This window comes from Scyliorhinus torazame, chromosome 2, assembly GCF_047496885.1.
Source record: "Scyliorhinus torazame isolate Kashiwa2021f chromosome 2, sScyTor2.1, whole genome shotgun sequence".
NCBI lineage: Eukaryota > Metazoa > Chordata > Chondrichthyes > Carcharhiniformes > Scyliorhinidae > Scyliorhinus > Scyliorhinus torazame.
The window spans coordinates 339,234,689-339,523,046 of record NC_092708.1 but is presented as its reverse complement, the minus strand read 5'-3'; the positions used below and the strand labels follow the sequence as shown (position 1 = coordinate 339,523,046).

At 44.8% G+C, this 288,358-nt stretch overlaps 1 protein-coding gene and 1 pseudogene across 3 annotated transcripts; both read left to right on the top strand.

Annotated features, from left to right (window-relative positions):
- The first annotated feature begins 57,641 nt into the window (after positions 1-57,641).
- On the top strand, positions 57,642-239,349 carry rcor1 (REST corepressor 1). 3 transcript variants are annotated; one of them, XM_072490432.1, is made up of 12 exons: positions 57,643-58,119; positions 58,245-58,301; positions 124,790-124,870; positions 179,514-179,566; positions 189,989-190,150; positions 193,774-193,895; positions 207,320-207,404; positions 210,841-211,038; positions 216,165-216,242; positions 222,640-222,697; positions 222,811-223,040; positions 237,074-239,349. In XM_072490432.1, exons 1-12 carry the CDS (start codon positions 57,903-57,905, stop codon positions 237,113-237,115), a joined length of 1,383 nt encoding a protein of 460 aa, XP_072346533.1. In that variant the 5' UTR covers positions 57,643-57,902; the 3' UTR covers positions 237,116-239,349. The 3 variants fall into 3 exon arrangements, with proteins under 3 accessions (XP_072346534.1, XP_072346535.1, XP_072346533.1); XM_072490433.1 differs by lacking the exon at positions 216,165-216,242 and having other exon boundaries at positions 57,642-58,119; XM_072490434.1 differs by lacking the exons at positions 210,841-211,038; positions 216,165-216,242 and having other exon boundaries at positions 57,642-58,119.
- LOC140385617 (ribosome biogenesis protein NSA2 homolog pseudogene) lies at positions 102,005-102,702 on the top strand (annotated as a pseudogene).
- Positions 239,350-288,358: the final 49,009 nt, after the last annotated feature.

Genomic DNA, 288,358 nt, shown 5'->3' with positions numbered 1-288,358 from the left:
TAGTTTTGTAAAGCGGAGGTCGTGCCTCACTAACTTGATTGAGTTATTTGAGGAGGTGACAAAGATGATTGATGAGGGGAGGGTGGTGGATGTTGTTTACAAAGAACAACAAAGAAATGTACAGCACAGGAACAGGCCCTTCGGCCCTCCAAGCCCGTGCCGACCATGCTGCCCGACTAAACTACAATCTTCTACACTTCCTGGGTCCGTATCCTTCTATTCCCATCCTATTCATATATTTGTCAAGATGCCCCTTAAATGTCCCTATCGTCCCTGCTTCCACTACCTCCTCCGGTAGCGAGTTCCAGGCACCCACTACCCTCATGGACTTCGGTAAAGCCTTTGACAAGGTGCCTCATGGCAGACTGGTGAAGTCACACGGGTTCAAAGGTGAGGTGGCAAGATATATACAGAACGGGCTCGGTCATAGAAGACAACGAGTAGAAGGGTGTTTTTCTGAATGGAAGGTTGTGACTAGTGGTGTTGCACAGGGATCTGTTCTGGGGCTTCTGTTGTTTGTAGTGTACATAAACGATTTGGAGGAAAATGTAGCTGATCTGATTAGTGAGTTTGCGGATGACACCAAGGTTGGTGGAGTGACAGGTAATGTTGAGGATAGTCAGAGGATACAGCAAGACATAGATAGGTTGGAGACTTGGGCAGAGAAATGGCAAATGAAGTTCAATCCAGATAAATGTGAGGTAATGCATTTTGGTAGGTCTAACATAGAGGAGAAATATATAGTAAGTGGCAAACCTCTTAGGAATATAGAAACTCAGAGAGATCTGGGCATGCAGGTACACAGATCTTTGAAAGAGACAACACAAGTGGACAAGGTAGTCAAGAAAGCATACGGAACGCTTGCCTTCATTGGGCGGGGCACCAAGTATAAAAACTGGCAAGCCATGCTCCAGTTATATAGAACCTTAGTAAGGCCGCACTTGGAATATTGCGTACAATTCTGGTCGCCACACTACTAGAAGGATATGGAGGCTTTGGAGAGGGTGCAGAGGAAGTTTATCAGGATGTTGCCTGGTCTGGAAGGTGTTAGCTATGCGGAGAGGCTGAAAAGACTTGGACTGTTTTCATTAGAAACATGGAGGTTGAGGGGTGACCTGATAGAGGTTTACAAGATTATGAGGGGCATGGAAAGAGTGGGTGAGCAGGCACTCTTTCCCAGGGTGGCAGGGTGAGTCCACTAGGGGGCATAGGTTTAAGGCCCATGGGGCAAAGTTTAGAGGGGGTTTCTTCTCCGCACCGGCCATCGCAGAGCCTTACACAGGCCGGCGCGGAGGGAAAGAGTGCCCCCAGGGCACAGGCCCGCCCGCAGATCGGTGGGCCCCGATCGCGGGCCAGGCCACCGTGGGGGACCCCCCAGGGCCGGATCCCCCCGTGCCCCCCCCCTCCCCGAGGACTCCGCAGGCCGCCCTCAAATCCAGGTCCCGCAGGTATGGACCTTGTTTAATCCGCGCCGGCAGGACTGGCCAAAAACAGGTGGCCGCTCGGCACATTGGGGCTCGGAGAATCGCCGGGGGGGGGCCACTGCCAACGGCCCCCGACCGGCGCGATCCCCGTCCTCGCCCCAAAAAACGACGCCGAAGAATTTGGCAGCTGGTGTCGGAGCGGCGGGGCGGGATTCACGCCGTCCCCCGGTGATTCTCCGACCCGGCAGGGCGTCAGAGAATCTCGCCCATGATAGAAAAAGCAAAGCAAACCAGGGGATCAAGCCAAAGCTGTGCATTCCTGCCACACCCAGTCTTGAATCATTGTGGGCAATTAAACATGAATAGGAGGGGGAGAAGGCTCCATGAACATCCTCAATAATAGTTGAGAGTTTGAGTACAAAAAACAAAGCTGTAGTGCTCACAATCATCCTCAGCCAAAAGTGACAAATGGATGATCTTTCTCGGCCTCTTTCTGAGGTCTCCATTATTACAGATGCCAGTCTTCAGCTAATATGATTCACTGCAAGTAACGTCAAGGGGTGAATTTCATGCTTCTGGGCAAGGTGCAGGAGGCCGATCCAGAGCTATGTGGTCCAATTACTCCTGCTCTTGCCCTTTATACATGCCAAACAAAGCATGTTGCAGCCAATTAGTGGCCATCTGGTGGAAGCCAGACAATCAGATGAGGGAAGGGAGCAGCATCTGGCGGGAGAGCAGTCAGGCCGTGAACCGAAGTCAGCCATGGTCATCTATTTAAAGGCCCATTGGCACGGGTTAGTGGCAGCTGCAGGAGAAATCCTCTTGTAGAAGGACAGCAGGGACAGAAGATTATTCGAAAGCCTGAATACATTGAAGTATTGGAGCAGCAAGAGTTTGTATTTTGGTGATTATTGTGCCAATAGTCTTTAGGTGCCATGGACAGAAAGTGTGAGAAACAGAGAAGAAGTTGAGCTCCAGTCAAAAAAAGAGGGGGAGAGAAAAAGAAAAAGTCATAACTTCTACTTTGCAGAGTCTCCCTACAGAGTAGAGAAGCTACAAATCTCTTACAGGAAATCTCCCTGGATGCCTGTGCATCACTGATGATATTACGGTGAAGGGCTAAAGCAATGAAGAGCATGACCAAAATCTACACTCACTAATGGCAGTGGTTCGTCATGAAGGACTAGCCTTCAACAGCAGGAAATGTCAGGTGAATATGGGTCAGATTAACTTTTTTGGTTCTATCTATTCAAGTTTCAGGATCTGTCCTGACCCAGCCAAACTTGAAGATATACAAGACATGCCTACTCCAGGACAAAGAGGACTTGCAGAGATTCTTTGGATTATTCAACATCTTACACCATACAAGCCCAACTTTGCTGATCGTGAGCTGCTGAGGAATGCTGATCCATATGTGGAGAGGAGGACTCTCAACAAGGGTTCAAGTCATTTAAACAGGCATTGTCATTGTTCTACAATACTATGACCCAAGAAAGGAGCCGCTCTTCGAGTTCGACACATCTCAGAAAGGCTTAGGAGTACGCATTACGCAAGATGGCAAAGCAATTTTATTTGGTTCCAAAAATCTATCACAAGCACAATCCAATTGTAAAGCATGAGACACTGGCTCTAGTATTTGGTATCACAAGGTTTTACATGTACCTCGAAGGTAGACAATTCATTGTGGAAACTGACCACAAACCATTGGAAGTGATTTGCGCAAGTCATGGACAAGTGTGTCACCCAGACTACAATGACGTCCGATTAAAAATACAGGATTACAACATCACACCTGCTGGCAAAGTGGCTACTTCAGACACACAAAGCAGGTTACCCAATCTGAAAAAAACCCTCTGATGTCTCGCTAGACCCACAAGCACATGTCATAGACATTGACATGGAAGGTGTAGTCAACGTCAATCTGATGATCAAGTGCGACCGACTTCAGGAGAAAACAGCAAATGATCCAAGCATTATGGAGGATCATTGTAGAAGATTGACCTGATACAATATCAGTGTCAGATGTCTTTGGCCACATAGAGACGAACTAGGTATTTCAAGAGGCAGGATTTTCAAGGGAAAATAATTTTTGAGGTGCTTGTTTACCAGGACAGATTGTCACAGTTACACCAGGGGCATATGGGCATAGAGTGTACTGGCCAGGGATCAACAACAATATCGAGAAGACAGTGAGGATGTGTGAAACATGCCAGAAACACCAGCCACATCAATGGAAAGAACTTCAACACCCTCACAAAGTTCCATCGTCCCCTTGGTCTAAAATCGCAACAGATTTATTTGCGATCAATGGTGGCGACTTTCTCCTAGTCACTGACTACTTTTCCAAGTTTTCAGTCGTCAACCAATTGAAGGGTGACTCAAGTGTGTCTGTGGCAGACACAGTGAGTTCAATTTTCAGCTTGCTCGGTACGTCTGAAGACATCATTTCAGACAATGGACCACGGTACACTGGCAGACCTTTTAAGGACATGTGTGCTAAATGGGACATAAACCATGTGATAGCCCTGTCACATCTATCCAAGAACCAATGGTCTTGCCGAGCCAGTGGTTCACATTGTTAAGAGATTAATCATAAAATGCAGGAGAAAACAAGAAGTCAGTATGGCCATGTTACATTTAGGAGCAACACCTTTCGACATGGCTTACCGTCACCAGCAGAAATTCTGTTCAGAAGTCAAGTTGGGACAACCTTTCCAAGTCATCATCTATCCCATTTATCATTAGCACATGACAAACTTCTCAAAACACAGGGGAGAATGGAGACGGTGTACAATCAACATGCAGGTGTGGAACTGCCTGGTCTGCACGTAGGACAAATGGTTTGAACCATTCATCCTACCCAGGGAACTTGTCTACTCACAGAAGTCACAACACAAAATGGAGCGACTTTAAGAAGGAACCGAAGCCAGTTAAGGAAATTGTACAACTGTATAACACCTAGTAGCCCAATTGTATCTAGAACACATCTAAAGATGGACTTGGAGAGTGAAATTGCCGAAGACAACCATGAAAACAATCAACTTGCTGCCAATACACAAGTTACCAGCACACTTAAAAGTCAAGAACACGCAAGTTATCAATTTGCACCTCAGGAAAGTCATACCGTTATGAGATCTGGGAGGTTTGTCAAACCACTTAGATGTTATACAGACTCCTAGGGCGGCACCGTAGCACAGTGGTTAGCACAGTTGCTTCACAGCTCCAGTGTCTCAGGTTTGATTCCCGGCGTGGGTCACTGTCTGTGCGGAGTCTGCAAGTTCTCTGCGTGCCTGCGTGGGTTTCCTCCGGGTGCTCCGGTTTCATCCCACAACCCAAAGATGTGCAGTTTAGGTAGATTGGCCATGCTAAATTGCCCTTAGGTTAGCTGGGGTTGCTGGGTTACGGGGATAGGGTGGAGGTGTGGGCTTAAGTAGGGTGCTCTTTCCAAGAGCCGGTGCAGACCTGATGGGCCGAACGGACTCCTTCTGCACTATAAATTCTATGAATTCTATGATTACTAAAGTTTAAATTCTTAAATCTTTCTTGAACAGAGATTTATTTTTGTGTAAACATTTTTCACAACTACACTAGCTTATTTCTATTTTCGCTCTTAATGTATGTAATGTTATCTTGGGGGGAAAAGGAAGATGTTGTAATATCGCTTTAAGAGAAAATATGCTAATGAGTAAATGTGACCAACCAACATTGCTCAAAGTTGCTTTTAGTTTAGCTAGCAGCATGTGCTACGGAGGACTTGCTGTACTTTCCTGTTAACAGTTTCACTCTCCAAGTCCATCTTTGGATGTGTTGCAGACAAAGTTGGACTGCTAAGTATTATACAGTTATATAAATTCCTTAGCTGGCTTCTATTCCTTCTTAATGTTGCTCCATTCGGTGTTAAATGAACATGATAACAAGGAGCAGGAGTACGCCATTTAGCCCCTCAAGTCGTTTCTGCCATTTAATTAGATCATGGCTGATCAAATCTGCATCCCACCATTTCCCGATGTCCTATACGAATTTCATAGGATCTAGGTTCATTCCACGCTTTGGATGCTTCTGGTGACCAGGTTTCCTGGGTAGGATGTTAAACCTTTAGAATAAATCTGCCTGCTGAGCAATTCTGCACTACATCTTTAAATAACCAAATCCTGTGTGAGATTGGTAAGTTTATATTAAACAGACATAGCAATACAACAGAGTCCATCCAGGCTATGAGAGCTGTGTTTACCCGTTCTTTAGAACAAATGGCTTCTTCTATTGAGAGATTGGTGACTGACTTGAAGGGTCAAACCTAGCAACTCACTGATGGGTATGTATTCTGATCTGCATTCCATCGCCTTGCCTCTGAGCTCTGGGTGGGGGGGGGGGGGGGAGCAGAGTGAAGGAGATTAGGGGGTTGAGGCAAATGGATCCCTCCCAGGAAGGCAGGGAGGGCCAAAAGGACCTCAGGGCGGCTGATGAGCAGCTGATGTCACCATGCAGGGACACCTATCAGGGTGCTATTGATGAGGTCAGGCTTTCCTCCATCCCTTTGGTATGGAAAGAAATGTCTCAGAGTTCCACAGCAACAAATGACCCTCCTGCACGGGCAGGGCGGTGGTGCAGTAGTTAGCACTGCTGCCTCATGACGCTGAGGTCCCAGGTTCAATCACGGCTTCAGGTCTGTGTGGAGTTTGCACATTCTGCGTGGGTCTCACCCCCACAACCCAAAAAGATGTGCAGGGTAGGTGGATTGGCCACGCTAAATTGCCCCTTAATTGGAAAAAGGAATTGGGCACTCTAAATTTTTTTTTTTTAAATGAGCCTCCTGCCACTTTGCAGAAATCTCCCACCATTCCAGGACTCCCATGGCCTCAGGCGACCAAAGGACACCCACCAAAGCCATCTCAGGCAGGGGGGCATCAGGGTCAGCAGTTCATCTCCAGCACATGAAATGAAATGAAAATTGCTTATTGTCACAAGTAGGCTTCAATGAAGTTACTGTGAAAAGCCCCTAGTCGCCACATTCCGGCACCTGTTCAGGGAGGCTGGTACGGGAATCGAACCGTGTTGATGGCCTGCCTTGGTCTGCTTTAAAAGCCAGCCATTTAGCCCAGTGTGCTAAACATCGATGACAAGAAGGGCGCAGCATGCTCTACACCTTAAAAACAGATTTAAGAAAATAGCACATTATTCTCAAATGGGTTCAGAAGCGAGATGGTATAGTTGTTTTTATTATGAGAAGGTTATTTTAATTTTGTACTAAAGTACTGTTGTTTGCACTTGCTGTTCTGACTTCATTAGTATTTTATGTGTGTGAAGTTGTGGCTTGGATTGTGATGGGCTTAAATGCTCTCAATGGAGTTTAGGCTCAATGTAGACCACCCTGATCAACCTCATTTGGTCCCTCAACATTGGAAAAACCATGGGTGGCCCAGATGTTGATGCTTGGGGGAGATGAAGAAGAGTTGAGCATGGAAAGGATGGTTTCATAGTGAATTGCACATTACTCAGTAAATCTTCACATTATTAAAGATATGCGTGCCTCTTTGGGATCCAAAGCCTCCTGTGCACTGGTTGCAGTTGTTGGGTGGCATGACACACCCTCGTAATCAGACTTCTCCTCATCTGAGGATGCGGATTGCTTCATTTGATCTTCCTCTGCCAGGGTCTCCCTTCTCTGGTCCGCCAGGTTGTGTAACGTAGCAGATGGGTGACACACAAATAGGAGAATATTGCAGTGTGCCACCTGAATGGTCCAGACATTTAAGTCACATTTTGAACAGACCAATGGTTTACTCAGTGATGGTGCTGGTGGAAGCGTAGCTCTTGTTGTAGAGCATCTCAGACTCTGTATGTAGATGTCTGGTTTGGATCATGAGCCAGCTGTTGAGTGGGTATCCCATGTCTCCCAGAAGCCAGCTATCTATAGGTTCCAGTGGGCAGAATATCCTTCATATCTGGGAATGCCTATGTTTGTACGAAGCAGAACTACGCCTAGGATCCTTGCACACACCTGCATCAACCACTACCTATGGTCACAAATAAGCTGGACATTGATTGAATGGAACTTTCTTTCTGTTCACAGAAGCTGGTGCTTTAATGCTTTGGTGTCACATGGGGTCAATCTGTGACCCCTTCAATTTTGGGGGACCAGCAATGGTAGCAAGCCTTTGGTTCTCTTGGCTTGACCGACATTATCTGCGCTGAATGAGATTAATTCATGGGCATGCCTGAATATTGCGTCTGTGATAATCTTGATACAGTGATGGCTGCCAGTTGTGAAATCCCGCAAAGGTCTCTGGCTGAAACCTGGAAAAAGACAGATGCAAAGAAATTGAAGGTAACTCTAACCTTCAAAGCCACATGTGTGGGGTGGCCACCAACACAATTCTAAGCTATATATCCATCCACCATGTCACACAGTGATGTGACTGTCTCCTTGGAGTGTTGCAGTCTTCCAAGGCACTGGCATTCTGACATTTGCAGGTATGTCATCCTTACCCTGTAGATTCTATTGGCAGGATAGTGCCTTCACCTACCTCTGCCTGCTGCTATTGATGTTGCCTCTCCTGTGCAGATCCTTGTACAGCTGCAGGTTGCTCACTTTGCTGGACAACATGGCGTACTCGTACCTGGCCAGCTTCCCCCTCTGTCTCCTTCTCCTCCATAGTGGACTATGTCCATGGGGTTCAGTGATCTCTGGGTTCAATACTGGAGTCTACAAACTTCAATTTAGCCTTTTCTCTAGGCCCCTTATCCCATCAATGTCTCCAATGCAGCCTTAAAAAGATGAATAGATGCACTTAAAGCACTGGGAAACTGTCCTACCTTCAGCAGCAAACTCTTCTGCTGAATGCAGGCAAAATCTGCCCTTGTACTGCCTCCGTATTCCTGGTGTAACTAACCCTGAACATTTGTCATATGCACGCAGCAATAAATGGCACCGACAATGTAAAGCAGGAGTCTATTGATCTGTTAATAAGATGCATTGGCCTTTAATTCATGTTTTAGAAAATGTTGGGCTGCCCGACTTCTGTATTATTGGAGACTAGTGTAATGACGTTAGGCTGGTGGCCCAACATCATCACGCCAGATGTTATGTAAGCATGTGGGGGGGGGGGGGGGGGAGCAGTGCACCCAATTTCTGAATGTAAAATTCCCCTCCAAGAGACAACTACGTGCACAGGACACAGCACAGTCTACAGGCCCTGACGCTAATTCGGATGTAATACTGAAGATTTATGCTCTACAACTGAGTACTTCTCTGGCCACGCTGCTCCAATCTGACTACAACAATGGCATTTATCTGCCAGTGTGGAAAAATGCCCAGATCACAAAATGCAGGACAAATCCAATATGGTCAATTATCAACTCATCCATCTGCTTTCAATCTTCAACAAAGTGATGGAAGGCACCATCAACAGAGCTTTCGGGTCACTAGGCTCCAGGTTTCATTACCACCTTGGTCCAAATATGACACCAGAGCTGAATTCCCGAAATGAGCTGAGAATGACTTCCAATTACATTATGCAGCATAGGTGACTGTGGTGCCCAGGAGCTCTAGCTGAACTTAAAGGGGAAAGATCTCCCTGGCTCTATAGCTGGTCCAAAGGAAGATGTTTGTGGTTGTGGCAGTTTGTAGTCCCTTATTCCCAAGACATTGCTGCAGGACTTCGCCAAAGGAGCATTCTAGGCCCAGATACTTTATTAAAGAACTGATTTCTCAAGGTCAGAAGCCATACTGTTTGTTGTTGATTGCACAACAATCAGCTCAATCTGCAGTTTCCTGTTGAAACAGTCTGTGCCCACATGCAGTACACAAATTGACAATATTCTGGCTTGATCTAAAAAGTGTCAAGTAACATTCTTGCCACACAAATGTGGGCAATGATTATCTTTCACAAGTGTCATGCCAAGAAGACATGAAAGACATATATATATATATGTCATCTTGGCTACTTTATAAAATTGTATTTATAAAGATATATATATGGACAAAGACTTATACTGACTAAAGCTATGACTAGCTATGACTCACACAAAAAAGGCAGCATGGTAGCATAGTGATTAGCACAATTGCTTCACAGCTCCAGGGTCCCAGGTTCGATTCCCGGCTTGGGTCACTGTCTGTGCGGAGTTTGCACGTTCTCCCCGTGTGTGCGTGCGTTTCCTCCGGGTGCTCCGGTTTCCTCCCATAGTCCAAAGATGTGCAGGTTAGGTGGATTGGTCATGCTAAATTGCCCTTCGTGTCCAAAATTGGCCTTCGTGTTGGGTGGGGTTACTGGGTTATGGGGATAGGCTGGAGGTGTGCGGTTGGGTAGGGTGCTCTTTCCAAGAGCCGGTGCAGACTCGATGGGCCGAATGGCCTCCTTCTGCACTGTAAATTCTATGAAAAGGAATATTTTGCCTTCAGAAAACTACAGCAACCTTTTTTTCACTAAAGATGTGTTAATGCCCCCTGAGACTGCAGAAACCTAATTCCAAGGAAATGCACAAAGGCTCTTGTACATTTCTGAGGCAAAGCCCTGACCAATGGAGATGATCTGTCTGTGAGGACAAAGGACCCTGAAACCTTTGGTAACCTTATTAATGGAAGAAATATTAACCATCTCAAGAATCCAGACCAGGAATATACATCCTTTGTCCAAACCAAGTGGAAGAAGTAGGAGTTATGTCACATGACCAGCCAAGCTGCTAGAACTTGTAATATTGCCTTGTGAAGCTAATGGAGGCAGTCTGCAGTCTTTGCCCTGTACCTCTTTCTTTCTCTTATCCCTCTTTGGTTGTATGAATGCAAAACGGGAGGGGGAAATGTGAACCCTCTTCTCACACTTTGAGTGTGTATAAAATAAACTAGCCCTCTCATTTTACCCTATCTCAAGGTTGCTATGGGGTCATTAATAGAGGACTGGACCATGCCAAAACTGCAGGGTTGGGGAAAATGCATCACCACTTATAAAGGGGGGAAATCAAAAATCAAAAACACTTTCTGTTTACAGATGGGTAGCGAGAGGGGAAATCAGGGCTGTTTGAAATTATACCTCCGTTCTGTCCAAAATACAAGAAAGAGCCTAATCAACTCCGCATAATATTCAATCGCATTACCATTGTCAAATTCCCTACCATCAACTCTTGTGGAACACAACTGACCAGAAGTTCAATTAGACCAGCTTCACATGGTCTATGGATCAAGAATAGATCAGAGGCTGGGTACTGTGCAGCGAGTGGTACTCCTCCTTACTCCACAAATTCTCTCTACAAGGTTGAACTCAGCCTTGGGATGAAATACTCTCCAACTGCACCATCCAGGGCAAGGTAATTTAGTCCATTGCCCCCCATATAAAAAAACAACCATCCCACCGTTTTCCCCCCACAGCCCAAAAATGTGCAGGCTAGGTGGATTGGCCATGATAAATTGTTCCTTACTGTCTGAGGATGTGCAGGTTAGGTTATGGGGATAGGGTGGGGTGGACAGGGGAATGGGCATGGTTAGAGTGCCCATTCAAAGGTTCGGTGCAGACTTGATGGGCCAAATGGCCTCCTTCTGCACTGTAGGGATTCTATGATTCTATGATGACCACCAGTGGCAAACCAAAAGTGTGTGCGTCCAGTGTACAACAACTTTCTACGGCTTCTTCAACATTACCTTGCAAATCAAGGACCGTGACCGTATATAATGACAAGGACAGCAAACGCATGGGGTCACCAGCATCTACATGTTCCGTCCAAGTCAGAGGCAGATCTACAACTAAATACATGCTGCCTAGGCACAGGGCCTCGGCCAATGAGGGGCCCCACACTGGGCCATTGCACTGGGCATCCAAGCAGAGGTTGATTTCCCTGCACTTGCTGATAGGCTCAACAATGCAGAACCAAATCAGACTCTGATTGGTGAATCTGAAAGAGTGGGAAAACTGGTAATGAACGGTTAACTTGAGACGCGCGCACGAGACCACGACGCACGAGACCACGACGCACGAGACCACGACAAGAAGCGAGGGAGAGACTGCTGAGGTTTGCAAATCAAGCCATGAGGAGCCAAGCAGGTGAGTAGGTTGGTGCTGGGCGCCGGCACTAGTGGACCCACTCAAGCCACAAAGTCAGCTGCCTAGCAGGTGAGACAAGCAGGTCTGCGACAGACGCCGGCACGAGCAGACCCAGGCTACCCAGGTGTGGTGGGAGCAGTGTGAATGGGTTGGACTGCAGACTTGCAGGAAAGGAGAGTGTGTGAGGGCCGGGTTGCATTATGGGGGGGGGAGTTTGTGATGGGGTTGGGGGTCCACAGGGAGGGCGGGTTTGTGAGGGGAATGGGCAGGAGGAGAGCAGAGTGAGTGTTGTTTGAAATCCCTTATCAGAAACACAGCTTCAGAGTTAAAAGATTCATCCGATTTTTGCAGAGCTTGAACCTGATAAAAACATGGGATTGACTGGCAAAAAAGGTCTGCTCTTTCAGACACTTTATTACCTGCCTCTAATCAAGATCAATTTCTTCAGCGAGAACAAAAGAACAAAGAACAAAGAAAAGTACAGCACAGGAACAGGCCCTTCGGCCCTCCAAGCCCGTGAAGACCATGCTGCCCATCTAAACTAAAATCTTCTACACTTCCTGGGTCCGTATCCCTCTATTCCCATCCTATTCATGTATTTGTCAAGATGCCCCTTAAATGTCACTATCGTCCCTGCTTCCACCACCTCCACCGACTGCGTGTTCTAGGCACCCGCTACCCTCTGTGTAAAAAACTTGCCTCGTACATCTACTCTAAACCTTGCCCCTCGCACCTTAAATTGACTAGTAATTGACCCCTCTACCCTGGGGAAAAGCCTCTGACTATCCACTCAGTCTATGCCCCTCATAATTTTGTAGACCTCTATCAGGTCGCCCCTCAACCTCCGTCGTTCCAGTGAGAACAAACCGTGTTTATTCTACCTCTCCTCATAGCTAATGCCCTCCATGCCAGGCAACATCCTGATAAATCTCTTCTGCACCCTCTCTAAAGCCTCCACATTCTTTTGGTAGTGTGGCGACCAGAATTGAACACTATACTCCAAGTGTGGCCTAACTAAGGTTCTATACAGCTGCAACATGACTTGCCAATTCTTATACTCAATGCCCCGGCCAATGAAGGCAAGCATGCCGTATGCCTTCTTGACTACCTTCTCCACCTGTGTTGCCCCTTTCAGTGACCTGTGGACCTGTACACCTAGATCTCTCTGATTTTCAATACTCTTGAGGGTTCTACCATTCACTGTATATTCCCTACCTGCATTAGACCTTCCAAAATGCATTACCTCACATTTGTCCAGATTAAACTCCATCTGCCATCTCTCCGCCCAAGTCTCCAAACGATCTAAATCCTGCTGTATCCTCTGACAGTCCTCATCGCTATCTGCAATTCCACCAACCTTTGTGTCGTCTGCAAACTTACTAATCAGACCAGTTACATTTTCCTCCAAATCATTTATATATACCATGAACAGCAGAGGTCCCAGCACTGATCCCTGCAGAACACCACTAGTCACAGCCCTCCAATTAGAAAAGCACCCTTCCATTGCTACTCTCTGCCTTCTATGACCTAGCCAGTTCTGTATCCACCTTGCCAGCTCACCCCTGATCCGGTGTGACTTCACCTTTTGTACCAGTCTACCATGAGGGACCTTGTCAAAGGCCTTAATGAAGTCCATATAGACAACATCTACTGCCCTACCTGCATCAATCATCTTTGTGACCTCTTCGAAAAACTCTATCAAGTTAGTGAGACACGACCTCCCCTTCACAAAACCATGCTGCCTCTCACTAATACGTCCATTTGCTTCCAAATGGGAGTAGATCCTGTCTCGAAGAATTCTCTCCAGTAATTTCTCTACCATTGACGTAAGGTTCACCAGCCTGTAGTTCCCTGGATTATCCTTGCTACCCTTCTTAAACAAAGGAACAAGTGACACTGTCAATCTGGCAGTCAAAAACACAAAAAAGTGAAGGCAAAGCAAGAGGACAAAGCTAGGCAAAATGACTGGGCACAATTCTCCACCTTGCGCCAGCGATAGCAGAGATCCTATGAGGTGGAGAATCCAGTAGGGTGAGAAAACAGGATTGGCACCCCGGTTCCAACGCCCCAGACCCCCCGCTGGTGTCGGGATCGAGGTTCATGCCTGTGCACCAGCGGGAGGATGCAAATGGGTCATTAAAGGAGGGACTTTAAGGGGTTATCTTTATTTAGGGGTTCTGTGGGGGATCTCCTTATTTAGGGGTCTCAGGGGGGTCTCCTTATGTAGGGGGTGTCTGTGGGTGGTCTCCTTATCAAGGAGTCTCTGGGGGGTTTCCTTAATTAGGGTGCCTCTGTGGTGGAGGTTTCTTTATTTAGCGGGTCTGTGGGGGTCTTCTTATTTAGGGGGTTTCTGGGGGGAGGTCTTTATTTAAGGGGTCTCAGTGGGGGTCTCCTTAATTAATGTGTCTTTGTGGGGGGTCTCTTATTTAGACTAAAGAATCCCTCGCAATCCTCACAATGCATAGATTTCATGGCGGAGGATTGGGAAATGCTTCCTGATTTGCACCCATGCAATTCAGCTCCGCCGGGAAAACATGCAGTGGGATTCTCCCTTCTGGGGGACTAAGTCCCCAGGCCGGCGGGAGAACCAGCGCCAACCACTCCGGCCCAAAGGTGGACGCCGGAGGGGTTGGCGCCGCTCCAGCCGGCGCCGAAGGGACTGCGTGAGTTCGCGCATGCGACAAAGGATCAGCCTGATCTTGCATGAGCGGAACCGTGGCATGGTTCCGCGTATGCGTAGACTGGCCGGCGTATTTTGGCGCATGCGGGGGGGGGGGGGGTTCTCTTCTCCGCACCGGCCATGGCGGAGCTCTCCAGGAGCCGGCGCGGAAGGAAGAAGTGCCCCCACGGAACAGACCCGCCCGCAGATCGGTAGGCCCCGATTGCAGGCCAGGCCACCATGGGGGCCACCCTCAGGGGTCGGCTCCCCCCCCCGTCCCCCCGAGGACCGCTCCCGCTGACTTACCTGCCAGGTCCCGCTGCGTGGCACCATGCGTAACACACGCCGGCGGGACTGGCCAAAAACGGATGGCCGCTCGGCCCATCGGGGCCCGGAGAATTGCCGGGGGAGGCGCTGCCAACGGCCCCCGACCGGCATGGCGTGAATCCCGCCCCTGCCTGAAAAACAGCGCCAGAGATTACTGCAGCCGGCATCGGGGCGGCATTCGCACCGCCCCCGGGATTCTCCGACCCGGCGGGGGGTCGGAGAATTCCGACCATCGACTCCCAAACAAAGAATTTTGCCCAACGTTTGAAGTGTTGAACAGTGCACAAACTGAATATTCATCATCATCCAAAAATATGGGTGAATTACCTGCTGACTTACACTTGCCTATTTCCAGAGATACCACGTCGCCTGAGAAAGCTGAACAACAGGTGGACTCTGAAATGGCAATGAAACTACAAGATATTGCTGATTCTTTTGTTAAAGTGAGGGAAGAAACCTACCCTGAAGGCATTGCCTGATGGCTAAAGTCTGTTCCACTGGGTATGACTGGATATTTTGTCCCAAATAAACAGAGGTAATATGGAAAATTTGAGATGTGCGTTTGAGGTTGGAGGCCTAAAGCAGGTTAGAAGTCTTCATAAGTCCCATTTTCTGAGGGTGAAGAGAAATGGGATGACAGAAATTAGAAAGTCGTTGATTCTTTGGAAACTTCTAACGCAGTTTTAAGCAGGGACAATGAATGTTGTCCACACCAAAATCAAAACTTATTTAATTTAACACACTAACTATTATGTGCAGCTCCAGTAGTTCCCTACTTCGTCTTCTCTAGTCAGTGCCTGTCTGGCCGACTCTGTTTATACAAAGGCACCTGAACTGTTTTAAGGGTCCCCCTGCCCCTGCTTTGGGGAGCTCATATTCTGCAAGCTCCACGAGGAAGTGGATCATCCCAACCTCGTGTGACCCATGAAAATGAAATGAAAATGAAATGAAAATCGCTTATTGTCACAAGTAGGCTTCAAATGAAGTTACTGTGAAAAGCCCCTAGTCGCCACATTCCAGCACCTGTTCGGGGAGGCTGTTACGGGAATTGAACCGTGCTGCTGGCCTGCCTTGGTCTGCTTTCAAAGCCAGCGATTTAGCCCTGTGCTAAACATGTGCGGTACAACAGGAGTCTACTGATCTGTTTATAAATTATTCCCCGCCCTGAGTGAAGGAATACAAGCATTCATCGATGGGTACCCTAACTGGGGAAATGTTGGGAAGAGGTATTGGCTAATCGTGAAATTTCCAAAGCTCACATTAAGGCTATGTATGCATTCGTTCAAAGATGTAAATTGTCTGGAAGAATAGATTCCACGTTATCTGCTCAGTTTGAAAAGGAGTGTTCTTAAAGGAGGAAAGTGTTGAGACGTATTGTTGCCACAGTGAAATTGCTGTCTTCCTTGGGACTTCCTTTAAGAGGGCATGATGAGTCATCATTGACAAATCAAAGAGGTAGTTTTTTAGCCTGCCTTGAACATCTGAGTGAATTTGATGAGTTTCTCAAAGAGCACTTGAAAAGTTAACAATATTGTAGCTCATAAGACCAACTTTTTAACACACAGAACCAGCGGCGATTTCATCACAGAGCAGCTCAGAAACCAATTCACTAATGAAGTAAAAGATGCCAAATAGTTTTCCATAATAATAATAATAATCTTTATTAGTGCCACAAGTAGGCTTACATTAACACTGCAATGACGTTACTGTGAAAATCCCCTAATCGCCACGCTTTGGCGCCTGTTCGGTTACACTGAGGGAGAATTCAGAATATGGGTAGCACGGTGGCACAGTGGTAAGCACTGTTGCTTCACAGTGCCAGGGACCCGGGTTCAATTCCCGGCTTGGTTCACTGTCTGTGTGGAATCTGCACGTTCTCCCCGTGTCTGCGTGGGTTTCCTCCGGGTGCTCCGCTTTCCTCCCACAAGTACCAAAAGAGGTATTTGTTAGGTGAATTGGACATTTCAATACATGATTCAACACCAGGGGCGGGATTCTCCGACCCCCCGCTGGGTCGGAGAATCGCCGGGGGGGGGGCGGCATGAATCCCGCCCCCGCCGGCCGCCGAATTCTCCAGCACCGAAAATTTGGTGGGGTCAGGAATTGCGCCCCACCGGTCGGCGGGCCCTCCCCCCCGGCGATTCTCTGGCCCACGATGAGCCGAAGTCCCGCTGCTGTCATGCCAGTCCCGCCGACGTGAATCAAACCACCTACCTTACCGGTGGGACTGGCAGCGCGGGCGGGCTCCAGGGTCCTGGGAGGGGGCGGGGCGATCTGGCCCCGGGGCGTGCCCCCACTGTGGCCTGGCCCGCGATCGGGGCCCACCGATCTGCGGGCGGGTCTGTGCCGTGGGGGCACTCTTTTCCTTCCGCCTCGGCCACAGCCACCGCGATGGCCAATGCGGAAGTGACCCCCCCGCGCATGCGCGGGGATGACGTCAACAGCCGCTGACGCTCCCGCGCATGCGCGGACTTCCGCCGACCGGTGGAGTCCTTTCGGCCCCAACTGGCGTGGCGCCAAAGGCCTTTCCCGCTGTCCGGCGGCGCGCCAACTACTCCGCCGCAGACCTAGCCCCTCAAGGTGAGGGCTTGGCCCCTAAAGTGGCGGAGATATCCGCACCTTTGGGGCGGCCCGACACCGGAGTGGTTCACGCCACTGCATCCCGCCTGGACCCGCCGCCCCGCCGGGTATGGGAGAATCCCGGCCCAAATGTGAGTTATGTGGACAAATTAACATGAATTTTTAGATATGTGGCCACCTATGGTGAAGTTGTAGAGCGGTTTCTTTGTTTTGTCCAGCTACAATCCCATACCTCTGAGTGTCTGGAAGCAACATGTTTTGGAAATCATTGAAAATTTAGGTTTGGACATCACAAATTGTCATGGGCAGAGCTTTAATAATGCCACACATATGGCAGGAAAATATTCAGGTCTACAAGCAAGACTGAACATTGCAGCCCTGTCCATTATTCATCACATGTTCCAGTTACAAATGCTTCCGGTGAAAGTTATTTTTCTACATTGAAAAGAGTTAAAAATTATTCACGAAGTACGATAAGTGAGGAACATTTGGCAAGCTCAGCAGTATTGATGATTGAAAGAGCATTTTTACAAGATTTTATCTACAGTGCTGGAATTGATGATTTTGCAAAGGAAAAATGGAGACAAAAGCTATCTAAATTGCCATGCCAACAAGAGATCAAACGAGAAAATCTTAGAAACCAATCCTCTTCCATATTTTCTTGTCTAAATTCTCTTGTTTAAAAACTATGGCGACTTTCACTTTCACATCAACTTCTGAAACTAAAGCACAGGTAGGGAGCAACAGAGGGTCACTGATAATGGAATCATTCAAACATTTCATAATGATGGAAAATTTTGGAATGTCATACATCCAAGGTAAATAGCAGCAGATTTCAAGAGGGCATAAACAGACTAGTGAAACGAAGAAACATATGGCAGAGGAAATTCAATGCAGCGAATTGTGAAGTGACACATTTTAGAAGGAAAAATTAGATGAGGCAATATAAATTATATAGCAATGATATGGTACAATTTTGAATTTGTTGCACATACACAAATCTTTGGAGGTGACATGATACGTTGATAAAGTTGTTCTAAAAGCATACAAAATCCATAGCTGTATTAGTAGTGACATAGGGCAGAATTCTATCTACCAGCGACAGGAGAGTTCAGGTGTGGGTTGACAGTTAAAGTGGTGACGGGGATGGTATCTAATGTGATTTTGCCCACTTTCTGGTTCAACCCAGGTGGGTTTGTAAGCAGAAAACAGAATTAAGATAATAGGTAAGAAAGCTGGAGGTTGGGGGAGGGGATAGGATAAAAGCTAAAGTATTTTTTTCATACAGTGAGTCATTATGATCTAGAATGCATTGCCTGAAAGGGTGGTGGAAGTAAATTCAGCAGCAACTTTGAAAAGAGAATTGCATATGTGCTTGAAAAGGAGACATTTTCAGGACCATGGGGAAAGAGTAGGCAGGGGTTCTGTTGGCTAACTCTCCAAGTGATGTCGCAGGCATGTAATCTGAGTGGCCTTCTGTGCTGTTGGATTTTATGGATCTAAGAAATGTAGGTATACATATAAGAACATACGAACCTAAGAAATAGAAGCATCCATAACCCTCTTTGGGGGAGAATTAAATATTCCAGGATAAGTGGCCTTTAAGAGAGATAGGCAAGATGGAAAAGGACGGGGAGCAGTAGAACTGATAATAACAGATGGGAAAAACAAGCGAGAAAGGATCTTAGCTCAGAAAATCAAGAGGTAGTATCAATTTGTTAGAGCTAAGAATTGGCAAAGAGCAGGAAACATTCATGGGAGTTGTTTGTAGGCTCCCTGGCAGAAGTTGTACTGTTGGACAGGGTACACATCAGGCAATTAGAGGTGAATGTAACAAGAAAATAGAGTAATCATAGATGACGTTAGTCTTCATATCAACTACACTTGCAGTAGTAGTTTGGAGTATGTCTTTTTGGAATGCATTCATGATAGTTTTTTAGTTCAATATGTCAACGAACAAACTAGAGAATGGGCTATTTTTGATCTAATATTATACAAAGAGACGGGGCTAATTAACATCAAAGTAGCAATGGAGTCTCTGGGGAAGAGTGATCATAATTGGGTGGCAGGGTAGCACAGTGGTTAGCACAGTGGCTCCACAGCTCCAGGATCCCAGATTCGATTCCCGGCTTGGGTCACTGTCTGTGCGGAGTCTGCACGTTCTCCCCGTGTCTGCGTGGGTTTCCTCCAGGTGCTCAGGTTTCCTCCCACAGTCCAAAGATGTGCAGGTTAGGTTGATTGGCCATGGCCAAAAAGATGAGGCGGGGTTATGGGGATAGGGTGGAAGTGTGGGCTTAAGTGGGGTGGTCTTTCCAAGGCTCGGTGCAGACACGATGGGCCAAATGGCCTCCTTCTGCATTGTAAATTCTATGTTGTACCCAGGGTAATGAGCTGAGGACCTGGGTTCGAATCCCACCGCGACAGGTGGTAGAATTTAAACTCAACAAACTATCTGTAATTAAAAGTCTAATGATGACCATGAAACCATTGTTGTAAAAACCCATCTGGTTCACCAATGTTCTTTAGGGAAGGAAGTCCCGAAAGACGTGCTGTTAGGTAATTTAGACATTCTGAACTCTCCCTCCATGTACCCGAACAGGCCGCGGAATGTGGCGACTTGGGGCTTTTCACAGTAACTTCATTGCAGTGTTGTAAGCCTACTTGTGACAATAAATATTGTTATTGTTATGTTATAAATCTGCCATCCTTACCTGGTCTGGCCTACATGTGACTCCAGACCCACAACAATGTGGTTGACTGTTAAAAAGCCACTGAAGTGACCTAGCAAATCACTCAGTGAAACCGGACAGACCATCCGGCAAGACCTAGGCACCGGAAATGACAATGGCAAAATGGGAGAGCTATCTAACAGACTGGTCAAGCAACAGCCTGACATAATCATGCTCACAGAATTATACCTTACAATGTTCCAGGCACCACTATCATTATTCCTGGGTATACCCTGTCTCACCGACAAGACAGAATCAGCAGAGGTGGTGTCACAGTGGTTTACAGTCGGGAGGGAGTTGCCCTGGGAGTCCTCAACATTGCCTCTGGACCCCATGAAGTCTCATGGCTTCATATTTAACATGGGTAAGGAAAACCCCTGCTGATTACCACGTACCGTCCACCATCAGCTGATGAATCAGTACTCCTCCATGTTGAACACCACTTGGAGGAAGCACTGAGGGTGGCAAGGGCGCAGAATATACTCTGAGTGGGGTCTTGAATGTCCATCACCAAGAGTGGCACAGACTGAGCTGGCTGGGTCCTAAAGAACATAGCTGCTAGACTGAGGCTGCAGCAGGTGGTGAGGGAACCAACGCGAGGGAAAAACATACTTGACCTCACACTTGACCTGCTACAGATGCATCTGTCCATGACAGTATTGGTAGAAGTGACCACTGCACAGTCCTTGTGGAGACAAAGTCCCGTTTTAACTTTGAAGATAGCCTCAATTGTGTTGTGTGGGACTACCATCGTGCTAAATGGGATTGACTTCGAACAGATCTAGCAACTCAAGACTGGCCATCCATGAGGCGCTAAGGGCCATCAGCAGCAACAGAATTGTACTCAACCACAATCTGCAACCTCATAACCCTTCATATCCCCTCTCTATTATTACCACCAAGCTAGGGGATCAACCCTGGTTCAATGAAGAGTGCAGGAGAGCATGCCAGGAGCAACATCAGGCATACTTAAAGTGAGGTGTCGACCTGGTGAAGCTACAACACAGGACCACTTGTGTGCCAAGCAGCATAAGTAGCAAATAATAGACAGTGCTAAGCGATTCCACAACAGACACATCAGATCTAAACCCCACAATCCGGCCACATCCAGCCGTGAATGATGGTGGACAATTAAACAACTCACTGGAGGAGGAGACTCCATAAGTATCCCCATCCTCAATGATGGAGGGGCCCAGCACATCTGTGCAAAAAACAAGGCTGCAACATTGCAACTATCTTCAGCCAAGGGTGCTGAGTGGGTGAACCATCTCAGTCTCCTCTGGAGGTCCCCAGCATCACAGATGTCAGTCTTCAGCACTGTTGCTTCACAGCACCAGGGACCTAGGTTCGATTCCCGGCTTGGGTCACTGTCTGTGAGGAGTCCGCACGTTCTCTCCATGTCTGCGTGGGTTTCCTGCGGGTGCTCCGGTTTCCTCCCACAAGTCTCGAAAGACGTGCTTGTTAGGTGAATTGGACATTCTGAACTCTCCCTGTGTACCCGAACAAGCTCCATAGTGTGGCGACTAGGGGCTTTTCACACTAACTTCATTGCAGTGTTAATGTAAGCCTACTTGTGACACTAATAAAGATTATTATTATATCAAGAAGTGGCTGAAGGCACTGAATACAGCAAAGGCTATGGGTCCTGACAATATTCCGGTAATAGCACTGAAGACTTGTGCTCCAGAACTTGCCGTGTCCCTAGCCAAGCTGTTCCAGTACGACACTGGCATCTACCCGGCAAGGTGGAACATTACCCAGGTGTGTCCTGTACACAACAAACAGGATAAATCCAACCCAGCCAATTACCACCCAATCAGTCTACTCGCCATCATCAGCAAAGTGATGGAAGGAGTCATCAACAGTGCTATCAAGCAGCACTTACTCAGCAATAACCTGCTCATGGACGCTCAGTTTGGGTTCCATCAGGGTCACTCAGCTCCTGACTTCATTACAGCTTGGTTCAAATATGGACAAAAGCGCAGAACTCCAGCGATGAGGTGAGAGTGACTGCCCTTGACATCACTAAGGCCTTTTTTACGAGAGTAGGCAGGAGTATTATGGGGTTTGTGTGGGCGAATAAGACCCCGAGAGTAAGGAGAGGGTTCCTGGAACGCAGTAGGGACCGAGGAGGGTTGGCGCTGCCAAACCTGGGGAGCTACTACTGGGCAGCAAATGTGGCGATGATCCGCAAGTGGGTTATGGAGGGAGAGGGGGCAGCATGGAAGAGGATGGAGATGGCGTCCTGTAAAGGAACGAGCCTGGGGGTGTTGGTGACGGCACTGCTGCCGCTCTCGCCGACAAAGTATACCACGAGCCCGGTGGTGGCGGCAACGCTAAGGATCTGGGGCCAGTGGAGACGGCACCGGGGTGCAATGGGAGCATCGGTGTGGTCCCCGATCAGGGGTAACCACCGGTTTGTCCCGGGGAAGATGGACGGGGGGTTCCAGAGTTGGCATCGGGCGGGGATTGGAAGAATGGGGGACCTGTTCATCGACGGGACGTTTGCGAGCCTAGGGGCACTGGAGGAGAAGTTCGAGTTACCCCCGGGAAATGCCTTTAGATATATGCAGGTGAGGGCTTTTGTGAGGCGACAGGTGAGGGAATTCCCGTTGCTCCCGGCACAAGAAGTTCAAGATAGGGTGATCTCGGGTGTATGGGTCGGGGAGGGCAAGGTGTCGGAAATACACCAGGAGTTGAAAGAAGAGGGGGAAGCGCTGGTAGAAGAGTTGAAGGGTAAATGGGAGGAGAAGCTGGGGGAGGAGATTGAGGAAGGTCTGTGGGCTGATGCCCTAGGTAGTAAAGAAATTGAAGTGTATGGTGATGTATGTTAGGGGTCTGATTGAGAGTTAAATCATCCAGGAGTGCTCAGTAAAAGAATGGCATTTGGGGTTCTCGCACTTCAATTAACAACCTGTCCGAAAACAATTCAGCTGAGCAGGAATAAACAAGTCTTTGCTGAGGATTTTGAGAGCCAGGTAAAGCTATGGAGAACATTCTGAGAAAGTCTGGCAGCATCTGTGGAGAGTGAAACTGAGTTAACAGTTCAGGTTAGTTCTGATGAAAGTTTACTGACCTGAACTGTTCACCCAGCTTCTCACTCTCCACACATCTTGCTGTTTTGTTATGCTCTTGACGTAGCAGAAGCTGCTTCCTTGATGTGCACTCTGACAAAGGAAGGTTCAGACTTGGAGATAGCTTTAACACGTTTATTAAACTATTAATAATTCTCCTACTTCCACAGAGCGCACTTGACGGGGGCGAGGTTGAGTAGGTTCTTTGGGGTAGAGGACAGATGTGGAAGGTGCTCGGGGAGCCCGGCGAACCATGTCCATATGTTTTGGTCATGCCCGGCACTGGAGGGGTTCTGGAGAGGAGTGGCGGGAGTAATATCTCAGGTGGTGAAAGTCCGGGTCAAGCCAAGCTGGGGGCTAGCAATATTTGGAGTAGTGGACGAACCGGGAGTGCAGGAGGCGAAAGAGGCCGGCATTCTGGCCTTTGCGTCCCTAGTAGCCCGGCGAAGGATCTTGCTAATGTGGAAGGAGGCGAAGCCCCCCAGCCTGGAAGCCTGGATAAATGATATGGCTGGTTTCATAAAGTTGGAGAGGATTAAGTTCACCTTGAGAGGATCTGCGCAGGGGTTCTACAGGCGGTGGCAACCGTTCCTAGACTATCTCGCGGAGCGTTAGAGGAAGGTCGGTCAGCAGCAGCAGCAACCTTGGGGGGGGGGGGACTGCCTGGGAGGGTGGATGAGCAAGAGATAACATGAAGGGTTGGGGAAACTGGCACGTACGGGTGAGGGCCAGTGTACAAAGCTGTGTAAATATATCATTTTGCCATGTATATATCTTGCTCTGCGCGATTTCTCTTTTTTTTTGTTATGGGGGGGGGTTATTGTTTGTAAGGGAGAAAAATTGTGTTAAAAAACTTTAATAAATATATATTTTTTAAAAAGGCAGCATTTAACCAAGTATGGGGAATCAAGGAGCCCCAACAAAACTGGAGTCAATGGGAATCAGATTGAAAAATCTCTGCTGGTTGGAGTCATACCTGGTACAAAGGAAGATGATTGTGGTGTTTGGAGGTCAATCATCTCAGCTCCTGGACATCATTTCAGGAGTTCCTCAGGGTAGTATCCCAGGTCCAACCATCTTCAGCTGGTTCATCAATGACCTCCCTTCCATCATAAGCCAGATGTGGGGATGTTTGCAGATAACTGCACAATATTCATTACCATTTGCAATTCCTGAAATAATGCAACAAGACCTGGACAATATCAAGGCTTGGGCTAACAAGTGGCAACTTGCATTCATGCCACACAAGTGCCAGGCAATGACCATCTCCTACAAGAGAGGATCTAACCACCACCCCTTGACATTCAATGACGTTGCCATTCCCCACAATCAACATCCTGGGGTTTACCATTGATCAGAAGCTGAACTGGACTAGCCATATTAATACTGTGGCAACCAGGGCAGGACAAAGGCTAGAAATCCTATGGCGAGTACCTCACCTCCTAACCCTCCCAAAGCCTGTCCAGCATCTACAAGGCACAAGTCAGGAGTGTAATGGAATACTCTCCATGTGCCTGAATGAGTGTAGCTCCAACAACACTGAAGAAGCTCAACACCATCCAGAACAAAGCAGCTCATTTGATTGATACCCCTTCCACAAACATTCAATCCCTCCACCACCGATGAACAGTAGCAGCAGCTACAAGATGCACTGCAGTAATTCGCCAAGGTTCCTTAGGCAGCACCTTCCAAACCCATGACCACTACCATCTAGAAGGACAAGTGCAGCAGACACCTGGAAATCCCACCACCTAAAGGTTCCCTTCCAAGTCACTCACCACCCTGACTTGGAAATATATCGCTGTTCCTTCACTGCCTGTGGTAAACCACATTATTGTGTTTATTGTATTATATTCACTGTGCTGTGTTGTACATGCCAGGGCTTGTCCAGGCTGGCTCTGCCTGTGCTCCTCCCTTCAGGGCTTCTGTATAAAAGTGGCAAGTCTCCGCCTCCAGACCCAGTTCGGGTCCAGAGGCAGGAGGCTTGCTGTTTAGTGTATTAAAGCCTCAGTTACGTTTATCACTCGTCGTCTATTATTGATGGTGTATCACTGCCGCTGTGTCAAAATCCTGGAACTCCTTTCCTAACAGCACTGTGGGTGTACCTACACCTCAGGGGCTGCAGCGGTTCAAGAAGGCAACTCTCCACCACCTTCTGAAAGGCAACTAGGGATTGGCACTAAATGCTGGCCTAACCAGCGATGCCCACATCCCGTAAATTAATAAGAAATAAAATAAGGCACTTTGAATATGATTCGACAGAATCAACAAAGATTTATGAGAGGGAAGTTGTGTTTGACAAATCAAGTAGCGTTTTCTAGGTTGTAACTAGTAGGTTGCATAATCAGTAGATGTAGTGCATTTGTATTTACAAAATGGATTTGATAAGATACCTCAGAAGAGTTTTAGACATAAAATCATGACTGATGGGAATTTAGGTAATATCATAGAATTTACAGTGCAGAAGGAGGCCATTCGGCCCATCGAGCCTGCACCGGCTCTTGGACAGAGCACCCTACCCAAGGTCAACACCTACACCCTATCCCCATAACCCAGTAACCCCACCCAACACTAAGGGCAATTTTGGACACTAAGGACAATTTATCATGGCCGATCCACCTAACCTGCACATCTTTGGACCGCGGGAGGAAACCGGACCACCCGGAAGAAACCCACGCACACACAGGGAGGATGTGCAGACTCAGCACAGAGACCCAAGCCGGAATCGAACCTGGGACCCTGGAGCTGTGAAGCAATTGTGCTATCCACAATGCTACCGTGCTGCCCTAAATAAATTTAGAAAACCCAATTATTTATTTTTTTCCAAAAAAGGGGCAATTTAGTGTGGCCAATCCACCTAACCTGCACACCTTTGGGTTGTGGGGGTGAAACCTACGTAGGCATGGAGAGAATGTGCAAACTTCACTCGGACGTGACCCAGGGCCGGGATTCGAACCTGGGTCCTCAGCACTGTAGTCCCAATGCTAGCCACATGCCGCTCTGTTAGTATGGACTGAGAATCAGTAAACAGACAGAAAACAATGGGAATATACAGATCATTTTCAGGTTGGTAGAATCTAACTGGAGTTATCACACGGATGAGTGCTTGGATGTCAGCTATTTACAAAATATATCTATGACTTAGATTTTGAGTGTAATGTTTCGAGTTTGCTGATGATACAAAGTTAGCTGGGAACATTAACTGTGAGGAAGACACGAGGAGGTTGCAAAAGGATATGAATAGGTTAGGTGAGTAGGCAGATGGAATATAATGTAGGAAACTGTGAAGTTAATGTTCTTATGTTTTGTACGCACTCAAGTTCTTGTGAATCCGGCAACTGAGATTTACATTTTCAGTATTGAACTATGAACATCTCAATAATGTCATTGCTCAATTGCCAGCTTTCAAGACTGAATATCGGGGGGGCTGATTTTTTCCATTGAAGGTGGGAATCGGAAGTCAGGACTGATCCTGCATTGCGTTCCTGCCACCATCTTGATCCTGCCAGGAAGCGTAATTTCGCAGTGCCCAGATGCCTAATTGGCCTGGAGGTGGATCTGTCACCCTTTTCAGCAGACCTGACCTAAGAATGGAGGCAGAATGATTCCAGAGCAGGCCTGGTGAAAGGCTCACCTTGGCGGCCATCTTTCCTGAAATTCTTAGTCGCCTTGAATTGATGGTAAAAGAGAGTGAGGTTGCTGAAAGGTGGCTGCAGCTTGGCAAGTGAGTACTGACTTTCTTTGTCCTTGAATGTGGTCCAGAATAAACTCTTATGAAATGGTCAAACCATTACAAGCTCCTGGAAGCCTTTACGCGGCTGCCTCAGAATCCCCTCAGAATTGTGCTGGAGGCCCAACCTGTCTCTGTCCCTCCCTGAATGTGCCCACACTCTCTCGTATGGTGCAGCAGCTGACCCCAGCAGCATGCTGGAATTGAGCACAGCAACCCATTTCAAGGGCTGACCTTGACGCCATAAGGACACCAACAGTGCAATGCTTTGGGCAATTTCACAGCATCCCAATGGAATTGATACCTTAAGGAGATCTGCCTCCCAAGAATCTTGCCACACAGGAGGAATTCATTCCATGATGACCTGCAAACATGAGCAGTGAGGCAACCATCACTTGTAAAGAAAGGAGAACTCCGTAGCCCCTGACATTACCATAAACTTGCCAAACTGATGCTATACTCACCATGAAGCAAACACACATAGTGACATCTGTACTCCAATTCCAGAATGTCACAGTCAGAATGCAACCAGGCGAACTCGTGCACACCAGCTCCATGCTTCATGGATGTGGACCTTTGAGTTTTCATTGACAAGGTCAGGCACAAGAGGGCCATCATCTTCCCACAGGGCCGACGACCGCCACCAATGAACATGAAGAGGGCATGGATCAACATGGCTGACACAATCAGTGCCACAGGAACAGCACTGCACATGGCTCCCATAAATAGTTCAATAACCATTTACAGTGGCAAGGATGATTCCGACCACCAAGACATTGGCTAGCTCCTTTGCGACACAGGCTGCTAAACATGCCCTGTGGCTAAGGGAACACAGGATGCATGTTGTTTCTCTCCTTTGGAAGAGTTTGTGCCCAGAACACTTCTCTTTGCTGGTCGGCAGCGCCTTATCTTGCTCTCCTTCTTGCCCTTGCAGGAGAAACAAGGACACAATACCCAGGATTGAGTGTGGGACTCTAACAGTGAGAACCACAAGGGTAATCGAGGAAGGGGTTACAGAAATAGCTAGGAGCAAGTTGGTGATCGCAAGACCATCATCTCAAGGGCACATGGCCATTGAAGAAGAGATCCATGCACGCATGGTGAAGTGGGAGGGGTGTGGCACCATGCATGGATCCGAAGGCAGGCTGAACATTGAGTTGAGTGTAAGATCTTAGCATTGCAAAACTTTCAGGGTCTCCAAGATTAAAGTTTGTCACTTCCTCTTGTGTCTCCCACAGGTCCCGGCAGTCTCAGACAACCCTGCCCTCTGAAAGAAGATTTGGACAGCAGGAGAATATGATGTCTAAGTATACACCGTAACAGCAGGCTGGCGCATCTTCCACTAATGCAGATACTAGTGCTTCAGTGGATTGTTGCACACATATAGAAATAGTTGCTCTGGGTGAGGAGCGCAACATTTTGCACAGGAGAAGGTGTCTGAGGCACCTCCGTGGTCGATCCTCCTCACATGGAGATGATAGTCACAGTGATGTGCTGCTGGGCAGTGAGGAGGGGCCTCAAGAATCACAGTTTGGGGATCAGTACTTGGAGTGGCAGAGGACAATGTGTGGTCATCTGTTGGAGTTCACTAAGGCTGTGCAGACTCATGGACTACAATTAGAGGAGTCCATGGAGCAGATGAGCTTGACCATGTCATTGAGCTTTGAGCGCCTGAGCTATGCCATGAGAGAGTGGCTAACCTCATGGAGAGCCAATTGTGACAATGCTCGGAGTGTTAGCAAGAATAGTGTGATATCCTGCACAAGATGCAGGGTGCTTTATGTAGTCTGGACCAGTCAATACAAAACCTGAGCACAACCTGGAGAGGACGTTTGAATGGGTGGTCCAACAATGGCTGGAGGGGATGCCAGCTGTATCCCAACAACAGACTCCCTTAAGCCAATGGGAAAGCCTACCAAGGTTTGAGGGTGTTGGGAGGTTGCGCCCCCACTTCCTCAGCCCCCTGGCAGGGTGTGGACCAATGTGCCATTTCCTGGTGATGTGAGCTGGGAGGTGCAGGCATAACAGTCCAAGGAGAGGCCCTAACACATCCCTCCAAGTCAAGGATAGTCACCACAGACTTCCCAGCTGCGAACCCAGTGATGTGAACAGGCTGCGTCCACCTCCTCCAAGGCTACAAGTGGAGAACAACGTAGGAGAAACTAAATGCAGAAGGCACCATGTCAGGTTGATCACCAAGTGGGTTTCAGCTGTGTGCTGTAGATGTTGCATGAAAGTATTATGTTGGTGCCACTATCTAAATAAATTCACACTTTGTTACAACTTATTAACTTTGTGTTAAACTGTAGTAACAGTATGTAAACAACTTAATAGCTTCTCACTGGTGACAGTGGAGATTGCAGGACGTAGTCCATCTCTCAATGACAGTAAGATTGCATTGTTGGACACATGGTCGTCTTTCCTGTGCCAACACATGCATTCACAGTCATGTGGTTAGTCCCGCAAGTATTATAGCTCATCTGCGAAACCTTTGCTGGATGAGACTGTCCCACACATAATGGTTTCCGAGACCGACCTAGTTGTGACACCCCAGGTCCAATCACCTCCATGAAAACCTGGACAGCCTTTTGCAGAGATCCGTGATTCAGTCCTGAAATGATCCAGTGGCAAATTAAGGTCAAAGTTACCTTTATATCTACTGACAGGACCTGAGTGGAGCAAAGTGTGAGCTCCTCATTGACGAGGACACTAATGTCTACAAAGGGTTGCAGTCTCCTTTGACACTAGCTTTCTGACATGCCCAGGTAGCATCGCCTGTTCTAGTAGATCCTGCACTTTGCATAGTCTCTCCTTCTCCTCTGACTGTGTGGCAGTGCATTCCTGATCACTGGAGACATTTCCTTGCCGGGCATGCAGCCACTGCAATGCCTCAACGGCTTCCAGATGTGTTGGTGCAAATATCATTTCCAGGGGCACTTTGCCTGTTGATCATGTGCTGGCCAAGCAGACTCGTTCAATGCTCCAATGCCCAGGCAATGTGAGTTGTATTTCCAGCCTCTGAGGGGGCAAGGATGTCACCCCAGGATCTCCACCCTTCCTTGGTGAGCTCCTACAACTTTCCGTACAAACATATGAAGTAGGAGCAGGAGTAGATCACACGGCCTTTCCAGCCTCCTCCGCTGTTCACTCAGACCATGGTTGATCCAATTGTTACCTCAGCTTCACATTCCAACCTACTGCCAAGAGCCTTTCACCCCCTTACTTATCAAGAATCTATCTACCTCTGCTTTTTATAAATATTCAAAAATGCTGCTTCCACTGCCTTTTGAGGAAGAGAGTTCCAGAGACTCACATCCCTTCACATCCCAAAATAAGGGGTCACCCATTTATGACAGAAATGAGGAGAGATGTTTTCACTCAGTCATGAATGGGTGACCCCTTATTTTTAAACAGTGACCCCTAGTTCTAGACTCAAGAGGAAACATCCTCCCTGTAAATACCCCTCAGGATCTTACGTGTTTCAGTCAAGTCATCTTTTCTCTTCTCGATTCCAGTGGATAACCTCTCCTGAGGTATTAACATAGAACATAGAACAGTACAGCACAGAACAGGCCCTTCGGCCCTGGACGTTGTGCCGAGCATTGTCCGAAACCAAGATCAAGCTATCCCACTCCCTGTCATTCTGGTGTGCTCCATGTGCCTATCCAATAACCGCTTGAAAGTTCCTAAAGTGTCCGGCTCCACTATCACAGCAGGCAGTCCATTCCACACCCTAACCACTCTCTGAGTAAAGAACCTACCTCGGACATCCCTCCTATATCTCCCACCCTGAATCTTATAGTTATGCTCCCTTGTAACAGCTACATCCACCTGAGGAAATAGTCTCTGAATGTCCACTCTATCTATCCCCCTCATCATCTTATAAACTTCTAATAAGTCGCCTCTCATCCTCCTCCGCTCCAAAGAGAAAAGCCTTAGCTCCCTCAACCTTTCCTCATAAGACCTATCCTGCAAACCAGGCAGCATCCTGGTAAATCTCCTTTGCACCCTTTCCAATGCTTCCACATCCTTCCTATAATGAGGTGACCAGAACTGCACACAATACTCCAAATATGGTCTCACCAGGGTCATGTATAGTTGCAGCATAACCCCGCGGCTCTTAAACTCAAGCCCCCTGTTAATAAACGCTAACACACTATAAGCCTTCTTCACGGCTCTATCCACTTGAGTGGCAACCTTCAGAGATCTGTGGACATGAACCCCAAGATTTCTCTGTTCCTCCATATTCCTCAGAACCCTGCCGTTGACCCAGTAATCCGCATTCAAATTTTCCAACCAAAATGAATCACCTCGCACTTATCAGGGTTAAACTCCATCTGCCATTTTTCGGCACAGCTCTGCATCCTATCAATGTCTCTTTGCAGCCTACAACAGCCCTCCACCTCATACACTACTCCACCAATCTTGGTGTCATCAGCAAATTTACTGACCCACCCTTCTGCCCCCTCCTCCAAGTCATTGATAAATTAGTCTGGTAAACCTTCACTGAACTGCTTCAATGTATTTACATTTTTCCTTAATTAAGGCGATCACAGTACTCCAGATATGGTCTCACCAATGCCTTGTGTAACTGAAACATAATCTCCCTACTTTTGTATACAATCCCCTTGCAATAAACTATATCATTCTATTAGCTTTCCTAATTACTTGCTGTACCTGCATACTAGCTTTTTGTGATTCATGCACTAAGACACCCAGAGCCTTCTGCATCTCAGAGCACTCAGCACTCCTTTTTTATTCTTCCTGCCAAATTGGAGAATTTCACATTTTCCCACATTATGGCTGGGATTTTCCAGCCCTCCCCCACCCCCCGCAGATTTCCCCGCAGGTGGGGCCGGCAATCAATTGAAATCTCTGCTCACATTGGTGGGGTTGGAAGATTCCACCGACAGGAAGGGCTGGAAAACTATGGCCTATATTCCATTTGCCAGACCTTTGCCCACTCACTTAACATCTTGATTCCCCTGTGTTTGCTGACCTAGATTGGCTCCCTGGTCACTCAACATCTTGATTATAAAATATCATCCTGGTTTTTAAATCTCTCCATGGCCTTGCCTCTCCCGATATCTGTGATCTCTTCCAGAGCCACAACCCTCAGAGATATCTGCACTCCTCTAATTCTTGCCTCTTGTGCATCCCCAATTTTAATGACTCCACCATTGGTGACTGAACCATTTATTGCCAGGGTTCCGAGGTATCTGGAATACTCCTACCACAACTCTCCGTCTTGCTACTTTACTCTTTTCCTTTAAATTACTCGTTTGACCAACACAGTGCCCGAACCGGCCTAGGAACCGACGCCATCCCCCAACCGCACTTCGGAAAATCAGACCATAAAATGGTGCTCCTTCGCCCAGCATACAAGCAGAAACTTAAGCTGGAGAATCCAGTTAAGAAGGTCGTGCAGTGCTGGTCCAAGGCAACAGAAGAGCTACCATGTGACTGCTTGATGTCAGTTGACTGGTCCATATTTAAGAACTCAGAGACCATCCTAAACGAGTACGCCACCATCACAGACTTTATCAGCAAGTGTGTAGATGACTGCCTGCCAAAGAAAGTAGCACGTACGTTCCCCAACCGGAAACCATGGCTTAATCGGGAGATTGACTCCCTACTGAAGGCCAGGTCTGAGGCTTTCAAGTCAGGCGACCCTGACCTATACAAGAAATCCAGGTTAGACCTCCGCAAAGTCATCAGGGATGCCAAGAGACAATATCAGACCAAGCTAGATTCACAGATAGCGTTACAGACTCTCGTCGGGTGTGGCAAGGCTTAAACAACATAACAGGCTACAAAGCGAGACTGAGCAGAATCTTCGGCAGCAGCACACTCCTCCCCGATGAACTCAATGCATTCTATGCTCGGTTCGAGCAGGAAACCATCAAACAGCTGTCGACATCCCAGCAGCTTTGGACACTACCGTACCGCAGCTTCCGAAGTCAGATCGGCCTTCTTGACAGTGAATCCCTCAAAAGGCGATGGGTCTGGATGGTGATCCTGGTCGTGCACTCAGGTGCTGCGCGGACCAGCTGGCAGATGTGTTCGCAGACATCTTCAACCTCTGCCTATTCCGTTCGGAGGTCCCCACCTGGTTCAAGAAAACCACCATCATACTGGTGCCAAAGCAGAACCAGGCAACATGCCTCACCAAATATCGTCCGGTGGCCTTGGCATCGATCGAGAGGTTGGTCATGAGGCACATAAACTCCATACTCCCAGAATGCCTCGATCCATTGCAATTCGCAGACCGCCGCAACCGGTCCACAGCAGACACCATCTCCCTGGCCCTACATTCATCCCTGGAGCATCTCAACAAGGACTCTTACATCAGACTCCTATTTATTGACTACAGCTCTGCCTTTCACACCATAATCCCAGCCAAGCTCATATCAAAGCTCCAAAACTTAGGACTTGGCTCCTCATTCACCAACTGGATCCTTACCTTTCTGACCCTCAGACCACAATCAGTAAGAATAAACAACAACACCTCCTCCACAACAGTCCTCAATACCGGGGCCCCGCAAGGCTGCGTACTTAGCCCTATTCTACTCTCTGTACACAAACGACTGCGTGGCAAAATTTGGCTCCAACTCCATCTCCATGTTTGCTGACGGCCCGACCGTGGTGGGTCGGATCTTGAACAACGGTGAGTCAGAATACAGGAGGGAGATAGAGAACCTAGTGGAGTGGTGTAGCGACAACAATCTCTCCCTCAATGTCAGCAAAACTAAAGAGCTGGTCAGTGACTTCAGGAAGCAAAGTACTGTACAAACCCCTGTCAGCATCAATGGGGCCGAGGTGAAGATGGTTGACAGCTTCAAATTCCTAGGTGTGCATATCACCAAAAATCTGTCTTGGCCCACCTACATCGATGCTACGACCAACAAAGCACATCAGTGCCTATACTTCCTCAGGAAAATAAGGAAATTCGGCATGTCCACATTGAATCTTACCAACTTTTACAGGTGTACCGTAGAAAGCATCCTATCTGGCTGCATCACAGCCTGGTATGGCAACTGCTCGGCTCAAGACCATAAGAAACTACAGAGAGTCATGTCCACAAACCCCCCGCCTCCCATCCATTGACTCTATCTACACCTCCCGCTGCCTGGGGAAAGCGGGCAGCATAATCAACGACCCCTCCCATCTGGCTTACTCACTCTTTCAACTTCTTCCATCGAGCAGGAGATACGAAAGCCAGAGAACATACATGAACAGATTCAGAAACAGCTTCTTCCCCGCTGTTACCAGACTCCTAAATGACCCTCTTATGGACTGATCTGATCTCTTTACAAATCTTCGCAACCGAGTAGTACTCCACTCCTGTATGCTTTACCCGATGTCTGTGTCTATGTATTTACATTGTATATTTTACGGTTGTCCTATTATGTATTTTCTTTTCATGTACGGAATGATCTGTCTGAGCTGCATGCAGGACAATACTGTTCACTGTACCTCAGCATGCTTGACAATAAACAAATCCAATCCAATATTCCTATATTTACCCCAATGAGCAACTTCACATTTTACTCAGCACTTCCTAATATTTCACTTCTAATTAAATTGTTAATATCTTTAGGTTTAGACTTGTTTTGTCTGTTCCTTTCTAGGTCCATACTTAACATTGCTTTTGTGAGGGCCACGAAGAATCCAGCACAGGTTTGTAGAATAGAAAGAAAACTTTATTTACAATAACATATATATATATATATATATATTATATATACAACAGCAGCAGCAACTCCCTTGCTGCTCACTCCTCTCTAGCTGGTTCCATACTGGCCAGCTTTATTTATGCAGGGACTTGCTAAAGATTTCTCCGCCCACCTCACTGGGGAAGCTCATACTCCCTAAGGATTGTGGGATTGTCATTAGTCCCCAGCCAGTGGTAAGCAGGCAGGTTATAACAATTGCTTAGCAACGTGATGGTGATAAAAATTCATTAGCTGTGATCTTGGCACTTATGCATCATGCTCACACCCTCCAGTGCCCTCCAGCACTGACACAATTTGATTTTGAACATCAGCCTTGTGGTTAATAATAATAATCTTTATTGTCACAAGTAGGCTCATATTAACACTGCAATCAAGTTACTGTGAAAAGCTCCTAGTCGCCACATTCAGCCGCCTCTTTGGGTACACGGAGGGAGAATTCAGAATGTCCAAATTACCTAACAAGCACGTCTTTCAGGAGTTATGGGAGGAATCCGGAGCACCCGGAGGAAACCCACGCAGACACAGGGAAAACGTGCAGACTCCACACAGACAGTGACCCATACCGGGAATCGAACCTGGGACCCTGGAGCTGTGAAGCAACAGTGCTAACCACACTGCTGGCTTCCAAAAGTCCAGTTGTGCAACAGGCAGAATACACAGGAATTAATTCTTCAGGACCAGACCAACCATCAGATAACAAATGATTTAATTCACATATACTCACCTTTTCGTGATTTTTCCAAACTAATGCACCTCCTCACATCATCATCCGCACTTTAATGAAACACGGGTTGGATGGACCGAAGGAACAGTAATTGTGTTCTTTGTAGCCATATTAAAATTAATGGACAGGTGCTTTATTCTCAAAAGGAACTGGCTGGGGAGAATCAATATTTCTTGAAATCAAAAACACAAGTAACTCAATAAACATAGTTCCGAGAGTTGATGAAGGTACCAATTCCCTGTGAATATGAACATTTGTGTTTTGCAAAAATGTAATGATTTTATATTCTCATGTAGGTTTCAGCCTAGCTCTCTATATTTACCGATGATAGATGTCCTTCTCCTCCCCCCCCAAACAATGTAATCAGCCTCTCCCCCTCCCCGTGCTCCAGCCTCATTACCAGCAGCGGTTCCTCCTCTTTTTCATTTCCTGATTCTTCTCTCCTTGGTCTCTTGGAGGGCGTCCAATGATCTGTGACGACACAGCCAAAAGTCGTCATGGTGACACAGGGCCTGGTCAGAATATCTCCTCCAGCTCCTCCAGAAACTGATTCTCTCCCCCCCCCACGCCCCACCCTTGTTGCTCCTCCAATCATAGATTCTGCTTCTTGAGGAGCAGAAAGAGTGAAAGGGAGGGAATCTGTCAATGGAGGAGCTGGAGAAGTCAGGTTGGGATTTACAGAACCTGTGATTGTCTCTCCCATGTACAGAGGTAACATTTTGCTCACCGGTTGCTCCCATCATTGAATTTTTGCAGGCTTTTTGGGGGGAATCGAGGGCAAATTTGCCCACCACCCTGTGTATTTTGAATTTGTATTTTGAACCCTGCCTGGGACCGTGCCTCTACACTCTACCTGAGAATAATGTGTGATGTGACACTCCAGATGTCCTTGTCAACTCATAAGGTGATAAGATAACAGCAATCTGTGCTCCTATGGCAGCAGCTTGAGCTACCGTGAAGCTGTTAGAGTTGCAGAAGAGGCCGCATCGTGGTATCTGTCACTGCTGTATTCATGCTGCTGACCACAAGGTGAATGTTGAGCAGAATGCTGGGAGAATGTTTTCCTTTGTAGGGGATTGAGATAAGGATTTTTGTTTCTCTCAGAGGATTAGTTGTCTGTGGAATTCTCTTCCCCAGAGAGCAGTGGCGGCTGGGTCATTGACTTTATTCAAGGGCGAGTTAGATTTTTGATTGACAAGCGAGTCAAGAGTTATGGGGGGTGTGGGAAGAGGGGTGTGTGAAAACAGGAAAGTGGGGCTGAGGGCATGATCGGATTGGCCATGATCTTATCAATTGACGAAGCAGCCTCAAGAGGCCAAATGGCCAACTCCTGATCCTAAGTCTTGTGTCCTTGTTGCAATGATTTCCACGCTCTGCAAATAGCCCTGAACATGGTTGGAACTGGACTCTGCCATAGCCTAAGCATCAATCATTTCTTAATGTGTGCACAACTGCCCCCTTCAACATCTTGGTCAAGTCTGACTCATCTACAGCAGAACTGCTATGTGATCACATCCTCTAGCAAGGTAGCGTCTATGGTGTCCTATCACCTTGCCCAAATCCCTGCATAGGTGCCTAGTTATTCACTACCTGAAGATCACTCCTCTAGCCTAATCTGTTAAGTACACATGGTGCCAATCTCTAAGCTGCTGGGGTCAGACTGAGTGACAGTAAGCATCTTCAGGAAGTGACAGCAGTGACTCCACTTAACTCCTAACTCCCCTTGAATATAGTCAATGACCCACATTTTCAGCAACTGAAATAGAGAGGGACAAAGTTTAGATTTTAGTGTGAAGGGAATATGTGGCTAGTGAAAGCATCTGAAGTTTGTCAAGTCGGGTGAAATAGCAGTAAGAAGGGGGAAATATGTGCTGGTGACATCCTTGTACAATAGTTTGAGAATATGCCAGCCAAGCAAAAATAATTGTGATACAATGTCTCAGCTGTGAGGGTTGCCACAATGTGCGAATATGAAGAGAAGTGGTGGAGTGACCTATACTGCAGTGATTATAGAAGTAGTGTGGCTGGAGGTGTGAACTAGAAGCAGGATATTCATAGACTCCATCCCAAACAAGCATTGTATATTGCTGGCTGCTGTGTTCGAAATATTTTCATCAGTTCTCAGCAACAATTTCAGATCTCGGGAGCATTGGAATATCTGTCTTGAATCTGAAGCTAATTTACAGTTACTTGGGTTTTATTAACTGCTTCCTTTCAAATTTATATATGTCAGGTCAACTTTTACATTCATTATTCAGTTTATGTCCTTTGAAATTGATATTTGAATTAGATTTGCCACTCAATCAAATGAAATGGGTAGGACAATTCAATTATACAGCTCTAAGAAATGGTCAAATATATTTGAACAATCCCAAGTGTGCTAACAATTACACCAACAACCAATTTAAGATTATTAGTCTAGTTTGCAATGTGACTTACTTACACTTTTTAGATGTGACTTGTCCTCTTTGGGCAAAGGGAACATAGAATCATAGACTCAAATTATCTCTAAAGTGCAGAAGGAGGCCATTTGGTCTATTGAGTCTGCACCAACCCTCTGAAAGAGCACCCTCCCTAACTAGATACACTCCCCGTAACCCCACCTAACCTGCACATCCCTGGACACTAAGGGGCAATTTTATCGTGGTCAATCCATCCTTTGAAATTTGACACTCTCGAGTCTGTTCTGGTGTGTACAAAATGAAAAGCTTTGATAGCATGACTCATTTTCAGCAATACTGAAATAGATTTCTTGTTTCAAGTAACAAATGTTACAGAACACATTGGCCAAAAGTTTGTGTCCTCTTCTGGGAGCAGGCTGGCAGGCGGGGAGCATAAAAATTAGTTGACTGATGGGTTGCCATTCCCTTTGTCTACCCGCTTCTGCTGGTATTTCACCAGCGATGGTAAGGGCAGCCTTCCCACCTTTGTCTCAGTTGAGACCCAAAGTGGCCAATTTATGATAACTTAAGGGTGTATTAAAAAATGAATGGAGAGGAAATATAATGGTTTGCAGCAAGGTGAGCGAGAAATTAAGATAATTGTTGTCCATGTTTGTGGTCCTGAGAGTGCACTTCAAGCTCCAAACTGGTAAATGAGGCACACCAGGGAATTCTTGTGAGGAAAATCGCAGCAGATGCCAAATTGGTGAAGCAGTTAGTGTGTGCATGGTCTTTCTACCAGAATTATGCAATTAGTTGTTTAAAATTGCAAAACTCTACAGGGACGGGCGTGGCAAGTGCATTTTTTGCTGTTCATATGCTTCTGCATAAACTGGTTGCTCCCAAACATGGATATACAAGTAAGGCTTCCCCTTGAAATACAGCATACTTTGGAGAATGAACAGAAGACATACAGAGTAGGACAAGCTCCTGGAAGAGGGAGGAGAAGAGGGCAAAGGGCTTTCAGCATCAGGTCGTATTTTTCCAATTGTTCAGGGAACGTTCTCCAACCTGAAGCAATTCCGCAGCTGGGCCATGCACTCAGAACCACCGCAGACCTGCCCTGAGGATGAAGGGGAGAGCCGGCCACATTGCCAAATGTGTGGTTGGAGGACACGTGATGGCCAAAGCTGCCATGTTCAGTGCAGAGAACACCATCAAAGGCAGCCACCAAGATCACCATGAGTCAGGGTTTTGTGCATGCCCCCCGCCCCCCCTCACATCCCAGATGAGGAGGACTATGTGATTCAGTTGAACTGTGTCATGGCCCCAAAAGTAGCGCCAATCTGGGACGTCATAAGTAAATGGTCATCCTGTAGTGATGAAAATGGACACTGAGCTGCCGTCTCCATCGTGGACCATCAGGCGAAGGGATAATGCCACTGACGTTACTGTGTACAAATATACGTTTGAACACCCCCTTTTTAACTACCACACAGCGCTACATGTGACAACGGGAATCGCTCCTACAGGACTACTGATGGGCTGAAGGCTTAGAACCTGGTTGAGCCTCACCTTTCCGAACCTCGGCCAGATAGTGGAGGTGCAGCAGGAGGCACAAAAACCGCACAATGACCGTAGGACGTTAGGATGCATTTCATTCAGGGAGGCGGTCTACACCCACAACTTTGGAGATGGGGCACTTTGGCCCCCAGGTGTCGTGCTGGAGAGAACAGGACCAGTCTCCTACAAAGTTAACATTCAGGGGAGAGTTTAGTGGAAACACTTGGACACCTCAAGAAGCAGGAGCCCATGCTACACGATGCCCAACAGGCGGCATTAATGCCTCCGCCGTGCCGGGAACCGCCCCTCAGCCAGGGGCGCAGCCGTCTACATTCCAGCGCCCGGACCAGTAGGAGGAGGATGACTCCTGCTCAGAAATGGAAACGGAAGCATCCATGCAGCGGACGATGTCGTATCCGGGAGTTCAGAGGTCGGCCAGGAAGAGGCGGTCGGCGAACCAATATACACCGTCCAAACCAGAACCAGCACAAGCGAAGCGGCGCAGAAGGCCCCTGCTGTTGACGGCTGAAGGGGAGCTGTCAGACTTTAAGGGGGAGGGGTGTCATAACCCCCACGAGGGCAATATTGTCGATCTCCCCGTGGGACTCTCGGAGCACCAACTTCACAGGCAGGGGTTGGAGGCCACCCAGCTGGAGCTCGTTAGACTTACAAATAAAAACCGGCCCAAGCAGGGCCCAGAGCTGTTGGTTGTCCCAAGGGGGACTGGATTGTGGAGAGTTACTGCTGTGGGCAGAGTATCGTATATAGTTTAAGATAAATCCTTGTTCCTCTACTGCTGGCTTCCTCAGTAACTGAGGTCATCCACTGTTGTATGAGGGATGTCACACATAAGGCTCTCAATGAAAGTCAACTATATTTCGTTCTCTCTTGACAGAGAGGAAACAGAACAAGCAAGCACACAACTTGAGGATTGCAAGCTACTCCACAGTGCAGGGTGCCATTGAGTACATACACATAACTTTGCAGGAACCACAGGTCAACTCTGCCCTATACCAAATCCATATCCATTCCCTCAACATCCAACACGTGTGTAAGCATAGGCAGTAAATTATGAAGGTCAATATTCAGTATCCTGCCAGAATCAAGCTGCCATCGTTCTGTGGCAATCTGCTGTGCTAGCTATATTTGGGTAATCATGGCAAATTAAATAGTGGTTGCTGGGCAAGAATGGCTATCTACTGACGATATCACTGCTGACTCCGATGCACAACCCATATGTATGTGTTAACCATGTTATCACACAAAATGTGATGGAGCAGACCATCGGCATGCCACAACAATGCTTCTGCAGCCTCAGCTAAGCTGGAGGAGCACTGCAGTGCTTGGCTTGACGGGTGTCAAGATACATAGTGGTCTGCTGTGTGGCTCGCAACCTCACCTTCATCAGTGGACTTTGCCACTAGCTGGGAGGTCAGCTGCTGAGGAGTAGGAACAGGAGCAAGAGGAGGATGAGGTTGACAATCTCCTTCATTTTGCTGACATTGAGGGAGAGATTATTATCGTCGCACCAGTTCACCAGATTCTCTATCTCATTCCTATACTCTGTCTCGTCATTGTTCGAAATCCCACCCACCACGATGGCGTCATCAGCAAATTTGAAAATCGAGTTGGAGGGGAATTTGGCCACACAGTCATAGGTGTATAAGGAGGACAGTAGGGGCCTGAGGACACAGCCTTGTGGGGCACCGGTGTTGAGGATGATCGTGGAGGAGGTGTTGTTGTCTGTCTTTACTGATTGTGATCTGTGGGCTAGAAAGTTCAGGATCCAGTCGCAGAGGGAGGAGCCGAGGCCAAGGCCACGGAGTTTGGAGGTGAGTTTTGTAGGAATTATGGTGTTGAAGGCTGAGCTGTAGTCAATAAATAGGAGTCTGACATAGGTGTCTTTGTTATCTAGGTGTTCCAGGGTAGAGTGTAGGGCCATGAAGATGGCGTCTGCTGTGGACCTGTTGCAGCGGTAGGTGAACTGTAGTGGATCAAGGCAATCCGGGAGGTTGGAGTTGATTCTTGCCATGACTAACGTTTCGAAGCACTTCATGATGATGGATGTCAGTGCCACTGGACGATAGTCATTAAGGCACGCTGCTTGACTTTTTTTTGGTACAGGGATGATGGTCATCTTCTTGAAGCAGATGGGGACCTCAGATTGTTCTAAAGAGAGGTTGAATATGTCTATGAATACCCCCGCCAGCTGATCCGCGCAAGACCTGGGTGCTCGTCCGGGTACCCCATACGGGCCAGTGGCTTTCCGTGGGTTGACCTTCGAGACGGCTGCTCTGACATCTGCAGTGATGATCTCACATACAAGTTCATCCGCAGCTTCTGGGGTGGAGGGCTCGCTCTCACTGACCTCTTGCTCAAAGCGGGCATAGAATGCGTTGAGCTCATCAGGGAGGGGTGAGTTGTGTCGTGTTAGGTACACTGGTCTAGCACTGGCTGCGACTGGATGCAGCTTAGATCAGAAAGATACTCCAGACCTTGAAGTTAGTTCAATCAGGTTTATTGAACTAATAGCACAGTTAGCACAGTTCTCTGTGAGTTCAACTCTCTGCTAACTTAAGTGTGGTTACTCTGTCTGACTGATCCAGACTAGCTCTTAGCCACGTGGTGGAGGTGTGAGATTGTAACAACACCCTTGACTGACTCTCTAGATGTTCATCAGTGGAACGAGGCGGAGTGTGAGTGCCTCGTGTCTTTTATAGTCAGACCCCACCCCTGAGTGTCCTGCCTGCTTATTGGTCATGTCCTGTTGTCTGTGTCCATTAGCTGCTTGTCTGTATATCATAATGTGTGTGTTTGCATATCATGACATCTCCCCTTTTTTTTAAATGTTTGGATGACATATGTGAACGTATTTACAAGAATAGGCCAGTATTAACATATATACATGCAGTGGATGTGAACATATGTACATGTGAAAACAGCTGTCTAATGCGAGAACACAGAACACAGCAAACAGAACAAATGTTCATACATCCAGTCTCTGTGGCTTGCGTCTGATCCTGGTCGACCGCCGGAGAGGTGGTGGTGGGGACGACAGCGCCTGGATGGGCGGGATTGAAGCCTGACTGGTGGCCTCGTGAGTCGAGGTATCAGGAGGTGGCAAAACAACAGAAGGAAACGGAGAAGAATGTGGTTGCGGGCAGGGAACTTTGCTCAGTGCCCGTCTGTTTCGTTGCACAATGGAACCATCAGCCAGACGCACAACATACAAGCGGGGGGCAGCCTGTCGAACAACGACAGCTGGAGCTGACCAGTCTCCATCAGTGATCTTGATCTGAACAATGTCTGACGGGGATAACACAGGAAAATCGGTGGCATGAGCATCATAGTCCTGTTTTTGCCGGTCTCGGAGTTGCTGCACCTTTTGCAGCACCGGGAGGTGATCCAGGTTGGGCACGTGTATGGCTGGAAGTGTTGTTCGCAGGTCCCTGTTCATCCGAAGTTGCGCCGGCGATATGCCAGTGGACAGTGGGGTCGCCCTGTACGCAAGCAGCGCAAGGTGAATGTCAGACGCAGAATCTGCGGCCTTGCAGATGAGCTGCTTCACTATGTGCACCCCTTTCTCAACTTTTCCGTTTGACTGCGGATAGTGTGGGCTGGAAGTGACGTGTTTGAACTGATACGACTGGGCAAACAGAAACCATTCATGGCTGCTGAAGCACGGGCCATTGTCACTCATGACAATGAGTGAGATACCATGCCTGGAGAACGCCTCCTTACAGACCTTGATGACGGTCCGAGATGTGAGGTCTGAGAGCTTCACGACTTCAGGGTAATTGGAAAAGTAATCAATGATTAAAACGTAATCATGACCATTTGCATGAAAGAGGTCGATGCCAACCTTGGACCATGGAGAGGTTTCGATTTCATGCTGCTGAAGTGTCTCCTTACTCTGTACTGGCTGGAAGCATTGACAGGTGGCACAGTTAAGGACCATGTTCGCGATGTCCTGGCTGATCCCCGGCCAGTAGGCAGCCTGCCTGGCTCTGCGTCTGCACTTTTCCACACCCAGGTGGCCCTCATGGATTTGCTGGAGCACCAAGCTCTGGAGACTGTGTGGAATTACAATCCGGTCCAGTTTGAGGAGGATACCATCAACCACCGTCAGGTCGTCCTTTACATTGAAAAATTGAGGGCACTGCCCTTTTTGCCAGCCATTGGCTAGGTGTTGCATAACACACTGGAAGAGGGGGCCTTTGGCTGTCTCCTCACGGATATGAATCACCTTCTCATCAGATGCCGGGAGGGTGCTAGCACCTGTGATTCAACCTGTGACTCAATTTGCCGGATGACGTTCAGTGGTTCACTAGGCATGGTTATGGAGCGGGACAGTGTATCGGCAATGATGAGCACCTTGCCAGGCGTGTAGACCAGGTCAAAGTCATACCTTCTGAGTTTGAGGAGGATGCGCTGCAACCGAGGCGTCATGTCATTAAGGTCCTTGTGGATAATGTGGACCAGGGGCCTGTGATACGTCTCGACTGTGAATGTCGGCAGGCCGTAGACATAGTCGTGAAACTTGAGAATGCCAGTGAGAAGGCCCAGGCATTCCTTCTCGATTTGTGCATACATTTGTTCGGTGGGCGTCATTGCCCTTGATGCGTAGGCAACCGGTGCCCAGGATGAAGTGTCATCGTGTTGCAGCAGGACCGCACCGATGCCATCCTGGCTCGCATCTGTCGAGATTTTAGTTTTCCGTCTGGGTCACAAAATGCCAATATGGGTGCAGGGGTGAGCTTGGCTTTCAGCTCCAACCACTCTGCCTGATGGGCCGTCTGCCATTCGAAGGCAGTGGACTTCTTCACTAGGTTTTGTCGGGCCCTGGTGTGTGAGACCATGTTTGGGATGAACTTGCCCAGAAAATTGACCATGCCCAGGAAGCGCAACACCGCCTTCTTGTCTGCCGGGACCTTCATGGCTGCAATGGCCTTGATCTTGTCTGTGTCGGGACACACGCCCGGCTGAGAGATCTGGTCTCCTAGGAACTTGAGTGTCGTCATGTCAAAGCAACATTTGGCCCTGTTCAGCTTAAGGCCATTGGTGTGGACACGGCGGAATACCTGCTGGAGACGGGAAACATGCTCCTCAGGGGTCATGGACCATATGATGACGTCGTCCAGGTACACACGAACCCCTTCGGTGCCCTCCATCATCTGCTCCATGATGCGATTAAAGATCTCCAATGCCGAGACAATGCCGAACGGCATACGGTTATAGCAGTGCGTGCCAAACGGGGTGTTGAAGGTGCAGAGCCTTCTGCTGGACTTATCCAGCTGGATTTGCCAGAATCCAAGTGACGCATCTAACTTTGTGAAAAACCGTGCATGTGCCATCTCACTGGTGGGTTCCTCCCGCTTCGGGATGGGGTAGTGTTCACGCATTATATTCTGGTTGTGATCCTTGGGATCAATGCAGATGCGCAGGTCTCCAGAGGGTATTTTAACCACCACCATCGAGCTGACCCAGTCGGTTTGGTTACCCTGGAAATTATCCCCTGCTGCTGCAGCTCCTTGAGCTGTTCTTTCAGACGCTCCTTCAGCGGAGCCGGGACCCAGCGTGGTGCATGGACCACTGGCTTGGCATCAGGGCGCCGTAGGATCTTGTACCGCTATGGCAAAGTGCCCATCCCTTCAAACACATCTGGATACTGAGCGAAGATGTCGTCAATGCCAGCTTGAAGATCCACATTGGAGGATGTTGTTGAATAAACCCGCTGCACCAGGTTTAGCTTTTTGCAGGCATGCACGCCCAGTAGGGATGCCCTGTCCGGATGGACAATTCCAAACCTTAGCCGTGCATGGGTGCTCCGGTTGGAGACAAGTAGATGGCAGGACCCCAGTGATGGCGTTACTGTTATAGTCCAGGAGCTTGCAGGCTGCTGGAAGGACCTGGGGGGCTTCTTGATGCGTTCGAAGTCTGCCTGTGAGAGGAGGTTGGCAGAAGCACCTGTGTCCAGCTTGAACTGGATGGAGCAGTGGTTGACCTGCATCACCGCACACCATTCGTCCTCCGAATCCACAGAGAGGATGGACTGAATGCGAGATGAGTTAGGTGTGGCATGTTTACGTATGGTAATGATGCCCACTCGGTAGGCGGACTCCAGGCATTCGTCCTCTGGATCCGTTGTACTGCCAGGATCAGAATCCTGTAATCGTTGTTGCACATTCTGGACGCGCCGTCGTCGGAATTGGTAGCGCTGGCCTCTGACTGGTGGTGCAGACCTGCACAAGGCTGCATAGTGTCCAGGCTTCCCACAGTTTAAACATCGCCTGCCTCTTGCAGGGCAGTGTTTCTTTAAGTAGGCGTTGCCACAGTTTGGGCACGTCATGACGTCGGCATCGTGACGCGGTGTACGTCATCGCACATGCGCAGTGCGATCGTCAGACGTCTGCACCTACGCAGTGTGGGTGTCGTCCACTTCGTTATCCTGTTTGCATCGCGCATGCGTGGGGCTCCGGGAAAAGCGCGTGAGATGTCCGCTGTCTTCAATGCTGAGGTGCTGCATCCGGGAGATAGCCTGCATACTCACTGCCTCGTGGGAGGCAAGTTTCTCATTTTCAGCCGATTTGTGTTGGGAATACCGATTTTTGCGTGCTCATGCACTGTACATGTTTGAATCGCGACTGGCAGGGTCATATGCTTGATTTTTAAGAGCTGCTCTCTCAGAGGATCAGAGTGAACTCCAAACACGATTTGGTCTCTGGACATGGAGTCAGCAATATCACCAAAGTTGCAGGAAGTGGTAGCAGGCGGAGGCTAGTTAAGAAGGCATTGAAAGATTCATTTTTACCTTGAAGATGTTGTTTGAATATGTAGAGCTCGAAGATTTCATTGGTGTCCACTTCACAGTGACTATTGAACTTGTCCAGGATGGTCTGAAACTTTGTCTTGTCCTGGCCTTCGGTGAAGTTAAATGAGTTGAAGAGTTTGATGGCTTAATCACCCGCTATTGAGAGGAGAAGTGCGATCTTTCTTGCATCAGACGCACCTTCGAGGTCTGAGGCTGCGATGTACAGCAGAAACTTTTGCTTGAATATCCGCCAGTTGGCATTGAGATTGCCGGAGGTCCGGAGCTGGTGAGGAGCCTGAATCTCCTCCATGGTGCCGGGATACATTTGCTGGTCATCACGGAACGGACTGAGGTAAGCCACCTTAAATTAGTAGTCTCCTGGTATCATGTCTTGTTAGGTACACTGGTCTAACACTGGCTGCAACTGGATGCAGCTTAGATCAGAAAGATACTCCAGACCTTGAAGTTAGTTCAATCAGGTATATTGAACTAATAGCACAGTTAGCACAGTTCTCTGTGAGTTTGACTCTCTGCTAACTTAAGTGTGGTTACTCTGTCTGACTGAACCAGACTAGCTCTTAGCCACGTGGTGGAGGTGTGAGATTGTAACAACACTCTTGACTGACTCTCTAGATGTTCATCAGTGGAAAGAGATGGAATGTGAGTGCCCCGTGTCTTTTATAGTCAGATCCTACCTCTGAGTGTCCTGCCTGCTTATTGGTCATGTCCTGTTCTCTGTGTCCATTAGCTGCTTGTCTGTATATCATTATGCGTGTGTCTGCATATCATGACACGTTGGAGCCGACGATTTTTCATGCCTTCATCTTGTAGCCCGTTATGTCTTGCAGACCTTGCCATAGACGGCGGGGATCCGTGTGGCTAGCCTGGGACTCGGGCTTGGTCTGGTACTGTCTTTTGGCATCTTTGATGGATTTCTTTACATCATATCTGGCTTTCTGGTAGAGGTCAGGGCCGCCTGACTTGAACACCTCAGACCTAGACTTCAGCAAGCAGTGGATATCCCTGTTCATCCAGAGTTTCCGGTTGGGAAACACGCGGATTTGCTTCTTTGGCACACAGTCTTCTACACACTTACTAATGAAGTCAGTTACTGTAGTGGCGCACTGTCTGGTCAGGTTGCAATTCTTGGGTATCCAAAAGGAAACAGGCACAAAGGTTGTGGTATGGGAAGAGGGGAATGTAAGAAGCACATTTTGGTTCATTCTGAAGCGTACAAATCAAAAATAGGTGTGAAGTGTCGGGGAGCTGGGATGTGAGGTGTAAGATTCGGTGTGAGGATCGCATTGTGCTTGATGGTTTCAGCCCATCTGCTGGTCATGACCTGAGCAATAGGCAAGCAAATAATGGTATGGGGATAAGAACCTGCAGTCAGACATGTCCCTACTTAGATAGCTCCTGCTGCCTCCAGTTGTGCAACACATTTTCCTGAAAAAGTGAGAGAAGTGTGTCGGTGAGCATTGTGCAGTTTGCTTGGATGATGTGCCTTGAATAGTGTGCTCAAGCTATGAGATGTGGGCTTGAGGCTTTCAGCAATGCGAAGTACATAAGGGTCTGGGGGGAGAAAATGGTTGTAAGGTATATGTTTTCACTCATAGAGATTGTTGGTAGGTGAGTGGTGGGATTGTATGGAATTGAGCAATGGCTGAGACTAATGATGCAGTTGGTAGGATATAGAATATTTGAAGTGCCGTCACTGCCCTTAACCACTTGTGTGAGATCATTGAATTTTGTGCAACACTCTGTCCAGGTTCATGTAACTTGACTCCTGGCATTGACCACCACAGCTATCTGCTCCTACTCAGCATGCACCTAGAAGATCTGCTAAGGATACAGGGCATCTCTCTTCACTTTTACCTTCTCCAACAGGGCCTTCAATGCAGCAGGCAAACACCATGGAGCCTGTTCACTCCCAGGCTGTGCCATACGTCAATTTCCCAGGTCAAAGTCACTTAGTGCAGCACTGCCAGCCACAACCCAGCTCACATTTCAGTGGTGCAAGTTAGTTTTAAGTGGTGCAAGCCACTCATGATATTGGCCCCTGGCTGATGTGTCCCGCCGATCAACAGTATGGTTAGAGCAGGCAGCACAAGATTGGCATGGGTTAATCTCTCATCGTGATCCCTGCACCTGTTTTCAGGGACTATCAAAATTAACTCCCGATGACTGCGTAGAACATGATTTTAATCTGAAGATTAAGGTCAATGAATACAATATTGGAACCAGGATATGGGCTGCAAATTATACTCTTAAACCTTGAAGCTTGTAAAAAAAACAAAATAGGCTTTCAGGAACTGTAGAAGTGTGCCCTGTGCAATAAATTTAAATTATTTCAATGCTGAATCTTGCTGTTAAAGGTATACAGCTTTATAAAGTGACAAACTTTAATGTAATTCTGGTTCATATCCTCGTTCTACTATTGTAACTGTTGATCATACTCCTGGAATCAAAGCATTCTAAATGTTGATCATACCCCTGGAGTCTAAGCTTTTTAAAATCGTGCTCTATAATGTATTTTTATTGCCAATCATTATAAATGTTCCCCATTTGTTCGTACTGCAACACAGCTATAAAACCTGGCCAAGCCAAAGGTTTAAGTCCAATGACTTCCTGTCTAGTAAGGTCACACTTTAGAATATTTATCCAATTTCAGTCTTCACATCTTAAAATGAATATTGATTTCTTAAGAGTCGAGAAGGAAAACATTGACAAGAGGCAAATTTAGATCAATCGGTTATTGCAGCTGAGATTATTCTGTTTTGTAAAAAAATGTGTGAACATGGATAATAGGTAAATTAACTTTAGTGAATTCAATAGTGGAGGCAAACTATTTATTAGAATTATTGTAATTACTAAAATATAAACACACCAAGGAAAATAACTTTCAATCTTTTGAGAGGCTGGAGCAACTAGGGGACATAGTGTGACAATTAGGATTAAATAGGGAAATCAGACAAACTATTGCAGGGAAGAACTCACCAGAGGAGGCTACTGAAGCAGCTAGTATAAATAAGTAAAAAGATAACCTATTCTGGCGAATGAGTGGCTGAGGGATATGAATGAGAAGTCTGCTAGATTGGATTAAGACTAAATAAAAAGTTAGGCTGTTGATCCAAATGGTTCACTCATTCCACTGTTCTTTCCACTGATCTAATTGCAGCCACTGATTGCTTTTAATTTAATTTACAAGCTTTTACTTTATCTATTCTAATCAAATCAATATTCACTTATATCTTGCTAAATAGAGTAATCTTAGTTCTTGTAGTGTCTTCATAGTTGATTGATCTACTTCAATCTTATTCCACTTGTATCTCCAGTACCCTACCTAATGCATCAGCATTTGCTTGGAGGTATGATGATCTAAATTAGATACTAGAAAATAAATTTGGCCACATTGAATAATAAAAGAATTGATACAATATTATTGACCTTAGTTGTGACTTTTGTGCTCTTGCTCATGGTTGCTTAAAATAAATGATATATCTTTTAGTTGTGCTTGTGAAACCAGGCTGAGAATAAGTAAGAGTAACAGGTAAGATAGTATGTGTGACAGTGCCAAAATATTGCAAGTGTTATCTGTTAGATTATTTTAAAAACCTGCCATATATTATTGATTTAAGTGTTACCGTGTTATCAAAAAATAATTGAATTGGGACAAATGTGTAAAATTTCAGAAATGTTAATACATGTTTGCCAATGTACAGGCGAAATACAGTTTTTCAGGTGAAGTGGAGTTGAAGACTAAGAGATAACTGGTTCAGGGCACAAAGACATGATTCATAGGCAAGAGGCGGCATGGTGGCACAGTGGTTAGCACTGTTGTCTCACAGCACCAACGACCCGGGTTCGATTCCGACCTCGGATGAATCCGCACTGTTTGCGTGGAGTTTGCACTTTCTCCCAGTGTCTGTATGGATTTCCTCCGGGTGCTCCTATTTCCTTTCCCAGTCCAAAAGTGTGCAGGTTATGTGGATTGGCCATGCTAAATTGCCCCTTAGAATAGGGTTACAGGAATAAGGCAGAGGATTGGGTGAAGGTAGGATGGTCTTTCGAAGGTTCGGAGGAGACTCGATGGGCTGAATGGCCTCCTTCTGCACTGTAGCGATTCTATGATTCTATGACATTTTAACATATATTTTGCCCTTATTTTTGCCTAATACTTTGATTTTACATCTTGTTATTGATATTGTTGTTGTGACTAGTTAAATAGCAAAGCCTATCCCAATATGGAAAGCATGAGAGACAAGGTTGATTGAAGCACAAGAGTTTTTCTGTGGCACAGGCTGAACAGCTCGAAGGTGCAATACTAAGATGCTACAGTGCTATTCCTGGTGGGAAGACAAAATTACAACATGACAAGTTTACATAGCAAAAGAAGAACACTTGGACGCTGGTAAACTGCCGTTCAGAGTGGTAGGGGACAGTTTCAGGCACCTGGGTATCCAAGTGGCGAGGGAGTGTGACTGGCTACATAAATTGAACTTGGCCAGGTTGGTGGATCAGATGAAGGAGGATTTCCGGTGATGGGATGTGCTCCCGTTGTCTCTGGCGGGCAGAGTGCAGTCGATAAAAATGACGGTCCTCCCGAGATTCCTATTCGTCTTCCAATGCCTCCCCATCTTCATCCCGCGGTCCTTTTTTAAGCGGATTAATAAGATTATCGTGGGCTTTGTGTGGGGGGGCAAGTCCCCGCGTGTGAAGAGGGCAATGCTCGAGCGGAGTCGGGGAGATGGAGGGCTGGCGCTGCCAAATTTCAGCAATTACTACTGGGAGGCTAACAGCCATGGTGAGGAGGTGGCTGGTGGGGGGTAAGCCGGCGTGGGTGCGCATGGAGGCGGCTTCTTGTAAGGGCACAAGTCTGGGGGAATTGGCAACGGCGCCTCTGCCGTTCCCGACGGCGCAGTACTCCACCAGTCCAGTGGGGAACAGTGGATAAGACATGTGGGAGCAGAGGGGGCGTCAGCATGGTCTCCCATCTGCGATAACCACCGGTTTCCCCCGGGGAGGATGGTTGGGGGGTTTCGAACTTGGCGGAGAGCGGGGATTGAGAGGATGGGGGACTTGTTCATAGAAGGAAGCTTCCCAAGTATGAGGGCGCGGGAGGAGAAGTTGCATTGGTGGGGGGAAATTAATTCCGATATTTACAGGTACGGAACATTTTGCGGAAGCAGGTACCAATCTTCCCACTCCTGCCGCTGAGGGGGATTCTGGATAGGGTGGTTTCTAGAGGATGGATAGGGGAGGGGAGCGTCTCGGACACATATAAAGAGCTTATGGGTTCGGAGGAGACGCAGACCGAGGAGCTGAAGCGAAAGTGGGAGGAGGAGCTGGGGGGAGAGATAGAGGAGGGCCTTTGGGCAGACGCGTTGGGTAAGGTCACCGCGACCACAAAGGGTGCCAGGCTCAGCCTGATCCAATTTAAGGTTGTTCACCGGGGTCACATGACAGTGGCCCGGATGAGCAGATTCTTTGGCGTGGAGGACAGGTGTGCAAAGTGCATGGGGAGGGGGGGGGGGCAGCGAATCATGTCCACATGTTCTGAGCATGTCCAAAACTGAGGGGATTTTGGCAGGGGTTTGCTGGCGCCATGTCCACGTTATTAAATACGAGGGTGGCAATGAGTCCAGAGGTGGCGATTTTTGGGGTATCGCAGGATCCGGGAATCCAGGAGGGGAAAGAGGCGGACGTTCTGGCCTTGGCTTCCCTGGTAGCCCGGAGGCGCATATTACTAGCATGGAGGGACTCAAAGACCCCGAAATCGGAGACCTGGCTTTCGGACATGGCTGGCTTCCTCTGCCTGGAGAAAATCAATTTTGCCATGAGAAGGTCTCTGTTAGGGTTCGCCCGGAAAGTGTTCTAGTGAACCTTCACGATGCCACCTCCAATGTATATCCTTCCTTAGATTTGGAGACTAAATCCATGTACAGTATTCCAACTGCTGTGTCACGAAAGTCCTGTTAAATTGGAACAAGACCTCCATGTTCCTGTGCTCCAATCCCTCTGCAACAAAGGCAAAAGTAATTTGCCTTCCTTTTTTTAAAAAATAATATTTTATTGAAAATTTTTGGTCAACCAACACAGTACATTGTGCATCCTTTACACAACATTATAACAATACAGATAATAATGACCTTTTTTATTTAAACAAGAACAAAAGAAAACAACAACAAATAAATAAATATTAAATAACAAAAAATAAAAACTAGCCCTAATTGGCAACTGCCTTGTCTCAGGCCACCCCCCCCCCCACCCACCCCCCACCCCCCAAGTGTAATTTGCCTTCCTAATTGCTTTTTGTACCTGTGGGTTTCCTCCGGGTGCTCCGGTTTCCTCCCACAGTCCAAAGATGTGCAGGTTAGGTGGATTGGCCATGATAAATTGCCCTTAGTGTCCAAAATTGCCCTGTGTGTTGGGTGGGGTTACTGGGTTGTGGGGATACGGTGGCGGTGTTGACCTTGGGTAGGGTGCTCTTTCCAAGAGCCGGTGCAGACTCGATGGGCCGAATGGCCTCCTTCTGCACTGTAAATTCTATGATAATCTATGATGATAAAACAATAATTGTTGGAAATATTCAGCAGGTCAGACAGCATCTGTGCAGTGAAACAGAGTTAATGTTTCAATGACCTTTCGGAACTGAAGAAAGATAGAAATGTAAAAGTTTTTAATCCAACAGGAAGGGAGAGAGGGGAGGGAGAGGAAAAGGAAAAGTCCGAGATATGGTAGAGGGCAGGAAAGATTAACTAATGAAAGATTTCATGATGCAAAAGGCAAAGGGGGCAGAATTGGATATTGTAGAGAAAACAAGGTGGTGTCCAGGTGAGGCGAGAATGGCTGTACAGAAGCCATTTGAATGCAAATGAAGGAGATAAAGAAACAAGCCAGAAAAAAAGAACAGGCCAAAGAGAGAAAGGTCAGAGTGGGAGTAAGGTAAAGATTTCAAATAGGGCAGCACGGTGGTGCAGTGGTTAGCACCGCAGTCTCACAGCGCTGAGGTTCCAGGTTCGATCCCGGCTCTGGGTCACTGTACGTGTGGAGTTTGCACATTCTCCCCGTGTTTGTGTGGGTTCCACCCCCACAACCCAAAGATGTGCAGGGTAGTAGATTGAATACGCTAAATTGCCCCTTAATTGGAAAAAATGAATTGGGTACTCTAAATTTAAAAAAAAAGATTTCGAAAGAGAAGCAGCAGGAAGCTCAGGGTCAAGCTTGTGGACTGAATGGAGGTGTTCTGCAAAGCATTCACTCAACCTACGTTTGATCTCCCCACTATACAGGAGACCACATTGTGAAGTGAATATATTGTGCTAAATTGAAAGAAGTACAGTACAAGTAAATTGCTGTTTCACTTGGAAGGATGCTTGGATGGTGAGAGTGGAGGAGGTACAAGGATAGGTGATGCATCTCCTCTGCTTGCATGGAAATCTACCACGGGAAATATATTCCCTACAAACCCACGGACTCCGACAGCTACTTTGACTACACTTCTTCACACTTTGTTTTCTATAAGGACTTCATCCCATTCTCCCAGCTTCTTTGTTGCCATCAGATCTATTTTGATAACACAACCTTCCATACCATTGCTTCTGATACGTCCTCCTTTTTACTCAGTTGTGGACTCCCTCCCCGCCCTTCTCACTGTGGTTGACAGGGCCATTCTATTTCACGCTCTACTGCTCTCCCTGTCCTCCCAGTAACAATACAGGGCTCCCCTTGTCCTCAGTTTCCACCCCACCAGTCTCCATATTCATCTGATCATCCTCTGCCATTTCTACTACCTCTACCATCAAACACATCTTTCTCACCTACCCCTTTTCAACATTTCTCATTCCCTCTGTGACACCCAGGTACACTCCCCAAATGTTCCCTCCAACAACCCCTCTCCTTTCCATGGCACATTTCCATGCAAACACAGGAGATGCAATAGCTGCCCTTTTACCTCCTTTCTCCTCACAGGCCCCAAACAGTCCTTCCAAATGAAACAGCGATTTATGTGTTCTTCTTTCAATGTAGTCTACTGTATTCCCTGTTGACAATGCGGTTTGCTTGTCACTGACAAGACCAAAGGTAGGCTGGGCAACCACTTTGGGGAACACCTTCCTTTGGTTCGCAAGCATAACCTTGAGCTTTCCGTCGCTTGTCATTTTAATTCTCCACCTTGCTCCCATGCACTGACCTTTCTGTCCATGGCCTGTAACTATGTTCCACTGAAGCTCAACACAAGCCTGAGGAACAAAACTTCATCTTTCATCTCGAAGCTCTACAGCCTTTTGGACACAATACTAAATTCAACAACTTTAGATCCTAACCTCTGCCTCCATCTTGTTCTATGTACTTCTTTTGGTTTCTTTTGCTGGCTTGTTTGTTTATCCCTTCACACTGCATTCAGATGGCTGGTACGTAGCTATTCACGTCTCATCTGGATACAACTTTTGTTTCTTTAATATACCCACTGTCACTCTCTTTGGGTTTTGCATCATGAAATAATATTAATTAATATCTCTTTCCCTCCATTCTATCACTAACCTTTCCTTTATTTCTGCCTCTCCCCTGCCCCCTCCTACCATTTAAACAATCTTACATTTCTTTCTTCCGTTCTGATCAAAGGTCATCGACTTGAAATGTTAACTCATTTTTTTCTCCACAAATGCTGACAGATTTCCTGAGCATTCCCAGCATTTATAGTTTATATTTATGTTTACATTGCAGTTTCCATTACGTTGGGATATATGGGCGGCACGGTAGCACAGTGGTTAGCACTTTGCTTCACAGCACCAGGGCCCCGGGTTCGATTCCCGCTTGGGTCACTGTCTATGTGGAGTCTGCACGTCTCCCCGTATCTGTTTCCTTCGGGTGCTCCGGTTTCCTCCCACAAGTCCCGAAAGACGCGCTGTTAGGTGAATTGGACATTCTGAATTCACCCTCATTGTACCTGAACAGGCACTGGAGTGTGGAGACTAGGGGATTTTCACAGTAACTTCATTGCAGTGTTAATGTACGCCTACTTGTGACAATAATAAAGATTATTATTTTTAAGAAGCTACAATGGGAAAAGTTAACCCCAAGAGTATGACAAGGACACAAGACTTGATTCAAAATGTTACATTTTATTTTGAAATCTGGGTCCACATTTTTTGAGCCTGCATTTAAATTTTTAGTTAAGTGATAATATGCCCTTTTCAGTTCAATAATTATGCCTTTCCAGATTCCTTCCAATAATAAGACATTTGGTCTTCTCTGTACATATCGCATTCCTGCAAATTCATTTAATACCAGCATCTAGGTCATTGAAGCACAAATACAATTTTGAGAAGCAGTTCTTGGGAAACTTCAATCATGGCAATGATTATACTTTTATGCAAATTGAGCTTTTGTTAATGACAAAGGAAAGGAGATGCAGCTATTGTGTACTCTATAAGAAAAAGAAACGTTTAAAACAAACATAATTTCTATATTTCAAAGTGTGCAGCAAGCAGAATAATATCATGATCTGATTGCTAAAGAATTGCTAACAATATATTTAAATCAGTTAGTATCTCTGAAGTGGAAAATGGAAAGTCTAAAAAAATGCTTGTTCAATATATTACAATGATGTGGAGATGCCGGCGTTGGACTGGAGTGAGCACAGTAAGAAGTCTTACAACGCCAGGTTAAAGCTCAACAGGTTTGTTTCGAATCACTAGCTTTCGGAGCACAGCTCCTTCCTCAGGTGAATTCGGAGTCTGCACATCCTCCCCATGTGTGCGTGGGTTTCCTCCGGGTGCTCCGGTTTCCTCCCACAGTCCAAAGGTGTGCAGGTTAGGTGGATTGGCCATGATAAATTGCCCTTAGTGTCCAAAATTTCCCTTAGTGTTGGGTGGGGTTACTGGGTTATGGGGATAGATTATCATAGGTTGGAGGTGTTGACCTTGGGTAGGGTGCTCTTTCCAAGAGCCGGTGCAGACTCGACAGGCCGAATGGCCTCCTTCGGCATTGTAAATTGTATAATAATCTATGATTCTTACTGTAATATATTACAAAGTGAAGCCTTTTAAAGGACAATATTATCCATGTTGTTTGGATATCTGAAGTTTTCGTTTAGAAGACTGTACATGCATTCACACAAGTGGTGGTTCACCACAGAGGACAAAGTGGAATCGAGACCACCACCAGATCGGCCATGTTATTTTTGGGCTCAAGGGGCTGAATGGCTCCTATGTCAAAGAACAAAGGAAAGTACAGCACAGAAACAGGCCCTTCGGCCCTCCAAGCCCGTGCCGACCATGCTGCCCGTCTAAGCTAAAATCTGCTACACTTCCTGGGTCCGTATCCTTCTATTCCCATCCTATGCATCAGATTGCGGTTGTTCTTTCGTCCAAACTCAATCATAAGAAATTATTTGACATTTTGATTTTAAGTATTCACTTTAATGCTCGCAATGGTTAGATGTGTCCAATGCATTGTCAAAGGTATCGATAAAATTGCAATGGGTCAAGAGCAGCTGAAGTAAATTCAATGTTTCAAAAAAGGTTTGCTCGGGTAACTGATGTAGCGCAAGGCTTTTCAAGGAGACGGCCCTGGTGTCGTTTTTGTTTACCACACTCAACAGAGAAATGCTGCATCCCGGATACGTTACACGAAACACGATCTTTAATTGCTTCCTGCATGGCAGGCAACCGGGCGACGATGCTCGGGGGGGGGGGGGGGGGGGGGGCAGCCTAATGCTGAAATGAGACTTCTTAGGCTTGCCCAACAGAAAGTGCCAAATGCCATGCCACCACCCCTGTATGTCCCAACCGTCACAACTAATGTTGCAACATAAAAATCTCCACTGTGCTAAACTATTAGGAGTTTGCTAGTGGGTATGATGTAACCAAATATTTGCATTGCAATATTAAAACCATCATGCACTGCGTGTTTTAACAAAGGAGTTGGAGAGATGGACGTTTGACAATTATTTCATCCAGTGCATGATATAATTTTAAAACATTAAATGGACCACGCAGTTGGAACAAGGGCGCTTCGCCAGCTCGCCAGAGTCAGACCCTGAGCAGCAGGAGGGACCCCCTTTAAGTCGTGAGCGACCTTCCAGCATTTGTGGACCTCAGGACCCTTCTTCGCTCAGGGTTTTGACTTTCTAATATGTGGAGCAGTCAAACAGTAATTTATTATAGAACCAGCTCAAATAAGAGCAACGATCAAGCGCAGAACTTTAAGTCCAAAATGCACCCCCCCCCCCCCCTCCACCTCCAAAAACCCAACCACAGGCTTTTTAGAGGTGGCACATCTTTCAGCTCCGTCCTAGCTCCCAGTGCATGGAATTAATTTTACCCACGCCTCAGCTGTAATTGTGGAGGAGGAGGGAGGCGAATAAAACTTCACATTTTGAAAGAAATAAAAGACAATTCCTCTATTCCAGTCAGCCTCCGTGTGCCCTCCGCAAGAACAAATAGTTCTCAAAGTATGAGCCTTGGTCAGAGGCGTGTGCCGCGCATTACTAACAGCGTGCAGGCTGTTATGTTTTTTAAAAACAAATATCTTTCATTCCCTTCCGAGTTGGCGCATCGTGCAAAAGTGTAAGGGGGAAGGTGGAAGATGGAAGAGAGAAAGGATATACCAAAAAAGTAGATGTGCTGAGTGTGTGCTGGTGGCGGAGTGATCGGGGCCCCAAGTCCCGGCGCGGGGAGGGAGACAGCCCAGCCCGGCCAACGGCAAGTCCAAACGGTCCCCGGTTTGATGGACAGGCGGAGCGGCCAATAGCGCGAGGAGCGGCGCGCTGCGGGACCAATGGGGAGGAGTGGGCGATCCAGCCGGGATGCGCATGGTCAGTGCGCGCGCGGCCGGTGCTGTTGGTAGGTAAGCGCGCGCGTGCGCGCGCCGGCGGCCAGTGCTGTGGGAGGGAAGCGCAGAGCGCGCGCGAGACGCCGCCGCCGCCGCCACCACCAGCACCAGCACTCACACACACCAGAGGCGCTGACACTCACTCACTGACAGCCCCGGCGAAAGGAGGAAAGTTCAACAACAGAAGCAGCAGCAAAGTGCCTCACCGCAACAAAAAAAAAAGGAAGGAGGGAGGGAGTGGGGGGGGAAGAGGGCATCGCGGCGACCGGGCAGCTTTGGCCGCGCAGGAGGAGCGACAATGCCGACCATGATCGAGAAAGGGCCCGAGGTCTCGGGCAAGAGGAGAGGCAGGAACGGGGCGAAAAGTTTTCCGGCGGCGGCATCATCATCATCATCATCAACATCGGCGGCGGCAGCAGCAGCTGCGGCGCCCCCAACGCCCGCCGTGGCGGCGGCGGTGGCCAACGGCAACAACTCCTGGGAAGAAGCGAGCAGCGGCTCGGATGAGGAGCACGGTAACTGACAATAGCCTAGAACTGACTTTTATTTCAATCGCGGATTGTCACGAGTTGCTGAAATGAGCTGACATCGGGCTTCTTGACATGTTTTAATGGGAACGTGTGTTAACTACTTGTTACAGGTGGAGGAATGCGAGTGGGCTCCCAATATCAGGCGGTGGTCTCTGACTACGATGCTGGTGAGTTTTGAATTTGTGTGTGTGGGGAGAGATAGCCTAAAACTGTGAGCATGATCCTTCCCCCCCCCCTTCAATCCCAAACACTCCATTCAAGAGGGTTAAATCCACATAGGGGTCACTGAAGGAGAGTGGTGAGAGGAAGGCAAGTGCCTTCGTCCTGAGTCGGCGTGAGAAGAGTTAATAAAGCAGATACAAAAGTGCACGATATTCATTCTCAATAAAATTAGGGCAGACCAATATTCCCCCCCCCCCACTTCGCCCTGCTGTTCATCTTGAGAATAGCAGTAACAGCAGCGTGTGCAGCAGGCGTGCTTTGACTTAAATCATCATTTCCTACCCCACCCTAAATAAAATCGAAATATTGTACCGCTATTGTTCGTACGTTCAAAAGTTCTTGGTCTCAAAAGATCTCCACTCCCCGGGTTTAAATAATACTCGTTGTTTTATGCGATTTATCCAACTCCTCTTCCTCGTTTAACGGTTACTTTCACATTCGCTAAGAATTAGCACAATAAAATGCAACCGAACAAATACTGAGTTTTTGGAACCACTTCGACTCTCCTTTTTCGCATTCCTTGAGGTTTGCTGGCTTAAGTTCAGATCGGCAATGTGATTTTAAAAAACTAAAGTGTATTTTGAAGTCTGCGTTAGTTGCCTCCGGGCGCATGTGCGAGAAATAGGAAATCAAGGGGGCACCGAAAACCATGCGAAAGGTGTTCTGGATGCATGTGTTGGAATATAATTAAAAGTTGGACGGTTACATATTCTCTAGTGCTTATTGCGAGTAAGGGTTTGGCATTCAGACATTTGACATTCAGTGGACTAGGAAAGCCACTTGCTAAAAAATGTTGAAAACAAAATTTCAAGTCGACAAATCGTTTTGAATGTAATTATTGTAACCAATTTGTCTTCATTATTGAGTACTTAGCTCACATTCTACAAGATTGGGGTTTATTAAACCTCTAAGAAGTGTTCCAAAGGTCGTGCTTGGATTTTGTAGCTTGTTCAACAAATCTTTGGAATGAAAATGTTTCAAAACAAATTATTTAATTGTGTTTTTATGACTTTTTAATGACCCCTTGTTATTTTGCTTGTCAAAGTAGTGACAAGATTTAACTTTGTCAAAAAAATTGAAACATAATGCAGTTAGCTTTGTTTAAAATCAGAAATTGATCACTGGAGAATTTACCATTGAAGTTTCCATGTTTTTAATTTAAGTTTCAGGTTTTGTTATCTTGGACACCAGTAATATAGGAATGCCTTAGTAATAAAAGCCTACTTAGTCCTGTAAGGAAAGTATGTTAAAGGCTGCAATCTTCAGTAAATTGATATGAGCATAGTGTGGCTGATTATTAGGAACAGTGACCAAAAGATCTGTTTAAAAAGATGGGTTTTATTTTGGATTCTAAAGTCAAAGAGGAAACTTGGAGAGGGTGTATAACTGGTTGGAATCCAAGGAATAATGGGGTTGAAGGACTTTGTAAGAGTGGAATTTTTGTAAGATGGTGAAATGCAAATACATGAAAGGATTTGTTGAAAGATGGAAAAGTCATTTGAAGATTGTGTTGATGCAAGCTGATGAGGAAAAGGTGGTGTGGGATATGGGCTGTGGAGGTTTGAATGTGAGGAAGTGTTTGTTGGGATGCTGGTTAAGAGAATTGGAATAGTCTTCAGTCTGGAGGAGCGAAAGACATCAATGAGATTCCGTGGCAAATGGTATAACGTTTTGGAGATGCGTTGTGGAAGTCTTGCTATTGGATATGGGATGTGACTCAATAGATGGTGTGTTTATGAACAGCCTGAGGTCATGGCTGAACGAGAGAAATAGAATTGGTGGGGCGTGGGTGTAGTTTATGCCTGGATCCTTGGAGGAACACTCCAGCTGTAAGAGATGGTAAGAAAAACGACCTTGTTTTTTGCACTGAGCTGCAGTTCGTCATGAAGTTACTCATCAGGTGAACTGGACTTCTCTTCCTTCCAAACGCCAGCACACAATCCCTTGTAAATAATGATTCCTTGCTAAGATGTAGCTTCCACTGATACTGAATGGTTATTCACTTGCTCAAGTGGGACTTCTGAAGTGTCAAGATTAGTGTGTACTGGTGGGCTGTTCAATGGCAGGCATCATAGTTGGGGCCCAAGTTTGTTGTTGCACAATATCCACATGTGAATGTCCAGTCAGGCTAGTGCAATCGTCATCAGGAATATTGTCCTTATTGTTTGTCTTCTACTCAACAACAACAACTTGCATTTATGTAGTACTGTTAATATAGTAAAATGCCATCAGATGCATGTTAGGAATGTTACGCAGGAAGATAGTAGGGCAGGTGATCAAAAGCTTGGTCAAAGAGGTAGGTTTTGAGGAACATCGTAAAACAGGAGAAGATAGGCTTGGGGATTGCAATTCCAGAGCATGGGGCCCAGGCAACTGAAGGCACAGCCAGCAATGGGGGTGATTAATATCAGGCATGTGCTGTTGCATGGGAGAGACACCCCTATAGAGGAATTTGAAAACTAAGGAGATAAATATAACTCCGTAGCACTGAAATTGTGGATTGAACTTGAAACTGTTCCGGTCTGCATCACTTATTGTTTGCATACATTCTTTGCATACATACCGCAGCACGGTAGCATTTTGGATAGCACAATTGCTTCACAGCTCCAGGGTCCCAGGTTCGATTCCGGCTTGGGTCACTGTCTGTGCGGAGTCTGCACATCCTCCCCGTGTGTGCGTGGGTTTCCTCCGGGTGTTCCGGTTTCCTCCCACAGTCCAAAGATGTGCAGGTTAGGTGGCTTGGCCATGATAAATTGCCCTTAGTGTCCAAAATTGCCCTTCGTGTTGGGTGGGGTTACTGGGTTATGGGGATAGGGTGGAGGTATTGACCTTGGGTAGGGTGCTCTTTCCAAGAGCTGGTGCAGACTCGATGGGCCGAATGGCTTCCTTCTGCACTGTAAATTCTATGAACCATTTGGAGTGTAGGTTTTTGTTTCGATACATGTTAAATGTATGTTACAATTATTTTCTACGCTATGGAAGGCTAACTAGGAACTCTCCTAGATTGTTATGCTGATGACCTAGCCAAAGAATAGACTTTATTTTACATTGAAATGGCCTTGTATGGAAATGGTTATCCTGAGTTTAAATTTTTAGTCTTAATTGTTATCTGTAACATATAGTGTGGAATGCATTTGCATTTCAAGATTAAATTATGGTATCCACATTACTGTTTTCATCTTGCAACATTTTGGTTTCTGGGTCTGAAGTTTTTTTTTTAAAGTGCTATTTTGGCCTTCACTGTTCATTTTAAATAATTAACCGTAATGGTCAGTGGACTTGTACAGGGAAAGTTTGGAATACATTAAACCATTAAATACAGCATGTCTGAATATTGCTTCATAGATGATTTCAAATGCTTCAATGTTTGGTATGCAGAAACTTTAATTTGTATCACACACACTTACTTTTTTTGTGATATGGTGTTGGTTAAATGTCTGCCTAACTTTTGAAAAGAGCAATGAATTCTAGTTTCAAAATACTTTTTAGAAATGTTAAGTGAATCACTTGTGAAATGAGGAGTGCACCTAAGGTCCAAACTTCAAATATTTCGGGTGGGATGGGCGGCAAAGGGTTGGGAATCTGTTAATTAGCTGATTGCTGAAAGAAAGAGATTGACAGTTGAGTAGAAGAAGAATAAGCTGTGGCAGTGATTTTAAACTGCTGTTTTTGTTTTCATAGTACTAATAGTGTTCTAAAGATGACTATGTCTTGCTATGAAGAAAGCCGGTTGTATTCCAAATCTATTAACTTATTGCATTTAATCATATGTTTCCAAAGATTTGAAACTAATGGAAAGCAGAGGTGAAAAAAAGAAATTTAAGAAATTAGAGTGAACTACAGAAAGGATTTTTTAAATGTGGACATTGATATGTCAGCTGTTTTATTGTTAGAGAAAATGAAAAATAATATGTGTGTTAATAAAGGTGCTGTATAAATAATGCAGGAAAGAGAAATTGGGTGCAGCTCCTAGAATTATAAAGGTAAATGAGGGGGAAAATGTTCATTTTGCTTCAAAGGAGAAAATAAACATTGAGTGTGAATCAAAATGCAATTGGTGTGCTTATTTTTTAAAAATGTTTTCCAATAGAGTGATGGATAAAGTACAAAGTCAATTAAATATTTACAGCCAGTGCATAAACTGGGTCATGGAATACAATAGAAATGTGTGCATGTGTTTGGTTTACTCTGAATTGTTGAAGCATTACAGAAAGCAAAGGTAGCAATAGAAGGGTGTTTTTATGAATGGAAGATTGTGACTAGTGATGTTTCACAGGGATCGATGCTGGGGCCTCTGTTGCTTGTAGTATACATAAACGATTTGAAGGAAAATATAGCTGGTCTGATTAGTAAGTTCCCGGATGACACCAAGGTTGGTGGAGTGGCAGATAGTGTTGAGGATTGTCAGGATACAGCAGGACATAGATAGGTTGGAGACTTGGGCAGAAAAATGGCAAATGGAGTTTAATTTGGACAAATGTGAGGTAATGCATTTTGGTAGGACTAACAGAAGGGAAGTATACTGTAAATGGCAAAACTCTTAGCAATATAAAAAATCAGAGAGATCTGGGCGTGCAGGTTCACAGATCTTTGAAAGTGGCAACGCAAGTGGACATGGTAGTCAAGAAAGCATACGGAATATTTCCCTTCATTGGACGGGGCACCGACTATAAAAACTGCCAAGTCATGCTACAGTTGTATAGAACCTTGGTGATGCCGTATTTGGAATATTGCGCACAATTCTGGTCGGCACACTACCAGAGGATGTGGAGGCTTTGGAGAGGGTGTAGAGGAGGTTTACCAGGATGTTGCCTGGTCTGGAAGGTGTTAGCTATGCGGAAAGGCTGAATAGACGCAGACTCTTTTCATTAGAACGACGGAGGTTGAGGGGTTACCTGATAGAGATCTACAAGAGTAAGATGGGCAGGCACTCGTTCCCAGGGTGAAGGGGTCAGACACCAGGGGGGTATAGGTTTAAGGTCCGTTGGGCAAAGTTTCGAGGAGATGTGCGAGGCAGATTTTTTTTACAGTGTGGTGAGTGCCTGCAACGCGTTGCCAGGGGAGGTTGTGGAACAGTTACATTAAGGGTGTTCAAAAGGCATCTCGACAAATAAATTGATAGGATGGGTATAGAGGGATACAGCACTAGGAAGTGCTGAGGGTTTTGGCCAAGGGTGGTATCATGACTGGTACAGGCTTGGAGCGCCAAAGGGCCTGTTCCTGTGCTGTATTGTTCTTTGAAGTTGGTGAGCTGATTTTTAGTTGCAGGTTAGGACTGGGAGGGGGGAAATTGAGTTTGAATTGTATTACTTCTAATTGTCACTGCAATTTGTGGCAGAAGTGAAATTGCAGAGATGGATTTGGCTAGTCACAATCTTGATTGAAAGGAACATGAATAGTTCTGTTATGAGTTTAAACTAGTTGATGTCACCATCATTTGATGTGAAAAATTGTGCTGAATGTATATTTAAGAAATTGTGTATTTTGAAGTTACACCAAAAGCTAGAGGCATCTGCACAATTCAGGGTACATTGCAGTTTACCCAGTGGTAACCCTCATGTCTCTGAGTCATAATGCCATGAGTTCAAGCCCAGCTCCAGGAGTATGTGCTGTACTACAGGAGTTCTGCAGTCTTTCAGATGAGTCATTAAATTAAAGTGCCACTTGCTTATTATTTTGGACTTTTAAAAAAAAACCTGATAGAATTTTAAAATGTTCTTGTCTAGACCCACACTTAACCCACATATTATTAAAAAATAGTTTAATTTGTCATCAATCTCATTGCTGTTGTGAAACTTTAGCACAAATTGACTGCTCATTTTATCTATATAACAGTGTGTACACTTCAAAATTAATTGTTGGTTTAACCTGAGTGAAAGGCACTATATAAATACAATGGTGTTCTTGTTTCTGTGGCTTTGGTGCCTGGGTTGGCTACTTGGAGGTGCAGCTTCTTGAGAGGAAATGGCCTATTGCAATCAGTTATGGAACATAAAAGTTCAAATTCAGATTTTCAGAAGTTGGATAAGGCTTGAACATAAAATCTTAAAATATAGGATTAGTTAGGAAACTGACTTCAACAATAGTAACTTATTATATTGTGCCATTAATGTAATAAATTTGTCCCAAGGTGCTTGGAGTGTTGTAAGGCAGAATTAGACACCGATCTGCCGAGATGGTTTTTAAAAACTTGGTCAGCTAGGGGAGGGAGGGAGGGGGGGGGGGGGGGTGGGTGGGTAGAGAGAAGTTTGTAAGCCAGCAAGATTTTTACAATTGAAACATTTGACCCTTAATGTTTAGGCAGTGAGCACAAGGGTGGTGGTGAGTGAATGGGACTTGCTCCAAAACAGGGTGTGGGTTGCAAATGAGGGCATAGGCAACAAAGTTTTGGATTACTTCAAGTTTATGGAAGGTAGAATGTGAAAGGCTAGCCATGAATATATTGGTCTCATCAAGTCTAAAGGTAATAAAGGCATGGATAAAGATTTCAGCAGAAGAGCTATTGGCGAGTAGAAAGATGTGGAGGTGGAAATAGGCAGTCTCAGTGACTGCGCAAGTATGTTGTTGGAAGCTCATCTTGGGATCAAATGTGACCCCAAGGTGTAAATACTCTGGTTCAGCCTCAAAGTTACCAGAGAGAAGATTTAAGCCAATGGTGAGCGAATAAAGTTTGTGCCATAGGGACTGAAGATAATGACTTAAATAAGCCCACTGTTAAATTGGAGGAAACTTCTGCTTATCCAGTGCCGGCTGTTGGACAAGGAACTAGTAATCTAGTGACACTGGAGGAGTCAAGAGGTGATGGTGGGGTAGAGCTTGGTGTTGTAAATATGCACGTGAAATCTTGACATTGTTTTTTGATGATGTCATTGAGTGGCAACATGTAGATGAGAACTCGTAAGAAGTCCAAGGATAAAATTTTAGGGGACAAAAGAGGGAGCAGTGCAGGAGCAGGAATTGAAGCCACTTCAGGTGATATTCTTTTTTAAAAATAAATTTAGAGTACCCAATTCATTTTTTCCAATTAAGGGACAATTTAGCGTGGCCAATCCACCTACCCTGCACATCTTTGGGTTGTGGGGGTGAAACCCACGCAAACACGGGGAGAATATGCAAACTCCACACGGACAATGACCCAGAGCCGGGATCAAACCAGGGACCTCGGCGCCGTGAGACTGCAGTGCTAACCACTGCGCCACCGTGCTGCCCTTTCAGGTGATATTCTGACTATGATTTGGATCAATAACAATTAACTTGGTGAATGCATTCAAACGCAATTGGACAGTGGTAGTGAAGAGGAGGATATGAGGTCAATGACAATGAAGAAAGCTGGCAGGATAGTTTTGACATAGTCACATAGGGTTATTTTGAGAGCAATTTTGTGCCGAGGCAGGGTGGAAACTTCAATTTGAACAGTTGAAAAGTGAAGCTCCAGGAAAGATGGGCATGCAGTGGGGAGGTGCCAAACATATTCAAGGACTTTGAAAAAGGAACGGGAGGTTGGAAATGGGGTAGTAGTTTACAAGAGCGGTAGACACTATGGCTGTTTTCTTTTGAGAAGAGTGATGGCCACGATAGATTTAAAGGAGACCGAAACTGGCGAGAGAACAGTTAACAATATCAGCTAACGTGAAGTTGAGGAAGGGAATTTGTGGTCAGTATTTTATTGGGAATAGGGTTGAGGAAGAAGGTGGTGGATCTTCTGGAGAAAAGGTAGGAGAGAAGCTCAAGAACCACAATAGAAAAATAAATATTTTTATTTTTAAAAATAAATGTATATAGAGTATCCAATTCATTTTTTCCCCCCAATTAAGGGGCAATTTAGTGTGGACAATCTGCCTACCCTGCACATCTTTGAGTTGTGGGGGTGTCACCCACGCAGGCACAGGGAGAATGTGAAAACTCCACACAGACAGTGACCCGGGATCGTGATTGAACCCGGGTCCTCAGTACCGTGAGGCAGCAGTGCTAACCACTGTGCCACCGTGCCCCCTAGATAAAAATGGTCCGACTATTGTTAGCTGCTTAATTTACTTTATTCACTTGGTCACCCTGGAAAAATTTAGTAGGGCATTGAAGCAACTGTTCCATCTTATCTTTGTGTTCTATTTTCTCTGCAAGAAAATTACAACATAGGTTTCACTTTGGTTTGCTTAGGCACCAAATTGTCTTCTGTATACCACAGATGAAGAGCTAGCTAGGCAGTCGCAGAGCAAGACCTCAAACAGTAAAATGTAAAACTGTAATTTTCTTGTATTGCCTGGAAACAGTTTATCATTTAAATTTATAGTGATCGTGTGTAAATTCCCTTGGAAGTGATTTAACTGTCACTGCTTCAGTACTAGCAACAATCAACATTGCAGCATAACTCACATGTGTTCTGTGTGCTTGTGCTGCAACTTTCTTCCACTAAACCACGCTATAATGGTGCTGTTGACCTAATGTTCCACATTGCATATCAGAAAGCTTTTTTGATTGCCTCAAATTGTCACCAGCTGTGAGGCTAGCATTCAAATTGTTGCTACATTTTTTTCTTGAAACATTAATGGCCATGCTCGCTCTCCACTAAACAAATACTTGTGCTGTAAGGCTCTTCAGTCTTTAAACCCCTTGCAGACCGAGTGATCCTATCATTGTTTAATCTGACCCTTTCCTGAATGCTCCTGGACATCTGACCTAAACTGTCCTTAACTTCAGTCTTGCCTTCAGAACTCTTGCCTTGCTCCCAGCCTCAACATCAGGTTTGATCTGGTGACCCAACCACTTTATTCCTCCTCCCTAGCAGCCTATGTTTCTTGCTATCCTCAGCCAGAGAAGCCTATTTCAAGCTGAGACAGGAAGAATTCTGGAGAAATAGCAAAGATGTTAAACAAATATTTTGTCTGTCTGCACAGAAGAAGACCTAAAAAGACACCAGATACAGAGAGCAGCCACAGGTCTAATGAGTGAAACACTTGAGTAATATTATTAAAGAAATTGTTACAGAGAAATTAATGTCATTGAAATCCACCGGACCTCCATACTATATTCCAGGGCTCTAAAAGAGGGTGGCTCTAATGACAGTAGGTAGACAGTAGTGATCTTCCAAAATGCTCTAGATTCTAAAATAATCCCAGTGATTTAGAAGACAGCAAATGTAACATTGCTATTAAATGAAAGAGGGAGAGAGAAACTGGGGACTGCAGACCAGTGGGATTGATCCAGAAAATGTTAAAAGCGGTAACTGGATTTTTAGAAAATCACAATATGATTAGGCAGAGATAAACAGGAAATAGTAGCTGACAAATCTATTGGAGTATGTTTTGAGGAGGTATCCAGCAAGGTGGATAAAAGGGAACTTGTGTGTGTGTAGATTTTTGCACCTTCGAAAGGCATTCAGTTAGATGCCGTAAGAGAGGTTTTTGCACAAGATGAGGGCTCATGGAGTTGGGGGTAGCTCATCGATAGAAGATTAATTAAAAGGAACAGAAAGCAATAGGAATAAACTGGTCATTTTCAGGTTGATATGCTGTTAGTAATGGGTATATGCAAGGATCAGTGCTTGGAACATCGCCATTTAAAATGTATGTTAACTTAGACAAAGAGATCAAATGTAATGTATCCAGTTTACTGATACCGTTAGGTGGAAAAGCAAGTTAAGAGGACACAATCTGCAAATGGATGCAGATGGGTTAAGTGAGTGGCATGAAGGTGACAGATGGAGTAGAATATGTGGAAGAGAAAAATAGAATATCTTTGAGTGACGAGAAACTAAATATTGGAATTTGGAGGGATTCGGGTGTCCTTGTACACAAAGTTAATACAATAGCAAAATACTGCGGATGCTGGAAATGCTTCGATCTGGCAGCATTTGTGAAGAAGCAAAAGTTAATGTTTTGGGTCTGCGACCTTTCATGAGAATTGAATAAAGTTAATGTATAGGTACAACAAGCAATTGGGAAAGCAGATAGTTTGTTGACTTTTATTGTGACAAGTTGAAGTACAAGAAAAAAGAAGTTTTGCTGAAATTGTACAGGGGATTGGCAAGCTCTTCTCCTCCTCCCCCACCCCCCCGCCAAGTACCGTGTACAGTTTTGGTCCTTGAGGAAGCATTTACTAGCATTAGATGGGGTGCACTGAATATTCACTAGATCAATTCTGAGGTGAAAGGCTTGTCCTAAGAGTGGAGATTGAGTAGAATAGGTCTATATTCTCCCGGAGTTTAAAAGAATAACAGATAATCTAATTTAAAAGTATATGATTAAGAGGGCTTAACAGGGTAGATGCTGAGAGGCTAGCTTCCTGGCTGGAGAATCAAGAACTCGGGGGCAAAGTGCCATGATTAGGGATCAGCCATTTAGGAAAAAGATGAGAAGTGTCCTCACTTAAAATCTTTGGAATTGTTTTACCCCAGATATGTAGCGGTGCATATTAATGGCTGAGAATGGTTAGATTTTTTGACCCTGAAGAAATCCAGGAATATGGGTATTGGTAGTGCAGTTTAGGTCGAAGACTGTCATGTGTTTTTGAATGGCAGAGGAGACCCTATGGGCCATACAACCTCCTGTTTGTTGTTTTAAAAAAAAAAAAAATTTAGAGTACCCAATTCATTTTTTTTCCAATTAAAGGGCAATTTAATGTGTTCAACAATCCACCTATCCTGCACATCTTTGGGTTGTGGGGGTGAAACCCACACAAACACGGGGAGAATGTGCAAACTCCACACGGACAGTGACCCAGAGCCGGGATCGAACCTGGGACCTCGGCGCCGTGAGGCAGCAGGGCTAACCCACTGCGCCACCGTGCTGCCCTCTATTTGTTTTTACTCTGCCCCTGACCAGTGCTAATGAACAATGCCACAAGCCATCAACAACTATTATGTTGAAAGTGTGAAATGCATTTTGAATTGTACAAAGTAGATTTTACTCATCATGAAGTCACATTTAATCTTGATAGTCTTTAATTGTTTGTAGAATTTAATCATGTGCATTGAGGATACTGTAAATGACACAAAGTAGGGTTTCTTTAACTGAATTATGACTGTCGGCATAAGTTCTCGAAAATTCTCCTAAAACGCTTTCTCCACCTCTTCTCTATTAGGACCCCTTTTAAAACCTACCTCATTTACCCCACCTTCAAGTCAAATCTCCTAAAATTTCCTTTTTTGACTAGGTATCTTTGATTACGTTTCTGCCATATCTTTATCACAAACTAGCATAAAATAAACTGAATTGGCACAATCAAAAACACTGCACTACACAATAGAATTACTGAACTGACAATCATTTCTCCCAATATTTCTCTTCATATCATCCATTGATAACCCAAATCCATTTATTTTTCCATATCTTTCTCCATGTATATTAGGAAGGATTGTTTCTGGTAGATCGTCACCCTGAAATGTTAACTCTTTCTCTCTCCACATCTGCTACCTAACCTGAGTATTTTCAGCATTTTCTACTCTTTCATATTTCAAGCACTTGTTGTGTTTTGCTTTTGCATTGCTTTTGGTAGGACTTCTTACATCAGAATCAGCAGGATTAAATTGCTTACTCTTACTCCCTTAGTGATTTTTCTATCCTAATTTATAGCCATAATTGTTCGCTGTTATCTTAACCTGACTTTGGTTGATATTGCTTCACATTAATATGTATTTATCTGCACTAGAACATCTTCTTCAAGTGCTTTTTTTCTGTGAACGTAAAGTTCTTTTGCTCCAGGCTGACACCAGGTTGAAGGCTTTAGACTATGTTTTGGATCTATTTCAGCTAATATCTATGTAAAGTGTATTTATCTGCCATCAGGATAATAGCTATGATGTGGTCAAAGGTGCATTTATTTATTTTAAATAAGACAAATTGCTTGGAAGTGTTCCTGAGGTGTGGGTGGAAAACATGGCTTTTTTATACAGGTGTGAGTTACCATCTAAATCTTGCATGAAGTACAATTACTCCAAGTCAGTCAGGGATTTGGTCAGCTTTTTTATTGAAGCAAGTAGTAATTCACTAGTATTCTGGGGACCAGGGTTACTCCGGAGAATCTCTTCAGTGGAAGTTTGAGAATTTATATTCAGTCTTAAAATACCTGGAATATAAATATTGTAACCTGTGTGACAAATATCTAATTCATAGTACATGCTAACCTTTTAGAGGTAATTTATAATTCTGGGAAGATAGGATAAAAATAACCTTTAATGTCACAAGTAGGCTCACATTAACACTTCAATGAAGTTACGGTGAAAAGCCCCTCGTCGTCACATTCCGGCGCCTGTTCGGGTAAATGCAACTAAAGCAGCTGCAAGTCGATTACACTTAACAGGTTGGGGCCATATTGACATATGGGATAATGGCTAAAAAAAGGCAAGACCCTAAAACAGCAGGTGGACTTGATGAGGTGGAGAATTGGAGATCTGGTGTTTGCGCTGCCAATAATGAAATGCAGTCCAGAGATATGTTTTGTTTTGGGAGTTGGAGCTAAATTAGTTTAAAAGTGTTCAATGAACCTTGAAAAACTATCATCTTGGAGATGGTAGAACAAAAGATTCTATAGTTTCAATTTAGCTATTTGTTTGACTGGAGAGAGTATGTTTGGCAGATAGGGAAGAGGCCCCATGCTGAAAGGGTGCTGCTGTTAGCAAGCTGAGGCAGTTTGGACTCTTAAAAAGCCCTGAGTACCATTTTTTGCAGCTGAGGGTTCCAGTTTGGACCTTGTGGATTGCAGCTCCCTAAGAAATCCAGGGAACCATGAGGTACAATTGGAGCTCAGGCGAAATCCTCGGGAGCTCAGAAGGTGGCTGGTTCCATGTTCGGGCTCAGAATAAGCCCTGGGAGCCAAATTATTGCTTGGTGAAGCTAAGAGATTGGAATTTGGAGAAACCCCAAGTCTAGTGCCAGCTCAGTGAAACTAGTGGCCTGTGGAAGAGTTGGACGTGTGCTGTTAATTAGAGGTGCGAGTGCAAATTTGTAAATCCAGTGGAATGGAGCCTGAGGAGAAGAGATTGAATCATCAAGAGGTGAGCAATTGTTGAGGCAGTCTTAGTCGGCGCAACCTTTCAGGGAATTCAAGAGGCTAGATCTTCAAAAGTGAAGAGTTGAAATCTCTCCTGAGGGAGACCGATTATTAATGAGATTTTATGACTCTCAGTGGTCACTGACATCCAGGTAGGTTGCTGAGAAATCCATGGTATCTGACTTGGCTTCATCTGTCCTTTAATGTGGAGTGTTCGACCACAGTTTGTCTGTCAATTCATACTTACCTCAAATTAATTCTGAATATTGTAGGAGCATAGGAAGGAACATAACAGCAGGAGTAGGCCATTCAGCCCCTTGAGCCTGTCCCGCCATTTAATCAGATTATGGCTGATCTGTGGCTTAACTCCATATACCTGCCTTTGGCCCATATTCCTTAATATCTTTGCTTATGATCGATATTGTAGATTGTTTTACTTTTCTGACTTTGCATAGTAAAGTTTTAATTTTTTTTGTTTAAAACCGTGGAATCTTGTGGCTTTATTCTCCTTCGTGGAATCTTGCGGCTTTATTCTCCTTTGTGGAATCTTGCGGCTTTATTCTCCTTGTGGGTAACTGGGATTCCACATTTTGCCCACTTTAAGCAAAGCAGTTACTGGTTCCGAACCAGATCTTAACACCTGTGAAAGTGACATTGAGCTGTTGAATTATTGTAAAAACTTAAATGGATTTACTAATATTTTTGAAGAATATCTGGTGTTCTTCCCTGGTCTGGTCTACAGTGCCACTTCAATATGATTGGTCCTGACTAAAGTGATACAGCAAGTAACCCACTTGTAATGAGCTGCTTAGAGAAAATAGGGATGGCAAATAAATGCCACACTTGCCAATGACTCCCACAACCTGAGAATTTTTTTTAAAATAAAAAAGGTTAAAATCTTCTTGTATGGCTCGGGAGATCAGTTGATACTTCTCTCGGCAGTTCTAGTGTTGTTCAAAACACTGAACTCTAGTAAGACAGGTATTTGTCTTAGTTTGTGACTATATAATTTCTACTGCGCACACTGTTTCACCCTACCATTGCAATGTAGGGGTTTTTCTCTTAAAGACTCTTGCATGATGGAAAGGTGTGTAAGGTGATCATCACTTGATATGTCTGGACAAACATCTGTTATGTACTTTTGCCCAGTGCTATCGCATTTGGGTTAACCAATTGCATATCTGATTATCCCACTTGCAGCCGATGAAACTATCTGAAATTTTCTGAACTTTCTACGGCCTGTGATTTTAGAGTTTCACACTACCTCCATTTGTTAGCAGTCACATATTTGGTTTGAATTATCTTGGGTTAACTTTTCATGAACAATGACTATGAACATAGCATATTTACATGCCTTGAAATGGGGAAATATGGCTCTAGAGAGGAATTCAAAGAACAAAGTGAGCACCAGAAAAGTTTATTTCCAGGGATCAGAAGTGAGTCTACAGTCTAAACACATTGAATCAAGTAATGCAAACTGGCTCAGATTTTCCAGTGAATGGAATTGACCATTTTGTAGCCATCAGTTAAGAGAATTTGACTTCTGATATAGATCATTTAATGAAAACAAGAAGCTGAGTAAGGATTACGTTTCTATAGAATAGAATTTTGAGTTTCCGTAGAATCCCTACAGTGCAGAAGGAGGTCCATAGGGTCTGCACTGACCCTGTGAAAGACCCTATGTAAGAGCCCTACCTAGGCCCAGTCCCCTGCCTTATCCCCATAACCCTCTCCTAACCTACACATCTTTGGAAACAAGGGGCAATTTAGCTTGGCCAATCCACCTAACCTGTACATCTTTGGACTGTGGGGGAAACCCATGTAGACACAGGGAGAACTCCACACAACCAGTCACTCAAGGCCGGAATTAAACCCGGGTCCCTGCCGCTGTGAGGCAGCAGTGCGAACCACCGTACCCCTCTCTGAGGGCCACTCATATTGGTACTGTAACAAGATGATAGAAGACATTATGTTACAACTTGCTGTGCCCTGTGCAGAATTATGTGCCCAGTTTGCTGCTCACCTGTATACATGACGAATAAAAAGGACGTGCTGGCCTTGAAAGTGGTCCAGAGGAGGTTCACAAGAATTATCCCTGGAATGAAGAGCTTGTCGTATGAGGAACGGTTGAGGAATCTGTGTCTATACTCGTTGGAGTTTGGAAGGATAAGGGGGGATCTTATTGAAACCTGCAGGATAATGTGAGGCCTGGATAGAGTGAACGTGGAGAGGGTGTTTCCACTTGTAGAAAAAACAAGAAGAAAAGGACACAATCTTAGACTAAAGGGACGATCTTTTAAAACCAAAATGAAGAGGAATTCCTTCAGCCAGAGGGTGGTGAATCTGTGGAACTCTTTGCCGCAGCTGTGGAGGCCAAATCACTGAGTGTCTTTAAGACAGATAGATAGGTTTTTGATTAATAATGTGATCAGGGGTTATGGGGAGAAGGCAGGAGAATGGGGATGTGAAAAATAGCAGCCATGATTGAATGGTGGAGCAGACTTGAGTGGCCTAATTCTGCTCCTATGTCTTATGGTCGAAGTCAGCTTGCTTTTTGAGGCCTGGAACATATACTTTGAGGATCTAAGATATTTAAAACTGCTGTTATTGATTTTTATACTGGAGGCACAATGGTGTTAGCCCTGCTTCTCACAGCACCAGGGACCCGCGTTCGATTCTGACCTTGGGTGACTGACTGTGAGGGGTTTGTATGTTCTCCCTGTGTCTGCGTGGGTTTCCTCCAGGTGCTCCAGTTTCCTGCCACAGTCCAAAGATGTGCAGGTTTAGGTGGATTGGCCATGATAAATTACTCCTTGGTGTCCAAAAGGTTAGGTGGGGTTATGGAGAAAGGGTGGGGGCATGGTTCTAAGTATAGTGCTCCTACGGAGGGTCGGGGCAGATTCTATGGGCCAAATAGCCGCCTCCTGCACTATAGGGATTCTATGATTCTATTCTATGATTGAGAGCTTCCAGGTTAAGAGCATTATCTAGTGGCTCTGAATTGATGAACTGTCAGGTTTTTTTGTAATTATTTTCTATTCAAGTTCTATGATCTGAGACATGTTGATTTGTGGATACTGCTGTAGTTATCAGGGACTGACACTTGATACTAGATACAATGTTTAATAATTTACTTTCAATTGAAACCATACTTGTTGATAGTAATAGTATGGAAACAGATCAAGTGATTTATCTTAGGAGTTTAGAATATTAAATCCCTGTTTTTTGCAATTCAGTAATTATTTTTCTCTGGGATCGAGCTTTTAAAATTTTCAATTTTGTTGTACCTTATCACATCCATTGGATGAACCTTTAGCACCTGCTTTTTTTATTTTCAGGTGTCTTCTCGAATATGTTAAATGTAGCATTACCTTTTGTGGTAGTGAATTGTGGAAGTAGCTTTGACTAACTTCCACCAGTACGTGGTTTTAATGACTGGACCATTGAGTCCTAATGATCCAAAATAGTTTAGTTTGAAAATGGAACCCTCCCATTTGCTCTGGTTGCTAAAATTAATACATTTTCTTTTGAAACAATTCTATGTTAATCCTGTTTTACAAAAGCCTGGTTCTTGGATCTGTTAAACTTCAGTGTCCGCATGATTCATTTTCTCTCCAAATTGGCTCTTGAGCATTTGGTTAATTACTCCTTTCCTCCAGTGGTAAAGACGCACTAAATATTCAGGAACATATTTCATTATTGGCATGTGGAAAAGATGATATTTGATTGAGTCTCAATAAACCTGATTATAGCACACATAGAAATGATATAATGTTGCACACCTGTGGAAGGACAATGTGTAGTTGTGAAATAGCTTTTATGCAAAAATCAGGAAAACTGGGTGTTTTGACTGGATTTCCCCCAAATTGAACTGAAATACCTGCTGATAAGCATTGCTATGCTTCTGTCTAATTTTTAAGTATGCATTTCTTAAAATGTTAAATTTCATGTTCTTAAAATCGTTTAATTTTTGGACATGGTTTTGGTGCTTTGCATTGTGAAGATTGAAGTTTGGCTCATAGAATTTTACCTATTAATCATTGACTGACTTCATCTGAATTTGAGTTCAGTACACCTCTGAAGGTACAATGCGTATTCACCTCATGGCTGACTATTGATTAAGGTAAGAGCATGTGGAGTCGGGATAAGTATCAAAATGGAAAACAAGGTGGCTAAAAGAGTATGGGTTCAGGGTAGTTGCCAAAATTTCAAAAGGTAAATAGTAGTATTTAGCAAGGATTGGTACTGGGGCTACTGTTCACAATTTGCGTAAATGATTTTGACTCTGAAACCTGAAGTACAATGTCAAAATTTGTGGCTATTATGCTTGCCTAATCAGCTCCAAACAGAGGTAAGGTTAAGATGCTAGATCACATGCCATCACTTGTTAAAGTTTTAATGTGGTTCGGAAGGATTCATTCCAGGAATTATAATATAAGAAACAGGGCATAGTAATTTATTGAAAGAAAATAAAACAATATTTGAACTTTTAAGCTCTAACACTAACAGATTACATGCAGTTTCGTAACCTTAACGCACTAGTTGCCATTCGTCAACACCAACAGAACAGCGCTCATGCCATTTTCACAGGTAGTCAAAGGCATACGTGCATTTACAAAGCAACTTTCTTTCTGGTAGGGACATTCGTTCTGAACCCTTTTCCTGAACTTGCTCCAGTGGCAACTTGCATGACCTCTCTGCTCAGTTTCCACAGCCCTCTCTTATAACTGTTAGAAAAAAAAATTCTTCCTCTCTGTGTCGCTCCACTCAACACTTCAAACAAAGGTTCTCCCCATAGGTGGCCAGACATGAATCCCTTATTGTTATCTGTGATGGGATAATGGCTGGTCATACAAGGCTGTTCCGAATGATAGTGGATCATCCTGGCAGAATCGGGGCATCCTGCGTATTTCCACTAATGAGGTTAATTCTGAATGGGGCCAGGTAACTCAGGCTGTGAGTGTATCCCCCTGACTCTGCTGCTAGCAGTCTTTTTAACCCACAAAATACCTGCTACATCTTGGACCCCATTTCTGGATCCAAGTTCCTAATATCTCCCTATCATGACACCTCCTTTCCGAGAGAAAAAAAATGATCCATCAATATACATAGATGCTTCATTTTCTGAACCCGTTTCAATTTTAAAACATTCTTAAGTTTACATACATTTTACATTCTTTACGATACATATTTTTTCCCTTCATTTTTAAACAAGCAAATATCACATGAATATAATCTGTTGTAGTCTTCTCCCGTATCACAGTCGTGATAGGGGATCAGCAATCACATTTTCTTTTGAATACTTTTGTATTAGTTCTGTCAAGTTATCCTGGTATTATCAGACCTTGGTAACAGTCTCCATACTTTTACGCAACAGAACATCAATTATTCAATTGCATGCAGTTGTCTGGCTTTACCAGCAGAGTTTTTCCACTTGATTGTACGACAGATTGTTGAATTGTTATTGAAGAATTCATCCTCAGTTCATCACATTCATCAGTGGTTTTGTATCCTGCTTTTGTTGTCTGTTGAGGATAGCCAAAATAATTGGTAACAGCTGGTGCCAATGACAGTGTCAAACACCAGTCATTTCCTATTGAAACGTTTGATGACTATTCTGGCTAAACAGATTCCGTATTCCACCATGGACGATGCTCTCTCTGAAATGGTAAAATTGCTTTCGTCCTTCATCTGTTCCCTCTGACCAGATCCTAGTATCATCACTTCCTGTGTCACCATTATGATAGGAATTTGGCGGCTCTTGGTTCTGGCGGTTTCTTTCATTGCAACTTGCTGTCTTGTGAGTAGCTCTCCCACTTGGTGTAGGTATTTTCGCTCCTCTCCGATCTCATGCAGATGATTGTTGGTAGGTTGACGTGATTGTGCAATCTGATGCAGGATCTCCGCTTTCTTCTGAATCTGCTGTTCCAGACTAGCTTTCTCTTCCATGTAACCATCACTGAGGCCTCCTGCTGGATGTAGTTCCCATGCCAGCTGCTTCTTAGCCTTCCTTTCTCCATTCACTGTCAAGGAGTTCTATTTTTCGTTGACTTAATCAACCATCTCAGTTTATACCTGTGCTGTCGTTAACAGATTGAGCTTGCATTGGTGTTGTTTAATGGGAGCATCATTTCCGATAGCTACATCTTGTTTAATTACTTTTGTGTGTCCCAAGTTATCCACCAGCTCAGTGACTGTAATGACTCTTTCAGGTCATTTTGATTTTGCTCTGGAAGGTAACTCAATTTATCCCAATTTTTGAATGTTTCCTCATTGTCCAATTTAATTTGAGATCTGTCAAATTCAGAATTGTCTGGATTTATTTCTCCTTGCATTACAACGACTAACACTTCCTCCTTCCCTTCTATCAAAATAACTTTCTAGCATATTAACCTGACACTGAGACCGTCTTCATTTTTGCATTCTTATCAAATAATTCACTCATTCTATTTCCTTTCGATCAGATAAAACCCACTAAATCTTGCTTTTGATGGTTCCTCGAATGCTGGAATGGGTATTAAAGGTGCTGGTAGGTTTCTCTATTACCTGATGTGTGTGGCATGTACGACAAAATCCAACGACATACTTATGCAGTCCAGGCCAATAAATCTTTTTTGTATTTTTCCTGGTGCCTTCCTCACCGCTAAATGCCCCCTTACTGGAACCTCGTGCGCTACCCGCAAAACCTCCTCTCTATAACCCACCGGTATTATCACGTGATGAATATCTGCCCAGTTGTCAACTACTTGAATATGTTAAGGTCTTCCGTTTCTCATTAGGACATTATTTCTAACAGTACAATGTACACATTCCATTTCCGTATGTGCTTTCAGGTATAACTTCTTAGCTCTGAATCTTTTTGTTGCAATTCAACCAGTTTGCGTGAACTAAATATAATATGCTTTATCCATCACCTGCTCTGGTGCTGTACTACCTATCTGATCAAACATGGTTTCTGACGATTGATCCACCATCTGCCCTTTGTCTTTACTAACCATCTGATCAATCATGGTTTCTGACGATTGATCCACCATCTGCCCTTTGTCTTTACTAACCATCTGATCAAACATGGTTTCTGGCAATTCATCCACCACCAGCCCTTTGTCTTCACTAACCATCTGATCAATCATGGTTTCTGATGATTCATCCACCATCTGCCCTTTGTCTTTACTAACCATCTGATCAAATATGGTTCCTGACAATTCATCCACCACCTGCCCTTTGTCTTTACTAACCATCTGATCAATCATGGTTTCTGATGATTCATCCACCATCTGCCCTTTGTCTTTACTAACCATCTGCTCAAATATGGTTCCTGACAATTCATCCACCACCAGCCCTTTGCCTTTACTAAGCATCTGATCAAACATGGTTTCTGGCAATTCATCTACCACCAGCCCTTTGTCTTTACTACCTATCTGATCAAATATGATTTCTGCCAATTCATCCGCCACCTGCCTTTTGTCTTTAACCATCTGATCAAATATAGTTTCTGACCATTCAATCTCAGCCTCCCTATCGGCATTCCTCAAGGTCTCTTCCTCCTGGCTCAGCCTGTCGCTTTGTGACCGGGTTGCCACACAATGAGAAAATACTCCACCGGCTTTTCAACTACAATGTGCTGCATTCCCACCCATGATCCAGCTATATCATTACCCAGGATAAATTGTATCTCTGGCAATGTTATTTCTTCTTTATTACTTCTACCACTTCACCACTTTTCACCAGACTCTCGAATCTCACCTTGCATAGTGGCACACTACTGCTCTCACCACCAATCCCATATATGACCTTTTCTGGCAGTGTGCCTTCCAAAACATGCATCTCCTTATATCTTACCATTAAAGACTGACTTGCTCCCGTATCATGGAAGATCTTAATCTCCTTACCTACTCCACCCTGTACACATGAGTAAACATTACCCTCACAAATAACATCCTTACAGTTCTGATATCTGCTTATCCACCAGCTTCTGAACAGTTTGTACACTCTGGCACCTCTTCCACTGGGACAGTGGTTTTTCTTCCCACTTTAATAAACCTTACTGGCTTATCCTGTTTTCCCCAGTCTGCCTTCCCAGTACTTTCGTAAGTTACCAACACTGCAACTTCACATGTCCGGCTTTAATACAATGAAAAAAACACTTATGTTTTCTTGTCTCCCTACCACTATCGTGTATTCTGAGACACACTTTCCTTAACATCACCACCTACACCTCTTCTGTTATGAACTTTTCATGTCCCCAGTTTCTATCCTTTGCAAATTGAAATTGATGTCGGACACTAAACTTTGCTTTATGAACCAACTCCATCGTCAGCCATTTCTGTGGCCTGTCTAGCCTTTTTAACTCTGTTCTTCCACTTGAGTTTTCACTACTGCAAAAAGTGAATCTTTAAATTCCTTTAAAATGATTATCTCTCTAAGTGCCTCATACGGTGTTTTGTTTTTTAATTGACCTTGTCCACCTATCAAAGTTAGCTTGTTTAATTCTTTTGAATTCTTTATTGGTCTGATCTGGTTCTTTTAGTTTTCCAAACTGCTGTCGGTAGGCTTCTGGCACTAGTTCGTAGGCATTTAATATGGCTTTCTTCACCACATCATATTCCCCAGATACCTCTTCTGATAGTGAGGCAAACACATCACTAGCTCTACCAACTTTGTTTGAACCAACAGCACCCACGTGGTCATTGGCCAATTCAATTGTTTAGCTACTTTCGCAAAGGATATGAAGTACACTTCGACATAATTCTCATTGAATCTTGGCAAGGCTTGCATATAGGTAAAGGTGTCCCTATTGAACCTTTGACGTAGGGGTATTTCTTCTTCCCCAAAACATCTTCAGCTCCTCTTTGCCTCCAACGCTTTAAGTTGTTGCTCTCCTTGCAGTGCCAGTTTCCGAAGTTCAAATTCTCTCTCTCTCTCCTTTGCTTCTGTCATGGCTAATTTCTCTCTCTTCATTTGATAATCTTTCCCTTTGGAAAAACTCTCTCTCTGGCTTCATTTGCTATCTCCATTCCTCTCAGTTTTGCTGCTTTTCCAGTTCTTTCATTTTTAATTAGATTCCAGCTAATTCTAATGGGTTGGACGGTGTTACTGGTAAGTTTAAATATTGAGCTATGGTTTGTATCATCTCTGCCGCCTTTGTCCCTTTTGGGTTGGGCTAACTGCAGTTTCTCTGTCAAAGTCAAAATCCTTTTAAAGTCTCCTGAGTGATTTCCTCCACCTCCAGGACATCTTTTGCAACTGTAAGGATAATTTCCAGTAACTCCCTATTCAATATTTCAAAGCTGGAAAGAATGCAATGGATCCACACACGCTCACTGTCTTTAAGTTTCATAACCCCAAGCCAAAAAAAGGGATTACATGTAAGAATCCTGGATGTGGCCCCAATTTGTTACGGACGCTTGGTCAGCTCTCAACCGCAGATAAGAGACTGAACTAGATGCCATAACTAATGAGGTGAGGAAAGATCGATTCATTCCAGGAGTGATAATATAAGAAATAAGGTGTGGTTATTTTACAAACAAATTATTGTAACAAAAGAAAAGAAAGCAAAAATTTTAATCTTTTACTTCCGCTCTTACACTAACAGTACTGTAACCGAACATACAGCTCTCCTGCCACTTTCACAGGCAGCCAAAGGCAATACTTGCATTTGTGATAATAAAAGCAAATTACTGCGGATGCTGGAATCTGAAACAAAAATAGAAAACACTGGATAATAACAGCAGATCTGACAGCATCTGTGAAGAGAGAAGAGAGGTAATGTTTCGAGTCTGGATGACTCCGTCAAAGCATTCATTGCAAATACAAAGCCATTTTCCTTCTGGAAGGGACATTCGTTCTGAACCCTGTGCCTGCAGGCCACACTTGAATCCCTTTTCGTTATCTTGGCTGATTGCCCACTCTTGTTTCTACAAAAGAACAGGGCTATGCCATTCATATCCAACTTGTTCTATAACCTTCCCTTGATAGACAAATAGATCATCAGACTCTGTGAAAGGATTACGGTTGGACATACAAGTTGTCCCGAATGACAATGGATCTTCGAGTGGATCACCCTGGCTGAACCAGAGCATCTTGTGTATTCCTACTAACGAGGTTAAATCTGAATGGGACCAGATAACTCAGACTGTGGACATATCCCTTGGGCTCTGCTGCTAGCAGGCTTTTTAACCCCAAAATTGCCTGCGATATCTTGGACCCCATTTCTGAAGTTCCTAATATCTCCCTATCATGACACAGTCAACTCAAAATTGAATGAAGATAGATGGGGGAATTGCCGTATACATAATTTCGAGGATGACTATGACAAAATCCAAAAAGACATTAATATCTTGCAGATTTTGTCTGTAATTGGCTTGATGCACTTTGATAGGAAGAATAAGAAGCCCACGTGCTCCTTGGAAATTAGAAGTCTAAATGAAAAGGCGGAGCAAAGAAGTAGGGGTACAGCTTCCATTATTACAAAATACATTTACAAGAATTCGACGAGAACAGAAAGGCTAGCATTCATTAATCTAGGAATGAGAAAGCTGGCTGGGGGTATTAAAGATTTCGCGATATATGAAAGGATTTGATAGAGTAGATATAAAGAACTTAGAGAGAGCAAAACTAGGGGCCATAAGTATAAGATAACAAGGGAATTCTGGAAAACCTCTTTACCTGGAAGAGTGGTTAGGAGTGTGGAACTAGCTACCCTAAGGAATAGTTGTGATGAATAACACAGATGCATATAAGAGGAAGTTAGATAAACACAAGGGAGAAAGGAATTGAAGATAGTTCCTTGGTAGTAGAGAACTTGAGGTGAAAAAGAGACATGTTGGTGAATCTTTCTATCTTGCACTCATCAGGAGAGACTCCAGAATACCAAATCTAAATGGGAACAATTTAGACTGCATGAGAAAAAGATGTTGATTGGTTGACATGTGGATTTTGATTGATGGATGTGTTGCCATGGAGTACACACCAAGGAACCATTAACTGCCAAGCTTTTGTTCAAATTGGGTATGTCGACTCTTGTCAAAGCATTGCCATGGGGAATGACTGTTCCTAAGCCTTTTCTGTTGAAAAAGGCATAATATATGGTCATGTTCTTAGGATCTTCGTGGGAGTATATGCACCTTTCAGAATGCCTGACTGATTATCCTAAATTGATATAACTCTGAGCATTGTTTAGCAAGTGTTGTCCAATTGCGGAATCGCATCTATTGTTGGACACTGTTCTGAGTTTTGCAAGCACAGGCTGGATGGGTGCGGTCAGTACTTTGCCTGTTGCGAACTGCCGAAGGGAAATGCTGTTATGAGCAACCAGTAGTTGGGACATTTGGCCTAAATACTGCCATCTCATTGGCACTGAAATACGTATACCACATTACTTATTAGTGTGGTAGGATCCTGTTAGTGGGAATACCAAGTTGCTCTGCATAGTAGTATTATGAAACATCACCTTCATCTGTTGCTCAAATTTTTGAGGCACCTTACCCTTCCAGGGTAATCTGGGGTAAACTGGACACTTTCCAGGACTGAAAGTTTGCACGATATCGTGAACAATAATCTGATCAGGGTAGCCATTATTGCATAGGATAGCTTTGATGCTATTTGGTATTCTTGTGTCTGTCCCGATACCAGCAAGACTAAAAGTTTCGACAGTATGCCTTTTTTTCCAGCAATACGCAAATAGAAAATTACACTGATATGATTAGATGAAGAAGGATAGGGGGAGGCAATATACTCCTTGACACTGGCATGGACGAGTTCAGCTGAATGGCTATTTTCTGTGTTGCAATTGTGTAAAACTGACCTGTCATGAAAAGCAAAAGTTCATTTAATGTAAGCCAACATGAAATTGGCTTAGCTTTAGGATATACTGTAGCAGATATAAGTTTACCATGGTCATTTGATGTCCTATTAAGTTCAAGTCTCGGCTGTGGAAATACAATTTGGCCAAAAGATGAATCAAACACATTATTTGTTATAAGTATTGTTATCAATGTTTTTCATGCTCTGCGTACTAATTCATTAACTTAGTATCTAGATGTTCTTGTTCCTATTTTTATTTATGCATACCTGAAAGGTTGCCTTTATTGAACCAAGATGGAAATAAAACTTTAATGCTGTGGAATTAAAGATCTTATGAAAATGAAATGAAAATCGCTTATTGTCACAAGTAGGCTTCAAATGAAGTTACTGTGAAAAGCCCCTAGTCGCCACATTCCGGTGCCTGTTCGGGGAGGCTGTTACGGGAATTGAACCGTGCTGCTGGCCTGCCTTGGTCTGCTTTCAAAGCCAGCGATTTAGCCCTGTGCTAAACAGCCCCTTTTAACTAAATTTCCTGTTAGTCTCAGAAGAAGAAGCTACCTTGTGCCTTTCTGACATATATGGAGGGTAAGCTGTAGCCCAGGATTGTGTATTTTTATATCTTCGGATTCTGAAGCACACAAGATCACAGGAATTGGTTGATGTAAATAGCTTGGTGATTTGGAAAGGAAACTAGACACCCAAGAGAACAAGGAATAGGAAAGGCTGAGATACAGCAGATAGAATGGAAGAAGACTCTGATGGAATGTAAACACAGCACTGACTAGCCAGACCTAATGGTCTGACTTTGTGCTATGCTCTGTAAAATATGTGCGATTTCAGATGTCCCTTTTGAGTAGGGTGGTGCATGCAGTGACATGCTATGTTGAGCAACAATTCAACTTCCCATTACTCCTTCAGTACCTTTCTATTGCAGAATAGACTGTGGAAGACTTTGGGCAGTCAAGTAGTCTCAATCTGAAGCATGAAGGAACCATGGAACTAATCAGAAATGTTAAAATCAAGAATAAATTGTTTCTCTGGTGCAGATGTGCAGCAGATATTGTTCTCATTTTCTGATTTATGATTGTGATTAAAATTATTTTAATCCAACATGGAGCTTGTGATGATCCCACAAAAAATGGCTTATTTTACAATTGTCTTACTGAGTGGAGTTGTATTCTGTATAATTAATCGCTTCTGGATTTTTTTGCAGAATTGAGCCAATGCACTCATTGTGAATTTTATTCCTACTTTTCCCCTACTTTCCCCCCACTGTTATCTCAAAGGCCTTCAATGAAGCAAACTGGCTCAAGTGAGTCCTTGCAGGGAACCTGGATTGCAGCTGTGGTGCACCTTAATCAATGACTCATCATTGAAAGACTGCCCCCTACCAAAACTTAGCGGGAGGGCTCAGAACTCTATTTAAGCCACCTTAGAAGCTGTTGCCTGGCTTGGTGATTGTTGCACACGCAAAAATTATCTCCAGTAACACTAACTGGTACTTTAGAAACTTCATAAGGTGTAGACTTGCATTTAAAATGAATTGAAACTTCCATAATTTATCAAGCATTCAGTGAATCTAACATCATATTTTTATCTTCTAACCACTTCTGCAACCACCTTTTGGGAGTTGTAGTAAATATTGCTTCCTGTAATGAAGATATATTTCGAATAAAAGAGTGTGCAGTACAGAGTGCTTGGAGAAATGAATACCTCGTAGACAGAGTGCTGTTACAATCCCAGTTGGTGTGAAAATTGGAGGGGAAGATCCCAGATTGGAGCCTTGGCTCAAAAGATCATAACTTTCCTGGTATAAAGTATGGAAGAATAGAGTCACAGGACTGCAAATTAATTTTAACAAGAAGGAAAAAACATTTATTAAACATGGAAAAATTGGATTATGATTCAATACTTCTTCACTCTCTTCTTGGTTTAACAATTTTTCACCAATTTTAAAATTAACACAGATTACACAGTATGTCTTAACCCAGGAAGGTCTCTTGAACACACACTATCCCTTTTTAAGCACTCAAGATGACTGTGATCAAATACCCTGCTCTGAACTCAAGTTAGTGTCTCTGGCTTTCTCTTCAGAATCTCCCCAGATGATTGTCACATGAGAGTTTCCAAGCTCCACTTCCAAAAATATGCTTTAACATCTTCTCATAATGCTTTTCCTGAGCATTTCGAAATCCAGTCCAGATTTCCCAAATGACACTTTTAAACAAAGTCTCTACTCCACTTTTAAGTGAATCCAGTCTAAGATTTTACACCACCCCCTTTAGGATTTCTTTGTCTTGGCTGTCTATAATTGCTTTAACTCTTGATTCCTAGACTGTATTAAAATGGCATCAAATGTTTAATTTACCCCTGACGTTTACTGTCCCACTTTAAATCTGGTTACTGCAATTGTCTCTTGTACTCCGAAAACTTTGTGTACTCTTCTTTGAACAATACCTTGCTCTCTATGCTCTTAACTCCAGTTGTCTTAGACATTTTTTCTGTCCCAATTACCTGGTTATCTGGACTGTAACCTGTTCCTCAGGAAGCTTGCATCTTTGCACCTCCCATGTCCTGACCAGCTTCTCCTGGCAGAGTTGAGAAACATTGTCCAACTGCCAACAAATTCTGCTAAACTCAGAACAGAAAGCCACTCTACCTCAAAAAGGGCCTCCAGTTGCTTAGCAGTGCCCACATGCTTATGCCTTTTATTTATTATTCACTGTAGCCCCCTCTAAGCACAATAGAATTGCAGTTGGAATTGAAACCAACCCCCACACATACAATCACCATTGTCCAGCATGAATATACTCTTCCCAGCAAAGAAACATTAAATTAAACCCATTTAAATCTGGACCTTATTTTCTAATGTTTACCCATAGAATCATAGAATTTACAGTGCAGAAGGAGGCCATTCGGCCCATCGAGTCTGCACCGGCTCTTGGAAAGAGCACCCTACCCAAACCCACACCTCCACCCTATCCCAGTAACCCCACCCAACCTTTTTGAACACGAAGAGCAATTTAGCATGGCCAATCCACCTCACCTGCACGTCTTTGGACTGTGGGAGGCAACCGGAAGAAACCCACGCAGGCACAGGGAGAACGTGCAGACTCTGCACAGACAGCGACCCAAGCCGGGAATCGAACCTGGGACCCTGGAGCTGTGAAGCAACTGTGCTGACCACTGTGCTGCCATACAAATATAAATCTCTTAAAGCTACATTTGTTTTCCTAACACCTCCCCCTTGTAAGACATCTTTATAATCATAAAGGTACACCCTTTTTGATCTTAACCATTTAAACATTCACTTTACACAAACCTAACATGACAAATATCTAACCACATAACTTATTACATCATATCAGTACAGTTTTTGTAATTCATAATTACACACGTCGTATTATATTATTACAAAGATTTAACCAAAACATAGACAATTTCATCCCAATCTATACATGGTAATATTATCACACTCTAGTCTTGTGTTTCCTTTACATTCTGCTTTCCAGTTTGTAACTCTGAAAAGAATGTTTCATTTAAGTCTACTGTGCAGTTAAATGTTTTTGCCACTTGTAGGCACAGTTCCACTCAAGCCCACTTTCTAAATTCACACGTGGTGAATTTGCATTTCGATTTAACACTATGCACAAAAATGACATTTTGACTAATCTCTCATTTCGTCTCGTGAAAATCTCTTTTAGCTGTTTCAAGAATGTTGTTGGATACTACTTATGTTCACTCAAAATAGTATTGTACTGTTGTGTTTTGCTCTTTGAACTTTTTGTGATCTTGTTGTTTCCCCCAGTCCCATTTCAAATGAATTATTTTCAGTTCTGTTTGAGCCATGTCGATCACTTCCTCTCAGAAGTTTCATAGTTCGTTCTGATCCTTCAACATTTTTCACGATTTCTGAACTATCTCAGTCAATTCTCAGTCGAGTTTGAATTTTCTTTGGCACACTGTTCATTTGCCTTTCTTCCAAGCACTACATCTTGTGTAGCATCACCAGCAAGCATTTTTCAATCAGAGTCTCTGGTCATTGACTCAAAGATGAATTTGCAATTTCAGTACTTCTGCTCTTCACTTCGTAATTTCCAATTTTACAGGAACCTCAGTTGTTTTCTTATTATCCATTACTGACATTGATACATCAGTAATATTTGGATCATTTGTGATGGATATGATAAATGTTCATATTTTAAAGTTTGAATTTAGTATTTTTGCTGTAATTCTAAAGGGAGAGAATCATTGATCAAAAATTCTGCCTTTGGAGAGGAAGAAAAGTAACTGGGTCAAATATAATTTGAATGCAGTTTGGGGAAAAACATTGCAGTATAGGCTGTTTTGCCTTTTACTGGTCTTGGAACTGCGTGTTCGGTATCAACCAGCTGTGTTCCATTTTTTTTTAAACTGAAGGCTTCTTTACCATAGCTTTAATCGTTTTTGCAGGATTTTTCTTGACTGCAGTTCTGCTCTGCCTCATTAAGATGTTGTGACTCAAGCATGATGCAGCATTGTGATTGGCAGCTCATCCCAGCCATTAATGTTGATGCTGCTGCTTCAGAGTCTTCAAAGTGTTTTCTTTGCCCTTCTCAAGAATTGTGGCTATTTGGGAGTTGAGAAAATGGGACTGAATGGGGGAGATTATTTTTGGCCATCCGGGCATAGTATGCAATCCACCAAAGTTGTTTTTTCTTCAGTTTTGCCTGAATGCTTGTGTAACTGGCATCAAGAAGGACACTAGCATTTGTTCAATGGTCCTCCTGTTGAAACCATGGGATATGGCAGAGGCATTGCAGATGGAACTCCTCTGGTGCTATTGTGTTGCTGATTCACAGTCCAGGTCTTGTTACAGGATTGTGGTGATGCTCACTACTGTTTACTAGGACTTGGTTGACTTGCAGAAGTTTTTGTTGTCCAACACTTGCTGCCATAGTTTGTAGGACCAGCGGTATCAAATAAAGTCAGCTGTGTGCAGATCATTGGGTCACCAAAACAATGCTGAAATATATGACTGTCTAGAACAAAAATGAGCCGAACAAGCTACGGTCACAAGTCAAAAGGTAGCATTCCAAAAGCTCACGGCTGACCCAGCACAAATACAGAAGATGAAAAATGTGTAGTGGGAGGAGAGAACCCGAGATTGAACAACATGCTGACCATTGATGTGAAGTTTTTTTAAAGTTGCCAGAGCCATCTATAGACCAAGGTCAAATGGACAAAATCCCCATCGCCTCGTAGGATAGTATTTCTCTTGAGGGTGATGATGCCATCTGTTAACACTGGAAGGAACATTTTCAACAATTCCTTGAATCCACCATGGCAGCTGAGTTTTTAAAAATTAGTTTGCAGTAGAGGCTGTGTTTGGAAGATGCTGCTGAAGGAGCCTTGGTGAGTTGGTACTGTTTCTGATTTAATTTTTGAAAAGGGCGACTAAAATAATGGCAGACTGTACACACTGCTGCTACTGTGCGTTGGTGGTAGAGGAAGTGGATGATTAAGATGGCAGGTAGGGTGTGAAATAAAAGGGGTGTTTTGGCCTGTATGCAGTCGTGCACTTTGATTGTTGGCGTTGAACTCATCCAAACAATTGGAGAGTATTTTATCACATTCCTGACTTCTGATTTGTAGACCTTGGGGAGTACGCATGTGAGTTGCCCATAAATAATTCCCAGGGTCTGACCAGCTCTTGTAGCCAAAGCATTTATATAGCTGGTTCAGTTTCTAGTTATTGGTAACTATCAGGATGTTGATAGTGGAGGATTTGGAGATGCTGATTCTTTTGAATGTCAAAGGAAGATGGTTTGATTTTTTTTCTTGTTGGAAGTAATAATTGTCTCGCACTTATGGCAGGAAAGTTATTTGCTCCTCATCAGCCCAAGCCTGAATATTGTCCTTGTCTTGCTGTATATAAACAGGTACTACTTCAGTATCAGAGGAATTGTGAAACATTCTGAACATTGTGCAGTCATCAGTGGACATCCCCACTTCTGACCTTATGATGGAAGAAAGGTAATTGATCGAGCAGCTGAAGCTGGTTGTGCCTAGGACACTACCCTGAGGAGCTCCTGTAGTGATGTGCAGGGCTGAGATGATTGACCTTCAACAACTATAACCATCTTCCTTGTTGCTATGTATGACTCCAACCACTGCAGAGTTTCTCCCTTGATTTCCATTGTCCACAGTTTTACCCGGGTTCGTTGATGCCACATTTTGTAAAGTGCTGCCTTGATGTCAAATACAGTCACTCTCCGCTTACCTCTTCAGTTCAGCTCTTATTGTCCATATTTGGATCAAAACTATAATAAGATCAGGAGCTGAGTGAGTGGCCCTGGCGGAACCCAAATTGAGCGCGAGTGAACAGATTATTGCTGAATAAGTGCTGCTGAATAACATTGTCAGTGTAACCTTCCATCACTTTGCTGATGATGGGGAGTAGACTGATGGGAGGGGGTGTGTAATTGGCTTGATTGGATTTGTCCTTTTTGTGGGCGGGACAAACCTGGGCAATTTTGCACATTTCTGGGCAGCTGCCAGTGTTGTAGCTGTATTGCGGGCAGCACGGTAGCACAGTGGTTAGCACCGTGGCTTCATAGCACCAGGGTCCCAGGTTTGATTCCCGCTGAGTCACTGTGTGTGGGGGGTCTGTACTTTCTCCCCGTGTCTGCATGGGTTTCCTCCGGGTGCTCAGGTTTCCTCCCACTAGTCCCGAAAGATGTGCTGTTAGGTAATTTGGATATTCTGAATTCTCCTTCCATGTATCCGAACAGGCGTCGGAATGTGGCGAATAGAGGTGTTGCTCTCTTTGGTTGGCTATGAATATGGCGGTCAATATGGTCGTTTTCCTTAATTCTAATTCGTTTTGCTCTAGAGTCGCCAGGTTTCTATCGATACCGCCACAAGGTTCAAAACCGAATACTGATCAAAGACTCGATACACCAGTTAGTTCAAAGTCAATGCTTATTTATTTACACACACCGTTAAATACACTCATGCACAAAACTCTACAGACTTAACTATCACTACTGCTAAAGCCTATACTTGGCTTTGGGCGTCCACTCAGTCAGAGGAACAATGGCCGTTGTTCGGTCCTGAGGCTGCTGGGGTCGAACTGGTAAAGGGGAACAGCTAAGATAGTCTGTCTGGTAGCGTGCGTTGACCTTGGACTTACTTGCAGCTGGTGGACAGGTCTCTCCTCGGTGAGAGCTGGATCCAAGAGAACGATTCTCTCTTGGGGGCTCCTTCTTATACCCAAAGGGGCTTCGCGCTCTTTTGGGCGGGCCTTGAACTTGGCCCCAATCAATTGGGCCGTTTCTTGATCATTCATATTGACCTCGTCCAATAAAGGGGTGGGTGCCCTGATGGCTGGGCGTGTCCTAGGTGGCCTGCTTTGTTTTCGGTCGTCTCTGGCGCCGGGGTGTCTGCCTTGGTATTGGTTACTCAAATGTTACTCTTTTGTTCCCGGAGATGGGCCATTAGTATGCTAATGGGCCTACAGTTTTGGTCTTGTCTGGGAGCTGCGGCTCCAATATGCAGACAAACCCTGAACCTGCTTGTTTTCTCAGTATTGTCCATTTTCCCTGCAATCTTTGCAAAGTGTCCATTTTGTAATCAAGAAGTGGTCATCCCAGATGGCTACAGGGGCTTTTCACAGTAACCTCATTGCAATGTAAGCCTACTTGTGACAATAAAGATTATATTTAAAAAATTGAAACACTTCGGCTAGGAGCATGACTAGTTCTGAAGGACAAGTCTTCAGTACTGTTGCAGGAATATTGCAAGGGCCCATTGCTTTTGCGGTATCCGGTTGCCTTCAGCATTTCTAGATGTCATGTGTGATTTGAATTGACTGAAGACTGGCATCTGTGATGCTGAGGAGGCTGAGATGAATCACCCATTGGATAGCGCTAACCGAAGCTGGTTAGTTGATCATGGGATTGTTTAGCGCAGTGTTTTTCAAACTTTTTTGCCCGGGACCCATTTTTACCAACCAGCTGACCTTCGCGGTCCATGTCGGCCGACCTTCGCGGACCCACCATTTTCTCTTACCTTTAATGCGAGAGGTGAGCCTGGGCTTATATTCTATAGTCTAGAGTAGCGAAGAATAAGAAATGACCTCATTGAAACCTGAGGAAGGAGCAGCGCTCCGAAAGCTAGTGACATCGAAACAAACCTGTTGGACTTTAACCTGGTGTTGTAAGACTCCGTACTGTGCTCATTGAAAAAGGCATTATTCTCTCAGGTTTCTACAGAGCAGATGCAGAATGTAAGTTTTCCTCAGATGGATGGTTTATAGCCGAGGGATATAGTCTGCAAATTACAATGTGACGATTTTAGACATAGCTGAGGAGGAATTATTTAACTCAAAAGTATTGTGAATTTTTAAAATCTCTATCAAATTCACTATCAAAGAGAGTTCTACAGGCTCGGCGATTCCGCATATTCAAGATTCAGGAAGACTGAATTGAATTTTTAAAAAAATCTTCTCCTGGCTTTCCTATATTAGGGTATACTTCTACACTATCCTAACTGGTCATCCCGGTCTAATGCTTTTTCTCTAGTTTAATTCCTCAGGGTCAGCACGGAGGAGTCACGGTTTTGAGGTCCTGTTTAGCATAGTGCTGCACAACATGATAAAGGATATCCTCAATGTGAATCGTAGAATCAGATCCCTGCAGTGCAGAAGTGAGCCATTCGGTCCATTGAGTCTACACTGACCCTCCAAAAAAGCATCCTCCCCAGGTCCGCCCTATCCCCATAACTCCACATAATCATTTGGACATGATTTAGCATGTCGAATCCACCTAACCACATCTTTGGACTGTGGGAGAAAACCAGAGCACCTGGAGGAAAACCCCGCAGACACTGGGAGATCGTGCAAACTCCACACAGACAGTCACCCAAGGCCAGAATTGAACCAGGGTCCCTGATGCTGAGGCGCAGCAGTGCTAACTACTTTGTCCGTCCTACCGACACTATCATGGGCATAGAAAATGAGGGTGATGTTCTTTTCTCTTGGCTCCCTCACCACCTGCTGCAGACCCAATCTAACAGTGATGTCTTTTAGGACTTGGCTGGTTCGGAGTCCCCACCCAGAGTCCATTGTATGACCGTGCCATCCTCCGTGCTTCTTCCAGAAGGTGTTCAACATAAGAGTACTGATTCATCAGCTGAGGGTGGGGTGGGTGAGTGAGTGCTCATGTTTGATCTGATGCAGTGAGACTTCATGAGGTCCCGAGTCTATGTTGATGATTCCCGGGACAACTCTGTCCCGACTGTGTACCACTATGCAACTGAGTGGGTTGTTTGACCATTTCCGAGTAACCATATTGCTGTGGGTCCGGAGTCACATGTAGATCAGACTAGGTAAGGATGGCAGATTTCCTTCACTAAAGGACTTTAGTGAACCAGATGAGTTTTGTTAAGAACAATTGGCAATGGTCAATCTTCAGGCCGTCACTCGTTGCCCTTGTGTTAGAGTCTGTGGGTGAGCCACCATTGATGGGAGAGCTGTAACAACCAACACATGGATGATGCCTTGTTAATTAGGAATGAAATTAAATCAATAGCACTAAATGACATAGGGTCAGATGATGTGGAGTCTGTGTGGGTAGAGTTGAGGAACCACAAAGGCAAAAAAACCATAATGGGAGTTATGTACAGGCCTCCTAACAGTGGTCAGGACCGGGGGCACAAAATGCGCCACGAAATAGAAAGTGCATGTCAGAAAGGCAAGGTCACAGTGATCATGGGGGACTTCAATATGCAGGTGGACTGGGTAAATAATGTTGCCAGTGGACCCAAGGAAAGGGAATTCATTGAATGTTTACAGGAGGGCTTTTTGGAACAGCTTGTGATGGAGCCCATGAGGGAACAGGCCATTCTGGACTTAGTGTTATGTAATGAGCCAGACTTGATTAAAGATCTTAAAGTAAGGGAGCACTTAGGAGGCAGTGATCATAATATGGTAGAATTCAATCTCCAATTTGAAAGAAAGAAGGTAGAATCAGATGTAAAGGTGTTACAGTTAAATAAAGGTAACTACAGGGGCATGAGGGAGGAACTGACGAAAATCGACTGGGAGCAGAGCCTAGTGGGAAAGACAGTAGAACAGCAATGGCAGGAGTTTCTGGGAGTAATTGAGGACACAGTGCAGAGGTTCATCCCAAAGAAAAGAAAGGTTATCAGAGGGGGGATTAGGCAGCCATGGCTGACAAAGGAAGTTAGGGAATGCATCAAAGCAAAAGGGAAAGTCTATAATGTGGCAAAGAGTAGTGGGAAGTCAGAAGATTGGGAAGGCTACAAAAACAAACAGAGGATAACAAAGAGAGAAATAAGGAAAGAGAGGATCAAATATGAAGGTAGGCTAGCCAGTAACATTAGGAATGATAGTAAAAGTTTATTTAAATACATTAAAAACAAACGGGAGGCAAAAGTTGACATTGGGCCACTCCAAAATGACGCTGGTAATTTTGTGATGGGAGACAAGGAAATAGTTGAGGAACTAAATAAGTACTTTGCGTCAGTCTTCACAGTAGAAGACATGAGTAATATCCCACCAATTCCGGAGAGTCAGGGGGCAGAGTTGAATATGGTAGCCATCACAAAGGAGAAAGTGCTAGAGAAACTAAGAGGTCTAAAAATTGATAAATCTCCGGGCCCAGATGGACTACATCCTAGAGTTCTAAAGGAGATAGCTGAAGAAATAGTGGAGGCGTTAGTTATGATCTTTCAAAAGTCACTGGAGTCCGGGAAAGTCCCAGAGGATTGGAAAATCGCTGTTGTAACCCCCCTGTTCAAGAAGGGAACAAGGAAAAAGATGGAAAATTATAGGCCAATTAGCCTAACCTCGGTTGTTGGCAAGATTCTAGAATCCATTGTTAAGGATGAGATTTCTAAATTCTTGGAAGTGCAGGGTCAGATTAGGACAAGTCAGCATGGATTTAGTAAGGGGAGGTCGTGCCTGACAAACCTGTTGTTCGAGTTCTTTGAAGAGATAACAAATAGGTTAGACCAAGGAGAGCCAATGGATGTTATCTATCTTGACTTCCAAAAGGCCTTTGATAAGGTGCCTCACGGGAGACTGCTGAGTAAAATAAGGGCCCATGGTATTCGAGGCAAGGTACTAACATGGATTGACGATTGGCTGTCAGGCAGAAGGCAGAGAGTTGGGATAAAAGGTTCTTTTTCGGAATGGCAACTGGTGACGAGTGGTGTCCCGCAGGGTTCAGTGTTAGGGCCACAGCTGTTCTCTTTATATATTAACGATCTAGATGACGGGACTGGGGGCATTCTGGCCAAGTTTGCCGATGATACAAAGATTGGTGGAGGGGCAGGTAGTATGGAGGAGGTGGGGAGGCTGCAGAAAGATTTAGACAGTTTAGGAGAGTGGTCCAAGAAATGGCTGATGAAATTCAACGTGGGCAAGTGCGAGGTCTTGCACTTTGGAAAAAAGAATAGAGGCATGGACTATTTTCTAAACGGTGACAAAATTCATAATGCTGAAGTGCAAAGGGACTTGGGAGTCCTAGTCCAGGATTCTCTAAAGGTAAACTTGCAGGTTGAGTCCGTAATTAAGAAAGCAAATGCAATGTTGTCATTCATCTCAAGACGCTTGGAATATAAAAGCAGGGATGTACTTCTGAAGCTTTATAAAGCATTAGTTAGGCCCCATTTAGAATACTGTGAGCAATTTTGGGCCCCACACCTCAGGAAGGACATACTGGCACTGGAGCAGGTCCAGCGGAGATTCACACGGATGATCCCAGGAATGGTAGGCCTAACATACGATGAACGTCTGAGAATCCTGGGATTATATTCATTGGAGTTTAGGAGGTTGAGGGGAGATCTAATAGAAACTTACAAGATAATGAATGGCTTAGATAGGATGGATGTAGGGAAGTTGTTTCCATTAGCAGGGGAGACTAGGACCCGGGGGCACAGCCTTAGAATAAAAGGGAGTCACTTTAGAACAGAGATGAGGAGAAATTTCTTCAGCCAGAGAGTGGTGGGTCTGTGGAATTCATTGCCACAGAGGGCGGTGGAGGCCGGGACGTTGAGTGTCTTTAAGACAGAAGTTGATAAATTCTTGATTTCTCGAGGAATTACGGGCTATGGAGAGAGAGCGGGTAAATGGAGTTGAAATCAGCCATGATTGAATGGCGGAGTGGACTCGATGGGCCGAATGGCCTTACTTCCGCTCCTATGTCTTATGGTCTTATGGAAAACAACAGTCTGTGACTCTGGTATTCTGGCTGAGGTCGTCAAACCTGATGGGCTTTTGCTCACATCAAGACTCCTTCAAAGTTCTTTTTGAACACCTCCCACTAATCTTCTGTTGTTCTAACCATTAATTGACCAGTTTTCTGTGGATTGCTGTCTTATCTCATTGAAGTTGACCATACCAAAATCTTTTATATTTTGTGTTTATACTTTTTAAACATGGAGATTGAAATTTTTGAAGTATTGATTTCACGATTGTGTATGCGTTGGTTATGGAGAAACTTAAAGTGAGCCCATGACCAAATGCTGGCATTATAAGAGCATACGAAATAGGAGGCGGCACAGTGCTTAGCACTACTGCTTCATAGCGCCAGGGACCCGGGTTCAATTCCAGCCTGAGTCTATGTGGAGTTTGTACGTGTTCTCCCCGTGTCTGGGTGGGTTTCCTCGGGGTTCTCCAGTTTCTTCCCACAGTCCAAAGATGTACAAGTTAGGTGGATTGGCTATGCTAAATTGCCCCTTAGTTTCCAAAAGGTTAGGTGGGGTTACTGGGTTAGTGGGGGAGCATGTGCCTTTCAGAGGGTCGGTGCAGACTCGATGGCTTGAATGACCTCCTGCGCACTGTAGGGATTCTATGAGGAGCAGGAGTAGGTCAATTCAACCTTGGCTGCTCTGATTGTGGTCTTAACTCCACCTTCCAGTCTGCCCCTCGTAACCCTTGACTTCCTAATCAATCAAAATTCTGTCCAATTCTGAATCCAACCCAATATGTTGAATGACCCAGCCTCTGTTGTTCGCTGGGAAAGTGAATTGCAAACAATAATGACCTTTCAAGAAAATACATTCTTTCCAAGAAAATAAATTCTTCCTTCTCTCTTGTCTTGAATGGGAGACCCCTTATTATTAAACTGTGCCCCATAGTTCTGGATTGCCCACCTGGCGCAAAGGAAGATGGTTGTGGTGTTTGTGGTCATAGCTCCAGGACATCACTGCAGGTGTTTCTCAACCTGGTAGTGCCTTAGGCCCAATTGTCTTCAGCTGCCCCTTCAGCTACTTCATCAATGAGTTCCTTCAATCATAAGGTCAGAGGTGGAATTGTGAGCTGATGACTGTACAATGTTCACCACTCGCAAGTCCTCAGGCACTGAAGTAGCCCATGCCCATATGCAACAAGACCTGGACAATATCCAGGCTTGGGCTGGCAAGTGCCAATATTTGCACCCCACAAGTGCCAGACAATGATTGTTTGCCACAAGAGGGCCTGACTATTCTCCTCACCATTCAATGGTATTACCATCACTGAATCCCCACTATTAACAATCTGGGGTTAACATTGACCAGAAACTGAACTGGACAAGCCATATAAATACCGTGGCTACAAGGGCAAGTCAAAGGCTAGGAATCCTGCAACATGTAACTCCCCTCCTGACTATCCAAAACCTGTCCACCGTTTACAAGGCACGAGTGTGATGGAATGATGATGACTTGCCTGGATGAGTGCAGCTCCAACAACACTCCAGAAGCATGACAACATCCAGGACAAAGTTCGCTTGATTGCTACCCCTTTCACAAACATTCAATCTCTCCACTGCCGATGCACAGTGGTAGCAGTATGTACCATCTACATGATGCATTGCAGAAACTCACCAAGGTTCCTTGGGCAGCATCATCTGGAAGGACAAGGGCAGCAGATACATGGGAAGACTATCACCTGGATGTTCTCCTCCAAGTCACTCACTACCCTGACTGGGACATAATGTTGCCGACCATTCCGTCACTGTTGCTGGGTCAAAATCCTGCAACTGCCATCCTGACAGCACTGTGGATGCACCCATACCTCCGATTGCAGTGGTTCAAGAAGGCAGCTCACCGCCACCTTTTCGACGGCAATTGGGGATGGGCAATAAATGCTGGCTTTAGTAACTTGAGGATGCTGGTGGTAAATTAACATAAATTTATTAAACTATTTACAGTTATGCTCAAAGCAAATATTGCTCTCCGTACAGTTCTGGTTGGGAGAACTAACCACACCAGGCCCTGCTTTGGCTAGCTTTTATATTAGCATATAATGAGTCACAGGCGGTTAACCTCTGCCCCCTATCTGGTGAGCTCCATGATTCCATGGGGAATCAAATTCTGGTTTCCTTTTGGGGTTATGACGCTGGTCAAGTCAGCAACGCCCCAAAATGAATAAAACAAAACCCTCTCAGCATCCACCCAGTCAAGTTGTTAAATCTTTAAGAAAGATTTGTGTCTCCTTCTAAACTCCAATCAGCATAAACCCAAGCTTGCTTCATCTTTCCTCTTAAGTAAAGTCCCTTATCCCTGGATTTGGCCTAGTGAACCTTCTCAGAACTATTATTATAGAAGCATAGAATCTACGACATGCAGACAGACCCTTCGGCTAAAACTGGTCCATGCCAACCAGAAAGCCCATCTAAGCTAACTCCAGTTGGCCCATATCCTTCAACCTTTCCTATCCATGTATCTGTCCAATTGCCTTTTAAATGTTGTCAGTGTCCCTGCCTCAACCGCTTCCTCCGCCCTGCCTCAACCGCTTCCTCCGCTAGCTCAATCCACATACGTACCACTCTCTGAGTAAAAAAAAAAAAAAGTTGCTCCTCAGGTTCCCATTATTTCTTCCCCTCTTTTTTTATAATTTAGAGTACCCAATTAATTTTTTCCAATTAAGGGTCAATTTAGCATGGTCACTATGCACATCTTTGGGTTGTGGGGGTGAAGCCTATGCAAACACTGGGAGAATGTGCAAACGCCACACGGACAGTGACCCAGAGCCTGGATCGAACCTGGGACCTCGGCACCGTGAGGCAGCAGTGCTAACCACTACGCTACCATGTTGCCTCTTTCTTTCCCCTCTTAACTTAAACCTATGCCCTCTAGTTCTCGATTCCACAACCCCGGGAAAAAGACTGAGTGCATTCACCCTATCCATGCCGCTTATGATCTTATACACCTCTATAAACACCCCTTCGTCTCCTACGCTCCAAAGAAAAAAGTCCTGGTCTATCCAATCTCTCCCTATGACTCGGTCCCTTGAGCCCAGGCAACACCTGTGTAAATCTCTTCTGCACTTTCTCCAGTTTAATAACATCTTTCCTATAGAAAGGCGGCCTAAACTGCACACAATACCCCAGGAGCGGCCTTACCAACATCCTGTACAACTGCAACATAATTTCCCTACTTCTATACTCAGTGCCCTGATTGATGAAGGCCAGCATGCCAAAAGCCGCCTTCACTGCCCTATCTACCTGTGACACCGCCACCTTTAAACAACCGTGCACCTGAACTCCAAGGTCCCTCTCCCTCAAGTAAGGCGAACAAAACTGTACACTGTAGACTAGCTATGGCCTTACCAATACAAATTATTCCCCTCCATTTTGTACTGTATTATAGCTTGTAATCCTACTTGGAGAACTGCCTCATTTGTACAGTCGTTTAGTTTCTCCAGTAACTGGATTCAATTTAAGAGCAGTTTTAAAAGATTCACAAGGATGGTACCAGAACTGAGAGATTATACCTTGAAAGGTATGTTCAGAAAGAGATAAACAGATTGGATTTTTTGTCTTGAAAAGAGAGGTCCGAGGGGGTTATCTGATCTATGAAAGGTTTTGATAAAATCACAGTGATTTTGTTGGTAATGGTAATTAGCCATAGTCCCTGAAGGACCATAGGCATCTCCATTAGAGAGACAATTAGTGAAATAGGTTGAGGGGCATCACTCCACATGGAGGTTAGGGGACAAGCCTCCCCAGGAGGCATGGTGGCACAGTGGTTAGCACGGCTGCATCACAGCACCAGGGACCCGGGTTCGACTCCGACCTCGGGTGACTCTGTGTGGAGTTTGCATTTTCTCCATGTCTGCGTGGGTTTTCTCTGACTGCTCTGGTTTCCTCCCACAGTTCAAAAGATGTGCAGGTTAGGTAGATTGGCCATGCTAAAAATTAGGGTGGGGTACAGGAATAGGGCGGGGGATTGGGCCTAGGTAAGATGGTCTTATTGTTTTCAATATATAGAAGGTAAGCGAGAGGCAAGAATAGACATTGGACCACTGGGAAGTGAGGCTGGAGAAGTAGCAATAGGAAACAAAGAAATGGCAGAGGAACTGAATAGGTACTTTGCATCGGTCCTCACGGTGGAAGACACCAGTGGGATACCAGAACTTCAGGAGAATCAGGTGGCAGAGGCGAGTGTACATTAAGGAGAAAGTTCTGGGGAAACTGAAAGGTCTGAAGGTGGATAAATCACCTGGACTGGATGTACTACACCCCAGGGTTCTAAAGGAGATAGCTGAGGAGATTGTAGAGGCATTGGTGGTGATCTTTCAGGAATCACTGGAGGCAGAGAGGGTCCCAAAGGACTGGTAAATGGCTAATGTATCACCCCTGTTTAAGAAGGGAGGGAGACAGAAGATGAGAAATTACAGGTCGGTTTGCCTGACTTCGGTCATTGGTAAGATTTTAGAGGCCATTATCAAAGATGAGATTGCGAAGTACTGTGAAGTGCATGATAAAATGGTCCTGAGTCAGCACAGCTGCACCAAGGGAAGGTCATATCTGACAAATCTGTTAGAATTCTTTGTGGAGGTAACTAGGAAATTAGACCATAAGAATATAAGTCATGGAAGCAGAATTAGGCCAGTTGGCCCATCGATTCTGCTCCACCATTCAATTATGGCTGATATTTTTCTCATCCCCATTCTCCTGCCTTCTCCCCATAACCCCTGATCCCCTTATTAATCAAGAACCTATCTATCTCTGTCTTAAAGACACTCAGTGATTTGACCTCCACAGCCTTCTGCGGCAAAGAGTTCCACTGATTCACCACCCTCTGGCTGAAGAAATTCCTCCTCATCTCTAGTTTAAAGGATCGTCCCTTTAGTCTGAGATTGTGTCCTCTGGTTCTAGGACAAAGGAGAACCAGTGGGCGTGATCTACTTGGATTTCCAGAAGGCCTTTGACAAGGTGCCATATAGGAGGCTGTTAAATAAGTTAAGAGCAAATGGTATTAAGGGTAAGATACTGGCATGGGTAGAGGATTGGCTGACTGGCAGAAGGCAGAGAATGGGGATAAAGGGGTCTTTTTCAGTATGGCAGCTGATGACTAGTGGTGTACCACAACTTTTCACAATATACATTAGCAATCTGGAAGAAAGAACTGAAGGCACTGTTGCTAAGTTTGCAGATGATGCAAAGATATGCAGAGGACAGGTAGTATTGAGGATGCAGGGGGGGGGGGGGTGCAGAAGGACTTGGACATCTAGGAGAGTGGGCAAAGATGTGGCAGATGGAAGTGTGAAGTTATGCACTTTGGTAGGAAGAATGGAGGCATAGACTATTTTCTAAATGGAAAAAGCTTAGGAAATCAGAAGCACAAAGGAACTTGGGAGACCTAGTTCAAGATTCTCGATGTTAACGTGCAGGTTCAGTCGGCAGTTAGGAAGGCAAATGCAATGTCGAGAGAGCTAGAATACATGAGCAGGGACGTACTTCTGAGGTTGTATAATGCCCTGGTCAAACCTCATTTGGATTATTGTGAGCAGTTGTTGGCCCCGTATCTGAGGAGTGATGTGCTGGCCTTGGAAAAGGTCCAGAGGGGGTTAATAAGAATGATCCCTGGAATGAAGAACTTGTCATATGTGGAGCGGTTGAGGACTCTGGGTCTGTACCGGTTGGAGTTTAGAAAGATGAGGGGGGATCTTATTGAAACTTACAGGATACTGAGAGGCCTAGATAGAGTGAACATGGGGAGAATGTTTCCACTTGTAGGAAAAACGAAATCCCGAGGCCACAGCCTCAGATTGAAGGTACGATCCTTTAGAACCGAGATGAGGAGGAATTTCTTCAACCAGAGGGTGGTGAATCTGTGGAACTCTTCTCCGCAGAAGGCTGTGGAGGCCAAATCACTGAGTGTCTTTAAGACAGAGATAGATAGGTTCTTGATTAATAAGGGGAGATGGCAGGAGAATGGGAATGAGAAACATATCAGCCATGATTGAATGGCGGAGCAGATTCGATGGACCGAATCCTGCTCCTATGTCTTATGGCCTTGTGGTCTTTTGAAAGGTTGGTGCAGACTCGATGGGCTGAATGGCCTCCTTCTGCACTGTTAGGATTCTATGAAATCAAATAAGGAATTTGAAGGAAAATCCTTTATGCAGGGAGTAATGAGAACCTGGAGCTCACTACCACAGGAAGTGTTTGAGGCAAATAATATAGATACAGTTAAAGGAAAACTAGATGCGTATAGAGCAGGTTTTTCAAACTGCAGGTTGCGACCTGCGGGTAGGTCACGGAGTGATCGGTCATGGCGTTCCCAATTGCGGGAGAAGCGCCCAGTGGCCGTGACCTGCTTTCATTGTCGCAACCTGCAATCTGTTTTCAAGAAACAGTTCGATGTAGCACTTAGGGCGAAGGAGATCAAAGACTATGTGGGAAAGCAGGATTAGGCTACTGAGTTGGATGATCAGCATGATCACAATGAAGGTGGAGCAGGCTCGGACGGCCGAATGGCCTCCCCCGCTCCTATTTTCTACGTTTCTGTGACAATTTTAAGAATGGAGACCGATTCCAAAAAAAAAGAATGGAGACTGGCTTTGTTTATGTCTTTTAACAAGATGGCGGCTGAGTGAGTCGCGTCATCGGGATTATCCGAGATATCGAGAGATAAACCCGGGATCAGCAACGGCAGCTGCAGTTCAACTCTTGTTAGAGAGAGACAGAGAGCAGTGAAATACCACAACAAATACGTTAAATTGCATTGTAAGCGATACGGCTATGCGTTTGCGAAGAAAAGGAAGAGCTGTGAAGCGCGTGAGTGCTCTCATTTAAGAAGATGATCGGTCTGACGGCCAAAATGTACCACGAACAGCGCCATTCAGAAAAAATACAAATGTAGAAGACCCTCAAAATGCATTAACAGGGGAACAAAAAATAGAAGAATGATGAGAACACCAGAAGGAGCCATACCAGCTTATCTGCTCGTCAGAGGGGGTCAATCCCATGTAAAGTCCTGTCCAACATGATCAAACAAAAGAGAAAGCTGGCAAATGGATAGTACCTTTTCCAAATGTCCGTGCCCCGGATAAACTGAAGTCCTGAAAGTTCTCCGCACAGGTAAACAGAAAAAGAAAGCTTGGAAGTGAATGGTGACTAAAGTCTGCTTTTCGGAATTGGATTCACTCGGAAACCTCCTAAGTATGAAAGATTCATCAGACCAATGGGTTTATGTTTTGAGAGGGCCCATGTAACCCATCCAGAACTTAAGGCCACCATCTGTTTACCTTATAGTTGGTGTTTGAAGAACCCATCATAAATATTAGGGGTTATTACTAAAGGTACTAAAGTCCAGCAGGTTTATTTGGAATCACTAGTTTTCGGAGCGTAGCTCCTTCATCAGGTGAGTCACTAAGGTCAGCTGGCGTGGCCCCCGTAGGTCGGCCGGTTGGTAAAAGTGGTTTTGGGGGGATCTGAAAAACACTGGCATAGAGAGTAAGCTAGGGAGAGATGGGAATAGAGTTGTGCTGATAGTTAGAGTTAAATATGGAGGGATGGGAGGAGACTGCAGTGGAGCATAAATGACAGCATGGAATGGTTGAGCTGAATAGTCTGCTTTGCTGTTCTGTAAAATTGTAAATGGCAATTAACTGAGATCCAAGAACCTTTCCTGACACATGCAGTTCAACAGTTAAAATACCCTGCCAACTTGTGTGAGGTGTAAGTGCAGTCCCCTTCCAAGATTGAAAAACAGCTCACATAGTATCATACAGAAAGACTGCAGATCGCAGTGTACAAGTCGACTGTTGAAGCCTCAATAATGGAGGTTGACTTATACGCTGAATATAAAATTTGAACCCCCCCCTTCCCCCGTGTCTGCGTGGGTCTCATTCATAGAATTACATAGAATTTACAGTGCAGAAGGAGGCCATTCAGCCCATAGAGTCTGCCCTGGCTCTTGGAAAGAGCACCCTACTTAAGCCCATGCCTCCACCCTATCCCCACCTCCCCTTTTGTTGAACACTAAGGGCAATTTATCAAGGCCAATCCACCTAACCTGCACATCTTTGGACTGTGGGAGGAAACCCACGCAGACACTGGAAAAGGTGCAAACTCCACACAGGCAGTGACCCAAGCCGGGAATCGAACCTGGGACCCTGGAGCTGTGAAGCAACTGTGCTAACCATTATGCTACCGTGCTGCCCCACAACCCAAAGATGTGCACATTCCCACAACCCAAAGATGTGCAGAGCGGGTGGGTTGGCCACGTTAAATTGTCCCTGGGAAAACATTTTTAAAAATTGAACCCCCTGGTGTGGATGGCTGACGTCTTGAAACTTGAAGCTAATTATATTTGGAAAATAGGGACAAGAGTAGGCTATTGTGTCCCTCGAGCCTGTCCTGTCATTTAATGAGATCATGGCTGATGTGTGGCCGTACTCCATATACCTGCCTTTGGCCCATATCCCTTAATATCTTCACTTAACGAAAATTTATCTATCTCAGATTTACAATTAACAACTGTTGTAGCCTGTTTGTGGGAGAGAGTTCCAAACCCCTACCACCCTGGAGAAAAGACGTGCTTTCTAACCCCTTTCCTGAATAGTCTAGCCCTAATTTTTAGACTATGCCCCTAGATTTAGAATCTCCAACTCGTGCAAATAGTTGATCTTTACCTACCCTGTCTTTCCCTATTAATATCTTTAATACTTTGATCAGATTACCCCATAACCTTTAAATTCTAGTGAAAACAGGCCTAATCTGTGTAATCTCTCCTTGTAACTTAACCCCTGTAGTCCAGGTACAATTTCAGTAAACGTAGAGGGAGCACGGCGGCTCAGTGGTTAGCACTAGGACTGCGGCGCCGAGGACCTGAGTCACTGTCCGTGTGGAGTTTGCACATTCTCCCCGTGTCTGCGTGGGTTTCACCCCCACAACCCAAAGATGTGCAAGTTAGGTGAATTGGCCACGCTAAATTGCCCCTTAATTGGAAAAAAATATAATTGGGTACTCTAAAATTAAAAAAAATAATTATAATTTCAGTAAACCTATGTTGCACTCCCTCCAAGGCCGTCCTAAGATGTGGTGCCCGGAGGTGCTCACCGTACTCGAAGTGGAGTATAACCTGGGTTTTGTATAGCTGCAGCCATAACGTCTGTGTCTTTATATTCCAATCCTCTAGATATAAAGGCGAGGATTCCATTTGCCTTTTGATTATTTTCTGCACTCGTTCATGACATTTTAAGGAACTATGCACCTGAACCCCAAGTCTCTTTGGACATCCACCGTACCTAACCTCTTTCCATTTAGAAAGTACTCTGCTCTATCCTTTTTTAGTACAAAATGGATAACCTCACAGTTTGCATTAAATTCTATCTGCCCATTCACCTAGTCCTGTCAATATCTCCTTGCAATTTTATGCTGTCCTAGGGTGTTTACAATGCCAAATGACTTTATTATCAGCAAATTTGGATATATGATTTTCTATGTCATATCCAAGTCATTAATGAATAATGTGAATAATTGAGGCCCCAACACAGATCCCTGTGGTACACCTCTAGTCACCTGCCAATTACAGAAATTAGTCATTATCGCGATTATTGAGGCTGCAACTCAACCAATTTTCTAACCATGTCAATTTGCCCTCAAACTCCATGGGTGTCATAACCGTCTCTTGTGTGGGACTTTATCAAATGCCTTCTGGAAGTTCATGTAAATAACAGCCATAGACATTCCTCTGTCCACTACCTTAGTCACCTCTTCAAAAAAATCAACAAGATATGACTTTCCTTTTACAAATCCATGCTGGCATTCGACTGAAATGTTCAGGGTGTTCAGTTACCCCATCGCTGATTATAGATTCCAGCAATTTCCCCACCACAAGATGTTAAGCTAACCAATCTGTAATTTCCTGGTTTCACCCTTTAAAAAAAAAGTGGAGTAACATGTGCAATTTTCCAATCCAGAGGGAGGACTCCTGAATTTAGGGAACTCTGAAAGATTATAGTTTGGGCATGTACCATGTGCTCCCCTACTTCCTTTAACACCCTCTGATGGAAACGGTCAGGTCATAGGGATTTGTCACTCTTTAGTTCCATTAATTTCCTAGTTACTGATGTTTTAGCTAATTGTATTAAGCCCCTGTCCTCGATCGACAGTTAATTTTTTCGGTACTTCCAGCAAGTTATCCTCCTTTTCAACTGCAAATACTGAGGCAAAGTAATTGTTCAAGATGTCTGCCATTTCCCCATTATCACTGACGGTTCAGCTTTCAGTGGGCCTACATTGTTCTTGACCTTTATACAATGATAACATTTCTTCTTATTGCTTTTGATGTCCCTTGCAAGTTTCCTTTGATAATCCCTTAGCTGCTTTGTGACCCGTTGCTGGTCTTTGTGCCTATCCCATGCGCCCGGATCTGTTCTGTTTTGCGTTCTTGTAAGTCTTTTTAGTTTTATGCTGTCCCTAACCTCTTTAGTTGTCCATGGCTTTTTTTTTGTGAAGTGGAGCCTTTTCTTCTTGGTCTTGGTCTTTCACTCTGCGTCTTGTTAAATGTTTCTTTAAATATTCTCCACCGATCTTCAGTCGTTTGACCCATTAACAGATCTTATCAGTTTACTGTGGAGAGTCTCTGTCTCATCCCTTTAAAGTCAGCCGTACACTAGTTTAAAATTCTAGTATCTGAACAATTCTTTTCACTTTCAAATGTTATACTGCATTCAACATGATGTGATCACTGTTAATGTGGCATGTTTTATTGAGTGAATTAATTGTACAAAGATACCTTTCAACACAATCGAAGCATTATAAAACAGTCAAATTCTTTGACCTGGGCATCACAGTTATATGAGAGTTATTTGAGCAATCTTAGTCTTCTGCTGCAACATTAGACCGTTTCATTCCGTGACTTCCGGTGGCGACATGTAGGTGGAGAGCGCACGTTGGTGGCTCCTGCTAGAGTTTCTGGTTTTTGGTCCTTTATATCCAATTTGGGGGGAAGTTTGGATTATTAGGTGTTGGAATGTGTGAAGACATCGTAGGATGCCGAAGTCCCAGAAGGCGAATCAGGGGAAGGGGGCAAGTGAAAGTCTGCTGGCAAGTTTGGTTGTGAGTCCAGCAGGAGGAAGAATGGTGGGTGCAAGCTTGCTGAGTGGGGGCCCGTCCATTACGGTGGATAAGCTGGCCGAAGTGATCGAAGGGGGAGTTTGAGCAACTGTTCTGTAAGCATTTTGATATGCACTTTAAGGGAGGCTTTGGCTAAGACATCGACGGCTGTAGGGGAGAAAGGAGAGGCTTTGAAGGGGATGGAGGAGGCATTGTCGCAGCACAGTTGCCAGTTCACCTCGATGGGTGAAGAGCTGGGGAGGGTAACTAAGGGCTGAGAGCCAAAGAGGAGACCTAGAGAACAGGTCGCAAAAGCAGAGTCTCAGGATCGTGAGACTGCCTGAGGGGGTGGAAGTCCGGAGGCTGAGAGTACTTTGTGGAGATGTTTGCTAAGTTGATGGGGGAGGAGGAGGACCCCTCCCTCTACAAGTTGGACAGGGCCCACCGGTTGCTCCGGCCGAAGCCAAAGATGAATAAGCCACGGTAGCACAGTGGATAGCATTGTGGCTTCACAGCGCCAGGGTCCCAGGTTCAATTCCTCGCTGGGTCACTGTCTGTGTGGAGTCTGCACGTTCTCCCCGTGTCTGCGTGGGTTTCCTCCGGGTGCTCCGGTTTCCTCCCACAGTCCAAAGACGTGCAGGTTAGGTGGATTGGCCATGCTAAATTGCCCTTAATGTCCAAAAAGGTTAGGAGGGATTATTGGGTTATGGGGATAAGGTGGAAGTGAGGGCTTAAGTGGGTCGGTGCAGACTCGATGGGCCGAATGGCCTCCTTCTGCACTGTATGTTCTATGTTCTATGTATGTTCTATGTCTTGTGATACTCTGCTTCCACAGTTAACAGGTGAAGGAGAAGGTATTGAGATGGGTGAAGCTAAATCGAAAGGTAAGGTGGGAAGGCGTTGGTATTCGGATATACCAGGATCTTGGAGCTGGCAAGAAGATGGGTGGCCTTTACCTAGGTGAAGGCGGCATTATTCAAGAGGAGCGTGAGGTTTGGGGTCATCTGTACAACTCTAAGGACTTCAGCTTTCACCAATTCCTTTTCTTCCTCGGCCGTCTCAAAGTAGAAGGACTGGGACTGAAATTAGTTTGGACTTGGGTGGTGTTAGCACAGTGGTTAGCACTGGTGCTTCACAGCGCCAGGGTCCCAGGTTCGATTCCTGGCTTGGGTCACTGTCTATGCGGAGTCTGTACGTTCTCACTGTGTCTGCGTGGATTTCCTCCGGGTGCTCCAGTTTCCTCATACAAGTTTCGAAGGACATCGTAGGTAATTTGGGCATTCTGAATTCTCCCTCTGTGTACCCGAACAGGTGCCAGAGTGTGGTGACTAGGGGCTTTTCACAGTAACTTCATTGCAGGGTTAATGTAAGCCTACTTGTGACAATAAAGATTATTATTGTTAATATTATTATTGATCTTTCCCCTTTTGTTTTTTTATGCATCTTGAGTTTGGAAGTTTAAGGGGGAGGGGGGGAGGGATTTGATGTTGGTTTGGCTTTCTGTGTGGGGAATGAGGCTCTGGTAGGGGCCACCTCGCTACTGAACGTAAGTTGGCTCGTGAACGGGAGTGAGGTGGGTGGAGGGGCCACGGATTGGCCTTGGAGGTGTGATGGGTGGGGGTGGGGTTGGTACTAGGGAAGGTGTTTTCGATAGAAAGTGGTTGGGGAGTTTCCGGGAAGGAGGGGGGAGGGGGCTGATGGTGACTAGGGGCAGAGCTGTGATGGTGATTAGGGGCAGCACGGTAGCATTGTGGATAGCACAAATGCTTCACAGCTCCAGGGTCCCAGGTTCGATTCCGGCTTGGGTCACTGTCTGTGCGGAGTCTGCACATCCTCCCCGTGTGTGCGTGGGTTTCCTCCGGGTGCTCCGGTTTCCTCCCACAGTCCAAAGATGTGCGGGTTAGGTGGATTGGCCATGCTAAATTGCCCATAGTGTCCAAAATTGCCCTTTGTGTAGGGTGGGGTTACTGGGTTATGGGGATAGGGTGGAGGTGTGGATCTTGGGTAGGGTGCTCTTTCCAAGAGCCGGTGCAGACTCGATGGGCCGAATGGCCTCCTTCTGCACTGTAAATTCTACGATAATCTATGTTCGCCGCGTTTATGAAAGAGATGGGAGACGTGGACCTGCGGAGGGTTTTGCATCTGCAACATAGGGAGTATTTGTTTTTTCCACCAGTGCATAATGTGTATTCGAGGATTGATTTTTTTGGGGGGATGGGGAAGATGCTGTTAGCTGGGGTGAGGAAGGCATATTCTGCAATCATTATTTTGGATCGTGCTCCACCTTGGGTGGAAATGTTCCTGGAGAAGGGGTCAGCTCAGAGGCTGGCCTGGCAGTTCGATGTGAGGCTCTGTTGGCAGACCCACATTTTTGTATCAAAATGGGGAAGGTGATTGAGGATTACGTAGGGTTCAATAGGAATGGGGGGTCTCGCCGGCAGTGGTACGGAAGCATTGAAGGTGGTAGTGAGGGGCGAGGTCAACTCATTTAAGGCACAGGTGGACAGGGAGGCAGGGGCTGATAGAGGAGATTTTGGAGGTAGATGGAAGATACGCGGAGGATCCGACGCCAGGTGTTCTGGCAACGAGGAAGGAGCTACAGGCGAGGTTTGATCTTCTGTCCATGGGAAAGGCGGTTCGGCAGCTGAGGCGGGCAAGGGGACTTGTGTGTGAGTATGAGTCGAAGGCCAGCCACTTGGTGGGTCAGCTTTGCTGGCAGGTGGCTGTGAGAAATTGTTTGGGTCGGGGATGGGATAGGAGTGCTGGTGGTGGCACTGGAGTAGGTGGACAAAGTTTTTGAAGAATTCTACAGGGATTTGTACAAGTCAGATATATGGGAGTATTTGGGACGATTGCAGTAGGAGAGGAGGAGAGGGCAGGATTGGAAGAGCCAGTGGGGGTGGAAGAAGTGCAGGTGGCGATAGGGAGAATGCAGACAGGCAAGGTTCTGGGGCCGGATGGTTTCCTGGTGAAATGTTATAAAACGTCTATGGGTAAGTCGGCGCTGCTGTTGGTGGATGTAACGTTAGGGGGGCATTGCCAAAGACGATGGGTCAGGCATCTATTTCATTGCTGCTTAAAAAGGACAAGGATTCGGTGGAGTGTGGGTCGTACAGGCCCATATCTTTGTTGAATGTGGATGCCAAGATTATCAAAAGTGTTGGCGTTTCGGTTGAAGGAGTGCATTCCGAAGGTGATTGGGGAGGATCAGATGGGGTTCGTAAAGGGCAGTCAGTTGTCGTCAAATGTGTGGCAGCTGTTGAATGTGGTGCTTTATCGGGCAGAAGGGAGGGATTTGGAGGTGGTGGTGGCGATGCATGCAGAGAAGTTGTTCGATCGGGTGGAGTGAAGCTATCTGTGGTGTTGGAGAGGTTTGGGATGGGGCCTAAGATTGTGGCATGGGTGAAATTATTATATTAGCATCCGATGACGTGTGTGCGAACAAATGAAATGAATTCTGAGTACTTTCTATTGCACAATGAAACGAGGCAGGGATGCCCCATGTTCCCCCTTGTGTTTACGCTGGCAATAGAGCCCTTGGCCTTAACGTTGTGGTGCTTGGCTAAATGGAGAGGGATAATGAGGGGGAGTGGTGCATAGTGTCCCTGTATGCTGATTTGTTGTATATTTCGAACCCAAGCTCTTCTGTGGGGGATATAATGGGACTGCTTAGGAGATTTGGGGCATTTTCAGGCTACAAGCTGAATTTGGGTAAAAGTGAGTGTTTAGTAGTGTCTCCTCCAGGGGTGGGAGTCTGAGTTGGGGGATTGCCATTTCGGGTGGCAACAACAGACTTCAGGTTTCTGGGAATGCAGGTAGCTTGGGATTGGGTCCGGCTTCGTAAGTTAAACTTTACGAGTCTGGTAGATAGGGTTAGGGTGGATTTACTGAGGTGGAATAGTCTTCTCCTGTGGTTGGCCGGTCGGGTGCAGATGTCGCAGATTAATATTTTACTGCAGGTTTTATTCTAATTTTAGTGTCTGCCGGTCTTTTTGCCAAGGTCATTCTTAAAGTGGGTGAATGGGTTGGTTTCGTTGTTTGTCTGGGCAGGGATGTTGGCTAGGGTTAGGAAGACGGTACTTGAGAGACCGTGGCAGTCGTGAGGCTTGGGCTTTCTTAACCTGTTGTACTATTACTGGCAGCAAATGCGGAGAAGGTGCAGGGTTGGAGTAGGGAGACGGAGGCTTTGTAGGTGAGGGTGGAGGCAGGTTCGTGTAGTGGATCGGTGTTGTGAGGGCTGGCAACGGTGTCGCTCTCGTTTACCCCAGGCAGGTATTCGGGGAACCCTGTGATGGTGGCCACACTGAAAAGATTGAGGCAGTTCCGGCAGCACTTTAGATTAGGGCGGGGTCAATGATGATGCCAATCCGAGGGAACCATGGGTTTGAGCCTGGGAGGATGGATGTGAGATTTCAGGGATGGGATGAAAGAGGAGTGATCGAGATGAAGGACTTTTATTTGGGAGGGCGGTTCGCAAGTTTGGGTTGGTTTGGATTCCTGTGTGGGGAGGGTTTTAGGTACATGAAGGTGAGGGACTTTGCAAAAAAGGTCTTTCTGACCTTTCCGATAGCACTTTCGTCCTCATTGCTGGAGATCGGGTTGGAGGGTGGGGTCGTCTTGGCGATTTGTGGGAGTATTTTGGAGGAAGATGAGGTGTCTCTGGAGGGGTTAAGATCACCCTGATCTTGCATGTGGGCTTGGAGCCTAGTCCCCTGGGGGCCATATTCAGGGTGTCGGATCTGGAGTTGCAGGCGGGAGAGGGGGCAGATGTTTTAGCCTTCGCCTCGCTGATTGCTTGCAGGTGGGTTTTGTTAAGGTGGAGGTCAGCTTCTCCACCCTGTGGCTTGGGGATCTAATGGAGTTCCTGCGTTTAGGGCAAATTTCACCTTCTTTAAGAGGGTCGAATGAGTCATTCCACAAGAGATAGGGTTTGCTTATTCTGCATTTTGGAAAACTAATTACCGTCAACTGTTTGGGGCGGGGCACCTGGGATGGGGTGTTGTGTTGGGTTTATTTTGTGTTGTAATGTTTTTCAAATGTTAAAAATTTGAATAAAATGCTTTTTTTAAAAAAAAAAAAACTTTCATTCCAAAAACTAGTTCCACCAGCCTATGAGTATATTCAAAAGAATAATTTTGGTGCTGAAAAATGGGGTCAGCTTGTGTACCAGATTGATTTACATGCCGCAATATATGGTACTGTATATTGGTAATTAATAAGTTGTCTTCTGCCGCTCAAGGTTACAATTTCTTTTCAGAGTATAACGTCACTATTTCAGACGTTGTCATTGGTTAAGATCTTTGAAATCTCTGGTCTGCTACAGATCCAGAGATTGTAAACCAGCTGATTTTGCCACTCTGCAGCAATAGAAAAATATAACATGGCATTACATTTGCTTCATTACATAATTTAAAGATCTAAAATATTGAATGTACCAAAAATGTCTCATTGGAAATTTCTGACGCTGTTCTTACACTTGAGAAACTCTTTACGATGCAATGTGATGCTGAACCTGCCTCAATATCTGCCAACATCTTAACTACAAGCCACATGAAATGAGTGAGGTGGTGAAAGAACCTGCCGATTGCAAATTTGTAAACCTGCCTCCCTCCAGAGTGATAGGAAATGTGGTATGTGATGTGGACAGTGGTGCAGCAGCTGACTGGCAAGGGACAATCACCCAGAGTACTTCATACTTGGGTTTCACAGAAACCAAAATTTCAATGGTTTATTCCTGAGATGAAGTGCTATTCTTTCTATTTGACAACTATTTTCAAGTGGTTTTTTTCCTGAAATTAAGACCAGGCTTTGTATATTTCAACATGTAATTTGATCAGAGATGTTGCAGAATTTAATGCTTTAGAACATAGAACATAGAACACTTGTTACAGATTCTCCCTTGATCGATGTAAGATTTTAAACCAAAGCATTTGATATCTTGTTTTTCAAACCCATACTTTATCACAAACTGAATATGGCAGCTGCTGTGCTTGCAAGCAAAACATGTATGTTAAATCAGAAAAGACTCCACAGCAGTGCAGTATACTGGAATTGAGCAAGAGTTCAAATCCTGTGCAGTAGAGAGCAATTGTGTTCCAAAGGCTTGGCTGAGTATACTTGTTAAAGTACACTATGACTTTGACTGTTGATCCAATCTTTGTGTGAGGACTAAAATAAACACTGTTGTGTGAAAAATAATGAAGTTGTTGCTATTGGATGCTTTGCTGAATATTTCTGTTTTTCATTTTTGAAAAGTGATTTGTAATTCAAAATTTACTTTATAATTAGCTTGCTATGGCTAATTAACTTTGTGGTTAAAAGTCACTTGAACTAAGAGCTGCCATAGGTTTAGACAACAAATTTTGTTTGATTTGTTGAGACTTTTGAGGTATCAGAGGATGGATGAGGGTGCTGCATTGATTTATATCTGAACCTTCAAAAGGATTTTGAAAAGCATTGCATAATAATTGTATTAGCAAAAGTGAAGCCAATGGGATAAAACTGACAGTAATAACATGGATATTGACAATTTTGTTGGAAGGCTAGGGCTAGAAAGCTGAATTGTGGTGAATGGTTGGTTGTATTTTAGATGCCAGAAAGCTATACAGTGAAATTCCCCAATGTTCAGTACGAGGGCCCACTGCACTTTTGAAATGTTAATTGACACTTAGGCTTGGGGGATACAGCGTACAATATTGAAATCTGCAGATGACTTGGAACTTGGAAGTGTAATAAATAATTTTTTTTAACAAACAATTTTAATTAGGTATTTTTGCCATTACAAATAGCAACAGTATAAAAACAATGTACAAAGAACAATAAACTTAGTGCAAACACCGACTCCCATCTCTCCAAGACCCTCCTATTTAACCCGCCTATTTAACCCCCTATTCTACGCTACCCCCCCAAGCTGACGAATAATTCTCCATGAAGAAGTCAATGAATGGTTGCCACCTCTGGGCGAACCCTAACAAAGACCCTCTCAAGGCGAACTTAAACTTCTCTCGGCCGAGGAAGTTCGCCATGTCGGTTAACCAGGTCTCCGACTTCGGGGTCTTTGAATCCCTCCAAGCTGCTAATATCCGTCTCCGGGCTACCAGGGAGGCAAAGGCCAGAACATCTGCCCCTTTCTCCTCCTGGACTCCCGGATCTTCCAACACCCCAAAAATCGCCACCTCTGGACTCATTGCCATCCTTGTTTTCAATACTTTGGACATGACATCCGCAAACCCCTGCCAATATCCCCTAAGTTTTGGACATGCCCAGAACATGTGGACATGGTTCGCTGGTCCTCCCGCACATTTTACACACCTGTCCTCTACTCCAAAGAACCTACTCATCCGGGCCACTGTCATGTGGGCCCGATGGACCACCTTGAATTGGATCAAGCTGAGCCTTGCACATGTAGCGGTCACGTTGACTCTGCTTGACGCGTTCTAGCCCCTTGAAGCTCTCAGAGCAATCGCCAGCTACTCTACAGCTAACGCAAACAGCAGTGGGGAGAGGGAGCATCCCTGTCTTGCCCCCCGTACAGTCTAAAATAGTCCGATGTTGTCCTATTCGTCCTTACACTAGCCTCCGGGGCCTGGTATAACAGCCTAACCCAGTCGATAAAGCCCCTACTGAACCCAAATTGCCCCAACACCTCCCATAGATAGTCCCATTCCACCCGGTCGAACGCCTTCTCCGCATCCATGGCCACAACTCCGTCAACCTCCCTACTCTCCGGGGGCATCATAATCACGTTGAGCAGCCTTCTTATATTGGCCACCAACCGCCTCTCCTTGACAAACCCGGTTTGATCCTCCAAAATCACCTCCGGCACACAATCTTCAATCCTGGAGGCCAAAACCTTGGCCAGCAGCCTGGCGTCCACATTAAGCAGTGACATTGGCCTATATGACCCGCATAGCTCCAGGTTCTTGTCCTGCTTCAATATTAACGAAGTAGCGGCCTGTGACATCATCGGAGGCAACATCCCTCTATCCCTCGCCTCATTAAAACCCTTGACCAGCAACGTCCCTAATATCCCCGAGAATTTCTTGTAGAATTCCACCGGATACCCATCCGGCCCCGGGGCTTTACCCGACTGCATTGCCTTCAAGCCCTCCCCTATTTCTTCGGCCCTAATCGGGGCCCCCAGCCGATCCACCAGCTCCCTGCCCACCCTTGGGAAGGTCAGTCTGTCCAAAAAGCGTCTCATCCCCTCTGGCCCTGCGAGGGGGTTCCGAGCGACAGAGTCTACTGTAAAAGTCCCTAAACGCCCTGTTTAGCCCCGCCAAGTCCCCTACCAAATTCCCATCCCCATCAACCACCCTCTCTATTTCCCTGGCCGCCTCCCTCTTCCTAAGCTGCTGTGCCAACATTCTGCTGGCCTTCTCCCCATGTTCGTAAAATGCACCCCTCGCCTTTCTAAGCTGCTCTACTGCCTTGCCTGTGGACAATACCCCGAACTCAGCCTCCGACGTTCCCTTAAAAGCTCTACCCCCGGGGTCGCCGCATACCTCCTATCTATCTGTAGCATCTCTTTAACCAGCCGGTCCATCTCTGTCCTATCCGTCCTGTCCTTATGAGCCCGGATCAAAATCTGCTCCCCTCTCACCACTGTTTTCAGCGCCTCCCAGATCACTGCTGCTGAGACTTCCCCCGTGTTGTTGGCCTGCAGGTAGTCTGCATACACTTCCTCAGCCTCTTGCACACCGCCTCGTCCGCCAACAAGCCCACATCCAATCTCCATTGCGGGCGCTGGAAGCTCTCCTCACCAACCTGCAGTTCCACCCAGTGTGGGGCATGATCCGAAATAGTGATGGCCGAGTATCCCGTGTCCCCCACCGCCGCCAGGAAACCCCTGCTCAAAATGAAAAAATCAATCTGGGAATAAACCTTATGCACATGCGAATAAAAAGAAAACTCCCTCCCCGTCGGCCGCCTAAACCTCCATGGGTCGACCCCCCCCATCTGCTGCATGGACCCTAACAGCTCCTTTGCCATTGCTGGCACCCTCCCCGTTTTTGAACATGACCGGTCCAGGCCAGGATCGATAACTGTATTAAAATCCCCTCCCATCACCAGCTTGTGCGAGTCCAGGTCAGGTATCTTCCCCAGTACCCTCTTTATAAATTCTACATCGTCCAAGTTTGGCACGTACACATTAACCAACACTATCTTGCTCCCCTCCAGCTTGCCGCTCACCATGACATAACGGCCCCTCCCGTCCGAGACTATACTGCCCACCTGAAATTGCACCCGCTTATTGATTAAAATCGCCACACCTCTAGTCTTGGTGCCCAGCCCCGAATGGAAGTGTAATAGATAATGAGGATAGCGATAGACTTTAGGACATACATGGGCAAGTGGAATGGGTGGAGGACACATTGCTGAAATTCAATGCAGAAAGAAGTGTTCAATGCTGAAAGAAGTGTGAGATGATGCATTTTAGTAAGAATGAGGAGAGACAATACAAACTGGACAGCGTAATAAAGAATATGGAACTTGGGCTTTAAGAATTTAAAACATCAAATTCAAAAGCCAAGAAGTTGTTTTAACTTGTATTGAACACTAGTTTGGCCTCAGCTGAGTATTGTCTAATTCTGGGCACCATACTTTAGGAGGGATGTCAAGGCTTTGGAAATAGTTCCAAGGATGTGGGATTACAGTTATGTGAATAGACTGGAGAAGCTGGAATTGTCCCTCTAGGAGCAGAAAAGGCTTAAGAGGAGCCTTAAGTTTTAGTAAAACACTAGAAGATAGACACAAGGCAGGGTAGATGTGATTTAAAAATAATTGATATGGTACTAAATGAAATTAAAGGATAAAATGGAATTGAGGAATGTGTTCATGTGAATACAGGAAGAGAGTTGAAGTGCAGAGAAAGTGCCAGGGTAAAAGAAAGCACCTTGGAATGTTGTGATTTAGCTAAGGTTGCCTAGATAGGAGATCAGTTTTCTGGGTGCTCTGAAATACAGAATTTAATTAATGACACCAAATGAGAGCACAGTAATTTGTAGCAAAGATCGTAAAATGATCTAAGAAGAAACTTAATATTTAAAATAATAATGGGTTTAGATTAAAAAAAATTTAAAAACTTATTTCCAACATGTGAAGAGTCAATAATGAAAGGGCACAGCTTTGAGGTGAAGGGCAAATGAGTCAGAGATGACATGAGGAATGACTTAAGCTACAAGTGGTTAGGACCTGGCATTCACTGCCTGATAGGGTGGTGGAAATGCATGCAATAGCTTTCAAAAGAGAATTGGATAAATACTCAAAGGAAATATATGGGAAGGAAGGTGCTGTTGGACTCACTAGCCCCTTGAAACAGCCTGTGCAGACTTGATGGCTGAATGGTGTCCTGCTGTGCTGTACATTTCTATGATTTTCAAAAGGCTCCTGATGTATATAATACGACAGTTTATCATTTTCATAACAGCTCCAGCTGTTTTTTTAAAAATTAAGCTGGTTGGGAGAACCTTCGGACTGGAGGGGTGTAGGGAATAAAATCCTATTCTAAGGCTTTACCTGGAGGAACTTTTTCTTACTCGGAAAGCAAATTGTTACAGATTCTCTCAGTTTTATGAATTTCTGTTTTCGGTTTTAGTGAATTTAGCAGCGCGATAATCTGGTATTCTGTTTTCAATCCACCTGGCACATTCTGTTTTGTTTATACTTCAAGGCAGCTTTATGGATGAACAATTGGTGCATGTTACTATACAGCATATTAAAGAATGGCATCTTAACTGCAAAAAGGGATTGTCTGGTGGGCAGCTCTGTTTTGGTGGCAACGTACTGACCTTTTACAATGCATTTGGTGAGACATTCCTTAGTGGCCAGGTATTTTCTTGATTTGGACGATGTAAATTGGCTGATCTTTATTGTAGTAAGATTCCTTTTGTGAATAATCAAATAATGTTGCCATTTTAAATGTGATTTTGCATGAACCTATACTACCACGTCAACTCCACAGCAATTCTACAGTTAAAAGCCCTAACTTCTGAGTGCTCAGACAGTACGATCACAATAAAGATGACTTCCAACTTTTGCGGAGGAATTCTATACAATCCAGATCCATTTGCCACCCAATTTCAACCTGCAACAAATGTTAAGGCATAGAATGTTGATGCCTTGTAAATCTTACCTGGATACTTTACTAGAATGAGATTAAGAGATGAAGGACTTGAGGAGAGCCACTGAGTCCAGCACGGCAAGAGACCCTTTGGCCCATCGTGTCTTCACCAGCCATCAAGCACCTATCTATTCTAATCCCATTTTCTAGCACATGGTCCATAGCCTTGTATGCTATGGCGTTTCAAGTGTTCATCTAAATGCTTCCTAAATGTTGAGATTATAGAAGCTGGTATTGTTTTCCTCGGGAAAGAGAAGGTTAAGAGAAGATTTAATGGAGATGTTCATGAAGGGTTTTTTAAAAATTCATTCATGGGATGTGGGTGTCGCAGGCTGTGCCAGCATTAATTGCCCTTGATTGGCATGATCTTTGAAATATGCCATTAGGTTCCCCAAAACTGCTTAAAATGTGGTTTTGTAGGAATTAATCTTATCTCATTGACTTTGCTTCTAATACAAAAGCACTTGATTTCTCTCGCCATTTTTTTCTGGCAGTTTGACTTCCAGCACCACTCTTCACACTGCTTTACTCAATTTAAAACTTCCATTATTTACAGAGCAATTCCTTTCTCACTTTGAAAACACAGTTCAATGTAGAAACAAATGTGAAGTAAGATCTGCCCGTGCTGCGCAAATGTGTCCTCTATTAACATTCTATGATCTTGCCCGTGCCCCCCATTCAATACCACTTAAACTACACCTCTACATTCCAAGAAGCTTTCTTTTACCCTAGCATTTGCTCTGTGCGCTGCTACTGTCTTTCTGAATCCATGTGGGCATACTCTTAATTTCATTCCACCCTTCAATTTCTTGTTTTGGCATCTTTATCATTTAAAAAAAATCCATTTAATCCGCATCTGTCTTTTGGTCAAGCATGATATTCTATATAGAATTCTATCTTGCCCTAATTAGATTATCTTGCCCTAATTAGATTATCTTGCCCTAATTAGCTTATATTTCTTCAAGTGTTTAGTCATTACATACCATATTATAGACTTCAATAATTTACCAACAATAATTGAATTACGACCAATTGCTCCATGCCTTTTTTATCTCAAACTTTGACGATTGCACTGATGTCCACACTAACCTTCATCCTGTCACCCATCACCCCCGTGCTTTGTAACCTACCTTGATTTCAAATTCCCCGTAAAGTCCCATCGCCGTTATCTCTGTAGTCTCCTACAAGCCTCAGAGATTTCTGTACTTCTCCAATTTTGGCCCTGTCTGTATCGCCACCATTGGCAGCTATGCCTTCATCTGGTTAGTCCCTTAAGCTCTGGAATTCCTTTCTTCAGGTTCTCCATCTCTTTCTTGGCGCACTGCAAATTTAATTTTAATGCTTCTGTGAATCTCCTTGAGACACATTGATACATTAAAAGTGAGAATCTGCTGTTTCTTCACTAGCTTCTCCAGATTCTCCAATGATTAATCTGCCTTAAGTTTGAGTAACTTGGTTTAATACCAACTCTTGACTTCGATAACCTCCACTAACCTTTCCATATTCAACTCTGCTGGACCTATAATTTTAGTATCCTCTTTCTCTGTGAAAATTAGGTACTGTTCTTAGTCCAACTAAGTAAAACAGCAATTTACTCTGGCTGTTCTATATATTATCTATTCGTGAATATTTAAAAATCTTTCACTAATCTAATCTTTCTATTGGTCCATTGAACTTAAACCTTCAACAAACATTTTCCTTACTGAGTATTTGTTTCCTTTGCACCGTTGAAATAATTTTGTTGCCAATCCCCAATTCTAGTTTCCAGTTTTCTTTCCACTTAATCTCAGCACATTCTTTGCCATATATTTCTTAAGAACATTTTGTCCTCAACTTGTCGATATAAAAAAAATAACTTAATCTTATGGTCATTGCTTTCAAAATGCTTGTAGGTCGCACATTTGCTCTGCTTTACGAGCCAGGACTAGGTCAAGTAGTTCTTCACTGATGGAGTAGCAACATATTGACTGAGAAAGCAACCCTACATGTACTACAAAAATAAAATTAACATTCCCTTATTTCAACCTATTTTGGATAATTAAAATCTTTAATTTGTCTACTGTTTCAAATCATTATTTTTGCTTTTCATTAGTCTAGAATATGTTCCTACTAGTAGGGTTGATCCCTTTCAGTCCTACAATATGGTCATTAGGATTTCACCCATTGGGGTATAAATGCATTTAAACCTAATAAAGTAGGTACAATGTTAGCCTCGTCACTCACCAAGGTTTCTTATTCTGGTCATAATGTTGTCTCTAAACTAAATGCAGATTGGGTGAGCTCTTTATGGAACACCCCTGTTCAGTTCGTGAGGTTGATGCTGAGCTTCAAGTGGCCTGCCAATTTAATCCTCCACCTTGCTCTCATGCTGACATCTCCGCTGTCTCTTCAGTGTGTTAGAGAATAAGTGAGAGTGAGGTAGGTGTGGAGTTGGCAGGGGGTCAGGGTCGGGTCGGGGGTGATAGAGGAAGTTGGGAAAACGGAGGTGAACGTCTGCGGTTCAGTTGTATAGCTATCTAAGTTCTAAATATTTTTACCTGTCTTAATGTCCCATGGGTACCTATCCAGGTAAGTAAGTTGGAACTGCTGAAGTCTCCAACACGTAACTCCAATTTGGAGATGTTTTTGGAGAGCCCCAGGGAGCAGGGGTATTGCCCTTCGGAAGTTGAAACTTCTTGGACAATTCCTACAGATTCTTTGCAATGGGACTTTTCCGAGGGATCCTCCAGTGTATATTCCGGGGGACCTAGTGTGCGCCCACTGGAGACCATAAGATCTGGGCCATTAACTTGTCTCCACAAATGCTGCCTGACCAGCTGAGTATTTCCAGGATTTAATGTTTTATCATAGAATAGAATAGAATAGAATTTACAGTGCAGAAGGAGGCCATTCGGCCCATCGAGCCTGCACCGGCTCTCGGAAAGAGCACCCCACCCAATGTCAACACCTCCACCCTATCCCCACAACCCAGTAACCACACCCAACACTAAGGGCAATTTTTTTATCATGGCCAATCCACCTAACCTGCACATCTTTGGACTGTGGGAGGAAACCGGAGCACCCGGAGGAAACCCACGCACACACGGGGAGGACGTGCAGACTCCGCACAGACAGTGACCCAAGCCGGAATCGAACCTGGGACCCTGGAGCTGTGAAGCAATTGCGCTATCCACAAGGCTACCGTGCTGCCTTTTTTGATTCCCTGCTGCACTTGCCATGCTGTAATCTGTTTGCGCTTCTAATTCAAAAAACTTTCAAACTGAAGGGCGAGTGAAAAGGTCCATCAAACTGGACAAGCTGCAAGATTTCACGCTCTAGCAAATTTTCGGTCAAATATTTACTTATGGGCTTTGTTGAAGAAACTTCACCATGTAATCACAAGCCAGATGAGGTGAGAGTGACCATGCTTGACATCAAGGCAGCACTTGTCAAAGTGTGACACGAAGCCTTAGCAGACTTGAAGTCAGCAGGATACTCCCCTGGTTGGAGTCATACCTCTCACAAAGGAAGAGGGCAGCGGTTGTCATAGGCCAGTCATTTCAGCCCCAGGACATGCTCTGGGAATCCCAACATGGAATTAACAGTCTAATGATGATCATGAAACCATTTTTGATTGTGACGAAAACCCACCTGGTTCACTAATGTAGGGAAGGAAGTCTGGTCTACACATGACTCCAGACCCACAGCAATAAGGTTGACTTTTAAATGCCCTCTCAAATGGCCAAGCTAGCCACTCAGTTCAAAGGCAATTGAGGATGGGCAATAAATGCTGGCCCAGCTGGCAATGCCCACACCCCCTGAATGAATAAAAAGAAACTGGACTACCATATGGCTACAGGAGCAGGTCAGAGGCTGGGAATTTTGGTGAATAACTCACCACCTGACTCCCCACAGTACAAGGCAGAAGTGTGATGGCATACTCTGCACTTGCCTGGACGAATGCAACTCCACCAACACTCAAGAAGCTTGACACCATCCAGGACAAAGCAGTCCACCTGATTCCGTACTCCAACTTAAATATTTACATCCTCCACCACTGCACAGTGTCAGTAGTATGTGCCATTTTAAAGATGCATTGCAGCAACTCCTTTGACAGCACCTTCCGTTGCCTGAAATTTACCTCCTAGGAAAACAAGGTCAGCAGACACATGGGAACACAACCTGTATGTTTCTCTCCAAGCCATGCACTATCTTGCTTTAAAAATAAATTTGGAGTACCAAATTCATTTTGTCCAATTAAAGGGCAATTTAGCGTGGCCAATCCATCTACCCTGCACATCTTTTTGGTTTGTGGGGGCGAAACCTATGCAAACACGGGGAGAATATACAAACTCCACACGGACAGTGACCCAGAGCCGGGATAGAACCTGGGACCTCGGTGCCGTGAGACAGCAGTGCTAACCACTGTGCCACCGTGCTGCCCCGCCATGCACTATCTTAACTTGAAACTATGTTGCCATTCCTTCACTGGATCAACATCCTAGAACTGTCTTCCTAACTGTGGGAATACCTACTCTGCATGGACTGCAGCAGCTCAAGATGTCTTTCCACCATCTTGAGGACAAATTGGGTTGTGCAACAAGTGCTGGCTTTGCCAGCAATGCCCACATCCCGTGAACAAATAATAAGAATGGTACGTATTCTAGCCTGCCAGAAGTGGCAGCTCCTAGATGTATACTTACACTCTATTGTGGGTAGAGGCTTGCTGTAATACTGCTGGTTTTGGTGAGAACCACTTGAATCTATTGCTGTTTGATGTAAATAAGACAGGATGATTAGTGCAAATAATGTGAACCTGAGCTGAGTTTCAATCATTTCAGGATCGATTTTAAAAGGAGGTAAATAGATGAGAATTATTTTGGTCAGGGTTTCATTTTGGGTTTTAATATACCTATTTGCAAAACTTTAATAAAACTTTAATAAAATATGCTTGCGCTGGTCAACAATTCTAGGAGTGATGCAATAATAGTAATTTGTTACTATTATTAAAAGATGTGCAGAATCTACCTTGCCAAAGCTGTTGGTTTGTGCAAAATTAGTTGTACAGTGGAAATGTTACTGTTTCCTTGATGTTCAATGTGATTTGAAAGAAAATGATCATGTTTTGAAATTGAAGCAAAATATGTTTAGACATATTTTATTTTGTATGCAACCTGCCTAGAAAATGACCGTAAGCCATATTTATATTTGTGTTCCAAGAATCTAATTTAAAATCGCTTTTCATGTTGTAGGGGTTGATGCTGATCAATTTTTATGCTGCATGCAGATTGTAGGTTAAACCAGGGTGCAAATCTCCAATGCCGTTTGCATCACTGTGAATTGGTAAAGATGGTAATTTATTGCATTGTAGTGAGATTTCCCCATTCCTTATATTTCAACACATTGTCCTTTCAAATGTAGAAAGTACAGATCCCTGTACACTTTTTGCACTTTTCCAATTTTGTGTGCAATTATTCAGATTTTTAGAAGCTTTTAAAGGTGCAGGTATGGTGCTGAAATTTGCAAAAAATAGCATGATATTTTAGTGACTTCTGAAAATATTGTCCGTTTCACATGGATCTAATGCTTGTGCACAATATAATTATTGCTATTGTTGTTAAACTGTACTAAATGTCACCCTATTCAAACTTGAAATATGCAGATACATGTATCTACAGGAATAAAATGAATGTACGAATTGTGGACAGTTTAATATTGTATAAGGCGCTTAATCATTTGACATTACAAGGGAAAACATCTGGTCTTGCCATTGTTTCTGAAACATCTCCCTATCTTCCACACTTTCCCAACACCCCAACTCTCTTTGCTCCACACCTCCATGCATGCATGCACACACGCGTGTACACACACGCATAATTAAAGTGTGTAGTTACAATGTTGCGATGAATGAAGAAATTGATAAATACTATATTTCCTATTTGTGATAGCAATGTTATTAAAAACCCTGGTTTAAAAATTATGCAGACATTGTGTCTCCGAAATTAGAGTCGTAAAGGGTGAAGTAATTACTAATGGAACATAATTTTGATTGCAGGAGATTCCCTGGAGTGTAGATAATTTATGAGGGAGTGTTTTTAGTCCTAGCTAAGCAGGTTATGGAATGTGGTGGGATATAGATGTACGTAATGGAAGGAGCCAGGCCTATCTGTAGTTTTGCAGTCCGTTATAGGATTTTAAGTTGAACAGCAGTTTTGCCAAATGCTGTTCAGTATAGCAGAAGTGTACTCGATCTGCTCTTGAAAGAGTCTCAGTCTCTCTCTCTCTCTCTCTCTCTCTCTCTCTCTCTCTCTCTCTCTCTCTCTCTCTCTCTCTCTCTCTCTCTCTCTCTCTCTCTCTCTCTCTCTCTCTCACACACTCCAAACGTCTGCACTGAGGTTATTCATGGAAGCCCCGCCTTCGCAACCTTGCCCCTCATCTGAGGCGTGATGTTCCTCAGATTAAATCACCACCAGTCAGCTCTTCCCCTCAAAGGGAAAAGCAGCCTATGGTCATCTGGGACTATGGCAACTTTACTCTTTTTTTAAAGATTACAGATGAGCAAGTAACCTGTTTTGTTAACTTTATTTATAAGTAAGAAGTCTTACAACACCAGGTTAAAGTCCAACAGGTTTGTTTTGAATCACTAGCTTTCGGAGCTCTCATTCACCTGAGGAAGGAGCAGTGCTCTGAAAGCTAGTGATTCAAAACAAACCTGTTGGACTTTAACCTGGTTGTAAGACTTCCTACTGCGCTCAACCCAGTCCAATGCCGGCATCTCCACATCATTATTTATAAGTCGTGCATTTGAACTGTATTGGGTTGTTTAATTGTAGTTCGTAGTAGGTGTAGGTAGTAAGTTCACGTTTTTCCTTTTATTTAAGAACTGTTTAATTGTTAATTGTAAAGCTATTTCTTTGATGTGGTTAATTCTGTGTTCAATTAAAGTTTGTTTTAACACAAAAAATCTATTGGTCAGAGTCATCACTCCTGGGGTGAAGCATCTTGGCCTCACAGCTTTACAAATTGAAAAATTGTTTGGGGGTTCTCAGCTGGTATCCTAACAAAAGTTGCGGTCTGGTCCAGTATCCTAACCATGTAATGACCACCGTTTAAGTTAAATAACATTTCAAAATAATGGAGTTAAATTGGTGCAGTGAATACAAACTATATTTTAATATTTGTTTTTATCCTCCCCACACAGAGGTTGCAAAGCATTGTCAGGAAAGGGAGAACCTTGGAATGCTGGTCTGGTCACCTAATCAGAATATCTCTGAGTCTAAATGTAAGTTTTTGCATCATTTCATGTTTTAAACATTATACTTCTATTCATAGTCTTATTTTCTTTTTAGAAACTAGTGTTTAAATTAAAATTTTTGCCAATTTTCGGTGAAGTGATTTCTGATGAATATTCAATTTATACCTGTAATTGCTAGTAAGTATATTTGGAATAAATCAATGGAAACAGATTTCAAGGTATTCCAAGGTGAGACAAGCAGAGCAGGCAAGGGATGAGGAGAGAAAGAGAGCCTGTGTCTCAGTATATATTGTGTGCCTGCATGCTCCCCTTTTTACACAAAAAAAAAAGTGAGTTCTTGGACCAGGTTTGCAAGCCTGTGCGAGGAAGGGGAACATATCTTTGTTTATTTTTTCAACGCTAATAAGCCAGATTAATTTTGAACTAGTTTAGCATTTTTGTACCTACTATTGCGATCCTTTCATTCTTGTAATTAATTTACATAATATTATGGTCAGCGGTGAAGCGGCAGCATTTACCACTGACCTCAAAAAACTGTTCTCTGATGTGATCTAGAATAGGGTGCCATCTACAGGGACCTGTGCTGCCCTCGATCAACCAATCAGAGTAAAGAATTCTAATAGACTGCAAACCAGGTAGTAAAAAGCAACGATTGTAGTTAACTTTCTAATCATTTTATCGAAGGCATAATAATGATTCAGATGTGCGATATCAAGATGATAAAGTTTATCAAAGACTTTTTTTAATGTTCTAATGGGATGACATTCCACATTGTAAAATATTTTTCAGACCCATGGAGGTTGTTCAGAAGTGATTGTGATGTAGTTGTTTGCAAACCCATTAATAAGGCTGGTTTTCAATGTTTTTTACAGCAAGGCTAGTGTGTAAAACATTGAAGGTCCCATGATTCTGCACAAATTGTATTTGCATAGTTTGCAAGTGAGCGAACCCTGTGAAGGAGTAGTGTATTACTGACAGCAGCCTTTGTATTTCGATACTTAAATGGAGGCAGTAGAAGTTGCTGTTAGTTTTACACAGTAATGAAGTGCACACTGAGTTCAACTGTCCTTATGCCCATAAATTGCAAGCCAATAATTGTGCTAACTTTGTGAGATGAAGTTACAATAATATCCTGATGTCTCCTAGTCTTTAATGCATTTCAATAGTCCGAGGGTCCGAGTGTTGCAAAGCACTTAAAAGATGTGGGAGTCTATATTTACAATGATGTGGAGATACCGGCGTTGGACTGGGGCGAACACAGTAAGAAGTCTTACAACACCAGGTTAAAGTCCAACAGGTTTGTTTCGATGTCACTAGCTTTCGGAGCGCTGCTCCTTCCTCAGGTGAATGAAGAGGTATGTTCCAGAAACATATATATAGACAGATTCAAAGATGCCAGACAATGCTTGGAATGCGAGCATTAGCAGGTGATTAAATCTTTACAGATCAGAGATGGGGTAACCCCAGGTTAAAGAGGTGTAAATTGTGTCAAGGCCAGATGGTGGGGGATGAATGTAATGCGACATGAATCCCAGGTCCCGGTTGAGGCCGCATTCGTGTGCAGAACTTGGTTATAAGCTTCTGCTCGGCGATTCTGCGTTGTCGCGCGCCCTGAAGGCCGCCTTGGAGAACGCTTACCTGGCGATCAGAGGCTGAATGCCCTTGACTGCTGAAGTGTTCCCCGACTGGAAGGGAACATTCCTGCCTCGTGATTGTCGCGCGATGTCCGTTCATTCGTTGTCGCAGCATCTGCATGGTCTTTCCAATGTACCACGCTTTGGGACATTCATTCCTGCAGCGTATGAGGTAGACAACGTTGGCCGAGTCGCATGAATATGTACCACGTACCTGGTGGGTGGTGTTCTCGCGTGTAATGGTGGTATCCATGTCGATGATCTGGCACGTCTTGCAGAGATTGCACCGACCTCCTCAGAAGACAAACATGGGGCACAACCGACAGAATACCCTTCGTCGTCCAGTACTTTCCTGGAGCGGGGAAACTACGAGATCTTCTTCACAGCCTTCAACACGTCATCGATGAAGATGAACATCGTGCCAAAGTCATCCCCGCACCCCCACTACTTGCCTTCAAACAACCGCGCAACCTCAAACAAACCATTGTTTGCAGCAAACTACCCAGCCTTCAGAGCAGTGACCACGGCACCACACAACCCTGCCACGGCAATCTCGGCAAGATGTGCCAGATCATCGACAAGGATACCACCATTACACGTGAGAACACCACCCACCAGGTACGCGGTACATACTCGTGCGACTCGGCCAACGTTGTCTACCTCATTCGCTGCAGGAAAGGATGTCCCGAAGCGTGGTACATTGGCGAGACCATGCAGACGCTGCAACAACGAATGAATGGACATCACGCGACAATCACCAGGCAGGAATGTTCCCTTCCAGTCGGAGAAGTCCGTAAGAAACTATTGAGTCGTTAACACAACTCAGTCCATCACGTGAACCCCATCTCCCATCCATTGACTTCATCTACACCTCCCACTGCAGTGGGAAAGTGTGCAGCATAATCAAAGGCCCCTCCTACTCGGGTTATTCTCTCTTCCGACCTCTTTCGTCAGTCAGTAGGTACAAAAGTCTGCGAACCAGCAAGAACTGATTCAAAAACAGCTTCTTCCCTGCTGTTACCAGACTCCTGAATGACCCTCTTATGGACTGAACTGATCTCTCTGTGCATCTTCTCTAATATTGTTTGCACTATACTCCGTATCCTTCACCCGATGTCCACGTAGTTACATTGTGTATTTATCATATATCCTATGAGTTTTCATGCATGGACCAATCTGCCTGGACTTTACGCCGAACTATACCTTTCACTGTACCTTGGTAAACGTGACAAATCTAAATCTTGTCACGGAAACTCATGCACAAGCAATCGGCCCATTCGGCCATGGCACACTAGGAGGCCTACGGTCTGTCTGCCTGGGGCCGGACTAGAGCCCAAGTACCCGGAAATGGGTGGAGAACTCAAAGTTGTTAATGGGAATCTGCGCCGGAGTGCCTAATGCTGGGCAATGAGCAGAGAAATAATTGCACAGCCTTAGTTCTGGGGGCTGGTCAGACCAAAGTCCCTCTGTCATTGGCAGGTCGGGTACAGGCAGTTAAAATGAGCGTGTTGCCGCAATTTCTGTTTATTTTCCAATGCCTGCCGATTTTCCTGTCAAAGGCATTTTTTAGAGAGATTGAAGGAATGATTACCTCGTTCATCTGGGGAGGGAAGGTGGGCAGAATTAGAAAGATGCTGCTGCAGAGGGGAAGGCAGGGGGTTTGGGTCTTCCGAACATGATGTATTATTACTGGGCGGCGAATGTGGAGAAGGTGCGGAGCTGGGTCAGAGGGCTTGATTCCCAGTGGGTCAGAATGGAGGAGAGTTTGTGTCGGGGGCCGGGATTGAAGGCGCTAGCAACAGTGCCGCTCCCGATGGCCCTGGGAAAATACTCGGAGTCTGGTAATAATAGCTTCATTGAGAATTTGGAGGCAATTTCGCCAACAGTTCAGGTTGGGGGCAGGGTCAAGGGTCAAGGACCACAGATTTGAGCCAGGGAAGTGGGATGGAAATTTTCGGAAATGGGAGGAGAAGGGGATTAAGACACTGAAAGATTTGTTTCTTGGGGGTCGGTTTGCAGGATTGAAGTAGTTGGGAGCAAAGTATGGGCTGGAGCAGGGGGAAATGTTTAGATACATGCAGGTTCGAGATTTTGTCAAGGAGATACAGAGCTTCCCGGTGGAGCCGGCCTCCACATTGCTGGAGGACGTGCTGATGATAGGTGGTCTGGAGAAGGAGGTAGTGTCGGCAGTTTATGGGGCTATTTTGGAAGAGGAGTAGGCACCACTGGAAGGGATCCCAGCAAAGAGGGAGTAAGAGTTGGGAGAGGGTATGGAGGAGGGGTTCTGGTGTGAGGTGCTCCGGAGAGTGAACGCCTCCACCTCGTGCGCGAGGCTGGGGCTGATACAGCTGACGGTGGTATATAGATCAATTAATTTACAGTGCAGAAGGAGGCCATGTGGCCCATCAGGTCTGCACCGGCTCTTGGAAAGAGCACCCCACTTAAGCCCTCACCTCCACCCTATCCACGTAAACCAGTAAACCCACCTAACCTAAGAGCAAGTTAACATGGCCAAGCCACCTAACCTACACATCTTTGGACTGTGGGAGCAAACCGGAGCACCTGGAGGAAACCCACACAGACACGGGGAGAACGTGCAGACTCCGCACAGAGAGTGATGCAAGATGGGAATCGAACCTGAGACCCTGGAGCTGTGAAGCAACTGTGCTAACCACTCTGCTACCGTGCATATTGAGCACACCTCACAAGGGCGAGGATGAGCCGGCTCTTTGAGGGGGTAGAAGATGTGTGTGAATGTTGCGGGGGGGGGGGGGGGGGGGGCGTGATTCACCGGCGAATCACGCTCATATGTTTTGGTCCTGTCCAAAGCTGGTGGATTACTGGAAGGAGGTTTTTGGGGTAATCTCTAAAGTGATGCACGTGAAACTGGACCCGGGCCCTCGGAAGCCATATTCGGGGTGTCGGACCAGTTGTGGTTGGAAACGGGTGTGGAGACGGATGTTGTAGCCTTCGCCTCGTTGATCTCCCAAAGGTGGATCCTGTTGGGATGGAGAACAACGTTTCCGCCCTGGGGGGGGGGGGGGGGGGGGGGGGGGGGGAGGGAGGAGGGGGGGGAGGAGGAGGAGGAGGGGGAGGAGGGGGGGGGATCTGTTGGAATTCTTGACTCTTGAGAAGATTCTGCACAGAGAAAAGCAAGTAGAAACCCGGTTGTTAACTTATTCATAAGTGGTATTTGAAATATATTGCTTAATTGGAATATAGTGGCAGGTTTAGGAAGTAAGTTGAGGTTTTCTCTTTCACTTTAAGAACTGTTGTAACTGTTAACTGTAAAGCTATTTTTTTGTTGCTAATGTGGTAATTCTGTGTTTAAATTAAAGTTTGTTTCAACATAAATACCTATGGACAGGTCAGTATTATCTCTCCTGTGGTGCAGTAACATTTCCTCAAATTACAAATAGTTGAGTTCTTGTCTGGAATCCTAACAAAGTATTTTATATATTTGATTAGAGAAAGCAATGGGGCCATAGAGGTGGTAACCTCAAGTGGAGAGATAAGAAAATGGAAACTTACCTGTCAAAAGCCAACTCCACAGGGTGAATAACATCAAAGGGAAAGAAACCGTATAACTGTAGAACCCGAGAGAGACAGAGACAGCTAACGTCAGGACTGTATCAAGTTGCAGATATAAACTTCCGAAAGAAGCGGTCATTTTCAGACTTGGGTGGTCACCTTAACCTGCTTGTGGTAATTATTTGCTGGATTTAGCTCATTAAGTTACTTAATATTGGATGTTGCTTAGGAAAAGGAATGTTTCAGAATTCAGGTAACGTAGGTTTGGGGACCAAGAGGATAGTTTAATGTATAATTGTGTGTGACTCGAATCTTTAAGCGTCATAGTGTATTATAGTCCTTGTGTGGATTTTTGTTTTTGTTTTCGTAAATATTCTTTATTAATTGTTTACACAATGACAACACATCGTACCAGAAAAACAGATATGCCACTACAAACTGGGGTTCCAAGTTACTCTTCAGGTTTTGGGATACCCTCGCATTTAATATGAACGTGGTTCATAACATTGTTGACTAAATCAAAATCGTGAAATAGTTTCCTGTACTGTATTACTTGACTTCCGTATTCCAATGTGGTGTTTCTACAACCTGTACCAAGTTAAACTAGCAGCAGATCACCCTCCCTCACCTGCTTTTCCCCCTCCCTTCTGAAAGCTTTAAGCCATATATTCAAAACATCAGATCCTCAATATGGTGCTGTTTGACCCTTTCGACATGCGTTTCAAAAACCTTGGACCTTGTGGGTAAAATCACTTGCTTAAAAAGGGGCTTCTGTGCCTACGGGCAAGTCTGATGGTAGGAATGAATAACTGCTAGAATGGTGTTGCTTCTTGCATGCAGTCCTCCATTGTGCAACAACTGTAAAACCAAGCTTACCCAAAACACTGTTGCTCGTATCCTAACTGGCAGCAAGTTCAGTTGACCCATCAGCTCTTTGTTACTGACGTATGCTGGTTCCAACTCGAGCAACACCTCCAACTTAAAATGATCATTTTTTCTAATTCCTTCATAGCCATGCCCACATCTTATCTCTTTAACCTCCAATCTCTGTCCATCTCTGCTGACCTGTGCACCCCGATCTTCTCCACTCCACTGTGCCTTCAGCTGCTTAGGCCACTATCCCTGGAATCCCATCCCTAAACCTATAATTTTCTCTGTCTTTCTCCTCCTTTACGATGCTCCTTAAAACTACTTAGGTTTTTGGTCACCTGTCCAAATATCTCCTTGTGTGCCTCGGTATCAAAATATTTGTTATTTTCTGAAGTGTCTTGGAGATTTTTTTATTCACCATGTTAGAGGCACCATGTAAATGTAAATTATTTGTTTTATGCTGGTAAATTACCTGTGGGTGCTGACTTTTATCCAGGCATTTATCTTGGCTGTAGGATATAAGGGGACATATGGTTTGGGATTCAACAGATGACCAACCGCTAATTTGACCTTCCACCATAATGACTCAAAGCATACAATAGCTTATGTCCTTCAGTCCCCTACTTTCCTGACGTGTTCAAATTTTTTAAACACAAAATTGGCACCCGTGGTCCAGGTACTAGATAAAAATAAAACTGTTTGGCTATCTTATTACTTATCGCAGAAGTGGGATCCCAATACATAGCCCATACTTATCTCATACGTTCCTTCTGCCAGTCTGCTTTCTTTGGGCAACAAGAAACATTTGATCATTCATCATGAGAACCCTTCAAGTCTGGTCAACGGTTCATCAATTTTATCGGTAATCAGTTTGAAATTGTCACTGCAAATTGGATAGGGAAAACGTCTTCAGCCAGTTGTTGGATAAAATATTTTGTCATGGGTGTAGTTGAGGCAGTAAGCATAAAGTATTTTATAGGAAAAGCAGACAAACTTTTGAAGTAGGAAATGTTATTGAATTATGGAGGGTCAGTGGGGTAACATGATTGATTTAGCTAGAGCCAGTACTGAAATGATGGGCTAAATGCCTGCTTTTTTGATGTAAACTTTGGCTTTGTAGACCATATTATCTGATCGTTATTTAAAACCAAAAAAATGTTGGCAAAATGAACTGCATTCATGTTACCATTTAATTAATATAGAAGTGCCTTCAGATATTAAAGTTATAGCTAACCTACAATTCCATCAAGAATTGCAAGAAATTATAATAGCTGGGCAGGAGTATTCTGGATGAACTGAGGTTTGAGGTGAAGATGGGAGTCCAATAGATGTAGCAAAGACAAAGATGATTCCATAGGTAATAAGCTTAGTCGGGCAGTTTTATAGAGGTGGAAGTAGGTAGTGGTGGCACAGATATGTTACTGGAAGCTCATTGGAACGAAACATAGACACCAACATTGGAAATGGTCTGGTTCAACCTCGGGCGTTTGCCAGCATGAGGAATAGAATTGGCGACTGGGAAACAAAGTTTGCAGGGAGGACAGCAGGCAATGGCTTTGGTCTTCCCAGTATTTACTTGGAAGAAATTTTGGCTCACCCAAGTACCGGATCTTGGCTGAGTAACATGACAAATCAAAAGAAGTGAAGGAATCTATCTACAGATGTGGTAAGAGCTAGATTTTGACAGTGTACGTATAGAACCTGGAATAGTTTCAGATGAAAAATAGGAGAGGACCAAGGTTAGATCTTCGGGGAACTCCTGGATAATGGTGTGCAGAGGGATGAGTAGCCAGTGCAGATGATTCCCTGGCTATGACTGAATAGATCAGAAGGTGAAAGAAACCCCATCTAGCTTGGATGCCACAGGAGAGGTTGGTATTGGCGGATGGCATGGTCAACCATGTCAGGGGCTGCACACAGATTGAGAAGGATGATAGTTTCCCACCGTCACAGAATGTAATTTGTGGTTTTGATAACGACTGTTTCAGTCCTGTGACAAGGGTGGGAAGCTGATTGGAATCCAGATGTGGAGTTGTGGGAAAGATGTGTGGATTTTGGGGGAGGGCAACAATCCATTCAAGGACAATTGAGAGGAAAGGGAGGTTTTGGAGATGGGGCAGTAATTTACAAAGACAGAGGACCTGTAACTGAGTTGTTTTTGAAGAGGAAGTGTTAGTTGCAGGTTTGAAGGACCACTTCTAACTTAAATGTAAAGATGGAGGTGATCAAGAATCGGCTTGAAATCAGGTATGTGGTGATTGGTTAATATGAGAATAATTCAGGATATAAGTAATTAGAAAATGACTTCTTATAAAATCTGTTATTTGAAATTTTGATATGCACTTTAATTTTCATTGTTTGAATATCTAACAAACAAGATTTTGTTAATGAACATATCTGATTTACTGAATGGCTACTTGCAAGCTATTGCCCTGTGTTCATAACTAGGAAAATGCTTTGCTCAAGACTAATACTGTAACTAATATTACTTGAAGCTGCTCTGACACAAGTGCTTTTGGCTTTTCATATTTCCACTGGATTACAGTGTGATTTCATGACATCACTATGTCTGCTGTAGCAGGTGTGTCCAAAATGATTTTTTTTAAATATGAAAGGAACAGATATACATGTGGAAACTGAACTACTTCACCCGTCCATTTCTTGAATTAAATTAGTTGTTGATGAATTTGAGGACCTCAGTTAATTGTCATTGGCAGCTTTGAAATTAAAACATGTTAAATGGGAAGCAAGATTAATTTGTAAGTAAGTATGTGGGAAACAAATTCTCTGAACAGTTGTTGAATTCTTTTTCAGTTAGTGGCTTAAATACATGCATTGAAACCCATCTCCATATTTAATCTTGAAATCATGCAATTGAGAAATATACACATGTATAGTTTATTTGCCAGTATAAATTGCACATTATCTCTCACCACTGAGACACAACCAACTTGTCTAAATCCAGAAAGCTAGATGCACTGCATCAACTTACTGTCACTAGTTCAGAATCCTAGGACTATGCCCCAGCACCACATGGACTGCAACAATTGGGCAATTAGGGATGGACAATACATGCTTGCCGATGACGCTTACATCCTAAGAAAATATTAGCTTTTTAAAAACTTGTGAACAAGTTGGCAGAGCCAGCACTTAGAAGTCCCCAAGAGTGGATTAGAATATTGTGAGAATCTAACTAGCAGATATCACACAGCCTACTGACAAAGAACAATGGTAACTTTATTTTTTTCCCTGTGGAGGTCACTAACAAAGCCAGCATTTATTGCCCGTCTTTATTATTATTATTTAATTGCCCTTGAGAAAGTGATGGTGAGCTGCTACCCTGATCCACTGCGGTGCACGTGTAATGTGGGTAATCCTACAGTGTTAGGTTGCGAATTCCAGGATTTTCAATTCCAGGATTTTCATTATGATGAAGGAATGGTAATATATCCTCCCAAGTCATGATGGTGTGTGACTTGGAAGTGAAGCTTTCCGATGGTGGTATTCTGATCCATCTGCTAGGTGGTAAAGATCACTCACACTAACTTGATTTTATTTACGGAGATACTTCATGGCGATGATATAATGTAATGAAAAGATAGCATTGTGACAGAAATAAATACCATAGGCCTGTCCATCAAAACTAATCAAGAATACTGATCATGACTTCAAGCAAATCTGTGGTAAAGGAAAAATAAATAAGTTTTGAAGATGCCCTTGAAGAAGCCTGGTGAGTTACTGTAGATTGTGTATACTGCAGCCATGGTGTACCTGTAGTGGAGTGAGTAAATATTAAAGGTGTCAGTTAAATAAGTTGCCTTGTCCTGAATGGTGTTGAACTTAAGTATTATTGGAGTTCTCACATTCAAGCTAGTGGAGAATATTCCATCACACTCTTGACTTGTGGCCAGCAAATTGTGAAAATACCCAGTCGCTGACCAGTTCTTATAGTCACAATATTTATCTAGCTGTTCCAGTTAAATTTCTGGGGGCTGGCTAACCTCCAACAGCTCGAGTAGATGACAGAGTTCAATTTGTTGCAAGTTTCATTGCCATACATATCGTAATGGAGCCACCACTCTAAATGGGATAATCTATAAATACATATAATACAAATGACTTATAGTTTGCCATCTAATGTTATTTCAGCTCGTTTTGTTGCGGCATTTATGAGTTTAGATACCTCTATTTGATTATGACATTAAATGCTTAAACTGGCCAAAATTGTAAGACTACATTTCTATATGACCAGCTTCTAATTATGATCATTTAAACCAATCCAACATATTTTGACTATTGTGAATTCGAATATCCATTGCAGTGAATCACAACTGTAATAAACCGTTTGGTTTCTGTAATATTAACCATGAGCCAATATCTCAAGTACTTTACAAAATGCCAAAATGCAAAACATGGTTTAATGGGAATGAGTTTTGTGGAACTATCTTTTGGATTAGTGCATTACCATCCTACCTCCTCACTACCTTTCTATAGAATTTGAAAATCCAGTTTTTGAGAAAAAAAATTTCCGTCGCCAACTGAAAGGTTTAATAGTTTGTTACTTCTTTAGGATAAGGATGATTCATTAGAATTTTTAAGTGAGCTCCTAAGCAAAGTTATGTCACTACATGTAAGAAATTGTTGTCCGTTACAAATTACGTGCTGATATGTTGGGCGTGTGCAGGTTGTTCTCTTATTTATTTTGCCTTTACCACAGATTTGCTTGAAGTCATGATCTGTATTCTGGATTAGTTTTGATGGACAGACCTATGGTATTTATTTCTGTCACAATGCTATCTTTTCATCACATGATATCATTGTCATGAAGTATCTCCGTAAATAAAATCAAGTTCGTGTGAGTGTTGAAAGGAAATATATTCAAAATAATTTCAATAACTACCTAGGCTACAGCACTGAGTAGAAGGCACCATCAACTTTGGTTAATATGGAAAAGGAGAGTTGATGTTCATCTACTTTGTATCTGAGTACTTTGTATCTGAGATATCAATATATGTGCAAAAATATTTGACATCTTGAATTAATACTTCTTTATCCTGAAACCCAACATACAGTTTGATGTACTTTACTAGTTGCCTTAATCTTGCATCTTATTTTGAGATCACTGTTGGCTTCAAAGTCTCCAATATCATACATACATCATTCCACAATCAAAATGAATAATGTATTTGTGTTGACTCTTTTTATCTTTTACAAAACACTGTAACTTGCTGTATATTGAATTGTGCAGCACTGAAACAGATATTTAGCCTACTTGGTCTGTGTCCGTGTTTATGCACCACACAACGCTCCTTCCACCCCACTTCATCTAACTCTATCAATATAACCTTCCATTCTTTTCTTCCTCCAATGTTTATCTTATTTCCTTTAAATGCATCAATGCTATTTGCCGATATATAACTGATCACTGGGGGAAGACTTTCCTGGATTTATTGCTCCCCTTTATATTTATAGCCCCAATTTTCTACCCAATTAAACCCTTACATAAATTTTACAGATTTCTGTCCAGTCACCCTTCGGTCTTCAAGATTAGGTTGGAAATGCAGGCTTAAGTGGGGTGCTCTTTCCAAGGGCCGGTGCAAACTCGATGGGCCAAATGGCCTCCTGTACTGTAAATTCTGTACTGTAAATTCTATGATAAGACCCACAGCCTGTTCAGTCATTTCTCATTGATGTAACCTGCAAATTAATTATATTTTTAAATTTGATGACGTCTGTCTCAGTATTGATGGTACTCCCAATTTGATGTCACCATAAATTTTGAATTTGTATCTCCTTTGCTTGATTTTGATCTCTGTGCTTGATTTGGGACATTTCTGGGTGAAACAATTGCACAAGTTTGTATCCTACTTTGCACTTTCAGAGAAGCTGCCCTGTCAGTTGAGTATTTGTCATTTGACCGAAGCTTATCATTTGCAGCAATATTGCAAAGATTGGGTCTAAGGTAATTCCATGCATGGATTCAGGTTAATTGAAAATAACAATTTGAGGTTAATTTTACAGTTCAGTCTTATTTTGTATGTTTATCTGATTGTAGTTTTTCTCCAAACCAAATTGCCTTGCTTACTGAACCAATGATGTGGCAGTGTTAGTAAAATATTATTTTGACCTAAAATGCACTTAGCAGTTCAGTTGCCAGATCATTGGAATGAGGCAAATTTTGAAACTGAATCGCAATTTGGTAATATTTGAGTTAAATGATGAACTTTGCTCATGGCTATTTTCTTCTAAAACTCTAAAGTATTCATTAAATCCTGAGTGTATTGAGAAGCCCCTTTCAAATAAATATCTGCTGTTGATTCCTGACATTCATACAGCACCTCTGCCCTTGCATCTCCCTACCCCTCTGCCTCATTTTCCTCCAAGATGCTTATGCTTATCAAAACCTCTCTCTTTGACCAAGCTTTTTATTATCTGGCATAATATCTCCTTGTGTTGATGGTATCAGGTTTTATTGTATAATGCCCCTATAAAGCACTTTGGAACATTTTGTTATATTAAAGTTATTGTTTGATATTGCTTTCCTTAAACATTTTATCAATACTGGTGTAGAATCCAGTCTTTGTCATAAAGGATGCAGTGAACTTATCCTTTCTGTTGTCTTTGTGTTCATGCTTCTCTTTAAACTGTCAATTTTTGTTTCTCCTCTCATTCCTATTCCCTGTCCTGTTTTCTTGGTGGTCACAGGTAATAGTTGGAATGCTGGACGAGGCAGTATTTTATTGTGTGGGAGGGATCTGGCCAGTGCAGCAGACTGATAAATTAAATGCTTTTTAGAAATATAGAAAATAGGAGCAAGAGGACGTAATTGGGCTCTTTGAGTCTACTCCACCATTCATTATGATCATGTTTGATCATCCAACTCAACAGCCTGATCCCCTTTACCCCAAGTGCTATGTCTAACTCCTTCTTGAAAACATACGTTTTGGCCTCAACTGTGGCAGTGAATTGCACAGTCCGGCCACTCTCTGGATGAAGAGGTTTCTCCAGTATCCTCAGACTGTGACCCCTGGTTCTGAACACCCCCACCATTGGGAACATCCTTCTTGCATCTACCCAATCTAGTCCTGTTAGAATTTTTATAGGTTTCTATTAGATTCCCCCCTCATTCTTCTGAATACTAGCAAATACAATCCATACTGACTCAATCTCTCCTCGTACATCAGTTGTGCCATCCCAGGAATCAGTCTGATAAACCTACTTGCGCTCCCTCTATAGCAAGAACATCATTCCTCAGATAAGGAGACCAATACTGCACACAATATTCCAGGTGTGGCCTCACCAAGGCCCTGTAAAATTGCAGTTCATAATACTTCTAAGTTGTGCGTGTCCACAGATTTTGAAAGTGTGCCCTGTAAACCCAAGTCTGGGTCATTATGTTCAAAAAAAACAGTATACCTAACACTGTCCCCTGAGGACTCCACTGTATATCTTCCTCTAGTCTGAAAACAGTCATTCACCACTTTCCTGTCACTCAGCTAATTTCACATCCACGCTACTTTTTATTTCATGGATTCTAGCATTGCTGAAAAGCCCATTTTGTGGAACTTTATCAAATACTCTTTGGAAGGCCATGCAATCACATCAATTGCATTATCCTAATCAGCCCTCTCTGTTATTTCATCAAAAGACTCAAGTAAGTTAGTTAAACATAGGGCGACGTGGTGGTGCAGTGGTTCGCACTGCTGCCTACTGTGCTGAGGACCCAAGTTCGATCCTGGCCCCAGTCATTGTCTGTGTGGAGTTTGCACATTCTCATCTTGTCTGCGTGGGTTTCAGCCCCACAACCCAAAGATGTGCAGATTGCGTGGATTGGCCATTCTAAATTGCCCTTTAATTAGAAAATAAAATAATTGGGTACTCTGCATTTATTTATTTTTTTAAAGTTAGTTAAATATGATTTACACAGAGTTGGGAGAGGGTATGGAGGAGGGGTTCTGGTGTGAGGTGCTCTGGAGAGTGAACGCCTCCACCTCGTGCGCGAGGTTGGGGCTGATACAGCTGAAGGTGGTATATGGAGCACGCCTCACAAGGGCAAGGATGAGCTATCTCTTTGAGGGGGTAGAAGATGTGTGTGAACGTGACAGGGGACGGGGGCAAATCACATTCATATGTTTTGGTCCTGTTCAAAACCTAGAGGATTATTGAAAGGAGGTTTTTAGGGTAATCCCTAAAGTGGTGCACGTGAAACTGGACTCGGGACCTTGGGAGGCCATATTCGGGGTGTCAGACCAGCCGGGTTGGAAACGGGTGCGGAGGTTGTAGCCTTTGCCTGAAGGCGGATCCTGTTGGGATGGAGAGCAGCCTCTCCACCCTGTGCCCTGGAGTGGCGGGGGGGACCTGTTGGAATTCTTGACTCTTGATGGTTAAGTTTGAACTGAGGGGAAGGATGGAGGGGTTCTACAATTCATGGGTATTATTCCTTATGCAATTTAAAGAATTGGATAACATCGAATGTTACGGGGGGGGGGGACTGTGTTAATGGTGACTATGGGTGATTCCTTTTTGTTTGTTTATGTTAACATGCGGGCAGTTGTTTGGGGGTTAGTGGGAGGATGGTATTGTTGTTGATATGGGGATTGATATATTCATTACTGCTTATTGTTTATTGTTGCTGGATGTAAATTTGGGAGAAAATGTGAAAAAGGAGGAGAATAAAAATATTTTTAAAAATCATGATTTACACTCCGCAGATTTGTGCTGACTTTCTTTACTCCGCATTTGCCTAAGTGACAGTTAATGTTTTCCCGAATTATCGTTCCTAAAGACCATTGAAATATAAGTAGTAATGTACATATAGCCAAAAATACTTTCATAAACAACCAGATACTAATCTCCCTCTCCCCCCGTCCCTCCAAATCATCTAGCACATCCAGGTCCTTAAAGAAAGAAATGAATGGCCACCATCTCTGGTTGAACCTCCCACTGAGCCTCTGATGGTATACTTGACTTTCTCTAGATATGATAGCACAGTGGTTAGCACTGTTGCTTTACAGCACCAGGGTCCCAGGTTTGATGCGCGTCTTGGGTCACTGTCTGTGGAGTCTGCACGTTCTCCCTGTGTCCGGGTGTTCTGGCTTCCTCCCACAAGTCCTGAAAGATGTGCTGTTAGGTAATTTGGACATTCTGAATTCTCCTCTTGTACCCAAACAGTAACTTCATTGCAGTGTTAATGTAAAGCCTACTTGTGACAAAGATTATTATTATTATTAATAATAAAGACTTATATCAAGTCTTCCATCCAGTCTTGCATGGTGAGCGAGATCTCCAGTTGAGCAATATACACCTCCTGGCTATTAGGAGGCGAATGCAAGAACATCCACCCTAACTCCCGAATACAAAGGGGGGAGAAGTCCAAAACCCCCAATATTGCAACCAGCGGGCATGGCCCTAAGGGTTTCTGCAAAATCTTGGATATTGTGCAATAAAGGAGGCCCAGTATCCAGCAAGCTTTGGAGAAGACCAAAACGCATGCGTGTGGTTGGCCGGTGTAAGGGAACAGCAGTCACACTTGTTCTCTACGTTTTGAAAGAATCCACTCATCATTACCTTCGCCCCAAATGCATTCTGGGTAGCACTTTGAACTGAACCAAAGTCAGTCTGGCACAGGATCAAGTGGAATTCACCCTGTAAGGGGCTTCTCTCCAAACCTCCTCCGTAAGCACAGAGCCTAGTTCCTCTGCCCATTTCTCATAAACTCTATTCAAAGGGACAGGATCTAAAGCTAGAATGAGGCTGTACAGATTTGAAATTGACCCTATCCCCTGCTGTGTGCAGCCCAGTACCTTTTCTAACAGGGAAGAAAGGGGGCCAGGGGGAAGGATGAAAAATACGAAAAAGGTTGGGACCAGAGAGATTGTATTTGAGAGTTTTCTAAGGTTGGCAAAGCTTCCAACTAGGAATAAATCCATCAGACCTCTTGTTCTCCAGGACCTGAAAGAAGGATTCATGCCCGAAGGCATGAAGAGGTGGTTGTCACATATCTGGGCAAGTGACAACAGTGAGAGAAGATTGAAGTTCTGCTGAAACGGCTTCTAAATCTTGAGGGATGAAATCACCACTGCGTTTGAGGAAAGACCTACTGGGGAGAAGGGCAGCGGTGTGGCAATGATGGCATGTAGGGAAGAGGCTGTGGCACAAGACTGTGCCTCTAATCTACTCTAGATTGATTTGGCATCACTCATGTTGGCAGCCCAGTAGAGATTGTCTGTCTCTGTGAAACAGAGCGCTGCAGACTCTGGGACTCTTACCTTCCCAGACAAACGCCGATATTAATTTGTTGACCGTAAGAAAAAATGCTTTGGGTAAAAAAAAAAATGGGGATACTTTGAAATAAGAACAAAAACTTAGGTAACACATTCATCTTAACTGTTTGTATCCTGCCCAGTAAGGGGGAGGTTATTCCACCTCAAAGTCCATTTGATTTTGCTGATGAGGCTTGAAAAGTTCAGTTTGTGAAGTAAGGCACAGTTATGGGCCACGGTAATCACCAGATATTGAAAATTAGACGGCGAGAGACGAAATGGCAGCGAACCAAGCTGAGCCCCTCTTGCCGTTGAGTTCATTGGGAAACACTCACTTTTACTGACTTCTAATTTATAGCCTGAGAATGTGCCAAATCTCGTGAGTATCTTAACGATTTCTATTGAGGAGACCGGATCCGTAATATATAGGCTGTCTGCGTATAGTGAGATTGGTGCTCCTCCCTCTCTCGGTGTATTCCCCTCCATCCCTCTGATGACCTCAATGCTATCGTCAGAGTTTCATTGGCCATCGCGAAGAGCAATGGAGAAAGGGGACAGCTCTGAATAGTGCCCCTGACTAACGGAAAGTATTCAGAGGAGGTTAAATTTGAGCGGATGTTGGCTTTCTGGGAATTGTACATCAAACGAACCCAAAACCAAATCTATCCAAGATCTCAAAAAGGTAGTTCCACTCCACCCTATCAATTGCTTTTTCTGCATCCAAATATGCTATAACTTCAGATTCCCGAGCAGATGAGGGGGATAGGACAATGTTCAAGAGATGTTGGACATTGGCCGATACTTTTGATAAAGCCTGTCTGGTCCTCCAAAATTACACCTGGAAGACATGGCTCCATCCAGGGTGCCAGGACTTTTGCCAGTATCTTAACATCCGTGTTAAGGAGTGAAATGATATGACCCACATTCCACTGGGTCCTTACCCTCTTAGGAGCAGGTCGATTGTGGCTTGGGCCAAGGACGGGGGTAATGATCCCCTAGACAGTAAATTATTGAGCATGTCTAAAATTAAAGTATTAGTTGCTCTGAGACCTCTTATACAATTCGGGTGGGAAGCTGTCAGGACCAGGGTCTTTGCCAGATTGCAGTCAACTGATACAGTTCTGTATTTCTTCTGGGCTTAAGGGGAATTCCAGTTCCTGTTTCCTGCTTTCTTCAATGGTTGGGATGTGTAAACCATCTAGAAACTTCATGTCTGAAGTATCTGGAGGAGGCTCTGACTCATATAGCACATGGTAAAACGTACTGAAAACCGCATTTACCTGGAGGTGTGCTGAGACTAGATTACCTTCTTTGCTCCGAATCTGAGGAATTTCTTGGGAGGCTGCCTGCTTCTTGAGTTGATGTGCAAGAAGGCGGCCTGCCTTCTCCCCATGTTCATAGAAGGTGCCCTAGACGTTGTAATTGATGCACCGCTTTGTCCGTGGAGATCGATTCAAATTGCAGTTGCAAGTTATTTCTGTGCATCAGTAATTCTGGCGTTGGGGCAGCAGAATATTGGTGGTCAACCTTCAAGATGGAGTCCACCAGTCTTTGTCGTTCCTCTCTCTCTCCTTTTTCACAAGGTGAGCTTTATATGGGATAATTTCTCCCCGTATGAAGGCCTTTTAGGGTTTCCCACAGTGTTGACGGAGAAATTGGCTGTTTTGCTGAGAGTTTGATGAAGTCTGCAATAGCAGCAGACAGTCGCTCACAAACTTTGTCATCAGACAATATGGTGATCCCACCATTGATATTAAACTGGCAGGCCACAAGGTTGTACAAATGACAATGACATAAATGGCTAATTAAACCTTTTCTTCTTGTAGCGTTGGTTAAAGAATATCTATTAGCCTTGAATTATCAGCCAAAGCTATGGGCTTGAGTCTTGATGTGGAGCATGAACGAATGACCTGCTGACTCGAGTGAGTGCCACCACTGAGCCCATTGACTGGAAGAACAAAATTCTGCAGTTTCACTGGTTCCCTTTCTCCCTGTTAAATCGCATTTTGTTGATTCTTGATTGATGATTTTGTTTTCCTTGTTTATTGGAAGATTTTCTTTTTGCAGTCCTATATGTTCAGTAATATGTCAAGCATTTAGAAGTTTTTTAAAATGAATGTCATTTTTGCTAAACAACAATGCCCTGGGTATTTTAGTTGAATACTTTACTCATTGTGACAAGTTGTGATTTTATTGAATATAGTTAATTAATTTCAACAGGCCTCGAAGAGGTCATGTGGTTTCGATAAGCCTGTGTTGAGATGGGATAGGGGTGAAGAGGAGGGGCAATTTAGTTCGCATCAGTAGAAGTATACTTAATTATTGCACAAGTGTGTTTTCTTATGATTCATGCGATACTAGAGATCTCAGTACAGGCAAATGTACAGCATTTATGCCGCAGTAAGTTGAAAGCCATACTAAATGTATCCTGTATTCACAAGCCCTGTATAATTATATTGTATTTTATCATTGTTATATATTAATCAATTTCCAGAACCACATCCACTTTATCAGCATTATTTACAACTGGGGATTTTTGAGAACACTCCTTTCAAGTCAAAATTTAATAGGATGTGACAAACCAACCCAAATCAAGCCGATGAAATTGCATCAACATTTGCCTGTACTGATATCTCTAATATTGAATGAATTGTCAGAAGAAGAAAATGCTGAAAATGTTTTATAGTGCTTTATAAAGTGCTGAAACAAAATGTTATGCTGGTAGTAATATATTTTATAGCTTATCATTTCAAATGTGTTGCTCATGAAAGTAATCTACCTATGGGTGAACTGAAAGATAACTACTGCCTTTTCGAAAATGCATCTGCAATATATTCATGTACACAGCATTTGTGTACATAAGTTATCTTGCTTGAGTTTAGTGACTGTGCAGCACCAATTTTAAACTAGGGCCCTGTAAGGAGCAGAAGATACCTAATGCAAAACTTGTACGGGCAATGTTAGCATCTATAACATTGTACACAGTGTTAAGTGCTTCTTAGTTTATTTTTGTAATTGTACTAAATAGAACCTATGCAATGAAGAGTCTTGTTTACTTCATGTCACTTTTTAGTTTTTTTAAGTTCATCTCAAATTTGAGATCATTCTCGCAGTTGAATCCCAACTCTCCTTGCCTTTTGAGTGACTTTAATAGCCATATCCATCAGGGCTTTTAATAATTTACCCAGGATGATGAACAGAACAACCTTTGTATATTGTATTAGATGCAAAATAACCTTGTCCTTCCTGAAAATTCTAATTGTTTCTGCAACTGTAGTACAACACCACATCACACCGTGCTTTTAGCTTTACATTATTAAGCAAATTAATTGAAAACAATAAGATCACAATATATAAGCTGTTACTTAAAGATAGTGTGTATACATAAAAATTAATACAATTTCATATAAAAGTATCTCTAAATTCCTTCTGGCTTAATAGAACTCCACTTAGCAATTCTGCTCTGTTATCTCTGCTTAATGAACATATTTTGTTACTGGAATTCCCTTTTGTTAGCTGTCAAGTTTTTTTTTTGAGAATAACTGACTTAGATTCAACAATTTGGGCTAGAACTGTGAAAGCTGTTGTGTAAATTCTGTCACAAAATTTAAGGAGCAGTTGCCACACTAGAAACAGAACCACTTAATTTTTATTATGCTGCATTTCCCACATAGCAGTAGCTAATTTAGGTTATGAGGAAATTGTGTCGAGCACACACAAATGCAATATTTTATGTTGAAGGTACATGGTCGGTAGTTCCCACTTGTTCAAGACCCTTCTAATGTACCAGGTAAAGACATTTTGCTTCTCTGACCTCCCACAGTCAATCATAGGGACCTGGTATACCATGCTTTTAAAAGAATTGGCTGATTTAGAATTAAGAGCATTTTCTATTTTTTGAAGAAATTCTGTCATCTTGCTTTCTGGGACACTCAGTGTACCCGTCGAGCAATAAAAACGGACGGACGCAGTATTTGTAACAAAGCTAAAGTACAGACCAGAATTCTGATCCCATTATAGGCAATATGATTCAGACAATAAGGGCCTAGGAAATGTCCATGCCATATTGATTTCCGGTCACTAAACCTTGTCACATTCGATGCATAGGAAGTAAAAGCCTATTGGAGGGATTCACACCAAGGATGTCTTCCCAAAATTTAGCCAAATATGTTTTATCAGCTAATCAAAGAAAGAAAGTTTGCATTTAGCATAGTGGTTAGCACTTCTGCCTCACAGCGCCAGGGACCCGGGCTTGATTCTGACCTTTGGGGACTGTCGAGTTTGCAGATTCCGTGTCTGATGGGTTTCCTCCGGGTGCTCTGGTTTCCTCCCACAGTCTAAAGATGTGCAGACTAGGTGCATTGGCCACACTAAATTGCCCCATATCGTGCTACGGTTGCCTAAATTGCCAAACGGTTAGGTGAGATTATGGGTTGTAGGGTGGGGGAGTGGGCCTAGGTAGGGTCCTCTTTCAGAAGGTCGGTGTAGACTCGATGGGCCGAAAGGCCTCCTTCTGCACTGTAGGGACTCTGATTTATGTAGCATTTTTCACACACTTGGGAGATCCCAACCACAATCGGTTAGTTACTTTTTTTTTAAACAGTGTAGAGAAAGGTGGTATCAGTTAACACACAGTAGAATTTCATAAGCAAGGTGACCAAGGCTGATGATTGGAAAATGTTGATTAGGAGTATTTGAGAAGTCCAGCTGTAACTGTTTGAATAATGCCAGTCTTTGTGCCAGTGAAATGAGGCATTGGTTTAATCCAATCTCATCCAACAGTGCAGAATGCCAGTCCTGATCAAGGCATGCCCAACCTTTTCATGTGAGGGACTGTTTCAATTTTTCCTCATTCATGCAGCTAATGAAAAAATTTCAGAAAGATAAGGCATCATTCTTCCCCCACTCCACTCTGTCTCTCTCACTCTCTCCTTTCTCATTCTTCCATTCACTCTCTTCCTCCCTTCCCACTCTCATTCCTTTCCCATTCTCTCACTCACTCTTTCCTTTCTCACACTCCCACTCTGCCCTTTCTCATTACCCAGCATGCAGCAAAAAAGCCTCTGACCTCCAAAATTTACTACCAGTGCCGTTACACACCGTTTTTCACGAACATTTTGCATTCAAAGTCTATCTATTTTTTAGAGCTGATTTTCTTCCCCCCCGCAGCTCAGGCAGTGATACTGATTTTCATGCAGACCAATGTGATTTTTCTTTAGCCAAGCAAATTCTTCCAAATGGTAAGTCCATCAAACTGAGCATGTCCATAGAATTCCTGATTCGCCATTCTGTCAGATTGCTCTGATTGGCTAATCAGCGCAGTGAAACGTTGTCTCATCGAGAACCATTTTGGGAGAGGGATTCTCTGGCAGGCCCTTGTTTAGCCGGGCTCCAGCCCCTGAGTCGTAATTTGGAAAACCCCGCCTAAATTGTGTTCAAGGTTTTAGAAGAGCTGTTGAATCCATAATGGGTTGAGATTTCTCTGACTGAGCTGAGGCTGAAAATCTAGCAAATAATTGCCAATAGAAGTGCTACTTCCAGAATGATATCATGGGTGCCAATAAGGGTTGTGCACTTCCACTTTGTAAGCTAGGCAACTTGCAATGCTGAAAGCCTTGCAAACACTATTTTCTTCAAACAGTTAAATCTCTGGCAGGGATGCTCAGCGGGTCAGAATGGCCCCATGATCTCGCTCTATAGTTTCAAGTGCACTCCACAGATCTCTAAACATTGCCCATAATTCCGCTTCATCAAGAAAGGTTTTCTTGTGCTTTGTTTGAAAATGGAGTTGCACACTTGAATGCCCAGCATGGTCCAAATTTGTTTGTCCAAGAAAGCTGAAATGAATGGACTTTCTTCCGTGCTGACATTTTGTCAAATGTACCCCTCAATGTTGGAACAGAATCCTGGCAAATCATTATTGACAGCACGGTGGGTGTACCAACACCACATGGACTACACCAGTTCAAGAAGGCAGTTACACCACCTTTAGGGATGGGCAATAAATGCTGGTCTAGCCTGTGAATGGACGCATTTTTAAAAAATGGCAGAGATTGTGCTCATTGGGCCTCCACTTTAGAATACTTGTGGGCTGGAAGCTCCTGCTGAAAGCAGGCAGGGCTTCACTTTTTGGTATATTCTAGTGATGTCAGTTAATACAATTATCAGTCCTAATAAAATGTATTTTCATGTTTTGTCCCAAAAGGAATGCGGATTTAGAAGTGAATCGCCGGTTGCGTTCTTGAAATTTAGGCCTAGCAGTAGAAGACTATTTTGGTTCATACTTTAAATGTTTTTGCTGCTCGTGCCCAGGAATTTGAACACCATTCCAATGCCAAAATGGTTTTCCAGTGGGGATATCTGTATGGAGGAGAAAGAGAAGGAGAAGAAGAATACCAGGCATTTGAAATCACAATTGGGTTGCAGTGTTGTATGCTGTTGATTCTCTTATTTCTTATTTATTTCATTTTATCTTTATCATTTTTGGGCCATGGTCCATTAATGGAGACGTATCTTTTTAAGTCGAGCAGTGAAAGTAAGCAACTCTGTGTCAAAATAGTACACTGTTCTAAAGTTTTGTATTTTGAACAGAAGACCCCTAACTTTATGGCATCCAAGAAATTGGAGGGGTTTGTTTCAATTGGTTGGCTGGTGGCCAATGGATTGACCAGGGGCAGTATTCTGCCTGGCAGCCAACAGCGATTGGTTCCTGCCAGGTGGGGTTTTTCGGAGGGAACCCAGGAGAAGCCACTGGATCCCCATGGTGGAGGCAGCTCTCTCTCTCTCTCTGCTCTGCTGCCTGCTGTCTGAAGGCAGAAGCTTCTAGACCCTGACAGCAGAAGCTTCTAGACCCTAAAAGAAAAAGCTGTATCTCTCTTGAAAGCCTAGACTGAAGAAGAAACTACCTAAAGATGTTGATCTAAAACAAAGATTCTTATCCTTTTACTTTCATCATAATGTTACACCCTTCTTTCCCCTCTGTTTGTTTGTCTGTGTGTATAAAGGGTGGGGTGAGTTTGCGAGGGGCAGTTTTGTGTTTAGATAGTTAACCCATTGTATTTGTTGCCTATTGAATTTTGGTTACTGAATAATAAAAGTTAATTGTGTTTAAATTTACAACCCTGGTGACTAGTTTTTGGGCAGCCGAAGCGCTTGGGTATTTGAAAATAAAAGTTCATTTCAACCATGTTGCGGTTCCGTGAGGCTGGAATTGACCGCGCATTGGCCCAGGGTGCTGTGACAATGTATAGTACATTGTAAGCAGTCAAGAAACTTAATATTGGCATAGCTAGTGATGTTAACTTTGTATTTTATTGGCTGTAAAGCACTTTGAGAATTGGCAGTTGTTTTTTTAAAATAAATTTAGAGTACCCAATTATTTTTTCCAATTAAGGGGCAATTTAGCATGGCCAATCCACCTATCCTGCACATCTTTGGGTTGTGGGGGTGAAACCCACGCAGACCATGACCCAGGGTCGGGATTCAAACCCGGGTCCTCAGCATCGTAGGCAGCAATGCTAACCACTGTGCTGCCCTGAGAATTGGCAGTTGATTTTTTTTTTTAGCTCCAGATACAAGTCTCAGTTTATTTAATGCCACACAAGCATCAGTAAAGTCAGAGGTTCACAGATCTATAAAGCATATTTTGGATTCATCGTTTGTAACAGCAGATAAGTTCATCACATTTCTTGGTCGACAAACGGCAGCAGTGGCATGAGGAACTTAATCTGCCCACTGTCTTTTCCAAATATCTAATTCAGGAGTAGACTAAAGTGGCTCACCCATCACAACCTTTTCTCATATTCTAACAGCTATGGAAGTGAACAAGTCACTAATAAGGCAGCTGCACTCGAAAGCTGGAGTGAGCTCTTTGCCCAGCTCCTCAACAGGGACTCTGGCATAACAGCAGATTCTCTGCATCAAATTGAGCAGTTGCCCAAGAAAGCGAGAGTCTGTCACTTCTTCCTTCCATCGAAATGGTAATAAAAGCAATTAAATCAACCAAACAGGGCAAATCCCCTGGCCCAGATCCCATTCCAGCAGAGATTTGGATTTGTAATAGTGCAGAGCTTATTAACGAACTTGCAGGTATCAAGAGTATTTGGAGCTAGGAAAATCTTCCAAAGGACCTCCAGGATGCCAACATGGTCAGCATCTGGAAATGGAAATGATCCAAAAATGTATACGGCAACTTCTGAGGAATATATCTTCTCTCAAATCGGCAGAAAGATCCTTACAAATGTCATGTACCTTTAAGAAATGGGTGTTTGTCAGATAGCTGCAGTGATGTCAGAGAGTGGGTGGAGCTGGGCTGTCTGCCTTTCATTTTCGTTTTTGAGCTGGCAGCTACAGGGTGTTTTTAGTTTCGTTTTGAGAGCTAGATAGCTGCAGGAAAAGCAAGCAGCTGTATAAGGATCTCTCTGCAATCTAAAGGCCTTGCAATCTCCAGATCATTTGAGGATTTCAAAGTGATAACTGCTCTCAGTAGTGAATTTAAACCTGATCTGTGTTAAAAAGGGCCTTTTGTCTTATGGATGTTGTAAGGAAAGATTAAGGGTTACTTATAGAGTACTGTATTCTTTGGGGGGAGTATTTTAGTTGATGGTTGAGAAGAGGTTTACTGTGTATGTTTAAAAATGTTAATGGGATTCATAGAATAAACAATGTTTTGTTTAAACATACTTTTAGTTTTCTGTTGCATCACACCAGTAAAGTAGGCCCATGTGCTCCCCATAACCACAATCTATTAAAAGTCGTGGGTCAGGTGAACGCCATGATACACTTTGGGGTTGACTTAACCCTGGCCCATAACTCAAAGATCCCATTGAACTGCCCACAAGACAGTCTAGCAAATTACCTCAAGGACTGTGATTTTTGGGGGGTAACCATGCCACAGCCGATATGGTATTTCCAGTAAAACAACTGCATGAAAAGTGCAAATAGCAACACCTGAATCTGCAATATGCTGTTTATAAACCTAACTAAAGCTTTCATCAGAGTTTACCTGGTGTGTGGCACTTGGTCTTCAAGTTAGAATTTCTGAACATGTTTGTCAAAATATTGCACCCACTGTATGATAGTTTGTGCCTGTGCATTATGCCTGATGCCTTGGTGAGGTTGTGGCTCCACCATTCTTCAATCTCCTCTTTGCTCTAATGTGTAGGAGACATCCCAACAGGCATCGCCGTTAGGTCACAGGGAAGCCTTTTATCTCCAGGCTGTGCCTCCCCCAAAGTCAGAGGCAGTTAATCGTGAGCTTCTGTACATACCATTTGAGCAGGATTGTGGCAGGATCTAAATGTTACCATCTAGTATGTAAGCAGCAATTCCACCGTAGAGGGCAGACAGGGCCTCAATTTAACTCCTCATTCAGGAGGTGGCATGTCCAGATTGTGTTCCAATTTGTTGTGGGATTTCAATCTACAACCTTCTGAATAGTTACTGATTGCTCTGAACAGTTGCTGGTTGCTCACCCTACCATGTTTGAGCCAGTGAAGCCCAGGTTGCAGCCAGCAATTGGTAGCAATCCAGCCAGTTTGAGTGTCAATCTCTGTATTTCGTGCAATGTCACCTCTTGCTCTTTGGTGCCCCATAGTGTGGACCATTGCCCTTTGCTTCTAGACAGGTCAATTCTAGTTTGCAGCAGCTAAATCTACTCAAAGCATCTGGAAATGTATATGCACATGGTGCTGCAATACTTCTGCTCCTATTGGTCTATAACTCCTTGAAATGTTTTTAAGTTTTGCAACTGAAGAAGATGGTGGAGGCAGGGTCATTAAATATTTTCAAGGCAAAGGTAGATAGATTCTTGTTAATCAAGGAAAGCAAACGCTATCGGAGTAGATGGGAATGTGGTTTCAAAACACAAATAGATCAGTCATGATCTTATTGAATGGTGGAGCAGGCTCAAGGGGCCCAATGGTCTACTTTCTCCTATTTCATACATTCATATTGCAGCTTCCATTTGGATTGATGCTGCAGGGCTTGAAATCTGCAGCAGCAGAGGAAAGCCGAACCCATAAAAAATAGGTTTCAACCGGCAGGTGTTGTTTATGCCAGAAGGTGGCTGGGAAAATTACAGCAACAGCGATCTGGATGTTCCAGCATAGTCAGCATTTAAGCAAAGTGGGTGCAAAGCCTGCCACCACAGCTTCCATCTGCCCAGACAGAAAAATTCACATTTGACTGTCCAAAATAGAAAATGCTGCTTCAGCATCTTTCAACTTGTATGCAGCTGGCAAGGGGAAGGAAAGTTTCCTTCTAAATTTTGAGAGAAAGAAATAGTGCCATGGAATCTTTTACATCCACCTGAGAGGGCAGGTTTAATGTTTTATCCGATAAGTGGCACCTCTGACAGTATAACACTTCCCGAGTGCTGCACTGGCATGTCATCCTTGATTTCTGTGCTGAAGGCTTAAGGCAGTGGTGAGGGATTCTATCAACTGAGCCAAGGCTGAGGAGTGGTAAATGCATACATAGCCATGCCTTATTCCAGTTTACGTTCAGGAAGACTTAAACCAATGTTTATGGCCTCTGACATCCAATGCAGAACTATGGTGCCTTGCTTGACTCTTGCTTTCTCTCCCTTCCCTTCCTTAACCCCTGCCCCCACACACATTAAATTTGCAGTGGCCATCTTTTAATTTCTGTGGTCTTGCCTCAGCCTACCTCTGCAGTCCTCTCCAATTTTATAATTATCACTCCCTGCACATGCATCCCTGTGTTTCTTGTGCTTTTCTGTTCAACTCCCTTCTCCATGTTTATTAGCAATATTCTCCTGTCTTCCCCTCCCATCCCATCCCATCATCATAGTTTGTAAACTTTTGGAACTATTAAACTTTCTTCTTTGGGGCAGATATTTTATAACTCCGTACATACAACTTGTCAGTTGAATATGTGGGTATTTCCTAAGTTGTCACTGTGCTACCAGTAGAGGGTGCACTGTGCTTTGGATACGAATCGACTGGAAGATTGAAGTGCAAATTGAAAAATTAAGATAGCTATATAGAATGTAATTTATTCAGCAAAAGTTACATTATGGTGTTTAATAAATACACAAATATTTTCAAATTACTTGATTTCGAAAGTTTCCATCTCTAGGACATGATATGCAATGTTTACATGTTCTCATAGACATTTCTTTCTTGTTTTGTGCAATTCAGGCATAGCAACATTGATGAAAATTAGCACCCAATTCTGCATTACTGAATGCACGCTCAGTTTGAACACAAGGGTACAAATGTGTGTGCAGCGACCAGATAATGGGGAAACGTTGTTCGATGCAGTTGTTCAGTGTTGATGTGTGCATTTTTTTTTTTTGCAGTTGTTTAGACATGTGTGAAAAGTGGAATCCTGTATAATGCAAGTTGCATAGTAACCAGTCAGGTTTGCAAGGAGCCTGTGAAAGTTCTCTTCGCCACTGAAGGTAGTGATTAGTGGTGGCATATGGTTCAGTAGGCACAGTTACCACTTCATTCAACTGGCTGATATTTTTGTGAAGTCTGGACATTAACCTAACCACCTGTGGTAGAGATCAGGCAAATTTACTTGACTGATATCCTCCAACAATATCTCATGTTGCTGAGGTACATTCTAGTCTCTGTAGCTGAGAGCAGCCAACAGTGCATTGAACTTTTGGTCTGCATAGCTCAGTTTGACACTGACTCACACTTTTACTAATTAATATTGAAGGACACGGGACAGCAGGGGTGTAGTGGTATTGTCACTGGGCTAGTAATCCAGAGATCCTGGGTAATGATCTGGGGACCTGGGTTCAAATCAAATAAAAACCTGGAATGAAGTCTAATGATCACCATGAAGTCATTGCCCATTGCCATAAAAATCCATCTGGTTCACTAATGCTCTTTAGGGAAGGAAATCCGGCATACCTGGTTTGGTCTACATGTGACTCCAAATCCACAGCAGTGTTTTTGACTCTTAAATGCCCTTGGGAATGGGCAATAAATGCTGGCCCAACCAGCGATGCCCACATCCCCTGATCGAATAAAGAAAAGTTGCCTGATAAGATTCTAGGGAAGAAAATCAAATCTACCAGAAGGACAGATTTTGTTTGTTTTAAACCTAAACAAACGCAAATCCGATATATTTTGGTAAGTTGTAAACAAGTAGTTTTCTAATATTTGCCTAATTACTTAACTATTCAGGTGAATGGTGGTACCAGTTTTCTCATCTCCTTTAAAAAGAGCAGGTCACAGTGTCCCTTATCGCCACATGGCAGATTAGATGTTCATTTTTAATGATGGCTTATACATACTAGTTCCAGTTGTCAGATTCACGTCATCCAGGGGTAGGGGCGGGTTATTTTTGATTGTAGATAACAGTTTACTATCACTCCTTTTGTGATAAATCGTTTGTTTTGCTTATTTGTTTAATGAATCAATATTCCTGCAATAATAAAATGCCTTGGCAACTTTACTAGAAAATAGTTCGACAACACTGATTTATTTCTGCAAATGGTGAGGCTTTGCTTATACTTATCCAAATATATATCTGAATATGCATATAATGGCAAATGAAAGCCTCTTTACATTTATACTCCATTCACTAATGAATGGAGTCTCAATGTATTTTCAATCATCTGAAATTAGTTGATCTGACTATAGCTTGGCAACAAGACTGAGGCTTCATATCTTTCCTTCGTCTGTAGAATCGCCATCATTAACATATATATGCAAATATCTTGCATTCAAGGTAAACCAAAAATATTGAAAATGAACAGAAGCCTCTACTTTTAGAATGCAAAAGCCCCAAATTGAAGTGATTTAAAAATATTTTAGTTTCATAAACATGATTTGGTTGGTGGTGGGCGAGGATAGGAAAAAAAAAAATTCAGACTTTCAAGTTACGCAGCACGAATGGTAAGGTGTGCAGCCTAATTTGTGCTCAGTAGCAGCTTCCTCTCTGGACCTGCCTGGCACTTGGAAGTTCAGTAAGTTTGAAACTCCAGTTGAACAGGCTGCAGACTTGTTCTCTGGTCCCCACCCTTTCTTAGTTTTGCAACGTCAATCAAATAACGAACTTGACCATGCATTATTGTTGGAGAAAAATACTCATGGGTGAAAAAATAGAATTGCAGAGAAAGTATGATTTTATTATTTTACTGTGCTTGGGGGTGATATTGCTGGAAAACTATTTGAAATTATCCAGCTTTGTTTGGTTTGCATTTCTGACTTAAGTACATAATGTTTCCTTTAAGAAAAAGGCTCATTTGAGATATTAAAACTAATTTTTATTGGCAGGAAATGCATCATGATGTATTGAGAGCTCCCAGTTCATATTACTTAGAACATACATAGGAAGTAGAAGCAGAATGAGACCATTCAGCCCTTCGAGTCTGCTCCGCCATTCATTATGATCATGGCTGATCATAAAGTTCAGTACCTTGATCTGATCCAATGATTCCTTTAGCTATATCTAATTCCTTCTTTAAATTACATAATGTTTTGGCCTCAACTACTTTCTTTGGTGGTGAATTCCACAGGTTCACCCCCCTCTTGGTGAAGACATTTCCCCTCACCTCCGACCTAAAAGGTTTATCCTTTATTCTCAAACTGTGACCCCCTAGTTCTGGACATTCTTTCTGAATTTACCCTGTCTAATCCTGTTAGAAAAAAGTTTCTAGAGGCCCTCTCTCGTGTACCTAAACTCCAATGAATATAATCCAAACCGACTTAGTCTCCCCTGATATGACAGTCCTACCATCCCAGGAATCAGCCTGACAAACCTTTGTTGCACTCCCTCCATAGCAAGAACATCCTTCTTCCAAAAAGGACACCAAAACTGCGCACACTACTCCCAGGTGTGGCCTCACTCACGCCCTACACAATTACAGTAAAACAGCACGGTAGCATTGTGGATAGCACAATTGCTTCACAGTTCCAGGGTCCCAGGTTCGATTCTGGCTTGGGTCACTGTCTGTGCGGATTCTGCACGTCCTCCCCGTGTGTGCATAGGTTTCCTACGGGTGCTCCGGTTTCCTCCCACAGTCCAAAGATGTGCAGGTTAGATGGATTGGCCATGATAAATTGCCCTTGGTGTCCAAAATTGCTCTTCGTGTTGGGTGGGGTTACTGGGTTATGGGGATAGGGTGGAGGTGTTGACCGTGGGTAGGGTGCTCTTTCCAAGAGTCGGTGCAGACTTGATGGGCTGAATGGCCTCCTTCTGCACTGTAGATTCTATGATCCCTTTACTCAAATCCTCTCACTATGAAGGCCAACATACCATTTGCGTTCTTTAGTGCCTGCTGTACCTGCGCGCTTCATTTCAGCGACTGCACCAGGACCCGAAGGTCTCGCTGAGTATCCACTCTCTCAATTTGCGCCCATTCAAATAATAATCTGCCTTCCTATTTTAGCTACCAAAAAGGATAACTCCCATTTATTCACATTATATTGCATCTGCCATGCATATGCTCACTCACTCAGCCTGTCAAATCCCGCTGACGCATCTCTGCATCCCCCTCTCATATCATCTGCAAATTTGGAGATAATGCATTTAGTTCCTTTGTCCATATTGTTAATATATAATGTGAACCATTGGAGTCCCAGCACAGATCCCTGCAGTGCATGACTAGTCACTGCCTGCCAATCGGAAAAAGACCCATTTGTTCCAACCTTTTGCTTCCTGTCTGCTAACCAGCTTTCTATTCATCTCAAGACACTGCCCGCAATCCCATGTGCTTTAACTTTACATAGTAATCTGCTATGTGAGACCTAGTTGAAAGCCTATTGAATAAACTAAACTATTTACCTTGTAGTCCTTCTACTGACGAAATGGAAAGAAAGAATTGGGCGGAAGGTGCTGGTTGGAAATCATGTTGCCTTCCTAACTTGCCCTGATTAAGTCTGCAGTGAGAAGGCTGGAGGATGTCTTCCTGCCCAAAAGCCAATTGAGACTCTTCAAGCGGCCTCATTCAGCTGCTGCTGATAGTCAGCCATTGGCAGATGGGGACCATGCCATATGGGCAACCCGCCAGAGAAATCCTTGTAATATCCCCATGTCGCGCGGCCTTCCTGACTAGTCCTTCACTCGGCTCCAGTGATGATCTTGCAGCCTGAGCCTACTGCAGTACTGATAGTGACACCCGCCGCTCCTGGTGGTGCTGATGGGCTCTGATTTGCTGGCAACACCCCGAAGCAGGATATCTGAGGAAGATGACCTGGCCTCTGACCAGACAAGAACCACATCATTTTTACAGTGCAGAAGGATTTCATTTGGCCCATAGTGTCTGCAGTGAGTAAGAGTGCCATCCTCCTACCTTCTCTCCATAACACGGCACATTGTACCTTTTCAAATAATCTAATTTTCTTAACGCCTTGATTGAACCTAATTTCATCGCACACATTGGCAGTGCCTTCCAGATCTTAACCATTTGCTGTACGAAAAAGGGTTTCTCATGTCGCTTTTGCAAATTATCTTAATCTGTGCCCTCTTCTTCACAATCTTTTCACAATAGTTTTAGAGATAGTTTCTCTCTATCTACTCTCCAATCCCTCATGATTTTGGATACCTCTACCAAATCTCCTCAGCCATCTTTTCTCTAAGGAAACAGTCCTAACTTCTCCAATTTATCTTCGTAACTGAAGTTTCTCATTCCTGGAATCATTTTCCTCAATCCTTTTTGCACTCCAGTGCCCTCGCATCTTTCCTAAAGTGTGCTGCCCAGAACTGGACACGAGGCTGTATGCTCAGGCTGAGTAGTCTTGTACAAGTTTGACATACCTTCATTACTCTTGTACTCTTATGCACTTATAAAGAAGCTTAAGAGCCTCTGTTTTTTTTTTAACCAATCTTCTCCATCTGCCCTGCCACCTTCAATGAAATCTGCACCCAAGTTCCTCTACTCCTGCAACCCTTCAGAGTTGTACCCTTTATTTTGTATTGTTGCTCCATGTTCTTCACATCAAAGTGAATCACTCCACGTTTCATCAGCCACCTGTCCACCCATTCCACCAGCTTGTCTGTCCTTTTGAAATTCTGCACTACCCTCATAGCTCACAGTGATTATAAGCTTTCTATCATCTGCAACTTTTGAAATGTACTTTTCACTGCACCTTGGTACACGTGAGAATAAACAAATCCAATGCAAATTGTGCCCTGCACACCAAGGTCTAGGTCATTGTATATATCAGGAAGAGCAAGGTCCCCAGCACAGACCCCTGGAGACTCCACTGCAAATCTTTCTCCAGCCTGAAAAACATTATTACCTACTGCTTGCTGTTTCCTGTCATTCAGCCAATTTTTTATTTATGTTGTTACTTTCCCTTTTATTCTATGAGCTATAACTTTGCTCAAGTCTTTCGTGACCAAAAGTTCGAGTGCCTTTGGAAGTCCATGTATATATCACTTCATTGCCCTCATTAACCCTGGCTATTGCTTTTTCAACAAACTCTAGCAAGTTAGTTAAACATAATTTTCACTTAAGAAATCCATGCTGACTTCTTAATTAACCCATATTTGTCCATGTGATTAATAAATTTTGTCCTGAATTATTGTTTCAAGATGTTCCCAAACACTAAAGTTAAACTGATTGGCCTGAGGTTGTTAACCTTGTCTTTACACCCTTGTTCAAAAAGGTGCAATATTTGCAATTCTCCAGTTCTCTGGAACCATCCCTGAGCCTAAAGGAGATTGAAACATTATGGCCAGTGTCTGCAATATCGACACTCCCTTCCCTCCATAACCTTGGATACATCTCTTCTGGTCCTGGTGCTTTGTCCATTTTGAGCACTGACAGCCTATCCATTACCACCACTGTCTATCCACTACCACCACCGTGTCAATTTTAACCTTTTCTCATGACTTAATTACCTCCTCTTTCACTATGGCCTGAGTAACAATTTTATCTTTGGTAAAGATGGATGCAAAATATTAATTTAATACCTCAGCCATGCTCTCTACCTCCATGCATTAATTCCCTTAACCCTAAATGGCCCTTTCCTCCTTTTACCACCACCCTTTTGCTAGTTATGTGCCAGAAGAATTTGGGATTCCCTTTTATGTTAGTTGCCAGTCTATTTTCATACTTGCACTTTGCTTCTCTTTGCTTTTGCACTTCCCTTCTGAACCTTCAATATTCAGTTTGGTTCTGAATTGTATTTTCTGGCATGTGTCATGAGCATAATTTTTCTCCCTCATCTTAATTTCTATCTTTTCTTTCATCCATGGATTTATTTGAAACACCTTTAACTTTCAAGGGAATATGCCTTGACTGTGCCTGAACTATCTCCTCTTTGAAGGTAGCCCATTGTTCAGCTGACATTTTTCCTGCCAACCTTTGACTCCAATTGATTCGCCTCCGATCCGTTCTTACCTCATTAAAGTTGGCTTTCCCCTGTTAATTTTTTTAACTTTGGATTGTTCCTTGTCCTTTTCCATAGTCAACCTAAACCTTTATGATATAATAATCACTGTCCCCTTCATGTCCTCCTACTGACACTTGATCCACATGGCCCACTTTATTCCCAAGAGCCAGGTCTGGCAGTGCCTCCTATCTCATTGAACTGAGAATGTACTGCTGTAGAAAACATGCAGTTTTCCCACCTCTCTCCCCACCTTTTGCTATCCCAGACTATATTTGGGAATTAAAGTCCCCCATTACAGCCACTCTTTAATTTTTTCATCAATTTGTTGCAAATTTGTTTTTCTGCCTCCTTTCCACTAGTTTGTAGCCTCTGAATTACACGGAACAATGTAACTGCACCTTTTCTGTTCCTTAGCTCTAGCCAAATAGATTCTTCCTTTGATCCCTCTGGATCATCCTCTTTCTCCAGCAGTGCAATGTTTTCCTTAACCAATCACTGCAATGTTCTCTCTCCTTAACCAATATCGCCATCCTGCCCCCTTCCTTTTTTATCTTTCCTGAATACCTTGTATCCAAGAATATTTAACACCTAATCCTGCCCTTCTTTGAGCCAGATCTCTGTTATAGCCATAACATCGTATTTACACGTGTTGATTTGCACCAATAACTTGACGATCTTGTTATTAATCACACTCCGTACATTCACATCCATGCACTGTTGGCCTGATTTAGATTTTATTGTTTCGCCTTATTCTGACCCCATCCATTAACTTGCTATTTATTCCCTACTCTAGTATTATCTTCCAGCATATTGTGCACTTTGGTGTTCCTCTCTGTTATCTTCTGATTCCCAAACCCTGGGAAGTTAGTTTACAACCTCCCCAATAGCGCTAGCAAAATGCCCCACAAGGAACTCAGTCCCGGCTCTATTTAAGTGCAACTTGTCCAGCCTGTACAGGTCCCATCTCCCCAGAGCCAGTCCCAATGTCTCAAGAATCTAAAGCCCTCCCTCTGCACCATCTTTCCAGCTATGCATTACTTTGCTTTATCCTCCTATTTCTATACTTGTGTGCAGTACTAGGAATAATCCAAAGATTCTGCCCAATTTATTTTTCCCTTGCCCTGCTCCCTTTTCTAACGCCAGCAGTCTTGACCAGAATTGTGGGTTACTATACCCTTCCTATTCTACCACACACATCCATGTGCTGTTTCAAATGTTTAACCATGGCCCACTCCTGGTTCTGCTTCCAAAAAAATTATCCCACTCTATGTACAATATTGTACAGTAACAATAAATACCATAGAACAGTGAGGGAAAAGGGCTTAGTTAGGGAAGAGTGAAGGGAGATCAGCAGTCAGGAGAAAGCCAACAGAAGGGATGTGGGTAATGGCAAATATGATTAATAGTGAGAAAGGGATCATCTGCTTCAGAGGCAAATTGGAGCATTGGATGCATGGAGAAAGATAAGGAAGTGCCCCTTAAGCTATTGGAGGTGTAAGAATTGAAGAATGAGGATACAGGCATAAGATGCTGTGAAATGAAAGATCCGTATCCTCATTCATTTTTCATAGAATTTGCTCATAGTGAGTTCAAGGTTTTATAACCGGGGTTGTGAAGCCTTTGGCTTCGGAGGATCCCACTCTGCACCAAGTTATAAAAATTTTGCGAGCCACCTATAATGCAACACATATCTTTTCCAGCACCTGCAGTATTTTGCTTGCCCGAATACAGGACCTTAAAATACAATGTTTGCTCTCCAGGGAAGGTTATACTCTACAGCTGAAAATCAAAGAAGTTACGTCTACGTTCTGGAAGGAGATTAAAATTATAAAATGATGAAACTGAGACCTGCGAATCTCATGCATTCGAAGTCCATCACTCGCATTGGTTAAGTATGTGAATTGCTGCGAATGCCACTGAAGATTAAACACTTGAGAAGCACTACAATCCACCTCCCTCCTTGATAAACCTGACCATCCCCATTGCCTGTAAATCAAAACCCTGGATACCAGACACCATAGAGCATGATGTCCCCTTGTCTTGAAACTGTTTAGCTCTAGCCTTGCTGTGACCATTGTATTCCAGGCTACTGACTGTCTCTGATGCTGCTACTATGCTATCTCATGGTGTGTTGAGACTGTGAAAGCATGTAAACATCAGCACTCCTGCTGTTGCATTTACTACTGTACATGTATAGCCTGGGTGAAATGACGGTGGCCAAGAGAAGGCAATAAAAACTTAGATGTTCAAGTGTGTTTTAGCAGTGGCAATGATGGGAGTGGAGGACAGATTTTCTGCTTGTAGTGAAAGTGACAAAGTGCAAGTATGGTGTACTTTGTATGAATATTGGTAGACTGCTTAATGCCTTACAGACCCTTAAAATTTCTGCTTTAGAATATGTTAATACGTGGTAGCCAGAAGAATTTTGTGGCAAACTAGTATCGGGTTGTCTCGGAACAGGGTCTTGAAGTTGATCAATATTTCGAGGGATTTCTAGAATCACTGGGTGGGCAGAACTGGGACCATGCGGCAAGAGATGACTTTGGGTGTTGGAGCATTAATGAATTTGATATGGGTAAAATTGTAAATGTGATCTGGGGCTTATAAGCACAGGACTGGCAGCTCAAGATCTTGAGAATCCTGGAAAAATCATCTGGAAAATGATCTTGAATTCCAACAAATATGAAGTGTGAAAATCTGAGGTGTGAGCTTTGGAGCACTGGGGCCTAAAGTCAGGTACTACGAGAGGTTGCTGGAATTTGGTAGCATTAATGGGAGCTGGGCCAAGTGATCTGTATGGGAAGAGTGACTAGGAGAATGGAACGGGAAACTGTCTTTGCTCCCTTTTTGAAACTTGAGATGTACATATTTCCCCTCTTGCGTCTTCCATCGGGCAAGAGATACAAAAGTCCGAGAACACAGATTAACAGATTCAAAAACTGCTTCGTCCCTGCTGTTACCAGACTCCTGGATGACCCTCTTATGGACTGATCTGATCTCTCCATGCAACTGCACTACTGAGTAGTACTACACCCTGTATGCTTCACCCGATATCTATGTATTTACATTGTGTATCTATCGAATGTCCTATGTTTTTTCATGTATGGAATGATCTGTCTGGACTGTACGCAGAACAATACTTTTCACTGTACCTCGGGACACGTGACAAACCCAAATCCAAACTTAACCGTAACAGACTTTTGCCTCGCATATAATACCACATTTCCTTGGGTACTCTTCCCCAACTTTCCCTGTTATCAGCTGGTTCCCACCGTTTCATTTTTTAAGCGTTTTAACGATAAGTTGCTCATGTCTGAAGATCTAGCGCACAAAGATGGCATGTGTTTCACTTCTAATCTGTTACTTTCTCACCATTTATGGGCAGATAATCACTGGCTGAGGTGGCAGGGTATTAAAAAAAAAAAAAAATTTAGAGTACCCAATTATTTTTTTTTCCAATTAAGGGGCAATCTAGCTTGGCCAATCCACCTAATGCATCTTTAGGTTGTGAGGGTGAAACCCACGCAGACATGTCGAGCTGTCAACCAATATGCATAAAAAATACAACATACTTGCACAGTGCCACTTTCAGCAAAGCAGAAAAGCTGTCCTCTACTTCTGAATTGTCACTGCATAACGCAATTGATCACCTAATTTTTTTTATTGTTTTTCAGCCACTGTCATTCACCCTGGCTATACATGCATAGTGGTAAATGAAACAGCGGCAATGCTGCTGATGGTCTGTGCACTTTCTGCCTGCAAATAATTGCAGGTGTTGTCTGCCTGTAAAGTGTTAAAGAACAATTAATACATTTAAATGTCAAACTTGACTGAAATAAATCTTTTCATATTTCAGTCTTCTGTGAAAAGTCAAGAAATTCTCTAAAACTGAGAATAAGGGGGCATACCCTTCAACATCAATTCATGCTAATGAACATTACACACTGGAAAATGTTTACATTGCTGCCCAGCTGGTGGGGAGAAAATATCCAGTTTGAGCCCAACCTTCGAGTTTTCTCCACCCTGTCCAGTCACCCTCTATCAGCCAGTGTCCTATGTTTGGAGAGGGTTTTTATTGGATGGAACTTCAAAGTACTTCTGTATATCTGTATTAATTGAAGTAAAATCTGTTTTATATTATGTAAGGTATCCGAGTTTACTGCTCTTGCCCAACTTTCTGGCTGTAACTTGAAATCTCTTAATGCTGAACTTTTTTTGAAATCATGTTTTACTTTCTGTAAGACTTCATTCGATTGTATATGATCAAACATTAGGCAATGTGAAGTGGAAAGGAAAGCAGATTTTTTTTGTCATTCTACTTGAAATTTAATTTTAAAAGCATACAGTAATCATCATGAATTGTTTTGCATTGAAAAGCCGTGAACCAAATTCAAAGAGTTTTTTTTAAAGTTGCACATTTTTGTATAAATTCTAGGATTCCTGGCATTGAAGGCATTAAAAGATATCCCTGTCAATAAATGTAAAAATATTGCGCAATAATTTTTTGGTTGGAATTCTCAAATTCTTGCTTGGTAGTACAGAACTTGAATATTGCTTAAAAGCTGAAGCTGTTTACCCACACTCACCTGGACAAATGCAAGAAGGTCAAATGATCACAATGTGGGGCGACAAGGTGGCACAGTGGTTAGCACTGCTGCATCACACGCCTGTGATCCAGTTCAATTCCAGCCTCGTGTGACTGGAGTTTGCACTTTCTCCCCGTGTCTGCGTGGGCTTTCCACTGGGTGCTCCTGTTCCCTTCCACAGTCCAAAGATATGCAATGTTAGATGGATTGGCCATGATAAATTGCCCCTCAGTGACCAAGAAGGTTAGGTGGGTTACTGGGTTATGGGAATAGGGTCGTGATGTGGGCCAAGGTACTCTTTCCAAGGGTCGGTGCTCACTCGATGGGCCGAATGACCACCTGCACTGTAGCGATTCTATTCTATGATTTTCACTACAGGAGAAAATGGTGCTGATTGGTTTCCCCAAGCTCCCCCGTAATTCAGAAAAGATGCATATTTCTTTTGTTTACAGAGAATGGGGTCCTTGCTTATGAATGAATATTACTTCTAGTAAATGAACCATATTACAAACTTAATACACCGTAACAACATGGAAAACGGATATTACAAAGAACAGTATTATGCAAAAGAAAAAAACACCCCTCCCCAACAATGAGAACTAAGCGCTAACTGCACCCTCCCCTCCTAACAGCTGATGGTGATTAGTTCTTTAAAGTAGGAAATGAATGGCCGCCACCTCGGGTAGAGCCCCTCGACCGAGCCCCTGACGGTGTACTTGACCTCCTCTAGATGTATAAATTTCATAAGGTCACCCACCCAGACCGAGGCACTTTGTTAAGCAGCAGATATCCGTCCCACTAGAACCCGCCTGCGGGCTATTAGCAAAGCAAAGGCGAGAACATCCGCCTTCAGCTCCGTCCATAATGCTGGCGTGTCCAATACTCCAAAAATGGCCACCAAAGGACAAGTCTTCAGATCAATGTTGAGAATCGCCGACGTGCTAAGGGGACCCAAAAGCTTGTCATTCTGGGTGTGATTAGCAGGTTCCCAAGAACACTGCTCACACACGTCCTCCACTCCCGAAAAGAAAATGCTCAACCCAGCTTTAGTTAGGTGAGCCCTATATACTACTTTGAGCTGGACTAGACAAAGTCATGCACTGAACGACGTGTTCACCCTATGAAGGGCCCCACACCACATGTCTTCATCTAAAATAGGTCCCCATTCTCTTTCACATTTTGCCTGCACCTCGTCGAGCGGGGCCACCTCCGTTGACTAGATTTGTCCGTGGATGTTGGAAATGCTCCCCCACCCGACCCTGAAAGCGATCGGATCTTACTCAATAGGGAGGGTTGCGGAGCCAAGGGAAATGTGGGAAAAGCCTCTCGAACAAAATCACGTTCTTGGAGGTAACGGAATAGGTTTGTCCCTGGAGGTTCAAAGCTTGTCGATAATACCTCCAAATTAGCAAACAGTCCCCCCAAAATAGATCCCTAAAACTCCCAAGGCCCTTCCTTTTCCATGACCTAAATGTCACATTTAAACCTGAATGAGCGAATAGGTGGTTGCCACAGGTAGTGGCCACTAATGGCATCGATCCCAATTTGTAATGCTGCCTAAATTGCCTCCATCTTTTAAGAGTGGACACCACCACTGGGTCCAAAGATAGCCTCATCGGAGAGAAGGGAAGTGGAGCCGTTGCCAGAGCCCTTAGACTCGTGTCCCGACAGGAACTTGCCTCCACCTGTCCCCACATGGGACCTGGCTCCCAAACCATCCCAGTATCTTCACAATGCTGGCCGCCCATAATAAACAAGCACGTTGGGTAACGCCAGACCCTGCCTCTCCCACCTCACTCCCCCCCCCCCCCCCCAAATAAAAGAGGTCACAAACATGTTCAACTTAGCAAAAAGGAAATTGGGGAGAAAAATCGGGAGACAATGAAAAATAAATAAAACCCTGGGAGAATATTCATTTAATAGTCATAGAATGATAGAATTTACAGTACAGAAGGGGAGGCCATTCGGCCCATCGAGCCTGCATCAGCCTTTGGAAAGAGCACCCTACTTAAGCCCACACCTCCACCTATCCCAGTAACCCCACGTAACCTTTTTTTGGACACGAAAGGGCAATTTAGCGTGGCCAATCTACCTAACCACATCTTTGGACTGTGGTAGGAAACCGGAGGAAACCCATGCAAACACACTGGAATGTGCAGACTCTGCACAGACAGTGACCCAAGCAGTGAATCGAACCTGGGATCCTGGCGCTGTGAAGCAACTGTGCTAACCACTGCTACCGTGCCACCCTAGATTCTAGATTCTGCCCGCCAAGGACAGAGGAATGTTATCCCACTTTTGCAGGTTGGACCCCACCCTGCTTACCAGACTAGTGTAGTTCAATCTATGGAGCAATGGGTCACCCAGTTAACAAAAGCTACCTCTGGCAAGACGAAAAGGCACCCCACCCCGAACCATTGGAAAGGACAGCCCATCTTAAAATGTTGACATAACTGATCTATTCTCTGGGTTGGGGGCTATGACCTATTGAGGTGCCTGTAAAAAGACTTCAAGACCACATTGACTTCATTTCGGGTAGAAAGCAAACTGCTGCCCAAGTTTTTAATTTGTATAATCTCTCCGGATGCTGCCTCAACTGGTGAGCCAGAAAACGCCTGGCTTTCTCACATAATAATTTTTTTAAAATCCATTGAGCTCACTGCCTTCCCTGTGGACAGCAAATCAATCTGTGCTTGTAGCTTCTTCCTATTCGCAAACGAGTCCAGTGTAGGGTCAGACAAGTATTGATGATCCATCTCGAGAAGCGCATCCATCAACCATTGCTGCCCCGCTCTCATTGTCCTACCTCCCAGAGTGTAGCGGGAGAGACAGTCATTCCTATTTAATCAGGTGTACTGCTCAATGGTCCTGGACATGTGCTCACAAAACGCCCTGTCCACCAGCAATTCTACATCTAGCCTTGGTAAGCGCTAATTAGAATCTGTTTCTAAGGCCAAGTCCATGAAGTGTGGAGCATGGTCCGAGATCACAATAGCCGAGTATTCTGCTCTCTGCACCCAGGGTAGGAGGAACTCGCCCATTAAATAGAAGTCAATCCTGGACTAGACTTTATGCACATGGGCAACGAACGAGGTTTCCTTGGCCCCTGGATGCAAAAACTGCCATGGGTCTGTCTCCCTCAAGAAAAGAACCTGTTTGCTGACTATGATCGCTGTACCTTGGGCCTGTCCATCAAAGCCCGAATGGAACACTTGGCTTACCCAATCCTTAAGCATTCAGGTTTGATCCCTTACCTGCAAGTTGGCCCTCTGCAAAAACACACATCAGCATTTAGATTCTTTAGGTGAGCAAAAACTCGACCTTTTTACCTTCCAAATTGCAGGCCTCCTTCTCTTCTTCTCTTTCCCCCCCCCCCCCAAAAGAAAAATCCCCAAGTCAGCCATTTCCACCGACAGGAGTTGCCAAGTTCCTACTCAAAAAAGCAGACCCAAAGTGGTCGCCAAATCCACCCATCGAATGAGCCGAGAGAATGTTGCAGTCACCATCAGCACCCCTAGGATAGAGAAGAAAAACCATGAAGTTATTGCCTGCTCCGAGGACAAAACACACCTCTCTATACCAATGCCCATACAAAACTGAGTTCCCAACTGGGGAAATCTCACTCCCAACTATTACAAGAAACAACCCTTTCCATCGAAAGGGTTACCTTACCCCCCTCCCAACAATAACCATGTGAAGCAAAAATCAATGTTCACCCCCATAGAAGAGAAACCAAGAAAGATGAGAAGAATTTCATCCTCAAACAACAACAATTGTATATAAGATACTCCAATATTCCTCCCAACCTATAGTAGTCAAAAAACAAAGAAAACATAGTAAATTTGAACCGCGTGATCTGGTATATCGAAGTAAAAGTCCCTTGATTCATAAGTAATCCGCAGCCACCCCAAATGGTACACGGTGGCCTTAGCCTTGTTGAAGACTACCCGTTTCCTCGCCAGGTCAACTCGCATGTTCTGGTATATCTGAATGAGATTTGCCTTCCCATTTCCAACCCTGATGATCCTTGGCCCATTTCAGGACCTGCCCTTGCACTGAAAACTATGGAAGCGCACATGGCAGCTTGTTCGATTGAGGCTTTTGGCGAGGGGCCTGATGGGCTCTGTCCAATTCCGGAGGGGATGCAGGGCCACCCTCCGCCATCATTTTATCCAACATTTGAGCAAGTTATGCAGTTGGGTTAGGGCCCTCTACTCCCTCCGGCAATCCCACGACTCTAAGATTCTGCCTCCTAGCTTGGTTTTCGAGGTCGTAGGCTTTAGCCTTCAGCCTCCTGTTTTCAGCAGCCACCACCACAATTTCAGCTTCTAGTGAGGCAAGCTGTTCCCTGTGACTCGTCAGTTTTTTTCCATGCTTCCGATCACCTCACCATGTTTTTTAACCGATTACGCAGTTTTTTCTAATTTATCCCAGACAGGGCCCAGGGCTTCCTCAAATGACTTAGTAGGTTTTCTTCCATCCGCCTCCACTACTTGTTGAAGTGGGCGGCTAGTTCCTTAGCTGGCATCTGCAGTAATCCTGGCAAACCACCATTGCCAATGCAGACTCTGTATTTTTTCCATGGAGGAACTGCACGACGCCTCAGAGGCAGTTGACAAATTTCTTGCAGTACGTTGCTTATGTCCTTCAGCATTGCAGTGACTCAGGGGTCCTTTATAAACAATAAAAAGTATTTTGGTGAAATAATTTCCCACAAAAAAAGACACATCCTGGTGGGAGCTGCGGTGTGAGCATCCTCACCAGGTGATGTCACTGGAAGTCTCACCATGTTACAAACAGTATTGATTATCTTAAATTGATTATTAGTGTAGCTATTAACACACTCAGGATTGTTCAGAAAGTGTTGCCCATACATGGAATATGTAGACTTATTTATTTTGGGTCTTGCAAGCACAGGCTGGTTGACTATGGTATGTGCTCTGTATATTGCAAACAACTGAAGGAACATGCAGTTTGAGTCAGTGAACTGCTGGGACGTGCAGTCTGTGTACCTGGCATCATAGCAGTACAGAAATTCATACGTGTTGCCGCTCGATTGTGTGGTAGGTGGAATGTGTTTTTGGATTGACGGCAGCATCTCGATAATGGAAAATGCTACTTGCATTGCTCCCGCATAGTAGCACGGTGAAGCTGCTTGCTGAACTGTTCAAATGTTTTAGGTACACATTTCAGGTATTTACTTTCCAGGTATTTTAAAATCAATTGGGCACATTTCGGTCCAAAAGTAGCAACCTCTGGCCCATTTGCGAGATCCACAGGGATCAGTGCTCAGACCACTGTTTGTAATATATATATATATATATATAAATGATCTGGAGGAAAATGTAGATGGACTGATTAGCAAATTTGCAGATGACACTAAGATAGGTGGAGTTGCAGATAATGAAGAGGACCTTCATAATATAGATAAACTGAAGGGTTGGGCAGAGAAAATGGAGTTCAATCTGGACAAATGCGATGTGATGTATTTTGAAAGATCAAATTCAGGTGTGAACTATACATTGCATGGCGGAGCCCTTAAGAGCATTGCACAGAGGGAATCTGGGCGTTCAGGTTCACAGTTCCATGAAAGTGGCAAAGCAGGTGGATAAGGTGGTCAAGAAGACATACAGCATGCTTGCTTCATCGGCTGGTGCATTGAGTACAAGAGTTGGTAGGTCATGTTACAGCTGTATGAAACTTTTAGTTAGGCCACATTGGGAATATTGCGCGCAGTTATGGTTGCCAACGATATGGATGCTTTGGAGAGAGTGAAAAGAAGGTTTACCAGGATGTTGCCTGGTCTGGAGGGTGTTAGTTATGAGGAGAGGTTGAATAAACTCAAATTGTTTTCATTGGAAAGACGGAGGTTATGGGGAGACCTGATTGAGATCTACAAAATTATCGAAAGCTACAGAAAGGGTGAATAGTCCGATGCTTTTTCCCAGGGTGGAAGACTCAATTACAAGGAGCTACAGGTTCAAGCTAAAAGGGGGAAAATTTAAGGGAGATGTGCGGGGAAATATTTTCATGCAGAGGGTAGTGAGTGTCTAGAGTGCGTTGCCAGTGGAGGTGGTGGAGGCAGGCACAATAGCAACATTTAAGATGTTCCTTGATAGATACATGAGCGGTCGGGTAATGGAGGGATACAGATTGTTTGGGCAATACATAGTATGTCTAAATAAGGAATCTGGATCAGCGCAGGCTTGGGCCGAAGGGCCTGTTCCTGTGCTGTAAAGTTCTTTGTTCTTGACGCAATACACAGCGAATAATGACCTGATCAGGATAACAGGATAGCTTTGATGCGCTCTATTTCGGCATCATTTGTTGACCAATTTATTAGAGTTCTTTGAAGAAGTAATTGCGATTATGGAGACATGGTTAAAGGAGAGACAGGACTGGCAGCTTATCGTTCCGGGATATCCTTGTTTTAGACGGGACAGAAGGGGAAACAAAAGAAGTGGGGGAGTTGCATTGCTGATTAGGGAGCAGGACAGCTGAGGCATTAACAGATATCGACACATCCTCTTTGACCACAGGCGAGGTTCCAGAAGACTGGAGAATAGCCAATGTTATTCCCTTGTTTAAGAAAGGAAACCGGGACAGTCAGCAAATTATAGGCCAGTGAGCCTGACATCAGTGGTGGGGAAGCCTTTGGAAAATTTGGGGGGCCAGATTTGGAGAAAAATTTACTAATTAGTGACGGGCAGCATGGTTTTGTATGGGGAAGGTCAAGTCTTATCAACTTGATTGAGTTTTTTGAAGAGGTGACAAAAAAAATTGATGAGGGAAGGGCTGTGGATGTAGTTTACATGGACATTAGTAAGGCGTTTGACAAGGTCCCACGTGGCAGACTGGTACAAAACTAAAATCACATGGGATTCGGGGTTGGGCTGGCTAGATGGATACAGAACTGGCTTGGTTATAGAAGACCGAGTAGCGGTGGAAGGATGTTTTTCAGAATGGAGATCTGTAGCTAGTGGTGTTCCTCAGGGATCAGTGCTGGGACCTCTGTTTGTAGTATATATAAATGATCTGGAGGAAAACATGGGTGGTCTGATTTGTAAGTTTGTGGATGACAGGAAGATTGGCGGAGTTGTTGATAGTGCCGAGGATTGTCAGAGAATGCAACAGAATATAAATAGATTAGAGACTTGGGCACAGAAATGGCAGATGTAGTTTAACCTGGACAAATGTGAGATGATGCATTTTGGAGGATCAAATCTAGGTATGAATTATAGTGTAAATGACAGAACCCTTAGGAATATTAACATAGAGGGATCTGGGTGTGCAGTTCCACAGTTCCCTAAAAATGGCAACACCAGGGTAGGTGGATTGGCAATGCTGAATTGCCCCTCAAGTGGAAAAAACAAGAATTGGATATTCTAAATTAAAAAAAATAAATTAAATAAAATTAAAAGTGGCAACACAGGTGGCCAAGGTGATTAAGAAGGCACATGCCATGCTTGCATTCATCAGCCTGGGCATTGAGTACAAGAGTTGGGAAATCATGTTGCAGCTGTAAACCTTGGTTAGGTCGCATTTGTAGTATTGCATGCAGTTCTGGTCACCACATTGTCATAAGGGCGTGGAAGCTTTGGAGAGAGTGCAAAGAAAAATCACCAGACAGTTAGCTGGTCTCAAGGGTGTTGGCCATGAGGGGCGGTTGAATAAACTGATTGTTTTCACTGGAAAGACAGAGGCTGAAGCGAGACCTGATAGAGGTCTACAAAATTATGAGAGGTATAGACAGGGTGGATAGTCAGAGGCTTTTTCCAAGGGTCAAAGTGTAAATTACAAGGAGGCACAGGTTCAAGGTGAGAGGGGGAAAGTTTAAGGAAGATATGCAGGGTACGTTTCTCACACAGTGGTGTGAGCCTGGAATGCGCTGCCAGAGGATGTGGTGGAAGCAGGCACATTAGCAACATTTGGATGGATACATGAATAAGGAGGAAATAGAGGGATGTGGACCGTGTAAGGGCAGAAGGTTTTTTTTAATCAGGGCATCATGATCGGCACAGGCTTGGAGGGCCGAAGGGCCTGTTCCTGTGCTGTTCTTTTCTTTGTTCTCACAAGAAACATGGATGTAGGGAAATCAAGTTGCTTCGTCAAAAGGTTACTACACAAAATAAGATTCATGGTGTGGAGGGTAACATTAACATGCATAGAGGATTACATACCTAACAGGAAACAGTATGTATAAGTGGGTCTTTGGTGGGTTGGCAAGCTGTAACTAGTGGAATGCATCGGGATCAGTGCTTGGGCCTCAACAGTTTACAATCTAAATGTCTCCGGTGAAGAGGTCAAATGTAAAGTTGCTAAATTTGTTGAATGGGCAAGTGGTTAGCACTGCTGCCTCACAGCTCCAGGGAACCGGGTTCAATTCCGGCCTCGGGTGACTGTCTGTGTGGAGTTTGCACTTTCTGTCCGTGTCTGCGTAGGTTTCCTCCGGGTGCTCCGGTTTCTTCCCACAGTCCAGGTTAGGTGGATTGGCCATGCTAAATTGCCCCTTAGTGTCCAAAAGGTTAGGCAGGGTTACGGGGATAGAGTGGAAGGGTGGGCTTAAATGGGGTGCTCTTTCCCAGGGTTGGTGCAGACTCGATGGGCCGAATGGCCACCTTGTGCATTTTAGGGATTCTATGATTCTACTACAAAGGTAGTAGAGTAGGTTGTGCTGGATTCTCCTTTTCTGAGGCTAAGTGCCGGCGCCAATGGAGAAACCGTGGTGTTCCACGATGGCAAAATCTGCGCATAACCCATCTCTGATTCCAGTACCGGTGAGGGGCTACACCGGCGCCGCGTGGAACACGTGCGGAAAACGGCCGGAGAATCGGCTGGTCCCGGACTGCACATGCGCAGGGCTGACTGGATGCAACCACGCACGTCTACACCCGCATCAGGAAACATGGCGCCGGCCGTGCTGGACCGCGTGCCTGACACCACAGCCCACCTCCTGGCCGCCCCAGCAGAAAACCCCCGTCCAGCAGCACGGATCTCGGCCGAGTGTGGCGGCGCTGGACACTGGCACGCCAGGCTCCCGACCGCTGGGAGCACACGTGGCCTGCGCCATCTGGAACTTGGCCCATCGGCGGCGGTGCATCACAGGTGGACCGTCTGCTGGCGCTCCAATGGGTTTGCGACCGCGCGGCACGCGTCCCGATGACACCAATTTGGAAGGGGTGGAGAATCACCATGGCGCCTGCCCCGATTTCCGTGTCAGGAGCCATTCTCCGCCCGATCACCGTTCTCGATTTTGGTGTCGGGCTACGGAGAATCCCATCCATGGAGTTTGCAAAGAGATATGGATAGGTTAAGCGAGTGGGCCAAAAATTGATATATAACATGGGAAGATGTGAACGTATCCACTTTGGAAGGAAGAATAGAAATGCAATATATTATTTAAATGGAGAGAGATTGCAGAACTCTGGTACAGAGGGATCTGGTTGTCCTGGCACATTAATCACACAAAGCTAGCATGCAGGTACAGCAAGTGATTAGGGAGGCAAATGTAATGTTAGCGCTTTCGTTGCAAGGGGAATGGAGTACAAAAGTAGGGAAGCTTTTCTAAGGTTGTACAGCGTGTTGGGTAGACTGGGTATATCTGGAGCACTGTGTATAGTTTGGGATTCCTTACTTGGAAAAGGGCATGATTGCATTAGGAGCAGTTGAGAGAAAGTTTAGTCGACTGATTCTTGGATGAAAGGGTTATCTCATGAGGGAACATTGGAACAGGTATACTCATTGGAGTTTAGAAGAGTGAGAGGAGTTCTCATTGAAATCATAGAATCTCTACAGTGCAGAAGGAGGACATTTGGCCCATCAAATGTGCACTGATCCTCTGAAAGAGAACCCTACCTAGGCCCTAATTATGTTGATCTACGCATCAGATGACAATCCTGAGACCTGACATCATCCATTCCCAACATTGAATGTCATTGCACATGGAGTGCAAACATCACAACTCAGAACCGTTTCTAAATCACTGTTATAGTCGAGTGCTGATGAGATCTAAATTGTTTTGTTTCTAAATATATTTTCCGTGCTGTTTTTACAAAACTTGGAATAGATAATAGACGTAGACATAGTGTGGAAGGAGGCCATTCGGCCCATCGAGTCTGCACCGACCCACTTTAAGCCCTCACTTCCAACCTATCCGCGTAACCCAATAACCCCTCCTAACCTTTTTGGACACTAAGGGCAATTTAGCATGTCCAATCCACCTAACCTGCACGTCTTTGGACCGTGGGAGGAAACCGGAGGCAACCCACGCAGACACTGGGAGAACGTGCAGACTCCACACAGACAGTGACCCAGCGGGGAATCAAACCTGGGACCCTAGTGCAGTGAAGCCACAGTGCTAACCATTGTGCTACCGTCCTACCCTCACATTGTTGTGGGTTGCTGGCTATTCCCTGCATTTGGCACGTTTTTGCAAGTGTGATCTGAACTTCTTGGTGTTTAATAGTTCTCACTTGGGGGGGGGGGGGGCACAGTGCGCTATGGTTAGCACTGCTGCCTCATGGCAACGAGGACCCGGGTTCAATCCCGACCCCGAATCACTGTCCGTGTGGAGTTTGCACCTTTTCCCAATGTCTGCTTGGGTCTCACCCCCACAACCCAAAGATGTGCAGGGTAGGTGGATTGACCATGCTAAATTGCCCTTTAATTGGAAAAAAATATAAAGAATTGAAATGAAATGAAAATGAAAATCGCTTATTGTCACAAGTAGGCTTCAATGAAGTTACTGTGAAAAGCCTCTCGCCACATTCCGGCACCTGTTCGGGGAGGCTGGTACAGGAATTGAACCGTGCTGCTGGCCTGCCTTGGTCTGCTTTCAAAGCCAGCTCTTTAGCCCTGTGCTAAACCAGCCCCTGGGTACTCTAAATTTATTTTTAAAAGATAATAGTTCTCACTTCTACTGAGCTGCAAAGCATTAATAAGTGTTAGGCTCATCTAACTTGCATCCATTCCACACTTCACAGTCTGCCATTTTCAAAGACTTGGAGGTTAAAATAGAGGTCATTTGGTGCTGAAATCCTTTCCAATTTATACTCTCATGTTGTCTCTAGTGTATCAAGAAACACATGCACCTAAGCTGCATGATCTTTCCAGGTCTTTGAGGAGCCTTTTCTGGGTTATATTTGACTTTACTGGATTTACTGATGATATTAAATTGAATATGTGGGCAATGTAGTGGGGAGGGACCTCAGCAGAGTTGAAAATCCAAACAGTTGAATAACCTGGAGAAAATTGCCCAGACACCGGTGGACTCTTAGTGGAAAAACCTGAACTATCCTAGCTAACCTAAGGCACTTGGTCACCCTTGGATATTAATGAGTACTGATATTGCAACTGAGCTCCTCCTCAAGTGAATGTAAATTTTGTACTGTTTATCATGCAAACTCATGAACAGGCCCGCGGTCATCATTTTCGACCCTGGAACGTGCCCAGTCTACCTTCAGATTATCCTGGAAGAGTAAAGTATTTCAAAATTTGAACAATAGGTGAAGCTAACTGTTCTATGCTGCTACTGTGTAGTGCAACACGAGTGGTATTCGCCACTGACAAGATGCTGCCTTCAAACCAAAAAGAGGTTCTGTATATCACCCAAATGAGTAATGTGTCATGAATTTCAGTGCCGTTGTGATGCTAGGTATGTAGGCCGTGCGTCCCAAAGACTGGTGGATTGTATCAAACAGCATGCCCCAGCCACTATTCACAATGGGCAAGGTACAGACTGTACCCAACCAGCCTGTGCTTGCAAAACTCAAAACCTATTGTCCAACATTTTTGCAGATGCACCATAGTAAGCATACCTTCTGGCTGCATCACAGCTTGGTATGGCAACTGCTCAGCCCAAGACCTTAAGAAACCTCAGTCTTGAACACAGCCCAGTCCATCACACGAACCCACCTCCCATCCATTAACTCTGTCTACACCTCCCTTGGGAAAACGGACAGCATAATCAAAGTCCCCTCCCACCCTGTTTTTTCTCTCTTTTAACCTCTTCTATCAGGCAGAAGGTACAAAAGTCTGAGAACACACACCAACAGATTCGAAAATAGCTTCCCCGCTGTTACCACCCTCCTAAATGGCCCTCTGATGGACTGAATTGATCTCTACGCATCCTCACTACTGTTGTAGCACTATCCTCGTATGCTTCACCTGATGTCTATGTATTTACATTGTATATTTATCGTGCGTACTATGTTTTTCATGTATGGAGCGATCTGTGTGGACTACGCAGAACAATACTTTTCACGGTACCTCTGTGCACGTGGCAATAAATCTAAATGAGAGCAAGATGAAAAGCTTCAACATGTCTCTTTTCAGCAATACTCTCAAGTTCTGTATGACCAATCACCTATTTGCTAAAGAACTGTTTCTTCTTATATGCTTATGCCATTACTCCGTGTTTTAATTATTTTGTTTTGCAACACTCAATAATTTCTCTTTAGGCTTTTTTTAAGAGGCTTTTCAGGTAAAAATGGTTGACCCCCTGCATTAGCGAGAAAGGCCAGCATAAATTAGTTGAGTTGAATGACCTGCTTCTCTACTGTGGATTCTGTGAAATTCTGGTTCAGCATGAACCTTGGATTTGAAAGAAAAGGAGTTAAGTATTAGTCATACATATTTATTTGCAACTAAAGGTGTTCTCATTTTAATGCAACCACTTCTATTGTTTCCGCTTTTACCACCAAAAGCCTGGCATAGAAATGCTTGCAGAATCATAACTTAGACTGCTCCATCACCATCCCTAGGTATGTCCTGTCCCACCAGCAGCATAAACCTACGGGAGATGGTGATACAGTAGTATGCAGACGGGATGGAGTGATCTTGTGATTCTTCAGCATTGTTTCCTGATGCCATTAAGCCTCAAATATGGTGATGAAAACTCCCTGCTACATGCAGCCCTTCCTCAGGTGGTGAATCAGTACTCCAAATACCGAATGCCACATGGAAGATGCGCTGAAGGGGACTTCAATGTCGATCACCAAGAATTGCTCATTTGGACCACTACTGACTGACAGTCCAAACGACACAGCTGCTAGAATAGGATCTGCTACAGTTCGTGAGAACACAAACACAAAAGCAAAACCCACTCGACTTAGTTCTTACCAGTCTACCTGTCACAGGTGCATTTGTCCAAAACATTGGGAGGAGTGACCGTACAGCTCAGTCCTGGTGGAGGTGAAGCCCTGTCCTCTCACTGAAGCCACCTTCCATGGTTTTGAGTGACACTACTGTCATGTGAAAAAGGATAGATTCAGATCAGAACTAGCAGCATAAAACTGGGCGTCCGTGAGATGCAGTGGGCCATCAAGAGTGGCAGAATTATATTCCACTGCAATCTGCAACCTCATGGCCCAGCATATCCCTTATTCTGCCATTGCCTTCAAGCCAATTAGTTCAGTGAGGTGTGTAGGAGAGCATCAGGAGCAGCACCAGCCTGTTGAAGCTGCAAGACATTCATGCTAAAAATGGGAAGCAGCATGATATAAACAGAGCTAATTTATGGTTCTATCTATAGCTAATCTATGGTTCTATCATTTGCAGAGCAAATGGATCAGATCAAAACTCTGCAGTCCTTCTACATCCAGCCGTAAACAACCAACAGGAGGAGGCTCCATAATACTGGCTGGGCCGCAAGGCTTCTTTGACCGCATCCCCCAACTGCAACCTCTAACATCTAGAAAGATGGGCAAAAGTCTCATGAGTACACCACTCTCTCCATGCTCCTCTGAGTCACACGCCATCCTGACTTGGAAAAATATCACTGTTCCTGGGTCAAAATCTTTGAATTTAAAAAAAAGGACAGGAATAGGCCATGCCCCCAAGCCTGCTCAGCATTTCACTAAAGTCATGGCTGATCTTTTACATCTACTCTATTTTCTCACTCTCTCCCCATATCCCTTTATTCCTTAGTGCTGATATCCCCATATCCCTTTATTCCCTTAGTGCTGACAAATGTATAGGTCTCAGTCTTGAATGTACTCGATGAGCATCCACTGCTGACTGGGGTATAGAATTCCAAAAATTCACAGCCCTCGATGAAGCGATTTATCCTGATCCCAATCCTAAATGGATAGCCACTTGGTCTGAGACGATGGTTCTGTCTTCTAGCCTCTCCAGCCAAGAAAACATCCTTTCAGTATCTACTCCATCCAACCCTCTCAGAATATTCTACATTTCAATAAGAGGTCACATCTCATTCTTCTAAACTCGGGAGGCATGCGCTCCCTATCTAACTGAGCACCTTCACCACATGGGTGGCAATATTTCAAGAAGGTGGCACATCACCATCATCTTAAATGTAGTTGGGTACAGACAATAATGCTGGCCTTGAGAATTATACCAAATCCCAAAAATGAATATTTCAAAATTCTAAGTTTATTTTATTGCAATTTCAGTTATTGCAATTCCCATTTGTATGCAAGCATGGTAGACGGAAATTCCTCAATCATGACCTTCCACCTTTGAATCCAAAACATTTAGCTTGCAGTCTTATTTGATTCATTAGTCAACATGCTGCAAAACCTGTGGTTTATAGTGCTTTCATGTTTTATGGTTGTATGTGTGAGGAAGGGCTAGAAGCCTGATTTCAAAATGGCGCAATGAAATGAATGCTGTGACTTATTGCTGCGGTAGGAAGTGGATGACATGAACAATGTAAAGGCATTTGAGGTTCAAAAGCTTTTTGCACAGAAGTGCAATGCTTTCTGAAAGTAAAGCGAATGTTTTGATGGATTGGGAAAGAAATGAGAACTAGGATAGAATAGGAAACGGAAACATGACTGAAATTAGCACACTAATACAGCAATATTTAAGTGGTTTGGCCACAAAAAAGCTCAAACTACTGCTTAATGATTGCCACTTGAAAGCTAGCAAACTTCCCAAGAGCACATTGTGGAAAAGCTTGGAATGGGTTACTGTGCTGCTGGAAATTGAGCGACAAAAAAGCCATGTGATGAGAAAGCAGACCGGGTTAGGTGGATTGGCCATGATAAATTGCCCTTAGTGTCCAAAATTGCCCATAGTGTTGGGTGGGGTTGCTGGGTTGTGGGGATGGGGTGGAGGTGTTGACCTTGGGTGGGGTGCTCTTTCCAAGAGCCGGTGCAGACTCGATGGGCCGAATGGCCTCCAGCACTGTAAATTCTATGACAACAACACCTTTGGTGTGTTGCTGGATGCAAGAAAAGCAGAATTTCTTGCAGATATATTGAACTCTGCTGATTAAAAATGCGGAGCGTGGACATTATTTCACTGGCAAAACTGTAGGTTTTGCTTGTAAAGCTTTGAATACACTGACTTTCGGCAGCATCTGTAGATGATTTAGAAACTGTGCCTTGGCTTTTGCACTGTGCATTTCGTGTCGATTCTTTGAGTCAACAAATATATTTTAAGCAAAGGAACAGTAAGGTAGCAGTTGATGACTTGATCAACAAAAGAAAATTTTAGTTTTTCAGTTTTATAAAAAAAAAGTACTAATTTATCCTCTAGACTGTTACAGCATTTTACAAGCTGGCGAGTGAGAAATATTAGCAAATAATGTTGATGCCTTTCAGACCAGCCTTGACTTTTGTTGCTTCTTGCTTTGTGGAAATTCTCATTTTATTGTAACCTGTGAGGTAACCCTTAGCATTTAAATGAGTTTGTTTAGCTGATAAGTTTGTGATTTTGAAGCTTGTAAATTATTGGTTGGAAGGAAAGATTTAATAATGCTCTGAATGATTAATCATTGACAATATTCTCGCCAATTCTGTTTATGATGTATCAGTTGGCAGAAGTTTCTGTTCTACAACCTATTTTATCTATTTGATTAATCCAGAGTCTTTCTTAGAAGCATAACAAATAGGGGTAGATCATACAGCTGCTTGAGCCTGCTATAGCATTCAGTATGATGATATGATCATGGTTGGACCTGTGCCTCAACTCCATCCTTTTTAAAAAAAAAAAAAAATTTAGCGTACCCAATTTATTTTTTCCAATTAAGGGACAATTTAGCGTGGCCAGTCCACCTATCCTGCACATCTTTGGGTTCTGGGGCCAAAACACACGCAAACACGGGGAGAATGTGCAAACTCCACACAGACAGTGACCCAGGGCCAGGATTGAACCTGGGACCTCGGTGCCGTGAGGCAGCTGTGCTAACCACTGCGCCACCGTGCTGCCCCACCCCCACTCCATCCAGCCCGCTTCCCATTTCCCTTGAATCTCTGCTGTTTATATCAGCCTTCAATATGGCCAACGGTGGAGCATTGTGGACCAATATCTTATTAAAAGGAGGAAATTCTTATTGCCAAGGATGTGGTTCTTGGTCTTAAGAGCAAGCTTTTAAATCTTATGGGATGGGTGATTCACTAGATTAACATGCAGGTGGTAAAAAAACAATCTTTTTAATTGTCACTAAACATGCTAATTTGAAGTGGTCAACTTCTTAACTTTTCGTTTTGCATTTTCAGTGGATGAGTACATTTCAATAGCTAAAGAGAAGCATGGCTACAACATGGAACAGGTAATAAAACTTTAAGATCTAAAATTTAGTCCTTGAGCTGATTCTGACCAATCTGCTGACCACCCAACTTCTCTTCATGCCCTCATGCTAACTGCCATGATACCTCTCCGATAACTCTGACCCCTTTGTATCAAAACCATTATTACATCCTCTCCTCTACAAAAACCCCATCTAAACAACTGCACCATTTTCAATTTATCTTATTATCGAATGGGTTCTCACATATCCTTTCTGTGCTCCATCAGAATTTCTCAAATCAGGCTCCCATCCCTGACACAACACTTGAACATAAATACACGTTCTCTCCGACCATGGTACATAACCCGCTCGATCTCCCGGCATTGCTTAATTTGGAAGACCATAACATCCTCCTCCAACTGGTTTAGCACAGGGCTAAAGAGCTGGCTTTTAAAGCAGGCCAGCAGCATGGTTCAATTCCCGTACCAGCCTCCCCGAACAGGCACCGGAATGTGGCGACTAGGGGCTTTTCACAGTAACATCATTTGAAGCCTACTTGTGACAATAAGCGATTTTCATTTCATTTTCATTTTTCATTTCATTTTCAACTCTTCTCTTCTCTTTATCCGGTTCGGTGGGATGCCCGAACTCCATTTTACCCTTGTCTTATCTGCTTATAGGCAGAGCAACTGCATGGAGTTTCTTGCTGCCCCTATACTATTGTCTGTAAACCTATCCTTGATCTTTCTATTTGTCCCCTTGGTGACTTCATCTGCAGATGTAGGAGCAGCTTACTTGTGTGAGCTGACAGCATCCGACCTATTTCTTTATTGCCTCTTTGTTATCAGAGGCTTGCCCAACATTTGCGGTTCTTCCAATTTAACATTGGAAAGGCCAAAGTCATTGGGTGGGATTTTCCAGTCATGCCTGCTCCGGGACTGACATTTTCACCCGAGATCAACAGAGGGGACGGGCCTGTAGTGGGTGGGACCTGAAGATTTCTGCCATTATCTTTTTCCCTTGTCAAAACCATTTACTCCAGCCACCAAATGCATCCCAGCCCACAAGGCCTCAAATGTAAAATTATTGCCTAATGTATGAATCCTTTTGTGGCTCTGCCCTACCTTTTTCACTTCCTCCAGCTTGATGACTAATTTATCCCTGAATTCTCTGTACTTATGACTCTGGCCTTGTGCTTCCTTCTGCCTGGATCCCATGCCCTGAAATGTCATCCCTAAACGTCTCCATGTTCCTCTCCCCTCCAAACCTCATTGTCTTTGATCAAACTTTTATTCTCACCAACTGCTTTCGCCCCTTATGCTTGTCATCCTTCTTTTGATTATGCCCACATGAAGTACCTTGAAAAGGAGAAAGGCGCTATATAAATGCAGTCAATTATTTCACAAGTCAGGAGTGTGATGGAATCCTCTCCACTTGTTTGGGTGAAAGCTGTTCCAACATCACTAAAGAAGCTCAATGGCATCCAGGACAAAGCAGCCCACTTGATCGGCTGCCCAACCACTAAGTTACACATTCACTCCCTTTACAATCGGTATGCAGAGGCAGCAGTGTACTATATACAAGATGTATTACAGCAGCTCTCTAATTAAGGCTTGTTTGACCCTGCCTTCCAAGCCCCTGACACCTAGTAGGATGAGGGCAGAAACACCACCATTTGCAAGTTCCCCTCCAAGCCATACATCATCCTGACTTTGAAGAATATCACTTGTTGCTTTGACAGGCTCAAAACCCTGTAGCAGCACTGTGGGTGCACCTGCACCACATGGACTGCAGTGGTTCAAGAAGTCTGCTCAGCACCACCCTCTCGAGGGCAATTAAGAATGGGCAATAAAATCCAATGAATTAATTAATCTCAGCCTCTAGTGTCCTCTCATAACTGAAGCCTCTCACCCCGGTGGTATCATTTTTATTGCATCTCTCCTGCACGTTCTGTATGATCTTCAATTCCTTGCTATTATAGGGTGCCACTAATTGACTATAATTTTCTAATTGTTGTCTAATCAATGATTTCTGAAAGTTTGGATTCCTGCTTCTCTGGCATAGCTTTCATTTCAGGTATTTGAAAGGTTGTGATTCGAGTTTTTGCTTTTATCTTTGCGACTACCTCAACATTTTAGAATGTGTCCCACCAGCTGCTTTTTCCATCTAATGTTCTGCCAGCTTTTTCAGTATTATTTCTGTTTCTATAATTATCTAGTCCAATGTCTCTGACTCATTGTTCTTGCTATTGTATCTTCATTCTTTTTTCCTCCTTGAAGATGTAATTTTTAGACTTTCATTTGCATTACAATTTCTTTAAAGTTTGTTAGCCTTTATTCCATTTTGTGTTTTCTGCCCTTTGTTGTGCTAATTTTAATTTCTCTACCTATTGTAAGGAATTACAGCAGCCATTCCTTAATTCTTGCGGAAATATGTCTCCTTTGTATCCATTCATTGTTTTAATTTTCACCAATACCTGGTTGCTCCCATTCTTATCTTGCTGAAGTTTTTTTTTCCAGTCTTGTTTTTGTATAAACATTTAAATTTTTATATCAAACCAATTTTTTCTTGCACATAGGATAGGCCCATTTTTCAACAATCAAAAGGGCAGTGCCCTTTTTCAGAACTTTACTTATTGTAGGCTCCAGAGCTTAAGCTTTCTTGACTCCATGGTATAGTTTATCAGACCTCATTTTACTTGCACTTTTATTTGGGAGCAACAACTTGTGATATTCTTCCTCCCTGTTAAAAGCTGTGAATTTCCGTTTCTATCCTAGGAGAAAAAGTTCTAAATTTCTGGAAATTAGTAACCCGCAACCTTTGCTTATTTAACGGTATGAGTGCAGTGCTGGAAAGGCCAGCATTTATAGCCCTTTTAATATTTTTTAAACCTTTATTGTCACAAGTAGGCTTACACTTCAAGATGGTGGTAAGATGCCATCTTGAGTTACTGCAGTCTAGTCATTGTGATTTTGATGCAACGGTTGCTTGCTAGGTCACTTCAGAGAGCAGTTAAGAGTTGACCATTTTGCTGTGAGACTAAAGTTACAAATGGACTGGACTGGGTAAGGACAACAGGTCTCCTTTCCTAAAGGACATGAGTGAATCCGTTGGGTTTTTAGGATTATCTGGGAGGTAGTTTCTTGGTCGTCATTACTGATGGTAGTTTTCTATTCCAGATTATTTAATTAACTGAATTTAAATCTCCCAACTGCCGTGGCAGGATTGAAACTCGTGTCCCTAGATTTTTGTTGTCGACCACTGGATCAGTCGTCCACTACTAGAACCACTTCTGTACCATGTCTGACCAGTTTCATTACTCCCTGTTCTGCTCAGCCCACCTCAAGACCTTTCCTTTTGCCCAGTAGCTGCTAATGCAGACTATCACCGCCCTGGGTGGCTCATTCGTCCTTGGCTTTGTCTGAAGCGACTGATGGGCCCTATCCAGCTCGAAGGGGCGAACATAGTCATCCTCCCCCAGCAGCTTCGCGAAGATTCTTGCAAAGTACTTCGCTGGTCTCTGGCTCTCCAGCCCCTTTGGCAGCCCCACAATCCAAAGATTGTGTCATCGTGACCTAATCCTCAGGTCTTCCACCTTTGTCCTCGGGCCTTTTATTGTTAATCTCCACCCTCGACCCCTCCACTTCCAGCGAGGTGAGCTGGTTGCTATGCCGATATAGCGCTTCCTCCACCCACTTCACCTGACCATGCTCCCACACCATTTCCTTCGTCTTTCCAAGCACCTCCTTTATTGGGGAAACGCATCCTCCACCATCAGACCCCATCAACCCCTTCCCATGCCGCTCGAAGTACTTGGCATATTGCCGCTCTAATTCTGCCGCCATCGCCTTTGCCAATGTATCCACCATGATGGGCGCAGCTCCACCCGACGAGCTTGCACCTGCCATCTTCTTTCCTCCCTCAGAACTCTGATGACCCCTGCTCAAGGCCACTGGCTGAGTAACCCTCGATCCCTTACTTCCCATTATTTTTGTTGGGATTTCAGCATCCTCTGCCACCCACAACCTTATTGGGAGAAAATATTCATTAAGTTCCCTCAAAAAAAAGAAACTGGTAAAAAAGGCTAAAGTTGAGAACCCAAGTGGGAGCCTCTCAGCGTGTGATCTCCGACATGTTGCCACCGGAGGTCCCCCACTTGCTTCAATCTGATATGCAAAGTACAGTTTTAAATTAGTCTAATGCTGCAGACTGGATTTCCTGACCATCTGATTAAGTATTTGCTAGTAGATAACACTGATAACAAACAAAATTGTGTCTAATAAAACTTGAAAAGCAACTGGTAGGATCGCAGTTGATTTAACTGGACAGGAACATCCCAGAATGGAGCCCGGTTCAAAAGACCGCAACATGGGTGGCAAGGTAGCACAGTAGTTAGCTCTGTTGCTTCACAGCGCCAGGGTCCCAGGTTCGATTTTCGGCTTGGGCCACTGTGCGGAGTCTGGACCTTCTACATGTGTCTGCGCGGGTTTCCTCCAGATGCTTCAGTTTCCTCCCACAAGTCTGAAAGACGCGCTGTTAGATAATTTGGACATTCTGAACTGCCTCGTGTACCTGAACAGGCACTGGAATGTGGCGACTAGGGGCTTTTCACAGTACCTTCATTGCAGTGTTAATGTAAGCTTACTTGTGACAATAAAGATAATTTTTTAAAAAACTTTATTTTTTTATAAAACGTGGAGGAATAAAGTAACATTAATTAGATTTCACAACAAAAGAACATTTAAACAACAAGAAAAAAAGTTGTTACGCATGATGAAAGTGGATTATGATACAGTAAACTTTTACTCTTCCCCAACAATTACACAACACAGGTTTTAGGATCAACGTGGATTGCACAGTGCGTCTTGATCTACAGTTGTCCCATTAACACAGTCCCTGTTGGGTTACAGTGGTTAGCACTGTTGCTTCACAGTACCAGGGCCCCGGGTTCAATTCCCGCTTGGGTCACTGTCTGTGCGGAGTCTGCATGGGTTTCCTCCGGATGCACCTTTTTTCTCCCACAAGTCCCAAAAGACGTGCTGTTAGGTGAGTTGGACATTCTAAATTATCCCTCTGTGTACCCGAACTGGCGCCGGAGTGTGGCCACTAGGGGATTTTCCCAGTAATGTCATTGCAGTGTTAATGTAAGACTACTTGTGACAATAATAAAGATTATTATTATTATTATTAAGCACCCAAGATGACTGGACAAATATACTCTCCACTCTGAACCCCCCCAAGTGAATGTTTGTGGATAACTCCTCCAAACCCCCTCAGATGTTTATCATGAGAGTTTCTGAACTCCACTTCAAAAACATGCTTTAAAATCTAGTTTGCATTCTAAAATTCAGACCAGGTTTCTCAAATTACACTTTTAAATAAAGCTTCTGCTATACTTTGAACATCGAATCCAGTCCAGGATTTTACATCAACCCCTTCAGGATTTATTTGTCTTGACTGCAGTGCAAACTACTCAATTGCTTTAACTCTTCATTCCTGGACTGTATTACAATGACATTAAATGTTTCATGCACCTCTGAAGTCCCCCAATCTAGTTACTGCAATTGTCTCCAACTAAGAACACTTTGTTTACTCTTCTTTGAATTCTTCTGAACAATATCTTGTTCTCTGTTCTCTTAACTTCAGTCATCTTAATCATCCTTTCTGTCCCAATTCCCTTGTTATCTGGATTGTAACTTTAGGAAGCCTGCCTATTTGCAGCTCCCTTCCTGTCTAGTCTTCTGGCATATTTGAGAGATGTTCAATCCTGTCTCCAACTGCCCACAAATTCAGCCAAAGCTTAAAAGCTCCTCTACCTTACAAGACCCCAGTTGCTAAACAACCACTGCTGGGTTATTTACTCTTTACACTGTAGTGCCCTCTTAAGCACAATAGACCCACAGTTGCAACTTAACCAACCCCCACACATAGAAACACTGTTGTCCAGCATGAATCTTACCCTTCCAAACACAGAAACATTAAATTAAACCCACTTAAAACTGTACCTTATTTGGTTACCAATATAAATCCCTTAAAACTATCTTCATTTTCCTAACTCAACTATTCTGTTCAAATGATTCTGAAGTTGGTAAAGTTTACAAATGCAATGTCTGAAAATATACGGTTTATTTATGTCATATCTTAGCTGTGAATGTATTTCATTTTTACAGAATAGCAATGTAATAGATTGACACTCCAGTTATGCACAATTGTCCAAAACCAATAGAATGTGACGTTTTGCTACTTGTTTGCATTAAACAAGATATCTGTAACCTAAATAATTGGGGGCAAAATAAAAGCATTTTGTGCATTTAGGAAAGTTTTGGTAGAGATTGTTTGGTTTCTTAGCCCTATGTTGTTTCTAAAAGATAGCTAGTAAGGATCAGTCCTAGCTAGTTTCAAACAAAGAACAAAGAAATGTACAGCACAGGAACAGGCCCTTCGGCCCTCCAAGCCCGTGCCGACCATGCTGCCCGACTAAACTACAATCTTCTACACTTCCTGGGTCCGTATCCTTCTATTCCCATCCTATTCATATATTTGTCAAGATGCCCCTTAAATGTCCCTATCGTCCCTGCTTCCACTACCACCTCCGGTAGCGAGTTCCAGGCACCCACTACCCTCTGCGTAAAAAATATACCTCGTACATCTACTCTAAACCTTGCCCCTCTCACCTTAAACCTATGCCCCCTAGTAATTGACCCCTCTACCCTGGGGAAAAGCCTCTGACTATCCACTCTGTCTATGCCCCTCATAATTTTGTATACCTCTATCAGGTCTCCCCTCAACCTCCTTCGTTCCAGTGAGAACAAACCGAGTTTATTCAACCGCTCCTCATAGCTAATGCCCTCCATACCAGGCAACATTCTGGTAAATCTCTTCTGCACCCTCTCGAAAGCCTCCACATCCTTCTGGTAGTGTGGCGACCAGAATTGAACACTATACTCCAAGTGTGGCCTAACTAAGGTTCTATACAGCTGCAACATGACTTGCCATTTCTTATACTCAATGCCCCGGCCAATGAAGGCAAGCATGCCGTATGCCTTCTTGACTACCTTCTCCACCTGTGTTGCCCCTTTCAATGACCTGTGGACCTGTACTCCTAGATCTCTTTGACTTTCAATACTCTTGAGGGTTCTACCATTCACTGTATATTCCCTACCTGCATTAGACCTTCCAAAATGCATTACCTCACATTTGTCCGGATTAAACTCCATCTGCCATCTCTCCGCCCAAGTCTCCAGACAATCTAAATCCTGCTGTATCCTCCGACAGTCCTCATCGCTATCCGCAATTCCACCAACCTTTGTGTCGTCTGCAAACTTACTAATCAGACCAGTTACATTTTCCTCCAAATCATTTATATATACTACAAAGAGCAAAGGTCCCAGCACTGATCCCTGTGGAACACCACTGGTCACAGCCCTCCAATTAGAAAAGCATCCCTCCATTGCTACTCTCTGCCTTCTATGGCCTAGCCAGTTCTGTATCCACCTTGCCAGCTCACCCCTGATCCCGTGTGACTTCACCTTTTGTACTAGTCTACCATGAGGGACCTTGTCAAAGGCCTTACTGAAGTCCATATAGACAACATCTACTGCCCTACCTGCATCAATCATCTTAGTGACCTCCTCGAAAAACTCTTTATCAAGTTAGTGAGACACGACCTCCCCTTCACAAAACCGTGCTGCTTCTCACTAATACGTCCATTTGCTTCCAAATGGGAGTAGATCCTGTCTCGAAGAATTCTCTCCAGTAATTTCCCTACCACTGCAGTAAGGCTCACCGGCCTGTAGTTCCCGGGATTATCCTTGCTACCCTTCTTAAACAGAGGAACAACATTGGCTATTCTCCAGTCCTCCCGGACATCCCCTGAAGACAGCGAGGATCCAAAGATTTCTGTCAAGGCCTCAGCAATTTCCTCTCCAGCCTCCTTCAGTATTCTGGGGTAGATCCCATCAGGCCCTGGGGACTTATCTACCTTAATATTTTTTAAGACACCCAACACCTCGTCTTTTTGGATCACAATGTGACCCAGGCTATCTACACCCCCTTCTCCAGACTCAACATCTACCAATTCCTTCTCTTTGGTGAATACTGATGCAAAGTATTCATTTAGTACCTCGCCCATTTCCTCTGGCTCCACACATAGATTCCCTTGCCTATCCTTCAGTGGGCCAACCCTTTCCCTGGCTACCCTCTTGCTTTTTATGTACGTGTAAAAAGCCTTGGGATTTTCCTTAACCCTATTTGCTAATGACTTTTCGTGACCCCTTCTAGCCCTCCTGACTCCTTGCTTAAGTTCCTTCCTACTTTCCTTATATTCCACGCAGGCTTCGTCTGTTCCCAGCCTTTTAGCCCTGACAAATGCCTCCTTTTTCTTTTTGACGAGGCCTACAATATCACTCGTCATCCAAGGTTCCCGAAAATTGCCGTATTTATCTTTCTTCCTCACAGGAACATGCCGGTCCTGTATTCCTTTCAACTGCCACTTGAAAGCCTCCCACATGTCAGATGTTGATTTGCCCTCAAACATCCGCCCCCAATCTATGTTCTTCAGTTCCCGCCTAATATTGTTATAATTAGCCTTCCCCCAATTTAGCACATTCATCCTCGGACCACTCTTATCCTTGTCCACCAGTACTTTAAAACTTACTGAATTGTGGTCACTGTTACCGAAATGCTCCCCTACTGAAACATCTACCACCTGGCCGGGCTCATTCCCCAATACCAGGTCCAGTACCGCCCCTTCCCTAGTTGGACTGTCTACATATTGTTTTAAGAAGCCCTCCTGGATGCTCCTTACAAACTCCGCCCCGTCTAAGCCCCTGGCACTAAGTGAGTCCCAGTCAATATTGGGGAAGTTGAAGTCTCCCATCACCACAACCCTGTTGTTTTTACACTTTTCCAAAATCTGTCTACCTATCTGCTCCTCTATCTCCCGCTGGCTGTTGGGAGGCCTGTAGTATACCCCCAACATTGTGACTACACCCTTCTTATTCCTGATCTCTACCCATATAGCCTCACTGCCCTCTGAGGTGTCCTCTCGCAGTACAGCTGTGATATTCTCCCGAACAAGTAGCGCAACTCCACCTCCCCTTTTACATCCCCCTCTATCCCGCCTGAAACATCTAAATCCTGGAACGTTTAGCTGCCAATCCTGCCCTTCCCTCAACCAGGTCTCTGTAATGGCAACAACATCATAGTTCCAAGTACTAATCCAAGCTCTAAGTTCATCTGCCTTACCCGTAATGCTCCTTGCATTAAAACATATGCACTTCAGGCCACCAGACCCGCTGTGTTCAGCAACTTCTCCCTGTCTGCTCTGCCTCAGAGCCACACTGTCCCTATTCCCTAGTTCTCCCTCAATGCTCTCACCTTCTGACCTATTGCTCCCGTGCCCACCCCCCTGCCATACTAGTTTCCAATCATGTCATAACTTAATGGTTCAGTAGTAACATGTTGAATCACAAGACTTTAGTTTAATAAACAAATTTTGCATTGCAGTATCACTTGTAAAGAGTTTGAAGTAGCTGCTTTGAAGGTGGCAAAACTCATTTTCATTTAATCTGCTAGTCCAGTTTCACTGCAAGTTATGATGTTGATGTGTCTCTACAGTTTGCAAGTGATAGAACTGTTCCTTATTCTGCTCACTGTCTCTCATTCTGAACATAACCATGTTCTCATTCGACTGAGTCTTTCTGGTTAGATACTACCTGCTTTCTCAACCATTGAGAGGTGACCAGCTAGCTGTAACTAGTGGTAATTAGGTGAAACAAACAAATTATAAAAGAAAAACTTTCATTTATGTAACTTATCATGACCACATGACATCCCAATGTGCTTTAAATTCAATGAAACCTTCAGAAATATAGTCACTGTTGAATGCAGGAAATGAGGCAGACAATTTTGAGCACAGCAAATGACAATGTGACAATGATTAGATAATTTGTTTTTGATGTCAATGGAGGGATATATTGGTCAGGGCACTGATCTATAAAATATTACGTCCAGCTGAGAGGAAAGATGGCGTTCTTGTGCAAAAGATGGTATAGCAATCTCTTATTACTGCACTGGAGTGCTAGCTTTTGATTTTTGTGCTCTAGTCCTGGAATGGGACATGAGCTCACAACTTTGACTCTGAAGGAAGAATGCTGCCAGCTGAGTTAAGACTGACATGGGAACCTTTTTTTCTCATTTAGAATTACAGTTGAGTGAGGAGTCCAGTTATAAATAAAACATTCTGGTTACACAGTAAAGTACCACTGTTGTCACATTTTACTAATGAATGACCAAACTCTTAAGCCACTGTCCATGCAGATCTGCAATTATGACTGACAATTTCAGCACATATTTTGGCACTTGTATCTGGGTTTTGTTCCAGTCCTCTCTTGCTTCAGCATACGACGTATTTAATTTTAATGTCTTGATTTTATTTGAACTCATTAAATTAATTTTCCATAGGCTTTAGGTATGCTTTTTTGGCACAAACACAATATTGAGAAGTCATTGGCTGACCTTCCAAACTTCACACCATTTCCAGATGAGTGGACTGTGGAGGACCGGGTGCTCTTTGAACAAGCATTTAGTTTCCATGGAAAAACCTTCCACAGAATTCAGCAAATGGTAAGAAGAAATTAATTAATCTTTAATTTATTTTTTAGTAAACTGAATGTGTCTTTCCTTCTGTGACTGCTGGAACTTAGTGGCCATATTATGCTAAACCAAAATGATTGGAACATTGATATAGTTCAACCGTTTGAGCATATTTTCCTCATCCTTTTGTGAAATGTCCTTTCCCTGTCTGAGAGACTGCACTTGAGACAGGCAGACACCAATTTATTGGTGCAAAAACCGAGAATGCTGCAAGAGCTTTGCAGGTCTGGCAACATCTCTAGTGAGAGAAAACAGCTAATGTTTCAAGGTCTGTTTGACTCTTCATCAGATCTAAATAGAGGAGGACATTTTCTGGATGTTAACCTGTGGCTGGGAGAAATTGTGTGGCAACCGTAAGAACACTAGACAGATGGCCTGATTTGGAAGGCAGAGGAAGAAGGATTTTGCATTGAGACCAGTTTGGGATATTAAAAAAATGGTTGAAAATGGAGGAGAAAGGTCACTGTCTACAATTGTTAAGCTCAATGTTGAGTCCAAAGGGCTGTAACGTGCCTAATCGGAAAATAAGATGCCACCCCTCCATGATTTTGTACTGCCAGGATAGACCCATAATGCACTGCTGATATTTGTCATCATTACTTGTGGAAGACATTGATGTATGGTGAGCTGTCTTGTTTGGAACTGGAAAATGTTTGGGGTGCACCTTCACTCGGCAGCTGATGAGAATGGTTGGTGTCACCATCTGTGCTGTAGTAGGTACAGATGTTGCGAACACTGGGCAGATTACACCACCTCATAATGACCAGGTCGAGGTGCCAATGTCCAGACCTTGGTGACATCATGATGCCTTGTGGCATGTCTTTCATGGCAGTGTTGGTGATGCATAGTTCATTCAGGGCACAAAGCTCAAAAAGGTGTTGTCCATTATAGTTGATCTTGCCCATCCCCATGACAACTGAGACAGGTTGGCCTGAATCACTGTCTGCCCCAACACATGGTTTGAAGTCACCCAGGGCGCATAGCCTCTTGCTATATAGAATGTTCCTCAGAACATCATTTAAGGAGACGTGGGAATGTTGTTTCTGAGATGTTGGCATCCAGAATTGGTGCGTGAATGGTGCATATGATGTTGACTATGCCTCCATCAGATAATAGCTGCAGCGAGGTGAGGTTGCCACTGTTTTTGACAGCCAGTCAGTTGTTAACATTATGCTCGAGATGGTCTTCAGTGTTCTTTCTTTCCCAATAGGGAGGTACACTTCGCCTAATCAATAGAGCCTCTGTCAGTTAATCAAGTTTATTGTAGAGCGGCAATGTCAACCCAAACTTGTGTAGCTCATCGGCAGTCAGAGCTGTCTTTTGTACAGTTGCTGTGGAGTGTGGATCATTGTTCATGCCAGGGTACATATTCCTCACATTCCAGTTTATAAGCTGAAAGGTTGCTTTGTGTTTGCTGCGTTAAATTAGCATTGTTTTAGGAAGTTGCAGACTTGCCCAACATCTCTACTCTACTCTTGACTGTGTAGGCTGATGTCCAGGAGAAAGACAAATCTTATGCCTGAAGATTACTTGGTTTTAGGAGTTGCTGGGAGGTGCTAACTTAAGGGACACACCAACTGCCTGATAGGATTCCATTTCAGAATTTGAATCGGGTTTATTCCCTTAGCAATCCAATCTTGTTGATAATGCTGGAAGACACCGTCGGTAGGGTGCAGATTTCCAGAGGAGCCAGGGAGTGGTACACCTAGAGGACAAGATCGCATCTACTTTGACACATTGATACTAGATAGTGCAGCACGTACGAGCTATAATCACCATAATGGCATTAGTTTTATTTTCATAAAAATCCAAGTATTTTCATCCAGTGGGGTTTTTGAGAAACCTAAAGATGTTATATTTTGTTTTTGAGATCCTGGTTGTTTCACTTAATGTTTTCTACCATATGGCTCAGGAGAAGGAGGTTGTGCCTAAAACTCCAAATTACTACAGATTACAGATTGGATGCTTATCACTAGATGTTTAAAAACTTGAGGTTTGAAAAGTATTGATTGGTGACTAATAGTTTGAGTAAAAGTGTAAAAAGGTAATTGATGGAGTAGGAATATTTATAGGGATTCGCTAAATGATTTGATTATTTTCATCTTTCACTGTGAATAAGATATTGCAAAGCAGATCCACCTTATTAAATTACTGAGAAGTGTTGTGAAGAAACGTGATATTGGACTAGAAATTTAACCCTGTTTCTCTCTCCATCATTGCTGCCAGACCTGCTGTGTTTTTCCAGCACTTTCTGTTTATATTATACTTCCTATAGTTACTAGTTGTTTATGTCATATACAACTTTTGAATGCAGATATTCACATCGGAAAGCTTTTATGAATGTTTCAATTAACATTTCCGCATCAACCGGGGGGGGTGGTGGGGGGTGGGCAAGGTGAGTTCGCAAACCCAGCAAGAAAAAATGGAGAACTGCAGTGAAAAAGGGGGAGGGGGGTAGAATAGAGAGGATTGTAGACTGAGCCAGCTAGACGGCAACAGATTGTAAACAGAAACCTAAGAAGGAACCTTTGACTGTACAATAAATGAAAACGAACAGCAATGTATATAATTTTGAAAATGGCAATAAAATATTTTTTCTAAATTTCACATCAGATATAAGGTTTGTTTTGCACAATATAAGGATCACACTGTGGTGGAAAAATGTCATTTTTCATTGACCTTACTAAACCTTCTGTTTGGTAATAAAGCACTACCAATTTAGTTAATCGACTATCTCTCGGGTGATAAAAATACATGGGAAAGGAATCTTTTTAATGAAAATTCTGTGCTCTGTTTAAAACTTGTATTACAAGACATTTAAAATGCAAGGATGAGGCTTCCTCTCATTGAACTCTATAATCTAATCTAAACTCTACTTGTCTTCCACATGCCTAATTTTCCGCCCAACTGTTTTAAAGGTAGTGTCCATGTTAGGACAGCAACAACAGTGTGGTTCACTCTTACAAAAGACAATTCTTTTCATCCATGGATAGTGAGTGTCGATAGACAATTTGACAGTGGTAGCTAAATGCTTAACTTGCATGCAGTTTTCAGCTGATGTTCCTGGAGATAAATTTTGTTAACTTCTCCACGGCCCTTCACCCAAGCGCAGGAGTACCAGGACTAATTGCAATACTCATGTGGCTGCCCTGGTTGACATCAACTAAATTAGCACAAACTAGTGATTGCACCTGAGATCCTTCTGGATGTTTGGCTCAGTACTGCAGCTAAAAGTAATGCTTTTGCCTGTTGAACTATCAGGTCACATTCATTTGTATTTTTATAATGGGGGTATGTAGAATGCTACAAGAACCCAAGAAAATAGGAGCACCAGCAGGCCAATCAGCCCCTCAAACCTTCTCTGCCATTCAGTATTATTATCACTGACTATTAGATCCTTTCCTGCCTTATCCCTATATCAGCTTAATTACATTAATACCCAAAATCTATAATTCAGTCTTGAATATACTCACCAACTGGCTTATAAATAGTTTAGTTTGATTACAGCCGGAACTGAGAGGTAGATGCATTGACTGGAATTTTGAGGTTTGATTACGTTTCAGAAATCTTGTTAACCATGTATGTCTCTGCAGCTGCCTGACAAATCCATAGCTAGCTTGGTAAAGTTCTATTACTCATGGAAGAAGACACGGACCAAAACCAGCGTAATGGATCGTCATGCTCGCAAACAGATGAAAAGGGATAAGGAAGGAAGGTAAATAAATGCATACCCAGTTCATGAGTTATGAAAGACGATGAATTATACAATAAATATTCTGATATAAAACATTGGAATAAATAAATACTTCAACCTGATGCTATGTGAATGACCAATTTTTAAGCCCATTATAAAAGTAGCTACTAATAAAGGAGTAAATTTGCTTCTCTAATGAAATGCATTCAGCCTACAAAACAGGTCAATGGGAAAGGGGTTGGAGCTGGTCAATTTATAATTGTGTAACATATATCTAAAGTGCTCTAGTTCAAAGTCCGTCTCCCCCAAAAAGTCATTTTCTTATGTGGATCACTTTTTTTTTTCTTTTTTAAAGTTGGCATTCATTTATTTATTTGTTTTATTTTTTTATGAAGAGTTCTAAAAGCAATGGTTTCCAAAATTGTGGTAGTTTGTGAAGTGATTTGAACACTCTGTTACTGCAATTGTCAGTGTAAAATAAGTGCATTTAATTGCATTTATTCGTAAGTATTTAATGTAGAAATAAAATTCCATTAGAACATTATTTTGAGCCATTTCCTCAATTGTCATGCAGCTTATGACCATTGCTGTGAGGGTGGGTCCCTCTACCTCCAGCATGTTGGAATCACTTGTTTTGACTTTCATCCATTTTAGGGGGAAAAAAATAATTGAATACTCTAAACTTATTTTTAAAAATTATTGAGGGAAATGTAAAAAATATATAATTTCAGAGTACCCAATTCTTTTTTTTCCAATTAAGGGGCAACACTGTTTCTCCAACACAAAATAAGTGTTTGTACCATTTGGCCGTGTACATATTTTTTACTGTTGTAATAAAAAGATATGGCCAATCCACCTACCCTGCACATCTTTTTAGGTTGTGGGGGTGAGACCCACGCAGACACGGGAAGAATGTGCAAACTCCACACGGACAGTGACTCGGGGCCAGGATGGAACCCGGGTCCTCGGCGCAATGAGGCAGCAGTGCTAACCACTGCGCCACTGTGTCGCCCAATATTGAGGAATGATATTAGTACAGATGATGTGGAATCTGTATGGGTCGAGTTAAGAAACATCAAGGAGCAAAAGACATTCATAGGGGTGGTATACAGACCACTAGACTGCAGTGGTAATGCTGGGAATAGGATTAGACAGGAAATCAGCGATACATGTGATAAAGAAACGTCTGTGATATATGGGTGACTTTAATCTGCATATAGATTAGGTAACTCAAATTAGTCACAGTACAAGTCACAGAGGAAGAATTTCTGGAGTGTATACGGGATAGTTTTCTGGACCAGTATGTTGAGGAACCAACAAGAGAACAGGCCATCTTGGACTGGGTGGAGGTTGCACATTCTCCCCGTGTCTGCGTGAGTCTCACCCCCACAACCCAAAATGATGTGCAGGGTAGGTGAATTGGCCATATCTTTTTATTAAAACAGTAAAAAATATGTACAAGGCCAAATGGTACAAACACTAATTTTGTGTTGGAGAAACAGGGTACCCTCCCCTCAGTACCAACGTATGGGGAGGGGGGTTGGGATACTCATTATTAAAACAGTTCACAATACAGTTGTACAAAAAACAAACGGTACAAGCACTAAACGTTGCGCTGGAGAGACATGGGGCAAAATTCTCCGGTATCAGCGCGATGTCCGCCGACTGGCGCCCAAAACGGCGCAAATCAGTCGGGCATCGCGCCGCCCCGAAGGTGCGGAATGCTCCGCATCTTGGGGGGCCGAGCCCCAACCTTAAGGGGCTAGGCCCGCGCCGGACTAATTTCCGCCCCGCCAGCTGGCGGAAAAGGCCTTTGGTGCCCCGCCAGCTGGCTCGGAAATGAAATCTCCGGGTGGCGCATGCGCGGGAGCGTTAGCGGCCGCTGACGGCATTCCCGCGCATGCGCAGTGTAGGGAGTCTCTTCCGCCTCCGTCATGGTGGAGGCCGTGGCGAAGGCGGAAGGAAAAGAGTGCCCCCACGGCACAGGCCCGCCCGCGGGTCGGTGGGCCCCGATCGCGGGCCAGGCCACCGTGGGGGCACCCCCCGGGGCCAGAACGCCCCGCCGCCTTGTCCCGCCTGTAAGGTAGGTGGTTTAATCTACGCCGGCGGGACAGGCATTTTAGCAGCGGGACTTCGGCCCATCCGGGCCGGAGAATCTCGGGGGGTGGCCCGCCAACCGGCGCGGCACGATTCCCTCCCCCGCCGAATATCCAGTGCCGGAGAATTCGGCAGCTGGCTGGGGCGGGATTCACGCCAGCCCCCGGCGCCGGGTCGGAGAATCTTGCCCCTGATATCCTCGCCTCTGTACCAACAGAAGGGAAAGGAAGGGGGTGTGGTGGGAAGAGAGGAGAAAGGAGGGTGGTGGGGAGGGCCCAATAGGACACTGCCTGAACTATCTACAGAGGCAGGAAAACAAAAAAAACCTTCAATTATGATGTGCCAGATTACGGGATTCCCCCAGAGGGGGTGATGGGTGACACAGCGTCAGGCACGAGTGAGCCCTGCACCCCACTGCAGACAGCCACACTATATTGCCCCTTAATTTGAAAAAAAGAATTGGATTTCACAGCACAGCATTTGGAAAGCAATGGTGTAATTTGACAAAGTCATCATGAATTTACAAAAGGAAAATCATGCTTGACAAATCTACTAGAATGTTTTGAACCAGTGGATGTGGTTTATTTAGACTTTCCGAAGGCTTTCGACACGGTCTCGCATAGCAGATTACTATATAAAGTTAGAGCGCATTGGATTGAGGATAGTGTCTTGAGAGGGATAGAAAGCTGGTTAGCAGACAGGACGCAAAACATTGGAATACATGGATCTTTTTCCGATTGGCAGGCAGTGGCTAGTGGGGTACCGCAGGGATCTGTGTTTGGACCCCAACTGTTCACATTATATATTAATGATTTGGACGAGGGAACTAAATGTATTATCTTCAAATGTGCAGATTATACAAAGTTGGGTGGAAAGGTGAGCTGTGAGAAAGATGCAGAAATGCTTTCGCGGGATTTGGACAGGCTGAGTGAGTGGGCACATGCGTGGCAGGTGCAGTATAATGTGGATAAATATGAGGCTATCTGCTTTGGTAGCAAAAATAGGCAAGCAGATTATTATTTGAGTAGATGTAAATTGAGAGATGTGGTTATTAAGCAAGACCTACCGGTGTCCTTGTGCATCAGTCGCTGAAAGTAAATGCACAGCACAGCAGGCAGTGAAGAATGCAAATGCTATGTTGGCCTTCGAGCATAGGAATGGAGATGTTTTACTGCAATTGCAAAGGGCATTGGCGAGGCCACACGTGGAGTACTGTGTGCAGTTTCGGTGTCCTTATCTGAGGAAGGATGTTCTTGTTATGGAGGGAGTGCAGTGAAGGTTTACCAGGCTGATTCCTGGGATGACGGGCTGTCATTGAGGAGAGACTAAATCGGTTAGGATTATGATTATTGCAGTTTAGATGAGTGAGAGGGGATCTCATAAAAACTTACAAAATTCTAATAGGATTAGACAGGGTAGATTCAGAAAGAATGTTCCCGATTTTTCAGCCAGAGAGTGGTGAACCTGTGGAATTCACTATCACAAAAAGTAGTTAATGCCAAAACATTGTGTAATTTCAAGAAGGAATTAGATATAGCTCTTGGGGCTAAAGGGATCATGGGATTATGGGGGAAGGCGGGATGAAGGTATTGAACTTAATAATCAACCATGATCATAATGAATGGCGGAGCAGGTTCGAAGGGCCGAAAGGCCTCTTCTTCTATTTCTATGTTTCTACCCTGCACATCTTTTGGTTGTTGGGGTGAGACTCACATAGACATGGCGAGAACGTGCAAATTTCACACGGACTGTGACCCGTGGGCGTGATCAAACACTTGACTTTCATCCTTAGGCTCACACAGCAATGTTATTTTCCATTATAGCATTAGCATCCTCATGTCAAGATTTCCTTATCATTAGCAACAATAGGTTCAAACCTTGTGAATGCTGACAAACACCAGAGAACAAATGCTCAGTTTTGCTGCTTCTGAAATTTCTGATGGCGCTCGTGCAAGATCCTCAATAGTTAGATCCTGCTGCTACCTCTTTGTCAGCAGGTTGAAATACTGGTGCCGAATAAATTTGGCAATGGATTCTACTATAACATGCAGGTATTCATGAGGGTTCCGCAGTTGTCAAATACCATGGTGATTTTTCTGTTTTTTGATGCTATGCTTTGATTATACCTATGCACTCTCTCCGGAGACCGCTAGTCATCCATATTTGTGATTTTCTAAATTAAAGGTTACAATCAGATTTACATTACATTGTGTCATTCTAGAGTTCATATTTCCTAGCAGCTTTATTTTCCTCCCAGTTCTAATAATGTAGACCTTGAGGGTAGTTTTACTGTTTAGATTCTTTTTCCCCCATAATGTTTTCTATTCATGAAAGCTAGCATTCTCACTGGGTTAAAATGTAATGAAGAATAGCTTTAACAATGTTTTTTTTTTTAAATTTCTTTATTCTCCTTTTTTACATTTTCTCCCAAATTTGCACCCACCAACAATAAACAATAATCCGTAACAAATATATCAATCCCCATATCAATAACAGCGATCCCATCCTCCCACCAAACCCAAAACATTAGCCCACATGTTCCCATAAACAAATGACAAAAAGGAATCAGGAATCACTCATAGTGACTTCCGGGTGCGGCGATGACCAGCTAGGTCGCACGTTTCGGCAGCTCCCGGTGGAACGGACTTTTGGGCTCTTGATAGGAGCCCCAACGGCAATTTTAACGGCTAAAAACACTGTGCGGTAAACCAGAAGGGAAGCCCCCCTGGACACGGATGGAAAAAGGAGAGGAAAGTGGCCGGATTGCGGTGGATCCTCTAGAGCAGCGGCCAGGAAGGCAAGCACAAAGCAAGATGGCGTCGGAAGGTGGCAGTTTAATATGGGGCCCTGACCAACAAGAGTTCCTGCGGCGCTGCGTGGAAGAACTTAAAAAGGAGATGAAGAAGGAGCTGTTGGCCCCGATATTACAGGCGATTGAAGGGCTAAAGGAGGAGTAAAAGACCCAGGAGCAGGAGCTTCGGGTCGTGAAGGCAAAGGCTGCTGAGAATGAGGACGAAATACAGGGCCTGGTGGTGAAGACAGAGATGCACGAGGCACAACACAAAAGGTGTGTGGAAAGGCTGGAGGTGCTGGAGAATAATGCGAGGAGGAAGAATTTAAGGATTCTTGGTCTTCCCGAAGGTGCAGAAGGGGCGGACGTCGGGGCATATGTGAGCACGATGCTTCACTCGTTAATGGGATCGGAGGCCCCGACGGGCCCGTTGGAGGTGGAGGGAGCTTATCGAGTTATGGTGCGAAGACCGAGGGCTGGAGAAATTCCTCGAGCCATAGTGGTGAGATTTCTCCGATATAAGGACAGAGAGATGGTCCTCAGATGGGCAAAGAAAACCCGGAGCAGTAGGTGGGAGAACACGGTGATCCGCGTATATCAAGATTGGAGTGCGGAGGTGGCGAGAAGGAGGGCAAGCTTTAATCGGGCCAAGGCGGTGCTGCACAAAAGGAAGGTTAAATTTGGAATGCTGCAGCCGGCAAGACTGTGGGTCACACATCAAGGGAAACACCACTACTTTGAAACGGCAGAAGAGGCGTGGACATTTATTGTCGAGGAGAAACTGGAATAAGCGGGCTAGAAAAAGAACGTTTGGGATAAAGTGGTGGGGTGATGAAGGGGGGGGAAATGGGGGAAGAGATGATTTCCCAAGTTGTTAATCCTGCGACCCTGTAACTTTTCTCTCTTCCTCATGTCGTACGGGAGGGGGGGGAGGGAGGATGAGGAGCTGGGGGCGCCGGCCATTGGGGGCGGGGCCAAATGGGAAGTGCGGGCTTTGTTCCCGCGCTATGGTAATCATGGCGGGAACAGGGATGCAGGAAGGAGGGGGCCTCGCACAGTGGGGGCCGAGGTCACGGGGGGGAAGCCGAGGTCGGCCAGAATTTGCTGACTTCTGGGAGCAACATGGGGGGTGCAATTACGCTAGAAAGGGATCTAGCGGCGGGGGGGGGGGGGGGGGTTAACTGGGTTGCTGCTGCTGGGGAGAAGGCGGAGCTGGTATGGGGTGGGGCGGGAGGGCGCCGTTGGGGGGAGATGTGGCTACGTGGGAACCGGGTGAGGAGCTGGATTGAAAAAGGAGATGGCTAGTCGACAAGGGGGGGTTAAAGAGCCCCCCAACCCGGCTGATCACGTGGAATGTGAGAGGGCTGAACGGGCCGATAAAGAGGGCACGGGTACTCGCACACCTAAAGAAACTTAAGGCAGATGTGGTTATGCTGCAGGAGACGCATCTGAAACTGATAGACCAGGTCAGACTTCGCAAAGGATGGGTGGGGCAGGTGTTTCATTCGGGGCTAGACGCAAAAAACAGGGGGGTGGCTATATTAGTGGGGAAGGGGGTAATGTTTGAGGCAAAGACCATAGTGGCGGATAGTGGGGGCAGATACGTGATGGTGAGTGGCAGATTGCAAGGGGAGGCGGTGGTTTTAGTGAACGTATATGCCCCGAACTGGGATGATGCCAATTTTATGAGGCCTATGTTGGGACGCATCCCGGACCTAGAGGCGGGAAAGTTGGTAATGGGTGGAGATTTTAATACGGTGCTGGACCCAGGGCTGGACAGATCGAGGTCCAGGACCGGAAGGAGGCCGGCTGCAGCTAGGGTGCTCAAGGACTTTATGGAGCAGATGGGAGGAGTAGACCCCTGGTGATTTAGTAGACCTAGGAGTAAGGAGTTTTCATTTTTCTCCTATGTCCACAAAGTCTATTCACGGATAGACTTTTTTGTTTTGGGAAGGGCACTGATCCCGAAGGTGACGGGGACGGAGTACACGGCTATAGTTATTTCGGACCACGCTCCACATTGGGTGGACCTGGAGATAGGGGAGGAAAAAGAACAGCACCCACCCTGGAGAATGGACATGGGATTATTGGCAGATGAGGGTGTGTGTTTAAGGGTGAGGGGGTGTATTGAAAGGTACTTGGAACTCAATGACAATGGGGAGGTTCAGGTGGGAGTGGTCTGGGAGGCGTTGAAGACTGTGGTTAGAGGGGAGCTGATATCTATCAGGGCACATAAAGGAAAGCAGGAGGGTAGGGAAAGGGAGCGGTTGTTGAAAGAACTTTTGAGGGTGGACAGACAATATGTGGAGGCACCGGAGGAGGGACTGTACAGGGAAAGGCAAAGGCTACATGTAGAATTTGACTTGTTGACTATGGGTAATGCAGAGGCACAATGGAGGGAGGCACAGGGTGTACAGTACGAATATGGGGAGAAGGCGAGCAGGTTGCTGGCCCACCAACTGAGGAAAAGGGGAGCAGCGAGGGAGATAGGGGGGGTGAGAGATGAGGAGGGAGAGATGGAGTGGGGAGAGGAGAGAGTAAATGGAGTGTTCAAGGCATTTTATGAAAGATTATATGAAGTTCAGCCCCTGGAAGGGAAGGAGAGAATGATGTGCTTTCTGGATCAGCTGGAATTTCCTAAGGTGGAGGAGCAGGAGAGGGCGGGACTGGGAGCACAGATTGAGACGGAGGAAGTAGTGAAAGGGATTGGAAGCATGCAGGCGGGGAAGACCCCGGGACCAGACGGATTCCCCGTGGAATTCTATAGGAAATATATGGACTTGCTGGCCCCGCTACTGATGAGAACCTTTTCTGAGGCTAGGGAAAGGGGGCAGCTGCCCCCGACTATGTCAGAGGCAACAATATCGCTCCTTCTAAAGAAGGAAAAAGACCCGCTGCAATGCGGGTCCTATAGGCCCATTTCTCTCCTTAATGTGGATGCTAAGATTCTGGCCAAGGTAATGGCAACGAGGATAGAGGATTGTGTCCCGGGGGTGGTTCATGAGGACCAAACTGGGTTTGTGAAGGGGAGACAGCTGAACACAAATATACGCAGGCTGCTAGGGGTAATGATGATGCCCCCACCAGAGGGGGAAGCGGAGATAGTGGTGGTGATGGATGCCGAGAAAGCATTTGATAGAGTGGAGTGGGATTATTTGTGGGAGGTGCTGAGGAGATTTGGCTTTGGAGATGGGTATATCAGATGGGTACAGTTGCTGTATAGGGCCCCGATGGCGAGCGTGTTCACGAATGGACGGGGGTCTGATTATTTTCGGCTCCATAGAGGGACGAGGCAGGGATGTCCTCTGTCCCCGTTATTGTTTGCACTGGCGATTGAGCCCCTGGCCATAGCATTGAGGGGTTCCAGGAAGTGGAGGGGAGTACTCAGGGGAGGAGAAGAACACCGGGTATCTCTGTATGCGGATGATTTGTTGTTGTATGTGGCGGACCCGGCGGAGGGGATGCCAGAGATCATGCGGATACTTGGGGAGTTTGGGGATTTTTCAGGGTATAAATTGAAGATGGGGAAAAGTGAGTTGTTCGTGGTGCATCCAGGGGAGCAGAGCAGGGAAATAGAGGATTTACCGTTGAGGAAGGTAACAAGGGACTTCCGGTACTTGGGGATCCAGATAGCCAAGAATTGGGGTACATTACACAGGCTTAATTTAACGCGGTTGGTGGAACAGATGGAGGAGGACTTTAAGAGATGGGACATGGTGTCCCTGTCACTGGCAGGTAGGGTGCAGGCGGTTAAAATGGTGGTCCTCCCGAGATTCCTTTTTGTGTTTCAGTGCCTCCCGGTGGTGGTCACGAAGGCTTTTTTCAAGAGAATCGAGAAGAGTATTATGGGTTTTGTGTGGGCCGGGAAGACCCCGAGAGTGAGGAGGGGATTTTTACAGCGTAGTAGGGACAGGGGCTCTACCGAGCCTAAACGACTATTACTGGGCCGCCAATGTTTCAATGGTGTGTAAGTGGATGGGAGAAGGGGAGGGAGCGGCGTGGAAGAGATTGGAGAGGGCGTCCTGCAGGGGGACTAGCCTACAAGCAATGGTGACGGCACCGTTGCCGTTCTCACCGAAGAAATACACCACAAGCCCGGTGGTGGTGGCTACATTGAAAATTTGGGGGCAGTGGAGACGGCATAGGGGAAAGACTGGAGCCTCGGTGCGGTCCCCGATAAGAAATAACCATAGGTTTGTTCCGGGGAGAATGGATGGGGGATTTGGAGCATGGCAAAGAGCTGGGGTAGTACAATTGAGAGATCTGTTCGTAGATGGGACGTTTGCGAGTCTGGGTGCGCTGACGGAAAAATATGGGTTGCCCCAAGGGAATGCATTTCGGTATATGCAACTGAGGGCTTTCGCGAGGCAACAGGTGAGGGAATTCCCGCAGCTCCCGACGCAGGAGGTGCAGGATAGAGTGATCTCAAGAGACATGGGTGGGGGATGGTAAGGTGTCGGACATGTATAGGGAAATGAGGGACGAGGGGGAGATCATGGTAGATGAGCTGAAAGGGAAATGGGAAGAAGAGCTGAGGGAGGAGATTGAGGAGGGGCTGTGGGCTGACGCCCTACATAGGGTAAACTCATCGTCCTCGTGTGCCAGGCTAAGCCTGATACAATTCAAGGTTCTACACAGGGCGCATATGACTGGAGCACGGCTCAGTAAATATTTTTGGGTAGAGGATAGGTGTGGGAGATGCTCGAGAAGCCCAGCGAATCACACCCACATGTTCTGGTCATGCCCGGCAATACAGGGGTTCTGGGTGGGGGTGGCAAAGGTGCTTTCGAAGGTGGTGGGGGTCCGGGTCGAACCAAGCTGGGGGTTGGCTATATTCGGGGTTGCAGAAGAGCTGGGAGTGCAGGAGGCGAGAGAGGCTGATGTTTTGGCCTTTGCGTCCCTAGTAGCCCGGCGCAGGATATTGTTAATGTGGAAGGAAGCCAAACCCCCGGGTGTGGAGACCTGGATAAACGACATGGCAGGGTTTATAAAGTTAGAATGGATCAAGTTCGTATTCAGGGGTTCAGCTCAAGGGTTCACCAGACGGTGGCAACCGTTCGTCGACTACCTCACAGAAAGATAGAGGGAATGGAAAAGAAGAAGACAACAGCAGCAACCCGGGGGGGGGGGGAGGAACCGGACGGACTCTCAGGGATGTCATTGTATATGTATAGACACTTGTTATAGGTAATGTATGTTGGATTGTATCTTTGGAGAGTAACTATTTTTGACTAGGCAGTTGCCACTCAGTTCAGTTTTGTTTTTGTTTATATATTATTTATTTATTTGTTTAAAATTGGCCACGGTTATTTATATTGCTTTGTTGTAGTTCAAAAGAAAAACTATGTACTGTTATGTTTGGCCACAAAATTTTGAATAAAATATATTTTTTTTAAAAAGGAATCACTCATAGTCACCATTAACACCCATCGCCCCCCCAACTAATGTTCGGTGTTATCCAGTTCTTGAAAGTGCATAATGAATAATGCCCATGAATTGTAGAACCCTTCTGTCCTTCCCCTCAGTTCAAACTTAACCCTCTCAAGAGTCAAGAGTTCCAACAGATCTCCCCGCCACGCCAGGGCACAGGGTGGAGAGGTTGCTCCCCAACCCATCAGGATCCACCTTCGGGCGATCAACGAGACTAAGGCTCCAACATCTGCATCCGCACCCATTTCCAACCCTGGCTGGTCCGCACCCCGAATATGGCCTCCCGGGGGCCCGGGTCCAGTTTCACGTGCACCACTTTAGAAATTACCCTAAAAACCTCCTTCCAGTAATCCTCTAGCTTTGGACAGGACCAAAACATATGAACGTGACTAGAACTAGAGCACCCCCCCCCCACCCCCGCAACATTCACACATCTTCTACTCCTTCAAAGAATCGGCTCATCCTTGCCCTCGTGAGATGTGCTCTGTATACCACCTTCAGCTGTATCAGCCCCAACCTCGCGCACGAGGTGGAGGCATTCACTCTCCGGAGCACCTCACACCAGAACCCCTCCTCCATATCCTCTCCCAACTCTTCCTCCCACTTTGCTTTGATCCCTTCCAGTGGTGCCCTCTCCTCTTCCAAAATAGCTCTGTACACCGCTGACACTACCCCCTTCTCCAGTCCCCCTGTCGTCAGCACCTCCTCCAGCAATGTGGAGGCCGGCTCCTCCGGGAAGTTCTGTATCTCCTTTCTGGCAAAATCTCGAACCTGCATGTATCTAAACATTTCCCCCTGCTCCAGCCCATACTTCGTTTCCAGCTCCTTCAATCCTGCAAACCGACCCCTAAGAAACAAATCTTTCAGTGTCTTAATCCCCTTCTCCTCCTATTTCCGAAAATTTCCATCCCACCTCCTTGGCTCAAATCTGTGGTTTGCCCGGGAATCGGCATTTCCCTTGACCCTGCCCCCAACCCGAAATGTTGGCGAAACTGCCTCCAAATTCTCAATGAAGCTATTATTACCGGACTCCCTGAGCACTTCCCCGGGGCTATCTGGAGCGGCGCTGTTGCTAGTGCTTTCAATCCCGACCCCCTGCACAAACTCTCCTTCTGACCCACTGGGAATCAACCCCTCTTACCCAGCTCCGCACCTTCTCCACATTCTCCGCCCGGTAGTAATACATCATATTCGGAAGACCCAAACCCCCTGCTTGCCTTCCCCTCTGTAGTAGCACCTTTCTAACTCTGGCCACCTTCCCTCCCCATATGAACAACGTAATCCTTCCCTCAATCTCTGAAAAAAGCCTTTGGCAGGAAAATCGGCAGGCATTGAAAAATGAACAGAAATCGTGGCAACACGTTCATTTTAACCGCCTGTACCCAACCCGCCAGTGACAGAGGGAGACCATCCCACCTTGCCAGATCAGCTTTCACTCTCCCCACCAAACTAGAAATGTTGTACCTGTGGAGCCCCCCCCCCCCCCCCCCCCCCCCCCAACTCCCGGACAACCTGCACCCCCAGGTACCTAAAGTGAGTCCCTGCCTTACGTAACGGCAGCCCCCCCACCACCCCTGCCCCCACACCCGGCCGAGATGCCACAAAATACTCACTCTTGTCTAGATTCAGCTTGTACCCCGAGAAAGACCCAAACACTCGAAGCAGCTCCAGTATTCCCCCTATCGACACACTCCGTTCCGACATGTGTAACAGCAAGTCATCGGCATATAAGGCCACCCTATGCTCTATCTCTCTTTCCCCCCCCCCCCGCACTATTCCTTTCCATACCCCCGAACTTCTTAATGCGATGGCCAACGGCTCAATCGCGAGTGCAAACGGCAGGGGGGACATGGGACAGCACTGCCTAGTCCCACGGTGGAAAGAAAAGTATCTCGAGCTGATGTTGTTTGTGCAGACACTCGCCCTCAGCTCCTTGTATAGTAGCTTTACCCAATTCACAAATCTTGGTCCAATCCCAAACTGCTCCAGAACTGCCATCAAATATCCCCATTCTACCCGGTTGAACGCCTTCTCAGCGTCCAATGCCACAACCACCTCTGTTTCCTTCCCCTCTGCCGGTGCCATAACAACGTTCAATACCCTTCTAATGTTTGAAAAGAGCTGCCTCCCGCTCACGAACCCCGTCTGATCTTCACCTATCACCTTTGGGAGGCACTCCTACGGCCTACCCACCAGTACCTTCGCCAATACTTTTACGTCCACGTTCAGAGGTGATATGGGCCTAAACGACCCACACTCCGTCGGATAGCTTTATCAATGTTAAATGAGTTTTCTGACTCGGGTAGAATTTCAAAAATGTTCAGTTGTGAATGCTTTTGTCAGAACATTACTTGCTTCCTTGTGTGTAGATCGAGAATTTATTGTGCGGTAGTTTTTGACATTTTGATCCAAAATTCAGCAACAGGACCCATTTCAAATTTTGAGCGTATTTACCATTTCCAGTAAAATAGCCAAGAATGATGTGCACTTCTGGCCTGTGTGAATAGAGTTTGAATCTGAACAAGTAGCAGAATTCACTGAATAGGACTAATTTGGTTTGAAAATGTGTATTCAAATTAACAAAGAGTACCAATTATTTGAGCAACAGGTTTAAGGGGCTAAAGGGCCCACGTTTGTTTGAATTCAACAGAAACTGTCATCCTATTTTGACTAATTTGTTTTTGCACGCTTTAATTTGAATTAACATTGCTGTAAGAGTGCTATATTAAAGAGTGACCTGTAAGGGTGGTGCAGTGGTTAACACTGCTGCCTCACGGTGCCAAGGACCCGGGTTTGATTCCGGCCTTGAGTCACTGTCCGCGTGGAGTTTGTACATTCTCCCCGTGTCTGCGTGGTTTCACCCCCACAACTCAAAGATGTGCAGGGTAGGTGGATTGGCCACGCTAAATTGCCCTTTAAAATTCGGGGGTGGGGAGGGGAGTTAACTGTATACCTGTCTAGAACTGAAAATTGTGTGGTTTTCTTTGGAGCAGGTTTTAATTTATAAAGGTTTTTCTTTCTACTTTTCTGTTTAAGGCAGTTGTGTAATTTGGGTCTGGGTATTATCTTTGCATAGCAACTCACTAAGCTTAGTGATTCAATCTGCAAGTCCTGTTTTCTTTTACAGTGGTGATGAGATTGAAGAATCCAGTGCAAATACAACCAGTGTCATTGACACTGAAATTGAGCCAAGCAAAGAGCCAAAAAAAGAGGTGAGTTGGCTTTATGTTTCACTTTCAGATCAACTGTACACTTGACAAGAATATTGTCATAGAAAACCAGTGAAGGTAGATGGATATTGATTCTAGGCACGAGTTTCAGATTTTTACCAAAATACCAAATGAAGAACTGTAATTTAATATCATTATAGATCATAAAATTTGAACAAATTACCTTATTTGTTTAATTTCTTTTTATAATGCAAAGCCGTTCCTGTACAAAACTCCACATGCATTAGAAGTAGAATTTATACTTCTAACTGCTGCTTTTCAGAATTTATCCTAGATATAGCACACTCCAATGAGATTTGACTCATTTATGCTGCGTTCGCAGCAATAATTTTGGCTGCAAGTCCAAATTAGGCTCAAGTTAACTGCAAGTCTAAGCTTCTCACTCTGCTTTGTTTGTATCTGACGAGAAACATTGAATACAGTTAGTTTTCTGTTTTATAATGCTGATCTTTATTAGTGTCACAAGTAGGCTTACATTAACACTGCAATGAAGTCACTGTGAAAATACCCTAGTCGCCACACTGTGGTGCCTGTTCGGGTACAATGAGGGAGAATTCAGAATGCCCAATTCACTTAACAAGCACGTCTTTTGGGACTTGTGGGAGGAAACCAGAGCACCCGGAGGAAACCCACGCAGACACTGGGAGAACATGCAGACTCCGCACAGACAGTGACCCAAGTCGGGAATCAAACCGTTTGGTCATGCTTGTGTGTTGGCATTCCTTATCGCAAGCATCTTTTAATGAGAGTGCTATTGTAAACTTCGATTTTTGAACTGTACCTGCCTAGGATTTGCCCTCTTTCGCCAGTGCAGATGTGGCTAAGATCGCAGAAGGAAATGATACAAGACAAAATAATTTGCACTATGAGTTTGCTCTGAGCTGCTTGGCATTTATTGTGCCAAGCAGAACATAACTTAAAGGCATGTAACCACATTGTAAAAGTATCACTTTGTAGAATCATAGAATTTACAGTGCTGAAGGAGGCCATTTGGCCCATCGAGTCTGCACCGGCCCACGGAAAGAGCACCCTACCCAAGCCCACACCTCCACCCTATCCCCGTAACCCAGTAACCCCCCCTTAACCTTTTTGGACAATAAGGGCAATTTAGCATGGCCAATCCACCTAACCCGCACATCTTTGGGCTGTGGGAGGAAACCAGAGCACCCAGAGGAAACGCACACACACATGGGGAGAACGTGCCGCCTCCGCACAGACAGTGACCCAAGCCAGGAATCGATCCTGGGATTCTGGAGCTGTGAAGCAACTGTGCTAACCACTATGCAGCCGTGCTGCTGAACCTATAAACATACTTAAGATTTGAACATAATGTGTCACGGGGACCTACCATATCAGAAATCTAGTGATTTCCCAAGCACCTCTTGAATGAGTTCATAGTGCTGTGTTATGTTCCCCTCCCCATTCCCTTTTCTTTCACAAAGTATCTCTCCTGTTTGTGTAGCCAGTTTACCCCTGCTTAAAGTTAACACTTCACTGACATTTAAACTCATGTAACCAGGGCGTATTTTGGTTAGATCCTTGATGGTGACCCAAAGTGAGCAATCTTTCCTCATTGTAATGACTATGCAGCAGCTCTGTTAAGAATAAATGCTGTGTTCTATACTGCTGTGTTCATACGGAATTATATGCAACCTATACCAATGTTTGAAGTTGTGTAAATGGAGCATGTAAGGAAATCGTCAGAGTTAAGTAATGTTTATATCTAATCCTGTTGAAGCCTTTTTGAACATTGGGATTCATACCTGGTTTGCCTGTTCATGCAAAGTACCATTGGTACAAATAAAAGCAGCGATAATCAAAGTCGAGCATTGTTAACAAATGTTGGTAACTAAATAGGATATGTATTCTCTAATCAATGTAAGCTCAATTGTACTCCCCTAGAATGCAGGTGCTTGCATTCGTAGCAATATGCTGAATTCAAGAATCCCATCTATTCTTGGGTTACAGAATTAAGCTGGCACATAAACGAGACATGTATCTTCTCTCTTGACTTGGGAATCCCCCCCCCCCCCACAATGGACAACCAGTTTATCAGATGAGGTGGGGGACTTTCTTAATTTGTTGACCAAGCTGTTCAATTTGTAATTTAATGGAAATGCGCCTGCAGTAACTTTTGAAGCTATTTTTACTTTTTAAAATTACAATGTTAACTAGATTTTCTTGTAGTCACTTTCATGTTGGGGAAAATATTGTCGACCTTCTGTATTGAAGCAATACATGAATAGGCATTAGCAAAATGCCACCACAGTTATAAGCAAGCTTTACTAGCTGCTGGTGCTCAGTCAGTAGAATTAGATTTTTAACCACATTTTTTTAATGTTTAAACTTTAATTATCTTACATTGGATTTGTGAGTTTACAGTGAATTATGATTCAAAATTGAATTCCATATATCAGTTTAGTGTCCAGCACAATTATAAACTCTAGTCGGCAGCATTCGGCTAAGTTTGGATGATTTTCAAGTAATGTAGATAGTTTGTTTTCCAAACCGTTTATTTTGAGCATTTCGCAAACTGAACAAACCTCTTAAATTTCTAAACGGTATTTGCTTCTCCCATGTAAATTGTTGAGGCCTGAACACTTCTTGCTTGGTGAAACACTACCATGAAATGTACATCTACTTGTTGGTTGAGATAGGTGCAGGCTTGGTACTAATCATCTGCATTTGGAAACTCTGGGCTTGCAGCATTCCTACTCAAAGGGATTTGAATTCTTTTTAGGATGGTTTTGAAATCTATTTTAAATTGTTGAATTTAGATCCTATTCTGTCCCCCTCCAACTTTTTTTTTTTTTTTTTTGAAGCACCGAATGCCATTAATCTTCTGGTCACAAAAGTTAGTGTTTTAACAATTGCATTAACAAACTATAATTCCTGTGGTAATTCAGCATTAGAAAGAAGGATTTACTTTGATTTGTCTACTTTCATTGGGTAACATATGTTCTGGATTGGTAATGACAAATCACTTTTAAATTCATTGGAATAAAGAAGGTATGAGGTGACCATTAAAGTTTTCAAGATCAGTTTTAATAGAGTAGATAGGGAAAAAATATTCCCTCTATTGAAGTCTGAATAACTAGAGGGCATTGATTCAAAATCATTAGAAAAATGATCTTTTTCACAATGAGAGTTGTGAAAACCCTCACAACTCAATGCCAGAATTGAATGCTGTTCCTGAAAAGCTGATTCCATAAATAATTTTTAAAGGAATTGGTCAGTTAGTTGAGGATGTGGAGCTTAACAGGTCTACAGACCAGAAAAAAATGCATCTGTGGGACTAAGCATGGCTGCTCTTTCAAAGAAGTCAGCACAGGCACGACTGACTTGATGGTCTCCTCCTGTGCTGTAAAGATTTGAATCTACACCTAGTGACTTTAGTGTGTGCCATTTTATCTAACAGCAGGGATCTCAAACTGTGAAAAGTGTCCCACCCAAGAAGGAGACACGAACTGTCCAAGGAAAGCAAAGAATAAGTCAGAAGCCTCCAAGAGGGATGTTCCTGATTCAAGAGGATCTTGATGCATTGTCAACAAGTTCTGGTGCTGCTGGCACAGTTCTCAGACAGCTTGATATGGAGTTGGTCTCACTTAAGCGTCAAGTAAGCTCTGCAGTTTGTTCATTTCAGTTACATTCAGCAGAATTCCTTTTTGTTGCTTTTTGAAAGCTTTTGTAAGAAAACCTACTTGGTTTTCTGTTATATAGTATCATGCATGCAATATTAGAAATGCAGCTGCCTGTCAGCTAGGATCATTCCTTCTCCTGGTTATTAAATTGGACCTAAATGCAGAACACCTATAATATTTGTGCAGATCATTGTGACAGTTCACAATTTCTATGCTCGCTTTTCCTGACGAGACTAAAAGTGAAAATGAACGAAAATGCAGAAAATAGGTGAAACTTGTACGAATAGCCAGATAGTGGATGTGAACCATTCTTGTCTTGATTAATTCTTAATTCTTTTAACTTGCATGCCAATTTCAGATGGAGGACCCTTAAATAAAAAAACGAACCCTCCTTGTAGCTTCTATGCTTGTCTTGTCTGATTCTGGATGGAATAAGACAAATTACACAAGCAATGAAAAAGATTGCTTTCTCAAAATGCTGTCTGAATTTTAAAAAGAGGTGAATCTGATAGAACTGAGAATTAAATGCTGAGCTAGTTCATGCATGGATTGTTTTGCAAAATTAATTTAAGCAAGAAATATTTTCTGCTGCAGAATTGTTTTACTTTATCATCTTTTTACAACAATATTTATTTAAAAATGCTTTCACACAATATGCTTACCTGCAAGATTTGATTGGAATGAGTCACAAAATGTTACAGTGCAGAAGGAGGCCATTCAGCCCATCATGTCTTTACCAGCTTTCCGAATAGGCGCTTCGCTTAGTGCCATTCTCCTGCTGTCCTTTCAGTTAACTGTAATTCCCTTTTGAATGTCTCAATTGAATCTGCCCCACACCACACACTCCAGGAGTGATTTCCAGACCGTGACCACTTGCTGTGTGTAAAAGTTTTTTCTCATATTACTTTTGCTTCTTTTGCAAATTACTTTAAATCTATGCCCCTCATTCTCAATCCTTTCACGTGTGTGAACAGTTTCTCCCTAGCTACACTGTCATGAGTTTTGAATAGCTATATAAAATCTACTCTCAGCCTTCATGAGTTTTGAATAGCTGTTCAAAAATCTACTCTCAGCCTTCTCTCCAAAGAGAATAGTCCTAACTTCTTCAGCCTATCTTCATAACAAAAGTTCCTCATCCTGGAACTAGTCTTGTGAATCTTTTCTGCATTCTAATGCCTTCTCACCTTTCCTAAAGTGAACTGGTCACAATATTCCACCTGAGGCTGAATAGTATCTTATACAAGTTCGACACAACCTCCTTGCGCTGGTACTCTATGCCAGGCTTGTCCAAAGTACAGCTTGGGAGCTGAATGTGGCCCGCAAAGCCCTCTGTACAGCCACCGGCACCAGTTTTCAAAAGCCCAGTCAAAGAGGTGAGTTTCACTGGAAGATTCTACTTGGGCCTGCTCCTCCATGAATGGGCCATTTTGCCCCCGCTTTTGGTTCCGATAGGCGGACTAGTGAGCCTATCCGCAGCAAATGAGGGAGCGAAAGCATTTGATTGGAGGAGTAGCAAACACCAGATTGGTGAGGGTGCTGAAGGCTGCTGGGTGGCGGAAGCGAAACCTGGGGAGCCAGGTATGTCTGATCAAAAACTCGGAGGACAAATTTGAGCCAGGGCTGGGAGACAGAAATGAGTCAGCGCTAGAGAGGGTGTTTTTGTCAGGCCCCAGGAGGGCAAGATTTTGGTGGGTTTGGGGACGAGACGGTGCATTATGGGTGGCAGTGAGTGAGTGTGGGTGTAGGTGGGTTAGAATGCGTGGGGATGGATGCATGTAGCTGAGAGTCGGGGCTAGGTGCGAATGTGTGGATGGGTGAGTGAGTGGGTGGGGTGAGTGAGTGTAAGTCTGTCTTATACCCTGTCTCCAGTTTCTGCACCACAAACCAACACATACACTCACTCACCCACATATGCTAACCCTCTCTCACGCTGGTTATTTCTATAACTTTTTAAAACTTAATTTATTACCGATGTCATTGCTGTACTTTTGCTCTGCAATTGCTACTTTCCTTCCTCAACTTTTATTTCTTGAAATTCAGTTTATTTTTGTGCAAATCCTCAACTTTCTGAAATTTGGTCCTCGGCCCTTGTGAAAAATATGCAAATGTGGCCCCCTGAGTGGGAAGGTTAGACAAGCCTGCTCTATGTCCCTATTAGTAAAGCTTAAGATCTGTATTCTTTTTTTAAACTGCTCTTCTCAATGACATATGCACATATACACCCAGGTCTCTTTGTTCTACACCCCTTTATTTTATGTCACCTCTCCATGTTCTTTGTACCAAAGTACACACTTCACATTTCACCACATGAAACTTCATCTGCACCTATCCGCTGATTTCCATTACTTTGTGTATGTCCTTTGAAGTTCTACCCTTTCCTCCTCACAGTTCACAATGCTTGGAAGTTTCGTATCGCCTGCACATTTTGAAATTGTGCCCTGTACACAAAGGTCTGGCTTATTATTCAGAAAGACTGACCCCTGGGGAACTCCATTACAAAACTTCCTCCAGCCTGGAAAACATCCATTAACCACGACACACTGTTTGCTGTCACTCATCCAATTTCATATCCATGTTGCTACTTTCCCTTTAATTCCATGAGCTATATCTTTGCTCACAAATCTGCATCGCACTGTGTCCGATGCCTTTTGGAAGTCCATGTACACTACATCAAATGCATGCCCGCATTAACCCTCCTGATTACCTCTTCAAAAAGAAAACTCAAGTTGATTAAACACAATTTTCCTTCAGGAAATTCATGCTGGCTTTTCTTAATTAACCCATATTTGTCCATGTCCCTTATATTTGTCTCCAGAACTTTCCCCACCACCAAAGTTAAACTGATTGGCCTGTAGTTGCTGAGCTTATGTTTACATCCCCCTTTTGAACAAGGGTGGAACTTTTTCAACTCTCCAATCCTCTGGCACCACCCCGAGTCCAAGTAAAATTGATAAATTATGAACAGTGCCTGGACAATTTCCATACAAGTATCCAAGTATACTGGTGGGTGGTCTTATCAACACTCAGCTGAGTCTCTCCAATACCACCTCTTTATCAATTTCAGACCTTCCTCGTGTCTGAATTATCTCCTCTTTAACCATGGCCTGATTGAAAGCATCTTCCTTGATAAAGCCAGATGCAAAGTATTCATTTAATACCTCTGCCCCCATGTGGGAATCTGCTTTAACCTTTGCACCTCTCTGTAATTTCCTTACAAATTGTTCTTTGACGTTCTTCCCATTATTTGGTGGCCTCCATTTAACATCAAGTAATGTAATTGCACCTTTTTTTTGTTCCTTCGTTCAAGCCAAATTTTGTTTTTGACCGCCCTGGGACATCCTCTTTCTCTAGCACTGCAATAGTCATCTTAATTATTACTGTCATCCCTCTCCCTTTTCTACCTTTTGTAACTTTCCAGAATGCCTTGTATATTTAACAACCAGCTGTGCACTTTGAGCCAGGTCTCTGTTATAGCCACAGTTTCATATTTCCACTTGGCAATCTGTGCCTGTAAGTTACCAATCTTACTTGACACAACAACATGCATGCATTCACATACATGCACAGTAACCTTGACTTAGACTGTATTACTTTCTCCCTTCGTCTCACCACATCTATTAACTTGCTATTCCCTATTCTAGTGCTAGCTAACTCTCCCAGAATATCGTGCACCTTCTCTGATGATGTCTTTTGGTTCCCACACCTCTGCCAAGTTAGTTTAAACGCTCCAAATGTTGTGAACTCAAACCCAACCTGATGATGTGAAATGACATTTAAATTTAACGAATTAAAGAGCAGAAATATTTAACAGCAACATTTGTGTGCCTCGCCAGCAGTGTAGTCTTGACCAAAATTATGGATAGGACATCACCTACCAAACATCACATTCTGGAAGTGCCTGTCACTTCCATGAGCAATCCTGCGTATCCTTAGGCCATTAACTCTGAATGCCCTGTATTTACAATTGTGCAATGCACAACTCAAGTGTACAACAATGGAACCCCTGTAACCTGAAATATCAATATCTTTGACATGTATTTCTCGAATCTCTGAGGTGAGACTTGCGTTGAATCATTAAGCTACCTTATTTCTAGGTTAAGTAAATATTCAGAGCTGTATTTATGGTCAAGTTCACTTGGTTAGTCAATGCATGTTAATGTAACAACATAAAAATGTACACATCATATTACTCTGCTTCAGTGAGTCACTTTGACTTGAGCAGACAGCTCTGAATTTTACCTTTGAGCATGTCTTTTCTGGAACCTTTAGCTTCAACTGTAGCTTCTATTGCAAAGGCTTTTTAGATGCCTGACCCCCTGTTAAATTCCTGAATATCTAATCGCGAGACCAAATACTTAGCAACACAGTTGGTGTGACGTATTTGGCAATTATGGAAACAAACCACTAAGTTGCTTATTTCCTCAAAGATTGTATGTAATATTGAGTCCAGTTCATTGTCATTTCAGACCATTTTTAAAAAATGCTGTTATACATGGTTCTTGTAGAATACATTTTAAGTAATTCTGTTTCCTAAATTTGTTCAGTAGAAAAATCATCAAAAATTGTGAAACTTATAATGAATCTCTCTAGTTTCATGTCCAGCTGAATTCATAGAATGCCACAACACAAGAGGCCATTTGACTCATTATGTCTACTCTCAGTTAGAAGAGAATTATATGTGTTATCTTCCCTATCCTGGAATTAGATCAAGGAAAAAGTAGCTACTATTCACAGCACTGATTTACCACCCAGCAAACTCTTGTGTAAAAGTGTTTGTGTGTGATGTTGATAATCAAGTGCAACAGAGTCGCCTTTGGCTCTGAGGCCCCCTAAAATCAAATGGCCTGCTAGCACTCCCTGTTTAGGCTTGCACATGAAGAATTACATGGTGCCATAGATTATGAAGCATCCTTGGAAATGTACACCACTAAAGGAGTTGCTTTCCGAATATAAGGAAGAAAATAGTCATGCTGTCTGTCTCCTGCTAATGGGGCAGTAAGTTTTGTGGCAGGGTTTGAAATACATAAATCTCTTAGTCTGTCTTTGACAGTTTCATCAGTGACTCTTATGTTTACTGGGTCATTAAAATCTAATATTCTAGATCCAAAATGTGAAACAGATAAATGGTGCGCTCAAACAAAAATTAGACGGTGGGATAGAGGAATTCAAGCCACCTGAGGTAAGGAACTATTCACCTTAATAAATAAAATTGGGGTGTGATATATATTGTTTTTGGTGTTGATGCCCAACACACTGAACTTTAAATAACATTAAAGTCCATTTTTTATTAAATATTATCCATGCACCTTGTTGAGGCACTTTTGTATATGTAAATAGGGAGTGTCACATTTTGTATAAAACCCCATGACATCTGCCATTGTTTCACTTAATACTATCCTGTTACAGATTTATTTTCTGGTCACAACTTTTGGGACAAATTTTCATGATTACTTGGGTAAGCTAGTTTTGTCAGTAATACTTAGGTCAAGATTGCCCAATGTCTTGGACTTAAATGGTGATCACTGCTGAAACATGTACTGTAAAGCAATCCTCTAGAGCAGTGATTTGGTGTGCCGTGAAGGCGCCAATGGGTGTGCTAAATAAGATTTTAAATTATTCAAAATTCGTTAGTAAATTAAAACTTAACCTTTGTCTTCAGCTTGGAGGTTAGCACTTCCAAGGCCCAATAAACTTCAGGTCTCCCGTGCATGCACCGGCCAGGAAAAGGCTTCACGTGCAAGTCCAGATTATTTTCACGTTGGTAATCTGAACCATGCATGTGCCAGCTAGGATAGTGCATGCTCATGGGTCTGATCAATATAAAACAAAAATCTGAACCAAACATATGGCCTTTTGCCGGCCAGCTGGCGCACACGCAGGAGGCCCAATGTCACTTGGCGATGCCAACCACCGAGCTGAAGACGAAGGTCCCTGCACTGTCGGTAAAAACCCAGGGAGAGGTTGAAAAAACAGGAGAGAGGAAAGGGAAAAGTTTTTTTAAAAATTAGGTTCCCTGTAAGGGAAGAAAATGGAGGTACAAAACAGGAACCAATAAAATGAAGAAAAGGAGAAACAAGCTCCACTTAGAGAAGGGGCTGGAAGGAGCAGACCTGGAAGAGGTCTTGAGAGGCCCCGAAGCTCTGAGAAGACAACTGAAGGTTGGTAACTCCATGCTGCGTGATGCTGGGGCAAGGATACACCTTTTGAGCAGTAGTGCTCTACTCGGCATGGCCGAAGAGCTGAAATTGTGTAAGTGAATGATTCAGGGCATTTATTGTGTAGTATGTGTTTGACCATAGTTTGCCATGGATAAGTTCTTGAAAAAGAAGCATGGAATCCCCCTCTGATTCTGATGTAACTGAAAGAACAGAATCTCAGGAGAAAAAAGCGAGGTTGATACAGTCAGTACAGCGACAGCTACTTGGCCTTTGGATTTTCGTGGACGGGTGATGCCTCTTGCCCTGTCCCAGAATGCCGTATTTGCAGAGAGAAACTCTGAAATGTTGCAGTTGTACCATGTAAGTTGAGCTGCCATTTCAATACAAAATGCCATTCACTCTCCAGCAAGGGTATACAGTATTTCAAGCGCCTGAGAAAATAAAACTTAAAGCAAAGTCAACATATGATGGAGTGTGTGCGGGTTTCAGATAATACGCAGGAGGCGAGTTACCTGGTGGTTGGGCTCATAGTGAAATTGAAGAAGCTGCACACCATCGCCAAAACCCTTCTTCTGCCAGCATGCAAGATTGAGAGTAATCTTGGGAACTGATACTGCCAAAGAAATCAACAAAGTTCCTCTTTCTGATAATGCAATCAAACGGCATATTGGCGAAATGTCAGTTGATATTCAACTAGTGCTTCAGAAGAAATTGGAAATGAGTGGAAAATTTGCCATGCAGATTGATGACTCCATGGAAATCAGTGGACGCATCCAGCTCTTAAACAATGTCGGGTATGTTGATGGGAATTCTATTAAAGCAAATTTCTCCTCTTGCAAAAAATTGCACGATCATGTGACTGGAGAAGGAAATCTTTTTGTGTTACAACTGTTTATCTGGAGGAAAACAATCTTAACTGGACCAAGTGCAAAAGCATTTGCGCTGATGATGCAGCTGCCATGGCAGGAAGCGTCAAGAGATTTGTGAGTAAGGTAGAAGAACCGAATCCTAACATCCAGGTCAACCACTGAATCCTGCACGGTGAAGCCCTTCTTGCCAAAACAATGCCACCTGAGTTAACTGCAGTATTAGACAAAATCGTGAATTACAGGAAGACACGTCCTTAACACCGCGTTTGTTTATTAGTTTGTGTGAAGAGATGGGAGCCAAAGTTTTCTCGTGCACACAAGTGTGATGGCTGTCCCAGGGAAAGGTCCCCATGCTTATGAGCGCTGTAACACGCTGAAAGCATTTTCGGCTCTGCATGAATTGCCACACATTTAATGTGATGATTCTTGGTGTGCTAAGGTTTCATATCTTTTGGATATATTCAGCCATCTGAATAAGCTGAATGTTAAAATACGGGGGGGGGGGGGGGGGGGGCGGATGAGAACATTCTGACTGCCACAGATAAATGCCAGGGTTTCCAATCAAAACTGGCCCTTTGGCAGAAAAAGTGGCAGGTGGGTCACTTGAGATGTTCAACCCGGCATCAGCAAATCCTGCTGGCAAACCTATACTCAACCTTATCTCCACACACCTTAAAACACTACAGAAAAATTTGAATGCTTCTTACCCTTCATGAGTTTGGAAGACTTTGGGTACGTGATCCATTAGGGCTCTTTCCCTTGAATCACCAAAGACTTTTTGTCATTTAAAGAACAAGAGGAATTTGCAGAGCTCAGGATGGATCTACACTGAAAGTGAAGTTTGCAGAGATGCCTCTGGACACATTTTGGTTGTTTGCAGGACAAGAATATCCATCTATTTCACATTGCGCTGTAGCAGTACTCTTACTGTTTTCCACAACCTACATGTGCGAGTTGATATTCTCAATACTGCCTTATGTAAAAAAAAAAAGTAGAGCACCTGTCAGTGGAGCAAGATGTCCAAGTTACCCTGTCAGCGGTTCCTTCCCAGATCAAGAGAGCCTACTCAGAGGAAAACAGAGTTGTCATATTAATATTGTCAGTAACGTGCTACTCACAGTATTTCCTTCATTTATAAACTTTCACAATGATAAATGCAGGCTCAAAAAACTAAACAATTGAAATCTTTAATAGGAAACACTTTATTGTGTACATTTGCCATAAAGAATATTGGGCGCGATTCTCCACTCCAACGCCGGTTGGGAGAATCGCCTGGTCCGCCAAAATTTCCGGGGACGCCGGTCCGACGCCCTCCCGCGATTCTCCCGAGCGGCGGGAACGGCCCGATCGAGTTTCGCAGGCCGGAGAATCGCCGGAGACACCCAAAATGACGATTCTCCGGCACCCCCGCTATTCTGAGGCCCAGATGGGCCGAGCGGCCAGGCCAAAACAGCGGGTTCCCCCTGGCGCCGTCCACACCTGGTCGCTGCAGTCGTGGGCGGTACGTGAACGCTGGGGGGGGCGGCCTGTGGGGGGGGCGAGGGGGGATCCTGCGCCGGGCTTCACCTGGAATGTGGGGTGGCCCGCGATCGGTGCCCACCGATCGTCGGGCCGTCCTCTCTGAAGGAGGACCTCCTTCCTTCCGCGGCCCCGCAAGATCCGTCCCCCATCTTCTTGCGGGGCTGATTTAGAGAGGACGACAACCACGCATGCGCGGATGACGCCCGTTATGCGGCGCCGGCCGCGTCATCTATGCGGCGCCGCTTTTACGCGGGCGACAGGGCCTGGTGCGTGTAGATGACGCGGCCCCGATCCTGGCCCCTTGTCAGATCCTGGATCGGTCGGGACCGGGGCTGTTCCGCGCCGTCGTGACCCTCGACGGCGTTCACGACGGCGCGGCCACTTCGGCGTGGGAGTGGAGAATCCCGCCCATTATATTTGACATTCAATTGGTAATAAGGCTTTTATTCTAAACTAATGAAAACTAGTGAATGGTGGCTTGACGTGTTTTTAGCAGGTTTTGGAGATAAAAGACTTTTGCTAGAGGGCAGTTCAGTTGGAGAAAATAGGATGTGCGCCTCAAAATAGTTTGTAGTATAAAAGGTGTGCTGTGACATAAAGGTTGGGAATCACTGCTCTAGAGTGTCTTGCCGTAATTGACAATTGTAACAGCTGCACACTTCATAGGATGGTGCATTTATCTACAAGGAAACTATGCTCAGGGCAAGTCGACAATAAAGTAGTCCACCTTTTGGATCCAAACAAGGAGCAGGAGTAGGCCATTCTGCCCTTCAAGCCTGCTCCGCCATTTAATAAGATCATGGCTAATCTTTTTTTAAAATTTAGAGTGCCCAATTTTTTTCCAATTAAGGGTAATTTAGCGTGACCAATCCACCTACCCTGCACATCTTTGGGTTGTGGGGGTGAGACCCACGCAGACACTGGGAGAATGTGCAAACTCCACACAGACAGTGACCCGGGAACGAAACCGGGACCTGAGCGGCATGAAGCAGCAGTGCTAACCGCTCAGCCACCATGCCGCCCCATCATGGCTGATCTTATAGTAACCCCAAATCTGCAACCCATCTTGACTGAAAGGTTTTTTTTAACTTGGGAAACCAAACTATTCATGTTATTTTTTATCTCTAATTATTTAACTGTAATAACAACTTGCACTTGTATAGCTGTTTAAACTTGGAATAGTACCCAAGCATACACATTTCAACCACTCTTTTTGTGAAAGTGCTTCCAACTTTTGATCCTTCATGACCAAACTCTAATTTTAGAATTATGCATCTCATTCTTGATTCCCCATCAGAGAAAATTATTTCTCTGTACCTATCCCTTCTAATCCTTTTTACATTTTAAACATCTTGATCAAATCACTGCTCAATCTACTATGCAACTTGTCCTTATAATTTAATCCCCCTAAACCTTGTGTTACTGTGCTGAACCTGTGCTGCTCGTGCTCTAAAGCCAGTATGTCCTTTGATGTGCATCACCCAAAACTGAATGCAGCGTTTCAGTTATGATCCGACCAAGGCACAATTACAATTGAATCATAAAGTTCTCCTCATGGCTTTCCAGCACGCTTGTGATAAAGGCCAATTTGATTACTTGTTGCACCTGTTTATATGCTTTTAATGATTTGTATATCTGGATTCCTAAACCTCTTCGCTCCTCCACGTTCTAGTGTTGCACCATTTAGAAAATACTGATTTATCTTTCTTTTATCAAAATGGATGTCCCAACACTAGCCCATGTTGAACTCTATTTGTTATGGTTTCTCGCGCTTATTTTAATCTTTGTATATCCATTTTGTAACTTGTTACTCCCATCAGCACTACTTGCTGTTCTTCTTAACCTACTGTCATCTGCAAACTGTCTAATCCTTCATCCAGTATATATGGTAAAATGTTGTCCTGTAGTTGATTCCTGCAGAATGCCACTTGTTCCATCCCACTAATCCGTGTATGTACCCTTTCTTTCCACTCTGCCTCCTAGTTGCCAATTAGTTTCCAAACCCAGTCTACGTTTGTAGGCTACCTCCTATTTTATATGTTTTTATTTATGATCCATGTGTTTAACTTTATTGAATGCATTATGGAAGTGTAACTAAATAATATCCAATAGGAGTATAGTTTTGGAGGAGCAAAGTTGTTTATGGCATATTACTGCACTCATTATTCTGCCACATTTGCCAACAAAATAATTAAGACTATCTTTTAAAAGTAAGCACTTTGGGGCACTCGATGCATGTTTGTTCTGTAGTTAAAGAGGTTAATTGATTTAGATTACCTCCTGGTAGAAATTAGCTATCAATGAAGTCCAGGAGTTTTACAAAATATAGAACTAGAAACGGCTAAGTGGCACCTGTTGGACACTTAGCAGCATTTTCATATGTTCTTTTTTCAGAATATCAAGTTTAGGCTAGACCGGTGTGGGGAAATTCATATAATTGAAAAAATGAGAGGACCCTACTAGGTAGTTAATTTATTTTGCAACTTCTCAATGTATCATTCATTTGATAAGGTATGTTGCAGCGTATTATTGAGTTAATGTTGAACGGTTTACAAATTTGCAGTATGAACTGTTTAAAATATGTAGTTGCATTTTAAAACACGTGACTGCTGAAATATTTTTCTTCTAGTATCATTCTTAACATCTGAGCCAAAAAATTGTAGGTTCCATCCCTGGTTCACAAACTCACAGACTAATACTTGATTGCAATACTGAAAAAGTGGATCATGTTCATGTCTACTGTCTTTCAGTTAAGATTTTAAAACAAGCCCCACTCAACCTTGTTTAGGTGGACTTAAAAGACCTTGTAATATGTAAATGAGAGCAAAACGTTCTTGCATTGTACTGGCCAATGTTGGTGCCTCAACCGTCAATAAAAAGAGGAATGGTTGTTTATCCTGTTTGTGGCATATTACTGCACTCAAATTATTCTGCCACGTTTGACAACAAAATAATTGTGCCTATCTTTTAAAAGTAAGTAATTGGTTGTGGAACACTTTGGGACACTAAATGCAAGTTTGTTCTTTAGGCAAATCAGAAAATTAATGCTCGTTGGACAACTGAAGAGCAACTACTAGCTGTGCAAGGTGAGTAAATATCTCACTTGGGTTTACATTTCAGCTTGAAAAGAAAATGCAAAAATGTTAGTTAAAATGCAGTTACTTCTTTGTTGATCGTAGGATTTCTTTCTCCCCCACAGCAATAAGAAAATATGGCCGGGATTTTCAAGCCATTTCAGATGTAATTGGCAATAAAACAGTAGTACAAGTGAAGAACTTTTTTGTGAATTATCGCCGTCGTTTCAACCTTGAAGAGGTTCTGCAGGAGTGGGAAGCAGAACATGGTAGCAGAGAAGAAAATGGAAGCATTGCTGATAAACCCCCAAACTCTCCAGATGTTGCTACTAAACTTTCTGAGGAGGAAGAAGAGGCAAGTCTCCATCCTTTACATTGAACATTGTATGTTAGCCTTTATAAAAGCAAGTATGTAATGAAGAATGACTGATTATTTTTCTACTTATTTCCTTTTTTCTGCTTGGAACACAGGCATTTACAAGAAGCTAGTTTTAAGATAATAGAATAGTGTGATATTACTCAGTTGCAAAAATGTTTGTCAAATTTTTCTGAAATATTTTATTAATACAAACTAAATATTAAACTGAATTGGCATGGGGTTGGGCACCAGTATATAGAAGTAAAAAAATAAAATTAAGGTGCATAAAGGAGTGTGTGTTGGATAGCCCTAGATAAGGACATGTTTAGAATGCATGAATGTAAACGCACAGTGTGGTGAAGAAGATTCATGATGTACAAGCACAAGTAGCAGTGCAGGAGTGTGATATAGTGGCAATAATGGAAACGTGGCTTAAAAATGGTGAGAACTGGGCATTTAATATTCAAGGAACGAAAGTGTTCAGAAAAGATAGGGAAAGGAAAAGATGGAATGGCGATGCTGTTTAGGAAAATAGTTGTAGTGTTGGAAAGCGAGGATGTCCTTGAGGGCCCAAGGACAGAATCCATTTGGTTAGAGTTGAGAAATAAAAAGGGGATGATTATGTTACTTGGATATTCCATAGGCCTCCAAGTAGTGAGAGAGAAATACAGGAGGAAATCTGGAGGGAAATTGCAGTAATATGCATGAACTATAGAATGGTAATATCGGGGGACTTCAATTTTACAACTATCGATTAGGATGTTGAGAGTCAAGGATAGAGGGGGCAGAATTTCTGGTGTATTCAGGAGAGCTTCTTTGACCAGTATGTTTTCAGACCGACTAGGATGCAGGTTTGCTGGATCTGGTACTGGGAGTTGGGCCAAGTAGACCAAGTGTTTGAGGGAGAACATTTCAGTAAGAGTGATCATCGTATCATAAGGTTTAGATTAATAATGGCAAAGAGCAAGGAACAATCAAAAGTAGAACTTCTAAATTGAAAGAGGACTGTTAGTAGGATGGAAGGGGAATTAGCCAGAGCAAAACCGAATCAAAGACTGACAGGAAAAACGGTAACAGAATGATGGGTCATCTTTAAGGAGGAGATGTTTCTGGTACAGGCTAGGTATTTTCCAACAAGGATGAAATGTTGGGACCGAAGCCAGGGCCATGATGAGGGAGGTTGAGAATATGATGAAACAGTTAAACAATCTGTGATGCATCTCGGGTCAATTCTTCAAGCAAGGTGCAGGCCAGATACAATAAGTTAAAAGGGGCAGTGAAGAGCAAAATAAGACTGACAGTGGAACAGTATTAGTATTAAATGGCAGTTAACATAAAGGAAACCCAACTATCTTAGCTGGCATGTAAGTAGTAAGAGGTGGGGTGATCCTTTTGGGGACAAAGAAGGTGATGAAGTGTTTAGAAGTGCAGAGCAAGGCTAGAACACTTTGTATCAGTGTGTAGTAAGGAAGATCATCTTGATAAAATAACAGTAGAAACAGTTGGCAATTGGGTGAAAATTGATAGGCAGGATGTACTGGAAAAAGGTTTGCTCTGCTTAGAGGGGATAAGTCACTTAGTCCAATAGCTTGCATCCCAGGATGTTAAGACAGTGGGAGTAGAGGTAACTGAAAAGTTGCCATAATCTTCCAATCCTAAATATGGGAGAAGTACCAGAGACTTGGAGAGTGGCAAATGGGACATCCTTATTGAAGAAAGAGTGTAAGTACATTCCTAGTAGCCACAGGCTGGTCAGTTTCAAATCAGTGGTGGGTCTACAGGCTGGTCAGTTTCAAATCAGTGGTGGGTCAAGTTTTAGAAACAATCATAGAATTTACAGTGCAGAAGGAGGCCATTTGGCCCATCGAGTCTGTAGCGGCCCTTGGAAAGAGCACCCTACTCAAACCCGTGAGGAAAAATCAATGAGCACTTGGAGAGGTTTGAGTTAACTAAGCAAAATCTACGTAGATCTATAAAAAGCAGATCATACTTGACTGATCCAGTTGATGAATCTGGGCAACATGGTGGCATAGTATTTAGGGCTGCTGTCTTACAGCACCATGGACCTACCCAGGTTCGATTAATTCCTGCGTGGGTTCCCTTCAGGAGCTCTGGTTTCCTCCCACAGTCCAAAGATGTGCAGATTGACCATGATAACTTTCCCCTTGGTATCCAGGGATGTGCAGGTTAGGTTAAGGGGATGGGGTGGGAGGGGTTGAGTAGTGGTAAATTTACCCATGAAAACAAATTTGGAGGTAGCAAACTATGAAGTTGATAAAAATCGACTGCAACAGGACAAGTGGAATTTAACACTGAGGTGATGCATTTTAGCATGAGGATTAGGGAGAGATGCAGTGGACTTAATGGTACAGTTCTAAATAGTGTGCATGAGCAAAGGGATCTAGATGTGCATGTGTACAGGCCTTTGAAGTTGGCAGAGAGAGTAGTTGAAGCGTATGGGATTTCAGAGTCTTAAGTCCAGATAGTGAGTACAAAAGATAAAACGTTATGCTGAACCTTTGAAAAGCTCTGGTTAGGTCTCACCACACTTTAAGAAGGATGTGTGAGCGTCCTTGAGAGGGTTGCAGAAGATATTTATCAGAATGGTTCCAGGGATGAGGGATATTTTCTATAAGGTAAGGTTGGAGAAGCTGGAGTTGTTCTTGGCGTTAAGGAGGTTGAGGGGAGATTTGATCAGAAGTATCCAAGATTATGACAGGTTTAGATAAGGTAGACAAAGAAAAATGTTCACATAGGATGTATGATCCTGAAGCAGGCCTTCAGCTCTACCAGTCAATGCCAGTATTTATGCTCTGTGTAAGTCTCTTACCATCTTTTCTCATCTAAATCTGCCTTTGTAACTACCTATTCTCTTCTCTTTCATATGCTTGGCTGGTTTCCCCTTAAACTTATCCAAACCATTTGCTCCAATCATACTCTGTGGTGTCGGGTTCCACATTCTCACCACTCTTTGGATGAAGAAGTTTCTTCTTACTACTTTATTGGTTTTCTTAGTGACTGTCTTATTTTAGTGGCCTCTGGTTATGCTCTTCCCCAGAGGAAGAAGCATTATTTCTCTATCTGCTCTGAAATTGTAAAGACCTCTACTAAATCAGTCCTCATCCACCGTTTCCCGAATGAGATATCGAGTACAAAAGATGAAATGTTATGCTGAACCTTTGAGCATATATATATGACCTAATTAACATACTCTGCAGTTGCCACAAGCAGCAAGCTTGTTTACCACCAGCTAACAGAAAACTGGAAAAAGACTACAAGTTAATGTTAACGTTAAATGCTAAATGCAAAACTGGACTAGATTCTAGAAAAAGATCAAACTTTAAAATTCCCTCATTCACCAAATTCCCTGAGTTAAGTAATCTGTCAAGCTGGAATTTGTGCTGCTTACTTTTGTTCCCATTAGCTGAAGATACAAGAGCTACGGGGAACAAATTTAAGATCTCCGGTTTAGGGGGATGTGAGGGAGAACTCATTCTATACAAGCGTGATGGAAGCAGGCATGATTAATGATTTTAAAATAAAATTGGATGAGCGCAAGGGTTGCAGGATTACAGTGATAGCAGCAGGGAGAATGGGACTGAGGCTGAATGGCCTCGTCCTTTGCTGTTATGACTCTAAATAATTGACAATGGGTGCAACTGCTGTAGACTCTTGGATAATATAAAAATGTAATTACAAATTGAGCCTAAAATTGAAGTCCTTCACTGGTCATAGACCTGAAATACAGAGTATGCCAAATCTTCTGAGTATTTCCAGCGTTTCCTGTTTTATTTCACATTTCCAGCATCTGCAGTATTTTGCATTTGTCTAAAAATAAGGCCACTTGTTTTGACTGACTCAAATGTATGAATGCAGTCAAAGGAATTATTGGTATGGTTGTGAGTTTAATCAAGAAAAAGCTTCCACATCATTTTTTAAAAAAAAAATAATTTTTATTAAAGGTTTTCATAAAATATCAATAACAAAATGAAAAAGGAACCCAACAGGGTTAAGTACAAAGCACAGTCCAGAAAAGCAACCCTCCATACCCCCCTCCCCCGTACATAAATAATAAATTAATATTAACTTAATACAAGAATATACACCCCCTCAGACCCTCCAGTGTAACTAACAAAAAAATAAAGTAACCCCCCCCCCGAGCTGCTGTTGCCATTGACCAATGTCTACCGTTCTGCAAGGAAGTCTAAGAACGGTTGCCACCGCCTAAAGAACCCTTATACCGACCCTCTCAAGGCAAATTTCACCCTCTCCAATTTAATGACCCCGCCATATCGTTGATCTATGATTCCACGCTTGGGGGCCTCGCATCCTTCCACTGAAGAAGAATCCTTCGCCGGGCTACCAGGGATGCAAAGGCCAGAATACCGGCCTCTTTCGCCTCCTGCATTCCCGGCTCCTCTGCCACCCCAAATATTGCGAGCCCCCAGCCCGGCTTGACCCTGGATCCTACCACCCTCGACACCGTCCTCGCTACGCCCTTCCAAAATTCCTCCAGCGCTGGGCATGCCCAGAACATATGGGTGTGATTTGCTGGGCTCCCTGAGCACCTAACACACCTGTCCTCGCCCCCAAAAAACCGGCTCATTCTCATCCCGGACCTGTGTGCCCTGTGCAGCACCTTAAACTGTATGAGGCTGAGCCTCGCGCACGATAAGGAAGAATTCACCCCCCCCAGGGCATCAGCCCACGTCCCTTCCTCAATTTCCTGTCCCAACTCCTCCTCCCACTTACCTTTTACCTCCACCAGCGAGGCCTCCTCCTCCTCCTGCATCACCTGGTAAGTTTCCGAGATCTTCCCCACTCCCACCCACCCCCCCCAGAGCACCCTGTCCTGTACTGTGTGTGGCCGTAGCCGTGGGAATTCCACCACCTGCCGTCTGGCAAACGCCCTTACCTGTAAGTACCTGAAGGTGTTCCCCAGGGGGAGCCCGTACTTCTCCAGCTCACCCAGGCTCACGAACTTCCCATCCACAAACAGGTCCCCCAACTTTTGTATCCCTGCCCTGTGCCGCCCCGCATACCCTCCACCTGTTCTTCCTGGGGCAAACCGGTGGTTCCCCCGTAATGGGGTCCACGCCGAGGCCCCAACTCCCCCCCCCCCCCCCCCCCCCCCCGTGCCGCCTCCATTGCCCCCAAATTTTGAGGACAGCCACCACCACCAGGCTCATGGTATACCTCCTTGGAGGGTGCGGCAGCGGCGCCGTTGCCAGCGCCCCCAGACTCGTACCCACACAAGACGCCGTCTCCAGCCTCTTCCATGCAGCCCCCTCACCCTCCATCACCCACTTGCGCACCATTGGCGGCCCAGTAGTATCCATAGAGGTTGGGCAGCGCCAGTTCCCCCCCCCTTATCTCTACTCCGCTCCAGGAACACCCTTCTCACCCTCAGAGTCCCTCGCGCCCACACAAACCCCATTATACTCCTGTTAACCCACCTGAAAAAAGCCTTTGGGATAATCACGGGGAGGCACTGGAACAGAAACAAAAACCTTGGGAGCACCGTCATTTTGATTGACTGCACCCTACCCGCCAAGGACAGCGGCAGCACCCACCTCTTGAACTCCTCCTCCATTTGCTCCACCAGCCTTGTAAAATTAAGCCTGTGCAGAGCCCCCCCCAGCTCCTGGCCACCTGGACTCCCAAATACCTGAAGCTCCTCTCCACCTTTTTTAGTGGGAGCTCGCCGTACCAGCCTCCCCGAACAGGCGCCGGAATGTGGCGACTAGGGGCTTTTCACAGTAACTTCATTGAAGCCTACTCGTGACAATAAGCAATTTTCATTTCATTTCAATCCCCCTCTCCTGGTCCCCTGGATGAACTACGAACAGCTCGCTCTTCCCCATGTTGAGCTTGTACCCCGAAAAGTCCCCAAATTCCCTAAGAATCCTCATTACCTCCGGCATTCCTCCCATCGGGTCTGCCACATACAGCAGCAGGTCGTCCGCATAAAGTGACACCCTATGCTCCTCCCCACCCCGCAACAACCCCCTCCAGTTCCTTGACTCCCTCAGTGCCATAGCCAGGGGGTTCAATCGCCAGTGCGAAGAGCAGGGGGGGACAAGGGACACCCCTGTCTCTTCCCTCGGTGCAACCGAAAGTACTCGGACCTCCTCCTGTTTGTGGCCACACTCGCCATCGGGACCTCATACAACAGCCTAACCCACCTAACAAACCCCTCCCCAAACCCGAACATCTTCAGCACCTCCCACAGGTACCCCCACTCTACCCTATCGAAGGCTTTCTCAGTGTCCATCGCCACCACTATCTCCGCCTCCCCCTCCCTCGCCGGCATCATGATAACATTCAAAAGCCTCCGCACATTCGTGTTCAACTGTCTCCCCTTCACAAACCCCGTCTGGTCTTCATGGATGATCTGTGGCCCTCAATCCTCGTGGCTAAGACTTTCGCCAGCACCTTGGCATCTACATTTAGCAAGGAAATCGGACTGTAAGACCCACATTGCAGGGGATCCTTGTCCCGCTTCAGGATCAAGGAGATCAGTGCCCCGGACATCGTCGGGGGCAATGCCCCCCCCCTTCCCTTGCCTCATTGAAGGTCCTAACTAACAGCGGGCCCAACAGGTCCATATACTTTTTACAGAATTCAACCGGGAAACCGTCCGGCCCCGGTGCCTTCCCCGCCTGCATGCTTCCTATCCCTTTGAACAGCTCCTCCAGCCCAATTGGGGCCCCCAATCCTGCCACCAGTCCCTCTTCCACCTTTGGAAACCTCAATTGGTCCAGGAAGCGGCCCATCCCTCCCGTTGGGGCTCGGAACGGTAGAATTCCTCGTAAAAGTCCCTGAAGACCCCATTGATGCCAACTCCACTCCGCACCACACTCCCTCCCCTGTCCTTAACTCCCCTGATCTCCCTAGTTGCGTCCCCCTTCCGAAGCTGATGCGCCAGCATCCGGCTTGCCTTTTCCCCATACTCGTAAATCGCCCCCTGGGCCTTCCTCCACTGCACCTCCGCCTTCCTGGTGGTCACCAGGTCGAATTTGGCCTGGAGGCTACGCCTCTTCCTCAACAATCCTTCCTCGGGCTCCTCCGCATACCTCCTGTCTACCCTCACCATCTCCCCCACCAGCCTCTCCCTCTCCCTCCGCTCCTTATGGGCCCTAATGGAGATCAGCTCTCCCCTCACCACCGCCTTCAGTGCCTCCCATACCATCCCCACTCGGACCTCCCCGTTATCGTTGGTCTCCAAGTACCTCGCAAAACTTCCTCGGACCTGCTCGCTCACCTCCTCGTCCGCCAACAGCCCCACCTCCAAGCGCCACAGCGGGCGCTGGTCCCTCTCCTCCCCCATCTCAAAGTCCACCCAATGCGGGGCGTGGTACTACTTTGGGCAGTAGATGTTGTCTATATGGACTTCAGTAAGGCCTTTGACAAGGTCCCTCATGGTAAACTAGTACAAAAGGTGAAGTCACACGGGATCAGGGGTGAACTGGCAAGGTGGATACAGAACTGGCTAGGCCATAGAAGGCAGAGGGTAGCAATGGAGGGTTGCTTTTCTAATTGGAGGGCTGTGACCAGTGGTGTTCCACAGGGATCAGTGCTGGGACCTTTGCTCTTTGTAGTATATATAAATGATTTGGAGGAAAATGTAACTGGTCTGATTAGTAAGTTTGCAGACGACACAAAGGTTGGTGGAATTGCGGATAGCGATGAGGACTGTCTGAGGATACAGCAGGATTTAGATTGTCTGGAGACTTGGGCGGAGAGATGGCAGATGGAGTTTAATCCGGACAAATGTGAGGTAATGCATTTTGGAAGGTCTAATGCAGGTAGGGAATATACAGTGAATGGTAGAACCCTCAAGAGTATTGAAAGTCAAAGAGATCTAGGAGTACAGGTCCACAGGTCATTGAAAGGGCAACACAGGTGGAGAAGGTAGTCAAGAAGGCATACGGCATGCTTGCCTTCATTGGCCGGGGCATTGAGTATAAGAATTGGCAAGTCACGTTGCAGCTGTATAGAACCTTAGTTAGGCCACACTTGGAGTATAGTGTTCAATTCTGGTCGCCACACTACCAGAAGGATGTGGAGGCTTTAGAGAGGGTGCAGAAGAGATTTACCAGAATGTTGCCTGGTATGGAGGGCATAAGCTATGAGGAGCGATTGAATAAACTCGGTTTGTTCTCACTGGAACGAAGGAGGTTGAGGGGCGACCTGATAGAGGTATACAAAATTATGAGGGGCATAGACAGAGTGGATAGTCAGAGGCTTTTCCCCAGGGTAGAGGGGTCAATTACTAGGGGGCATAGGTTTAAGGTGAGAGGGGCAAGGTTTAGAGTAGATGTACGAGGCAAGTTTTTTACGCAGAGGGTAGTGGGTGCCTGGAACTCGCTGCCGGAGGAGGTAGTGGAAGCAGGGACGATAGGGACATTTAAGGGGCATCTTGACAAATATATGAATAGGATGGGAATAGAAGGATACGGACCCAGAAAGTGTAGAAGATTGTAGTTTAGTCGGGCAGTATGGTCGGCACGGGCTTGGAGGGCCGAAGGGCCTGTTCCTGTGCTGTACATTTCTTTGTTCTTTGTTGTTTTGGTCCGAAATGGCTATTGACGAATACTCTACTCTCGCTATCAGCGCCCTACTCGATGAAAAAGTCAATTCGGGAATAAGCCTTATGGACATGTGAGAAGAATGAAAATTCCCTAGCCCCCGGCCTTACAAATCACCAAGGGTCCACCCCTCCCATCTGGTCCATAAACCCCCTCAGCACTCTAGCCGCCGCTGGCTTCCTACCCGTCCTAGACCTGGCGCGATCCAGTGCTGGATCCAGCACCGTGTTAAAGTCTACCCCCATTATCAGGCCCCCCACTTCCAAGTCTGGGATCCGACCCAACATACGCCGCATAAAACCCGCATTGTCCCAGTTCGGGGCATACACATTGACCAGTACCACCCTCTCTCCCTGCAACTTACCACTTACCATTATGTACCTACCGCCATTATCTGCCACAATGCTCGACGCCTCGAATGACACCTTCTTTCCCACCAAGATCGCCACCCCTCGATTCTTGACATCCAGCCCCGAGTGAAACACCTGACCTACCCACCCTTTCCTCAATCTTACCTGGTCTGCCACCTTCAGGTGTGTCTCCTGAAGCATGACCACATCCGCCTTGAGCCCTTCAGGTGCACGAACACGCGGGCCCGCTTAACCGGCCCATTCAGTCCCCTTACATTCCAGGTTATCAGGGGGCTGCCCGCCCCCCTCCCCCGCCGACTAACCATGACCCTTCCTCGGCCAGCTACGCACCCAACACCCGGCCCATTCCCCACAGCGGCATACCCCCGTCTCGACCTTCTTCTCTCCCCCCCCCCCCCCCCCCCCCCCCCCCCCCACCACTCGCTCCAGCTCCTCCTTGACCATAGCAGCAGCAACTCGATGATTCCGCCCCACCCAACCCCCCACAGGCCCCCGGCTAGGATCCATCCTACCTGGTTTACTCCCCCCATTGCACTTCCGCAAGTCAGCTGACTCCTGCTGACCCCGGCCACTCCCGCCTCTCCTTCGACTCCTCCCATTGTGTGGCACACCATCCTCTCCCGTCCCCATCCATAGGCTCTCCCCCTCCCCCTTCCGTTCTAAGTGCGGGAAACAACCCTCGCTTCCCTGCCCTGGCCCCGCCCCCTCCAGTCTTCAGCGTGGGTAAAAGCCCGCGCTTTCCACCTACCCGGCCCCGCCACCTCTGATGCAGCTCCTTTTACAGGCCCGGTCCCCTCACCCCTGACTCGGGCCTCCCCCTCCCCCATGGGGCCCCATCTCACTGCCATCCCCCCCGTTCCGTTTACCTACCCCCCTCCAGGAGCCCCCCCGACCACCCCAACCAAAACAGTGCCCAACCCGCCCCAGCCACCCTCACCGACCCAAAAGAGAAAAACACAGAGAAAAAGAAACCCGGAGCAAGACAAAGGCCCCCCCCTCGAAACAAAACTAAACATAGCATATCAACCGCAGTCCCCAATCGCCCATCCCGACCCTCAATCTGTGTCCAGCTTCTCGGCCTGAACAAAGGCCCACGCCTCCTCCGGAGACTCAAAATAATGGTGCCGGTCCTTGTAGGTTATCCACAGTCGCGATGGCTGCAACATGCCAAACTTCACCCCCTTCCTGTGCAGCACCGCCTTCGCTCGATTGTACCCGGCCCTCCTCTTCACCACCTCCGCACTCCAGTCCTGGTATATCCGAACCTCCGCGTTCTCCCACCTGCTGCTCCTCTCCTTGGCCCACCTGAGCACACACTCCCGATCGACGAACCGATGGAACCTCACCAGCACCGCCCGCGGAGGCTCGTTAGCCTTGGCCCTCGCCGCCAGCACTCTGAGCCCCTTCCAGCTCCAGGGGCCCCTGGAAGGACCCCACTCCCATCAGCGAGTTGAACATGGTGACCACATAGGCCCCCACGTCCGGCCCCTCCAGCCCCTCCTGGAGGCCCAGAATCCGCAGATTCTTCCGCCTCGACCGATTCTCCATCTCCTCGAACCGCTCCTGCCATTTCTTGTGGAGCGCCTCGTGCGCCTCCACCTTTACCGCCAGGCCTAAGATCTCGTCCTCATTGTCAGAGATCTTTTGTCGAGCCTCGTGGATCGCCACCCCTTGGGCCGTCTGTGTCTCCAGCAGCTTATCAATAGAAGCCTTCATCGGCTCTAGCAGGTCCGTTTTAATCTCTCTGAAGCAGCGCTGGATACCCTCCTGCTGCTCTTCCGCCCACTGCATCCACGCTGCCTGGTCTCCGCCCGCCGCCATTTTGTCCTTCTTCCCTCGCACCTTCTTCGGGTCAACCACCACCTTTTTTGTCGCCCCGCTCCTAGTTGAAGCCATATACTGACGGGGAGCTGTTATAGACTCCTTCCCACACCAGGAAACGTCGAAAAAGTGCCGTTGGGGGGCCCTGAAAAGAGCCCAAAAGTCAGTTTTTGCGGGAGCCGCCGAATGTGCGACTTAGCTCCGCATAGCCGCAACCGGAAGTCCCCAAGCTTCCACATCATTGACTATAACAGATTGATATATGATGAAGAATTATAATGTGCAGCTGAAATGTATCAAGAGTGTAATTTACTCTTCTATGATTAAGTTGGAAATTGGCAAAAATTGTTCAAAAAGCTATATAATTACAGAAAATGTGGGAAATGCCAGCAGATGAAGCAGCATCTGTGGGGAGAGAAACAGTTGACATTTCAAGTTGATGACTTTTCAGCAGAACTAGAAAATGTTAAAGCTCTAACAGTTTTTAAGCCAGTATGGAGGCAAGGAAAAAAGCCAAAGGTGAAGTTTGTGATCGGGTGGAAAGCAGAAATGACTAAAGGCATGATGGTACAAGGCCAAAGGGGATGGCAATGGGACAAGTAAAAAAGAGAGACATGGATCTAGTGGAGCTATGAGTGTAAATAACAGAACCGTTAGCAGTAAACCCTTCCACGTGAAACAGCAATTTATTTGTACGTTCAATTTGGTGTTCTGTATTTGTTGCTCACAAGGCAGTCTCCTGACCAAACCATGGAGCATGCAAGAACACCTTGCCGCCTAACTTGTTTGAGGGGGCAACATTCTGGAGTAAACTTGCTCTCCAGCAGGACATTGTTCTGGTTCTGCAACTTGTCATAAAACTCGGATGACAGCTTCTGCTCCTTATGCCATTAGAACTCAGAAGATCTCCAATACGTTAGGGAGACCAAATGCAGATTGGGCCACTTGCTTTGCTGAACAACTCCATTCGAAAGACCTCTTCAGGTTTCTTGACATTTCAATTCTCCGTCCCACTTTGCGGGCCTCCTACATTGTTCCAATGAAACCCCGCAGCTCTTGGAATATTGCTTGACTTTTCAGTTAGGCATTATACAATCTTTCAGATTCAACATTAAATTCAACAATTTTAAGTTATTGCCATGGCTTCCATTTTTTTTTCCCAACAGGAGGTGCTGGGAATGGTTGTGCTGTTGCTTCTTACAGCTCCTCTAAATCCATGTTTGTTTCCTTTTCTTTTTTTTGACCCCTCTCATCCCCTTTTGCCTTGCACCATCATCTTTTTAATCTTTAACTGCTCCTGCCTTCCTCTATATCAAAAATCTTGCCTTTTGTTTTTTGTCTCCCCTCCCCCTTTCCCTGCCCCTCTGCTTGCTTGAACCTCATACAAGAAAGTTAGCATGCAGGTACAGTCAACAATTAGCAAGGCAAATGGCATATTGGCCTTTATTTTAATGGGGTCAGAGTAAAAGATTAAGGAGGTTGTACAGATGTACAGGGCTTTGGTGTGACCACACCTGGATACTGTGTGGAGTTTTGGTCTCCATACAAGGAAGGATATACTTGCGTTGCAGCAAAGGTTCACTAGATTGGTCATGGGATCAGAAGGTTGCCCTATAATGGGAGGCTGAGTAAATTTGGCTTATACCCTCTAGAATTTAGAAGAATGAGGGGTGACTTCATGAAATTAAATGATTCTGAGGGGATTTGTAAGTATAGATAGTCAAGAAATTGATTCTCCTGGGATAAGTCTCCGGATAAGGGGCAAATCTTTTCAGACAGAAGTTAGAAATTTCTTCATTAAAGATTCACTGTGAATTTTTGGAATTCTCTATCCTAGAAGGTTGTGGATTTTCTATTGTTGAATATGTTTAAGGCTGAGGCAAGTCAAATGATGTGGGTGGGAAAGTGGAGTTAAGGCCCATTGATCAACCATGATCATGGTGAATGTGGAGCAGGCTTGAGGGGCAGGTCTGGTTTACTCCTATCTCTTATAGGAATGTTCTTAAAACTGTTTTATCTCCAAATTTGTCCAGAACTGACGTTAAGGTCATCAACCTGAAATATTAACTGTGTTTCTCTCATCTCACAGATGCTGCCTGACCTACTGAATATTTCCATCATCTGTAGTATTTTGCTTTTGTGCACTGTAATCACAATATTGCATAATAGCATGTGTGTGTGTGTGTATTCAAATGCTAGGAAACCTATGGCGTGTAACTCGCATCCTGACCCCCCACCATCTGCAAGGCACAAAACAGGAGTGTAATGGAATACTCTCCACTTGCCTGGATGAGTGCAGGTCCAACAACACTCAAGAAGCTTGACACCATCCAGGACAAAGGGGCTGGTTTAGTTCACTGGGCTAAATCGCTGGCTTTTAAAGCAGACCAAGGCAAGCCAGCAGCACGGTTCAATTCCCATACCAGCCTCCCCGAACAGGCGCCGGAATGTGGCGACTAGGGACTTTTCACAGTAACTTCATTGAAGCCTACTCGTGACAATAAGCAATTTTCATTTTATTTTCATTTCATTTCAAAGCAGCCCGCTTCATTGCTACCCCTTCCACAAACATTCAAACCCTCCACCACCGACAAACAGTGGCAGCCCTGTGTACCATCTACAAGATGCACTGCAGTTCTCACCAAGGTTCCTTAGACAGCACCTTTCAAACCCACGACCACTACCATCTAGAAGGACCACAGCAGCAGAAAACTAGGAACCCCACCACCTGGAGGTTCCCCTCCAAGTCACTCACCACCCTGACTTGGAAATATATTGTCATTCCTTTACTGTTGCTGGGGCAAAATATTGGAACTCCTTCCCTAACGATCTTATGGTAACAGTACAGTGGGTGCTCCTACACCTTAGGGACTGCAGTGGTTCAAGAAGGCAACTCACAACCACCTTCTGAAGAGCAACTGGGGATGGGCAATAAATGCTGGCCTAACCAGTGATGCCCACATCCCATAAATGAATTTTTAAAAATATGTAGATGTCAGGTTGGCTATGATACCCCTGGCCCAGTGGTCAAAAAGCCTAAAATAAAACTGGAAACTCTCAGCAGGTCTGGCAGCATCTGTGGAGGGTGAACGTAGAGATGTTCGGCATCAACTTGAAACCTAACTTAGGTTTCCGATACAGTTAAACCACCAAAAACTGTTAGAACTTTTTATGAAGATCTTAAAATGTGTGTAATTATTTCTGAAATTCTGTTCGGGTAACCTTTTTTAAAAACAATATTTTTCAGGCTCCTTCTGTGCTTGATGTAAGATATCATTCTGCATCATGAGAGTGATGCATAGTAGATGATCTGAACATGCTATGTTGACTACTGTTTAGTCCAGGTCATCCAATGATGCCAAACTTCAACCAACCACCTCCACAAACTCACCAGGACCAGCTAGCTTAACACCAAAAAAGCTACAATGTTCACAAATGGACGCTTCTGCCTTACCCTGCCTCTACCACCAGGATAGCTTCCACTACTCACGGAAGTCATAGAAAAACCTTTGATCTGACATCCTCCTTCAAAAGAAATGGGAATTCACAAAAATACTTGTGAATGTCTAATGTCTTCATTTAACCAGTTCATGACTAATGTCTCCAGGGCATTGATAATTTGTATATTTTTGGAACCTTGACTGCCATCAGATGCATCTTTATTACTTTCCTCACAGATGTTTTATGATTTAATGTGAATGCCATGATTATATAACATATAACTGGCATACAGGAAATGGACGTCTGAACTGTCTCTAAATTATTGGGTACTTAAACTGTATTTTGGATTGTGTATTGTAGACTTTAAACATACCTCCCAGTCTGAGGAAACTTGAAGGTAAAATAGGGCCTTTTATTAGCATATTCATGGAAAGAAAAATTGGATCTGTTTTTATTTAAATTGCATCTTTTTTTGCTGTACAGTATTTTAGAGTAGCACTTCCACATAGTATGGAGTGACTTTTTACTTGAATATTGCAGTTAATGGATTGGAACTGATCATATTCAGGTACTAAACTGCAGCACAACTAAACTGTTGAACTCGTTGCATAATCTGTTGTGCTAACCATATGGAGTTCTTGCTTATTTAGCATGGTATGGGTTAAGCACAACATGCTATACAGACCCGTTGGGTTCATTAAAGTCATTTGAGTCTATGCATGTTTCTGTGTAAGAATGGGTGTTTACAATTTCTACATGAATATTTACCTGAAATTCAAACCCTTATTAGTCCTTTCTGGGAATAATATCCCAGCATTTAGAATTTTCTAAATTAAGTTTGTTAAATTTGCTTTATGGGTTGCTGCTGATATATGTAGTGATGTTTGCCAGAATTTCAAAAAATATATAAGGATTTAGTTTGCAATAAATTGGGCATGTTTTTTTATATAGCCTCTGGATGTGCTCAATAGGATGATCTTTTTTTAAAAAAAAAAGAAGTCAGTGTGTTTATATTGCAGATTTATATTTTATTGCCTGTTACTGCTAATTTTAACTGAGATAATTATGTGACAATTTCTAAGGTTTTGAGCATTATATACCATGGTTCCACATTGAAAAATGGTAATATTACAAGACTGCTTTTGAATATTGTGCAGGATTTTAGTTGACCTTAAATTTTTAAGAAACATTATTTCATCATTGCATCCTTGCAGCCAGGAAGAGTGGGAGGGATGTAAATCATAGAGCAGAAAAGGAGCAAAGTGAAAAATGGGAAAATTGTAAATGCCACTTGTGTAAAATTGTACTTCTAACTTCTCAAAATGCACACGAGTTTTGCTGCAATAAAGCAACATTGAATTTTTTTCAGAAAGGAGAGTTAACCTCTTAAACCCCTCTATTTTTCTAAGATTAATCTTGTAAAAATGCTAGTAATATTCTGACACATGACTTTTTCTACTTCTGAATATTGGAACAGTTGCATAATAGCCATAACCGTAAATACCGAGTAGCCGACTAATCATGTTCTATTGATTGGGAAGAGAAAGAATTGTGAAGTGTTTGATCTCGAATGGAAAATTGTCCAGAAAGTCTACATTTTAATTTAATTGAAATTACTTCTTGGAGTAAAAAAACCCAAATTACATAATTGAATAAAGTATTCACATTGGTACTTGGACAACTGCTGTACTACAAACCGGATAAAACTCAATTCTGTTTTGCAAATTGTGAAAGTACATAGCTTCCAAGACCAAATGTAAGTAATGCATTAATTAAAGTGAAAGCAATTGTTCAAATTCTATGAAAAAAAAATCTAAATGTGGGCAGATTGTAAGGATAGAGAGTGCCTTGTGTGCTGTGAGAAGTTTGAGGAACAAATGGTCACCTCACAAGACACAGCATTGGATTTAGAAGTTCTGTTATTTGTTTCACCTTTAAATTTGAAACCCAAGTGGCTGTTTAATTTTAAGCAAGCTTACAATGGTTGTTTTTATTCTTTCTAGATTATCTTTCTGACTTGACAACCAACTAAAGTAACATGAAAGAATGATTGCAGATAAATAAACTATTGTTTAAAGCAAAGTCTCTCCGTATGACCAGTTTTATTAAATCTTTACATCTGTATCCAAAAAATCTTTGAACGGTCTGAAAAGCTGATTGAACTAAAGTTTGTGCATACATGTTAAGTTAAGTCTGTGCGGAGTCTGCACGTTCTCCCCGTGTGTGCGTGGGTTTCCTCCGGGTGTTCCGTTTTCCTCCCACCGTCCAAAGATGTGCAGGTTAGGTGGATTGGTCATGATAATTTGCCCTTTGTGGCCACAATTGCCCTTAGTGTTGGGTGGGGTTACTGGGTTATGGGGATAGGGTGGAGGTGTGGGTTTGGGTAGGGTGCTCTTTCCAAGGGCCGGTGCAGATTTGATGGGCCGAATGGCCTCCTGCACTGTAAATTCTATGATTCTGTGAAACTCGTGTCTTTCTTGGTAAGAATATCCTACCTGGAGGAATTGGATTAATTACCTTTCAGATGTGGAAATGTTATTCAGATTTAATTCAATTTTATTTAAAATAATCTGAGCACCCCAAACATGATCAGGAGTACTAAATCTAATATCCTAATCCATCGTGATAACTGAAAGAGATTTTTAATCTGAAAAAACATGAGCCCAATAGTATTGTTTCCCTTCTCCAAACACAGATTAAATGTATTTTTAGAAGCTGAACAGAAATAACATAATTAAACACTTGGATAGGCATCAGCTGGTCAAAGAAAATCAGCATGAATGACTTCCAAGAAGGCATTTGATAAGGAAATACAAACACTTGTTAGCAAAAATGAGAATACCCAGATTTGGAGGTAATCTTGTGAAATGGGTTGGTAGTTGGCTTTATCTCCTTGCACTCAGTATCAAGGTTTGCTTTATACCTCCTGTCAAGCAGCTTGAGTTGTTTCATTATGTTAAAATATGCTATATAAATACAAATTGTTGTTTGGGATGGAGGAGTGTGGGGATATAGTCAATGTTCTTTGGTTGACATGATGTGACGTAAATAGATTCTTATTAGGCAAGGGAATGGTTATCAGGAGTAGATAGGGAATGTAGAACCTGAAATACAAACAGATCAGCCACTATCTTATCAAATGGATAAGGTGGCTTGAGAGGCCAAATGGCCTACTTCTGCTCCTTTTTTGTATGTTCATATGATAAATGGTAATTCCCAGGGATCTGTCCTGGGACCTCAGCTTTTCATTATGGGTAAAGGATTTGGATGAAGGATAGGGGATTATATATCCAAATGTGCAGTGAGATTAGAGCAGGAAACAGACTGAACTCCATCTGCTAATGATGAGAGTCTAGGAGGTTTTGCACAGGTTAATATTGAAATGTTAGCTTTTTTACTCGGAGGTTGTAATACAAAAGTTAAGTATTGCCTATCTGTATAGTTGCCAGAACCAACACGAAGTAAGCATTGCATTCAGTATTGAGCAATAAACCTTGGGGAAGCTACTGGAGTTTGGTGCAGGTAAAACAAAGTTTAATCAAAATGATACCAGGGCTTTAAGGGCTGGTACATAAACATGACTTGAATTACCTTGATTTTTACAAGATTGGTGATACAATTAAGGTGTTTAAAATGACAGGGATTTAATAAAACAGTAACAGAGGAACGATTCCCTCCAGTGGCGAATACAGAATGAGGCCCTAGAATCTTAAAGACAGCTGGGACATTTCAGAATGAAGTCAGGAATAATATCTCAATAAGAGGATAATGAAAGTCTGAAACACTTTTCCACTCCATCCCTGTCACCTCCCACAACCACCGATGCCTTGGTTGCTGGATCAATTGAATTTTTCAAGACTGAGTGATTTTTGATTTGCTTCTAGGCCAAGGGCTATTGAGGATTTCCTTGAACACATTTTGTGAAATGGTCAGAATATTCTTCAAAATCCGGCAGCTCTGAATGCTCTTCAGTTCCATGAGGGAACCAGTATTATAAAGTCCCTCATTCCAAAAGCACATTTTATTTACTGAATCTTTATTTTTGTCTTGAACAATATCAAGTGTTAAAACTATATGTGATTGTGCTGAGAGAAGACACACCATTTGGATTCACTGTAAGCAGCCATTATTGAACTAACATTTTCACCTCCCCAATAGGGGGCAGTAGAGAGGTTGCTACACATTACATTCCTTCACTTGAAAACTTTACATTTTATTGTATATGAACCCAAGTTCCCAGAATATAACATCAAAGTCAACATCAATGATATCTGAAATTTAACAGACTGGATTTGTTTATATTTGTATATTTTTATTCCCTGAAATCAATCAAACGTACTTTTAAAAATGTTTTTATTGAGTTTTTGGTATACAAAACAGATATAAATATGAATAAACATTAGGAGATTTTTTTTAAATAAAGTAAAAAATAAAAAGTGCAACAAACAATTTACACAGATCGGCTTCAACTATTTACATACATACATTGCAGTTTCCTTTATTGTTCCTCCTTTCAGTATTTGCAGTGGCAATTATGGTCCCCTGTGTTTTGCTTCCCACCATTTTCTCTTTTCTCCCCCTCCCCCCTTTGGTTCAGGTTGTTGTGCCTGCCCCCCTCCCCTTGTGTCTCATGTTTCTCTTGTTGGGCTTGGTTGAGTTCCATGTTTCCCTGTCTTCTCCCCACTCCCCATCTCCCTTAACCATGTCGTGACTACCCCCTCCCGTTCTTTGCCTTCCTCATCATTGACTACAGTTCTTGGAACAACCCTTTGAACAAAACCACGTTTTGTGGAAGCTTTCTTCTGACCCCTGGGTGGCGAATTTAATTTTCTCCATTCGGAGAAATTCCGACAGATCGGACAGCCAGTCTGCAGCTTTGGGTGGTGCTACTGACCGCCAGCCAAGCAGGATTCTCCAGCGAGCGATTAGGAAGGCAAGGGTGTCGGCCCTCCTCTCCATGAGGTGATCTGGTTGTTCTGATAACCTGAAGACTGCCACTCTCGGGCACGGCTCCAACCTCACCCCCATAACCACGTTTAACTGCATTAGGCTTAGCTTTGCATGGAGTTGGCTCTGTGCAATGCTTTGCTCCAGAGCCCCACCCTATTTCAAACCCCAAGTCCTTCTCCCTTGTCTCGTCCAATGTGTGCTGGCCCCCCCTTAGCAGTCGCCCTTACATGTCACCACAGTTCCCTTTCCCTAGGATGACCACGTTCACAGGTCCTCTAGCAGTAATTGTGGTGGTCGCGGGTACATCCTTGTTTCCCTTCGAAAGAAATTTTGATTTGTAGGTACCTGAGTTTGTTGCCCCCTGTCAAGTGGAATCTTTCTGTCAGTTCTTAGAGCGTTGTTAGCCTGTTGTTGGTGTAAAAGTCCCTAACTAAGCGTCGTCGTCCCCGTCCTATCTCCACCTCGTAGTCGCCGGCGTGAACCTGTGGTTGTTGTAGATGGACATTTTGGTTAGCCCGAAACTGTGTCGCAGTTGGTTCCATGACCGGAGTGTTGCTACCACCACTGACTCGTTGAATATTTATTAGGTTGGAATGGGAGTGTCGCCATGGCTAGGGCCCAGAGGGAGTTCCCTCTGCAGGAGTCCGCCTCCATACGCACCATTCAGCTTCTGGCTCCTTTATCCACCCCTTTACTCTCCGCAGTCTCTGTCCAGTGGTAACATTGCAGGTTTGGGATGGCTAGGCCACAGTGGATCTCGTTCTCTGCAGTACTCTCTTTGCGATCCTTGCATTCCTCCTGCCGCACACAAACGCCATAATCAGTTTGTCCAGTGAATTGCAAACGGCCTTGGGAATGTAGATTGGGATGGATCTCAACAGGAAGAGGAACTTGGGCAGTATGTCAATTTGTTCGTTTGCACCTGCACCCTGCCTGCCCTCCCCAGGGAGAGTGGGAATGTGTTCCATCTTTGCAGGTTCTTTTTTTACTTACTCAGTCAGGCTGGTCGGGTTCCATTTGTGGATCCCTGTCGAGTCGTGAGTGATTTGGATCCCCGGGTAGTGGAATTTGTGTCAGGCTGTTTAAACGGCAGCCCCTCCAGCTCTGCCCCTTCCCCATGTGGGTTCACCGGGAAGATTTTGTTTTTGCTCGGGTTACATTTGTAGCTCGAGAAGGCTCCAAACTCTTTCAACAGCGCCATGATTCTTTACATGCTGCTTCACAGGTCCGAGATGTAGAGGAGCAGGCCATCCGCATAGAGCGAGAGTCTATGCTCTCTGTCTCCTCTCCAGATCCATTTCCAATTCTTTGCTGCCTTAAGCAGAATCGCTAGTGGTTCAATCGCTAGGGCGAACAGCAGCAAGGATAACGGGCATCCCTGCCTTGTGCCCCTATGCAGCTGGACATAGTTAGAGCTGGTGGTGTTTGTCCATACGCTCGCTGTGGGAGAGTTGTACAGGAATTTAACCCAGGCGGTGAACCCTGGTCCTAGCCCGAACCACTCAAGTACCTCTATGAGGTACTTCCATTCACCTCTGTCGAAGGCGTTTTCAGCGTCCAGGGTAAAGATCATGTGTTCTCTCCCCGGATGGAGTAATGATCACGTTCAGCCTAATGTTTGATGTTAGCTGTATACCCTTGACAAAGCCCATCTGGGCTTCTGCTACCACCTCTGGTGTGCAGTCCTCCAGCCTTTTGGCTAGGATCTTGGCCAGTATTTTTGCGTCTACGTTTAGCAGTGAGATGGGTCTGTAGGAACCGCATTCTGTTGAGCTTTTGTCTTTTTTAGGTATCAGCAAGATTGAAGCTTGTGCCAGCATAGGCGGCACGGTGCTCCTCGCCAGCGAGTCTGAACATCTTCTGCAGTGCTGTTGCAATTTTTTTTTTTAGAAGTCCGCCGGGAAACCGTCCGGTCCAGCGCCCGCCTGCATGGAGCTAATACGCCATGACCTTTCCCTGTACCAGCAGTGCTTCCAAGCCCCGTTTCCTGTCCTCCCCCATGACTGGCATGTCCAGTCCATTAAGGAACTGTTTCATCCCTGAGTCCCTTGCTGGGGGCTCAAGGTGTACAGCCCCTGGTAGAACATCTCAAATGCCTGTTGACCTTATCTGGTCCGGCTACTAATTTGCCTCTGCTATCCTTTTTTTTTGTTTGTTTTTCTCAACTTTTTTTTCTTTACAAAATAAATTTTGAGTACCCAATTCATTTTTTCCAATTAAGGGGCAATTTAGCAAGGCCAATCCACCTACCCTACACATCTTTGGGTTGTGGTGGCGAAACCCACGCAATTACGGGGAGAATGTGCAAACTCCACAAGGACAATGACCCAGAGCCCAGATCGAACCTGGCACCTCGTGAGGCAGCAATGCTAACCACTGCGCCACCGTGCTGCCCTGCTATCCTTAATCTGGGCAATTTCCCTCATGGCTGCTGTCATGATATGCAGACATGCACATAATGAGATACAGACAGGCAGCTAATAAATACGGAGAACAGGACATAACCAATCAGCAGGCAGAATACTTGGGGGTGGTTTCCCGCTATAAAAGGCACGAGGCACTCACACTCCGCCTCTTTCCACTAGGGACATCTACAGAGCGAGTCCGGTGTATATATCACGTAACGCATACAGCACGTGGCTAAGAGCTAGTCTGGTTCAGTCAGACAGAGAGATCACACTTAGGTTAGCAGAGAGTCGAACTCCCAGAACTGCTAACTGTGTGACGGGTTCAATAAATCAAATTGAACTAGCTTCAAGGTCTGGAGTCTATTTTAGTCATAGCTGCATCCAGTTGCAGCCCATGTTATCTCAGTGTGCTAAACACGACATGGTACCAGTAGATTGCTATCCTTAGGTGGTTTACCTCAATCTGTTCCGTTACGACCAGCAAATGCATCCCGGCACCATGGAGAAGCTCCAGCCTTCTCAACTGCTGCAGACCTCCGGCAATCTCAGTGCCAACTGGTGGACTTTCAAGCAAAGGTTTCTGCTGCAGTGGCGGACCTACATTTTTGGGGCCCTGAAGCTTGAACTGTTATGGGGGCCCCTTCGCAACCAGCAATGAGGTCTGTTGTTCCACGACAGATCACCACAATTTTTTTTAAAATGTAACCACTACGTCTCAGATTTTGATTAAAATTGCTGTACTGGGAGACTTCCGGGTGCGGCTATGCAGAGCTAGGTCGCATATTCGGCAGCTCCTGCTTGGAACGGACTTTTGGGCTCTTTTACAGGGCCCCCACGGCATTTGTTTGACATTTCCCGGTGTGGGAAGAAGGCTGCAATATTCCCCCGACAGTGTCCCCAAGGAAGGGTATGTCTCTGGGTTGCCAGACACGGCAGAAACAGTAAAAGGTTTGGCTGCAACTGCAGGATAAACAGGGCCTCTTCCAGCATGCAGGCGGGGGAAGGGCAAGCTTAAAGCTGCAATCTGACCTGAGGGCCTGTATCAAAGGTGAATTCTAGCAGCAGAGGGAACAACTGTGAAAAGACCTCATCAAGGCCACTGAAGGGACTTCCGGTTGCGGTGATGCCTAGCTAGCCGCACGCTTCGGCGGCTCCAGCTCCGACGGACCTTCGGGCTCTTTTAAGAGCCCCAACGGGGAATTTTTCGACGACGCAACCCGGTGTGGGGTGTGTGAGAAGGGAGTCCCCCCCCCAAACGAAGGAGGAAAAAAACCGGCGGCGGCGGCTGCAGCGCGAGGAATCGTCGACCAACGGGTCAGAAAGAGAGAAGTACAAGATGGTGGCGGAGAAAGCGCAGGCGACATGGGGGCCTGAGCAGGATGAAATTGTGAGACGGTACGTGGAGCTGCTGAAGAGGGAGGTGCTGACCCCGTTGCTACAGGCAATTGAGGGGCTCAAGGAGACATTAAAGACCCAGGAGACAGAGCTCCGCGTGGTGGAGCAGGAGGTGACAGATATTGAGGACGAGATCCTGGGCCTGGCGGTTAAGACACAGACGCACGAGGCACTTCATAAAAAGTGTACTGAAAGGATCGAAGCCCTAGAAAATGGAGCGCAAAGGAAGAACCTTCGGATACTGGGTCTCCCTGAGGGTGTGGAAGGAGTGGACTGGAGTGTACGCAAGTACGATGCTGAGCTCACTGATGGGTGCTGAGGCCCCTACGGGCCCCTTGGAGGTGGAGTGGGCAAATCGGATTCCGGCGAGAAGACCAAAAGCGGGAGAACCACCCAGGGCGATAATCGTGCGATTTTACCGCCTTAAGGATAGAGAAGAGGTCCTGAGATGGGCTAAAAAGGTGCGGAGTAGCAGATGGGAGAATGCAGTGGTACGGGTATACCAGGATTGGAGTGCAGAGGTGGCGAGAAGGAGGGCGAGCTTCAACCGAGCCAAAGAGGTGTTGCATAAAAGGAAGGTGAAGTTCGGGATGCTGCAGCCGGCAAGACTATGGGTCACGTATCAGGAGAGACACCATTATTTCGAGATGGCGGAGGAAGCATGGACCTTCATCAAAGAAGAGAAATTGGATCGGAACTGAGGGACTGATGCTGCAGGAAATGTTATTGTTAATGTTATGGTTGAAGTTAATTGAGAAGTAAATTGGGAAGGGGGGAGACATTGGGGAAATGTGGGCGCCGGTGAGGGGGGAAAGACGGGACATAGTTGGAGAATGGGGAAGGGGAGGGGGAGGGGAAAGGGAGCTGCGCCATAAAAGGCGGGTCAGGTAAAGGGATGTTCCCGCGCCAGAAAGAATAAGGCGGGAAGACAGGCGCAAGGCGGATGGGAGTTCCCCACACGGGGGGGTCGAGGAGTGAGCAGGAGTAGCCGGGGTCAGTTGAAGTCAGCTGACTTACGGAAGTAATATGGGGGGAGCAATCATGCTAGAAAGAGATCTAGCGGGGAGGGGGGGGGACAACTGGGTTGCTGCTGCGGAAATCCAAAAGGAAATGGCTAAAGAGTGGGTGTGCGGGGATGGTGTGCGACGCTGGGGGAGCGAGCGGGAACACGGAGGCGGGATATGGGACTGGCCTAGAGAAGGTAATGGCGAGCCGACACGGGAGGGGGGCAGGTAGCCCCCTAGTGAGGCTGATCACGTGGAACGTGAGAGGCCTGAACAGACCGATAAAAAGGGCCCGAGTGCTCGCGCATTTGAAAGGACTAAGGGCAGACGTGGTTATGCTCCAAGAGACGCACCTAAAGGTGGCGGACCAAGTTAGGCTAAGGAATGGATGGGTGGGACAGGTGTTCCACTCAGGACTGGACGCAAAGAACAGAGGGGTGGCCATTTTGGTGGGGAAACGGGTAGCATTTGAAGCAAAGAACATCGTAGCAGATAGCGGAGGTAGATATGTAATGGTGAGTGGCAGGCTGGAGGGAATGGAGGTCGTGTTGGTTAATGTGTATGCCCCAAACTGGGACGATGCGGGATTTATGAGACGGATGCTGGGGCGTAAACCGGACCTGGAGATAGGAAACTTGATTTTAGGAGGGGACTTTAATACGGTGCTGGACCCGGGGCTAGATAGATCCAGCTCAAGGACCGGAAGAAGGCCGGCAGCGGCCAAGTTACTTACGGGGTTTATGGACCAAATGGGGGGAGTGGATCCATGGCGATTTCTTAGACCTAGGGCTAGGGAGTTTTCCTTCTTCTCCCATGTCCATAAAGTGTACTCCCGGATAGATTTTTTGGTTTTGGGAAGGTCGTTGATCTCTAGGGTGGAAGAAGCTGAGTACTCAGCCATAGCGGTTTCGGATCATGCCCCACATTGGGTGGACCTGGAATTAGGAGAGGAAAGGGAGCAGAGAACACTCTGGCGATTAGATGTGGGACTGATGGCGGATGAGGGAGTGTGTGCAAGAGTGCGGGGGCGTATTGAGAGATACCTGGAGGTCAATGACGACGGCGAGGTCCCTGTGGGAGTGGTATGGGAAGCACTAAAAGCGGTGGTCAGAGGAGAGCTGATCTCCATTGGGGCCCACAAAAGGAAAACAGAGGCCAAGGAAAGGGAAAGATTACTGGGGGAGATTTTAAGGGTGGATAGGGAATTTGCAGAGACCCCGGAGGAGGAATTGTACAGGGAGAGGAGACGACTCCAGACGGAATTTGACCTTCTGACCACCAGAAAGGCGGAGGTACTGTGGAGGAAGGCACAGGGGAGGAGGTATGAATATGGGGAAAAGGCGAGTCGCCTGTTGGCTCATCAATTGCGAAAGAGGGCAGCAGCGAGGGAGATAGGAGGAATTAGAGACAAAAGGGGAGACACGGTGCGAAGGGCAGGAAAGATAAATGAGGTGTTCAAGACCTTCTATGAGGAACTGTATAGGTCTCAACCCCCAGAGGGAGAGGAGGGGATGCGGCAGTTCCTGGACCAATTGAGGTTCTCGAAAGTGGAGGAGCGGGGGGTGGTAGGCCTGGGGGCACCGATTGGGGTGGACGAGGTTATTAAGGGACTGGGAAGCATGCAAGCAGGGAAGGCCCCAGGACCAGACGGGTTCCCGGTGGAGTATTACAGAAAATATGTGGACTTGTTGGCCCCGTTGATGGTGAGGACGTTCAATGAGGCCAGGAAAGGGGGGACTCTACCCCCGTCGATGTCGGAGGCGACGATATCGTTAATTTTGAAGAGGGATAAAGATCCGTTGCAGTGCGGGTCCTATAGACCCATTTCATTATTGAACGTGGACGCCAAATTGTTGGCAAAGGTACTGGCATTGAGGATAGAGGACTGTGTCCCGGGGGTGGTGCACGAAGACCAGACAGGGTTCGTAAAAGGGAGACAACTGAATGTTAACGTGCGACGACTATTAGGGGTGATAATGATGCCCCCAGTGGAGGGGGAGGCAGAGATAGTGGAGGCAATGGACGCAGAGAAGGCATTTGATAGGGTGGAGTGGGAGTATTTATGGGAAGTGTTAAGGAGGTTTGGGTTCGGGAACGGGTTTATTAGCTGGGTTAGACTTCTTTATGGGGCTCCAACGGCAAGCGTAGTTACAGGTCGACATAGATCGGGGTATTTCCGACTATATAGGGGAACAAGACAGGGATGCCCGCTGTCTCCATTGTTGTTCGCGTTGGCAATTGAACCTCTGGCCATGGCGTTGAGAGACTCCAGGAAATGGAGAGGGGTGATTAGAGGGGGAGAAGAACACCGAGTCTCGTTATACGCGGATGACCTATTATACGTGTCGGACCCAGCGGGGGGGATGATAGAGGTTATGCGAATTTTGAGGGGGTTCGGGGATTTCTCGGGGTATAGGCTAAACATGGGGAAGAGTGAATTATTTGTGATACATCCAGGGGACCAGAGTAGAGAGATAGAAGGCTTGCCTCTAAGGAAAGTGGAAAGAAACTTCCGATACCTGGGGATTCAGATCGCTAGGAGCTGGGGAACCTTGCACAGACTTAATCTGACACGGTTGGTAGAACAAATGGAGGAGGACTTCAAGAGGTGGGACATGCAGCCTCTATCGCTGGCGGGCAGGGTGCAAGCAATTAAGATGATGGTCCTCCCGAGGTTCTTATTTGTATTTCAATGTCTCCCTATACTAATCACCAAGACCTTTTTTAATAAAATAGACAGGAGCATCACGAGCTTCGTGTGGGCAGGGAAAGTTCCGAGAGTAAGGAGGGGGTTCCTTCAGCGTAGTAGGGACAGAGGAGGATTGGCACTACCGAACTTGGGTGATTACTATTGGGCCGCCAATGTGGCAATGATACGTAAATGGATGATGGAGGGTGAGGGAGCGGCGTGGAAAAGACTGGAGAGGAAGTCCTGTAAAGGGACGAGTTTAGAGGCGCTGGTGACGGCGCCGCTACCGATCTCACCTAAAAAGTTTACCACGAACCCGGTGGTGGCGGCAACATTGAATATCTGGGGACAGTGGAGGCGACAGAGAGGGGTGCGGGGAGCCCTGGTGGGGTCCCCAATCAGGAACAACCATAGGTTCGCCCCAGGAAGAATGGATGGAGGATTTCAGAGCTGGTACCAGTTGGGAATTAGGAGGGTGGGAGATTTATTTATAGATGGGACTTTTGCGAGCTTGGGAGCATTGGAGGAAAAGTATAAGTTGCCCCGGGGAAATTTCTTGAGATATATGCAGGTGAGGGCGTTTACTAGACAACAGGTGAGGGAATTTCCGTTGCTCCCGACACAGGGGATACAGGACAGGCTGCTTTCAGGGGTGTGGGTCGGAGAGGGCAAGGTGTCAGAGATTTATCGAGATATGAGGGAAGAGGGGGAGGAGTCGGTGGGCGAACTAAAAGGAAAGTGGGAAGAAGAACTAGGGGAGGAGATAGAGGAGGGTATGTGGGCTGTTGCCCTAAGCAGGGTAAATTCCTCTTCCTCATGCGCCAGGCTTAGCCTGATTCAATTTAAGGTGCTACATAGAGCACACATAACGGGAGCAAGATTGAGCAGGTTCTTTGGAGTGAAGGACAGATGTGGGAGGTGTGGCGGGAGCCCGGCAAACCACGCACATATGTTTTGGGCGTGCCCGGCATTGGAAGGGTATTGGAAGGGAGTGACGGGAGTGATTTCGCGGGTGGTGAAGGCCCGGGTCAAACCAGGCTGGGGGTTAGCTTTATTTGGAGTTGCGGAAGAGCCGGGAGTGCAGGAGGCGAAAGAGGCCGACGTTGTGGCCTTTGCGTCCCTAGTAGCCCGGCGCAGGATCCTACTCATGTGGAAGGAGGCGAAACCCCCCGGACTGGAGGCCTGGGTAAATGATATGGCGGGGTTCATTAAACTGGAGCAGATAAAGTTTGCCCTGAGAGGATCGGCTCAAGGGTTCACCAGGCGGTGGCAGCCATTTCTCGACTACCTAGGGGAACGTTAGAGGGAAGACAGATGACCAGCAGCAGCAACCCAGGGGGAAGGGGGGGCGGGGGGGGGGGGGGGGTTAGTTTAGTTTAGGTCAAAGATAAAGGGGTTTTGTTACTTGTGTATTGTTAAAAATTTCTGTATTGTTATTGTTACGTTTGCTTTGTAAGAGGGGAAAAATTGTTGTTTGGGAAAAAAAATTCAATAAAACATATTTTTAAAAAAAAATTTTTTTTAAAATTGCTGTACTGGATTATCTCACATGTCAAAGTCACTGGTGTGTATAAAAATTTCGAAGCACATTTTACAAAATACTCTTTTTTTTATTGTTTTTTCTAGCAACATATTCACGTACAATTTTTTCATATGAGAGCTTCCTTGCAATGTCATTTTCTAGAGACAATATGCATAAAGAATTTAAGTGCTCTTCAGTCATGGTAGACCAAAATTTGTTCTTTATAAAGGATAGCGTTGAAAAATTCCTTTCTGCTTCACAGCTCGTGATAGGTATTGTCAAGTACAGCTTAAGCGCAGTAGTAATATTGGGGAACACTTCAATTAGGTGTTGCTCACAAATAAGCTGAAGAACTACGCATTGCATTTTAGATGGCATGTTTTCTTCTGTGTTCTGGGATTTCCTAAGGTGCAAATATTCTTTGAACTGATAACACTCGTTTGCTAATTTGTGGTCAATATCATCTTTGTAATACAATATAAGTTTCATACTATCCTCATCAATTTCAGAATTGTTCACCAATTTTGAGAGGAGCTTGAATCTTTTCGCAATCTGCTCATATGGGTCAATCGTCTTGCGTAACTGGATTATCTTTTTTTTAATAAATATTTTATTGAAAATTTTTGGTCAACCAACACAGTACATTGTGCATCCTTTACACAATATTATAACAGCACAAATAACAATGACCTGCGTAACAGGATTATCAAGCAGTCATAGAGTTGATATAGAACTTTTATACTAAATTTGTCAGCTCCTCTCAAAGAAGCAATACCACTTGTTCCATATGAAAATGTCCTTGTAACAATGCATTTGGAAGCATCAGAATAACTTGAGGTGATATCTTGACACAAACCTTTTGCTTCTGATTCATAGTGTGCAATCCTATCGGCTGAATTTTCTCTGAGTTCTTTAACAAACGAAAGTAAACCAGGGGTTTGGAGTTTCTTACTTGTTTTGTTGAAACACGGCAGCACTTCTTCCCAAATGACTGTTAAAATAGCATATTCCAGCTTTACCAACTTTTGGTATAAATTCTTTGCATCTCATTTACATTCAGGCTTCTCTTCTGAGTCTCCAAAAATATGTTTGAGAGTTTGTAAAATACCCATATATCCATTTTTAATTGCCCGGATTGCTTCATAGTGTGCAGACCATCTAGTTACACTTAAGCTCTTTAGAGAAAAATGTAGATTGCCCTGTGTTTATAAAATCCCCCATCTTCGTGGCGATCCAGAAAAGAAACCATACAGCTCCTGCAAAATGCCAAAATAGTCAACAACTTCAGGTACAGTAGACACTGCCTTTTCTCCAACAAGGTTAAGTGAATGGGCTGCACATGGTACATAGTCTGCGTACCTGTTAATGTTTTTAAAGAGTACTTGCAGCCCTTTCTCCGAGCCCTTCATGTTAGATGCATTATCGTAGGACTGACCATGGATATTTTCAAGTGAAAGCTTATGTTCACCCAGGACTTGTATTTTGTTGAACAAGGTCATGGATGAATGGTTTTCTATCGGTAAAAATGTTAAAAATCTCTCAGTGTTTTCCATTATAGCAGTATCGAACCACAATTACCAGCTGGTCAACGTGTGTCAGGTCGGGAGTAGAGTCAACAATAATAGAGTAGCATTTGGTGTCTAGGTTGTTGATTTGATTCACAATTTCATCTTGCACATGTTTTCCCATGATTTCTATCAATTCTTCATACACTGGTTTGGATAGGTAAGTAGCATTTACTTTTTCATTTTTACATTTCTCGAGATGTTCATGTAAAGCGCCATTTTTAAAGATTTATAATAAATAGGCTAAACTAGACTATGTTCAAGCTAGCCTACGCGAGACTAGACTAAGTTAGGCAAGACTAGGCCACCAAAACTCATAGGCTAAGGTAATGTAACACAATTTTACCATTATTTGAACACATTTCATAAACACCTGTAATTTAACACAAATTCACCCTTTTATTACTTTTTCATAAATACTTGTAATATAGTATTAGCCTAGGCTATGCGGTCGTAGCCTACCTTCCGTTCACCTCTTCATAAAAGGCTAATATAACACTATTTCACCTTTATTACTTACCTTACTTTTCTAAATATAACATTTATTTTTGAGTAGGGGTAATTAAAATATTGTATCCTTATGAACACTTTATTGAAAAAAATTCTTGTCTAGATCGCTATCACGAGTGCTATCACGTTGAAAATTCACGTTAGCATTGTGATTGCCTTTTCAACGGCTCCCCTTTTTTGTTATGACATGTAATCTACTGTTTGTATTTCTGTCATAAATATTAATAGTGTTTTAAATTATTTATAATTATTTTATATTAAATATATTTAGAATGAAACATCCTTAATTTGAATGTTTTTTCGTTTACGGCTAGCCTACATGATACTTTAATAACCTTTTAATTTTTATTTTAACTATTATTTTGTATTGAATGACACTATTATTAATATTATTATTTTTTAAAAACCCCATCTCATACAGTAGACCCAAAATTTTTAAGCAATGTGGACTAAAGTCGTTTCAGGGCACGCTCCGGGATTAGGGGCCCCGAAGCTTAAGCTTCATTAGTTTTACAGTAGATCTGCCCCTGTTCTGCTGTACATCGAAGCCTCCGACCTCGAGGGTGCGTCTGATACAAGAAAGATCGCACTTCTCCTCGCAACTGCGGGGGATCAAGCCATCCAAATCTAACTCGTTTAACTTCACCGAAGGCCAGGACAAAGACAAAGTTTCAGACCATCCAGGACAAGTTTGATAGTCATTGTGTAGTGGACACCAATGAAATCTTCGAGCGCTATATATTTAAACGCCTACAAGACGAATCTTTCAACTCCTTCCCAACTAATCTCCGTCTACTAGCGCTATCCTGCAACTTTAGTGATATTGCTGACTCCATGATCAGGGACCAAATCGTTTTTGGTGCTCACTCTAATCCTCTGAGAGAGCAGCTTTTAAAAATCAAGCATATATGACCCTGCCAGTCGCAATTGAAACATGTACAGTGCATGAGCACACCAAAAATCGGTATTCCCAATACAAATCGGCTGAAACTGTGAAACTTGCTTCCCACGAGGCAGTGTGTGTGCAGGTCATCGCCCGGATGCAGCGTCTGAGCCTTGATGAAAGCGGCCATTTCGCGTGCTCTTCCCGGAGCCCCACGCATGCGCGATGCGAATGGGATAACAAAGTGGGCCCATCACCACACTGCGCAGGTGCGAACGTCTGCTGACCGCACTGCGCATGTGTGACGACGCATGGAGCGTAACGACGTCATGACGTGCCCAAATTGTGGCACCGCCCACTTAAAAAAACACTGCCCTGCAAGAGGCAGGCACTGTTTAAATTGCGGGAAGCCTGGATACTATGCAGCCTTGTGCAGGTGTGCACCACCAGTCAAGGGCCAGCGCTCCCAATTCCAATGCAAGTGCATTCGGAGTGTCCAGCAAGGTTTACAGGATTCTGATCCTGGCAGCATTACGGATCCAGAGGATGATTGCCTGGAGTCCCCCTACCATGTGGGCATCATCACCACACGTGAACATGCCTCACCGACATCATCACTGAGCCTGCCCATCCTCACTGTGGATTCTGCGGATGAATGGAGTGCGGTGATGCAAGTAAATCAATGCTCCATCCAGTTCAAGCTGGACATGGGTGCTTCTATCAATCTCCTTTCACAGGCAGATTTCAACCGCATCAAGGAGCCACCCAAGCTCCTTCCAGCAGCCTGCCAGCTCCTGGACTATAACGGCAATGCCATCACAGCACTGGGATCCTGCCATCTGCTTGTCTCCAACAGGAGCATTCACGCAAGGCTAAGGTTTGATATCGTCAAGCCATACAGTGCCTCCCTGCTCGGCGCACATGCATGCAAGCAGCTAAACCTTGTGCAGCGGGGTCTACGCAATGACCTCCCCCAACGTGGATCTTCAAGCCAGCATTGACGACATCCTCGCTCAGTATCCGGATGTGTTTGACGGGATGGGCACTCTGCCATATGGGTACAAGATCCAGCTGCGGCCTGATGCCACACCTGTGGTCCACGCTCCACGCCGGGTTCCGGCTCCACTGACGGAGCGCCTGAAGGCACAGTTGAAGGATCTTAAGGACCAGGGCATCATCTCCAAAGTCACAGACCGACAGCCCGATGATATGTGTAAAAAAGCCTTTGGGGAAGCTGCGCATCCCAAGGATCTCAACCAGAGTATAATGTGGGGACACTACCCATCCCGAAGCGGGAGGAACTAACAAGTAAGATGGCACACGGCCGTTTTTTCACGAAGTTAGATGCATCACACGAGTTCTGGCAAATCCAGCTGGATGAGTCCAGCAGAAGGCTCTGCACCTTCAACACACCGTTTGGCAGGTACTGCTATAATCGTATGCCGTTCGGCATTGTCTCGGCCTCGGAGATCTTCCATAGAATCATGGAGCAGATGATGGAGGGCATTGAAGTGGTTCATATGTATGTGGACGACATTATCATTTGGTCCACAACCCCCGAAGAGCACATCTCTCGTCTCCAGCAGGTATTCCGCCGTGTCCATGCCAATGGCCTCAAGCTGAACAGGGCAAAGTGTTGCTTTGGCATATCGACACTAAAGTTCTTGGGTGACCAGATATCTCAGCAGGGTGTGCTCCCGGACACAGACAAGGTCAAGGCCATCGAAACCATGAAGACCCCTGAAGACAAGAAGGCGGTGCTGCATTTCCTAGGAATGGTGAACTTTTTGGGCAAGTTTATCCCAAACCTGGCCTCACACACCACAGCCCTCAGACACCTGGTGAAAAAGTCTACTGCCTTTGAGTGGCAGGCAGCTCATCAAGCAGAGTGGTTGGAGCTGAAAGCCAAGCTCACCACTGCAACTGTACTGGCATTTTTTGATCCTGACAGGGAAACGGAAATCTCGACAGATGCGAGCCAGGACGGCATCGGCGCGGTGTTGCTCCAGCGCGATGACACCTCATCCTGGGCACGGTTGCCTACGCATCACAGGCGATGACACCCACTGAGCAGCGGTACGCCCAAATTGAAAAGGAATGCCTGGGCCTTCTCACTGGAATTACCAAGTTCCACGATTATGTCTACGGCCTGCCAACGTTCACCGTCAAGACAGACCACAGGCCTCTGGTCCACATTATCCACAAAGACTTGAACGACATGACGCCCCGGCTGCAGCACATCCTCCTCAGGCTCAGACAGTATGACTTTGAGCTTGTGTACATGCCTGGCAAGGAGCTCATTATTGCGGATGTCTTGTCCCGTTCCATAACCTTGCCTGCCGACCCGCCGGCATTCATCCAACAGATCGAAACACAGGTGCAACTGTGGGCTGGCAACCTCCCAGCGTCGGATGAAAAGGTGATCCGCATTCGCAACGAGACAGCCAAAGGCCCGCTTCTGCAGTGTGTCATGCACCACCTCACCAATGGCTGGCAAAAAGGGCAGTGCCCTCAATTCTTAAATGTGAAGGACGACCTTACGGTGGTTGATGGTATCCTCCTCAAGCTGGACCGCATTGTCATTCCACACAGTCTCCAGAGCTTGGTGCTCCGGCAAATTCACAAGGGGCATCTGGGTGTCGAGAAATGCAGGCGCAGGGTCAGGCAAGCTGTCTACTAGCCTGGGATTAGTCAGGACATCTCAAATATGGTCCTCAACTGTCCGACCCGTCAATGCTTCCAGCCAGCACAGAGCAAGGAGACGCTTCAGCAGCACAAAATCGTGACCTCCCCATGGTTCAAGGTGGGCATCGACCTCTTTCACCCCAATGGTCGTGATTATGTGCACATCATCGATTATTTTTCCAACTATCCAGAAGTCGTAAAGCTCTCGGACCTCACATCCAAAACCGTCATCAAGGCCTGCAAGGAGACATTCTCCAGGCATGGTATTCCACTCACTGTCATGAGTGACAATGGTCCTTGCTTCAGCAGCAAAGAGTGGTCAAGATTTGCCCAGTTATATCAGTTTCATCACGTCACTTCCAGCCCGCATTACCCGCAGTCCAACGGGCAGGTTGAGAAAGGGGTGCACATAGTGAAGCAGCTCATCTGCAAGGCTGCGGATTCTGCTTCTAACATCAACCTTGCGCTGCTTGTGTACAGGGCAACCCCTCTGTCTACAGGCATATCACCGGCTCAACTCCTGATGAACAGGGACCTGTGGACGACTCTTCCAGCCATACACTTGCCTGATCTGGACACCGCACCGATGCCGTCCTGGCTCGCATCTGTCGAGATTTTTGTTTCCCTGTCAGGGTCAAAAAATCCCGGTGCTGCAGAAACACGGGGACCGGCAAAAGCAGGGCTATGATGCTCATGCCACCGATTTGCCTGTGCTATCCCCGGCGGATGCTGTTCGGATCAAGCTACCTGATGGAGGCTGGTCAGCTCCAGCGGTTGTTGTCCGACAGGCTGCTCCCCGATCGTACGTTGTGTGTATGGCTGATGGCTCTGTTGTGCGGCGAAACAGACGGGCACTGCGCACAGTTGCCCGCCCGCAACCACATTCTTCGTTGTTTCCGTCTGTTATTGTGCCATCGCCTGACACCTCGAACCACGAGGCCAACAGTCTGGCTGTAATCCCGCCTATCAAGGCGCTGTCGTCCCCACCGCCACCTCTCCGGCGGTCGACCAGGATCAGACGCAAGCCCCAGAGACTGGACTAATGAACATTTGTTTTGTTTGCTATGTTCTGTTTTCGCACATTAGACACCTGTTTTCATATGTGCATATGTTCCCATCTGCCATCTCATGTAAATACATTAGTTTTTCAGCCTACACATGTAAATACTTTCACATAGGCTGCAGAAAAACATTTCAAAAGGGGAGATGTCATGATATGCAGACATGCACATAATGAGATACAGGCAGCTAATGAATACAGAGAACAGGACATAACCAATCAGCAGGCAGAACACTTGGGGGTGGTTTCCCATTATAAAAGACATGAGGCACTCACACTTCGCCTCTTTCCACCAGGGACATCTACAGTGTGTGTCCGGTGTATATAATCACGTAACGCATACAGCACGTGGCTAAGAGCTAGTCTGGTTCAGTCAGACAGAGGAATCACACTTAGGTTAGCAGCGAGTCGAATTCACAGAGAACTGTGCTAACTGTGTGACAGGTTCAATAAATTAAATTGAACTAACTTCAAGGTCTGGAGCCTATTTCAGTCATAGCTGCATCCAGTTGCAGCCCGTGTTATCTCAGTGTGCTTAACACGACAGCTGCCTGCTTTCTCAGCTGGTGAGCCAGCAGGCAGCTAGTCTGGTTTCCGTGCTCATACTGGGGCCCCCCATGCCAGGTGGAGCTGGTGCTCTCTTCGTGGAGAGCAGGTAAAAGTCCATCTGTAGCTGCTTTCTCTCCATCAGCAGCTCTACGGTCGGGTCCTCGGAGTATTGCCACCTACCTCCAGTATGGAGTCAACTTGCTGTTGCTGAGCCACCCTCTCTTTCCTATCCGTGCTTTGTAGGCCATAATTTCACTTCTGCTCACAACCTTCAGCACATTCCAGAACATGGAGGGGTGAGACCTCCCCATTCTGGTTATTAGTAACGTACTCGTCTATGGTCTGTGATATTTTCTCGCAGAAAGCCTTATCTTCCAGGAAGGCCATGTCCAACCTCCATGAGGGGCTTTGGGCGTGGCCCGTCTTCAACCTCTAAACAAAAAGGGTGGCACAGTAGCACAATGGTTAGCACTGTTGCTTCATCGCGCCAGGGTCCCAGGTTTGATTCCCGGCTTGGGTCACTGTCTGTGCGGAGTCTGCACGTTCTCCCTGTGTCTGCGTGGGTTTCCTCCGGGTGCTCCGGTTTCCTCCCACAAACCCTGAAAGGCGTGCTGTTAGGTAATTTGGACGTTCTGAATTCTCCCTCTGTACCTGAACAGGCGGTAGAATGTGGTGACAAGGGGCTTTTCACAGTAACTTCATTGCAGTGTTAATGTAAGCTTACTTGTGACCACAAGACATATGAGCAGAATTAGGCCACTCGGCCCATTGAGTCTGCTCTGCCATTCAATCATGGCTGCTATTTTTCTCATCCCCATTCTCCTGCCTTCTCACCATAACCCCTGATCCCATTATTGATCAAAAACCTATCACTCTCTGTCTTAAAAACACTCGGTGATTTGGCCTCCACAGCCTTCTGCGGCAAAGTGTTCCACAGATTCACCACCCGCTGGCTGAAGAAATTCCTCCTCGTCTCTGTTTTAAAGGACGTCCCTTTAGTCTGAGATTGTGTCCTCTGCTAGTTTTTCCTACAAGTGGAAACATCCTCTCCACGTCCACTTTATCCAGGCCTCACAGTATCCTGTAAGTTTCAATAAGATCCCCCTCATCCTTCTAAACTCCAACGAGTACAGACCCAGAGTCCTCAACCGTTCCTCATACGACAAGCTCTTCATTCCAGGAATCATTTTTGTGAACCTCCTCTAGACCCTTTCCAAGGCCAGCACATCCTTCCTTAGATACGGGGCCCAGAACTGCTCACAATACTCCAAATGGGGTCTGACCAGAGCCTTATATAGCCTAAGAGGAGCATCCCTGGTCTTCTATTCTAGCCCTCTCGACATGAATGCCAGCATTGCATTTGGCTTCCTAACTGCCGACTGAACCTGCAGGTTAATCTTAAGAGAATCGTGAACAAGGACTCCCAAGTCCTTTTGTGCTTCTGATTTCCAAAGCATCTTCCCATTTAGAAAATAATCTATGCCTCCATTTCTCCTTCCAAAGTGCATAACCTCACAGTTTTCCACATTGTATTCCATCTGTCACTTCTTTGCCCACTCTCCTAGCCTGTCCAAATCCTTCTGCAGCCCACCTGCTTCCTCAATACTACCTGTCCCTCTACAGATCTTTGTATCATCTGCAAACTTAGCAACAGTGCCTTCAGTTCCTTCTTCCAGATCATTAATGTATATTGTGAAAAGTTGTGGTCCCAGCACCGACCCCTGAGGCACACCACTAGTCATTCTGAAAAAGACCCCTTTATCCTCACTCTCTGTCTTCTGCCAATCAGCCAATCCTCTATCCATGCCAGGATTTTACCCTTAACACCCTGGGCTCTTAACCTATTTGACAGTCTCCTATGCGGCACCTTATCAAAGGCCTTCTGGAAATCTAAATAAATCGCGTCCACTGGTTCTCCTTTGTCTAACTTCCTCGTTACTTTCTCAAAGAACTCTTAACAGATTTGTCAGACATGACCTCCCCTTGACGAAGCCGTGCTGACTCAGTCCTATTTTATCATGCACTTCCAAGTACTCTGCGATTTCATCTTTAATAATGGACTCTAAAATCTTACCAATGACCGAAGTCCGGCTAACTGGCCTATAATTTCCCGTCTTCTGCCTCCGTCCCTTCTTAAACAGGGGTGTTATATTAGCCTCTTTCCAGTCCTCTGGGATCCGTTCTGCCTCCGGTAATTCCTGAAATAACATCACCAATGCCTCCACAATCTCCTCAGCTATCTCTTTCAGACCCTGGGGTGTAGTCCATCTGGTCCAGGTGATTTATCCACCTTCAGACCTTTCAGTTTCCCCAGAACCTTCTCCTTAGTAATGGTCACTGCACTCACCTCTGCCCCCTGGTTCTCCTGGAGCTCTGGCATCCCACTGGTGCCTTCCACCGCGAAGACTGATGCAAAGTAACTATTCAGTTCATCTGCCATTTCTTTGTTTCCTATTATTACTTCTCCAGCCATATTTTCCAGTGGTCCAATGTCTATATTTGCCTCTCCCTTACCTTTTATATATTGAAAAAAAACTCTTCCTATCTTCCTTTATATTACTAGCTAGCTTGCACTCATACTTCATCTTCTCCCCCTATTGCTTTTTTAGTTGTCCTCTGCTCACTTTTAAAGGTTTCCCAATCCTCTGGCTTCCCACTAAATCTCGCCACTTTGTCTGCTTTTTCTTTAGCTTGTATGCTGTCCTTGACTTCCCTCGTCAGCCATGGATGCCTTGTCCTCCCCTTAACATGTTTCCTCCTCCTTGGGATGAATTTCTGTTGTGCCTCCCGAATAACCCCCCAAAACTCCTGCCATTGCTGTTCCACTGTCTTCCCTGTTGGGTTCCTTTTCCAATCAACTCTGGCCAGCTCCTCCCTCATGTCTTTGTAGTTACCCTTATTTAATGGTAATATCGTTACATCTGATTTCAGTTTCTCCCTCTCAAACTGCAGGGTAAATTCTATCATATTGTGGTCACTGCTCCCTAAGGGTTCCTTCACCTTAAATTCCCTCATCAAGTCTGCCTCATTACACATCACCAAATCCAGAATTGCCTGTTCCCTAGTAGTCTCTGTCACAAGCTGCTCCAATAAAGATTATTTTATTTTTTATTTAATATAATGTGGAGCATGGTTGAAAATTGCGATCGTGGAGTATTTCACCCTTACTAGCCCTGGAAGCACTGATTTTTCCCTCTACAAAGAAGTTGATCCATGAATAGACATTATGTACTTGGGAGAAGACCCCTGGTGGGACAACCACCATGGGCCCACTGCCCTCCTGAATAGGTTGAGCTCCTTCACCACATTTGAAGTCTTTCCCGTATTGGGGGTTGACCTGTCCTTCCGTGGGTACATAGGTAAAGTGTCCCCCCACCCAATGATCAGTGTGTATCTATGTCGCGAATTTCCGCCATGATTTTTTTTAACAAATTCCGTGTCCCAGTTGGGAGTGTACACGTTAACCAGGACTACCGGTGCTCCATCTAGGACACCACTGCCCATGATGTATTACCCCCTTGGTCCGAAATCATCTTTGTTGCTGTGAACATCATCCTCTTATTTAACAGAATGGCTACCCCCCTGGCCCTCGTCCCATAGCAGGAATGGTAGGTCTGTCCCACCCAGCCCTTCCTTACCCGCAGACGGTCCTTCTCCCTCAGGTGCGTCTGTCTCTTGGAGGACGACTATGTCGGCTTTCATACTTTTCAGGTGGGTGAAACTCTGGATCTTTTCACTGGGCCATTAAGTCCCCTGACGTTCCAGGTGAATATCCTGATGGGCGGGTTTTGTCCCTCCATTCCTGCGGAATCAACCATACTTACTTGTTGTATGCGCCCCTGCTCTCCAGGGTTTCCATTTGTTAGGGGGCCGTCCAAGATGGCCACGGTCACTGTTCTCCCCATCAGGTCGGGCCCCTGCACTCCGGAGTTTCCCTTTGTCCAGTGGGCACCCAACATGGCCGCCAACTGTGAGTTCGCCATGTGGGTGAGCCCTGCACTCTGGGGTTTCCCTTTGTCCAGGGATCCTCCAAAGTGATTGCTTGCCGTGCAATTTTTTTCCAAGTCGCCACGTGTGGCCTGTTGTAGCCAGCCTAATGCCCTCCATCTTTCTTCACCTATCTCCCTTATGATATCTTCTCTCCACCCCCTCACCCCCTGTCTCAATCAAACATGTATGATCGATACTACCAGAGTAATTTACATTTACAACAAATGATTTTTCTTTAACGCCATTATACGTTTAACACAAATACCATAGTTTGACAAGTAATGAAAATAATTAATTATTTTTTTCTTCCTACATCCCTTTGAATTGACTTATCTGTCTCCTTTCACTTTCTGTCTGGATATCTTATCTTAAGATCTAGATATCTTATTGAAACACCTAAGGTCCTGAGGAAACGTGACTGGTCAATGTTGAGAGGTTGCTTCTGCTTGTGGGAGAGACTACACCTAACTTCAAAATAAGGGGTCTCCCATTTAAAATTGAAATGAGGAGAAAACTTATGAGGTTCATTCGTATGTGGAATTCTCTTCCCTGGAGAGCACTGGAAGCCATGTTGCTAAATATTTTTCAGGCTGAGTTAGTTAGATTTGAGATTAACAGGAGAATCAAAGGCTATAGTGGATAGACAAGAAAGTAGAGTTGAGGCCACAATCTAATCAGCCATGATCTTATCAAATGGCTGAGCAGGAACAAGGGGCCAAATGGCCTACCCCTTCTAATCTACATGTTGGTTCTTTCATTTCCATTAACTTGTCTCTGCTCTCAACATCTGACTGCATCAACTCTGAACTTTCGCTTAATGGTTGGAGCTGTAACATTTGATTGATTCGACTTACTGTGGACTGTAGGATGAATTTGGACTGTATGAGGTTAATCATGCTCTCCTTTCATCAGATTTCCCCTTTCAAGCAAATGATCTACATAACACTGATGGGGTGTCTCCAATCTTCACTAGATAAGTGAATGTACGTTGTCAAGGACCATATCTGCTGATGAGCCATGACATAGCTACATTAAAAGATGTCCCGCACCATGTGTCTACCTAGATAAAACCAGCAGACCACCCACACAGACCAGCTCTGCAGCGAGAGGTGACTTAGACGGGCCCAAGAGATCTGAAAGTTCCTTGTTTCGGACTGGAACATAGGCAGTGCAGTTTGATTCAGTCATCTCTCTCTTGGAATAGGAACAGGAGAGCATTTGGCAGCTTCCTTCACGACTGAGCAGCCCTCTTTGGGATCTACTCTGCTTACCCCGCATGAGGAAAGGGCTAAAAAAGGTGCCCTGAAAATGTCTGTTCTATCCCCAACCTGGCTGGAAAACCACATCCAGCTGGCTCACCTACCTGTTGACAGAAAATTAAAGCTAAACTGAATTTTAGAACCTGGAATGTATAAACCCTCGTGGATAATGAACGAAACAATCGACCAGAATGGAGAACTGCCCATGAACTCAGGAACTTCAACATTGGCGTTGCAGCCCTGCAAGAGACCCGAAGGGCAGCTGATGGAGGTGGTTACACCTTCTGGAGAGGAAAACCCGAGGATCAGCCCAGGACGCATGGTATTGGTTTCGGCATCGAGAAAAAACTTGTCAACTGACTCTGTGAGCTCCCTGTCAGCATCAATGTGAGCTTAATGAACCTCTATTTACAACTTGTCAAGAACCAGCAGGCTTGGGAGCTTCAATGCCAGGTTGGGAAGGACTCCTGAATCTGGAAAGGAAGGAGTTGGGAATTTCAAGTCCAACGTGGTTCTCCTGCTCACCAAATGTGAAGAACACCAGCTGGTCATCACTGACACACTGTTCTGCCAGAATGCCAAGTTCAAGACTTCCTGGAGACATCCATGATCAGCTTCAACATCATCCGAGACCCAGAGCGATGACCAGTGTAATGACTGCTGGATTGACCACCGGTTCATCTGCTCTTCTATGCTCATCACACTCCTCCAGAAACAGCGGAAGATGACGAAGCAGCTCCAAAAACGTTGAGTGGTTTCAAGAGCCAAGCAAGTTAGTAAACCTCCAACAATGTCTTCAGAATCTCAAGTGTCTAATTTTAATGGAGTGGAGGGAAACTGGAAGAAGCTGAAGAGTCGTCACCTCAAGCTGTGAAGAAACTATTGGCTACATGACCAGAAAACACCAATACTGGTTTGACGAGAATAGTCAACCCATCCAAGACCTCGTCAACAAGAAAAGCTTCCGCGCCTGACAAAGCAACATAACCAGCAAGGCAAAAGGGGCGAGCCCATCAATTAGCCAAGGCCGAGGTACAAAGAAGAACTAGGGAAATCCAGAAGCAATGGCGGATTGAGAAAGCTAAGGAGCTGCAATCCTCACGGATGAGCATGACATTGTTCTTCAGTGCCACCAAGGCAATATATGGATCCAATACCCCAGGCCTCCGGTTCAGAGTAAGGACGGAACCCTATTGAAGGAAAGATAAAATATCAACCTTCGATGGAAAGAGCACATCAAAGAGCTCCTAAACGGTGACACAACCATAGATGAGAACGTGTTTGAGGAAATCCCCCAACTCCCCATCAAAGATGATCTTGGACTCCCACCAGGCGTGAATCAAGTCGAAGCTGCCATAAAATATATGAAGAATGAAAAGGCTGCAGGAATGGACAGAATCCCAGCAAAGATTTTCAAACTTGGAGGAGACGAGATCACCCGTCGTCTCCATCGGTTGCTGAAAATCTGGGACAGAAACTATAACCTCAGGGACGCTCCCATCACAATCATCTTCAAGAAAGGAGACAAAGCAGACTGTGGGAACTACCAAGGAAACTCCTGTTCTCCATTACCGGGAAGATAATCACCCGAATCCTCGCTAGCCGCCCTCTCTCAGTCTCTGAAATAACCCTTCCGGAAAGCTAATGTGGCTTCCGACAAACCATGGATACATCTGTATGTCGCCCATAATTACAGATGTTCCTTTATCGCAAGAATCTCTCATTTACTGTTCAATGATCCCCAACATCAATACTACAGTTTGGGGGTCTATATATAACCCCCATTAACTCTCCTCCTTTTTTCTATCCTACCTGAATACCCCTGGATGTTCAATTCCCATCCCTGATCACCCTGCAGCCATGTCTCCGTAATCCCGACTATATCATAGCCATTTAGATCTATTGGCGTGATTATTCACTCTTCCAACTTCTTCCATCAGGCAGGAGATACAAAAGTCTGATAACGCACAAACAAAAACAGCTTCTTCCCTGCTGTTACCAGACTCCTGAAGGACTCTCTTATGGATTGATCCGATCTCTTCACGCACCTTCTCTACTGAGTGGTGCTATACTCCTGTATGTCTGTGTCTGTGTCTGTGTATTTAGATTGTGTATTTTATGTTTGTCCTATGTATTTTCTTTTCATGTATGGAATGATCTGTCTGAGCTGCATGCAGAACAATACTTTTCACTGTACCTCTGTACACGTGACAATAAATAAATCCAGTCCAATGTTAACTCGGTTTCTCCACCGATGTTGCCTGACCTGCTTCGTACTTCCAAAAGTTTCTGAATGTATTCTTCCAGGCTCCTTTTAGGAAGTAAGGAATTTCTTTAAAAACCTGTGGGTTGTAATCATAGAACACCAACCGGGAATTGTTCAGGACCATCTTGCAAACAAAATGTTTGCTGTCCTTTACTTAACATTGTTGTGTTTAGGTACTTCGTAGAAATGTGTACAATCGTGTTACACCCATGATTGCAACTCTGCTGTTTTGTTTTGCATGTGCAGTAATCAGCAAACCAGGCAATAGCTTCCACAGTGTCTAAATTGAACTCTGAGCCCTCGCTGAACTTTGTCCGGGAACAGTCTTCCACGATGTAAGTCATTGATTGGGTGCACCACAACTGCAGTCCACGTTCCCTCCAAGGCCTCGCTCATGTCAATTTGCTGCACAAAGGCCCTTGATCAGTGTGGAAATGGTTGAGGAGTGCCCAATGTGGCGTGGCAGGTTGAAGGTGAGCGGGCGGGCGGGCTGTGGGATCTGTGATGAGGAAATGGTTTCTAATGGTGGTGTGTTGGTTCCATTCCTGCTGCCACAGGGCCTCTGCTGTTATTCCCTGGCATGGTGATCTTAGCCATGCAGGCTGGCGTGATGGGAGGTGAGCAGGAGGTGGATTGATAAGGTCGTTGTGTAGCGGCAGGCTTTGGTTGAAGTAAGCCACCTTCAGGAGTTTTCTTGTTGCAATCTCCCTCATGTGAGGGGACAGGATTGTGCTCCAGACTAGGAGCCAGGGGAGCTGAATTGATTGGAGGGTACCCGAGATGATCTGCATTGATGTGTTGCTCTGGGTATCGACAAGACTAGTGTGGGATGAGTTGTACCATACTGGGTGCACAGTATTCTGCAGACGAGTAGACAATAGAACATAGAACATAGACCATTACAGCGCAGTACAGGCCCTTCGGCCCTCGATGTTGCGCCTATCTGTGAAACCACTCTAAAGCCCATCTACACTATTCCCTTATCGTCCATATGTCTTTCCAATGACCATTTAAATGCCTTTAGTGTTGGCGAGTCCACTACTGTTGCAGGCAGGGCATTCCACACCCTTACTACTCTCTGAGTAAAGAACCTACCTCTGACATCTGTCTTATATCTATCTCCCCTCAATTTAAAGCTATGTCCCCTCGTGCTAGACATCACCATCCGAGGAAAAAGGCTCTCACTGTCCACCCTATCCAATCCTCTGATCATCTTGTATGCCTCAATTAAGTCACCTCTTAACCTCCTTCTCTCTAACGAAAACAGCCTCAAGTCCCTCAGCCTTTCCTCATAAGATCGTCCCTCCATACCAGGCAACATTCTGGTAAATCTTCTCTGCACCCTTTCCAATGCTTCCACACCTTCCTATATTGCGGCGACCAGAATTGCACGCAATACTCCATATGCGGCTGCACCAGAGTTTTGTACAGCTGCAACATGACCTCATGGCTCCGAAACTCAATCCCTCTACCAATAAAAGCTAACACACCGTACGCCTTCTTAACAACCCTCTCAACCTGAGTGGCAACTTTCAGGGATCTATGTACATGGACACTGAGATCTCTCTGCTCATCCACACTGCCAAGAATCTTACCATGAGCCCAGTACTCTGTCTTCCTGTTATTCCTTCCAAAATGAATCACCTCACACTTTTCTGCATTAAACTCCATTTGCCACCTCTCAGCCCAGCGCTGCAGCTTATCTATGTCCCTCTGTAACTTGTAACATCCTTCCGCACTGTCCACAACTCCACCGACTTTTGTGTCATCTGCACATTTACTCGCCCATCCTTCTACGGCCTCCTCCAGGTCAGTTATAAAAATGACAAACAGCAGTGGCCCCAAAACAGATCCTTGTGGTACACCACGAGTAACTGGACTCCAGTCTAAACACTTCCCATCAACCACCACCCTTTGTCTTCTTCCAGCTAGCCAATTTCTGATCCAAACTGCTAAATGTCCCTGACTCCCATGCTTCCGTATTTTCTGCAGTAGTCTACTGTGGGGAACTTTATCAAACGCTTTACTGAAATCCATATACACCACATCAACTGCTTTACCCTCATCCACCTGTTTGATCACCTTCTCAAAGAACTCAATAAGGTTTGTGAGGCACGACCTACCCTTCACAAAACCGTGTTGACTATGTCTAATCAAATTATTCCTTTCCAGATGATTGTACATCCTATCTCTTCTAAACCTTTCCAAGATTTTGCCCACAACAGAAGTAAGGCTCACTGGTCTATAGTTACCGAGGTTGTCTCTACTCCCCTTCTTGAACAAGGGGACAACATTTGCTATCCTCCAGTCTTAGGCACTATTCTTGTAGACAAAGATGACTTAAAGATCAGCGCCAAAGGCTCAGCAATCTCCTCCCTAGCTTCCCAGAGAATCCTAGGATAAATCCCATCCAGCCCAGGGGACTTATCTATTTTCACACTTTCCAGAATTGTTAACACCTCCTCCTTATGAACCTCAAGCCCGTCTAGTCTAGTAGCCTGAATCTCAGTATTCTCCTTGACAACATTGTCTTTTTCCAGTGTGAATACTGACGAAAAATATTCATTTAGCACCTCTCCTATCTCCTCGGACTCCAAGCACAACTTCCCACTACTGTCCTTGACTGGCCCTACTCTTACCCTAGTCATTCTTTTATTCCTGACATATCTATAGAAAGCTTTAAGGTTATCCTTGATCCTACCTGCCAAAGACTTCTCCTGTCTCCTCCTGGCTCTTCTTAGCTCTCTCTTTAGGTCCTTCCTAGCTAACTTGTAACTCTCGAGCGCCCTAACTGAACCTTCATGTCTCATCTTTACATAAGCCTCCTTCTTCCTCTTGACAAGTGTTTCGGCTGCCTTAGTAAACCACAGTTCCCTTGCTCGACCACTTCCTCCCTGCCTGACAGGTACATACTTATCAAGGACACGCAGTAGCTGTTCCTTGAACAAGCTCCACATTTCCATTGTGCCCATCCCCTGCAGTTTTCCTCTCCATCCGATGCATCCTAAGTCTTGCCTCATCGCATCATCATTGCCTTTCCCCCAGATAAGTGTTAAGGTCCTATACTCTGTTTTATACAATCACAAATACATTCCAAATAATGAGGAAAATCTAGAACATTTACATTTTAGACCTGGCAATACATCCATTTTGACCACTAACTAATTAACAAATCTGGTGATTAATTGTGGAAAACTTGCTGATTTGTGGTTAATGCCAAGTGTCTCTTTCTTGCCAGCCGGTTGGTTTCCCTTTGAAGATTCATTCCTCACAAATTTGTCTTTATTAAATACTTGTCCGAGAAAGTTTAATGATCATCTGGGAAAAGGTTGGTACGTTAAGTCGGCCAGATTTGAATCGGGCAGAATTCAGAAAGATTAGTGAGCTCGTTGAGCAGGAAAGAGAGACTGGCACACAGGGATTTAGACCATCATTGGAATATTTTGTTTTGCAAAGAATCGTTCAAGGTGCAGCATAAATGCATGCCATTTGGAAAATTTCAGATAAACCTTAAGCTTTATAAAGACAAATTGAGGAGAAATTAATGCTCCAGGGGAAACAGAAACTGACAGGCAAGAAAGAGACACTTTTCCGGTTTAGCACACTGGGCTAAATCGCTGGCTTTTAAAGCAGACCAAGGCAGGCCAGCAGCACGGTTCGATTCCCGTACCAGCCTTCCCGAACAGGCACCGGAATGTGGCGACTAGGGGCTTTTCACAGTAACTTCATTTGAAGCCTACTTGTGACTAAGCGATTTTCATTTCATTTCATTTCATAAAGCAGTTCGGGCTTGATTTAAAAGGATGTTCAGGAGTTTTGTACAGTGGGAAAAGTCTAGCACTTTCTAAAAAGGTCAAACGGTTACTTAATGGCTGATTAATTTTAAGAGTTCTATTGTGCACAGACTAAAGAAAAGAAATGGCCTCGGTGTTGTCTCAAATCTTGCGGATACGTGGTTGATGCCAGGATGGCCAGAATTTGAAATTATGGGCGCGGTTGTGGGGCATTGGGCAGAAACCTGTTGAACTTTGGTACATGGACCAGACAAATGTCCCAATGATGCTCCAAATGGGACTACTTTAGTAAATTCAATTGGTGAGATTCCCAACAGTTGCAAGTACGTTTGTGTTATGTATCTGAGTAAACATCTCCGCCAGTAATGCGCCATGAAATATGTAGTGATGTCAGTAGATTGTTTGCGATGGGCTTTGAGCAGGTCACAATCTTGATTGTATGAGCAGCACCCTTAATAAACCTCTCATTGCATTTTACAATCCATTTCTCTTTGCAGCAACAAAGAAATATAAGAGGTGAGAAAACTGGCGATGAGAACCGAGGCAGACCAATCGCTGGAAAGAAGATTTTAGTCGACTAACTGTAGGACGGTATCAGGAGCAACAGAAGTTTCCCGGGACCAGACTCTCCCACGCAGATGTGAGGCGAAGCATTGCCACCAATGTGAAGTTTTAAAATGTATATATTTTTATTGCAAAGAATGTTTTTCAATATTACAAAATACCATTACATTCGTTGACAAATGTATACAGAAACAATACTAAAATAATACATTTCAATCAATATCAACCATACTGGCCTCTACCCTTTACCCCTAGGATTCATAACAAAGAAAAGCCCAACTATAACCTGATAACAGCACCCCCCCCCTCCTAATTCTCTGACCAATTGGTGACCAAGGGCGATATTTTCCCAAACGGCGCGATGTCCCCCGACTGGCGCCCAAAACGGCGCCAATCGGATGGGCATCGCGCCGCCCCAAAGGTGCGGAATGCTCTGCATCTTTGGGGGCCGAGCCCCAACATTGAGGGGCTAGGCTGACGCCGGAGGGATTTCCGCCCCGCCAGCTGGCGGAAACGGCCTTTGTTGCCCCGCCAGCTGGCGCGGAAATGACATGTCAGGGCGGCGCATGCGCGGGAGCGTCAGCGGCCGCTGACAGTTTCCTGCGCATGCGCAGTGGGGAGAGTCTCTTCTGCCTCCGCCATGGTGGAGACCGTTGCGGAGGCGGAAGGGAAAGAGTGCCCCCATGGCACAGGCCCGCCCGCGGATCGGTGGGCCCCGATCGCTGGCCAGGCCACCGTGGGGGCACCCCCTGGGGTCAGATCGCCCCGTGCCCCCCCCAGGACCCCGGAGCCCGCCCACGCCGCCTTGTCCCGCCGGTAAATAGGTACTCTAATTTACGCCGGCGGGACAGGCAATTTATCGGTGGGACTTCGGCCCATCCGGGCCGGAGAATCCAGCGGGGGGGCCTGCCAACCGGCGCGGCCCGACTCCCGCCCCCGCCAAATATCCGGTACCAGCGACTTCGGCAACCGGCGGGGGCGGGATTCACGGCAGCCAATGGCCATTCTCCGACCCGCTGAGGGGTCGGAGAATGACGTCTCTATTCTCTGAAAAAGTAACTGAATGGCTGCCATCTCGAGTAGAACCCATCCATTGATCCTAATGATATACTTGACCTATTCAAGATAGAGAAAATCCCCCCAGCCACGGGGAGGAACTGACGGAGTGGGAGAACTCCATTCCAGCAGAACTCTCCTCCGGGATATCAGCGAGGCGAAAGAGTAGACATCTGCCTTAGCCCCAGTCTGCAGCAGCGGCGTGTCCGAGACGCTGAAAATGGCCACCAATAGGCAAGACTCCAGATTGTGACCATAAAAACCCTGATCCGATGTTCAAGAAGGTAAACCAAAAGCTGACCAGTTTTCAACAGGATAGGATCAGATCATATGGGTATGATTTGCCAGAACACCGAGCGCACGGATCTCCCACCCCTGAGAAAAATCCACACAACCTAGTCCTAGTCAAATGTACCCTGTGCACCACCTTGAACTGAATCAAGCTGAGCCTCGCACAGGAGGCGGTTGAGTTGACCCTGGGTACAGCCTCACTCCACATCCCCTCCTCAAAAACCAGACCCAGCTTCCTCTCCCATTTTCTCCTCACCTCATCAGGTGGAGTTTGCTTCATGGACAGGATTCGACCGCATGTAGGAACTATGCACGTGGCGAAGCTACACTGGCTGCAGGGAATGGGGATTTCCAAATCTGCTGACTCTGCATAGGCTACTACTCGGGAGAAAAGTCAGAATACTCAGACAAAAAGGGGAAAGAATTCCTAGTTGTTTGTTCAAGGGATTGTTTGCACCATACTTCCCAACACCTTTGGAAGGGAGGGCGTTGACCCGAGGAACCAGGATCCAAAAATGGCAGGAAAAACGGGCGCCATTGACGTGTTTGATGAGGATTATGAAACATGGAATTCATACGAAGAATGAAACCAATTGTTTTAGTAGCTGAACAGACACTGGAGGAAATAAAGGTTGCAACATTTCTCAGTTCAGTTGTCCGTAAAACATTTATGCTGCTACAGAATCTTGTTCCCCCAGCGAAACTAGGATACAAGTCTTTTCGTGAATTCATGAAAATATTAGAAGGACATTTCTCTCCTCAACCATTATTGATTGCAGAAAGGTTCCAATTCCACTGCCATAGTCAGGAAGAAGATGAAACCATATTACAGTTTATGGCGTCTTTACAAATATCAGCAAGATGTTGAGAATTTGGTACAACACTTGATACTCTTTAAGACAGGCTGGTTTGTGGGTTATGTAGTGGTTATGTCAGAGGAAGTTGCGTACTGTATGTAATTTGACTCAAAGCCTCTGGTGAAGTTGCCACATCTATGGAGCTTGCTATGAGAGAAGCTTCACGAGGGCTGGGGTGAAGATCCACAAAATGGATACCAGGAACAGGGGCGAAATTCTCCCAAAACGGCGCGATGTCCGCCGACTGGCACCCAAAACGGCGCCAATCAGACGGGCATCGCGCCGCCCCAAAGGTGCGGAATGCTCCGCATCTTTGGGGGCCGAGCCCCAACATTGAGGGGCTAGGCCGATGCCGGAGGAATTTCCGCCCCGCCAGCTGGCGGAAACGGCCTTTGTTGCCCCGCCAGCTGGCGCGGAAATGACATCTCGGGGCGGCGCATGCGCGGGAGCGTCAGCGGCCGCTGACAGTTTCCCGCGCATGCGCAGTGGAGGGAGTCTCTTCCACTTCCGCCATGGTGGAGACCGTGGCGAAGGCGGAAGGGAAAGAGTGCCCCCACGGCACAGGCCCACCCGCGGATCGGTGGGCCCCGATCGTGGGCCAGGCCACCGTGGGGGCAACTCCCGGGGCCAGATCGCCCCACGCCCCCCCCCCCCAGGACCCCGGAGCCCGTCCACGCCGCCTTGTCCCGCCGGTAAGGTAGGTGATTTAATTTACGCCGGCGAGACAGGCAATTTATCAGCGGGACTTCGGCCCATCCGGGCCGGAGAATCAAGCGGGGGGGCCCGCCATCCGGCGCGGCCAGATTCCCGCCCCCGCCGAATCTCTGGTGCCGGAGACTTCGGCAACCGGAGGGGGCAGGATTCACGCCAGCCCCCGGCGATTCTCCGACCCGGCGGGGGGTCGGAGAATGGCACCCCAAGGCTGCAAAGATGCAAACATGTCACTTTTGTGCACAGAATGGACACTAAGCAGGGGAATGCTGGACGACATCAATTACATGCAAGAACTGTAGTGAGAAGGGCCACATTGCTAAAGGGTGATGGGCTCAAAACAATTTTCCGACACCAAAGAAGTGTAAAAAGAACAATACAGCTAAACAATCTAGTCATGTCTGCAACCTAGTGGATGAAGAGACTAGCGCTAGGTGTTTTGTCAATGCAGAAGATCAACAACGTATTTGGGCATATCCAAAACTTAAAGGTTATGAGATTAAAACAAAAGTGGATATGAGTGCAGCAGTATCACTGATCTTGAGATAACATCAAAAGCTAGAGACATCTGCCTTTAAAACCATCAAATGGGGTACTAAGGACATACACTGAAGTGGTTGCACCATTAAAAGGATGCATTATGGTGAAAATAGAAGCAAATGGGCAGATGGCGAAGCTGCCTCTTCGCATTGTCCGTGGAAACATTCCTGCTCTATTTGGCAGAGTATGGTTGACTAAGATTAGGCTTAACTGTGAAACAGTCAATCAATTAGTGGATTCAAAGAGCGACGTGCAACACCTTCTGAAGAAGTATGAGAAGGCGTTCGAAGATTCACTAGGCTCCATTATGGAAGTTAAAGTATATCTAAAAATCAAGAAGGACAGCACACCCAAATGTCTCAAAGCTCGAACCATACCATACACCACCAAGCCTAATGTTGAAGAACTATACAGACTGGTAAGGACAGGAGTCATTGAACCTGTTGCTACAAGTGATTGGGCGACACCAATCATTCCTGTATTAAAACCGGATGGCTCATTGAGAATCTGTGGAGAGTTTAAAACTACTATCAGCCCAGTTTTGTGCGTATATCAGTCTCCACTGCCACTGATTGAAGACTTGTTTGCTGGACTTTCTGGAGGACAGAAATTCAGCCAAATTGATCTTTCACAGGCATATCAGCAGATGAAGGTAGCTGCTGAATCACAGCCATTACTCACCACAGGGATGCACAAGGTCTGTTTCGTTATGAAGACTTCCTTATGGAATAACATCAACGCCTGCTCTTTTTCAACGATTCATGGATCAAATTCTAAGTGGATTAAATGGAGTGCAATGTTATTTCGGTGACATACTCATCCCCAGTTCGAGTGAACAGGAACACTTGACAAATTTGGAAGCTACCCTGAAGCAGTTACAGAGCCACGACCTATGAGTTAAGAAGGAAAAATGTAGTTATTTTTCAAGTCATCCATAAATTACCTTGGTCGTATCATCGACAAAGATGGTTTACACAAAGAGCCAAAGAAAATGTCAGCCATCTTAGAAGCACCACATCCTCAAAATGTGACACAATTAAGGTTGTTTTTATGATTGAACAATTATTATGATAGATTCGTGCTAAATTCAGCAACACGATTGAAGCCTTTACACACTTCCTTATGTGTCAAACAGGCAGGGCACTAGTCCGAAGAATGTGAAAATATATACAATTGAAGTGAAAGCAGCTTTATTGAAGTCAGAGCTATTGGTTCATTGTAATTAAAAAATGAAGTTGCAACTTGCTTATGGTGCCTCACCCTATGAGGTTGGTGCAGTCATCTCGCGCATTTTACCTTCAGGAGAGGAACGACTGATGGCATTTGCTTCACATATTTCTACTAGTGCAGAAATGAATTACGCTGAGCTGGAAAAATCTTTGAGCATCATTTTCGGTGTAAGAAGGTTCCAACATTACCTTATTTTGATGGATTTTGACCCTTTTACTTCAAGCTTTGGGCCATTTAAATGTATAACTTCTTAGGCAGCTAGTAGATTGCAAAGATGGTCATTGATATTGTAGGTGCATACTTATGCTGTCCAGTATCGCACGTCAGAGCAGCATATGAATGCTGATACTTTATCATGATTGCCATTACAAGTTGAGCATGACCCAGAACAATATTTTGTTAGTATTTTTTATTTCTCGCTCGTGATTAATGGACCCGTGACCAACTTCTTCTCAAGTTCAAAGATATACAAGAACGAATCCAGAGATGGGGAAGGTGATGGACTTGGTCCAAAAGGGAACACTGTCAGACGTTCATTGGAAAAGTCCAGACCCCAAGCCCTGCATCACATGACGACTTGAGTTGACAGTGCAGGATGGTGATCTTTTGTGGGGAATCACTGTGATTGGTGGCACGGTAGTACAGTGGTTAGCACTGTTGCTTCACAGCGTCAGAGACCCGGGTTCGATTTCCGGCTTGGGTCACAGTCTGTGCGGAGTCTGCACGTTCTCCCCATGTCTGCGTGGATTTCCTCCGGGTGCTCCGATTTCCTCCCACAAAGTCCTGAAAGATGTGCTTGTTAGGTGAAACGGACATTCTAAATTCTCCTGTCTATCTGAACAGGCGCCGGAGTGTGGCGACTAGGGGTTTTCACCGGCTTCTTTGAAGTGTTAATGTAAGCCTACTTGTGACAATAATCAAGATTATTATAATTATGCTTCCGTGCTTGCGTAGTAGAGTCCTTGACCAACTGCATGAGGGACATACTGGTGTGGTAAGGATGAAGAATTTAGCACTCGGTTGTCTTTGGTGGTCAGGATTAGATGCTAAAATTGAAGAGAAAGTTTGGGCAACACCAATCTTGGGCAAAACTAAGGAACACTCCACCATTACAGCCGTAGGAATGGCTGACTCACCCATGGCAGAGAGCACATATGGACTATGCTGGTCCATTGGTGGACCACGTGTTCTTGGTGATCGCAGATGCGTACTCACAAAGCCAATGACAACTAAACAGACCATTGAGAAACTAGACAAAGTATTCACCAGATTCAGAACACTGGAGCAGATTGTCAGTGATAATGGTACACAGTTTACTTCAAAGGTGTTTGAGGACTACTTAAAAGGGAACAGTGTTAGGGCTGCACGATGGCGCAGCGGTTAGCACTGCTGCCTCATGGAGCCAAGGACCCGGGTTCGAGCCCGGCCCCGGGTCACTATCCGTGCGGAGATTGCACATTCTCTCCATGTCTCTCCACAACCCAAAAAGATGTGCATGGTAGGTGGATTGGCCACGCAAAATTGTCCCTTAATTGGAAAAATAAGAATTGGGCACTCTAAATTTATATATAAAAAAGAGAAAAGTATACACCATACCAAGTCAGGTCCATAGAACATAGAACATAGAACAATACAGCGCAGTACAGGCCCTTCGGCCCACGATGTTACACCGAAACAAAAGCCATCTAACCTACACTATGCCATTATCATCCATATGTTTATCCAATAAACTTTTAAATGCCCTCAATGTTGGCGAGTTCACTACTGTAGCAGGTAGGGCATTCCACGGCCTCACTACTCTTTGCGTAAAGAACCTACCTCTGACCTCTGTCCTATATCTATTACCCCTCAGTTTAAAGTTATGTCCCCTCGTGCCAGCCATATCCATCCGCGGGAGAAGGCTCTCACTGTCCACCCTATCCAACCCCCTGATCATTTTGTATGCCTCTATTAAGTCTCCTCTTAACCTTCTTCTCTCCAACGAAAACAACCTCAAGTCCGTCAGCCTTTCCTCATAAGATTTTCCCTCCATACCAGGCAACATCCTGGTAAATCTCCTCTGCACCCGCTCCAAAGCCTCCACGTCCTTCCTATAATGCGGTGACCAGAACTGTACGCAATACTCCAAATGCGGCCGGACCAGAGTTCTGTACAGCTGCAACATGACCTCCCGACTCCGGAACTCAATCCCTCTACCAATAAAGGCCAACACTCCATAGGCCTTCTTCACAACCCTATCAACCTGGGTGGCAACTTTCAGGGATCTATGTACATGGACACCTAGATCCCTCTGCTCAGCCACACTTTCAAGAACTTTACCATTAGCCAAATATTCCGCATTCCTGTTATTCCTTCCAAAGTGAATCACCTCACACTTCTCTACATTAAACTCCATTTGCCACCTCTCAGCCCAGCTCTGCAGCTTATCTATATCCCTCTGTAACCTGCTACATCCTTCCACACTATCGACAACACCATCGACTTTAGTATCGTCTGCAAATTTACTCACCCACCCTTCTGCGCCTTCCTCTAGGTCATTGATAAAAATGACAAACAGCAACGGCCCCAGAACAGATCCTTGTGGTACTCCACTTGTGACTGTACTCCATTCTGAACATTTCCCATCAACCACCACCCTCTGTCTTCTTTCAGCTAGCCAATTTCTGATCCACATCTCTAAATCACCCTCAATCCCCAGCCTCCGTATTTTTTGCAATACCCTACCGTGGGGAACCTTATCAAACGCTTTGCTGAAATCCATATACACCACATCAACTGCTCTACCCTCGTCTACCTGTTCAGTCACCTTCTCAAAGAACTCAATAAGGTTTGTGAGGCATGACCTACCCTTCACAAAGCCATGCTGACTATCCCTGATCATATTATTCCTATCTAGATGATTATAAATCTTGTCCCTTATAATCCCCTCCAAGACTTTACCCACTACAGACGTGAGGCTCACCGGCCTATAGTTGCCGGGGTTGTCTCTGCTCCCCTTTTTGAACAAAGGGACCACATTTGCTGTCCTCCAGTCCTCTGGCACTATTCCTGTAGCCAATGATGACATAAAAATCAAAGCCAAAGGTCCAGCAATCTCTTCCCTGGCCTCCCATAGAATCCTAGGATAAATCCCATCAGGTCCCGGGGACTTATCTATTTTCAGCCTGTCCAGAATTGCCAACACCTCTTCCCTACGTACCTCAATGCCATCTATTCTATTAGCCTGGGGCTCAGCATTCTCCTCCACAACATTATCTTTTTCCTGAGTGAATACTGACGAAAAATATTCATTTAGTATCTCGCCTATCTCTTCAGACTCCACACACAATTTCCCATCCCTGTCCTTGACTGGTCCTACTCTTTCCCTAGTCATTCGCTTATTCCTGACATACCTATAGAAAGCTTTTGGGTTTTCCTTGATCCTTCCTGCCAAATACTTCTCATGTCCCCTCCTTGCTCGTCTTAGCTCTCTCTTTAGATCCTTCCTCGCTACCTTGTAACTATCCATCGCCCCAACCGAAACTTCACACTTCATCTTCACATAGGCCTTCTTCTTCCTCTTAACAAGAGATTCCACTTCCCTGGTAAACCACGGTTCCCTCGCTCGACGCCTTCCTCCCTGTCTGACCGGTACATACTTATCAAGAACACGCAGTAGCTGATCCTTGAACAAGCCCCACTTATCCAGTGTGCCCAACACTTGCAGCCTACTTCTCCACCTTATCCCCCCCAAGTCACGTCTAATGGCATCATAATTGCCCTTCCCCCAGCTATAACTCTTGCCCTGCGGTGTATACTTATCCCTTTCCATCATTAACGTAAACGTCACCGAATTGTGGTCACTGTCCCCAAAGTGCTCTCCTACCTCCAAATCCAACACCTGGCCTGGTTCATTACCCAAAACCAAATCCAACGTGGCCTCGCCTCTTGTTGGCCTGTCAACATATTGTTTCAGGAAACCCTCCTGCACACACTGTACAAAAAACGACCCATCTATTGTACTCGAACTATATCTTTTCCAGTCAATATTTGGAAAGTTAAAGTCTCCCATAATAACTACCCTGTTACTTTCGCTCATATCCAGAATCATCTTCGCCATCCTTTCCTCTACATCCCTAGAACTATTAGGAGGCCTATAAAAAACTCCCAACAGGGTGACCTCTCCTTTCCTGTTTCTAACTTCAGCCAATACTACCTCGGCAGAAGAGTCCCCATCTAGCATCCTCTCCGCCACCGTAATACTGCTCTTGACTAGCAGCGCCACACCTCCCCCTCTTTTGCCTCCTTCTCTGAGCTTACTAAAACACCTAAACCCCGGAACCTGCAACATCCATTCCTGTCCCTGCTCTATCCATGTCTCCGAAATGGCCACAACATCGAAGTCCCAGGTACCAACCCACGCTGCCAGTTCCCCTACCTTGTTTCGTATACTCCTGGCATTGAAGTAGACACACTTCAAACCACCTACCTGAACGCTGGCCCCCTCCTGCGACGTCAAATCTGTGCTCCTGACCTCTATACTCTCATTCTCCCTTACCCTAAAACTACAATCCAGGTTCCCATGCCCCTGCTGCATTAGTTTAAACCCCCCCAAAGAGCACTAACAAATCTCCCCCCCAGGATATTTGTGCCCCTCAGGTTCAGATGTAGACCATCCTGTCTGTAGAGGTCCCACCTTCCCCAGAAAGAGCCCCAGTTATCCAAAAATCTGAAACCCTCCCGCCTGCACCATCCCTGTAGCCACGTGTTTAAATGCTCTCTCTCCCTATTCCTCATCTCACTATCACGTGGCACGGGCAACAACCCAGAGATAACAACTCTGTTTGTTCTAGTTCTGAGCTTCCATCCTAGCTCCCTGAAAGCCTGCCTGACATCCTTGTCCCCTTTCCTACCTATGTCGTTGGTGCCAATGTGGACCACGACTTGGGGCTGCTCCCCCTCCCCCCTAAGGACCCGGAAAACACGATCCGAGACATCACGTACCCTTGCACCTGGGAGGCAACATACCAAACGTGAGTCTCTCACGCTCCCACAAAATCTCCTATCTGTGCCCCTGACTATAGAGTCCCCAATTACTAATGCTCTGCTCCTCTCCCCCCTTCCCTTCTGAGCAACAGGGACAGACTCCATGCCAGAGGCCCGTACCCCATGGCTTACCCCTGGTAAGTCGTCCCCCCCACAAGTATCCAAAGCGGTATACTTGTTTCTCAGGGGAACGACCGCAGGGGATCCCTGCACTGACTGTTTTTTCCCAGTCCCTCTTACAGTTACCCACCTATCTCCAATCTTTGGTGTAACTAATTCCCTGAAGCTGCTATCTATGACCCCTTCTGCCTCCCGAATGATCCGAAGTTCTTCCAACTCCAGCTTCAGTTCCCTAACTCGGTCTTGGAGGAGCTGGAGGTGGCAGCACTTCCTGCAGGTAAAATCAGCAGGGACACTAACTGCATCCCTCACCTCAAACATCCTGCAGGAGGAACATTGCACTCCCTTCCCTGCCATTCCTCTAACTTTCTACCAAGATCTGGCTAACAACTAAATTAAATTTTTATAAAAAATAATAATAATATAATAAAAATATGGTACTTACCTCAGACCAATGGGTTTTATTATTAGGTTAGAGGAGGAGGGCGGGTGGGAGACACTACACGTGTAGTGTCTCGGGTTTCCTCTCCACCAGAATTTATTGGTGAGGGTCTTCCCAGACGTCCGCGGGTCGACTTCCTGATCCCGCCTAAAAAACTAATTAAAAAAAAAAAAAGAAAAATTCTCAGCTCCTGCTGAAACTGACTCACCACTCACCAGCTGTTCTCCCGCCGAAATCGACTGGCCTGCCCCTGCAAAGAGAAGTGCTTTTAAAGGTTGACTTACCTCCCAGCAACCTCCTTCCGCAATGCTCCCGCTGAAACTGACTAACCAGCTGCTCTCACGCCGCCGAAATCGACTGGCCTGCCCCTGCAAAGAGAAGTGCTTTTAAAGGTTGACTTACCTCCCAGCAACCTCCTTCCGCAATGCTCCCGCTGAAATTGACTAACCAGCTGCTCTCACGCCGCCGAAATCGACTGGCCTGCCCCTGCAAAGAGAAGTGCTTTTAAAGGTTGACTTACCTCCCAGCAACCTCCTTCCGCAATGCTCCCGCTGAAACTGACTAACCAGCTGCTCTCACGCCGCCGAAATCGACTGGCCTGCCCCTGCAAAGAGAAGTGCTTTTAAAGGTTGACTTACCTCCCAGCAACCTCCTTCCCCAATGCTCCCGCTGAAACTGACTAACCAGCTGCTCTCACGCCGCCGAAATCGACTGGCCTGCCCCTGCAAAGAGAAGTGCTTTTAAAGGTTGACTTACCTCCCAGCAACCTCCTTCCGCAATGCTCCCGCTGAAACTGACTAACCAGCTGCTCTCACGCCGCCGAAATCGACTGGCCTGCCCCTGCAAAGAGAAGTGCTTTTAAAGGTTGACTTACCTCCCAGCAACCTCCTTCCGCAATGCTCCCGCTGAAACTGACTAACCAGCTGCTCTCACGCCGCCGAAATCGACTGGCCTGCCCCTGCAAAGAGAAGTGCTTTTAAAGGTTGACTTACCTCCCAGCAACCTCCTTCCGCAATGCTCCCGCTGAAACTGACTAACCAGCTGCTCTCACGCCGCCGAAATCGACTGGCCTGCCCCTGCAAAGAGAAGTGCTTTTAAAGGTTGACTTACCTCCCAGCAATCTGCTTCCGCAATGCTCCCGCTGAAACTGACTAACCAGCTGCTCTCACGCCGCCGAAATCGACTGGCCTGCCCCTGCAAAAAGAAGTGCTTTTAAAGGTTGACTTACCTCCCAGCAACCTCCTTCCGCAATGCTCCCGCTGAAATTGACTAACCAGCTGCTCTCACGCCGCCGAAATCGACTGGCCTGCCCCTGCAAAGAGAAGTGCTTTTAAAGGTTGACTTACCTCCCAGCAACCTCCTTCCGCAATGCTCCCGCTGAAACTGACTAACCAGCTGCTCTCACGCCGCCGAAATCGACAATATTATTCATCAACGAGTGGATTGGCCGAACGTTTTGTGCAATCATTAAAGCATTCTATCATGGCATTGAAGGACCAGGGAGCATTATCAGGAAGAGTAAACAAATTCCTAATATTTTAAGAGAACACTGTATATGCTACCATGCAAACTTCACTGGCAATGTTGTTGTTAAAGAGAAAACTATGAACACAGTTTGATTTATTAACTCCACCTGATACTTCAGGGGTTGTCAAACAACAACAGCAAACACCAATTGCTAGGAGGAAAAAAATCTCTAAAAGCAGGGTTAGCAGAGTGTTAGCTGGGAATTACACCGCAGGGTGAGGGAATGTTAGCAGGGAATTATACCACAGGATGAGTGAGTGTTAGCTGGAAATTAGCTCACCAATGAGAAATGAGGACCAGTTATGATCCTGGTGAAGACAAGTGCAATATCATACACTGTACAGACGAATGATGAAAGAGTTTGGTGACATCATGCTGATCGGTTACTTGCAGTGCATTTGCAATAGGTTCTACCTTCAGAAGATCTGGAAAGCTATATTTTGGATCAGAAACCAGAGACCGTGATGAGTTCAGATTCTGTTTCTGAGGACTTTTCAATGACTGCTCAAGAAGTACCAACTACAGAAGGAATGAGAACACTTTGACAGTTGATTTAAGATTCAAGAAAGACATGTTCCAGAGAAAAAGGATAAGTATGGGAAGTTTAGGGAGCCTTGGATAAAGAGGGATATTGTGAACCTCGTCAAAAAGAAAGAGAAGGCTTTTGTACGGTCTAGAAGGGTGGGGACAGTCAAACCCCTTGAGCAGTATGAAGAAAGTAGGAAGGTACTTAAATGTGAAATTAGGAGGGCTAGGAGGGGTCATGAAAAGTCATTGGCAAGTAGGATTAAGGTGAATCCCAAATCTTTTTATTCATATGTGGCCAGGGAAAGGATTGGACCACCTAAGGATAGTGGGGGGAATCTTTTGAGCCAGAGGAAATGGACAAGGTACTAAATGAGTGCTTTGCATCAGTGTTCACCAAAGAAAAGGACTTTGTGGAAGATGATTCTTGGGTAGGGTGTATGGATACTCTGGGTCATGTTGACATTGAAAAGGAGGAGGTATTGGGTCTTTTAAAAGAGATGAAGGTAGATAAGTCTCCTGGGCCAGATGGGATTTATCCCAGAATACTGAGTGAAGCAAGGGAGGAAATTGCTGAGGCCTTGACTGACATCTTTGTATCCTCATTGACTACAAGTGAGATCCCAGAGAACTTGAAAATAGCTAATGTGGTACTGCTGATAAAGAAAGGTAGCAGGGATAATCCAGGAGACTACAGGCCGGTGAGCGTCACGTCAGTAGTAGGTAAATTATTGGAGAGAATTCTCAGGGACAGGATTTATACCCATTTGGAAACAAATGGACTCATTAGTGATAGACATCATGATTTTGCGAAGGGGAGACCGTGCCTTACTAACTTGATCGAGTTTTTTGAGGAGGTGACAAAGATTGATGGGGGGAGAGCGGTGGATATGGTTTACATGGACTTCAGTAAAGTATTTGACAGGGTGCCTCATGGCAGACTGATACAAAAGGTGAAGTCACACGGGTTCAGAGGTGAGGTGGTAAGGTGGATACAGAACTGGCTCGGCCACCGAAGGCAAAGGGTAGCAGTAGAAGGGCGTTTTTCTGAATGGAAGGTTGTGACTAGTGGTGTTCCACAGGGATTGGTGCTGGGGCCTCCATTGTTTGTAGTATACGTAAACGATTTGGAGGAAAATGTAGCTAGTCTGATTAGTAAGTTTACGGATGACACCAACGTTGGTGGAGTGGCAGATAGGTGTTGAGGATTGTCAGAGGATACAGCAGGATATAGATAGGTTGGAGACTTGGGCAGAGAAATGGCAAATGGAGTTTAATCCGGACAAATGTGAGGTTATGCATTTTGGTAGGTCTAACAGAGAGAGAAAATATACCGTAAATGGCAAAACTCTTAGGAATATAGATAGTCAGAGAGATCTGGGCGTACAAGTTCACAGATCATTGAAAGTGGCAACACAAGTGGACAAGGTAGTCAAGAAAGCATACAGAATGCTTGCCTTCATTGGATGGGGCACCGAGTATAAAACTGGCAGGTCATGCTACAGTTGTATAGAATCTTTGTAAGGCCGCACTTGGAATATTGCGCACAATTCTGATCGCCACACTGCCAGAAGGATGTGGAGGTTTTGGAGAGGGTGCAGAGGAGGTTTTCCAGGATGTTGCCTGATCTGGAGGGTGTTAGCTATGCAGAAAGGCTGAATAGACTCAGGCTGTTTTCATTAAAATGATGGAGGTTGAGGGGTGACCTGATAGAGGTCTACAAGATTATGAGGGGCATGGATAGAGTGGATGGGCAGGCACTCTTTCCTAGGGTGGATGGGTCAGTCACCAGGGGGCATAAGTTTAAGGTCCATGGGGCAAAGTTTAGAGGAGATGTGCGAGGCAGGTTTTTTACGTAGAGGATGGTGAGTGCTTGGAATGCGTTGCCAAGGGACATTGTGGAAGCCGATGCATTAACTGCGTTCAAAAGGCATCTTGACAAATACATGGAAAGGATGGGTATAGAGAGATGCGGCACAAGAAAGTGCTGAGGGTTTTGGCCAAGATTGGTATCGTGACCGGTACAGGCTTGGAGAGCCGAAGGGCCTGTTCCTATGCTGTATTGTTCTTTGATCTTTGTTCTGAGGTCACAAGTGGCTGAGATCAAGAATGCCGAATTCTACCAAAAGTGAATAGATGTCCACCACAGAATATCTTGTTGACTTGTATCTATGTATGGAAGTAACATATCAGGGGATAATTGTGTTTGTGTTCCCAAAGCTTTTCAACAGTTACCAGCCAGTGTTGCTGTTCTTCTATGGCTTGTAATGACATGCCTACCCCACCTAGATTATCTGCTTTTTCAAATGAACTTGCAACTGTGGAGGACTTCAGTTGAATTGACTAAAGAAGCATCATTGGGACATTTGCCATGGTATATGAACCAAATTTTAAAATGTTTCTGCTCGAACCCCCAAATGCCAAATCTTGCTATCGTGGCATAACCGTGTATAGCATTAACCATGTTTCAGAAATATTTCAGTAATACCCAGGCCATTTCCTTTCTTTAGTCTGTGCACAATATGGGCCTTCAATTAGAACTCTTCAAATTATAAAGCAGCTATTAAATGAGCTTCTCTCCGCTTTAGAATGTGTTTGGCTTTTCCACTGTACAAACTCTTGAACTTCCTTTTAAATCAAGCCTGAATTACTTAACTTGGAAAAAGGAAGTTCAAGTTTTATGGGCAGAGTCCATTAAATGTCAGGTTATAGGCACTAAATAATACCTAATGTGGCCAATTCATTATTGTACTCTTTGTTTTCTGGTGCCTAATTTCCTCCCAATTTAGGAGACTAAAATCCTGTCTTTCTCCTCTATTGCGTCATCTTTAAAAAGTTTATTTTGAAAAATAACCTTAAATGTGCATGTCTGGCATTTTATAAGTTGTGAATGGTTTGGCATTTCCAACATCTGGCACCATGGCGTGTTGAAATTGGGTTTGTAACCTGTGCTTCCTATTTGCAGAATGTGCCATCACAAAAATGGCAAGTTCTGCTATCATACAAATGGAGCCAAAAGCTGTTTTGTGAATTATGGAGAGAGAACTCTGACGCAGCCATTAGTAGTAGGCAATGCTGCTTCTTGGAATCTTTGACACTTGGAGCTCTGACAGTTACTTGGCTGACTGTCTACTACTGTAGTCACGGTAATATGTGTAACACTAGAATTGGGCAGCTAAGGTGGGTATGCAGTTTTGCTCCATTATATTTGCATGCTTACTAATGGGAGGGCTGACACTGAACTGGACGCGACAAGGAGGAAATGGGAGGAAGACTTGGTGTTTGAAATAGGGTGAGGATTCTGGAGCGAAGCACTGCACAGGGTCAACTCTACCTCCACATGCATAATGCTGAACCTAACGCAGCCAGAGGTGGTCCATAGAGCCCACTTAACAAGAACTGAATAAATAGGTTCTTCCCGGAGGTGGAGGATAGATGTGAACGGGTGCCAAGGAGGCCTGGCCAGCCACGCCAACATGTTCTGGTCTCTCCCCAGACTTGCTGGGTACTGGGCAGCCTTCTTCGAGGCAATGTCCAAAGTGGTGGGTATGAGGGTGGAGCCATGCCCAAAAGTGGCAGTCTTCGGGGTATCAGACCAGCAGATCTCTTCACGGGGAGGAGGGCGGACGTCCTTGCCTTTGCCTCCCTGATCGCCCGCTCTAGAATCCTGCTCGGCTGGCGGTCAGCAGCACCACCTAAAACTGCAGACTGGCTGTCCGACCTGTCGGAGTTTCTCCAAATGGATTAAATTTGCCATCTGTGGGTCGGAAGAGGGCTTCCACAAAACATGGGAGCCATTCACCCGACTGTTCCGGGACCTGTTTGTGGCCAACACATGTAGCCAGAAGCCAGGGAGAAATGGCAAGGACCAGATAGAAGAGAGGAAAGTGAGAGAGGGCCCGGGCGGACAGGGGAGGGAAGCAGGTGCCCCCTCCACCCTAGTTAAATGTTCTGTAAAATGAAAAAGAAAATAGAAGGGGGAGGAAAGATCCCCCTTTCCTGTTACAAATTTCCTAGATCCATTGTGTTTTGCTTTGCTATGTATCTCCCTGTATTTATATCATGTACAAACCCCCCCCAACAAATTCTTTAAAAAACATTTGCATGCTTCTTGCAGAGACACGGTGATTGGATATTTACCTGTGACTCCATTGCTCAGTTTACCTCTTAACTGCTACATATAAATAAGAACAACTAATCTCCCTAAGCTTCTGACATTGGCTCCAGTTACAAATCCTAACCTGGATTGAAGCACCTCAGAGAAGCTTGCACTCCTGCAAGAGGAGGGAGCAGAACTCATCGACCTGCAGGTTTTAGAGGCTACAGTTCTTGTGTATTGTCTTTCCAATTTAAAGCCAATATCACCTGAGAAGTGATCAATTTGAGGACAAATGGTAATGTTGACAAGCACAACTTGCTGGGTGTCTATTGGTGCAGATTGGAAGAGGAACTTTTGGTGAACTGATCGAACAGTGCCCCGTTTAATGAGCTGGGAAGCCAAGATGTAACTGTATTAAGTAGGTGCGAGGATTATTACTGTTTTGGCACAACTAGCAATGCAAAGTGGCTGGCAGGAGGCGATGGGCAAAGTCAGTTGTGTCAACTAACCATAGTGTGTCATTATACAAATGTACAGCATGTGAAGAGTTAATGTTATGCTAAGCCTAGCCACTAGAGGGAGCTTTGGGACAGGACTATGAATTGCACTGGCTCTTGGGCTCAGGGGGGAGACTAGATCTGGAGCTGACAAAGATAAAATTCATAGTGTATTGCAGAGTTAGATAAGATATAATTGTTATGGTTAGTAGATAAAGACAGTGTAAGTGAGTGTAGTTTAATTCTTACATCTCTGTTTGCTATTCAGAATAAGTGTCAAACTCAAATTTAGTAGTGTTAATAAAATTAGTTTAGTTCTTCAAAAGAGCTTGGTGTATCTTTGTGATCACTACGCCTTCCATCCTGGAAACCCGTCACAAAGATCACCACATGGTACCAGGTCGTATATTTCCGAAAAGCAAGCAGTAAGAAAAAAGAAAAGAAATCTGCGCATCGCTACACATCGATATCTGCAAAGAAAAAAGAAAAAACCAAGGCCAACATGGATGCTGTGCAAAAATCATGGGCTGGATTCTCCGATTTGAAGACTATGTGCTGACGCACGAGTGGGAACAGGGGCGTTTTACGCCAGAAAAAACGGCGCAAAAGCTGCACCGATCCTCCGTCTGATGGGGTCTATCAGGCACGCAGCGCAGAGCCCCCGGCTTTAGCTACGGATACGGCCATAGAATTGCCGGGTCCGTGGCCGCGCATGGGCACGGCCGCGGCCTGCAGCGGCCACGCTGTGCAACATGGCGCCGTCCGCGCGTGGGCCCGGCCTGCCAAAAACTGTCCCCCTTTGACCAGGCTCGCAACCCCTGGACCACCCCCCTCCAGTGCTCCCAGCCCCCGCCAAAGTCCCCCTGCCTGCGGAGCAGCTCCCACCTGACTGTGGCGGCGCTGGACTCGGTCCGCAGCCGCCACGCCGGGTTCCCGAAAATAAATAGGATAAGTGTTCCACACTGTCGGAAACCCGGCCCATCGGGGGAGGGCCTCAGGTGACATCCTGATGCCGTCCCGACGGCATGTATGCCGTTTTGGAGGTGGCGGAGCATCGCAAAAGCGGCAGCGCCCCTGA

What these genes read in the sequence shown, in the direction of transcription:
- rcor1 (XM_072490432.1), top strand. Translation starts at nt 57,903, where the DNA reads ATGCCGACCATGATCGAGAAAGGGCCCGAGGTCTCGGGCAAGAGGAGA. An exon ending in GGTCTCTGACTACGATGCTG is followed by an intron (nt 58,302 to 124,789) that starts GTGAGTTTTGAA and finishes CTCCCCACACAG; the next exon opens with AGGTTGCAAAGCATTGTCAG. An exon ending in GAATATCTCTGAGTCTAAAT is followed by an intron (nt 124,871 to 179,513) that starts GTAAGTTTTTGC and finishes TTGCATTTTCAG; the next exon opens with TGGATGAGTACATTTCAATA.